Source organism: Chamaea fasciata, unplaced genomic scaffold (genome assembly GCF_029207755.1).
Source record: "Chamaea fasciata isolate MVZ Bird 193981 ecotype frontalis unplaced genomic scaffold, bChaFas1.0.hap1 SCAF_5, whole genome shotgun sequence".
NCBI lineage: Eukaryota > Metazoa > Chordata > Aves > Passeriformes > Sylviidae > Chamaea > Chamaea fasciata.
In genome coordinates, this window is record NW_027094090.1 from 14473690 (window position 1) to 14692588 (window position 218899).

Below are 218899 nucleotides of genomic sequence, written 5' to 3' on the forward strand. Positions count from 1 at the left end.
AGGTGAAATAGCCTAAATTTCTGGATCACTGGCTTCAAGGTTATGTTAAATAGAGCTGTGAGGAGGAGGGTTGGGGGCCACCTGATCCAGAGTATGTAGCACTTGGCCATGACAACTAGAAAAGTGATGTAGGTTTAAAAAGGAGGCTCCCACAGCTGAGGATAAAACAGCACTGACTGCTTGAAAAAAAGAGTATGAAACAATCCTCACTTTCAGAGTGCCTGAAATATATGGGCCAGGGTATAACAGGATATAATAAGGCCATTGGTTCATGCAATATGGTGAACTTCATAATGTTAGCTCTACTAGAAGGTACTGCTTCTACTCATGCTACTTCCTTATAGCATAGATACTACAATGCCCACAGAAGTGTACTTTCTCACTAGATAGAGGCCAGCACTGTGTCTGACCTGGGTAGCACTGCTCATCTTGGGATTACTTTACTTCTTACTTATTTAATTTTAAATTATTTTCTTAATAACTGTAGCTATTACTATACAGCACCAGTGGGTTTACAGGGCCATGTATGATGCATTTTGTCTGTGTCTAGGGTTTTGCATATCTTTTCTAATTTAATTTTTATGGGTCTCTTTCATTGTACCATAATGTCTATCTGTCATCAGCTTTTATATAGTGCACAAATAAAGATGGTAATGCAAATGAGTGTAAATCTCTGAAGAAGAATTCAAGAATGTGGCACCAAGGTACATCATAATCCAGCAATATAATTTTTACTCTCTCTCTCTGTTCAGTTATTAGTGGGTTGAACACACTGGTTTTAGTAAGGAAGAAGATTCTTGGCTCTTATATGGACAGTTATTCATATAGCTTAATTATTTACTTTGGTAATTTATAGAAAACTGGGTTTGCCAGTGATAAAATATAAATTTTCTAATTCCTACAAACCTTTTTAGATTTACTAGATGTTTTTAGTTCTTCCAGAGAATGCATTGTTGTCCAGTACATGTTTTTGCACTGGTTATAGATCAAAGTAATTTTCTTTATAAGAATGAAGAGAAGACTTCAGGGTGACCTAATTGCAGCATTCCAGCACCTAAGGGGAGCCTACAAAAAAGTTGGAGAGAGATTTTTTAAGAGTATTTGGTGACAGGGTAAGGGGGAATGGCTTAAAACTGAAAGAGAGCATATATTTAAATTAGATATTAGGAGGAAATTTTTTACTCTGAGTGTGGTGAGGCACAGAAACAGGTTAACCAGAGAAGCTGTGGCTGCCCCATCCCTAGAAGTGTTCAAGGCCGGGTTGGATGGGGCTCTGCACAACCTGATCTAGTGGAAAGTGTCCCTACCCTCAGCAGGGAGGTTGGAATTAAATGGTCTTTAAGGTCCCTTTCCAACCCAAGACATTCTTTGATTCTATGATTCTTTACAACAGCCTATTTCATTAATTTGAATGTAAAAATTGTTCTAAGCAGCACTCACTGAATTTGCAAGTAGCTAAAATGATTGACAATTAGACAATCAGACAATCAGTGTTCCTATGTCAGTCCAAGCATTCTGGTGTTGTATCACGTAACTGACACATGATAGCTGAGCTATCCCATAGCAGGTCCTAGCTTACCACTGAAATATCATAAAACTTCCTATTCCCTTTATCAAGCAGAAATCTTTCTGAATTAATTATTGCTTATCTATATATTGACTTTTTCAAACTAGAAAAAAAATCCAATCTACTAACATTCTCAAAGTAACATAAAGGAATACTAGTTGGTAATGCTCTTAATTAGCCAAGCACTTTTCCTAAAATATTAAAATTGGTTTAGCCTTTGTCAGCAATGACAGTGGTAAGGCCTGTCCTCATTATTTCCTCAGTTGAAGCAGCAGGACTAGTGTAAACTTCATTAATTTTCTTGAGGAACTGAGAATTTAAGTGCTTTAAACTTGTTTCTTGTCACTGCAAGAGGCTTCTAATCAATATTTTCTCTCTTCATGATTGGAACTTTAGTACCAATAAGTTTTACTGCATGAATCTTTTGACAAATTACCTACTGTATCAAACACAGTAATTATTTTTGCAAGGTTTTGTGTACCAGCACGATGCTTAGATTAAGCAATGGCATTATTCTAATTTCACAGTAATTCCTAATTTCTATCACCAGTAGCAAATCAAGGGTGAAGCAAATAACAGGACTGGAAGTGAATAGTCCTCTGGTTTAACCCCAGCTCGTAATTTCCCAAGGATATGTTAGCATCTCTCTTTTCTTCAAAGAAAGACTCTGCATATTCTCAGTCCAACTTCCAGCAGATTCTCCCATCTTTGTTCTCTACTCCTATTCTTGTCTCTCAGAGGACTCTTTGTTTTCCCTAAGACATTTCTCGACTTTGGCATGTTTGTTTCCTGTTGTCCTTCACCAGACTGCTGCAGGCACAAGTGGTGCCTGCCCCAGTGCCAGGACTTGTGCCAGGCATCCACTTGGCAAGAAGGTCAAGCCCTACTGCCACATCTGGCTGCAGCATCAGTCCCCTCCCTCTTCCTGCTTGGCCAAGGGCTTGCCATCTCTGTTGCTACTCCTAATAGTGATTGTCTTGGATCTCCCACAATGCTGATACAAAAAATTATTGTGGCACTGTGAAACACTGTGATATAGCACTATTAAAATGATTTGAAAAGCACTAAGGTGTATAAACTTCCTAATGGTACAATTCCATCTACTGTGTGTAAATGATTGCAATATTGAAATTACATTGTATTTGCTAGAAAACTACTTCAATCACTTCAGTAAATGCACTGCTGTGTGAACAGTATATTGTAATACTCAGCATGCTGTCACTGACACTGAGCATGTAAACATAGCATAATTATGTAGTTCCCATACTTGTGGTGATAGATTACAAAGTCTGTTTACTCTGGCTGTTCTTATCTTAGCAGTAAGATAAAAACCATGAGCCACAACAAAGTCAGTCAAATATCTCAGTTAATGTTTATTGCAAGTGTGCCAAGTCCTCCATGCTTTTGCCTCTTTCCAAAGAAGGTATGTGTATCAAAGTGCTCATGAGAAAGACAACTGAGCCTTTGGCACCAAGGGTACAACACCCTGTAGCACAGCTGCTTGCTGTAATGTGCATTTATCTTGGTCTGTTGGTAATTCTGGCTGTGGTTCGCTTTCTGGCAGGCTTCCTACCACATCCGTGGGTGATGTTCCAGCTCTGGAAATGAAAGGGCACAATTTCATTTCTTTCCCTTGCAGTCTGTTAACAAGAGTACTGTGTACAAAGTCCTTATTATTTTATTCACTATTGCCAGTATAATTAAGCCTCTCTCAGAATTGATTTAGCATTCACTTCAGCCACTGAACAGCCCTCTAAGTCATATCAGGGACTGGTTACCTACTGCAGTAGTGGGCCTGTCAACCAGCTTCCAACAGGACCTGCTAGAAAGGGAACTGTGCAATAGGATCTGCAAGAGCACAGGAACAAAACATTTATTTGGAATAAACGAGTGGTCCTTTTCAGTCATGTTGTTAAAAGAGAAAAAAATTAGCCAGATGTTCACTATGTAAAAATATTAATTTAAATAAGCTTTGTCCCAGATGAGTTCTTAAATAGAAAGGAAAACGAAGCCTTCACATGTGTTGGTCATTGCCCTGTCCACCTAAGCAGTGATGCCTCAGTGTCTTAGGGTGACTTTGTGATGCTTGTATCCCCAATAGTCTGTTTTGTTTGTGCTGTATATTGAGTTCTGTACCTTTAAAACTACTTCTGAGAGCGAAGGGAGGAAAGAAGCAGTGCAGAGTTTGTTTTGAGAAAAACTGCCTAACTCCCACACGTACCTTCTCCAGACAGTGTTCACAGTGTTCGTCTAAGGCACAAACAGCAGTGGCACAGAGATCTCTTTACTTTTAATTAGTTTTAGCTAGCTGAGACAAAAAAGCTTCCTAGACTGTTTTTTTTTTTCCTTTTTCCTAAGACTGTTTAAACCTACTCCAGAGTGAAAAAACCCAGAAGAGCATCAGGAGCTCGCACCTGTGGCCCACCAGGGCCTAGGCCTCCTGAGAGACTACTAAGAGACTGAGCAACCTACAGCAAAAACTTTCTGAATTTATCATCTCACTTCAAACCAACAAAAAAAGTTTTATTGTTTCATATTATTCATTCTTTATACTTGTGGGCACTCTGTTTGTTAAATAGTTTTTTCCACTTTCTCCGAGAAAGTTCTTTCCTGAACCAGTTGAGAGAGGAGTCATTCAGGTCTGCTTCCCAGAAAGACCCTATTCGAGGGTTTTCTCAAATTTAATTTTAAAATTAATTAAATAAAATTTCCCAAATTTACCCTAAACCAAGACACTCAGGAATGACTGTTCCCATGCCACTGCTCAAGTCCTGGCCCACATGATGTGTGTGGATGGCTGACAAAGAGGTGTGAGAACCGAAGAAATTTGGCACCATGGAAACTCAGAGGCTTTGCTTTGAGGAGAAGGAGGCAGGCCTGGCTGGGAGGATGTGAGTCCTTTCAGAGCATGGCCAAGTTGAGGGCCTGATGTAGAGGCCATGTCACCTTTTCCAGTCCTAAGCTTCAGCAGTAGCACAAGGCTTTAGACCAGTGGCCATGCACAATCAAATGCCACTGCATCTCCTAGTTAAACAGCAGGGAAAGGCATCTGATCATCCTTCCTGGTGTGTTAGTGGCTTGCTATTCATTTTCTTCTGTGTGATGCTGGTTTAGACTGTGATACAGACTGCAGGTTTAGCCTAGTGATGCAGCACTGGGCTCTAATGTTCCCCTGCTCTGGTTGCAGAGACAGGCTCTGTCGCAAAGCAAGGCCTTTTGCAGTTCGCTAAGTTGGTGACTCAAAAAGGAAAGAATGAATATAGGATGCCTTAGAGTATGATGTTGAGATGTGTCAGAGCTTGGGAAGCCACAAATCTACTGGCACAGACATGGTGATGTGATATTAGCAAGGTCTTGTCCATGCAACCTCTGAAAAGCAATCCCTGCTATTATCTTACCTTGATCACGCTGGGGTTTCATTCTAGACTGAGACACTTGAATTTCTGGGGTATTTAATATGTAGATGAGGTGTTTGGCTACTCCCAGGCTTGCTTCTTAGGATTATTTTGTAACATGAACACAGCTTGTAAGGACTTTTTTCTCTTACCTTTGGGAGAACGGTTTAATCAGTTTGGGGTTCTTGCAATTGGATGCAAAGTGACATTCAGCTCCTCCTGGTTCAGAAAGTTTGCAGCTGTTCATGTGAGAATCTCATGTGTCTTATTTAAGGTGAATGAGGTAGTGACAAAGTACCTTGCAGTTTTCTTTTCTTCCCCTAAAGACTAGGAGGAAAGCAGAGCTATTCCTTTCTGCTCCTCTTATCCCCCAAAAGAGCAAGTCTGCATTTGATTTATTTTCTTTTTTTTTCTTTCTTTCTTTCCCTAATGCACAAAACTAGGTCATGAAATCCATCTGTAGACTGCTTGGCAAATTTCTTTGGACTTGCTTGAAGAATCAGCCACAGTTTTGATGTAGTCAGTGTCTAAACAGCACTGGTTTTAGAAGGTATGTGTTGGTGTAGACAAATGCAGCATTGCTTTCTCTAGGATAGTCAGCCATTAGTACCACACAACACAAACCAGCAGGTAAGTTCTCAGTCACAAGTAGTGTTTAACAGTATTATTTGAGCTGATTTTGTCTGCTGTGTGCAACAGACTAATACTAAAGACTCACAGAGTTCTGTTACTATTCAAAGCATGGTGATTTCCCTGAAGAGTTTCTAGATGGGTATTTGATCTTGGTGTTTAACAGTTTCAGGAAGTCTGGCATCCTCCTCCCTCTATGGTAAAAAGTGAGATTTGGTTGCTGCAAATATACCCTGCAATAAGACTTTCAATTTCTTATAAACCTTTTTGTAATCAGTGAAATGGGATTTACTGTTGATGGCTTCAACCTTTTGATGAATATTGTCCTGACATGTCTATTGCAAAGCTAAAATTAGGCCATATTTAGATGCATGAGTTTAGAGTATAGTGACAGGAGTGAATGCCAGGTTGTCAATATATTGGCCAGTAGTTTTACTTTACATAAGTAAACCTTCATAAATACTCTCAGATAATAACTCATTTTTTCTGCACAGAATAATTTAATCCCAACAAAATTTATCTGATGCTGGAGAAAGTCTCATTGACAGCATCCACCTCACCATAATCCTCTTCTCTCACTGCAAAGGTTCTCTTTTCTCAATTATGGCTCATTTGGAAAGCCCAAATCTCAAATATATCCATTCTCTTAAAAGAGGTCAGTCCCAAACTCCAGCTGGATAATCTCATCCCTTAGTTGTATTAAAAATTCTTGGTCTTTCATTAATTGTTTGCACTTCATTTCTGGTCTCTCAGGACTCATGTACAGTAGGGCTCACGTCCAGTCCATGTGCAAAACAGTCTTGTTTCATGAAAAACTGGGACAAAATGGACATGAGCAAAATTTTGAACCTAGATGATTAGTATGAATTATAATTGTTAGAAATATTTTTAAAGTATCTGTGAAGCAAAAAAAGTTCAAGTTTTGTAAGCTATTAAAATATTGATTAAAATCACTGAAGAGAAAAAAATTCCTCTTTTATGCTAACTTCATGTGTATTAGTGGCTGATAGATTGCAGTAAGTCTTAATCTCCACTTACGTTATACTCAAAGATTTAGTATTGCTTCTTAATTCTGTGCAGTTTTATGCCAGTCACTCAAATTGCAGGGTCAGCAGCCAGGCAACAATATCCAACATTCTGGTACAGTCTTGCTGATTGGCATTGCTTTTCAGTCTGTCAGAGGTTTCCAAATATATTGCACTGTCTTTAAGTTATTAATTTTTAGTTGGAAAACTGTTTTGCTCATTTTTTGTCATGTATTAAATCCTTGTTTTGTGCAGCTCCTTTCAGTTGTATTTTGCTAACCTTTTCCCACAAAACAGTGGATAGAATGTACTATGTCAATGGATTCGCAATTATTAGGAAGTCTTTGAGGCTGAGAGTTCATTTTAATACTCATGAGCTGAAATTATTTCACTCTTATTACAAATATATTTCTTCATATGACTGTATTGCTTGCTGCACTGAAATGATCTTAAAATTCCTTGTACTGCTACAATAGCTTTACTTTTCTGCCTTTGATCACACTGGTTAGAAATGGCTGTAGGTATCTTATTACTGTTTGATCAATTGTGTTTTGATTTAGTCTTTTTATAGGTAAAAAATTGTGCTTTTAGCTATTTAGAAGTACATGCACTTGAAGATTTTGGATGTAGCCATTTTTGGTGTATCCTATTTTCTGCCTGTCTGGAGATTGTTCAAGGTTTTCACTGTACAATTAATCAGATTTTGACTTGGGACAGTGCCATGAAGAGAGACTGTGAAGCACTTTGTATCACAGTCAACTCCTCCAAAATATCTGTTACAGCGCCAGTTTAATTTATGTCGCAGTGCGCTGGTTTCCTCGCCCCGGCCAGTGCTGGCACCATGGCAAGAGAGGTACCGTCCAGTGATTTAATCACCTTTAGGATTCTGTGGGACTTGGTTTGTCCTCAGGCTGGAGGCAACGATGGCGGGAGAAAAGGAAGAGGGACGCTTTTGAGGGTTCGCCAATTTGGGTTTATTGCTCCCCACAACCAGAGGCCAGGGTGTCTGCCTCAGCAGAGCTGAAGGAGCATCCTCGTACAGTACCTTTTATTTGGGAGTGGAACAGGGGGATGGGTTCAGCAGAGATCCAGTCAACAACAACATGGGTGTGGCTCTGAACCTAACTGACATACAAGGTAACAAACCACAGGGAGGCAGGAGGGGGGAGACGGGATCCTGTCCAATCACTCGAGGCTCTCCCTGGGACTTTCCAGACGCAGGGAGAGGCTCCGAAGTGACAGACAGGAGCCGGGGGTTACAGAACACAAGATACACATGGAGCTGTAACCAGACGGAAACCAAAGGGAAGCAACTGAAGGGGTACATGGAAAGAACCACTTACAGAGAAACAGCACGTGAATAAAACCAAAAAATGCACCGCCACAAATTTAAGGAACTATAATTTGCTATCTTTGTCATCGTTCCCCCACAAATGTAATTTTTTGAAAATCAAGTATATAGGACAAAATACTTGTAGTGGAACACAGACTACAGAAATATCCAAATCTGGATCACAGCACATGTAAATATTGATCATTTTCCTCTGTCAAAGGCCTTTCAGAAGTCAGGGTAGATCCATAAATTGCTTTTCCCTTATCCATTGATCCAGTCATTCCATTGTAGAAAGCCACTAGTTTAGTCAGGCACTGTTAGCCCTTTATGAAGTCAGAAATCCCAGAAAACAAATATGCTCTAACTAGCTAGGGTTAAATCAATATACAAAAGATCTCTTTGCTGCAAATGAAACTTAGCAGAGCACCAGTTGTATGTACGACTGGTGGGCTACGGAGTAACAAATCTCTGTATCATATAAATACTAAATGTAGTTATTATCGCAAATAAAAAAAAATATTACAGTCAATATTCAAGTATAGGGTTTTTCAAGGCTAGGGCTGCAAGAAGTGTTTAATGGAATGTCTATGATGTAGATATTACATTAACATTGTTTGTCATTAGCAGTGGTTTTACATTAGCATTGTTTCTGTCAGATTGCTTTTCTTTAGGAATTTAAAAAACCAAATATATAAAGTCTAGTTTTGACGCCAAAATTATTACTGTTCCTTCTTTTTTTTTTTTTCTGACTGAAGAATTCACAGATGAGACTTAAATATGCCATGTTAGCATATCCATACTATCTTCTTAGTGCAGAGAGAGTTAACAAAATATTCGTGCAATTAATCCTCATTCATCAGCCTCAATACTCTTGCTGCAATAATTTCTGTATTTAGCCTTGTTTTTATTGTTCAATCTTGCATTGTTTTTTCACTTCCTCTCTAAACATCAGAGGTAAACCTGAAGTTTTATTTTAACCATGGTTCTGTTTTGAGATCTTAATTTTCTATTCTACTTCTTGTACTAGACCTGAAAGTGTTTATTAGGGCAAAAATGCTCACTGTGCACATTGCTTGCAGGAGTTGTTGAAAATAATCAGAGTATTTCTTTGTGAGATTGCTACATAAATACATTGAACTATCTTTAGCAAATTAAAATCATTGTTTATTTGCAAGAGCTTCCAAGCACCATATATTTGCTGACAGGTCTGCATTTCCTGCTGATGAATACATCTTTGAATAATATGAGCTTGTTTTGGAGATAGTTACCGTGAAAATCTAGTGACTGCTGCCATTCCATGCTAACATGATACTTTACAGGCTTCAATTGCTCTGGCAAACAGTGGAAGCATAAAACTGATGAAGGTAGCAGTCTGAAAAGAAAAGAAATGTGTAAATTTTGTGAGAAGATCTGTTCTTCTGGAGTCAGAATAAGCAAAATTTGAGTGGTTGCCAAATTTTAAGCAAACCTAATACTGCTACAGACCAAAGTAGCTAGCATTTTTGTGAATGGGACATGCCTGTGTGCTGAGGTAGTCAGGGAGGTTTTATGAATGTCTTTACAAAAATCTGAAGCCTTTCTGCCTTCTTGTTTATTAAAGTAAGTAATTGGTCTATTGTTCAATATATTTGCTGATGAAAAAGGACTGTAATAATTTTTTTTTCTACACAGAGGACCAAAAATTCACTTGGTCTTTGTATGTTCGTATTTTATTATACACACAGTCAAAAAGTCATTGCATATTTCAGCTGTAACTTTTGTTTCTATGGTCTTGAACACCAACACTGTGGCTATGACTTATCTCATGAATAGTTAAATTCTGTGGATGTTACTTGTTCCTCTCTTTGCAGCTGCTGTTTCTGTCCTAAGAGTCCTTTTCACTGTCTTGTGTAGAAATGATGCATTTCCCAGGCTTATTCACAGCTCTAAAGCCATCATGCTCCATTGCAAAGCTTGGATGCAATTAACATCATCCTTTCTCAGCAACATTCTCTGCTCATGTTTTTTTCTGTCTTGAACTGTTCCATCACTGAATGGATATATTGCTGTATAAATCTATGGTGTACTGACATCTTGAGCACTTTATAATTTGTCCTGTTATCTCAAAAAGAATATAGTGAAACTGGAAACATTCTATCTAATACGTGGCTGATTTTGTGATCAAGGAATTGAATGATTTCTGTATGGTGGACAGTTTGCTTAATCCTCATCCAGGCTCTTCGGTTTCAAAGAGAGAACTGGATTATGCATGTGTAAAGCTGTGACTAGCACAAACTGCATAGGGAATTTCTTCCACTCTCATTCTGCCCAGGAGTTAGTGGGTGTCAAAGCCACCTAGCCCAGGGTAGGGTGCAAAATAATTCATCAAAGCATGCTGTTCGGCTGTGGAATTTGTCATCACAGGACATTGTGGAAACTCAAGATTTACATGTGTTCCAAAAACGATTGGATTCATTCATAAAAGAAAAAAATCTCAATTACTATTAAGTACCCAGAAAGTCCCTGAGATGATGATTTCTGGAAGCAGTGCTAAAGCTTGAACTGCTCAGATCAAACCATACCACCTGGCAGGTCTATTCTTACTCATTTGTGTGGTTCTGTAATCTAACACCCAGGGCTCTAGTGTGCAAATGCTGGGGAGAAAATTGTCCTGAAATGTCAGTGCAGCTGAATAAATGAAAGGTATCATCACAATGAGAAAAAGCCCCAATGACTCAGTGAAGTTGAGGGGAAAGCAATAAATATCAAAATGGCTGAGATTGGGAGGAACCTCTGGAAGTCTTCTGATCCATCCACCCTATTCAAGTAGAGCCACTTAGAGCTGGTTGCCCAGCACTATGACCCTGCATCCAAGGAGGGAGATTCCAGCACCTCTCCAGGCAACCTGTACTGGTGCTCAGTCATCTTCATAGTGCAAAAGTGTTTCCAGTTCAAACAATGTCACCTGTATTTGTTTGTGACCCTTGCCTCTGGTCCTGTCAATGGGCACTGTTGGGGGTTGGGTTTGTTCCTTCTTTCTCTGGGGAATTTTTTCCCCACGGGTTGCCAAGGGGTCCGGGTGTTGGATTCTTGAGAGTGCTTGGCTGAAACAAAGAGGTGGACAAAAGGTGGAGGGGGGAGATGACGCAGGTAGAGGACAGGGCTTGAGGCAGCTGCGTGTTTTTCTTCTTCCGGCGTTCGGGAGACGCGTGTCGGCCGCTCCTCGAGGATCTCAGCCGCCGCAAAGCACGCCGAGCAGAAGCTGGGCCGCCGCTATTCTGCCTTGCCTTCGAGCTTCTTCGGCGCTGCTCCTCTTGCTGCAGCGTGACCCTGCACTCCCTGCACTGCCGGGACATCCTGCCCCTGCCTGCCGGGACACCCTGCCATCCCAGCTAGCAGCCCGGGACTTTCCCACTGTTCCAGCTTGGTGCTCTGAGGATCCTGCAGGGACACCGAAACCAAACTGCCCTGGGTTTTGTGAAACAAAGCCCTCAAGGTTCTTGGTACTGTTGTCGTTTGTCATTAATGCTGTAGTTGTTTGGTGGGGGGGGGGAGTTTTTTTTGTGTTTGTTTGCTTTGTATTACATACTAGTAAAGAACTGCTATTCCTATTTCCCAAATCTTTGCCAAAGAGCCTCTGATTGTAATTTTACCTAGCAGATACCTGTCTTCCTAAACCAAGACAGGCACATCTTGAAAGAGTTTCACTCTGTCCTCTTTTGACACTCCTTTCAGGTCATTTTCTGAAAGCTGCTTTCTTGGGTGTCCTCTGGTGTCCTGGTGCCTGGGGTTGTTCTTCTCCAGCTGCAGGACTTCACACCTCTTATCCAACTTCCTGGGGTTCCTGTTGTTCTGTTTCTCCAGCCTGTTAAGCTCCCTTGGGATGGCAGCATGGCTCTCTGGCCCCTGCTCTCAGTTCTGCGTCATTTGCAAACTGGCTGAGCGTACACTCTGCACCACCACCTAATGAAGGCAGTAAACAGGATTAAACCTAGCATTGTCCCCTGCGGTACATTGCCAATTACTGGCTTCCAGCTTGACTTCATGCCACTGATCACCCTCTGGGCCTGGCCATTCAGTGAGTTTTTGGTCCACTTCCCTGTCTGCTCATCCAGGCTATACTTCAGCAGCTTCCCTGTGAGAATCTTCTGGCAGACAGTGTTGGAAAGCCTTACTAAATGTCCACTGCTCCACTCTTTTCTACCAGGATAGTCATTTCCTCATAGAAGGTTGTCAAGTTTGTCAAGCATGACCTGCATTTGGTGAATCCATGCTGACTCTTCCATATGATTCTTGCCTTTCATGTGTTTAGAAATCGTTTCCAGGATTAGCTACTTCATCACCTTCCAAGGAATTAAGTTGAGCCTGACTGGCCTGTAGTCCCCTGGGTCCTCTTTCTTGAAGATAGGATGACATTTGCTTTTTTCTTGTCTTCAGGCACTCCTCCTTTTTAGGGAGAATCAAGGAGAATCAAGGATTATAGAGCAGCGTTACAATGGCATCAGCCAGTTTCCTCAGGTTCATCATCCATCCCCTGGAAGAATTCCATGATATTTGGGCCATCCAATATCTAAAAGGGAAGTCTATCAGCAGCTCTGTCTTGTAAGTTGAAGCAGGAAACAAGCAACACTGAATCATGTCTAAGAAGTGGAAGATTATTGTTAGAGGTTGAAAATTACTGACACATAACAAATGAGTTCAAGCTGAAGTTGGTAAATGTGATACTTATGCTAAAGTCACTACTGAAGTTAATAAAGAGCATCAAAACCATCAGCAGTTCAGCAGGTAGAGTACCTGGATATTACTGAAGATATGGGTAGTCAATATAGAAAACACATTCAGTTGGCCTTTTTAGCTTGATTTATATGCATGAATTGTGTTACTGCCAGCTGCACCAAGTTTTGGCTTCAAAAGATAGCACAATGACACTCTGGAGGGAACAACTACCCTCTTCTGCTCATCAACGGACTTCAAGTGCAGCTCTGTACTTAAGAGAAAAGGTTTTCATACCAGTCCTGTCTAAGCTCTTTAATCTTTATTCCCTGCCAAAACCAAACTCAACAGAATAATCTGTTTGGACAGATGGAGGCAAAGGCTGTCATTTTATACAGTTTCATACTGTTGATACTCTGAACGTTATTCAGTTTGACCTGCCTACAAACAGCTCACTTTATCTTTCCCATTCCTAAATTCCTCTACCTGAAATTCAGTTTTGTATGACAGCTCTGACACCAAAAAGTTATTCTAATTCCCTTCCCCCAGCTCTTGCTCAGTGTCACAAGCATCCAATACATCTGCAATATTTTTTAAGAGTACTGCCTCTCTACTTTCTCAGTTTTACCTTGTGCTACCACAGATGACAGTTCAGCTGACAAAATAAAAATTTGCATCACCCACTGACTGTGCTAACTCCTGATTTCTGGTAATGACCATATTCTTCCAGATGCTGCAAAAACAGATCTACAAGTGTGAAAGCAGTAGGCTGCAAGAATTAGAGTATATCCACTGACTCCAAGGTATGTAAGTAAGGGCTTACTTGCCTTAAAAACTTACTTCTCCTGTGCATATATTTTCAGGGATATTGGAGGAGTGTAGCTTGGGAGAGTGTCTACTGGATATAGTCAAGCTTGAATTTGTGGATATTCACCAGATTAACTACTTTCAGTACTTGTGGCAAAGGAGGAGGAGAATGCTGCCTTAATGCATGATAAGGTGGCATGTTAGCAGCTTTTTTGGGGGAATGCTGAGCTTGACAAAGATGCTCAAGCTAGTGGAAGCAGAAGCCATGGTCTCTCTGAAGCCTTATATAGCCAAAGTAGAAGAAGATTAGAAAAACACAGAGATAACATAGAATTGGACAAAATATCCAAGTCACTCATGCATGAAAAGATCCCCTCTGAATACTGAAGATGTAGAGGTGAGTTACCCGATACCAAGATGAAGGTAGGATGCAGAAACACTGCACTTTTATGTGAATAGCATTTAATGATCATCAGCTGGACCCAAGAGAGAAAATGTTTATGTCTTGGGCTTTTGAATGGATACGCTGAGAATAATAGTGCCATGGTGGACACTGATGCTGGCATTTCATTGCACCTCTAAGCTTCTCGTCAATGCAGGATGGAATGTCTAGAGCCCAACTTTTGAGGTAGAGGTGACTGGAGTTGTGCTTAGACCCCATCTTTTGAGGTAGAGGTGATTGGATCTGTGCTAAATAAATTCCAATATTGGCTGCTACAACAACTGGAGAGGAGATTCTTTTTCAGAATGAGAGCTGTTATCTAGGATGACCTGTTCAAACTGCATGGGCAGATTCTGGCGTCACTGATCTCTCAGCCTGCCAAGGCCATCTTTTTAAAATTCAGTTTTCTTAAGCACAGATCTGTATAGTAATATCTTCTGCCTCTGAATGTAGGCAGGAATATCATCTCCTCGGGACTGCCAGGATTCTCTGCAGCTTCCATGGCTGCCAGACTGTTACTAATGCCAGCTGCAGAGTTTTTAATCTTCAAGGTACAAATTATATCTGGAGCTAGGCATCTGAAACTGTTTTTTTTCTCCTTGTGACAACTGCTTCTTTCAGCATTAGAATTGTGTGCAAATGGCCCTTCTCTTCATGGCACTGACCCTTCAATTTGAAATCATAGTAATTTCTTTTAGGAAACTATCCCAGGGACTGCTGCAGAACTTTTGCATATTTGGGGAAGCAGGCACTCCTGGGATTTGGCCTATTGGTATTCATCCAGCCCCTTAAGGTTTGCCATTGTGTAGTTCAGTTGTCAAATGCACACACTGGTCAAGGTATTGAGGTGGTCAAGGCTAGTGGGAGTGCACCAGTGAGTGCTTGCGTGTTTATATTAGAAAGACACACAGTGTCTGCCAAGCCTTAGTGTGGTATTTGAACCTTGGGTGGTAGGCCAGTGTGTCTGTGCCTGGGAAAAGGATCTTGGCTTTAGCTTTCTGACCTTGGTGTCTCAAGTGCAGCTGCTGTAGTCATCTCTCTCAATGGTCTTTAAGAGTGATGAAGCCTCCAACATTCAAGTTACTCAGTCTTCCCCACAATGTTCATTGTGGACATGCATGAGTTTTTCTCTCTTTTATTCATGATGGCATAGCTCTGGAGGGTAGTATAGTGTCCTGGAAAATGGGGTGTTAGTGTTAAATAGCAAATGTTAGGTTCCTTAATATCCAGAAAATTGTGGTCTCGCTGTTGTTCATCCTGTGTGTATACATTAGTCATTCCTATCAGAAACAGAATGGTGATGGCTCAGGTGAGCTGGCCTACCACAGCAGTACCATATATCTGAATGGGCAGCTCAGGCCCTTGACCTGGAGTAAAACCTATGATGTGTGGAGCAATTCTTGTGATCCCATCTGCAGGAAAAAGCCAGGCCCATGAACTGGAAAGAGAAGACATCAGAGACCCTCTGGAAGAAGTACAAGGAGCAAATGCAACGGATGTGAAAGTAAGATCAGTGAGAGCAGATGTCGTTGTAGAGAATGCTGCACAAAGGTAGGAGCCTTCCTTTAGGTGTCCGTTTCTGTGCCCTGAGCAGGCAAATGGTGCACACAATGCACGTGCTGTATTGAAGAAGTGTGCCGGTGAGAAGACATCTAAGAACATAGCATAGATGCGGAGCACTGCAAGTGCAGAGCGGACATAACAGAGTAGATGTGGTCTGTATGGTGCTCTTTGGGCTGCAAAGAGGAAATTTCTGCCTGGGGAGATGTTTGTGGTCATATAGATGTAACCTAAGGTAGCAGTAATGCAGTTCTTGGTACCTAACTACATCCAGCTTAAATATGTGTGTCTAATGAGCTAAAGGCATTATTTAAATGTCTATTTAAAACCAGGTTTCTACAGAGAGTTGCCTTTTACCTCTGGTCATCAAAGTGTTCTTCCAAACCAGAAAAAGTTTGTATATAATACATGTACATTATTATATATATACTCAGGCAGTGTTACTAGCCCTGTAGGCCAAGTCACCTGTAGCCATCCCCATTCAACTCCTGAAGGGAACACATAATGTTTGTGTACAGGATGAACCATGTTAGTAGACATAGAGATAAATATGTACAGAGAAAAACCGCAGCAACAAGAAACATTTGTTCTGAATGAGGTCTTTTTTGGCTCTAGTAATAAAGTTGCATTTCTGTGTTATGGATGTATTTTTGAACTTATGCAAAATCTGTGTTAAAAAACCCAATAAACTGGGCCTACTTTAATAGCTATTAGGTGGAAATTAGTGTCTTTTGGGGAACAATTAGAGCTCCTCCTAGTGCTTTTGGAGTAATATTGTACAGGAGCTGTACCAATTACACTCAAAATATCTTGCAATTTTCACAGAAATAAAAAGTAATTAACAGCTTGCCTTAGTAAGTCTCAATATCTAAGTTCTGAACTGTTTCAAGGCTAGGATTTTAAATGGAAAATTATTGGAAAGCTATCCCTTAAGAACTATTCCCTTTTCCTTTTTATCTCTCTGTCTTATATAAACAGATTTTAGAGTACTTGTTTGTGATACTGCTGCTGGGGAAAACAGTTACATCTTTGGTTTCTAAGAGCCAGAGAAGACAACTAGGAGAACTGGATAAATCTGTGCATTTTCATGATGAGACTGTTTGAAATTCCCCATCAGCATGTGTAATAATTTTCTGTTTATCTTATATTTTCAAAACAAACATATACTCTAAAGGATATTACCTAGCTAATTGTGGTTAGAGCCTGAGCTTTGTATGCCAATAAATCAAACCGAGGGCGAATTCTTCTAGCCTATTTTATACTGTTCTTCCTGAACTCTGAATTCCTTTGTAAAACAAAGTTTTACTATAGCAAAGACTTATAAATGCTAAGTAGTACTTTAGTAATAGAATAGCATTAATATTCATCATAATCTATATAAATATAAGGGTTTGTTCAGCCTGGAAAAGAGAAGAGGAAGTTTAGGGATGACCTAATTGCGGCCTTCCGGTACCTGAAAGGAGTCCACAAGAAAGATGGAGAGGGACTTTTTACAAGGGCATGTAGTGACAGGACAAGGGGGAATGGTTCAAACTGAGATGAGGTTTAGATTAGATATTAGGAAAGAAATTTTTACTGTGAGGGTGGTGAGACACTGGAGCATGTTGCCCAGAGAAGTTATGGATATTTCATCCCTGGAACTGTTCAAGGCCAGGATCAATGGAGCTCTGAGCAACCTGGTCTAATGGAAAAGTGTCCCCATCCACAGCAGAGGGGTTGGAACTAGATGATTTTTAAGGTAATTTCCAATCCAAGCCATTCTTTGATTCTATGAAGTATACTAACAATTTCTATTACACAGTTGAAGCATAATGGGAAATTTAGTTTGAGAAGTTCCACATGTTCTGTGTCAAACTAGGGAACAGGTTGTTACTGAGTTTGCTCATGTCAAAACCACACTGATGCCAAAAGGCAGCAGCAATTACTTTTAGACTGATGCAAAATCCTGTTTCAGTGAAGTAACATTGTGGGTTTAAAGCTAGTGAAAGTATTGATATGTGTCAGCTGGACTGTTCTTGAACTTGATCAAAAAAACTGGCATTGCATTGGGAACTTTGGCAGACAGTGCAAAAGAACTATCCAGCTTTGGGAAACGGGGATATTTTGGCTATTGAAATCCACTAAAAGGAGATAAAACCATTTTTTTTGCTTCCTGGAAGTGTTGACTATGGTTTTATCTCCTTGTAGGTATAAATTGAGAATGTCTAGGTAATTAAATGTACTGCTCAAATGTTTTCACCGTGAATTAATCATCTTGAACCATGCTTTTCTACTTTCCTGTACTCTTGAGAGAGCAGTTTTAAAAAGCACACAATTATTTTATGCTTGAGATAACGGAGACTCCAGGGCTCTTGACAAGCCAGTGAACTAATTAGGACAATAGCAGATCACACTAATGAGTGGGGTACCAGTTTTGAAGCAATGTGGCACGTGGTGCTGCAGGTATGCACGGGATGAAGATTGACTTTCATCATATTTCAGCTCAGTATTAAACTGCTCTCACAGACCACTTGGACAGTTTGTGCAGTGCAAGAACTGTGCTTGTGGCACTAAAGCAGGCAACCTGTTTTCAGAGCCTGTGATCTTCCTTGCTGCTTAAGGAAGCATTGTGCCTAGCTAGAAGGCAGCATTGCTAGGTTGCTATGATGAAACATTACTTATGTAGGGAGATAAAGAATGGGAATTTAAGCCTTAGCCTTTGAATGATACCTCTTTTTCTACCTTTGTGAGGCACTGAGTCCCTCCTAGTCTTTGAAAGGAGCCCAAAATTGAGCAGAATTACCCAATCCTGGAAACTCAGCTAGAAGAGGAAGCATCTGCTTTTCAGTATTGGCACCTTAAGAGCCTTTGTCTCTCGTTTCTGTCAGATGTTAGTGTTTAGGGCCATGTATGTCAAAGGAGGATTCCTTCACTTGCCAAAATAATCTGTAATGAAACAACATATTTATCATGTATAGAAGAGTCGACTGTCTAAAAGGCAAGTGGTTTTGTTTATTGATATGATTTCACCAGGACAGTGAAGAAAACTTAGAAAACATTCTTCGTAATGTTGGGTTAAAAGGCAGATTGTAATGTGGTATAGAACACAGAAGTATACTCCCTTAGCAGTGAGCTGATGAAAGCATCATCATTATTAATTGCAGTATTTGCATAGAGGATATTGTTCAGTTTGGGTGAGTGAACTTAGATATTTCTGAACCTGCTTGGGCATAATTTTTTAAAGATGCCATTTGGCTTGCAATAGTCTTATCTGCATCAACAATCACAGCTGAAAATGGAACTATGTACCTCAAGCAGACATTTAATTCCTGTATCTGTTGAATCTGAAACTGTCACCACTCTAAATATCTTTTTAGTCTTTCTGTTTGAATTGTGGTTAATTGCTGACATTATAAAAGCAACAACTTCCAAGTAGATACGATGACAAAATTCCTAAATTTGGGTATCTGCTTCACTACAGTCACCCCTGTTTGCATTTGTTCAGGACTTTTTCTGGCTCCTATTGCCACTTGAAATGTTTCTGGTGAATCTGTTCCCATGTGTGACTTACAGCTAAGTGAATGGAAATAAAGTGAAGGATCAACCTTTTAGTGTGAAAGACTCTGGTATTTGTGAACATGTTATGTTTTTCATGCAGAGAATGATGGATTAAGTACCAAAAGGAAAGCTACACTTTTTCTTTTGAGGGGTTTTGCTCAATTTAAGGTCATGTTCAGGGGTATTCAAAGCACAAAAGCTAATGGAACTTTAGTTGCATTTGATAGAAGACCCCAGATATTGAAGCATGTACTCTTGCACAGGACTTGTTAGACACAGAACAAGATGTTTACCATGCATTAGCACAATATATTCTGAAATACACCATTTCTGTCAGTATTTTGATTTCATGATTTAACTAATAGTCTCCTGCATGCTATGTCAATACTGTCCTTGCCAGGTCAGATTCAAATCATTAATAGTCACATTGATTTCTGGTTGTTGCTGTTAGGTTCAGGTGTTATCAATAGATTGTAAATCTGCTAAATGAATTATATTACTAGAACATGGAGTGCAGCTGTTTTTATTCCTCAGATTAATCACACAAAACTACTTTTGCTGATGTACAGGTTACCTTGAATGATCCAATTGGATATTCAATATCCATATTGTCACCCACTTATTGTAGACAGAAAACTACACGTTTTTAGAATTCTGTTCTTGTATTACAAAATATGTTTGACTGGACATACAAGAGAAAATATTAAAACAAAAATGCAATTGAGACCTCTGAAATTTAGGTTCTAGCTTTTTCCTTCCTTTCTTCCTCCTGTTTCCTTTCCTATGCAGATGGTTTCTGGCATAGATTTTGATAGGACCTGTATAGTTCCTATCAAGGTCCTGTGATTTACAGCCATGCAAGCATGGCTGTTACAGTCTTTTATTCCATCCTAACAGGCAGCATACAGCCCTTTTTCTCTTGGTGAATTGCATCTGTTCTGTAATAGATGGAGAGCTGGCAGAAGAAGGGCTGGAGTAGTTATGAAGGTAAGAAAAAAACCCAGATGAATTATCCTGCCATGATGTGCATTTTATATTCGCTATTCTTTTCTTTCCTTTCAGTTTTGCTATTTTCAGTGTTCCTAAACCATTGCATTAAGGACAAGAGCACAAAGATAAAGTATGACCTTAGACCTATTTCCATTAACATGTACCATAACTTTGTCATATCTTTTCTTTGCTACTGCTGCTGTCAGACTTATTTCTTAATAGCATACTTCAAAGGCTTAAAATTAAAGTAATCTAAAATATCTGTCAGTGGCAGAAGAAAACCATTAAACAATAGCAAGTGAAAATCTAAGAGCTGTCTTAGGCTGAATGTTACCCTCATCAGCTGGTATACCAGAAACTTGATTTTGAATCATCTTGCAGTCTTGATTAGAAAATGATTTTTTTTTCCCCATTTATTGATCTGGAATGAGATGGAAACATAATTCCTGAGCACTTTAACTAGCTCAGGCTATGACTGGGCATTAAAGTAGGTAATGAGAGATTCTGGTTTTTGGGTTTCTTAAGTTTTTCATTTTAACTTAAACTTCTGAAAAGCTGATCATGCTCTCACCAGGCAACTAGCTTTTTACAAAGGGTTTGCTCTCCTGCATGGTAATTTCTCCTGCTTTAAGTTATTTGTTCATGTCTGTTATTCTTAAATGTCATGTGATTAAAATAAACCATAAAAAATACTTTCTCATAGCCAATTCCTAATATCTGACAAATAGTATTGCATTGTGTTAATATAAAATTATTGGATTAAGAGAATGTTATTACAAAAAAACCCCTTGTGAAGTTGTATCACTTACTGGGTAGGTTTCATGGAATGGAAAGCACATGGGGCTTCAAATATTGAGAACCAGACTGCTTGTAACACCAAGCATTGCTCTGTCAGGACTTGGGTCCATCTTTTGGTTCATGTACTATGAAATTTTAATCATGTTCTAATGAGGCAAGTCAAGTGTAGAATTAAACTTTCCTTCTGACACTCACCTTAAAGGAAAGAAAGACATACCTCTTTAGTAAATACTGTATTTAATCTCCACAGTTCCAAGCAGCTTTGAGAATGATCACTTGCTTTCATAATAATTATTAATGTCCACTCCAAAGCTGGATTTGCAGATGGGGCCACCATAGTACCAATAAAAAACAACTTTTTCAGTGATGACTAATAATATAGGCAAGTTGGGTGGACCTCCTGGGCAGTTTGAAATAAATAATAAGATTGAATTAAGGATCTGCATTGTGTCTTTAAATTTTACTTGAGAGATTAATTTTCCTTGGTCTCTCTTTCTATTACCTTTTATTTCATGTGTATTTTATGGTATTTATAAAATGTTGTGTTAGATAAACATTACAGGAAGTGAGGAAAATATAAATTCAGTTCAATACAAAATACATTTATGAGATGCTGTATTGTTTATAAACATATTTCACTGACTCTACATTCAGTCAAAAACTCTCTGGGCACAGAAGAGAGGCATCAGAGTAGGAGCTGTCCTTATAAAGTTGCAAATGTGGTTGCCTTAGGCTAAGCTAATCACTGCTGAGGCAAATGAGCATCAGACCTGGAATACTAATAGATGCTTCTGGCCACAGCCTGTGGCTCATCCAGGGAGACATATAGCTGGGAGAGCGCTATGAAAAAGCATCATGGGAGGATCAGCTGGAAAGGAAAAAGTGAAGGAGTTTCTGTAGTGGTGCAGACAGTCTAGTTATTTTGGATTTACAAGCCTGAGACCTGTGTCTACCAAGGCTGGAAAAGGAGAAACTACTAAAAAGGAGAGTAAGAGAAAGAATTTTAAAATAACAAAAAAAATAAAACCAAACTAAAACCTACCCAATAATGAAAGAACTTACAGAAAAACAATTGCATGGCATAGGACTGAGAACATAAGGTTCACATTGTGTGTAAGTCTTTACTTACAGCTCCAAAGGAGTAGACTTGGTTGAAAGATCATGTCAGCTACTGTCTTAAACGAAAGAGATGAAAGAGATGAAAGAGAAACTGATGCAGCAAACTGAGATGAATAGAGGGGCAATGCCAGATAGTATACTTGGCGTGATGTTGCTACTATGTATTTCACAATGGGATTAACATACCTTTCACCATTGATTTATCTTGAGCAGAGTAGACAACCCTGAATGTCATCTGAGTGTTTTTCTTGTTTTAGAGATGAACTTTCTTGATGTAATAACTTCAAAAACTTTTGAGTTTAAGAAAGCCAGAAACAACTATTTGAGGACTTGCTCTCTGCCCTAATACAATATTTTCTCAGCTACTAAAAAATCAAAATGTAACGTTTTGTAGAACAAATGCTGGTTTTATGTGCTATATAGGAGTCAGTTGAAGCCTGTTGCAAATTTAATTGGGTTTCCCAGAGTTCAAGAAATGCCCTGTGGTGTCAGACCAGTCTCTGATGGTGGAAATTGAAAATGCTGTTTAGGAAGGAAACACAAATCTAGCTGCTTTCTGCCCCCATTCCACTTGTATTCATCTTCTATCCATGTTCATTGTGTGAGGGATGCTGGTGGGGAAAGTCCTGGTCTGTTCCTCCAGCATCAGTACAATATCCACTTGAAACTTTTGCCTCTACAGCTTTCTATGGCAACAGCTTCCACAAGTTCACTACAACCCATGGGGGGAGAAAAAAAGCAGTTTATACATTTTAAATTGATCCCCTTCTATTTTCAGTGAGTGATCTATAATTCTGATAATTGGAAAGACTAGGTGAAAAACTTGTGCATGTACCTTTTCTTCTGCTTTGTGATTTTGTAAGGTTTACTTGTATGCCCTCTCAGCATTTTAAATTCCCCTTGCAAAGCAGCTGATCTCTCCTTGTCATTCAAATTGCCCTTCTGTGCTTCTTCCCTCTCTCTGCTATTTCCTTCCTGATGTGTGAAGAGTGGAACAGCAAATTGCTTGAGATGAGAGCTCAGCAAGGTTTTGCACAGAGGCAGGAGAGTACCCTCTGTCTTGGTCTTCTGCCCTTCTGGGTTCAGAAGACAAACTGCATCATCAGCTGTTCAGTGCTGCAATGTGCAAAGCCCTGTCCCAGACATTTTCCTTCGGCATCTTCCTAATCTAGAGGCCGTGTCTTTATAGCACTCTCCAGAAGTGAAATAAGCAAAGACCCCTGGAATTCCCTGATGCCAGCATATGAATTAATGCTCCTTTTGGAAAGTTGCAAATAGGATTTACTCCCACCAACCAGAGGCTAACCACCCTTTCCCAAGAGGGGGTTTGCCTTAAGTTGCAATGCAAGCTGTAACCAGGTGGGGCAGAGTTCTTTACCTCTTCCATGACCCATTCCTCATAACTCCAGGGGAAATCTTCTGTTAATAGGCCAGCTGTTAAAACCAGGTGAGGCAGTGTTTTTTATCTCTTCCACGACCCATCCTCCCTCCAGGGGGATAACTGCTGTTAATGGGCCATTGAGTCTCACTGCATGACTGATAAAATTACATCATCCCATTGTGAGATGCTCCACCCAGGGGGAGGAGCCCAGCATTCCTACCTAGATAAAAATGAGTGTCAGAACACCAGGGCAGCCTGTTTCCACTGGATTCCCAGAGGAAGATTTGACCCACCTTACCACCACTAAACCTTCAGAAGAAAACTACACCCTTCAACAGAATCATTGATTCAACAGAACCACATCTGTCACTCCAGGAGGATTGCAGCCACAATTTAATTAGACTGCTGCCAACACCCTGAACAACAGTGTCAGGTTGTATTCTGACTCTGTCAGTGTTTTCTTTTTGCTTGGTTGTTTTTTTGTACTACTGCATTTTTATTTTATTTTTCCTAGTAAAGAACTGTTATTCCTATTCCCATATCTTTGCCTGAGAGCCCCTTAATTTCAAAATGATAATAATTCGGAGGGAGGGGGTTTACATCTTCAAGGGAGGCTCCTGCCTTTCTTAGCAGACACCTGTCTTTCCAAACAAAGACAGGGTTGGTGACCATAATGATGCCCCATGGATTATGTCGGCACAGTCACAGGGGTACAAGGAAAGACTCCCCAGAATCCTACTTCTGGTGACTCTTGCCTGGTGGTTGTTTACACTGCTGGGTAGGGAGGGAATTTCTTTTTTCTGGCAATGAGTATTTGACTATACATCAAATCCCACAATTTCTTTTGATTTCCATATTTTTCTTCCATGACATGTTTAATTCCTTTGCATCATAGGCTGTCTTCTAAATTAGAAATTCACTTTAATATGAATTGCTTTTGAAACTTCCAGATTTTGAGAAACAATCAGTAAGGCTGAAATAGTTTACATGACCAGAAACTGAAACCTATAGGTACTCAGTCCCTGCTGCAAGATTCTCATTAACATTTATCCACAAATAATTATGGATATTTTATTCTGAAAAACATCTTATCCCTAGAGCCATATTACTGCAAAGCTAGAATATACACTTTGCACAGACATTTCCAACTCCACATCAAACCACCCTTTGCTTTCATAGGGTCCCTTCCACAGAAATGGTCCTATTAATACAGCAAACAGAAAAGAACCAGGCAGTATTCAGTCTTGGAAGGTGTATTAAAAAAGGAGAAGCATATAGGAGAATCCAGTGGGAGACCCAGGCCCTGAAACCCTGGGATGAAGATACCTGGCTGATGTACTGCATGTGTCACCAGCAAGGCCTCCACAAGACATTTGCTGGTAGAGCATGAGCTATTGGCTCCTGTAAAACCTTCAGGCCATCCCCTCCTCTCACCAGCAGTCTTCCTGGGTTTCCAGGAGGCTGGGACATAAGGCATTTGCACCTTATTGCTTTTATTTCCCTGTGCTCCCAATGTTCAGAAGACGAGGCCCTTAGAAGGCAATGTCTGATTTTGGGGTGAGATAGACAATCCATATCTTGGCAGATATGCTAAAGAGAAAGAAATATTAATGAAGTTTTCCTGTCAATGCTTTTCTCCCTTGATGAAAAAGTTAATGTGAAAATGGGAGAAGAAAGAAGAATGGGTTTTCTTTTACACCTGGTTTTTCTCTTTGTATAGTTTACTATTCACAAACTTCAAACATGTTATTTAAGAGTCTATTTTATTTCCTGAGATATTTTTTTAGCTATGTGATGAGAACAGTATTTGTGTCTGTCAGAGGCATGCAAAAGGTGGCAATGCCTGTGAAGGTAAAAGGAAGCATCTAGGTGCATGGCAGTTGTTGGGTTTATGCCTGAGGCTGACAAGGACTAATTGTCACTAATAGCTGCCTGAAGGAAGCTGAGCAAGGTTACAAAGCATGTAAACTGTAAGTTCAGCAAAGTGAACTCCATACTCTGAATTGCTGAAGAGAATGCAAATTAGACACAGGGTGTTACTCTGTGAAATCACCTGGTCTGAGTTGTTTGATAAACCATTCTTAAAAGTACTGAGTTAGAAATTACCTGCTATAAAAGAGATTGAAACAGCAGGTTGTCTTGCAGAAGTCCTATGATTTGAAATAGATCCCTCAGCTTGTCAGCAAGATCCAGATCTCTGTCTTATGAACACACTGCAAAGTCTCCTTTAGGAGGTTAGGAGGAGGGTTTATGTACCATGAAGGTGCTTTTGTTTGTATCCTGTGGGTAATTTTCTCAGGTGTCTGAAAGCTTGCTTCCCGGGAGCCTTTACTGCTGTTCTGACTGTAAAGAACATAATCACAGTGACTTCAGTGTAAATGTAATACTTTGTATGTTCAAACATTGAATTCTTTAAAGCATTTATTAAGGAAGGTGGAGGAAGAGGAGGGAAGATGAGTACTAGCAATAGATTTCAGTTCTAAGGGCTGCTGCAGCCTTTTCTTTCAGAAACCTTTATAATTCTTCAGTTTGTAAAAGAGTTTTGATGTCCAGCAGGGTAAATGTGTTGTGCTCCAGGAGTGTCTCTTCTGCATTGCACAGAATTCTGATCAGCATTTGGGGAACTGTAAGCTGTTAATTGCTATTTCCATTCTCTTCCTTTCAGTCCTTATGATAATTTTAGCAACTGCATAGGAATGGTGCATTTCACACAAGAGCTTGCATCCCTGGTTCCGAGCCTGCCAGCCACAACAGCTGTGCTGAATGAGGTGAAGGAAAGTGATAGTGTGGTAGAGGTCTTCTTAAGGAAAAGTTTATAGATTATAAGTGCAGCACCTCCTTTGTACTCCTAAAGCCAAGCCAAACTTAGAATTAGGCCCTAAGGCTGTTGTCTGACTGCCCTTGGGCACTATCTTCAGTCTCACTCCAGCCCCTGGGAGTAGCCAGGGCTCCATACTGAGTCCCTGTGTTAACAACCAGCCAGCACAGCTGTTTTTGAAGGCTGTCAGTCATGAAGGTAGAGGTTCAAGTCTTAGTGCTGATTCCCGGCAACAAAAATGTTGCCCTGAGCTCAATTGTTTCTTTTTTAGCCTTTCATTCAAAGCAACTCTTTTAAATGGTGAAGTGAAGCACAGTAGAAAGGTGTCAGGTGCCTCTTACTGGGTATGATAGTGAGATATTGAGGGTCATGAGCATGCTCTGTTTTTTACAATAGGACATTCAAACTACTGGATAGATGCTCAAGAATATCTATTTAGGGCTGCTTGATCCTCATGTTTCACTACTTCACAGCTAAATATTATCTTAAAATGCTGCTAAAGATAAACACCTATTCACAATTTCTTGGCTATGCTGCCTCCCAACATGTTTTCAGTGTCATCTTCAGACAGAAATATAAGTAGAGGAAAAATATTTATACATAAGAAATACATCCATGTGTATGGACTGAAAATTGTGTCAGTGCCAGAAACAATTAAAACCAGAAAAAATAAGAATTTTAAAATAAATCTTTCAATATGAAATGTAAGAAAAGTGATTTCTTCAGCTTTGAAGGTGATTGATAATGTTGTATAAATGCTTACACTTGGGAATGAGAAACGACAAACTTCTCAGTGTTTTAGAAAAAAGCACAATAGCTTGCAGGTGAAGTTTCCAGCTGGAAGCTGTAATCTAGTAGATAAAGATTTCCACATGTGAGGTAAATTTTCTGACATGTGTGCACTGTCTAGGGACTTAAATGAGATTAGACAGCTTTCTAAAAAATTATTGTATTCTATCCATTTTAAAATTCCTTTGACTGCTCAGTGCAAGGAAGTCTAAAAGACCAGAATTGCCCCCTCTGGCATTTGTCTTTGTATTCTGTAACTGAAAATGCTCAGTTAACCCACCAAACCTGCACATGGCTTCCATAAGTTGAACTTAACTTGAAAGTCATGGGGCTTTGAATTACAAGTTCATTATGTGTAAATAAAATTTCAGAATGTCATGACATTTTTTGGCTAATTACATCACCTGACACTTTCTTCATATATTGCAATTTAAAATCAGCTTTTATTGCTTTTCCATTCATCCTGGTATCTGGCATACACTAGGTTAGTTTTCTTTTTGAAGTCAGAATCTCCATGTGGCAGATGTTGATATCAAAATAGCAGCTGTAATGCCATATTCTTATATTGAATCAAGAAGTAAAATGCTGTTAAGGATTAGTATAGTTAAGTGTTAACATTATTAGTCAGAAAGTATATCATGTTTTGAGATTTTTAAAAAGAATCAATTTTTCAGGAGGGAAAAATGGTTGAGAAAAAAGATTTTAACAGAGACTGGTGAGAGATTCTCAGCTGCTCAGAAGATGAACCTTGTGTGAGTATGCCCTAGTCCCGAAAGTGTGGCCTCAAGCGGGCATTTATATTGCTTCTGAGCAACAGGGCCTCTTTGGTGCTTTTCATAAATTCATTTGTTTTCTCAAGGGGTGGGTCAAAGTCTCTCTAGAATGGAGAGTTCATCCCTTTCATCTGTGAAGAGACCTTAAACCAATGGTCCAACACACTAAGGTGACCAATTAGAAAATAAAGCTAGAACAGGGTATTGGTTCTTAATGTTGCATGAGAAAGGGAGGGAAAACAGAGGTTCCTAGAGAGCAGCATACCCACACAGACATCTCGGCACCTTGAATCATCCCCCAGAAGAGCTCCAGCTGTCCACCCAATATAACAGGGGATAGACTCAGGTCCTGTCCCAGGGTCCTGAACATCTTTCCTCTGAGGCTAATGAGTTGTGTTCCAAGGATCACTGTCAGGAAGAGGCTGACAGTGGCAACTTTGATGGCCACAGACAATGTAATACCTGTGAGGAAAGAACATTCCTCATTTGAAGTCCTCCCCCATACAACCAATCAGTGGTCTACTTTAAAAGGTTTATTTTCTTTCATTAGTGATTCTTTTCCTTGAAGATTTCCCATACCCATGGGGATCCTCTCATCTCCTCTTTTATCCTAGGTGTCAGATAGTTTCTTTCATGTCTGTTGAGCAACCCTATTACCCAAATCAGTTAGGAGAATTTGATGACTAAACATGACTTTTTGTCCATTCATGTAACTACCAAATAACTAATGCAGAAATTTCAAATTACAGGCACTGATGCATAAGTACTACAGAAAGTTCCAGTGTAATTTGCAGTGCTTCAATGTTGTGCCTCTCTTCCTGATCATTTTTCATGAATGAATTTGAGGAATCAGCATGCCTGTAAAATATAACCCGTCTCACAGCCTAGCTACTTTCCCTTCTATTTCTCTGGTGGGGAACAAGGAGGACAGTTTAGGTAACATAACTGCAAACTCCATTTTCCCTATCTCTGTTTTTGTTTAAATGATAAACTTTCAGACCAGGATCTGTTTTTTAATATTTGCTCTAAAACCTAACAGTGTTTTGAGGCTCAGCTGGCCCCAAAACACAGTGTAATATACACTGCAAGCTTATTAAGGAAAATTGAAAGATCATTGTGATGCTGAAGTAATATTTCCTGTTCAAACAGAATTTGTCAGCACACCGGTTTGTGCAAAATGTGCTGCTTGGAGGAACAGGAAGAATGGCATTGTTGGAGTGGTCATTTCTGTGTGGAGAGCAGCAGACAGCCTGGCCTGCAGGGACCAAAGTGCATCTGGCTGGAAGGAAACTGCAGCTGAGGAAAGCCATTTCTCATGAGGAGGTTGATCCCTGCAGAGAAGTCAGAGCCCAGCTCACAGCTGTCTTCATGAGAAACAAGCCCATCCTGGCTTCATCTCTGTGTCCAATGATAATGGTTGCAGAAACCCAAGCCTGGTTTTGTGGTCCCCTATCCTCTCCCAGCAGCAAGAGAGGGCTGGAAAGGGCAGGTAGGAGACCCAGGATGGAGGGGTTTGCAACATGTGCACAGGCCAGGTGGGCTGCCCCTTTCCAATTAGCTCTGAACCTTGCACCCACATTAAGGAGTGGTACAAGAGCAGGTAATTCTTTAACTACCAATGGCCACTGGAATAGTTGATTTGCTCCCATGTGCTCTGCATTGTCTCCAAAAAGAAGGCACATAGGTGCTGGGCCAGCCTGTATCCCCCAGCCTGTATTCTCCAGCAATTTCAGCCTTCAGGCATGGGTTGAACTGTCAAGCTGGGAGGGCACTAATAAATGCTGTTCCTGAGGAGAGCTGTTATCTGAGTTGGTGAAGGCTGGTCTAAGTAGAAGTTTCCATTCCCTTGTCCCTCATAGAAAGATGGGACCAGGGGCACGACCCTGGAGAGCAAAAACCAACTGTATTGTGCCTTCAAAGGGCCCAACTCACATAAAGGCTTGGGAGAGATCCTACTGGAAAATCCTCTGTAGGTCTGGATATGGGGTTGACACTTGGAGGTAGACCTAAAAAATACCCATCTAGATGCTCTCTGCAAAGAAACCTTGAAAAAGTCTGTCCTGTGCTTCAGCAGAAGATTTTCTTAACCAATACCAGCCTGGAAGCTCTTCAATACACAGCTTCATGATATTACAAACACATGGTGTTGGGCTTTTAAAGCAATGTCAATTCCAACAGCAAGAGGGAGTAGAGGGAGGGATTGGGCCACAAACAATTGCTTATTTACTCCTTTTTCTTCAAATTCCATTGATGCTCAGATTTTTTTTTTTGCCTCAAAAGCTGCTTCTTGTTGCTTGACTCTCTTGACCTAACCTAACTCAGCTGGAATCAGTGTCTAAAACTTAGATTTCCACCTGTTTACTCACATCTTTTTTCTCCTATTTCTCTTTTTTTCCATCTTCACTACTTTAAAGTTTCCAGAAGCCCACAGGACTTTTTTTTTAATTCTGACTTCTTCCTACTGTGCTTCAAGATTTTTTTTCCTTCATGTGCCATTTTTAACCTCTTCTGTTTATTTTTATTTTTTTCTGCTCTCATTCTTACATTATGTTATCTACAATAGTGCTATCAATGCAAACTTCTCTAATTGCCAGTTTTGGAGAGATGAGTGTAAGACATCACAATACAATGATGATTCTTTCTCACTTGCCATTGGTCCTAAGAAATAACCACCCCATTATTCAAAGAACTGTATCTTTGATAGCAGTGGTAAATATATGCACCAAACTGTGTTCCTTGAATAGTTCCTGTTCATTTAGAGAAGGTCCACCTGTTTATCATTAGAAAAATATAGACCACTTAATTTCCCATTTATTAGGTATTTCCCTCTGAAATCAAATTATCACAAAGATTAGCATACAGGTACAAATTTGCAATGAAAATATAACTTTTATAGTCTTCAGTGCTGAGAGTGAGCACATGCATTTCAGTGTAGCGAAACCTTTCACACTTTCCTAATGTGTTTAAATTCTCATGGTCTTGTGAAGAATATCAGCATCATTGCACAACTCTTAACATATTCTGTTACTTCCCCAAACCTGTACACTTACATCCCTCCTCATGGGCTGTTTGGCTGTGCTCCCCTAGGATGTATTGAGGATACTTCTACTATTGATTAACAGTAGATATCTGCCATTTCTGTATTAGCAGATCACTTAATGTCACCTACATGTATTACTGTCTGAGCTAGAAGCTCCACGTATCCTAAATTGCATTGTTAATGACTTAGAGAAGACTGAGTGCTACACCTTACTTTCTTACCTCATATATTTCATATTAACACATTATACATAAAGTGCACATTGCTTTAGTCTCTATTGGCAATACCATATGTTGCTTTCTGTAAGCCAAGACCTCACATTTATGTCTGTATTACATGCTGGACTGCACCTCTCAGGGATGTTGTTTTCTCTAGTAAATGCTTTAGTATAGGCAGCAATGCCCAGTTGTCTATATCAAGGTGGGTATTCACACCATCTTCTTTAAGCATGTAAGCAGAAGTGTTGAGGCAGGAGCTACACTTGCCTACATGGTCAGCAGAGAGGCTCTTCTGCTCTGCTAAACAAAGTAGCACTAGTGAGAGAAGTCCAGTGCTGATACATAAAAGGTGTAAGAGCAAAATTGTAGATCACTTCAGTCTCTGTTTTGGAGCAACCAACAGGACCTGAGACAAATCCTGGGAGTGGCTGGGGATAGGTTGCTCCTGGGACCACTCCCACCAGGCAGTATGAACGTGGCAGCACCAGCTGTGGCTTTCTGTCTTGCAGAGTCCTCCAGTGCAGTTCCCACACTACTTGGGCCAAATGTGCTCTTGGTAATGAACAAACCTCCTTTTGTATGGAGGGCAAAGATGTCTTCTTATCCAGCATACCACTGCACTGCCTCAGGTAAATGTCCAGGAGTAACAAAGAATGACCTGTCCAAGAATCACTCAGGCTGACCTACAGTTCCCTGTATCTTGTCTTGCCTTTAAAAATAAATGTAACATTAACCATCTTGCAGTCAGCAAGGTCCTCTCTTGCTTGCCATGATTTTCTGTAGATAACAGTGACCTTGCTGGCCAGCAATACTGATGCTCTTGAGTGACCACCACCTGACTCTGTGGGTTTGAATGCCTATGATATGTCTCAGTGCTCCCTAACTACTGCCTCCCCACTGCCCTTCTGTCCCCCCCATGCTGATGTATGCAAAGGTCAGACAGCACGATTCACATGTACCAGCTAATGCAAAAAAGCTGCTGATTACTTTAACCTTCATTGTGTTGTCCCTCCCGTCCACCTGTGGACCCATGTTATGCTATCTTTTTTTACCTTACTACCCTGTATGTCCCTCATTAATTTTAGTTCCAGCTGGGCTTTAGCTTCCCTGATTTTACTCCTCAGTGCCTAAGCCATGCTTTTTGTTTCTGCTTCCTGTATATTCCCTGTCTGTATTGTAGTTCACCTGGATGATCCTTGCCTAGCCCACAGGCTGTCCGTTGAAGCTTCCTGAGCTCCTGCACAATGGTATATATATAGTTCCTGCATGAGCTCTCAGTAAGTCCTCTTTAAAAACCAATTAGACTTTTCCCCTTCACAGCTGCTGCCCACAGGCTATTTCCTGAATAAGTCAATCTGCTCACTCAGGGTCTTCTGGCTCTGCTTCTTTCCTGGCTCTGCTACATCTGTCACCTCATGACTGCTCTGTCCTATGACAAACCACCCACAGCCTGAGCAGTGCTTTGTGACCCCTCTCTCCCCCATTTCTTCCCTGCTCCTCAGCAGAAAGCCAAGCCAGCATCAACAAGTCAGTCAGGATTGCCCTGCTCTTGTGTTAGGAAAATGTTACAATTGCACTCTAAGAACATCCTGGATGGCCTGCCCAGTGCTGTGCTGCCCTTTCAGCAGACAACCAGGTGGCTGAAATCACCAGTGAGGACAAGGGCTCCAAGTTGAAGGCTTCAGCTCCTGTCTCCTCATAGTCTGCAGTCTGTAGCACTCATCTACCACAACATCCCCCAGGCTGCTCATTGCTGTGATCTTGACCCAGAAGCTCTCAGCAGGTCAGTCTCCAGCCTTGATACTGGGGCACTGGATTTGTCAAGGATCTCTGTTATCTAAAGCATGACACCCCCAGCTCTTCTCCACCTCTCCTTCCTAAATACTGTGTATCCATCTATGGCCACATTCCAGCTGTGTGCCGCACACCACAAAGTCTCTGTGTCCCTCACGGCAGCCTCTGCAACTATGCCTGGCAGTGCAGCTGCTCCTCCTGATTGCCAGGCACGGTGCATCACTGAGGGCACCTGAGGGAAACCTCTGAGTGCCTGCCTTTTGATGCAAGCTAAAATAGATGGGTTCAAATCTGCCTTATTTAGCCATATAATTTGTAGCTGTGGAGTGAAGCAGGTGCAGGAGTTTTGCATCATTAGTGAAAACAGCCTGGTACCTTGGAAGGCTGCTAGAAAGAGGTCCTGTATATTTAACTCCCATTCTTTCACCCAGAGCACCATCAAAAGTGCCTCCTACATATATCCAGGGCCATGTGTTAGTATCATATTGAAAGCAGAGTCCTCACTGAACTTACAGATGCTTATTAAAAGTCAGTGGCATTGCTTTGTGATGGGTATTAGTGACTGTTCAACACTTCCTACTGGCAGCCTTAACCTTCCCAGGGGATTAGCACATCCACATATCAAATGCTTTGAAGGGGCCAAAAATAATAATGCAATTTTCAAGAGTCTTTAATGTTATATTTAATATTATCACCTTGGCTGCTATGATGCTTGTCAGGGAATTGTTGAAATTTCTAGAGGAAGTTCCAGAAAATATTTCACAGAGAATCTATTCTAAAATGCAGCAGAACAAAGTAGATTTTAAAAAAATCCCCATCCATTTACATTGGTGGAAATAGGACTTTCGAAGTACAAATAGAAAAGAAATAAGCAAGGAAGGAAATACAAATGACAGTATGTTGCAGCTACATCCTCCTTCCCAGCAATACAAAGTGCTAGTTTTCAACTTCCACGTGCCAGTATGATGCCTGGCATGTGTCAATCAACTTTAGGCACTCTCTGAGTGTATTTTGCCTTTGTACAGGGAATTCACATAGCACAATTCCTTCTCAAAGTTGCCTATCCCTTATGGTACAGTCCTCTCAGAAAAATCCCACTAAACAAATTTTGATGGTTCATAGTCTATCAGATTGAAAGGGTCAACCAACTTAATGAGTCAGTAACTGGATTCTTTGTGGTGTGATTCCAGTTTCATTCACAAACTTGGAAAAAGCACTTCTGTACAGTGTTCTGCTCTGAGGCAATGCAGTGTCAGGGCTGACAGCAAAGCCAGCTTTTAACCTGCAGCTTACAGGATACAGCTTCCACTTCTTGGAACTTTAATTTGATGGAAGTATTTTGCATTGATGAGGTGAGAGTTTATAAAGTAGAGAATTCATGCCAGGTCAGATGGTACTTTTCCAGGAATGGAAAATAGCGTTTAGTCATAAATAAGCCTGAAAGCCTTTCTGATTTATTTTTCATTAAATGATAGACAACTGATGTTCTGGTCTTATATAATCTGTAGAAGGATTTGGTTTAGAAGTGTATTCCACCTTTTATGGAAACAGACTCTCATTAATAGAATTTGTTTAGTAAACAATAGAATGAAGGAGGTTTGGACCAAAATAATTGGGTCTGCATGTAGTTCTCTTCTTTCTGCATATGTCTTCCATGTTCATGCTAGGTGCTAGGTGCGAGCTGGAATAGAGCATTACCCTGATTCCAGAAATCTGAACTGACTGAGAGATGATCTGCTGTCATTCTGGGCTTACCTGCAGCACTTGAGGAGGTGTCTGTTTGACAGACAAACAGCTGTGTTGGCATACATCTGTTTGAAGATACAGTGTATGAAGAGCATCCCTGGTATCCCTGGAATCTCAGGGGTAGTGTACCAAGTCCTTGATTTTCATGCTGCCAGGTGTTGTGACTAAGTATTTATAACTTTTACAAGGTAATAATGACTTCATAAGGATTGTAACCTGGCAAAGCATCTTCGCAAGTACACAAATGAAAAAATTCTGAATTGTGTAATAATAAAAGTCTGCATCCCCCTCCACCCCTGCTCCCCATTTTGCAGTGCCACTGGCTTTTAGTATGTGCTGGGCCCTGAATTTTAGAGAAATTCATTTAAATGTGTAGCCTGACCCTCACCTTCATTTAAATGTGTAGCCTGACCCTCACCCCTGGACACCTGCACAGAGGTCAGTGCACAACTCTCCATTTCATGGCTGCAGATGCAGCTATTGGGGGCACTGGATTTAGCAGCATGTTTTCCCATGTGTTGCTGCTGACTCTACCAGAGACTCTGCTTCAGTCAAACCTCATTTCATCTTCGTTTTGACAGTCAAAGGAAAGCCAGAAAGGAACTGTTCTCCTGCCAAAAACTGAGTCTCTGCTCTAAAGCATTAAAAAAGTTATAGATTTTAAAAATAGAGAGAAAAATTTAAGGTCAAAAAATGTGTTTCTTATAATTGTATTTTCAATAGGACTGAAGTGGGTTTGCTGGAATTCATGTTTATTGGAAGAAAGAGAGTGAAATTATGCAAAATGTGAGCTCAGATGGTTATTTTGGTAAAGTTACCTGGAATTGAAACAGCCTGTGGTGATGTGATGTCTTAGCAACCTTAGCTGTACTGCTGCTAGTCTGTCAGGCAAGGAATACTTCATCTCACAGTTTGTCAGCTTCTTTCTGCCATCACCATCATCCACACTCTTCTCCAGTGCTAAGGCTGTAACTCTTCCAACTTCTTAAGCAATTTCTCTCTTCACACTTGACCAGTAGGATTAAATGCATGGTGCCAGTACGTTCCTTATTAATAAATTCTGATGATACTTTCATTTTGAAAGGATTTTACAGAGGAGGTCAATAGTGATGTCCCAGTTTACAGCTTCAGATAACTGCAGTAGAAGGTAAATAAAAGACTAAAGTCTCACTGCAGACCAGGACACTCTGGAATAAGAGTATTACATAGCAGCATTCAGTCAAGGAGAAGTTGTGCACATGAGAGGTGACTTTTGTTGACATATTGGAGAAGGATCTGATCAGGATCTGTACATATAAATGAGAACCCAAATCAACCAATGGAAGGATTACAAACAACTAAAACTGTATTGAGAGCACAGAGATAGGCACATTCAGATGAATGACTCTGTCAAGATAGAGAAAATGGCTGGAGAAGGAATGTTATAAGGGGACCAGAAAACTGCAGAATGTATCTGAAAGTGTCCTCTTTCCAAAGAGACCAAACAACATTGCAGAAGGATGAACTTTGGAACAAAAGGAAGTTTTATGGCAATATATTGCTTATTTCAAATAGTTTCTAAACTTGTATTTTCAGATCCTGTTTTTCTCTTTTAGAGAATTCCTTACAGTTTCAACTTCATATTACCCATACATATCTGCAAACTCAACAAACTGGTGTGATCATGGGTCAGGGTTTGTGTCTTCTCAGCAGGAAGAAATATTTTTTGTAAAAAGTTGTTTTTTTACAAAAACACACTGATAATATAAAATTCTGGGTACAGAGAAGGTTTCTGAACCTTGAGACTGCAGGCAACCTTAAATTGTAATAAAAGGTTCTGTCATTACTAGAATTGCTTTTTCAAGGTTTCAGACATTATATAAGTTCCTGTTATAAACTGTATTTGCTGATCTTTTCTTGCATATTCAGCTAGGTGATTTCCCTCAGCCCAGCAGAGTAGTATTTCTCAACTCATGTAGCAACTCTGTTTGCCAAAATATTGTGGGAAAATAACTGACTATCAAAGCAGTATCAGAGTTTCAAGAGTCATAACAGTAAGAAACAAGTAATTAGTTTATGAACCTAAAACCAAAAGGGGTTGGACACTGTATTACTGAAACCCACATGAAGCTGAAGACCTCATGCCCACCCCCACACAGCACCAAGATGGGAAGAATTCTTGGTTTGAGGATTTGCTCCTTGTATTACTCCTGTTTCTTTTTTTTCTTTTTTTTTTTTTTTTGTGCAACTAGTTTTATGTAAATAATATAACCATCATTGATAAACCTGACCTTCTTTTGCCACAGAATCACATCCTTTTCTGCCTGTCTGTCTAGCCCCATGGCTCTTACATTCTTGTCTGCACATCAACACAATTTCCTTTAAGAATCCATCTTTTCCCTATTGAACCTAAAATCTTCTTGAGAGGTGAGAAAGAGATTTCCTGGGTCCTGAGTCCTGGCCTGAAGAAAATGCATTAATCTGACCTCTCACTTGCTGGGTGAGGCTACTGACCATCAGATTATCACACAACAGACTTACAGCATCTCTCTGTGAATCTCGGCTGATCTGAAGTCCCCAAGAGATTTCAGCACTCATCCACCCACTTCAGAGTGTCTGCAAAGACAGGAACTTACCTGCTCTGGTCTGGCAGAGTTCTGGGCATATGCACAAAGTCCTCAGTTATTTTCTGAAAAACATTTTCAGATGTATGCCATGTATCAATAACATAAAAGCAGTAAAATCCTGTGATTATTCCTGCTGTGAAACACAAAAATCTGAGCTTTTGAAAGCTGGACCAGTTCTTTGATCTAGTTCACAACATCTCAGCAAACAATTGTGCAAACACACCTTAAAGGAGAGAATGAGTGCTGTGAATCTAAACAGTGTTTCAATTAAATATTCAATCTCTTCAAAGCATAGCATCATACCTAAAATCCACTCAAATCCTTCTTGGAATCTGACGCCCTGTCTTAAGATTACTAATCATACCTACTGCATTTTGAATTAATGTGGAATCATTTGTAAGTCAGTTTTTATCATGAAATGCAGTATTATGGAGAGATGATCACAAAAATTAAAATCTACCAACTCAGCAAATCCTCTGTCTTTCTCATGAAGTCAGGCTTCAGTGCAGTGCATCTCACAGCTGAACTTTTTGTTGTTTCTTCGGGGAATCCTTTTAAGAGAGAAGCTTGACAGCATGATCTGATGAGAAATTATGTCTGTTTGTGCTTGTGTTGGGCCATCAATGGAAAAAAAAAAAAGCTTTTTGTGAGCTCTCTTGAGTCTCTATTAACTGCAACATACAGAATGCTTCCAGCATCTGAGGTGGCTGTTAAAAATACAGGTTGTTTTTCTGACAGCCAGCTGTTGTGATAATTTTCTGTAAAAGCATTCCTTCTAGCTGGAAGGGATTTGGTGTGAATGCTTTCTGTTTTGTGCACTGTGTCCCACATTTTTATTTGGGGCTTACTTAAAAAAAAAAACCAAACCATAAAAACCAAAAGAAACACCCCAAACTAGTGAGTGTTGTGCTTGTCAGGCAAGTTTGGAGACTTCTGGAAGATTACAGCTTCTCTCCTGCTCGTGCTGTAGAAATGTAAGCCAGTCTGCTCATGAGAGCTGCTGGACCTGAGAGGGCAGTTCCTGGTAACCCACCTATTTGATCAAAGGAAGTAGATGTTATCTTTTTGGATTTCAGTGAACCCTTTGATAGTGTCTTTCATAAGATTTCTGGACAAAATGTCCAGCATTCAGCAGTTCAACCAGGGAAAGTGCCAAAGTGCACCTTGGATGGAGCAACACTGGATGTATGGATAGACTGGGGAATGAGAGGCTGGAGAGCAGAGCCACGGAAAGGGACCTGGGGTCCTGGTCAAAGGCAAGCTGAACATGAGTCAGCAGTGCCTTGGCAGCCCCATGTCCTGGGAGCATCAGGCACAGCATCACCAGCTGGGCAGGGGAGGGGATTGTCCTGCTCTGCTCTGCACTGAGACAGCCTCATCTCGAGTGCTGGGGGCAGTTTTGGGCACTATAGTATACAAAAGACATTAAACTATTACAGAGTGTCCAAAGCAGGGCAATGAAGATGGTGAAGGGCCTTGAGAAGAACCTGTATGAGGAGTGGCTGAGGTCACTTGGTCTGTTCAGCCTGGAGGAGACTGAGGGGAGACCTCACTGCAGTTACAACTTCCTCATGAAGAGGAGGGACAGACATTGATCTCTTCTCTGTGGTCACCAGTGACAGGACCTGAGGGAATGGCCTGAAGTTGTGCTGGGGGAAGTTTAGGTTCAATATTAGGAAAAGGTTTTTCACCCAGAGGGTGGTTGTGCACAGGAAGAGGCTCCCCAGGGCAGGTGGTCTCAGCACCAGCTTGACAGAGTTCAGGAAGTGTTTGGATAATGGTCTTGGGCACATGGGGTGACTCCTGGGAATGGCGCTGTGCAGGGCTGGGAGTTTGGCTTCATCATCTTGGTGGGTCCCTTCCAACTGAGCATATTCTGTGATTCTGTGATAACTTCACTCCCAGTGCTAGAATCTGGAAGTGTTTCTTGTTCTAATACTGGGTTGGCCCCTGTTGGTCTTTACCAAAAAAAGGAATGCCCTGTGCCAACCATACCATGTTACCCAAATCTTGACTAAAAACCTCTGAATGTTAAAATACATTTAATTATTATCTAGTTCAGCACTTCTCCCATGCTCAAACATGCAGGCTGACCTATTGCATTTGGAAATCCACTGCCACATGTGTCTCTAACTGAATTAACTATATGGAATTATTGTACTGTTATTATAATTCATTTTACTCACAATTTTATTTAGCTGGCATTATCTGCACAAGTATTGCTATGTCACAGCCTGCTTTGAGGCAGAGGCAAACCACCAAAGAGGCTGTGTGTCATGCTGGACTGTGCTCCCTCTCCTAATTTTTAAATTCACATGGCTATGACTAGTACTGCTCACAAGGTGTGGGCTGGTAACTGATCCAGTTAATTAAAAAAATTCTCTGGCTACTGGCTGGCCTCAGTATGAGAATCTCTACAGAAGATAGTTAAGTCATAAGGAAAATTTTGTTTTATCCATATATATGCCTATATATATATATATATACAAGAAATAGAAATTATAATATTGTGATATTATGATATATCCTTATCCCCCAAGGTCTACATTGCATCTGGGAAGCCCTTTCATGCACACCGGCAGCAAAGCTTGCCTGGGTCCTCATGGAGCTGGATACCTCTCCCTGCTGACAGGATTTTGCCAGGCTCTGCATCCCGGTGAAAAATCCCCAAAAGACTGTTTAAAGTGGAATTAGCAAAACGCGACGCTCTACTTCAAGCATAAACACGAGAACAAGCTCCAAACTCTGCTCCTACATGGTAAGAAACCTGTCCCTCTCTGAACAACTGCTGGAAATTCCTCTATTTTTTGTAACAGAATCATAGAATTGTTAGGTTTGGAAGGGACCTCTGGAGATCATTCACCGCCCCTTCTAAGACAGGGTTACCTAGAGCAGGTTACACGGGAACACGTCCAGGTGGGTTTTCAGAGTCTCCAGGGAGCGAGACGTCCCTGGGCAGCCTGTTCCAGTGCTCCTGCCATGCTCTGTGGTAGCAGCGCAGCGCTTGCTTCAGCTCCCCGTACAGCTGGCAGGGACGGGGGCGGGCGGGCTCGCCCAGAGCCCCTGCAGTGACAGCCAGCGACTACAAAGGCAGCAGTGCCAAAGGGCTTTTTGGAGCTGTGCAGCCCCAGGGCCCTTCCTGGTCAACACTGTGAAAAGAGGGAGAGCAGGGGAGGTCGGGACAATCAATCTGAAACGGTCCCCGCAAACGAGCTTGGACGAGGAGAGCCGGGAGATCCCAGCAGTGAAAATCTGCTACTCCCGTGCTCCCCCAGTGCCACCCAGCGCTTCAGAAAATGACAAACGCGGACGCTGAACGCTGTCTCCGTTCAAAGATTTCTTAAGTCAACTGCGATCCTTACACACGCCTGGTACCTGGACAGCGCTCTCCAGGCAGTGCGGAAACCGCGCGGGGAGCGGGCGGGCAGCCCCGGCCGGCGGCCCCTTCCACCTCATGCGGATGGGGGCTGCAGCAGGAACAGCTCCGCGGGCTCGGGGACCAGCCCCCGGGTTTGCGTGGCGCCCATCCGCCCAGAGCTTCCCTCCTGGCCGCCATCCCGACTTCCCTCTGGCCCCACCGCACACCGCCAGCCCCCGCGGCCCGCCCGCGAGGGATCGCGGCGGGGGCGCTCGGTGCGCAGGCGCTCCGCGCTGCGCCTGCCCCGTACCGTGCACGGCGAGGGGGGCGGCCGAGCCCGCCCCCTGCGCCCGCCGGGCCGCGCTCGCCGCTGTCCCCGCCTGCCTCCGCCTCCAGCTCCGCCCGGGCTCTGGGAGCGGCGGCAACTTCCCCTCAAGTCCGCCCGGCGGCGGGGGGACGATGCGACCCAGCTGAGCGCGGCCCGGTCGGGGCGGGCGCGCCGAGGACGAGCAGCGTCGGCAGCAGCGGCAGCCCCGCCGCCCTAGTCTGAGTAGCCCGGCAGCCGCCCGCCTCAGCCCCCTGCCCTCCCCCGGTCGGGGCGGGAGCCGCCGCGGCCGTCCCATGTCCCGCAAGGCCAGCGATAATGTGGAGTACACGCTGCGGAGCCTGAGCAACCTGATGGGCGAGAAGAGGCGGCGGCAGGCGGACGGGTCCGCCGGCTCGGGCGCGGCGGCGGGCGAGCGGAGCCTTATCGCCGCCGAGTCGTGTTCCAGCCTCAACAGCGCGGCGTCGGGCGGAGAGCTGGAGCGGGCGGCGCGGCGCCAGTTCCAGCAGGACGAGACCCCCGGCTTCGTCTATGTGGTGTCCGTCTTCTCCGCCCTGGGGGGCTTCCTCTTCGGCTACGACACCGGCGTGGTGTCGGGGGCGCTGCTCCTCCTCAAGAGGGAGCTCAACCTGGACGCGCTGTGGCAGGAGCTGCTCGTCTCCAGCACGGTGGGCGCCGCCGCCCTGTCCGCCCTGGCCGGCGGCGTCCTGAACGGGCTGTGCGGCCGGCGGCCCTGCATCCTGCTGGCCAGCGGCCTCTTCACGGCGGGGTCCGGCGTGCTGGCCGCCGCCCGCGACAAGGAGACGCTGCTGGCGGGACGCGTGGTGGTGGGGCTGGGCATCGGTGAGTGCCGCGCCGCCCCGCCGGGCTCCCTCACCCGCGGGGACCCGGCTCTTGCCGGCGAGGGCAGTTCTCCCCCGGGGGTGGTTTAACCGAGCCGGGAATCGCCCGACCCTGCCTGCCCGCAAACCCCTTGCGGTGAAGCAGAAGGCGAAGTGGTCCCGGAGTGCCCAAGGCTGGGGAGCCGGCAAGGGGAACGCTTCGCTGGGCGAGGTCCGAGGCAGGGTCCCATGGCCATCGCAGCGCGGTGTGCAAGGGGACGGTGCGTGCTTGCCCTCTTCGATTTTATTGCAGGTGGTGTAGTCCTGCCCCGTTGTTGGGAGAGTTGTCCGGTTTTTGTACGAGGAGATTGGTTTCGCGTTCTTTCTGCCAGTTTAATCTTGAGGGTGGTCTGTCAGTGTCAAGCGCACGCCGCAGGCTTTGCATTTGAGGAGGTTCTGGGAAGTCGGGGTCGAGGGGATCACGCCCGTCCTTCTGAGCAGTTAATACCTCTGCTGGTTCCCGCATAGCTTTACCTGAGCACTAAAGGAACGCCTCTGGGACAAAATGAGGTAGTAATCTGCCTGGTCTGAGTAAGTTAACGCCGGCTTTGGAAGCCTTTGGTTTTCATTAATGACATCCTAAACGCGAATTGCTGCTTTTTATTTGCCTTCCTATATGGGTTGTAAGCAGTGGGTTCTTGTAAAACTTTATAGTTGTCCCAAAGAACTTGCAGTGATAAGGACTGTTTCACTGGCTATGAAACTGGTTTCTGTGCCGACTATATCCTAAATATCCCTCAAATTTGGGTTTAAATTCAAATTTACTGCCATCCTATCTGGCAGTAATTAAATTATACATACGTCTAAGATGGGCTGTATGTTAGTCACAATCCTTGGACTGTGGTAGTTATAATCTTGCATCCCTTCCTATCTAAAGCACAAGGGAAATCTGAGAACGAAAATTGTTTACCTCTGTGTAGCAAAGTTATGTTTCTTAACCACTGGATAATTTTCTGAGTCCTCAGGCTTGTTGTAGACACACTTTCTCTGATGCAAATCATGGCCTTATTAAGGAAAAAAAGTTAGTGAGTCATAATAAGGGCTGTCAGAAATAAAATTGTCTCCATCCATGAAAGGGCTCATTCTGGTTTTCCCATACAGCAACATCTTCAGGTTTCAGTTTTCCTACCCCAAGTTGGATGGTTCTTTTTTGTACTTTTTTTAAAATGCTACCTCTCTGCGTGATTTTTGTTTAATCAGAACATTGATGATATTGGTCATGAAGTTCAGGAGGCAAAACTGAATTTGACTATGAGATCGCATGGATAACAGGAATTTTGGTGGCAATATGTAGTACATATATTTAGTGGTAGATACTAAAAATACCAAATGTGATGTCTTTTTGTATTTGTAAAGCTTGTCATGTTCCTTTACCATAACTGGTTACAGTGACAACTTCAGGGGGTGTAGAGAAATGAAATGGATGGATGGTTTGCTTGACTTCTGTGTGTGTGTAGAGAGATACATAGGCATGTTGGAATTGTCTTACAGTGGTGCAAATAAATGATATTCGAATTGTTGGAGAGATATGAGGCTTGGGACTTAATATAATCAATATATAAACCACAGAAATGAGAACTAGGAGCTCTAGATTTCTTGTGTGCCCTGGGGAGAGCGATCTTGTTTTGGCCTCTGTCCACATTCAGGGGCAGAGGTGGTGGTTCTGCTGGGACTCTGGAGAGCTGAAGTAAGAAATAAGAAATGTTCTGAGGATTTTGGAGCACAGTAACATTAATTTATGTTTTAAAAATGTGATTTTTTTTTTTTTTTTAAATCACAGGCTGCTCTTCTTTAGGTGATATAGCTTAGGGCCAGAAAGAAAGCTTTACCTCCAATTGCTGTGACTGAAGCATGACAAGAGACTCCAGGAATTGCAGAGTCCAATCCTAACATGGTTTGTTTTACGAAAGAAAAAACCCGTTGTGGTTCAAAGCTTTCTCATTTAGCAAACTGGAACAGTCTCTACAAATCCCCCACCAGAGGGAGCCTGGATGATTTCATGGAGGCATTAGAAATTGGTGGAAGTTTTTTCTTCCCTTTCATCTCTTGGAGACTTCTGACTATCATTCTACTGCCCAAAGTGAGCCAAAACTTCCTAGTGTTGGTATAAGAAGTCTGTTCAGTAATGTGACACTTCAGTGATAGTACAAACTGCTAAAATGCGAGGGTGCACTAGTGTAGTTTTACGAATGCTTTCCTACCTGAAAACGAGTAAAAACTTATTAACTGTGTATAATTTTATACATTTCTTAGGTTTCTTTCGTGTAGCTCTCTGCAAATTGCCCATCAAGAGATCTACTCCAGAAACATGTGGGGGTTTTTGCATTTACTAAGTGAATTACTGTGTTAGGATCAGTACTGTGGTGCTGTTAAAGCAGATGCAGTGATGTTCCTTCTGCCCTTGCTGATGCAGGATGGATCAGTGTTAATTTTGTCTGTGTGAGAAAATGGCTATTTTTCTTGTGACTGTGATTTATAAAGGAATACAGTTAAACTTTCAAGGATGAAAACCACAGGAGATGTGCTGAAATGAGGAACATCTCTCATTTGTCTGTCTTGTCCATTTTTTACCCTTTTCCTTAGAGCTGTTTTGAAATGGAAAAACTCCCTTTTTTTCTACAGCCATTACAGAATGAGTGTTTCTTATATGACTTTCTCTCAAGGACAAGCCTAAATCCTCTTTTATTGTAAATGTTGAATAGGTTTTTATGGTGGAAACAGTGATGTTCCCTTTCTGTCCCTCTTCCCCTCAGTATTAATACGAAATACTGAGAATGCATAAAAAGGAAAAACATGTTCAGCATGGGCTTAGAATATTCTTAGATATTTTCTAAGCCCATGACTGAATTTTCTAGATCTGATTTTCTAGATATGCAGTTCGTGACAGTTCCAGGCTAAATGGCTTAAGAGCAAGGTTATGACCATTATTTCCTCCCACCTGCAGTTCCACCACCATTTCCAAGCAGTTCTGGTGTCCTAGACTCTAGGAATTTGTCTGAGCCAGGTGTCAGGAATGCAACACTTGGACATTACGGCACATGGGGGCAAAATCCAAACATTTAGAAAATTGGATTGCATGTGCTTGGTAACACTTAGTATGAGCTTATAGGTAAAAAAGTCACTGGTACAAAGCATGTTCAGACCTTTGACATCTGATAATGGTGAAGGCTTCCTCCTGTTGTCTTGTGTCAGCTACGGTAGTTTGTGTGCTTGACAGGAGAGCTGGGTCCTTCACTTGGCTCCTGTTTGGTCTGTCCCAAAGCCTGAGGTCAGGCCCGAACTGAAACACTAAAAGCAAGAACCAGGCATGACTGGAGATGAGAGTTATTTCTACTGAAAACTTGCTGAGAAAACTTCTTGAGAAGGAAGGCAAAGAGTGAGAAGAGTAATCACTGGGACTAAATACAGTAGAGGCTAGAAAGAATAATAATAATAATCAGCCATGTTTCTTAGGCTGTAATCAGTCCAATGTCCTAATTTGCCTGAACCCATTGGCCATGGTTTGCCAACAGCTCACCTGTCTGCAATGGGAGTAGTTTATCCTTCTGTCATCTGGGGATGCTGAAGGTTTAAGCTTACAGCTGGTGTAGGTGGGTGTTGTCATGGTGCTTCAGGTAGTGAGCTGCTCAGGTTATTTTTTTCATGAACACTTACCACCTGTGGAAGGAAAGCAGTTTGAGCAGAGCTCAGGAAGCGACAGCATTAAGCTTGCTCCTCCATAGCTGATCTCTGTCTTGATGGACACTCGTCAGCTGGATAATTAGATACTCCTGTCTTGTTTGGCATGCAGAATAAATGGTGCTCAATTAATGATCAGCTTTTCGGGGTTTTGTTTTCTTGCTGAATGTGTGGCTTAGGCATTACTTGATGTACACATTACCCAAGCTCTTATGAAAGCAGAGTTACTTAGGATTACAGTATGTGCACGTTACTGCGTCTGCAGTGCAATGGGGAACTGCCTGGTTAGGTGCCTTATCTTCTCCTTGACTCCTGTTTGTGAAGACTCCTTATATCGTGAAGATATTATGAGATATCTTCACAATATAAGCCTACTGCTCAGTGCTTGCTTTGTGCTCAAAATGTCTGTAGTATTTTTTTTTTAAGGCTATATTTGAATCTGACATATGTAGTGCTCCTGGTAGCATCTTTTGACTGCATATGTAGGTCATTTTCTGAGCAGAGGAAACAAGATTGTACACAGAATTAGGCAGGAGTGAAAAGCTCTGGCATATGGTTGTGGCTCCCCTGGTGGGGTTGGCTTCTATTGACAGTAAGGTTCAATACCAAATGAAAAAAATAATGTAGTTCAGACTCTGTATGATATTTGAAGTGGTTAAATAAAGGTATGCCATGTAATCTGGACTGCTGTGGAAATACTAAAAAATAACTGGTATGACATGTTGCCTGTGAAAGATGAGGGTGTGTGTGCTGGTTTTTATTATTACCTTGGTGTGGTGGTTTTTGGGTTTTTTTGTGTGTGTGTGTGTGGGGAAGGTTGTGTTTGTTTTTTTTTTTTTTTTTTTTAATATATGACTGAGCTTTTCCAGGCTTTTTTCAGTGTATTTTTGTCTTGGAAAACCAGATTAATCTCATCCTCCCTTGGCAACCTGACATGGGAAGCTCTGGAGCTTCAATCTGTTTTTATAACTGAGTGTCCAAAGGCTTTTTTTAAAGCAGTTTACACCTTGGTATGTTCTGGAGTCACCCTCAACCTCCAGATATGCTGTGCTGCTTCTGACAGATGCTTGTAATTTTCAGTCCAGAGGTTCTTAGGATATTTTTACCTCTGGAGACAGTGGTTTGTTAGTATGGGCTGGCAGTAGGGATGGGGGGGGATGGAGAGACAAATTCCTGGGTTGTTGCAATTGACTCTTGTGCTATCACTGCCCGGGTCACTCAAGCTTCCAGGATCTGAAGCTACTGACATTACTGTGTGTGTTCAGGATTGAATCTCTGTATCTTAAGAGCTTAATCTATTCTTGTGCAAAAGCATCTGGAAGGGTACATTAGCTTCTGATTGGAGCTGAAATCTTTCAGGGTACCAGGATTAATTTAAGATGAAAAACTATGTCTTTTGAAGTCCTCTAATTCTGTGTGCCTTGGACAGGATACACAGTGCTATGTTCAGTTCACTGTCACTTCAATGAGCACCGACTCCCTTATTATTTTGTCTCATGGTAAAATACAAAAACCATCAATTTGCACATGAATATTCCTACCTTATATTTAAGAGTCGGTGCTTTAAATGGTACTTTAACCATTTCAGGATAACGTATTTAGTACACAGTTATATCTTAGAATTTTTTTTTTTGATTTTTGATTCTTCTGGACACTCTTTAAGTTGTAAGGGAGGGGTTTTGGCCTTTTTGGTATTGTTTTTATTTAACTTAAAACGGAAATTAATTCCCATAGTTCATAAACCTTGAAGTTTTTCTGTCCTTGAAACGTTGGAATTTTTCTAAAATAATTTTCCCTGTGCTTGGTCAAACTTCTATTAAAACATAATCCCTGTTGGATTATAAGTATCTTTGTTTATTTTGGAAAAAAATAGAAAACATCCATTTCATAGGTGACTTAAAATTGAAATTATGGTCTGATGAAAAGGCAACTTGAAGGAAGCTTGCAGTGTTAAGCACAGGAGTTTCCTTACCTTAAAAAATTTATGTTGGCACTATAGGTGGGCTTATTTTCAAAATGCTTTGTTTGCTACAGGAACAGGAGACCAGTGGCATCCACTTACGGTGACGTTAGAGCCAGCAAATCATTCAGCTGGAACTCTTGGATCTGAGTGACTTGTTTGGCTGAAGTTTGCATGAGTTCTGTCAGCAGAGGCACAAGGCAGGATAGCTGAGGACAGCCCAAGCAGCAGATTCAAGGTGCTGGCTGCTCTCTCATGGTGTGCACTGTCAGAACTTGCACTTTTGTTCTGAGTGTACTAGTCTGTACTTTGCCGATTGTATCCTGAGAAGCAATGAAAAAAGTGAATCACTGAAAGGAGGTGCTGAAGAGATCTTTAAAATGATAATTTTCCTTATCTCATTATCTGTAGACTTCAAGATTAATTATAGCAGATGTATGCTCTTAAGTGCGGTTTTATAGAATATATCGTATTTTAGAAACATTAATTTCTTTTAAAAGTAGTATTTTAGCAATCTTAGGGATTATTGCATTCAAATATGGTAAGCTTTTGAGTTGCAAGTCCTACGGAAGTCCTGAAAATTGGTGATTTCTGCTTAAGGTGGTTGGACTCAAAGTGAACACCTGTGGCTGTGTGGCATGCACGCACCACAGATGTATAATGGGCCTGATGGATAGCTTTGTTTGTAAAATTGTTTTATGGGCTTTCACTTATGACCTGTACAATCAGTGTTTCTGGTGTGAAGCTTGTGAAGAGTCTGGGTCTGCAGTGAGCTGCTGGAAGCCTGAAACCAGTGACTGATGAAAATCAGGAGAGCAGAGTTCCACCCTTGGGCTTTGTTTTGCAGTAATTATGTCTGTGAACAAGTATCAAGAGAAGCAGTTGTTCTGTTGTAGAGATCTTGTGTAACATGGCTCTGGATGAGTCTGGAGCCATCTGATTACTTTAGCACAACTCTTGGTAAGTCTTTTGATGCAACTTTGGTGCAAATGCTTCTAAAATACATTTTGCACATGGTAGTTGTAGAAGTGAAGGTTTAAAAGCACACATTCCTGTTCTTTCCATTTCTGATCTTCCTCTAATTTGTTGTCAGATTTAGACTGGTTTCTTAAAGGATTTATTCAAAGTAAATACATGTTCTGAAGGGGATTTTTTCATAGGTGGTTTCTTATTTTGGCTGTTTATATACCCAGTCACTGAACCCAGTTTCTTAGCTGAGACAGTCTGTCCCTCCTTCCTTCACAAGTCCCTTCCAGACATGCTGCTGGCATGGATGAAATGCCACACTGTGACCCCAGAGGGCCCCCCTGCCCCCATCTGGGGCACTGTGGATGGGCCACAGCACGCTTTCAGCCATGGGGTTGGCCAAGGTGTTCCCACTTCCCCCTAGGTTTGGTCTCTTATTCAGCTGAACAGTAAGGGTGTCTGCCTCTGCTGCAGTTGGGGGCAGACTTCCTTTTGTGTTCTCCCTTTCAGACTGCAGATTCTTGTTTGAAGTCCCCATGTGTGCCCTAGGGATTGCACCTGGGTTGACTTTCTTTGGAGTTCTGCCATCATTTCATGTGGCTATGTGCTAGTAAGCTCAGACACTGAAGCAGTTGTGTAAATTAACAAACAAACAAAAAAGGTGTATGTTTATAGCAAATTTTTGCCTTTACCTTGGGCTTGTAGTTTGGTTGTCACTCAGGGTTTTCCCCCCCTCCTCTGGAGGTGAGTTTTTTAGTTATGTGTATTCAGGAGTTGTCAACCCAGCTTCTCTGCCTGAACTTTTCTTCCACTGCCCTCCTTGATTTTTCCAATGTAATTCAGCAAGGCAGCAGCTCTCTGGAGGAGGTTTAGGTTTGTCCTCTGGGGCTAATCTGAAAGGCCTCTTGGCTCTCATTAGAGCTGATGTTTTCCAGGACCAGCTGGCACTGACCTTGGGGCTCATCCTTTGTGAGTGTTCTACAGCAACAAGCGTATTCTTCTTCTGCTCCTGAGTGACAAGACTACTCCCAGGCAAAAACATTTTCCAGGCAGTGTGGAGAGCCTCAGTAATACCTGCTGCTTTTAGTACATGGGCTGTCAGATGCTGCAAGGCTGAACAGTCTTCAGGGAGAAGGAATGATTCCCTTTCTTCTTTCTGAAGGCCGGAGGAAATTGCTTCAGGCCTTAATTCTAGAACTTTCTGGTCTCTTTTTAACGCTGTGTATTTGGGAAGGTCTAAGTTCCACGAGTCTCATCTCAAGTGGTAGCTTTGAGGAGCTCTCTAATCTAATGAACAGCCAGCCAAGCACATACAGCTGCATGCTCAGTTGTCTCTGAGGCAGGAGTGAAGTGGTTGTCAATCTCCAGATGATAGATACAAAACCAGGAGGTGCCAGAAATGGTATAAAACCTGCTATGTAAACAAAAATGTGTAGCTAAAAGTAGACTTGACATCACCCATATTTTCACAGTCTAGACAAAATTAAATAGTTCTAGAAACTTGTACCATAAGTGGGAGCCCTATGGCAAGATTTTCAAGCCTTTTCCCAGAAGTGGGAGTTTTTGCAGGCTAACCTGCAGAAACAAGAAGTAACAGCCCTTTTGTTTCCTTTTTCATTTGTTTAGGAGCCTCTTGTACATGGTTTTCTCCACTGTTGCTTCCCTTTGCAAGGAAAGCAAAACCAGTAATTGTGGTTTTAATGTGTCTCTGCATATGATCACTTTGAAAAAAGATTATTTTCCAGCAGTTGGAAGTATTAGGTATGTGTTTGTGTTTAGCCACAGCTCTTCTACTTTGCTGCCTTTCTCTGGAAATACAGGGGAATGCATTCTAAGTTGGAAAGAGCAGAAGAACCTGCCTGGGGTTACACAGGTTTTATTTGCCATGCTGTGGGATGTATGACCTTGTAAATAGGGAATGTGTTCTGGTGGGCACTGCTCTGAGAAACATCTACTGAATCGATTGCTGGCATGTGCCAGTGGAAGATGCTTTTTAATTTGTGTTTGCTCATAAGAAATTCTCTCCTGTTCGTTCTCTTAAATAGCTACAAAGACTTGACCAATCTCCCTTTCTTAGTAGCACTGGGTAGTTCTCTAGATATGTTTTTTGTAGTTTTAGCACTTCTATTCTTGTTTCACCAGATAAGAACTTTGAACTTAGGCCTACTTGAAGGCACCTATAATTTGAACTTTTAATCCATCTTGAACTGACCACACTCCTAATAAATGGGTGGATGCCAAAGTTTTGGATTGGGTTGTTTGTTCTTATCTGACTGTCTTCTTTCCTTCAAGTTCAGAGTCATAAAAACAGGAAGGTGACCTTAGTGTCATTAAATAACTTCATGTTGTTAGGACTGATATGTTGCTGTCAGAGCAGTGCCATTGTTCATAAACCATCAATTGCATTTATTCTAACAGAAAAGGTAAATATTGGTAGTATTTGAAAAGTGTGGCAATTGTTTTGATTCATGCCCTTTTCTGAGCTGTCTCCTACAGTTCATCAGATCTTGCTTTTGCATCTCTCTTGATTTCCAAGGGCAAGAGATGAGCAGATCTAGAAGCAGACCATCCTTTTCCCTATGCAGTACCAGAGCAGAACTGCTGTGCCCAGAGGAGCACTGGCGCCATCCTATTCTCATGCCCTGTGGTGCAGTTTAGCCTCCAAAACAAGACCATACCAGCTGGTAAAAATGGGCAGCTCCTGTTTCCATCCCTCTGATTTCCTCCCTTAAATTATCACTGATTCTTGTTCAAAGCCTGTAATGGTACTACAATACTTGGTAGTTATCTGTGATTCTGTGGGGTTTTTAACTAAATTATGAAAATTCAAACAGCATGACCCATTAGGTTTTACAGCTCTAGTCTTGGAAGGACTTGCAGTACTTAACCTGGAAAAAATTGAGTTGTTGATTTACTCAGTCATTAGACCACAGAAATGAATGGGTAGTCATGATTCAATCATTTCTTTAAGGAAGAGTTAGGTGTTCCTGATACTGAAGACAACTAACTTCTGAGCATTTTGCAATTTTTTCTCATGCTGTTTTAGCATAGGTTTGACATTCCATCTGTAAAAATTGTCAACATTCCAATTATAAAAATTATCAGGAGCTATGAAAGGAAAAAAAAAAAGCTACTATCTTGAAGGTGCCTAAAGAAAATTGGAAGAAAAAACTCTTTATTGATGCTAATAAAAATACTTAATAAACTACTTATGAGATTTTTATAGGAAAAGTGGTAGATAACTAAATAAATTATGCTGAAAGCCATAGCAAGAAGGCTGGAGCAACTTCAGCAGTCTAGAAAGATAACAGAAGCACAGAGCCTACATGAGGTGTTGGAGACAGGGAATATTTTTGCTGCCTGTTCGAACATCTAATTGGAGTGCGGGTGGGAACAGGGAGAGCTGGGGGCCTAAATTCTTGTATAGCTGCTGGAGGATGGTATACCAGAGTCCCAAAATCAGAGGACTCGAGTCGGAGTTAGTACTCCTTTGGAATCTATTTGTTCAACAGGTGATAGTAGGAAAGAAATATCTATTCTTAGGGCATTTTTTGTATGTTTAAGGTTCAGGTCAATGGGCTTTATTTGCTGTTCTTAGGTGTATGAAGGCCTACTCTGCCTGTTATTTTGAACCTCCTTTTCTGCGTGTAGCTAGGAAGTTTTGTTTATGAGTTTAAGGAGATAAAGATCATAGGTTCCCGCCACTAAGTACCTGCTCTCTGATTTGGTTAGTTAATTCTTTTAGGAGTGTTGTTGGGAGCTCTGATGGAGAGTCTTAACATCTGAGGAAGGCAGTGTGGTAGTGGATGAACCAGAGCATGGAGGAAGTAATGGTTAAGCCCGAAGCTGTGTGTACTTTAAGCATGTACTTCAGCAGATGTTGCATACAAGTGACCTTTTTTGTTTGTTTACAGGTCCTTGATTATTGAACTGTTGAGGTCAGTAGTAGCTATGTCAGCACAGGAATTGGGAATCTGCTTGAGGGGAAAGGTAAGTCTGGTTTTATTCACTATGGAGTTCAGCTAAGTCTTTTTCCTGGTAGTCTCCCTGCTCCTGCATTAATCATAGGTGCTGCTGACCTCACCAGTCCAATTCACATTGGAACAGCTCAGTACAAATGAAATCCAAAGCCACCTGGGCAATTTTAGGATCCTGAAAATAGAGATGGAAAAGGCTAAATGTTGCATATAGGCATTTGTGATGTTTTAGTCCAGAAATTCAATCACTGTGAGAATATTCTGAGCTAGTACTTGTCTGGTGTTGTGCTGTGTGTTGTTCTTGGGTAGGAGGAGAAATAAAGCACAGATCCTTCCTCTTGTAATGACTGACTGGTGTGTTCTTGGAAAAAATCATTGGTGCATGTAGCAGAAACGTGGGCACACATTGAGTAGAGCATTACACAAATAATGTTAACTTCCCTTCTAATGCGTGGGAATGTACTTTACTAAGTTCTTTGACAATTTGGATAAGAAGATACTATTTATCATAGAATCTAACATTGTGTAGGGCAAACACAGTATTTGTTTGCACCTGTGTCGTCTGTGTGATTTTCTCTGTGCATCTTGCAGTCCTGCAGGTTTAGGGCTCCATTTTGCTCCTGACCTCAGTCTGCAGGTTTTCTAGCTGGGGTGCACAGAATATTATCATGTTCAACAGCCTGTGTGCTTCTGAAAAAGCTGGAGTTTCACGGTGTATTTTTTGGTCATGCTTTGTTGTTTTACCTTCTGTTGCATCTCTGATGGTGACTTTATAATGAGAATAAGAAGAGATACTGTTTTTGTTTTGGCTTTGATTCTGCCTACTCTGTCCCCACCTACTCCTTTCTTTCATTCAAAAGCTGTCTGTTGTATCAGTGTGCAGGCCTCTCCTTGATTCAAAGTTAATTGCTTTGCCTGACACCCATGAACTATCTGGGCTATTAATCATTATCCTCTTAGATGTGGAGTGTTTCCTTGAACCAGAGGAAACCGTACTCCGAGCTTGTTATGCAGGAGTGAACAGGCTTCTCCTAACTCAAGACCAGCAGTCCTGTCTCTTCTGTAATACCTGTTGGATCTTTAGCAAGATCTGGGGCACCTGTTTAGAACAGTTGTGTTTATCCATAAGCTAATTCTCAGTAATTCACCCTGTAGTGGTGAAACTTCTAAGGGACTCTGTGCACATTTTCTGGTGTTCCTTGTCTAGAATCGTAACATGTTTCTGGCTGACTTAATAGAGCTTCTGCTCATGGTTAAATGTTCCCTTGTATCTTTGATCCCTGAGTGTGGAATTGTGTGTGTGACTGTTTCAGATGGGTTGTTGAGGCATCAGTCTCTATGGCTCAGTCTCTATGGCTCTCTGCTGGTTGAATGAGAGCGAGCCTGGGCTGCCTGATATCCTGCTGTCTCAAGCTTTGGTATTCATTCTGCTTTTCTTCCTGGAGACTCTTTGTGGAATACATGGAATGGAACTGTGCTTGTGTGTTAAGTGTGATGGGGACTTCCTATGACTACTTTGCTGCAGTCAAACTAGTCAGTTTTTCAGTTTTGCTAGCTGCAATGGCTTCTAACCCCCAAGTTTCTCCAGGGAATTTTATTTGGACTGGGATGTAGGGAAATCCGTCCTTGCACTGGTGCATAGAAGGAGGAGCTGGAAATGCGAGCGCTAAGGTAGCACTATTTGAACCTCAGTAATTCATATGCCATACTTGTCTTTCCTGGCCCATGTTGATAAAAAGCAATGTCTGATCTTGGCCTTCTAGACGGCCACATTGGGAAGTAGGAAGGAATGCAGACATCTGGAGAGTTCCACATGTGTGTATGCAGAGAAAGAATTGAGTAATGAAATAAAATTACATTGCTGAATATTTTAATTAGGAGTTGATTGTATTTTTTGTGGTGAGAAAAAAGGAGACTGAAGATGGTTATGCAAGAGGGGGTACTGTAAACCAAGTGTACAGATTTTCAGGATTAGTGTGTTAGAAACAGATTCTGCAGCTGTGTTCTGGAGGACAGGACGAGATGTGAAGAATGGCTTTGTGTTATGGAGCCATTCTTCCTGCTTATTTAAGTTTTGTTTTGTTATTTTTAATCAAGTATGGATATATACTTCTTGTCTTAGTCCTTTCTTTTTGTTAAATAGGGATGTGTTTCTTCACTTAGATAATATGGATTTGTTTGTTTTAACACCTGCACAGGATAACTAGTTTTCATCTGTGCTGTGGTAATGAGCAAGAGGAAGAACTTCAAGAGGCTTGACTTGGCACATTCCCTGCAAAATTGATTTCTTTACCTTATGATCTTGATAAACTACAAATTATTACAGTACTTTACAGGAGATAGTAATCTGTTCATCAAGTAATTGTAGGTTTATATAAAATCAGGTCTGTAAGATAGATATGGATGTCATACTGAGCTACAACTGAAAAGTATAGCTTTAGGCAGATTTTCTAGGGAAGTTTGTAAGACTTCTAAACTGATATTTGAAGATAACACACATAGTATTTATTTGTAAGTGCTATTCATCTTCTACTGTATTTTGCTTACAGCAGTGTTCTGTTTCTTGCTTGAAGCAAATGATTCAGCTAGTTGTAGTCAAACATAAAAATGCCTGTGTGCATGCTTCTCAGTCTCACACAAATATGTTCCCAATGTAGCTGAATCATCCAGAAGCAATGTATGGCTCTTTCTTTGGATTTCTATTTGTCCTGCATTATCAGCACTAAAATTCATGTATCCCTAAAGCAATAATAGGTTGAGAAGTGTTTGCTTTACTCTGTCTCCTTTTCACAGTTCTGAGTGTTCTTTGGTTTGTATTTCTATTTGTCAGCATTATAAGCCACTAAAACACATACATCCCTGAAGCAGTAATATGCCAAGAAGTGTCTGGTCTGCTGCATTTCACTCTCACCCTTGCTCTGTGTGTTCTGTGCTCTGGAAATTTATCTTTTTACGGGGCCTGTAGCCATCAGTTTTCTTAGTCACAGTAAATTTTGCCAGTGCATGTTCCAGATGGAGTTGCCTGTTCTACAGCCTGGAGCCCATTCTGTTTGTTTGCATGCTGTAGAAGCAATCATAGCTTGAACACTATTACAAGAAAAAAATATTTCATGCTGATGCAAAGAGCTACAGACACAAGACCTCAAACTCATCTTGCTGTAACATGAAGTTTTTTGTGTAATGCACAAGCCTGAATTACAGTCTTATGTTAAAATAAGTTAAATATATGCATGTGGTTGTTTTACTTGGTCACTCACTTGAAATGCTGCAGTGAGGGTGCTGAGGCATTGGACCAGACTGCTCAGAGAAATTGTGGATCCACCTTGGAAGGGGCTTTGAGTAACTTGGTCTAGTGGAAAGTGTCCCTGCCCATCCTGTGGCAGGGCAGTTGGAACTAGATAATATTTCAAGTCTTCTCCAACCCAAACCATTCTGTGAACCTATGAATAAGAAAGTGTCTGTTGTGCTGTTGAAAGATGTGACTTGCACAATAAGTCCTCAAGTTTATGATGCAGTCTTTTGCTGAGTAAACATAAGATCGATCAGTCATTCTTGGTTTTGTCACTTTCTGGTGTTTGGATCATCAGGTGACTATGGTGCCTTATGCCTCCATTTTTCGTTCTGTAAGGTGGAACTGATGTTTGCCTTTTCAGAAGTATTCTTGGACTTATTTAAAAACAAACAGTAGTATTTTTTTCTTTCAGTCATAACCTGATCAACATTGCAATTTCTGTTAATGGATATTATAGTGTGATTTTCAATTTCTCAGGTAACTTCCTCTATAGTCAGATCTCTTCTGTGTCCCTCCTTGGTGTGTGTTTGACCTGTAGACAGTCAGTACTGTTGATGGTACTTCTCAGAGAAGTCCAGTCTCGTTACAGCCTTATCATTCAGTCTTACTGAAATGCAGGTAAATTATTTGTAACAAATTAATTAATTGCTATTTAATAATTTTTAAATTTTATTATTTAATTATGACTTGATTTTGTAACGGTACGTAATTTTACTCAACTGGAAATGCAAACTGTGCATTCTTAGATACGTACATACAAATTGGCACATACTTGTCATTGAGAAGAAAAAGATTGCCAAAAATCAGGCCACCTGTAAAAAGCATTCTAAAATGTATCTTAATGGAGTAATGTAGCCTTAACTTCAGGATGTACTCTGACATGCTGTGTCACTGACCATGCTTATTCTTCAGTTTCTCCCACAAGCCTTCTCTGCCTTACAAGCAAGTGGCACAAGAGTCGTTAAAGGACTGCCACTAAATGCTTTTGGTTAATCATTCCTAAGACTGAGTTTTCTAACATGGTATATTGAAACCCTGCTCAAAGGGTCTGTACATATTAGCAATTAAAAAGTCCTTTAAACTAAGAAAGGGCAACAATGTATACTCTGAATGAGCAGCTGAGTGTCAACTTGACAGTATTGGAAAAGTAGATCTCAAGATGACAAGCAGTAGACATTTCAAGTGACACACACTGCATTAGAAGCATAATCCATGAGGAGCTTTTCTAGCTGTTGTATTACTGCAGTAGGTTACTAGTGTTAGGGAGGAGGATCCTGTTACTGAGGAGGTTATCTTTGGTGACAGGGAGAGTAGCATTCTGCTAGAGTAGTGTCTTCTTCCCAACCTCGTTGACAAAGCCTGTCATCAACATATCCATCCTTTGCAATGAACAGTAAAATTTTATGGGGAAAATACTGTGGTTTTATTATTTTCATACTGTATGCAAGTATAAATAATACTAACTGGGCACTAGTCACCTATGAGCTGTTTTGTGCTTCATTCCAGGTTCCTAGTTCTTTATTAGAAGCTATCACAACTGGTTCTGTTCCTACTCACAGTTACTTTATTAGTGCTCAGTTTAATGATTCTTCCCCAGTGGATAATGAATTCTGCTTTCTGCTGTTGCTCTCCTGCAGTATTGTCAATGGTCCCTACCTTTTGTTTTGGGAAATTAGAAAGAGGAAGTAGGCCAAAAATATTTTAAAATGTAAATAACGTAATTTTTACTTCTGAGTGAAAATTCAATTATATGTAGGTAGGTTTTACCAGAATTGATGTTTCAATTAAGTCTTGCTTTATGAAAACTTAATTAAAAGATCAGGTGAAATGTGATATAGGGAAAATCAAGATGGGAAATAGTAATTACTTGATAGAGTTTCTTTGGTAAGAGTCCTATGAGGATTCAGGCATCCTTCCCTGCTCTGGTCTAAGACTTTTCAGTTTTCCTCAAGTATGGAAATTTCTTCATAAATTCTTCTCTGTGAAAGTGGAGTAATGCTGTAATCTCAGGGCTTGCAAAGTTTATTTTTCAGAGAGATTCTGGATTTAGTTATTTTTCTCAATGGTAGCTTGTGCACAAATCTTTTCACTTAAAGCTTGAACCTTAAATGAGAATGTCTTGTCACTTTGAAGGAGAATGTGGCTTCATTTTTCACTATAAACTTTTCAGTTTCAGGGATGGAATCCACTTCTAAGTGGTAACAGGTATGAAGGAGTTAAAATTTACGACTCTCTAGTAGCTGTGCCTCAAGTATAAAAAAGCTGGGTCACTTAGAGGCTGGCAGACAGCAAAGTGAAGCAGTGGAGTATTTCATTGCCCAGCTTGTTATCTGACAGCTTACACTGATTTATTGCAACTTGTGTAGTGCAAGTCACAGCAAAAGCAGATTTAATCTTAGAGATACTTGCTGTATCAGTGTTAATTGGGATGGGACTGTCAGATATACTTTTTAAAATTGCAACTCCTATTTTTTCTTAAAATTTCTCATTTTCACTATTCTTTCACTTTAGAGGGGCAACACAGCAGACTGACAGATAGGAGAGTCAGTGCAGTGCCCTGAGTTGCAGAATGGCACTTCAGATACCCATCTTTATTTCCTTTTAATCTTTAGGTTATCTAGAGTTATCAAAGTCTTGTATCACTCAGTGGGATTTACCAAGAACAATGCAGCAATGCAGTCTTTGCCCAGCTTTCTCTGTAGGCTCACCTGGAGCTCTGCCTGAATCCTCCCCTGCTCTTGTGCCTGGAGAATGAAAACAGGGCAGGAAAGAGCTGCTCTGTGGGGGGACCTCAGGAGTTGTGCTCGGTGCTCTGAGTAAGGACCTAACAAAGCACAAACTAAATGTTGAAGTAAAGCAACTGTTACCAGAATTACTTGTCTTGTTTGGAAAATGACTGTCCATCACAATGCATCTAGAGAACTGCAAGTTGTCAAAAACTGAAGGTCATGAGAGCAACATTTCCCAGAAAGCTCTTTGGCAGTCCATTTCCCTGACATATTTAGCAGTAATTTCTTTCCACCAGCAGCATTCATCTACTCCTGGTTGGCTGAGGCTTTCTCAGCTTTGTAGTTGATCTGTTCCTTTTTTCCTTTTAGCACTTGATGCTACTGTCTTGCTTTCCCCCCCTCCTCAAGTGCAGCAGCCTCATTCTTCACTTGCAGCTTTTTTTTTTTTTTTTGGTGAGTATGAGCCACTAGTGGAAGTAAATGCACATCAAAAGTGTTTAAAGTAACCTTTTTTCCCTTGACAGCTTGAATATTACACCATGAGTGCTGCAGTTGTGATAGTCTAGGAGAGCAGTCACAAGTAATTTCTAGGTCTAAACCTGTGTGACATGAAGAAATTCAGAATTGGCTTATCCCTCTGCTAAGGGCACTCTAATGCAAGATCCTTGTCCTAATAGTTAAAAACCCTCTCTGAGACTACTACTTTTCTTGAGAGAACTTTACTTAGGATTCCTCCATAGAATGTTCTGTTACAATTGCACTGCACTGGGACTGAGCAGCTGTTACTGAACTGGTAGCATGGAAACTCCAGATCATGAGAAGGACACATGACAGCTAGATAATATTAAGCTGAGCTGCTTCTCTTAAAGCAAAGAAGTGTGCAGCACTGGTTGACTTAACCCATGTACACTGGGAAAGGCCTTACTCTCCCTAGCATGCAAAATGTCTATGAATGTTCCTTGAGGAACAAGTACTGTACTGATTTCTACCACCCCCCACCCACCAATACTGCAAATACTTTGCCGTATGGTCAAAAAGATGTTTTATTTTCTCTGCGTGGATCACTTGTGTTTGTAGACACAAGCTTGGTTGTATACAAATCTGCTAGTGTAGAAAGAAACTGAGCAATTGCTGTGATTCCTGTATTTTCATTGTAACTGTCGTTATGCTTACATTACTGTCATAAGTGCCACTTCCATTATGAAGGCATAATTGAAACTTAGTTTTTAAAATCAAGCCTTAGGCTGTAAAAAGCTTACAAGGCTTTTGTTTATTTTTTAGAGTAATAGCTATAAAACCATATAACTGGTACCTGTCTTCCTACCAATCATGCTGTTTTTTGCACAAGTGGATAAATGTAGCAATTCCTATAAAAATATAGTTCTGTGAGTTGAGTTGATGTTTGCAATGTATTTACCCATGGCAAGCACAAAATTCCTGGGAATATACATTAGACAGTATTTTTGAATGGCTTTCCTGAATAGTGGATGATATCATTCAGTGTTACTTTTTCTCTAAAATATTAGTTTGTTTCTCTAAAACAGTTAAGTTTGCAATGAGATTTGTCTTTCTAATTCTTATTTTTATTTTAATTAATTGCAGGTGGTAGGCAAGAAAATGTGGTGTTCTGCTCATCTTCATCTGAAGCTACATGTTTGGAGACAATTGCTAGACTTTTAACCAAGTGAAACCTTAAGCAATTTACAGAGAAGTTAACCAGTTTCACTGTTTTGATAGCTGCATTTGTAGAAAAAAGCACTGTTAAAAATAATTTAGGTCTTAGTTGAAGAGTATAACTATAGGTTTCAGGTATAACCTGAAGGCATGCTTTTGTCTGAGTTGTAGTTCAGGTTCTTAAAGCTTGTTCATGTTTGTATGGATATCATTTCCTTTAAAATTCTTGTAAGTTGTGTAAAGCATCACTGTAGTAGAATTAGGCGGAAAATGGTATATAAGCAAAAGGGTAATGTTAGAAAGGAACATTCATTTTCTGTATAGCTTTCAAACCATTGCCCTTGTCCTCTGAAAATAAAATTTCTCTGCACAGAAAATGTGCTAATCCTTGAAGCATTCAACCATTGTTTTAGGGGTTTTGATGTGGGATTGGTTTTTTTCAACCATGTAAAGATTGTGTTTATAATGCTGGCTTTCTGGCATATATGAATGGCTGTGCATATGAGCCTGGTGAATCTTTCTGGGTCATTCTAAAACCGCACTTCCCTGCTGGAAATTGCAGTTTGTGTGGCAAAGTCAGCAGAAAGAGCCAGATTGGCACCCCAGCTTTTCAGTGCTTGGCACAATTCCATGCCAGGCACTAGATCAAAAGCTTCAAATGGCCAGTGGGGTAGCTGAGATGTGGATACTCATCCAGATCCCCTGCCTTGCTGGATGGGGAGAAGCCACTGGATGGGGAAGCACCTCCGTATCTGTGTCTGCCTCAGGGCCTGACCACCTTCAGCTGCCAGTTCCTCCTAGGTGAGGGCAGGACATGGAGTGCACTCTGCTGGTGCTAAAGAATGTCTACAGAAAAGCACTGCTTATCTCAATTAGTATTTATTTGAACTGAAACCACTCTTGAAGCAGATCAAGTAGTGCTTGACTTACATGTTTATACAAGCTGTCACAAAAAAAACCTTACTATGTTGTATTCATAATTTTCAAGTGAAAACAAAAAAAATGCTCTTATTTCCTGAAGGGAGAAATTTTTGCAATGTGGTAAAAATAAATGTGTCAAGTGGTATAAACATCTAGGCTGCTTTACTCTTTCACTGTGTAAGGTCTGCATCTTAGAATGCAGTTACAGATTTTTGAAAATAGTTCTTGATCAAAATAATTCAAAACCAGAACAAATTAGAACTTTTTCCTAGTTGCTTTTTGCAGCTTTTAGTCACTTCTAGGGTTGATTGTTATTCTATATAGTTATTCTATATATCATTATAGTATTGCTATAATGATTCAAAAATGCATTTCTTCATGATTTCTTGTATCGTTCTGAAATGAGATCTTACAGATATGAGCTCCAGGCAGAGATTCCCATTATTGCATTCTCAGTGGGATACTCAGGAACTCAGGCAGCTGGGTGGGGACTGGCTGGGAGTTTCACAGGCTGGGTTAATAGGAACAGATGCTAGCCATAAAGAATGACTGGGCACGGGTAACTAATTCCAGATTGCTGGGAAGTGTAAACTGCCATCTGTAGTGCTAGGTGTGGTCATAGGCTTGGACAGTTGCAAAGAACTTCGCTTTACATTTTCTGGAGAATTATCTTATGCCTCTGGTTAATTAAATCCTATGCTCTCTTTCTGATTTTGTCACTCAAGATAAATTTCCTCTTAACAATTACTTCGAATAATCTCAAAATAATTTTGAATAGAAAAAGTTACTTCTTTAAGAAGAGTTTCTTCCCAAAATGAGCTGTTCTGCAGATAACGCTAATGTTGAGTTGAATAGGACCCCACAGATAAAGTGGCTTTAACACTTAGAGTTATAGAATATCCTCAGTATTTTTAAAATTGCTGCCTGTTTGTTATAAAAGATTACTACATTCTTTTTGTAACTCCTAAACTGTTTTCTTTTAATAAACTGAGTGAACTAAGCTTAATTTTAATAAACTTTCCCACTGTAGCTTGTAGGTGGTTCTTGTCTGTCTTCCCTCAAGTGTCGTGGCTCACTTTTTTCCATTGCATGACCCCCAGTTTTCAGATTAAAAATATTCCTTGACTTAAAGAATTTCAGTGTGGGAAAATCGGTACTGTGATAAATAGTCCCTCCTTGGTTATGCTTTATTGAATATTCATGTCTCTTTACTATATGTGATTACCCTAGGCTGTTCTTCTGAAATAGTGTCCTGGGGATGCCAGAGAAAGGCCTTAACATTTCAGTTATGGAGGAATTGCATTCTGTGTTGGCATGTTGATTTTGTTGTGAGCTGGATTTACTTCCATATCTTTTGAACAAGGGAGAGCTTGAAACTTGGAATTACTCTTTTGGAAGGCTAATGCCATCTTCTTGGGGCATTGCATTTACTATATGGCAGTTGTGGTTGTTTCTACTGGATGCAATTTGAGGTTTTCTTAAGTGAAGAAGGATTTTGTGGTTTTGATCCAGGCTGATAACACACAACAGTGAAAAAACCTTCTTGTGGTCACCGGTAATATTTATCCAGGCTCATTAAGATATGATTGTTCTGTAAATCTGAGACTGTATCAACTAGTGCCAGCTTCATTTGCATTTCTTCAGATTGCTCTGGTCCTTGACTCCTTCACAGTTGGATGCCACGTAGTAATTTAGGGTTTTGGTTGTAATTACAGTATTGGTCACAGGGGTTTGGGCTGGTGGCTAGTTAGGGGCATAAAGCTCTGGAATTGCTTAGTCTATTAGATGTTCAACAGTACAGTTTAGTTATTTATGACAAACCAGCTCTTCTATATTTAGGTAAATTAGTGTTAAAATACCAGGCTTAAATGAAGGCTGCTGATGTTGGACCCCCATTCTAGAAGAGATGCACCTAAGTCTGTCCATTACTGTGATCTGCATTCTCGTGTGATTTTAGTGCTGCTGGTTTGTCCCACTGCCCTTGTGCATTTCTGTAGCCAAGCACAGTTGTGCCAGAGCTGAGAAATTGACTTCTACTAATCTGGCATAGGGGAGATGCTAAATGCAGAAGTGTGCTGCCAATCATCCTTGAAATAACTTTCAGTAACCAGCTATAAACTGCTGATAATGCCTTTACTAGATATGTGCAGTGGGTGGGAAGCCTAGATTTTAGGGGGAACTTGAGCTTTCACTGATATTCACACTCAAATACAAGCTGTGCCATGAATATTTTAGCTTTATCTGCTAGGGAAATGGTTAGTGTACTAGAACAGCATTCAAATGCACTGCTTTCTCAAGTATTTCCTATTAGCATGTTTAATAAGGCACTCTGTTATCCCCTTAGGTTGACTGTCATTACTGAAAGCTGAAGTGTTAACTGTAAAGCACAAAAGGACTCTATGAGACTATAAAAAGGCTTAATTTCTGATTAGGTTGAGCAATAAAATTGTAATGTGTTGTGGAGCTGTCTGTCGAATAGGAGGTGGCTGATTGTTGACAGCTCCTGTATGTGTGTTTGTGAAAGCTAATGGTCTTTAAAAATAAGTATCCTTTGCAGTTAAAATGGATCCCTTTTGTCAGTGTTGCATTTCTTCACAAACTGTTTAAATCGATTCTTCTTTGGTGGTAAAGATTATACAGTTACTGTAGAACTTTTCTGTTCTTTTAGGAAGGTAACCAGCATGTTCCCCCTGTCCTCCTGAGTTTTGCTACTCAGATATGAGCAGTGTTCTAAAATTATCGGTTGGCAAGAAAGCTGGTTTTGTCAGAGTAAAGCTAAAACCTTAAAGTATAATTTTGTGGGAACACAACTGAAAGAAAATACTTGATGGAAGTCTCTTTGTCAATATAATGTAACATACTTCTGGGGTCAATAATATTTCCAAGCCACTAAACTTAGATTGCATGTCTAGTATCCAAGATGTAGGAAGTTTACCAGATTTCCTTCAAAGTTGCTGTATGAAAACATTAGCTCAGCTGTAGGTTGGCAAGTTTCCCCTTGTGACCTTTGGAATTTGCTGTTTACTTTTATTCTCTTCATACCCCCACAAAAAGCTCACCTTGACTTTGTATTCAAATTTTCTTGTAGCATAGCAACCTCTGCTAATATTTAATTCCTGATTCTCTGCCATAAACTTCCTTCTTCATCAGGTTGCCTCCATAAATCCTCTGTCTGTGGAATCACTGTTTGGAGTCCTTACCATTAACACAAACCATTACAGAATGCTTCTTAATTAAGTGAATCTTAAAGTTGGTAGCATTACAGTTTAACATTTTAATGCAAATTTGCTCTTGCAAGATATGTGAAATATTTTACCTTGGTTAAGTAGCTTTATATGTTAGTCATTGTAGCTTTGTATGTTAGTGAAGGATGTTCTGAAAGGAAACTTTCTAGTTTCTGCCTTTTCCTTTGGAGCTCCTAACAACACAAATTTTTGTAATAAGCTATGTATGTTCTTTGTTTTTAGTAGAGATTAATTGCTGAGTTGCTGTACTCTGAAAGAGGATTGGAGATTTCTTTGTGCCTTTTTAATGATTATTTCACATTTTAATTTTAGTTTCCACCTGGACAGTCTGGGGGTCCCATGGTGGTTCAGGTTACTCCATTGTCATAACTAATCCTGCCTGGGGGCTGGTACAGTCTTCTGATGTCACTGTGAACTGTTTAAAGGAGATAAGTGGTACAACTCCCTTAAGAGGCAGGTGGATATCTTTCTAGCTGGTTGTATTCCCTGGTTTGCTTGGTTTTCATGCCAACGGTCAGCACAAGCTGGACAGGAGGAACAGAACCATGATACAAAGAGACATCAGTTCCTGGGTGTGCCTCCTTAGCACTTACGGTTAACCATCAGTCCTCTTTATTACTAAGCATGAAAGACTGAGTTGCGGTAACTACGAAAGTTTGTCGGGAACCCTTCCCTGTGTTTTTTGCTGCATCTGACACTGGTTATTGGCTGATGCCAGTGAAAAGACTGACAAATTCCTTCCACCTTAGAGCTCTTTTACTGTGCTAGGAGTAAAAGTGCATCTCATTCAATATCCTGTCTCCAGCTTTTGTTGCTCATCTGTTGTTTTTATGATGCACCTTCCCTCCTATTGGCAGGAGACAGGAGCTGTGGTGGAAGTCCTGATCTGGACAGGGTACATTTATATCTGTCTGATCTTGCAAAAATAAGTCTTTAAAATTAATTCCATCTCCTTAGCATTAATGCTTAAACACATTTTACAAATAACTTGGATTCCTTTTTTAGTCCTTGTGTTTTTTACTATAATCTCATCTCTTAAAATGTACTTGTAATTCTCATTATCATAGGAGCTCTCCTTTGTTGACCTTTTTATTTCTATTGTCAGTAACTTTGTTGACTTAATTTCGGAACTTTTTAATGAATTCTTTATGATGCTTACATATTCATACTGGAAATGCTCTTCTGGATGATAAAGTGATTTTAAGATGTCTTTTCACACTGCTGGTCTATTGATTGTCTTATAATTGAGCTGTGTACAGACTTGTCTCTGCTTTCTACTGGAAAGTCTGCAGATTATAGTAGGAGCCCTACTAATTAGTCTCCTAAGTGATTTTAGTTGTGAAAAAACATTTAATATGATGATTTCAGCCCATTGTGTCATCTGATGCTTCCCGTATAATAATTAGATGCATCTTCTGGGCGAAATTTAATGAAACTTCTGCTGTTTTTTCTAAGCTTTATCCTTTAACGAGGACAGAAAGTTCATGCCTTGGTTACTCAAGTGGATAAAGACTAGACTTCCCTGCTCTCTTTTCTCATATTTCATAGCTGTGGTGCACAATGTAGAGCTTCAGCCTTCTCTGACAGATTCCCAGTTAATTGTTTTCATTTTCTTTTTCTCATGTCTTGTCACTTATCAGCTCTATTAGTTAGGTAGTAATATACTTGCCTGCAGCCAGAATCTTTTATTTGGTGTGAGCAATTTAACAGTGAGAGCATATTAGGAAATGTCGTGTAAATGAAAGCCTGTCTTATGAAGGATTAAGGAAAGACTCCATTGCAGCTATATTTGTTTTGCTAGGAAAGCTGTTCTTTGTTTTCAAATTTCTCTAGTATCTGGCTTTTAAAATAATTACATAACAAATACTGGTTATGTATTTTAGAGTTTTTTATACTTGAGTCGTACTCAATGCCTTGCTTCCGACTGCCTTTTCGGGAGAACTTACTCTCCTCTGTTCTACTGTGTCTTATATGAAAATCAGAGGAGGTAAATCTTGAGAACATCAATGCATTCTAAGGCAACGAAAAGCAAAGGAGTAATGTAAATAATACTCGAGAATCTAAAACATTATTTCTTTAAAGTCCTATGATTTTTTTCTCTTATTTTGATCAGTTTCAGAATAGCCATTTTTTCACTCTTGGGTTTTTTTTCAAGAACTTTGCTTTTGTTTATGAAGACTTGCTGCATGACAGTCAGATAAACTAGGAAGGCTTTCCTAATTGCCTCCTCCTTTTCCCTGATACCTCCTGCTGCACTCTTTCAGACTCAGAGTAGCAAAGCATATGTTTTGATATTGAAATGATAGTTGAAAATATGTAACAAATGTGTCTTCTGAATTAAGATTTTGGCTTGAATATTTTGAAACCTGTAGGATTTGGGACACACAGTAGAGGAAGTAAAGTCTGAATAGAAATCCAGAAAGGCTGTATAAGACAGCAACATTGTGAACACATTTCTCAGGGCAAGAAAGCTGTCATGGAAGCTGTAGAATTAGTGTCATTTTGTTTGGAGATCCACATGTTGAGATGGTCAAGGCCTAACGGAGCATGGTTCTGGGCAGCCTCAGCCAGCTGCTCCTGCTTGAACAGCGATTAGACTAGATGATCTTCAAGTGTTTCTGGCAACCTAAGCAATTCTGTGTGATTTTGAGCTAATACTCTAAATCTTTAGGTTTCCCTGATAAATCTTGTGCTATTTATTGCAGATTTGATGATAAACAATTTCAACTATTGTATTAATGCCAGCTGAATAGCTGGTATCACTGGCTAGCTTGTGATAGGATTGTTGGGGATGTGCAAGCTTCCTTTTCTCTGTTTATTCCTGTAGTCATCAACTTGTGAGAAGAATGCAACAGTAACAATCTGTTGTCATGATGCCTCTTGTTTAAGACTTTTTACAAGCACATGTTAACTTTCATACCACCCCTATGTTATGCAACAGGTTTTAGTTTCACCTGTAAGAGGCAAGTGTCATAACTGTGGCTACCAGTGGTTCTGGCAGTGTCTCAGGGCTGATGGTGTGCTCTGAACATCTGAACCAGAGAGCTTCTGGTCTGGACAATGGTGTGGTTCTGCTTTCTGGGTGCCTGAGAAGCATTTTTGGCTGGCATGCTTTGAACAAAATTCCTCTGCAGGTCCTGTGTAGAATCAGTCTTCATTAAGAATTGCAAGGGGGTAAAAGGTAGCTTTTTTACAGAGCATGTATTGGTTTTGGTTGTGCACATCTTTCTAACTGCTTTCTTGTAAAAACCACAGATCTTGCCATCTTTACTTCTCAAATTAGCTTCACTAAATGATTATGTATGTCAAAGTTACATCTTAACATATAGTCCCAAGGAGCCTATGGGAAGATGGCCACAGCGTAGTGGGGCACTAGAGGTGACATGCCCAAGGCAGAGGGGTGGCCAGGGGAGCAGGAAGGCCCAGCCTCATTAGGCCAGGGCTGCCACAGCTATAGGGACCTGCCCCTTTGCTCCTGTGGCAGCCGCTGTCTCATGTGGGTCCTCAGTGGCTTTTATTTGCAGCAAGTGGACACACTCCTGTACTTTCCCAAAAAGGATTTTCTGCTTTATGTGTGCAGTCTCTATCATTTTAATAGTCATTATTTCAAATACTGATGTGAAATATAGGAGAGAAACACCCATGATGGTGGGCTGGGTTTGAAAATTCACTTCTCTATCAAATACACAAAGTACTATTTGAATGCTCCTTTTCACGGTGCATTCTGGTTGGCTTTGAAAATGAGTTGAATAAACTTTTAATGCTCCTTTTTTTCCCCCTGACATTTGTATTTGGATTTTTTATTCCATGCCAGTTGCTCAGTCGATAAGAGAAGGAGGCATTGGCATGTCCTGGGAGGCTCTGCTGGGAACTGGGTTATCATGCTGAGAGGCTGCTGTGAGTGTTTACCTATTGCAACAAAGCATCTTCTCATGCCGTTTTATTATTAAACAATCTGTATTCTGTGCTCAAGCTTCTGGAGACTCCCAGCAGTCCTGTCAGGCTAACCTTGTTGCTAAAGATGATTTTGTGTGCTTAGTTTGGTGAGTCAGCCAGGCAGTGGGGTGTTAGCTGAAGGCTCTGCAATCCCATGATGAAGCCCTTCTACTGTGACACAAGCCAGGAGCCATAGCTGTGCTTCAGGAGCTTGTTCATGCTTTTAGGTGACCCCATTTCCTACTGGGGCTGTGGCACTGGCCGGTGCTGTTGTGGGGCTGTCTGTAGGGAGCCGGTGGAGCTGCCCCGGGCGGGAAGATACCTTGTGTCTAATGTTGCTTGGCTGTGCTCAAGTTATATATCGGCAGACTTCAGTCAAAATGTTTTTGAGTGGCTGCTGCCAATGTACTTCCAGTTTAAATTACAGTAGAAATAACTGTTTCTTGTCAGTTTCGGTTCTTGTAAGGAAATAGAGATTTGGACCACCAAAGTGTGTGCTGCGCCCGGGTGTGCTCTTCACACACTGTTGTACTCTGGTTTTACAGTTTTTTTTGGGTTCCTTGGGGACATTTCTGTCTTTTGCACAGATGACTCATGACATAGTTAGTAGGAAATACTAGCAGTGTTAAGACAGAATAAAAAGCAGCTGTGGTTTAGCATTAGTCCTTGTTTCCTTATGGTGATAGGGCTTTTTGCATTGAATCATGGAGTGGCTTGGATTGGAAGGAACCTTAAAGATCATCCAGTTCCAATCCCCCTGCATGGGCGAGTAGGCCACTCGCTAGATCAGATTGCTCAGGGCCCAGCCAACCTGTGCTTGAAATAGCACAAGGAATATTTTTAAACCAAGTTAAGGAACAGTTTGTTCTATAACAGTAATGAAATTACACAATAATAATAATAGTGATGATGATAATAATAATGATAGTAATGCATGGTCTTGTTTTTGTTTTTGGCTGTGGAAGCCATGCTTAAGTTCTTTGTAAACAGAATTTTGTGAACGCCGGATGTCTTCAGTTAGTCACTTTGACTTACGTGTGCTTACTTGGATCACAGCATCTCTTTCTTTCAAAACTATAGTTGTATCTATCCTTTTATTTAATTTCAGTGTACATGCAATGTGAATTGAAGAAAGTTATTCTTTGTATCATTACAGCAAAACTTGAAATTCCAATACAGCTGCTAGCAACCCTTTACTTTGGGTATGCTTCTAGAGTTCATTAGTTGCATTTTCATTGTTTTCATCCTTTCAAAGCCAGAAATCAAATTTGTCCAGCTTATTTCATTTAAGTGTGTGCAAATTTTGCCTTCAATAGAGTTAATTTTGTAAACACGAAGTCCTAAGTTTAAATTCAAAATATAGTCTGTACTGGCTGCTGTGAAGAATAGGAACTCTGTTGCAGCTGAAACCAGCACATCCTCCACCCCTTACTCCATCTTGATGCAGTGCATTCCTTTTACCCGTGAGCCCTCTTCCCATTCTTTGATATAATACACATATATCATTCACACAGTCTATGGACTGCCCCTGTGAAATGTCTGTAAAGTGTCCAAATATGTCCACTGAGTTTGTTTAGTCCATGACTTTGGGCTCCATCTATTAGGATGGTCTCTCAGGGCAGGAGAGATGGTGTTTTCTGGGGAGTTACTTGGTCACCAAAGCCAGATCAGTTTGGATCACTGCTTGTCATGCCCAGCCTTGGTCAGCAACTCAGCCCTGTGTAGCTGCTGGTTCACTCCCTGCTGGTAGGATGAGGGAGAGAATTTGAAGGGTAAAAGTGACAAAACTCGTGGGTTTGAATAAAGACAGTTTGGTAGGTATAGCAAAAGCCACACACTCGAGCAAAACAAAACAAGGAATTCATTCACCACTTCCCAAGGGCAAACGGGAGAGCAGGGCTTCATTGTGTGTTACAGCTGTTGGGGAAGACAGACTTCCCAATTCCGAATGTCCCCCCTTTCCTCCTTTTCCCTAGCTCTCTATGTTGAGCACGATGCCATGTAATCTGGAATATCCATTGGCTCAGTTGGGTTTAGCTATTGTGTCTGTGTCCCCTCACAACTACTTGTGTGCCCCCAGCCTCACTGGTGGGGTGGTGTGAGAGGCAGAACAGTCCTTGACTCTGTGTAAGGAGTAAAGAAAACATCCCTGAATAGTTAGCACTGTTTCCAGTACGAATATAAAACATAGCCCTATACTCGCTGCTATGAAGAAAATGAACTCTGTCTCAGCCAAACCCAAAATAATATTTTATGATGAAAAAGCAATGTAGTATCTCTTTTGATTTTATAACTGTAACTGGATTTATTCTTGTAGGTGTAGCATCTATGACTGTGCCAGTGTACATCGCCGAAGTGGCTCCACCGCACTTACGAGGCAGATTAGTCACCATTAACACTCTCTTCATCACCGGAGGGCAGTTTTTCGCAAGTGTTGTTGATGGAATCTTCAGCTACCTCGCCAAGGATGGATGGAGGTTTGTGAGCCTTCCTTGCTAAAAGCAAGCTGCCGTAGTCCTGATTTGGTTGACAACTATTACAATTCTTGTTGGCCAAACAGAATTTACATAGAAAGTGGTAAAACTGTATACTGAAATGAACTCCAGTAAATAAATCTTGCTGAAATAGATCCATACTGCTTTTGCTTAAGCTTTATTTTCACAGTAAGTGCATATTTTTGTCTTTACTAAACTTTAAAGTGGGAGAGTAGTAAATATGCATCACAAGTGTAAATGATTGTCATGATGTTTATGAAGATCGTTTGCCTTTTCCATTTAGAATAATTACATGCTGATTTTTCAAAAGGCAAATACCCAGTGAGTAATATGCTGTATGTGCAAGATAGAGGTGAAGTTTGAGTATTCCTAATCTGAGAAGCGGTCCTCTATAAGAATTGAAGGATATTATGGCATAAATTTATAGTTTATAGCTTATATTATAAAAGAATAAATTTTTTTTTTCTGGGCAGCACAAACCCAGTTCTCTCAGCCTCTTGTATGTCACATGCTCTAGTTGTGTGACCTCTTTTAGTGATCCCTTGTTATTCCTGGTTTGCGGCTTTCTCTTGTATTTATGGTCTTGGTCTTCCAAGTGCAGCGCGGTGTGTTGAGTAGTGAAGAGCAATTGTTTCTGCAGCCTGCTGGCACGTGCTGGGTGACTTTTGCAGTAATGCTGTTTTATGTATGGGCCAAGTACTACTCTGCTGGATTGAGTGAAGTCAAACTTTCTGTAAAGAGACAGGCTACCACCTCAAGTGATGAGGTATCCAAGTATTTCAGCTGCAGTGCTGGAGCTGTTAATTAAGCATGATGTACTGTCCTCAGCTAGTTTATTGCAACCTAAGGCTGAGCAAGGAAGAGTACAGGTGGTCCATCACCTGAAAGGAGTGGCCAGCAAATGTGTAGAGAGAAATCACAAATGTTTACTCCTGAGTCATTACATATAAAAAGGAACGTTGCAGCAATTATTGTATCTCTTACTGACTGAATGGCTGAGCACTGGAGTGCTGCAACAAACAATAAGGAACTTTTAATTTTTCTTGTCTCGCTGGTTGTTCTTGGAAATGGTGGATATTAAATTAAAATAAACCAAAGAAAACAAATATTTAATGTGACCGTTACGTCAGGTTAGCTTTATAAACCCTGCTAACGCCATCTTCATAGTATTGCAGCAGTATGTCAGAGAAGGAGAAATGTTACAGCAGACTTATTAAATTTCATGCTGGATTTTTTCAGGTCTGCTAGACATCTGGCTTCAAACGCAAAGACTTGTAATCTGTATAGGAAAGAACTATATTGAATTTCTGAAAGCTGGCTCACTGCATGAAATGTCTAAAATTGCCTGCTTTTACTCTAAATTGATTATATCAAAATGGCTTGCTCTGAAAATGACACCAACTCTAGAACTTGTAATGGAAGTTTTCTCTCAACTAAACATTTTCTTTTTGGCCTGCTCCTTTTACTGAACTTTGACCAGAATTTTGCAGATTGGAAACTAACTTTAGTGAGGAAGCAGTGTCTGTACATTTCTTTCTTGTGTTGCCTGTGATAAACAATCCAATAGAGTCCAACTGGTATGAATCAAGCTTTCAGGAGCCTTGATTGATTTTGCCTCCTAAGATGATTGTGGGCACCCAACTGCTTAGTTCTGGAGGCTCTGCTGCATTCAAGTGACTGAAGGGCTTTGGAGGAGCAGAAATTTAAGTAATAGGAGTCTGAAGGACTAAGTCTGCTTACTTATATGCGTTAAAACATACTTTTGCATGCACTTTGACAGGATACAGCAGTTGTTTTTAATCTCTGTGAGTTTGCTTTACTCTTTATTTGAAATAGAAAAGGCTTTCTAAATATCACTCCAATAAAGATACAGAATCTACAATTTGGTGAGCTTCAATGGTCTATGTATTTTGTATACAGCTACTAAAATGTTTGTAGAGAAGGAAAAGCGTAGGAATAAGTGAGGCCATTAATGAATGAGAGCATTAGTGAATGAGGAATGAGAACATTAGTGAATTAGTGACGCTGTTAGATATGTTGACTGAAGACCACTCAGCTAATAAGCCTTCCACAGACTTTGTTGTTTGAATTTATTTTCTTTCTTTAACTAATGCTTTTCTTTTTTAACTAATGGTGAGCTGTAGAATTTTTTAAGTGTTACCAAAAAAAAAAAAAAAAAAAAAAAAAAAAAAAAGCTGCTCACTGAGCTCTTTCTACAGCAAGTTTTGCTTGTATGACCTTTGGAAATTTTGGCTGGTTGTAAGAAGAACTTGAGAGCTCAGCTGGGCATGGGAAGACTCATCTACATTCACATTGTCCTGGGATAGTTATCCTCTTTACATTGCCTTTTGGGTGTTATTTTTACCATTCTCCAGTTTTCTGCCTGTTGTACTGCCCATGTTTTTCTTTGTTAAATCCACAAATGCCTCTAAAAAAGTATTTTTCGATTTTTACTCAAAATGCATTTGGACTTGACAAATACATTTGGTTCATACATTGCCCTAACAAGGTTTTCAATCAAGGTTTTTCTCTCCTTCCTACTCAATTAGCAATCTCATGCATGCTTTATAAAAAGATCCAGGTGAGAGGCTGCAGAATCATCTGTGAAAGCATGCATCCTGGGGTATGGAGAGATTAGCAAATCTCCTTAATCTCCTGACTGATGTCAAAGTGTGAATTTGTTTATGAGTAGAGGCGACCTCAGTATTCAGAGAGACTGCTTTCTGGGGGTGTTCTAATGATTATATTCACGGATGTGAAACCTGTGATAACTGCAGTAATGTATAGGTGACACCTGCACTGTTAAAAGTCTTGAATGAAGGTGAAAAGAATCTGTGTGAAGTGTAAATGGGAAAAGGTCAGATTTAAAAAGCGGAACAAATTATATATTGTTCTGCAATTCTTTTTATACTTTTATTGTTTTATTGAAGAAATATAAAAATGTGATGTGTATAGACCAGAGCCACCCATGAAAATTGGTAATGTACTTGTCTTCCACAGCCTTTTCCCCCACTTTGGATGGAGCAAATATCCCTGCCTGGGTGTTGTCACAGGTGTCAGTGCTGACATAACTGTGCTTTTACCAGTGGTAATTCTCTGTTGAGTAGAGAACCTAGCCTTAATGCTGTAAATAATAACCCTTGGGCATCTAAAATGCAATTTTGATTTAAAACCTAACATTGCATCTGACTGAAGATTTAAAAGCAGACTCTCTGAAGGATCTGGTGTAAATTGTGTGCTGGTGAAACAAACTTTTTTCAGTGTTTCTGCTTATAGTCAGATTTTTTCAAAATTAAAACTGTCAAATGTGTCTGTGTGTATGTACTACTGATGAAATTATGCATTTTTCTCTGGCTGTTTGTTTGTTTTTGGGTTTGGTTTTTGTTTGGTTTTGGGTTTTGTTTTGTTTTGTTTGTAGTATGTCAGTGAAACATTTAGCAGGATTTCAATCTCATTTTTTTTACCAACAGTACCTGATTTTCTCCATTCATTTGCTTTCTCTTTCTGATTGTCACTGATATTCCAAACTAGTAGAATATTTCAGGTTTTTTATTTAGTCTAACTTAGTGTCCTCAGGACCAGTGGCACTAGAGTCAGTGGTGGCAGAATAGTCAACATGTCCCTGAGATTTCCTGGCAATGAAGGAACGGGTCATCTTTTCTAAAATACCTGCAGAATATGATTCTTGCCCCCTTAACTTACGGTGAGAAAGAATATGAGGAGTGGGAGATTTCATCTGTAAATACAGTTTGAGCAGCTGTAACTGAGTCTTCTCACAGTGTGTTTTTATAGGCAAATAGTAGATATTTATCTATTTTCTTATTTATTTCCAGGTACATGCTGGGCCTGTCAGCTGTACCAGCAGTTATACAGTTTCTTGGATTCCTGTTTCTTCCTGAAAGTCCCCGCTGGCTCATCCAGAAAGGCCAGACTCAGAGAGCACGGAGAATTCTGTCTCAAATGCGTGGCAACCAGGCCATTGATGAGGAGTACGACAGTATCAAAAACAACATTGAAGAAGAGGAAAAAGAAGTTGGAGCAGGTATGCTGAATGCTTGTTGGCCACTCTGTCTATCAATGACAAGATAAAAATCAGAAATGTTGAAGTTGTAGCCTGTGGGAGCTTGATGCTTTGCTTTATCTTGTCTGGTTTACTCTTTGAAGTATTTAATGTACTGGTAGCTTCAAAAATGAAGGTATTTCTACTACCCTGCACTTTCAAATTAGGTTCTGATTTCTTAAGTGAGGGAATAGTAAAGATGTGTAGGATTCTAACTTTATACCTCCTATGCTTGTGTGAGAATTGATTTGTGAAAATTGATCAGTTTAAGAACACACATCTCCAAGAGTTGAAATAAATAAAATAAAGTTTGGTTTCTTTCATCAGTGGAAAAGGCCAAACAGACACAAGAGAGGTCAGAAGACATTGTACATGCCTCAATTATCCAGAGGCCACTTCCCAGCAAACTGTATTCTAGACAAGAAGCCTTGGGAAAGATGTATAAAATGAGGCCTGTAATACAGACATTCTTTTTCTGTAAAAGCAACTTCTGAAAGTCCTTTTGATCTGTCCTCAAGAGAACAAGGCACCTAAATAAAATCCTTTTTTTCACTCTTTTGAATCTTTATGCCATATTTGCTCAAAACTTTGTGTTCATGTGTGTACTTATAAAACAAGATTACCATTTGATTGACTTTCTGTACTCTGCCTATTTTTTCTTTGCTTTCTGCTGGAAGTATTGACCTAGGAACATCAAGTAAGGCTCTTAAGTAAGAATTGTCATTGATAGGAAAATACTGTAACTTCTCAGAGCTGGTGGAAAGAAAAATGGATGTTACTTTACATCTTTGTAAATTGAGATTCAGCATCTGATAATACCTATTCTCACTGCTTTATTGAGTTTGGTCTTGAACCTTAAAATAAATAACTATATCTGGAAAAAGTTATATATAGTGAAAGGATTTTAAAAATATTCGTCACTAGTGTGAAGCAGGGCTGGGTTTTTTTTTTCCTCACATTATGTTTTTGAGGCTTTGGATACCTTTTTTTCCCCAGTTCTTTGGGGTTGGGAAATGAAATTCATTAAAACTAATTTGTTAGAAAGATGAAGTGGGTATTCATCGAACGGCTTGGGCTTAAGAGTCCTGTGCTTAGGGTCCTCATTCTAATTAGGGATCGGGCTATTCACTTCTGTGGAAAACCATTTAATATCTGGTACTAAAGTTTAACACTTTGTAGAAATGAAAGGAGCAGGCATTTTGTCTACTCAGTCCCTTGTTTTCCATTACTGGGCGATGGGGTATGACCTTGCTTGTCGCTCTTAAATCTTTTTTCATGGTGCTTTTTGACAATTGTGAATCAAATGTGGTGTAGTAGGTGCAGTAGGACTGACTCCATTGTTAAATCAGTCCTTAATATATTTGTAACTTGGACTGGGACACTAATTGTGTCAACAGTCAACGAGATTGTTGTCAGGGATATGCAGATCTCTTGGTTTCCCCCACACACTTCCCCGAAAACTTAATATATTCCTGGAGTTTAGTTAAATCAATCACATTCCTAGGAGAAAGCTTGCTTACAGACAATCAGTGTTTTGCCCTCAGGTAATCTACAGCTTCAGAGTTGTTACCCACGGGCATTATAAAAATGAGAGTAGATACAAGTACATGCTTTCCCATTTGTTATAAATGCTTAGCAGACGGGCATTGGACAGCTGTGGTCACTTTTGATTTTGATTATAATTGTAGTTCATCTCATTTAACTCAAGATCTTCATTGTTATAAAGAGGTATGTTGTATGTCAGCATTAAGACATACATTGTTTTGTTACCTTTCTGTGACTTATTGGTGGTATTTACAGGTGGTGGTAAATTGTAATTGCTTTCATTTCTGGATCCTCGGTATTGAATTTTGCTTGTGCAGTGCAAAAACAACTTTCTGTTCATGGTTTCATTGGCAGGTTTTCAAGTATCGATAATTAAACCTGTGCATCTGCAAAAAACTTTCATTTTATTTTGCTATGATATATTAGTTGTGGGGGGTGTTTTTTGTTTGGGATTTTTAAATCAATATTAATGTAAAAGGTTTTTTTATTAATTTCTATTTGTGGCAGACAGTGTTTTAAGATGCTAGTTAATAACAATGACAGGTGACTGTAATTCCTATCAGACATTTTGAACCTCATGACAGTTTCACAAAAAACTTTCATAAACCTGAACTGACAGTGTGTGTATGTACCATTCAAGGAAAGATGACTTTGCAGATTGAAAATCATCTTGCTTTTAGGTAAAAATGTCTTTTCCTTTCCTGTCTTTTTCTTTCTTGACAAAGGACAGATGTTCTTTTTCATTGACTGATACACAAACATCTTTGCCAGTTCCTTAAGGCATCACTTTCTAAGTGAAACTAAGGCTGTGTTTGACTCCTTCTGTGCAAGGGAGTAACACAATGTAGCCATAACACATTGTCCAATCACACACTAAAGAACTGTAATGCTTTTTGTACCTGTTTCATCAACTGTTCTCATCATGGACCAGTGAATCATAGGGAAATTTCATCTGTAGTGTTTAGGCTACTTTAAAGTTTGGTTTAAATGTGTGTCATAAAACTTGAGAACTTAATTGCATTTTTCACATGGTCATCCCGCAACTTCTGTCTTCAAAATGACAAAAATGCCTTCAGCAACAAACTTCTGCTTATACAGTTGTGGGATACCTGTTCAGTGAATGAGTCACATTTCTGTATCCTTTCCAATACATTCAATCAAATCAGTGCTGCTGATACTGCTAAGCAGCTTATATTTTAGCATTTTGAGATTGGCATCAGGAAAATAATGTATCTTTTTGACAAATACTTTCCTCATGACTGGTTATGCAAATGACATTTTTTTTATGGCAGTCATGGATACTGCTTTTGCGTGCTGTTATGTGCTTGCAAAATGACTTCTGGTGCTGTAACCTTGCATTTTGAGAAGTGGAGGGCATTACATTCTGCAGTAATACTGCAAGACAAGTCAAATCTTAGTCATCATCTAATCATCATCTGTTAACATCAGCTTTCAGATACTGTAGTGCAAAAACAGGTTGTTGAAAGGAAAATTGGAATGAGGAAGATTTTAGAAAAAAAGAGTGTTCCTTAAGAGTTGAGCGAAGAGTAGTTTTTAGGTGCAGAGTGCAAATATGCTGTGGATTTCACAGATTTCCCAGTGCTTGGCTTACGTTCTGAAGCCTCATGGAGAGAAAAGGGAGAGGATGATCAGAAGGGGTTTGCAGTTGAGAGAAAGATCAGAGACATTGCTGGGAGAGCATTCTGACACAACTCTTCTAGCAAAACAAGTTGGACTCAAACTGCTGCTGAATTAGTGTTTTTAGTACTGTTAAGGCAGAAATTCTGTAGTGCACCTTAGTTAAAAATAGGCAATCAAATCACATCAATGCAGGTAAACACTGGGGCTTAATTGCAGAATCAAAGAATCATGGAATGGTTAGGGCTGGAAAGGACCTTAAAGATCATCTAATTCTAATTCCCCTGCCAAGGGCAGGAAACCTACTCAGAGTCTCATCCAGCTTGGTCTTGAACACCTTCAGGGATGGGAAATCCAAAACCTCTCTAGGCAGCCTGATCCAGTGCCTGAACACCCCCACAGTAAAGAATTTCCTCTTAATACCTAATCTAAATGTGCACTCCTTCATCTTAGGCCCATTCCCCTCCATCCTGTACTCACATGCCCTTCTAAAAAGTCCCTCTCCAGCCTTCTTGTAAGCCCCCCCAACATACTGGAAGGCTGCTCTAAGAGTTTTCCAGATCTTTCTCTTCTCCAGGCTGCACAGCCCCAGTTTTCTCAGTCTGTGTTTGTAGTAGAGGAAAACCATCAGTGTGGTAAACTTATTCTGTGGATTCATTCCATATGCACATCTGTCTTGTGCTGGGAGCCCCAGGGCTGGCTGCAGTACTCCAAGTGGGGTCTCATGAGAGTAGAGTAGAGGGGAAGAATCACCTCCTTTGACCACTGGTCACATCTCTTTGATGCAGCCCAAGATGTGGTTGACTTTCTGGGCTGCTGATTCACACTGTTGGTTCATGTCCAGCTTTTTGTCCGCCAGCACCCTTAAGTCCTTCTCCCCAGGGCTGCTTTCAATCCATTCTCCACCCTGTCTTTGTGCTTGAGATTGCTGTGACCCTGCTGCAGCACCTTGCACTTGGCCTTGTTGAACTTCATGAGGTTCTCACACACCCACCTGTCGAGCCTGTTAGGATCCCTCTGGATGATATCCCCTTCCTCCAGTGTGTCAACTGCACCACACAGCTTGGTGTTGTTGGCAAATTTGCTGAGGGTTTACTTGATCCCACTGTCCATGTCACTGTCAATGCTGTCACCGTACTCACCCCTGAGGATTATCACCCGTCACTCCTCCACTTGAACATTGAGCTATTGACCGCAAGTCTTTGAGTGCGACCATCCAGCCAGTTTTTTTATCCATTGAGTAGTCCATCCATCAAATCCAAGTCTCTCCAGGTTTAGATAAGGGTATCATGTAGGACGTCGGATGCTTAACACAAGTCCAGGTGGGTGAAATTTGTTGCCTTTCCCATATCCACCACTGCTGGAACCCCATGGTAGAAGGCCTCCAGATTTGTCAGGCTGTGGGTATAGATGAAGTAGCTTGTTCTCCTGAGCAAATTGAAGTGTGGTTTTTTTAATGTTAGTTCTAGAGCAAACACTTGGGAGTGAACTTATTGTGGTGGTTTGTGCATAAAAATAAAGCTGTCTAGCAGACCTGTTGTAAAAGTTTTACTGGCTACCAGTATAGTAGTCACTTCTGACTGGAAAGAAATCGTTATAGCATCCAGTTGAGACGTTTTAAATAGATTGTTAGTTTTCCATGTGCTGGACAACACTACAACGTTCAATGCAAATTGGAGAAAAGTATCAGTTTGTACTGTCTTTCTGAGTGAAAAGTGTGCAAACTGCATGGCTTTTCCTCACACCCCTGCATTAAGCTGTACTCAGCTGTAATGTGCCAGGCTGCATGGATGGTATTTCACACAAAATCAGAAGTGATGTGTTTGGTACTAACTTAGCATCTTGGTAAAATGAATGTCATTTGCATTAAGACTAGACATTTATTTTTGTGTAGACGAAGGACGTGTAACTGTGAATTGTAATTAGGAGAGATGTGTAATCTCCCCCAGCCTTATTTATCCCACATTTCTCTGACCTGTGAATTACGGTTGAGATTCTTGACCTTATCTGCTCTGTGTGTGAACCTTTGCCTTTTGATATCTGTTGTTATCCATGTACATGTGTCAGCTTCTGATCATGAAGATGTCTTCTTTGCACATGTTATGCCTACTGATTTTGCCACGTAAAACTGCTGGGGCTCAGAGGTACATGGAACCATGCTGCTTCTGTGAAATTCAGTGAGACATTTATGATGATCATTACATTGTAATATTGTTTAGCCTTCCATTCTGTGTCTGTACCAGAATGTTATGTAATGGGTACTGCTTCTAGATCAGACATTTTCCTGTGTTTTCATTATTTTAATGCACTTTTGTAATAGCCGAGCTTTTTTTGTGACACCAAGAAAGATGCCACTCTTTTAGTCTCGTAGGCTTGACTCAACCTTTTTTGCTGTATTTCCTATTTCAGCAGTGAGTCAGTCTCCTTTTTAACGTTTTGTATTTCCCTGTTGGAGATAAATGTGTTATGACAGAAAGGTAAAACCACTTCATTGCTGTTAGGTTTCAGCTTGTAATTTTATCCATTTAACTGAGAGTTAAAATATGACATTATGAGGCAGCAGATCTGGACCCTCAGTCTTTCCTGGTTCCAGTATTTCTATTTCTTGCACCTTTTCTTCTTAAGTAATATTTTAACTTGTTAGTATTCCTGGCTGTGGCTTTGACTGGAACCATTTGATATTTGGCTGGAACCATTTGATCTTTCCAGGGACATACTTAGAAGCTTGCGGTGTTTTCATTCTTATTCATAATTCTCCTCTTGCTTCTTGGAGTCCTTTTTATCCCAAGGGCATTGCCTGGCATGCTTGATGTTCAAAAAGAGATAGTCATGCTTATTATAGGACGTCAGCTGAAATCTTATTTATTGAAATGTGGTAATACTGTGATGCTCTGGTAGGACTGTGCAGAACTCTGAATAATTCCACTTCCAGGCACTAAAATCTTTATTTGAAGTTAATTGTTCTTTTACGATAATCAGTGGCTTTTTGTTACCTGTAACCATGAAATCAGATGAAAGACTTTGGGGCAAGAGGAAACAAAGGGTCTGGGTTAAGAATTTGTTGAAGAAGTCCCCACATATAATATGGGTGGTAGTCATGTCAGCCTGAAATTCTTGGAACTGCCTCGGTCAGTTCCAAGTGGGTTTGGTCTTTAAGTTTTGTGGGACACTTGGCTGATACAAGAGGTACCTGAATGGAATGGCTTGGTTTCATTCTTGTACTTTAACCATTTTATATATAGAAGTATTACTTTTTTCCCTTAAGAACAAAAATTCTTTCTGTATATGGCTCTATTGGAATTTGTTTGAAGTTGAACCCATTAAAAAAAGCACTCCTGGATAATTAAAATTCATACAATGCAGGCAAATAGAACATGGAGGCATTTGATCTTGAGAAAGTATACTAATTATATTTAGTTTACAATCAGATAACGAGAAAAAAAACCTTCTACACAGCTTGGCAAGGAATGTTGAAAGTATGAATTACTATATGAAACAATTAATAGAGATAAGATTTTTTGCTTCCCTTTCAACCTTAAAGTCTTTTAAACAGCTAAGTTATTCTTGCAAATATGAATTTGAGACATGTAATTTATAAAAATAATAGTTGTTTTTTGTCTTGTACAAAAATGTGACTGCTATGTTTTAAAAATAATAGGTTGTTTCTGGTATCTTAGAGCTCTGATTATATTTGAAGAATCCTGCTGTTAGTGTGTTTACCTGGCAGGGTGTTTCAAGTTATCCTTGCTTCAGTGGCTTATGACCAAAACCAATCCCTTAATCTTTCACCTCGGTATTCGATGTAGTGGCATAAAGTGAGCCTTTATCTGGAATTGGTGGTTAATGGCCAGTCTGAAAATCACAGATCAGTTGTGGGTTTTGAAACAAGCTCTGCTTTGCCTGAATTCCAGAGAGATTTCATGAATGGTGGTCCTAAAGGGCAGGAAAATTAAAACTTGGTAAAACTTCCTTTAGGTATAGGGAAGCACTGAAAGGTAGTGAAACATTTTCAGGTTTAGTTTTGTTTCTTTGCCCCACTTTAGATCCACTGTAAAATTTCTGGAAGTACACTTAGTTTTTTATTGATGGTGTTAATAAACATTTTATTAGGTCACAGCTTCCAAAGCCTACAGAAAACTCAAGCTACAAGTCTGGAAAATAAAATTAAAAATGCTTCATCTCTTATCAGTTCAACAATAGATTCGAGCATAATGAATTTGCTTTAAGCCAAATAACATTTTTCACAGATTGAACCTGAATTTGCTGATGTTTGTATAGTTTAGAACTGCTGCTCTTCTAAGCTTGATTGTGGGACTGCATGTCTGGAAACAGTATTGGAATGCATCACTGAACATTCATCTGCTCCCCATGCTTTGTTTAGGAACAGGTATCTGTTCAGTGAAAAAATGTTGGAAGAATAAGACTACTAATTAACATCTATTTTTCAGAGAAGGTGGTTCTTCTAAATCGAAAACTGTCTAAAGAAGAGGTTGTGAATAAGGATAGTGTGTTTCATTCAAGTCCAAGGGAATAGGAATTTGTAGCATGTGCTACAAAAACAAACAAATCCCCATACTTCCTCCCTCTGCCCCTTTGACAATTTAAAATGGAGTAGTTTATTTTTCTTTCCTAATATGAGCAGCCAAAATTAGAAATTTTTGGCTGGTGCTCAAATGTTATAATTATCTCTGTTTCATGTTTATTGTTTGTTAGGGATAGCTACAGAAATTTAAATTTATAGAAAATATCTATTTTTTAATACAAAACTTACTTGTGTTTGGACTTAAGTTCTTCCACCTGACTTGACCTGGATCAGTTGCTAGAAGCTAATGACTTCTGTCCTCAATTTCCATGTCTTCTCAGAGCTCAGTTCAGTGCTGGAAAGTGGTAAGCTAGACACATTTCTTGGATTTTCTAGAAGTAGTGCTTAGTTGTATAACTTGGCCTGTTATCAAAAGTCCTCTATATAATAGGATGAACTTTAAACAGCATTTGTTACATTTACAGTAGTGCCTTCTCAGTAAGGGAAAAACCTCGAAAATAGTGTGGCGTGTGATGAGATTTTGGGAAAGCTGGACAAAATATTTCTGCAAAATTAAACTTGGGCTTGGGGGGAGTATCCTTAGTCAACAAAAAGAAAAGTGGATGTGTATAACATGAGTAATAGTAAAAGAAACAGAAAAAAATTAAGAAGAGTCTGCCAGTGTGCTGGAGGGCAACTTGGGTGTGAATGGGGTGCCAGCAGCATGGAAGCTTGGTTGTGTTAGAAATGGGAAACAATGGTTTTGAATTCCCTTCGTACTCTTGTAGGAGAGGTGGGCACACACTGCCTTCACAGCACATTTGTGTTTCGGACTTGTTTTTTTCTGGCATAGTTACACTAATGTACTTGTTTCTCATCTGAAATTGTCGATCTACTTTTTCTATTTATGTATATCTTTGCTTAGGAGTAATAAAATTACGGTGCCTCTAGAGCTGCTAATACTATTCAAGAGCTCAGTTAATTAGGAAAGGGCGGGGAAAGAAGGCCTGGTTCTTCATCACTTCTCTGTTGAATCCAGCATCTGCACTGAATACACAATTCTAAGTCGAATGCTCCTGCTTGAGCCTCCTGCAGCAGGGTTTCAGACAAAATGTACAGTGTTGTGTGAAAATGTTAGTGGCTATAGGAGGAAATTCTTTTATAGACTGCTGAGGAATATTTTTAACACTTTGCTAAGCTTAGTACTATGGTTCTTTGAGCTAGCACTTAGCGCAGGTTCTGTGACAAAAATTGAAGATGATCTTGCTGCTTCTTTGCTCTCAGACTTTGGGAAAAAAACTCTAAAATAGATTTAAGGATTTTAATAACAATATTTATATGTAAATGCTGCAGACAGGTAGCTGGGCAGTTTTTGTCTATTGGTCCCACTTTAGCCTTTTCAGTATAATCATTAAAATTAAAAAAAAATAAAATAATGTTGTTTTGCAGTATTATATGACCCACGTAACTGCAGGGCTGACTCTTGCTCTGCAGTCTTTTATGTGACAGGCTTTGAACAAGGGCTTGGTCCATCTAGCAGATGTTGATGATTCTGCAGCAGCAGCAGTTCTTCTTTGATTCAGTAGTCAGGTGAACATAGTGTTTATACAGACTGTTTAAATTGAAGTATTTTGTTAATAGGAAGAAACCATTAGAGAGGAAAAAAGGGTAGTAAACAATGTTTGCACTTATTTCTTTTACATGAGGCTTTTAAAATTTTAAGAGTTTAATAAGGGATAAAAAGGATCTTTTACAGCGCTGGGTGCATAGTCATAGCTAGATGCACCCCAGTTTACTATAACAACTCTTAGGATATACTTTTTCATTGCATTGATCAAATGCATATTCGTGAAGATTATACATATGCATAAATTCCCCATAGGTCTTTTACATGTTCCAAGAATTCTTTAGGTTGGTCCAACCCCTGACCTGTCATGCAGTAGTGTAGATTTGATTTTTGGGAGTTGTGTATGTAATTTCCTCACAATGTAAATGCCATTTCCTCCCAATGACAAATGGGGAGTTCTTGATAGTCGAAGGCTCAGTGGCAGGAGTCCTCTTCACATCCTTTCTTTTGATGTTAGCTGTGTGGTTCCTTCAATATTATCTAATCATACAGATAGTTTTAGCTATTTCCACAAACTTATCTGAGTTACTCTCACTATTTTCAGTTAGTTACAAAGATAAAAGCATTCTGTAAAAGTTAACATTACAATGCACAGCACATAATCTCTATTTTAATACTTTGCATAAGCCTATATATATATATATATATATAAAACTATAATACATGTTTATCACACTAATATATATATAAGCTACACATGGCCAGGGCATTGGCCACAAAAGCTGATAAATTATACTATATCAAAAACAGTTAAAAGTGATTACAAACTGAACTACATCAAAATCATTGTGATTAATAGTAATTTGCAAAAGCTAGTGCGTAATAGGGAAACCAAACAACTACATAGTTATTTATAACACTGAACATCTCAGTAAATCCTGTCTACCAAGGTGACATCTACCATAACTGGCATGCTGCCATATGTGGGTTGTGTTTTGTTTGACTGAAGAGGGATTTGGGAAAAAAAAAACAAATAAAAGCTTTAATGTTTGTTGCTGTGTATGTTGCTGCTGGGATTTCCAAACTACCTATGCTCCTTTACACAAATATTTTTGAGCTTTCTGTACGTTAAGAAAGCAAGTGCTTGGGATTCTTCCATTGGAAAAAAAATGAAAAATCGTATTGTACTTCCATGTTGTATATTTTACTAGAAAATGTATTTAGGCTTAGTGCTTTCATCTAGGAGATAAGAAACAGGTTGTTTCTTTACATTAATTCTGTTTGGCTGTGGTTTTTACAAGTGGTGAACTGGTTCAGAATTGTGTTTTAGTCATAAATTTTTGGACAAGGAAAAGTTAGAATTCTGCTTTCCTTTTTGGTCGCGTGTTTGTTTGTTTGGGGTTTTTTTAGTAGTATCCACTAAGCCATTGTGATGCTCAGCAACTGTAGTATGCTAGCCTTGCTATTGAGCCAAATTCCTAGGAAAGAGCTTTGTGTTATTTCACTCCACAACAGGAAGGGTGAGTACAGCCTCTTCTTTTATCATCTGACTAAATGTGTCTGGGGGCTTACTCCTTTTTGGGGGGTATTTCTATAAGGGAAGTATTTTCTAGGAATTTTTTACCCTATTTCTATTCTAAAATATTACAGGTCTCCTGGAAAATGTCCATCTAGATTTGGGAAGGTTTTTATGGTTGAAGTGTGTGTGTGTGCACAAGATAACTAATGCTGCATGAATAATTCACAATGAATAATTTTTCTAATTAATTTAGACTTTCTCCTGCCATTTTTTGTGTGGATCCTTTGGAAATCGTGGCTTTCACAAGTATTTAATAGTATTTCAGTCATGTTCTAGAAATACCTGCACAAACAAAGCTCTCATTAGCTCAGTTAACAATTGAGAAAATAATTACAGAAAATTAAAAAAAAAAAAAATGGTATGACTGGTCCCTCTCCACCCCTGCTTTCAGTCGTTCCTTTTCCTGAATAAAACCAAACCAGCTTCTCCGCAACAAAAATCCCACCCCTAACATCAACAATTCCTTCACCATAAACCACTGGTGATTTCTCAGCACTTTTTTTCCCCCTTAGGAAACCACTATTCTGTTAAATGTCTTTTTCCTATGAGGAGGGGATCACTCCACTGTTCCTGTAGTGGTCAGTTTGTGTATGTTTTTTCTTTGTTTGAATAGTTAGAGTAGTCAGAGGTAAATATGGCATTTATGGATAATGGTGGCTTTGAACATTTTGCTGTTATTTCTGTTTAAGAAGAAATAATGTTTTCTAAGCCAGTATAATTTAATATCTATGGATATTCAAGTATTTACCAAAAGTCATATGGAAAATGTTGTTATCTAGTCAAAGTAAGCAGCCCTGATAATTTATGAATGACTTTTTTTTTTTCTCCAATATTGTGAATTATATTTAGAATTGTTCTGTGACTTAATGTTGGGGGAACTTGAAAATTGTTTTCCCAGCCACACCTAGTGAGTATTCAATTCCTCCCTTAAAAGTGTGGACTTCAGGCTAAAATTCAGCATTGGTAAACCTTACATGCTGTTATTTTGCCATAGTTTTGTTGCAAGGAGATTGTAAAATTACTAAGAATTGCTGAGAGCTCAAGTTGCTGTATTGCATGTAACAGCTTAAATATGTTCATTTGAACATGCTGCATGTTCACTCTGCCTTTCCTGGTGAAATGACTGCTTTTCCCATTTCACATTTTATTGTAGTGGGTTACAAAACAAGGATCTTTTCTGTAACGCACATTTGCCTTGTTCTCTTGGTGGCTTAGCAGAGGTGGGTAGGGACTGGTGGGAGCCCAGTGCTGGTACTGGGGTGTCTGTGTGCCCAAACCCATGTGAGCTAAGGGCTGTGAGACTTCAGGAACCTCTGCCTTGTAGAACAGCACTTTTAGTACTTTACAGAAATAGTTTAGATCCTTCTTTTGGTACTAAAACTGCATGAATATATTTTGGTTTTTATTAGCACTGAATGTCTTTTCTTTTTGGTGTGCTTTCTCCTTGGTGCCAGTGGCTTTAAAGAGAACAAAAATATCATTTTCTTCTATGTGTTTTGGCCTGTTTCCCATCTCTTGTTGAAGATTGAAAGGTTTAATTACAATTATTTAATAAAATGGTGCATGATTGCTCTGAACATTACATTGCTATTGAAGTAAAAGTCAGCAAAAGTATACTTGAAATTGGATTGATTTAAGAACATAAATAATTTTAAAGTAATTCTGTCCTTTTGAGTTTATATAGAGTATGATTGAAGTAATTAGTTTTAATATAAATGTTCTATAACTATCTTATCTAACACAAACCACATGTAATTTTTCATAGTAGCTGAGGTGGATGTAGCTTATGCTAAAAGTATGCAAGTATGGATGTGTAAATGAATAAATTATGTCTTCTGTCGTGTGTGATATAGACAGTAGATGATTGAGTCAGAAGACTTCCTTTTTAGTTAAAGCAAATACACGTTTCTATGGCAATAAAAGCAAATTTAAAATGTAGGTGGTTCTGACTGTTGCTGGTCTAAAATAAAGGTGGCAGTTGCAGAATAGTACATTTCATAGCCAAAAAAATTCCAAGATTTTTATTAAAGAAAAATACATCTCTTTTCCCTATGCTTAATTTTAAAAATTTTTGAATTGTAAGCTCTTTCTGATCTATGTTTTTTCCCTCCTTTAATTTTTCCTTTTTTCCCATGGTGAGTAGCAAAGACATATATAAAATCTGCATATTTGCAAGTCTTTTATCAAGGATATTTTATTAAATAGATTTAAATGGTGAAACTTACTACCTTTGCAGCTTTCATAATTTGTCATGACTTTACATTTTAATGCTTGTGAAGTGATGATTATTTTTAGTAGTACTCACAAGACAAGAGGCATGAGAGTTTTTTATCAGAAGATAAATTGAAGCAGTATTTACCAAAGAACACCAGATTGGTGGGGTGCGTAGGGGATGGCAGGTTGCAAAGAAATAAAGTAGAACAAAATGAGGAGTGTTTACCCTACTCTAATTAGAGTTCAGGAAAACAATGGAGACACCATTTCATTCTAGATTAGATTGTTCAGAGCTTCACATCCATTGAAGCACATTATTAGAACAATCCATTATAGAATACCCAAATACTACCTATTCATGAGTGAGTCACCTCAAATTAATCATCCTGCCCCATCTGTCCTACATATATCATTCAAGCTGTTTGCTGTTTGTGTGCTCCAAATCTTCTCAAATCCATAGGCTAGACTACAGAAGACACAGGATTCAATATCAGTGGAATTTTGTCTTTTTAAGGAGTATGGGCAGCCTAATTAATATATTAATGATTATATTTTGCAGCCAAAATTTCTCCTTATTAAAGCATAATGTGCATATATAAAAAAACAAGTGGTATCTTTTGGGTCACTCATAAATTTTGATTCTCTGTGCCATACCCTGACAAAACTTCTTAAAAAGTCAGATTCATTTAGCAGGATGGGAACATATGGTATTAGTCCAAGGTTGAAACTGGATCTTTCAGTTGATCTAATGTCAGATTTCATAATGTCTTCTTTTGCAACAACAGTCAAGATTTTCTTAAAGTTATAGTCTGAGAATATCTTGTGTGAAAATATCAACCTAAATTTGCAGAGATTCTGGTATTATCTGCGAGGTACATACTGATTTCCCTCATCACAGTAGGTGCTCACATGGCTGTCCTTGATGATGATGATGATAATAATAATAATAGTAATAATAATAATAATAATAATAATAATAATAATAATAATATCCTTCAAATAATTTGTGATAGACTACTTAAATACAATAGATGAAATATCTTGAAAAGACATGGGGTTTGTGCCACCTGATTGCTGCCTATACTGGGATAATGGATTTGTGCTCCAATTCCTATCCAGCAGGAACAATCAAGACCTAAGGAAAGGGCTTTGGATATCTGAGCTGCTGGGAGCCAAAGAAGCTGTTGGTGTTGAATGCTTTATCACAGAAAACCAGCCAGTTTTATATTATATAAATCTGTGAATAAAGGCAGCAAATTATGGTTGATGAATGATTTTGTAAGCCTAGAAATAATGTATGTACTCCAAGGCCTGCATCATGATAATATGTTGACATGCAGTATCAGATGTAAATCCTGGAAATAAACAGAAAGACATTTTTAAATATAGTTTCATTTATTCTATATTTGAATGAAACTCTAGTGTAACCCAGCAGCAGTACAGAGGAGATGGAATTTATTCTTTTGTAATTTAGTTATTTCAAGGCAAATTGTCTGTATTTTACAAATTTGGGATGTTATCACGCAGCTTAGTGTTCTGTTCTGATCCAGGAAACATTCCCTACTGTCTGCAGCCAGGTCTGTTGTGCTGGGAGAGCCTGGCTCAAAACAAAAAATATCATCTGGTCTGTATAGCTCTATCTTTGACAACTCCTCCCAAATGTGGCTGATGGAGGCCAAGATATTCTCTGTTCAGATGCAGGCAGATACATTAAAAACATGAATTCTGGAAAACCTTCATTGGTCTTTCACAGATGTAGATGCATTTTACTAGACTGCAGTTTATAAGGATATGTTAAGAGACATGGCATCACAAAAATATTTTAAATTAAAGTCTTCTAATATACTTTTTTATATTTTTTTCTTATCAGCTGAAACTGGTTTTCAAGTTCAACTGAGGATTTTTTTTTTTAAATGTAGATTTAATAACCTTGCACTCTTCTGCCCTGATGGTAAAATTATGTTCTTTTCTTCCCTAACTTCAGTGCAGAAAAATTACCCTGCAAAACTTGTATATATCTTTTCCCTACATGTATTTTGGAACCTAATGAATCTGAAGTGAAGTGTTCAATTCTAGTTCAGCAGTTTCAAAGCAGATTTCTTTTATCATGACTTGGATAATTTCAAAGTCTTCTTTTCCTCCTCTGGTTCTTCCTAAATGTATTAATTTTATTTGGTGATAAGACTTTCCCCCTAAGTTTTAAATGTTTTTGCAGATTTGAATATAGTTTTATGCTGAAATCAGTCTTAGAACCAATTTTTGCTTATATTTTGTAATAATATTGAGATATTAGTGTTATATTAGATAAAAGTTGTGAGTTCTAATTGTAAGACATAACAATAGATAACTATTCATCAATTTCATGTAAATCCTGTATGATACCAAATGAAAAAGTGTAAAATTTTGTTACCATGGTGATAAGCACGGTAGTTCTTTCCAAGTAGTTTTTTTTTTTTTTTAGTAGCTTATAATAGTTGAAGTAGCTGAAAAGGGAAAAGTGTTATCTGCAACTTGAGTTCCATTGAGAATATAAGCTGTGAATGACATATAAACTCCTTTTACAACAGAAGGGGCCTTTAGGACCTGAATTGTACTAATGTATTATAGCTAAACTTTACCTCTAGAATAAACGTGGATTTGACATTTAAATTAATTCAGGAAGGTTTTAAATGTATTTGTTCAATTGGGAGAAAAAAAATTCTAGTGGCTTACTTAAAAGATTTAGTTACATGAAGTACAGACTTTTGTTTTTCTTTAGGGAGTGTCTGTGTGGGTTTTTTTCAGTGATTCATTTTTCTGTGTAGTGAGAGGAGAGAATGTTTGGTGTAGCCTGTCAGGGCTCTGTATGTTTTCCTATGTTATATTTCTTAGTAACAATGTGTAAGAACATGTATTACGACAGTAACTGTACCACCACTGTGATAATGTATCAGCAAAGTTTTTGTGTTTGGTAAAGTAGCCTGTAATTGTGAGCTACTGGTGAGCCCTAAAACAAGAAGATTTTGTCCTTTCTTCCCTTCTTAAAAAAAAGCATTTCTTGTTGAACTCTAAAAATTGCACTGGGATGGTGAACTGTTGGGAAGCACAGCATGGAACCAAGCTTAATATCTCAAGCAAACCACTTTCTCCTATTTTCTTCCATTTGGAGTGTTTTGGACAGGGGGTGTATAAGATGATCTGGAAATAAAGGCTTCAGTTCCTCTTAAAACTCTTCCCCTGGGTACTGGATAGCCTATAGGCAGTGATTCTTACTCAGCTTCATTCATGAGAGATCAAGATCGGCTTGCTGTTTTACTGGATAAATAGTTGAGGCAGTGTGATTTAATTTCTGGTAGAATTGGGAATGGACTGGAAGTATCAGGTCCTCTGACTTCAGCACATTTCTGAGACACAGTATAGTTCACATACTGTAGGTGTCACCTATGGAATGTGCCTACACCATTTACTGTTACATGGCATCTTCTAGTGGCAATAAATGTGCTGCTAGAGGCCTGTTCTTGTCTCATTTACTACAGGTGATAAAGAGACTCAAGTGACTGCAGGCGGATAGTTGCACATTTGGGGTTTTTTAATTAACAAAATGCATGTGTTGGTAGCATCAAAAGCGCATTCAGCATCAATGTTAGAAGAGCATGCGGAAGTGTTCACATTTTAATGGAAATGAAAGCATTAAATTGTCTGTAATTCTGCTCGTGTTTGCTTCTGTAGTCCCATTAACTGTGTCTTGATTCAGCAGGAGTCAACGGCAAATGTCTAGGAAAGAGTAGAACTTGACCGTGTATGGTATTTTACCTAAGTAAACATCACAGATATATACATATATATCTCCTAGTTTCTGGTGGTTTTGGATTTATTATGCATGAAACTCTCTGATCATATGTAAACTTTCAGTACTTTACGTGTATTTAAATGCTAGCTGTAGATTAACTCCAGTATGAAAGGCGAGTGTTTAATTCTAGAAACCCTATAAGTTTTAGGTTTTTTTATCTGAAGTTTTTCGTCTTCTCAGGTGTTCTTATGCATTTAGTCTGGTTGGTTTGGGTTTTTTTTTTTTTTTTAGGGTAATAACTTAAGTTTTCAAAATGTTTACAGCAGCTAATTTGGGTTTTTTGAACAGATTTTGGTAGGATTTGTTTCCTGTTAATAAACTAATTCAGTCTGTTTCAAAAAAATGTATTTGTTCTTTTGCAATATGATTAGAGAATGCCTCTATATAAAAATTATGCAGCTCTTGATTTCTGAATGACTGTATTTTCAAAGTCCTTCATGCAGCGAAGTTCTACTAATCCCACTTTACAGTGAATGAACATACAAGGGCCTGGCACCAAAGGAAGTTTTTAAGGATTGCCTGAAGCTTGTGATGGGATTCCCACAAATACCCCTGGCAATACTAGACCATCCTCGACCTTTGAAGCTGAAGTACATGAGCATGCTTTGTGCACTTGGAGGGGAGGACAGTGGGTATGTGCCAGCCGTGGGTGGAAGCTCTTCAGAAGCTCCAAGCGTGGATGTTGGCAAAGCTGGCTTCATACTGACACTTCTGTCAAATGTACCCAAGTGGGTGCTGCTAAACTAGGCAGTGCTCAGGCTGTTATTCCATGGTTCTTGAACAGAGTCCCACTTCATTCAGGGTGGCATTCTCTTCTACATCCTTGTTTGGAGGCCAGTTTGGGTAATCTCTGTGCAGTTGAAACTACGACAAATTGTCTCCATGTTGTGGTCAGATCCTCGATGCTGTGGGGGGTATTTCTCTGTGATCTGTAGGTTTCACACAAGTCTGAAACAACCAGATGGTGTGGGACAGGGGCTGTCTCAGACATCTGCCTCAGCTGGCTTTACTGTTGGATTTGAAGTTGGTGCTTTCACGTGTATTCTTTTGCAAGCTTAGGGTGCTGTAATGCTGTTCCTGAGTGTTTTAGAAAAGCAGTGCCATCAGTGGAGTCTGTTCCTCTCCTCTCTGTGTGTCAGCTGAGCTGCCATGCAAAGACACAGTAACACTCTTACAGTCTCTTTAAAAATTAATACTAAACATTACAAAGAAAAAGACGTAAGAAGCAATTGCCAAAAATTGTATTAGATAGCTAACTAGGTCAATGCATCCCCAAAGACAGATCCTGAAAATCACTTGTGTTACATTTTGACTGGTTCCGAGGTGAAACATAATTTGTATAAAAGGTTTTCTAGTCAAAACAGGAGTCACAAATTAATCCCTGATGCATGTTTGAAGGGCAGACCTCCTGAATGATGAGCGCTAGGGAATGCTGCTTGCCCTGTCACTTTTAGTTGGTTCACATTTTCTTTATTTCTTTAACCTGTTTATATTACTTTTTGAGATTTGCATTGGCTTTTGATTTCTTTACTTCTTGTGATACTTTGTCAGGATGAGTATTGCTTATTTCTTCTACTGCTTCAGTAACAATGACTAATGAATTGGTATCTGCAAGGCACGGTTAGGAAAAATTGAACTGAGACTTGCTACTCACAACTGTAGATTTGCGAGTTTGGCTGTGCCTTGGGGAAATCAAAACTCCAAATCTTGCCCACGCTTACTTTTGGTCTGTATCTGTCGAATCAGCCTACCTTAAATGAATTTTCTTTTCTTTTATAGCTTGTTTACTAGAGATGTCGAATCCAAAGGGTACAGAGTTTTGTGCATTAGTCATGGAGAACAATGTCCTAAACTTTGCCCTCATGTTAGCAGGAGGAGGTAGTGATCCCCTCTGCGTTTGGGCTGGTTGTTTGATGCTTTCAGTGATAGCATTGTTCCATCAGGTAATATTCTTGGTGAAACAGTTTCCATTTAGTGGAGTGCATCATTTGTTCATGAGTGATGTGGTGGTGTATCTCAACAATATCCTACCCTGGGTTAACATACGTCCCAAAGGATCAATCTGGGCACTTTGCACATGCTATGACAGTGTTGCCACAATGGAAGAAAAAACTTGGGCTTGCAGAAGCCACAGCTGAAATTTCCTCAATAACTCTGAGAGTCTCAGTAATCACTAAGTACGAACAACCAGACTCTGAAAAAGAGCAGGGAGAAGGGAAGTGCTTTCTCACATGTTAAAAGTGTTGTTTTAATGATACTGTCCTTCTTTTCCCCTCACAAGGTTAAGTTATTTAATGAATCTTTCTGTTCTAACCTTTCTTGGGCTATCCATGTCCAGAAAGCTTTACTACTTCTGGGGCAAGAAAGACCAGCAGATGCTCTTCTTTGATATACCTGGGAGGGATGTATATGTATACATATTTGTGTACATTAACAGCTAAAATTTATCTTTCTTCAATTCTTAAAATTTCACATGTGCACTGAATGGAAGAAAAATGCTTTTAAAATACAGTATATGGATTTTTTTTGTCTTTTGTATCTAAAATATGAAGTGCATTTCAAGAAGTAACTGAATTATTGGTGTAATTCATTCTGAAAACTCTTGCATTTGTTCAGTTTACTTTCTTCTTTGGTGCAAAACCACTGGTATCACAGTGGAGCCCTTTGAGAAAGGAAGAGCAAACAAACAAAAAATAACTCCTTTATTTATACTCCTTTTATTAACTGAAAAGTTATTATCATGATGTAATTTGTTTTGGTTTTCAGCTCTTTGGTATCTGCATGTCTTTGAGACTTGCCTTCCAGCATATGCCAAATGTTAACAGTCAAAATTCACCATTTCAGTGACAGATTAATGTGTTTATTACCTTCTTAAATATTTCTTTCCATCCTTTTAAAATAAGGGAAGATGTTGGAAATGCAGATGTTGGATCTGTATCACAGTGCTTGAGACTGGAATAACTTATTTTGTTTTTAGTGCCAAGACTTTGCTTGTTTAAAGTTGTACAATGCATTTGTAGAAAATTTGTAATTTATACAGTCTTTGCAATTAGTCCTTGTAGGTTCATGTCACAGGGAGTCAGTGTCATTATGAACTTTGAGATTATAAAGCAAATATCTGGGCTTTTGGAGTTTAGTATAAGTAGAGTGTAGTGTTAAGAGACCTGGTTTACATGTTGAAATTGCGTAACAAATCCTGAGTTGGGATTGTCCTACAGCAGTATGTGTTAAGAGAGCTTCCTAGACTGAAAAGTCAGGATGGTTCAGTGTCACCTTGTACAAATGCAAGGGCACGCTGTCAGTCTGAAATGGTTACTCAAGTGTTGATATCTCTTTTCTAGACACAACTGTATGTTTTTGCTATTGTTATGTCATATGAGCTGCTTTTGAGAGCTTCTCTCTACCTGAGGCCTGGGAAGAAGCATATCACGTAGGTGACATTTGTGATGATTGTCTACTGAGAATAGAAGAGCCTCCCATTTTAAATCAATGTCATTGCAATACCATCTACCAGACATGAATGCTGAAGGGAAATACTGCTCTTTCAATCACAGAATCGAGTTGCTGTCCTTCACTAAGGAAGGTCACATGTTAAATTAAAATCTGAATTTGAATTTTACTGTAGCACAGGGGGGTGACATTACCTCAGTTTCTTCTAGCTGTACGCACAGGTTGGTTTAGAGAGTGAAGAATCAGTGTAAAAAAATACTCAGACTCTCTTCTTGCAATAAATAACATCATGTATCACATCTTTGGAGGCTTGCACTTCATCCATAAAATACTGTGCTATATAGGTGGATACTGGTGGAAGATTTGAGCACACGTGAGCGAGGCATGTAGCAGAGGATTGTTGGGTGGTTTTGAGGTAAACACTTGGCTTGGCAGTGGTATAGGATGGTACTGTCACTGCAGGCCATCTGTAGAAAGCACAGAGGAAAGAGCAGTTGCCTGACTCAGCTGCAAAGCTTCCGGTGCCAGAGCCAGATCTACCCTTCTGTGTCCTTTTCCAGTAAGGGCAACGTGTTGATGTCTTTGTTGGTATGTGTGTGGGATTATGTCTCTGGATCATTCCTCTCCCACAAGCTGCTGCCTCCCCAGATCCTTTTGTAGGGGATCTGGTTTTTTGAAGAGGATTTGTTGTTTTTATGAATTTTAGGTGTTTTTTGCTGATAGAAGTGTTGCTGGATCCCACATCTTTCCAGTGTCTATTGTGGGTTTTGACTTAGAGCCTAGCCTCAGTACTTTCCATGGGAAAGTTCTTTGCTTTATTTTAATCGGAAGTGATATTGGACCACTTCCATTTTGATGTGTTATTTTAAACATGTAGAATGTCATGTGTTGTGTTTCTGCAAAATGCTCCATTCAGTCACACAGGTTTCACTGTCACCTGCATCACCTTGTCTGCCAGCTGCTGCGCCAATACACAGAGGGACCCAAGCTACTGCTGGATGCTGCCACATCTGGTCTAGAAGTAAAAGAGCCAGCATGTCATCTTCAAAGGTCTGCAATGAACCTGGAAGCAGCAGCTGTATACTGATATACTTTGAGTCGATATAGGAGAATCAGTTGTATTTTTGTGGCACAAGTAAACACTTTCTTGTAAGCCATCTCATGTGACAGCAGCAAATATTTTTCTTCATAACTATTGCTTGAAAGTACAAGTTCTTGCTTTGTTTTGTCCCAATTCAGTGCTGGCTCTTGCTCAGCTTCTTTAGAAGTTTTGTGGGATTTTCTTAATAATGCAAAGGATAGTTTGCAGTATGGAAAAACTTAGAAGTGTCGTCTTCAGTCAGTTGTTGTTAATTGAAGTCATCATTATCTAAAGCAAATAGAGAGTCCCCTTTCCTGTGGTGTTTCTAAGCACTGACTGGTGAGGGAAGCGTGAGACACGCAGGAACTGAGGCCTCGTGAGCTGCTGTGAAATGGCCAGTGGTCTGCAGGGTGCAGCTGGGAAGGGGGAGGTGAGCTGGAATGAAGCTGGAAGGCTGCAGGGGACAGCGAGGGTGGGATGCCTACCTTGAGACTTGCATTTAAATAGTCAGAAGGTGTATGCAGGTCTGACAGAAGAAAATCTGGTGTTGTCACTGAGAAGGAGAAAGTAGAATAATTTGTATTTGATGTGAAGGCTTGTATCTGAAACTATTATATTTAAAATGTACTAAAATAGTGGTCTTCCCTGGAGCTGGGACTAGCAAGACACATTGTAGTAACATTGATATGCTAATCTCTTCAGTGTTCACATTGCTGTTGGCTTTGTAACAAGAATGTGTACCTAAAAATGTGTTTCTGTTGGAAAAGATTTTTTCTTTCAATTAAAAGCATACTTTTGCTTTCCAAAAGCTTTTAGTAGCAACATGGTAAACATTTCTTTAAACCGATTTTAAAAAGTAAAAGCCAATTTATTCAATCTCTTCCGAGGAACCTATACTAAAATTATAATTTTTTCCCTAGTTGGATGTTGGTTGTCCCTGAAAATCAAGGATGAAGGAAGATGGCATAGAACATAACCAGCTCTCAGAACTTGTCTTTATTTTTCTGCTGTTGCTCCCCCAACCCCTGTATTTTCTATCACTATTTACTAGGCTTGTTTATAAAGATTTACAGCCCTGATAAGGAGAATAGGACCTTACAATTCTTTCGCAAAAAAAAATAAAATTGTTCTGCAGAGAAAAAGTATTCCTCTGTTTCTTGTCAAAACCTATCAACAGTAATGATGGACATGACGTGGCTTTCAGGTTTTACCCTGAACATGCAAAACTAGTAATGAGGAGGAAACTAAAAAAAGACAGGAAAAAACCCCAAAACTCAGATCTCCAGGGAGCTGCTGCACAATTGAATACATTGTGCTAATGTTACAAAATACTGAATTAATTTTGTCCTATATTTCTTCTAAATTAATTTTAATTAAAATGTAATAGTTCATATGAGCAGCTTATAATTGCATTTTTCCTAGTGTGGTTTGTACAGAATCATTCCAGCTGCTATCACTAGAAGATGCATTGACTGCTTCTGCATTAGCATATTAGCTCTGAGCAGCAGCATAGCTTTGCAGAGTCTCTGCTTCTCCCATTGTCATCCCCACATACTTTTTGTTCAGATCAAAAAGTGGTGTCAGTTCCCATGGAGTAACTTCCTTTGGGGGACGTTAAACCACAGGTCTGCTCCAGGGATTCATTCAATGTGCTTGGACTCTTTTGGAGATGTGAAGGTTTAAATCAATGATAGAGTCTCAGGGCAGCTTCTTACAGTCCATTCGTGGCAATGTTCTGCTTAGGGGCCTGGCCTAGATCTAATTAGACATAAAACCTAAAAATGACCTGTCATGGATGTCTCTGGACCTCAGCTTCAAACAGCTTTGACCTGGTGATCCCTGCTAGTGCACTGTCTTTCATGCTGGGATGCACATGGTCATACTGCGTCCTAAACTGTGTGATGCCCAGAGGAATTAATTCTCCTTACAAATGAGTGATTTTCTGTGTTAAAATATATTGTGTTGTTTGGTGTACAGGCATGTTGTTACCTAAAAGATAATTGAGTGCAGGGGTTATGTGTATCCTCCTCTTGCCCCAGTCCAATTTAGTACTTCTCCAAGGATGGGAGGATTTCATAGTATTTTCTGTCCCGAAGGGAATTACTTTCCTTTGTGGTGGAATTCGTGTCCAAGTTACCATGGAATGACCAAACTTTAATTGTAGCTTTCTTGTAGTTTAGTGTGTCAGATGCAGAGATGAAATTGTTTCTTAGTAACTCTGCAAGTTTCACTACATTTGATTTTAAATGTCCACCATTCCCTTTAGATAACTGTTAAGATACTTGAACAGTGATTACTGCATGCATTTTTTGTCTGGTAGTTATCTCTGGCAAGACACTTGCAAAAATCCATTTATGGCTGCAGTCATAATTGGCTTTTTCCTTCTTCAATGCTTGTCTGCTGGTGTCTTCAACCTGGCTGTGTAGGTACAAAGTGCATAAAGGTGTATACAGGTGGAGAAAGGAAGTGAATTAGCTTCTCAGATTATCGGCAGAACCTGCATGATCAGCAGTGGTGATTTCTCTCAGTGACCAAGTAACAGCACAGAGAAATCCAGCAAATACAAGTTCAGTGAGTGGGAGTTGTTTGGAAATCCAATCTAAAACATAGGTGGCCTGAGTTCCGCAGCTTTTTTCCAGCTTTGCTTTCCCTATGTTTTTGTTTACAAGTTAGAATTTTTCCTTTCAGCCTACTCAAAAGGTTGGTGGCAGCTGGCAGAAGGCAGTTAGGTAATGATGCTTTTGCTGAGAAACATGAAAATATTTTCTGTATCCATAGAAAGATGCAGCTGCTTCTTATATTAAAGAAAAATACACCGCAAATTAACTTTTATTGTTTCCTGACCCAGTCCGATGCTAACCACACTGTTGTAACTCATTGGTGATATGAAGCAGTTTTGCCTTTATGTTTATCAGTCTCTGCAGCCTGGCAAAATCTAAGTGAAGTAATTGACCCCTCCCTTTTTATTAGTTGAACAGAACCTAGGACTTGATTTTATTTTTTCCTGTATATTTTAGTGCTTATCCTTCAAATATCTGTTTTTTTTGTAATAAGTTGTTTTGCCTCTGGAAAGTAGTTAAACATCCTGGAAGAGTAGCTCTTGTGCATTGTAGAGGATATGCATGTCTGGGTAAAATTCTGTCCCTTCTCTGCACCACAGGTAATCTTTATGTCTGATCATGGGTGGGAGATTTACAATTTGCTCTGAAACCAAAAAGGTTGTCTGAAATTTCAGCTATGCTAGTGGTATTTTTTCCTTCAAATTTAGAAAAAACGCATGCTTCTTGGAACACTGAAATGCTCTTTGGTAACCACTAGTTGCTGACCACATACTTTCACTCAGATGTTGAAGAGTGTTGTTTGAAATTTGTCTGCACCATGTTTGACTTCAGGTAGTGTCATTTCTTTTAGATAATGGTTAACTTGGAAAGGGTTTAAAAGCAGCATAAAAATCTACTTTACTGAAATTATGAGGAAGTATCTCAGAATTCCTGTATCTTCTTGAAAAATGGGTTTCAGGTCTCTAAATAATTTATTACAACCTTTCTGATCTTCCTTTCTATCTGCTAGATCTGCGAGGCTGCAGAGAAGCCATGAAAAGGCCTTTGCCCTGCATGTGTCTATCTGGTAGTGCATATTTAACTGGGGAAATAGGTTATTATCTTACACTCTGCTGGACTTCCAGCAGCTTTTTAAAGAATTGCCTTTTAAAATATTTTAAACGTGTAAGGAAGCTGCTAATAAAGATGGCATTTATGCAATGCCATTCTGTCTTCATTATGCTGAAAATGGCAAAAAAGCTTTCTGCTTCATGTAAGACTATTTGCCTTACATGAAGATTGCTTTCAGATTTATTCCATTATGTGAGAGACCTTGAACTGTCCATTATGAATATTTATTAATGATTTTTCTCTATTTCTACCATAATCCTTGTTTTGAGATGAGGGTGAGAAAGCAAAGGGGACCAGAAACCCCTTTGGTACAGCACTTAACAATCATGGAATGGTTTGGGTCGGAAGGGACCTTTAGAGATGGTCGAGTTCCAAATTCCTGCCATAGGCGAGGACACTTTCCACTAGACCAGGTTGTTCAACCCCACATCCGGCTTGTCCGTGAACACTTCCAGGACTGGGTTATCCACAGCTTTTCTGGGCAACGTGTTCCACTGCCTCACCACCCTAATAGTAAACAATTTATTTCTTATATCCAATACAATTAACCCTCTTTTAGTTTAAAACCATCACCTCTTGTCCTTTCACTGCAGACCCTGGTACAGTGTCTCTCCCCATCTATCTCATAAGCCTCTTTTATATATTGAAAAGATGAAATAAGCTCTCCTTTATTTCTTTGTCGTATTTCATACCAGTTATGGAAGTTACCAGTTTAGTATTCTACACTTGCTGTTTTCAGTATTGATCTGTCTCTTCTGCAGAGGTTATAAATTGAGGGTAAAAGCTGTCAACAAGTGTGATTGACTGGTTCTTGATTATTGAAGCCTAGTATTGAAATTGCAAAATATCAGCTGTTGACAGTATGGAGATGACTGAGTTTTACAGGATTTGTATGTAAGGATGCTTTTCAGTCACTGTTGTTTAAGATAACCATGAAAAGGGCCAAACTTGCTTTCTCATTAGTACTGGTTGTAATAACTAGTACTGTCATAGATCTTAGGTATGCTGTATGTTTCATGTAAGAATCTTGTGGATGACCTCTGAAGGTTCTCTAATCTAATCCCTGATCAAAACAGAATAAATTAGAGTAGGTTGTGCAGGAACTTTATCAGTGAAGTTTTTGACCATGACCTGTCTGCATCTCTCTTTCTGTGTTTTTTTCATTTCCATGTTACAAAATAAACAGAGTTCACATCTGGTCCAAGTTTTCTGCATCCCAACTTGCCTGTTGCCTTTTGTCTTACCCTTACACAACTCTGAGGAACCTGGGTCCGTTTTCTCCTTGCCCCTCTGCTAGGTATCCTTAGACAGCAGAACCTTTTCCCTTTACCTTCTCTTTCAAAGTGGAACAATCTCAACTGATTCAGCATCTGCTTATATGTCATGTGCTCCAGCCCATCCACCTTGGTGGTTCTGCTCCAGGCTCAGGCAGCACTGTGATGTGCTGCTCCTGCTGTGGAGCTTGCAGCTCAGGGTAGAGAGGAAGAAATGTTTCCTTGACCTGCTGACAATGCTCCTGCTCCTCCTCCCAGGATATGGCTGGCCCTCTGTGATGAAAAACGTGGTGTTGTTGAGTGGTAATGGTTGCCTTAGAGCCCTCATGTTTCTGATAGATGATGGTTAGTACTAAAATGTAAAAAATTAGCTAGTATAGAAAGTAGTATAAATCAACTAGAAATACTTAAGTATGCATCTGTCCCTCTGTCTTCAATGGAACTCAGTGTTGTGCTCAGGTTCAAATGCTTTCCTTAAAATAAAAAAGTTGAAGGAATTTCTTATGACAAACGATTTTCAGCTACATACTGTTTTGCTGTGCTGTGTGTCAACTATGTATATCCATTGATGGTGCTTTCCTATTCTTAGGAAGCCAAAGGTAAAGCACCTTAACTTTAACCTACAGTCACTTTTTGATTTTTCTTCTCTCTGGGTTTTGGAATTTAGCTGTGCTATGCTAAAATTATATTGATTTCAAAGCAGGTGTTTATAATCTGTTTAAATGTGGATCTCATCACTATTTTAACTTTTTTTCCCTTTTATTTTTAATGAAACTCTTATGCTAACAGCATCTGATTTTTAAAAAGTAACAGGAATTTTTTAGGTGCCTAGATAAATTGGGTTTTTAAACATTTTTAAGGAGATGGTCCAAGCTAAATATGCTATTAATAAAGCAAAAAATAAGAGTGGAAACTGATTTTATTCATAAATTCCCATGGAGACTTTCATTGACCTCCAAGCTTCTTTTTCAGTTCTATTAAACTTTCCTTTTTCCCCATTCCCTCTTGGGAATGGGTTCCTGTGTCTCATTCTTTTGAAAGGCAAGAAGTAGAAACATGTTTTTACTGTTAAACTACTGGCTGCGGGCAGAAATAAAGATATTTCATTTAGAAACAAGGGATAGAGAGGGCAAAATAATATCGCTGAACCAAGATTTTTGGCAGAAACAAATTGCAAAAAATGTAAGGCTCAAAGTGTGTTGTCCAGAAAATAAAATACAATATCTGTATAGGTGTTAATACAGTAACAGCTGGGAAGATCAGCTTAAGAGTAGACTACTGACTAGGAGGGAATTCTTGAGTCATCAGCTTTTTTAGTGTTCTTTTAATTGAGAAAGAACAGCAACAACAACACGCACCCCGAAAAAATAACTCTCCTGAGATGGCCCTAACTGCAATTTTCTATTAAGTCTCTATCCTCAACTTAAAATAAAAGAAAAAAGCCTTCTAATTCCAGATTGCTAGATGCTGTGCCCTGCACTTCACTACTTGATGAGAGAGTGGAGTGGGAATCTCTTCAGGCTGTTACAACACTTGGCTTATTTTGGTTGGTGCCTGCGTAATGCTCCTACATCATCTTATCTTTCCCCCTCTGCTTTCTCAGCTTCAAGTGGGGGGTCACATAACTGTTTCCTATGTAAGGCAGGAGTTCTGAAACAGACCCTGAAAAGAAATGCTGATTTGCAGGCTGCAGGTGTGCACAAGTCTGCCTAAGTATCTATTGCCTTATTTCTAGGATTCTTTCTGCAGCTGGAAAGAAGTCACAATGTGATCCTTGCTTTTCTCTGTTCCCAGCCCAGTTTTCTTATCAATGGAACAGGAAAATCTCCCCCTTGCTCATTCCCCCACTCCACAGGTCTGACAGTGTCACAGTAGGGTCCCTTTTCCCCAGTGCAGATCCTTGTTGGTCATTGTGGCCACTTCTCTCAGCTCTCTCTGGCATCATGTAAGTGGCCGCTCTTTGTTGTCTGTTTTGTTGTGGTTTCTCTAGTTTCAAAGGACTTCATTACAGCAGATTTTGTCTTCTATAGAGAACAAGTCATACAGAACAGCTAAAATGCAGTCCTTTTTTTTTTTGCTTCCCTACTTGCCACTGCTTCTTGTTCTATTCAGAGCTGTTATTAATTGCTGCTGCCTTTGTGCAAGTAGTCAGTCACATAGATTTTCCATCACCAAAGCTTTATATCAAAGAATGTGGTATCAAAGAAAAGATTTTTTCCTTTTATAGATAAAAGAAAATGTCTTTATTTTGAGAACTTTCAAAGACCAAGTCAACTTGCTGTCAAAAAAAAAAAATCTATATTAGGGTTTCTTTTCACTATGTGTGGATTAAAAAGAGAGAGAGAGACCATTTATTTGAAATCCAGGTTTCCTGAGCAAACCAAAAAACCCCTCCAAGTTCATATAGGCATGGAAAACCTCCTTGCATGACATAATTCTCTAGAATCTAGGTGGTTTTATCTAATTAGCATTTATTTGCGTTTTGAGTAGGCAGTCTGGTTAGAATAGAATCACAGAATGGTTTGACTTTAAAGATCATTTAGTCCCAATCCCTCTGGCATGGGCAGGGAATCTTCTATAAGACTTGGTTGCTCAAAGCGCCCCCCCCTACCCCAGTCTGGCCTTACACATTTCCAGGAATGATGCATCCTCAGCTTCTCTGGGCAACCCCATTCCAGTGTCTCACCACCCTCACAGTAAAATATTTCTTCCTAATATCTCATCTAATCTCTCCCCTTTTAGTTTAAAACCATTCCTCCTAGTCCTATCACTATGTGCTCATGCAAAAAATTCCTCTCCCTTTTTTTATAAACTTTTAGGTACTAAAAGGTTGCAATAACATCTCCCCAGAGCTGCGTCTTCTCTAGGCTGAACAACCCCCTCTCTCTTAACCTGTCTTTGTAGGAGAGACGCTTCAGCTCTCTGGTCATCTTTGTGCCCTCCTTCTCCTGCTCCTTTGGACCTGCTGTGCTTCAGTGTTTGTCTTGTGCTAGGGACCCCAGAGCTGGACACAGCACTTCAGGTGGGGTCTCATGAGGGTAGAGTAGAAGGGCAGAATCCTCTCCCTCACCCTGCTGCCTGTGCTGCTCCGGATGCAGCCCAGGACACCTTTGGCTTTCTGGGCTGTGTGCTCATATTGCCAGGTCATGTCCAGCTTTTCATCCAGGAGAATCCCAAAGTCCTTCTCGGCAGGGCTGATCCCAATGAATATTTCTTCCAGTCTGTATGCATACCATTGGGTGGTTTTGCTGTGGAAAGCTGAGAAATGCTAAGGCTCAGCTCTTAGGCAAGCTGACAGTCTTTTTTTTCCTTCTTGTCTGATGGGGAACTGTGCTGTAAAAAAGAAAAGAAAAAAAATCTCAAGCTTTCTCAAAGGGTTATCAAACTGTATGAGATAGGAAATCTCTTCTAGTGCTGGAAGTGGTTCTTCCAATGTTACTGGAAACAGTATATGATAGTGGGGAAGAGCATGGTACTTAAGTAAAATTGTTTTGTATCTTCACAGGATAATTAATTCAGTTTCGATCTTAAAGCTTAATTAAATTTTCTTTTGATTTGTTAAATTTTACAGAAAGGAAAAACTAATGAAGTTGATACTTATAGGAAATAATCATGTAATAGGCAAGGGGTGGAAAAGGGTGCTTGTTTTAGTATATTATTCATACACAGAAAATAAAAACTAGCTGTAAGTGCTTTAGAGTAGGAGTCATAGGGGAAGGAAGATTCTGCAGGAAGGTTCTGCAGATGATGCAGAGAAGGTTGAACTGGAAGCTGTCATTTTGTAAGGAAGGGAAAACCAGAAATGAATCCCATGTTTGTCCTCTGTTATTGAGATCTCCTGCCCAAACTTTCTTTTTTTAGTCCCTGCTGTAGACCAGTTCCTTGAAGATTTATCTGAGTGAAAGAGAGGGCATTTGAACAAGAAATATCCAGAAAACTAATCTGAATCTTTAGCTTAATTCGTGCTAAACTGATGAGTGACTGTGTTGTTGCTTGGCTAAACCTGCCTTTTTGGAAATGCAGAGTACAAAATGCTGGCAAGAGCCCTATAAGGTTTTAAGCTGTTGCTACAAGCTGTTACCTAGATTAGCTGGCAGAAGAATGTTTGAACCTGCAAATGACTTCGGCGGGGCCCAGTCTCTAACCATAGATTCCTGGCTGTGAAATCTGTCCAGTTATTCTACTAATAATTTGAGGGATTGAAAATCACAAGGTTTCCAGGGACCAGATGTCTGCCTGCCTTTGCAGTGAGATTTTTAGGTTGCCTTTATGTCTGTACTACAATTTCTTTTTTCCTGGAAGTGAACACGGTTCATTTTCAGAAGGAGATATTAAGACTTCATTAATACCCATTTTTCTACTTTTTAGCTTTTATTATATAAGCTCCTTTTAGAACTAAGGTTTTTGTTGTGTTGCCTTTGAAAATCATCTCATCTTTTACTTGGCTGTGGATCATACCCAAGCTCCTATGATTGCTATACAATCCATTTTGCTCATACAGATGAAAATCAAAATTCCTTACCAGGTGATTCGTAATTTCCAAGCCTAACTTGTGGGTTATGCCTAAGTAACTACTAAAAGTAACTTATGCCTAAGGATAACTGCTAAAATATAGGAAGCAGCCATTAAAAGTTTTATAACCAGTCATAAAATAAAGCGTTTGGAGAATATCACTCACTTTAGAAGTAATGTTTTGACAAGAACAGCTTCTCCTTCCCTGTTTAGCTCAGTGTAAGCTAATAAGGTTTTTTTTGGATGTGAAGCTAAACTTCCAAATTCTATTTTTGCTTTTTGCTTATAAGGATGAATGTCTATTTTGGTAGACAGTTTAGATTATCCTATGAAATATCTACTTGGATCCCAGCAATCCACTTTGTGTATCACCAAGTAATGTCACCTTCAGCAGTATCCTTGTTTTTCCATTGCTCTTTATCTTGTGTTGTCATTTTGCATAGAGGAAGCTCCAGCTGCTCTTTCCTGTAGCATGTTTTGAACCCTTGTAAATATTATGTGTTAAAGAAGTTTACCTCACTTAAAGCAATTATCAGGAACAACAACACAACAAGTCCAACCAAGTCTATTCTCATTAAATTCATCAATGCATTTGAAGGTCTCATCGTTCTGGCTTCATTTTTATTCATAGATTAGAAGAAGGAAAACAAGAATCTTAGTGTTTTCTTAGGTTCAAATGAAGTGATTTTGTTTCAGGATTAAATCTAAATCTTTTGGATGAAAAGAAAGCAACAATTAAGGCAGAAGTATCAATAACAAAAAAATTGACTTTTTGGAGACAAATAGCTATTTTGTCCATTGTAAAAATAGCCAAATATTTTTTTTTTCTGTGACGTATGCTTAAATCATCTGTTTTCCTCTCTTTGTATGGACAGTTAAGTTGTTCCATTTTTTAAAGGTGTATTTATTGTTTAGTGCTATTTTAATCTGTCGTCATAACTAACAGCATATTTAAGAGTTATGTGAAACCACTGAAGTACCATTTAATTTTTCAGAAGACTTATTTTCAGAAGAAAAAGGTATTTAATTCTGAAAACTTGGTTTGGTTTTCATTTTTTAGTGTAAACCCATTTTCTGTTCTTAAAATCTATATTATGCCTAGAGTTTATTTTTAAGAACATGGTAACATTTGAACTCAACAATATGGATGAAAGGATTGCTGATGAGAATATGCAAATATAGTATAGCTAGTTTCAGAGCTAGATAGTTTTAATAAAAAGTTTCACACTCATTTGCTGTTTTAAAACCAGTTACCTCACAGTCGAAGTCCTTCGAGCTTTTTAGTTGAGTTGATAAAGCTCCTTTAATACAGAGATTAGCAGTTTCTTTATTTCCTTCATTCCATTTATTGGTTTGTAAACCTGAAGACTGTGAATTTTATGAAAGAAAATCCTTTAATTTTATGTATGCCTATTGATATGTGGTGTTTGCCATGGTGCATATTTGGAGTGAAACTTTTTAAACAGTGACTTGAGTATGATAATTTTTAGCATCTTTTTTCTGACACAATCAGAAGTCTGAAAAATTCCAAGTACTTACTGAATTCAGCTTGACTGGATGCTCCAGAAGTCTGAAGGGTAAGGTTCTGACTTAAAGGTCTAAACTTCACTACATGGTCTTAATATTTTTGCAGGGCTGCACTTGAGATGCACAAACTGATTTGTGTGATGGAGCTCTGTTGAGAGCTCACTGCTCCCTCTGAGTTGCAAACCACTGTCTGAGAACAGCTGCTTTAATTTCTCACTATTCATTTTAGTGCCTTCTTCCCAATTGTTTTGTACAATGCTGTATTGTGAGTAAAGTTTTATTAACTTCTATCAAATAGCTGAGTGGTTCAGGAATTATTAAAAACCTCGCATCACTTCCTTAGGACATTTCTGCCTCCTTTCCTAACAGTCCCTGCTGTAGAGTTCCAGCTTATTCAATGAGCAGGATCATTTATGGTGGACTTGAAGATGTAGGTTGTCTAAAATGTCCCATTAAAATAAAGAAAGATTTTGAACTCAGTTAAGGACCTTATACAAAGTTTATGAATAATGAAAGATCTCTCATAGGCATTCAGCTACCTGGATTTACAACAGATGCTGCAGAATCAGTTTCCAGATAAGATTTTTAAGTCCAAAGGCTCCATGCTCAGGTGTGATGCAGAGTATGAGAACCTTAGGGCTGTTGTTTGTGAGTTAAACTTCATGGGTACATGTATTAGTAAATATTTTTTCTTTGTGAAATTTGAGCTCTGGCAGCAGCAAGTGCTGGCTTTGTTGCTTTTCTTCTGAGGAAATGCTGCTTTGAATATGGAACCCTGGTCAGCCCAGTGATGTAATGTGTCTTTCCTGAGAATATCATACAAGATCCATGGATTGACTATATCTGTCCCTTGATTTTACTTGGAGACTTTCTGAGGTAATGATGTGGCTAAATGGCAGGACATGTGGGGACTGTGTACTGTCTAAATGTTAGTGTTACTTGGAAACCAGCTAGATAATTTCTCAGGCTGTATTCTGCTGTTAAAGAAGCAAAGTTAAATGATGATGCAATTGAGATATGAATTAGAAATACGATAATTTTAAAAGAAAATAAGTTTTTCTTAGGCAGTCTGATTATCTTTCAATGAAGAAAATGTTATCTAAACCCTCTTCTTGAGTCCAACTCTTGAAACTCTTCATAGCTTGCTGGCTTTCTGAAATTCTGCATGTAAATTGTTCTTCACTAATGGACTTGTATAGGGTTTTTTACTGAATCAATACTTCTAATATTTTCTGTGTGTTCAGGAAACACTGAAAATATAAAAATGTAGATCCTCTTCACCTCTCTTTCTAATTTTTCTTTGATGGCAAATATTTTGACTTATTCATACTGTGATTAGATGTTCTGAGTGAGCATGCTAGATGTGACAAGATGTATAAAACAGAATTTTTCACCAGACTGTGCTAGTGAAAAAGCACTAAAAGCACTACTCTTGGCAGAGAGAAGTTCAAGTAAATACTGTAGTCATTGATTTTAGATTTTTGCCTATTATTCTTTAGCTTTCTGTATTATTATTATTATTTTAATAGGGTACTTTTAAAGTCTTAGAACTTTCTGTGAGCCAGAAAGTTTTGTGGGTTTTTTTTGTCTTCATTGGGGGAAATCTTAAATTCAGCCTCGTGCCACTGCTATGCAAGGGGCAGAATGAATGTAATTAATTTCTGCTCCCTCTGCTGGCCTTCGAGCTATGCAGAATAGGTCTGTCCAGTACCTTCAAAGTACCCACACCTGCAACTGGTTTGTGGAAATTGGGTCTTTTGGGGGCGAAGGAGAGCACTTTATCTCCAATATCCAGACCTGAGCAGTGAGTAGTGGCATGTCTGAAATAACCTCTCAACAACAATGGAAGTTTTTAGAATGGAGACAACAGTGATATTTTGTGATAATTTTGAGTACATTCAGTTGCAGCTGATGTGTAATCTGTAAGTGTGATATAACGAGAGCTGTACATTTCACACCACTAGCAGACACTGTACAAAAATGGTTTCATTTTTTTACTTGGGCTTCCTGGTAATCCTCTTTGTAATACAGTGCAGAAAAGCAGAACTGAAATGACTAAATGGTTCAAAAATAATTTAAATAATACAAGTTTGCTTGAAACTAAGGTGCAAAGTTAGCTATGCCTGGCAACATTGTCTTGATAGCAATCACTTAAGAACTATTATGTATTCTTTTGTTGTTGTCTTGTTTTTTTTTTAAGCTGGACCTGTGATCTGCAGAATGCTAACATACCCTCCAACTCGAAGAGCCTTAATTGTGGGTTGTGGTCTGCAGATGTTTCAACAACTGTCAGGGATTAACACCGTCATGTATGTATTTCCCAATTGCTTCTTTTTATAAAGTATTAGGAAAAAATCAATTAGACCATTAGCAGTTACAGATGATCTTCTGGACAAAGTCTGAAGGTGAAAAATTGACTGTGAGAGCTGGAATGCTGGTTTGAAATCCAGATGTTGACATATTTGGCATCACAGTAGATTGGTACAAGGGGATGTTGGTGGAGGGATAAACATTTCTACAGACAAGAGAATACAAGCTGTATTCTGAGAGATGCATTATTGTGATAGAGTTTCTGGTCAAGGCTGTGTATGTCTGGACAAGAAAGCACATTTATGGTTTGAATTTGTGTGCTAATAGATCACAATAAGGTGAGGATTAGACTAATATTACTGTAAAATGCTAAAGCAAGCTGAGGGAAGAAACATTTCCTGTTTTTTCATGGTTTTGTTATGTGTATGAAGGCTCAGTAAACGTGGAAGTGAAGGATGATGTATTGAGTTTTCTGACAAGCTGTCAGCTCATAACAGGAGTAGCTCTTGACAAATGTGCAATGTGCAAGACCTTGTTTAAAATAAAATTATTGTTGGGCTGCCCTATAGGACTGATCATAATGAATATGGTTGACATATTGTTTTAAGAGCAAAATATGTTGCCATAACATTTTATTGAGAAAACTATGCCTAAGGGAGCATGCATTTTAGGGAATTGTTAAAAGGAACAGCTAGAAGGATAAGGCTTTTAGTAGTATCAAGAGCTGCCATATTAGAGTAAACACTGCCATCTGTCATACTGGAAGAAAAAATGCCCCCGACTCAGTATTATTAAACTGCAAAGGAGGGAAATCTATAACAGGTAAAGAAAGACATCATAAAGTAGAAATTGTAAGCCAGTGTGGGAACCACTTGGACACAAAACTGGTAACTTGTGTGAAAGCCAGAAGACAGGCACAGGAAGAGCTTTGATAAATGTTTCAGACACATCAGAAACAAGAAACCTAACAGTCTCCAGGCCCAGTAAGGATCAAGACATTGGGAGTACACTAGGAGAAGATAAATGTTCAGCACCAAATCTCATGAAGACACTTTTTGCATTTGTGTTGATTATAGAGGTTATAGAAAAGCTTTTTGCACTAGAGCCTACTTAAGGTGTCTCAGGAGGTCTCCTTGACGCTCAAGTATTGGGGGAAAACTTCTAGAGCAAGCTGATTAAAAAATAACAAATTAATTAGAGTACACTCAACGGGTCTGGAGTAATTTGCATCCATAATCCATTTATCAATTTGCATCCAAGATTCCATGAATTTTGAATGTAGCATAATTTACATGAAGCTGCAGCCCAGAAAGTTTTATTTCTGTCTTTATAAAAATTAATTAAAACTTCATAGCATCAAATAAGATGTGTGTTTATAAATATGAAAAATGAACCTGTACATGTGCAATATAAAACAACAAAGAAGAGCCAACATGATTGTTGTAGACAGATTATAGCTTGCTTGGATGTGCATCTGTGGTTGTGTTAGAACTGTAAATCCCACATGAATTAACTATCCTAAGCAACCATGACAGCTGCAGCCAAAGTTTCTTGGAGAAATCATATGGTGACAAAGGTAAGTGAGAAGTCCTGTCAGGTAAATAACTATTTAAGATAGAAAAAAAAAAAAAAAGGTGAGAACAGAAGATCAGTTATCACAAACCAAGAGTAGACTCCTACAATGATCTATATGAAGATCTACTGCTTTAATAAATCTGTGAAAGGGGCTAAACAACAAAATAACAGCTTGTATTCATACAGCATTCACAATGTAAAGGTCCCCAAAATCTGTGAACATGAGCAGTTGTGGGAGGAAAATGCAAGATAACAAATTAGTGGAATGGCAAGTGCATTAACTATTCAATGTTATTCAGTAATGCCTGCAGGAGAGAACTGGGTAAATAACATGCATGGCAGTCTAAATTGTTACTACTCAAAAGAGAGGGCTTGCAATTGAATTATCGTTCTATGCAAACATCATGATGACATCCATGGCCAATCTGGAATAGTACAAACATTTGCAGATGTCCTTTCTTTTAATAAGAGCAAACCAGGTTATGTGTGGGGAAAGAAATACCTGTGTTTGAACAGGATGATCAGAACTCTGCAGCTTGGAAAAAAATGGGGTCAGAAGAAATACAAGAGGTATATAAAGCTACTAATGTTATGGAGAGGATGGGGAGTGCATGGTTATTCATCATTTTTTCTAACACATTTTTGATGACTCCTAGCTCTTACCCAGCAGTAGGTTTAAAATAAGCACTTTTTCATGCAACGCATAATTACATATTGGAACTCATTGCCACAGGATGTTACAGATGCCAAATGTAGAAATACATTTAGAAGTTAATTAGGGAAACTTACATAATAAACATTATTAAAATATTATGAAATGTGGTGTGCATGCAATCTCTGGCCAAGGACAGTTGTTCTCGCAATTTTGTTCTTGTTACTTTGGGATGCCTTATTAGGCTAGAACAAAAAATTGACAGTTTAGTTATGTCACTGTAGGTTGACTTTGTTTATTTTAAACTTACTATGTTTTAAAATCTCTAACTCCTTTCTATGTAGGAGGTTTTACAAATACTTTGGAATTGACCTAATTTGCTTGTGGATGTGTAGGAGGACAGAATTACAACTACAAATGTGGTTGAATCTTAGCTTTAAAATAACAAAATGCCTATAATAAACACATGAAGGCACTGTTGTTAAAGGACTGGATTGTCAACCATTTGCAATATCCAGTCACTTTTAATATTCCAGTATAACTAAAGTTTTAGTTATCAGGTATGCAAGACAAACATTCTCCTGTGAAAGTACATTTTTCAAATGCAAGTAAGCAGCTTGTCTGTTGATGGTTTGCTTACAGAGAAATTGGTGCTTGCCTTTTAATGCTGTAATTAGATGGTACCTTTAGGAACTGTCAGATTGTATTAACTCTCTAAGCACTAGTTTTCTCTTCATAATGTTTAGTTGTGTCATTCTGGGATTGCTGTTCTCTTGCAGCATGAAAGCAGGCATTGGTTATGGTTGGAGGGTCTAGTATTGTCTGGACTTTCCTTCAAGAAACAAACCTTCCTGATTTCTCAAAAACAGATATGAAAAGTACTTTGACAGTGGATATTCACTGTACCTTTGCTGATACTGTAAATCCTTCTTTATTTGGCATTTTTAGGCTATAGGTGAAGAGGCCGATGACCCCAACTTGCAGTTGCCTGGGTTTCCATGGCAGAGAATTTAGCCTCTGGTTTCCTTCTGACCAGTTAACTTAACATGGCAGCATCCATGATGGGCCCTGACTTGTTTTAATCTTCTGTCTTGAGATTTTCTGCTCTTTCTGCTATAAAATAATTTGTTAAATCTTATATTTTACTGTAAAAAAAGTGAGGTCATCAGAGTGAATTTGTGTGTGTCTGAAAAGCTCATGTAACCCCCCCATAATCAAATTACAAAGGGACAGGAAAATATAAAAAATAACACAATTGTAGAATGATTTAATACTTCCCCAGTTTGTATATGCTTTACTGAGTAACTCATCAATTTTAGAAAAGAAAAGCTTGAATCAGAAATTATGGGTGTTAAAGGAATTTTGCAAAGGTCTAAAAATAGTCACTGAGTGTGCCCAGTAGACGAAGAGATCTTAAAAAGCAAAAATTACCTACAAGAAACACATGGAGATGACAATAAAAATCTAGAGCTTCCATGCTTAATAATTCAGTAATCTGGTATAAATTTTTTTGTTAAAAGCTGGATATCAGTAGTGAGGCCAGTGAGAGCAATGAAGTCCATGTGCAGTTGGAGTTCTCTTTAGGATGGAGAGAGGAAAACCAGAAGAACTGCTGTAAGAATTATTGAAGGCTGTGCTCAGCCCTTTTCATTGTGCAATAAACTGATCTGTTTTTTGCACAGAAATAGTTTCATATCATATTTGAATCACATTTGTTATACACATGTATGTGTATAACATCCAGCCCTGAGGAACCAGAAACTCATCACGAACAGGATGTTACTGAATTGGTGAGAACAGTATGTGGAGCAACCTCTGCATTGAGGAGGTGGATCTAAAAGAGAAGCAAAATGTAAAAATAGGCTAAGGAGATTATGACTGTCACAGGAACAAACTCTGGCATGATAAATTTAGTCAGGAAAAGAATAAAGCTCAGTGCCCTATTGCTTTTGATTCCTTTTTTTTCCTTAAGAACAAGGGTATCACTGCTGTCTGATGGAGTGCCTGACGCAGAACAAACGTTTCCTTTTTGTCATGGCTTTTTCCAGCTTAACTGACCTGTTAAAGTCATACAATTTTAGACAAGCATCTCTCACACTGGTGTGAGCAGGTCTGAAATAGTTTAACTTCTCAGTTTCTTATCATTCTAGTGCTTTCTCATCTCAAAAACAGAAGCTCACTGTTTCAAGCCTGAAGCCCAAATCTGGTTGGCAGGAAGGCCTTGTGAAGGAAGTTATATTCCAGGGGAGTAGTTACTACGAATTAGCTTTCTAGTAGTAGCTTTTTTTTTTTAATATATCCCAGAATTTGGTTAAATCAGTGATGTTAAGATATTTTCAAGCCCGAAGTTGCCCATAGTTGAAACTTGGGGGAAGAGGACCATTTTGAGGTAAAACTTGAAATTAATTTTTCCTATCTATTTCTTTAAAAAAAAAAAAAAGTTTTAAAAAAGGAAGAAGTTCCATTTTTGGGGAGTGGGAGGAAGAGGGGACTTGAAGGATTTGAACTGTTTCACATTGTGTAGTGAAAACCATCAATGCGTGTTTTATCTCTGTGCTCATGTTCCTGCAGAACTAGGATTTCTGAAAACATTTCTGGTAATGTGCAGCTTCGTAGCAGTAAAAAAACCTCAAACCATTGGGAAGAAAGGTTTTGGAAAAAATCCCAAGTTATCTTGAATACTAGGCAGTAATTTAGCCATAATTGGAGGGAGTTCAGTATTATCTTGTCAGAATTGCTTGCAGGTGGTATGACCTGCGCTGGAGATTCTGCTGCTCTTTGAGAGGTTTGGTGTCTCTTCCCAAAGACTGCCGGTGCCCTCAAGACTATAAAACTGATATGAGATTGAAGAGACAGCTGTATCATCTTGATTATTCTTCCTCTCACAATACTTTAAGTGGACTTGATGAAAGCCAGACAAAATACTTTGTTCTGCAGTTGAAACACTTAGTTTGATGTGGTGCTAATTTTGTAATTTGCCATTATCTCTTCACATTGTTTTAGAAAAGCTTTCTGCAACAGCAAAGTTGTATAATGTGTCAGCAGGGAGAGCATATGGCCTTCAGCGTTTTTGCTGAGCTATTTGCAGGTGTATATGATCTGTTATTCCTATTTAATAAAACGGTTTTTTATTTCTGAGAAATCTTTGCATCTCCTAAAAGTTAAGTGAATCCACATATAAAATGTATTGGTGTTTGGATTGGGTCCTCGGATGCTTTTGAGTTCTAACCATGTTGCTTTTTTAATTTATGCAAGCGAACAAAAGAACCAGGAAAAAGGATGATAAAAAGAAGCATCATTTTTCAGCTGGAAAGAAACAGGGAGGAGAATAAAATATATATGGAGAAGAAAAGAAAGCCCAGAATAATGAGAGAGGAAAAAGCAGCTGGATAAGAGAAGACAAATACAAAAGAGGACAAGAAGAGGTTATGTAACTAGTGGAAATTTAGGGTTTGAAGATAAGAATATTAGAACAATTAATACGAAAAGTGTAAAAATATTGTTTTGAATGTGAATGAGGGAATGAAAGAAAATAGGAGTGGGGCTGGGAAAGAAGTCAGAATACTTCTGGAGTTTATAATAGAGACCAAAGAGGAATTTAAGGGAAAGCACATTTCCTGGCAGGTTTAATTACCAGGTCTGTTGTGCAGCAGTTTCAGAGCTGAAACCTGTGAGCACCTTGCTGTAGCCTTAGAACCAGCTTGGTACTTCTGCTTAACATGAGTGTGCAGCTGAATCCCCAAATGGGTGGTGAAAGTCAAGACTCAGAAACCTGTCTTTAAATTCCAGTTTTTTAACTTCTTTGAAATGAAATACTGAATAGGTAACATTGGACAATATCTGACATATCTGACTGCAGATAAACTTTTCATTTTTTAAGATCATTGAATAAATACCTTTTTTCGTGAATTACCACACAAGTAGTAGCAACCTTCTCCACTCTTTCAGCATCAGCAGCCATACAGAGATATATAATTAATGACTGAATGTATTTACAGTTTATGATAGATTTATAATGAATAAGCTGGTTGTTGAAGTGAGGTTTTCCTAGAGCACTGGTTGTTGTTTTGAATATTGGAAAATAGTTGCCGAGATCTGTAAACAGAAGTTCTACTGGCAAGAAGTAATGGTGATGCACATTTTTCTTGTGATTTGTATTCAGGCATTGACTTTTAAAGTTGTATAGGTTTCTATTGTGTTCTCTGGCTATGCATTTTAAAACAAAATCCAGAGAATAACATACTGTATTTAAAAAAAGAAAACCCAATAAACAAAACAAAACCCCAAGCTGACACGATGGTAAATGTCATCCAAGTTGCACAGCAGTTACTGAAGGAAAGTACTTTTTATTGTACTCTTGGCTGAAATTCAAATTTGGCACAGTAACTCCCAGTCAGATCTGCCATGTGGCATTTATTTTTGGATGGCCAGTAACTTGTTGCCTCAGTTTTTCTTGAGTACTCAGACCCAACTGGGCTTAAAGTCTGACTAATGGAGGGACTATTGCATTAATATTCTTTCCAAATGCAAACTTTGTAGTATTTTCAGGATAATTGAGAAGATTTGGTAATTGATAAGTTTAATTTTCTCTGATGACTCCTTGACATTAAGGCTGCTGCCTGGTTAGGTTTTCATCCTTCAGTATTTCGTCGTGGATAAATTGTCCAGTTTATATCTTTAAAATTTTGCATTTTCCTCTTAGGCTTTAAGCTTGTTTAATAAAACAAAAAGAAACTCTATGTTGCACATCCACTTGGTTTTCAGATAATAATCCGTTAGAGATTTTTATTAGGTTTTCATAAATTCTTCCACTAACTTTTTTTGAGAAGCGACCCTTCATTTTTCCATTTTAACCTTCCTTCACATTGCAAAATGTTAGACACCACTGCGTGCAAATTCATCATACAAAATATTTTAGTGGCATATAGATGCTTTTTATATAGACTGCAGATATTTTTGGAAGAACAACTAAACAGAAGTCTAGTCTAGTCAAACACCCTAGGTGAGGTGAGTCTCCAATTACACCAGGTGTCTCTGTTGTATGTGCTATACAGAAATAATGTGTTTAACTTATAACAGCTCCTGAGAGGAACAAATTGTAGCTAATAAGCAAAACAATTTCATATTATGCACTGTAAAACATTCTAAATGAGAGTTTATGGAAACTGCCTTTATCATTTTCATAGTACTTGGAAGGGAAAATGAAACTCTGACTCAGGCTTTTTGGAAGTTTTGCCTGTTCACTTTTCCGTAGGCAGTGTACTGTTGTCACAGCTGAGCTTGTTTCTTTTAAAGTAAAGAGTGCATTGAAAATAAAATATATTTTAAAAAACCAACTTCAAACTTCTGATGATCACCAAGTTGTACATATTGGACACTAGTTTATTGTGTACAAAGAGGCTTATACAGTATTTTTTCCAAGCCCCGTAACATTTGTGATGATAATGATTATTATCATTATTATTAAATTTTAATAGTTTTTCCCCCACTAAAATGGTAGATCTGAACTGAACAATTAGTCTATTTGTGAAGACCTGTCTATTAAGTTTGAAAAATTATCACACAACCTATAGAGAAGCAGCCACTTTGGAACTGTGGCCAAGGACAAACTCAGATTTGGAGGTGAAAGTGGCTTGAAGTACAGAGCCTTAGGCTGGGCAGAAGCAGTTCTTGTCAGCAGTTGAGATGCTGTTTGGGTAGCAAGAAATGTGAAATTCCCTTTCATCACATGCTCTCAGCAAGAGCCCTGGGCAGTATTTACAGCACCTTTGACTTGGCAGAGCAAATCCTTTCCATTCCCTCTTTGTTTGCCTTCAGCTCCCCATCAGTGCAGGCCAGGGAGGAGCCCAAACACAGTTTCTCTGAACCTTGCTCTGATGTTCTTCCTTCTTCTCAGTCATTAGTTAATGCTGATGTGGGAAGGGAATACCACCTAGTAAGGGGTGTGTGCCTTAGTGAATCTGGTAGGAAGTGGCTGAAACATAAATCTGTTGATGACAGGATGCCAATAACTTTATCTATTAATTAAAACCTATCAAGCCAACACAAGATAGCTGGTTAAGGAACACTGCAGCAGGCCTGAGAAAAAAGCCATTGCCCTTTGTTCCACAGGCAGGATGCAATGCAGGCAGTAGTGACTTGGTGTTCAGAGTCACGGAGAGGGATGGGAAAACATCTGGGTCATACTGCTGGGCATCCCATGTGACTCTACACCTGTGCAAGAATTAGGAGCAGTAGTTAGGCCTTAGCCTTCATTTTGGTTTTGTGCTTACCACAGACTGCAAGATCGAGTGACCTAGATGGATGTAGGCCCCGGAAGGCAGTTCAGTAAGCCTGAACATTTTTAAGGCAGTTATATTGCTAAAGTTTATGTATCGTTTACTTTGTTTTAAAGATAACTCTCGTGTTTTTGAATTTTTTGTTAAAAAATTGGGTTTTTAAAATATTCTTGTGTGTGCTTATTGTATGGCCAACAAAACCCTGAAAAGCTTAGGGGTTTAATGATTTAGCTCCAAAGGCTGTATTTTATCAGTTGAAATAATTGTGAGATGATAGTTAGGATACAAGTAAGAAACTGGATCTGTATTAAAAACAAGTCACCTGTGTGTCAATGTTGCTAGAGATAAATCCATACTATGCCAAATTTCCACAAAAAATAAAAAACGAAACCGAAGCTATTTTCTCTTGTTGTGCTGCCCTGGTAGCTTAAAAGTTAATTTATCTGAGTCAGTTTAAAAGTATGGATTTGTAATTTACTGTAAAACAAAGAAGTTAAAACTTGAAATTTGGGTTATTTGGCCAATGCCATATGTCAATCTTCAAGATTCCCTCTCAGGCTGAAGCCTGTCACTGCTAATGCCATTTCTTTGTGCATTTTGTGTTCTTATTCCTTTTGAAATAAAAAAGGAAAATCACAGCTTTATGCCACTTAAAAGAAAAAAGGAAAGATGCAAAACAAAGCAATGAATCACGATGGAGTAGTTAACTAGATTAAAGCTATAAAATACACTTCCTGTTTAAGCTGCTTGCCGTGTTAATTGAACTAACCAGAGTTTTTGGAAGATGGTTTTTACAGGTATGTCCTTGTTCTAACTGTTGGAGATCGAAGGACAGGTAATTCATATATGAAAGTTTTGAAGGCTTGAGTATTGGAAGACCATGGAAATATTCCAAGATGCTATATAATGGGACTAATGTGATGAAATAAAGTAAAATCTAGAATGATTATTGGAACATAGTTCAGTGCTTAGAAGTACTATATTGAGTGTCACAAGGGAAGTAGGAAGCAATCATAGTTTCTAATTTTAAACTGTTACAACAATAGAGAAAGTATTAGAAACAACATGCTTGGGGGGTTTGGTGTTGAGCTTCGTAGACATACAGTAGCAGAATTATGTAAGTTTATAAGTAAAGGCTAATTTCCTTTAAATAAACTTTTATATCCCACATCTTTGGATAATTCTCATAATCCATTTATTGTTAAAAAAGTAGAAAACCAAAAACAGCCCTCACCTAAAACCTAGGCAAACTTAATTCTAGACTGCCAAAAACGTTAAATAACATTGTGATGGATCTATTTGCATTATAATTTTCATTAGGTTAAAAAATAAACAATGAAAAACCTTGTGAAATTGTGCAGGAGGTAGGTTCAGGGTGCTGATGTGAGGCGTTGTAAGGGGCTCTACTATAGGCTCTCATTCTGTTTTGAAGCACTGGATTTTTTTTTTTCATTTCATAAATCTGTGAGTATTAGTGTTTTTCCTGTTAGTGTTGTCATGCTTAGTTATGAGAGTTTTGTGTTGCTTGGTTTTTCCCCCCCAAAATCTGGACCTTTGAATCAATGAGGTGAATGAAGAATGACCACATGAATTATTTTTCTAATTTAATGTCTTTTTTGAGTTCTATCCTGGGTTATTGGTTAGAAGAATATATACTAAAGAATGGAATAGTATGAATAAAAGTAAACCTCATGGTGTGACAGCTGCAAATGATTTGCCAGAGTCTGGATCCATCTGATCCAAACTGATGGTTTGGTTAATTATTTTTAAAATGTTGTAGGTGTATTAAAAAGGATCTGAGTATTAACTGACACTTCAATTAAAAAAAAAAAAATCTTCAACAAAACCTTAAGTTAAATGCCTTTAATAAATTGGCATTTTTTAGTGTAATGCTGTCAGAAGTAAATTCCTTGTAAATTTTGCATTGACTGTTACTAATACAAAAGCTTGTAATATCTTCCTTTGGAAATCAATGTTTATTTCTATAACATATTCAAAAAACACATATTCAAAGAACTGTATAGGAGTTAACGTACCAAATTACTTTAAAATTACTGCTACCAAATTACTGCTATCTTCTCATCTGGCACGTGTTTTATTTTTAATGTAGCCTGATCAGCAGGCACTATGTGCCCAAGTGCACAATTTTACCTCCAGTTTTTTCATGAATGAAGTCTTCTGTGGAAAACCAGTCAGAAGATTGGACGTTTGTGTTAAAACATTGAAAATCCACTCACAGTCCTGCTGATTCTTCTCTTTGTTTTGTTTTATTTTATCTTACTGTGGTTTTCTTAATGATAAGTGGTAATATCTGTTCCTATAGTACTCGAGGCTGTGAAAGATTATTTAAAGAAAGACTGTCACTTTGGAGGTAACTTAAAAACAAACTATTTATTTAAAGGAAATACATTCGAACCCATGTTTCTAACATTTCTTTTGCTGTTACTGAAGGATTTGTTTATTTAATAGAAATTTTTCCACATTTTTCTTCTTTTGATTTCTACTCTTCCTTTTTCCTGTAGTGAAGTCATAACACTGATTTCTCTGTTGCTTTAGTAATAACTTTCAGATCACCAATCCAATGTTAATTTCACTGCAGGGCCCTGCAGGAGAAATTGTGTGAAAATGTCTTTGCCTTACATGTAGTACATACACAGTGTAGCTGTTAAGTCAGATAAATGCCTCTCATTCAGTTTGTTCATATGTAAAGCCAAGTAATGAAATTAAGTCAGAGCACTGATGCTGTTTTTAAATCATTCATGAATGATTGCTGGAGGAAGTGCCCTAAATAGCACTACTGCTTTGTTTGTTTTAATGTATTACTTGCCTAAACAGCTCCTGGAGCACAGTTTGGTCTCAACAGTTTCTCTTCTGTTAAACATTTCTAATCATCTTGTAAAAATTCCTTTTTAACGCAGCTGTTAATGTTTAATATGCATCATTCTGTTGAACTGTACGTTTTTGTTGTCTCTAGCATTTATTTCGAGACCTATCAGGAAATCAGATACCAATCAATGACATTTTTTTCCCCCCTATAAAGCACAATAGAATAGTGAGGGGAGGGGTTGGTTTGTGTTGTAGGTTTGCTTGCTTGGCAAAACCTAGAGGGCACATCTTATTCAGATATTCAGACTGTTCGTAGCAATAAGGAAGTGTCATCTTAGTTGGAAGTCAGGGAATATAGAAATGTGAAACAATTCAAAGCTCACAATGTAATCAGTCTTGGAAAGACACAAAATTAAAGTGTAAAAGGCCACCTGGTTAGGTTCTGCCTCATACAGCAACATGAACTACCTCAGTGAAATATATTACTGATGCCATTCAAACACAGAGTAAGAGATATGATGCCCTTTAGATCTGTTTATTCACCTTTACTTTAAGGGCACAGGAACTGGTTCTGTAAATTGGATTCTTTGGAGTCTGTCAATAAGAGTTAAGCTGCCACAGGCTAGTCAATATGCCTTGTGCCACAGACTGGAGACACACACAAAAAAAAAGGTTGAAAGGTTATGTGCATTGCAAAGATTTGCTGTGAATGAAAATAGTCCAGAAATGAACTGTAAATAAAACATGGTGGCATCTAAAAGCTAATCCAGACCTTGTTATTGGAAGCAGTCTGCAAAACAAAGAGATGGCTGTGGTGAAAATGGGCCATAAAGAAGGTGTGATATGGAGCACAGTCACCAAATCAAAAGAAAATAAGAAATCACTGATGAGAGCCTTAATTCCTCAGTGTGGTGAGAAAGTATAATGTCTGGAAGGCCAGTGAGGAGGACAGCCCAGGGAGGGAGGGGGATATCAGGAGGGGGGAACTAAACAACACTTGGGTTCTCATTTTTGGAGAGGCTGGTTCTTTCCTGGAGAGTTTCCAGAAATCAGATGGTGTCAGATCTGGAAGGGTTCTGGTTGAGACTAAGCCTCTGCAGGTGAGAGGGGTCTCACCTATGACTGCTTAAAATGTTTGGGGATTTTTTCCCCAGAGTTCTAACAAGTCTGTAGGAGAATGGTTTTCAGACATTTTCGTGATGGAATAAAATCCTTTTCTGTTATTTTATTTCTTTTTAGTAGTTACTTGTATACTGCACTCACCCAAAGCATATTTTACAGACATCTTGAAAAAAGAAAAAAAAAGTGAGACCAGATCATTATCAGCAAAATTTCATATGTTTCACAAGGGAAAATTGGAACAGGGATATACTGGACTGCTGACTAAAATTACGCTTGCTTGAGGCCCCTTTCTCATATGAACTTGAATCTTTTAGTCAGTTATGAATGGAAGAGGCTTTTTTTTTTTTTTTTTTTTTTTTTTTTTAGAAGAAACAAGGAAGGCCCTGTTATAAGCCAGGGGAGGAAACAAAAGCACAACACAAACAAATAGTTAAGACAATTTGGACTTTCTTAGTCTAATCTCTCTTCTTACTTCCTCAGTTATATAATTTCTATTGTAAGGTTATAGACTGGGGAAGAAGAGAAAAAGAGCAGTTAAACTTTAATGTTTTCAACTTCAGGTCTTTAATTGACTTAAATGAAAGTACTGAAATTGGTTCTTGAAAACAAGAGTTGACCAAAAGCTAAAACCTTCTGTTACTAAAGGAATACCTGTATGTTGGTGAGAGAGGGAAGCAGGTGAAAGTACTGAAAAAAGTACTGAAGGAGTTGCTGGTGCTGTAAGGAGCATGTTAGCATGTAAGGAGTCAGGTAAGATCTCACTAAAACTTGGACCAATTCAGCTATTTTTAAACAAAGTTTTGAATGTTACCTTTAAAACCTCCTCTGTCCTACATTTGAGCCCTCAATGAAATGTGAAGACTGTAACTGTGTAACCACAATTGAATACAGATGACAGATGAATTTGCTACAGATGAGATACAAATTGAAAGAAATCCTAGCACTGCACTGAGCCAGCAGCTCTTTCCCGTTTGCACAGGAACGAGGGAAAAAATTGAAGCTTATCAGAATGAGAACTGTAAATCATGCTTATTAGTGATGGTACATTCCAGGAGTTTTAGATTTTTCAACCTCTTAATATTTGAGAACCAAGATTAAATTTTGTTTCAGATTGTAACACATGCCTGTAATGTCACTAATTTACAGTGGAAATAAAAGACAGGATACAGCTCATATTTTTTTCTCGTTTATGTAGGAATGGAGAATGACTTATTAGAGAAATGGAACAGCTCTCAAGAGAAAAATGTATTCATTCCAAGTAATCTTTCTTTCTTTTCTATTTCATAGAATAGAGAAATTATGTGTGTTAGCACATTTATAGTTTAAATATTATCAAATATATTACAGTAGTCCTGTCTGTCTTACATGTTTTGTTAGGGTTTTGAGTAAGTAAAGTTAGTGAGGCTTACCTTATTATATTTTTCAGGGCATAGTCCTTTAAATGCTTTTATCTTACTGCAAACCCTAGTTCTTTATGATTCCTGTCACATTGTGGTAAACTAACTCAAGCACTGCTGTAATTCTGAACAGAGGCAGAATAGGAATGTATTGTATGTAATGGTTTGAAAGCAAAACAAATGAGGGGCTCCAAGTCAGAGATACAATTTAATAGGAAGAAAGAAAAAAAACCGAAAAACAAAATAGATGCAATAATACAAAAGACCACTGACAGAGTCAGAATGCTACCTGAGCAGAGTGATGGAAGCAGTCCAGATGAGGTGGTCTTCCTGAAGCAGTGATCCTGTAGAAAGGTCTGGTTGCTCTGTTCCTCTGGGAATCCAGTGGATCAGGGCCCCCTTTACTGTCCCAAACCCCAGATTATATCCAGGTGAGAATGCTTGGTTCCTCCCCCTGGGTGGAGCATCTCACAATGGGATGATAGGTCATGCAGGGGGTCCTTGATGGCCCATTAAACAGAGATAGCTCCTGGAGGGAGTTATCTGTGAGTCATGGGCAAGGCATCTGATGGGCCATTAACAGAAGATAATGGCCCAGAGGGAGGGGGTCTGGGAAAACACTGCCCCACCTGGATTCAAGAGTTCATGAAGATGGTGATAGAATACTTTGTGCACATCCTATACTACAACCCAGGACAATTGTAGTAAAAGAAAAAAAAACCCAAAAACCAAACCAAACACACACCCACCCCCCCCACCCCCCCCCACCCCCCCCCAATATATGCATGGATATTACAATTAACTGCACTGAGACCTGGAACGCAGGCTCTGCAAGATAGTAGTCAGGTCTCCACAGGTATTTGTATCTCACTGTTTGTTGATTTATCGTATTTGTTAACTTAAAACCGCTAGAAAATCATTTAAACACATGCTCATATTGCCAAATTCCTTCTCCCCTGCAAACTCTGGTCTGGCCACCTCCTCTTTAAGCATCTCTGAAGAGGATTCTGCTCCCCTACTGTGTCTTCAGTTATGCTTGAGCATCTCCAGTGATTTTTCCTTGCACTGATGTAAGAGATGCCACCATCTCTGCAAACTCTTCTGTGCAGAAATGCACATTAACCAGGCAATGAAAGCAGTTTGAGATTGTGGACTTCTGTCCAGATTTGGAAATCTTAATTCCCTTAATAGTGTAATATGCTATTGCAGACAACTGGTGTTGGAGGAAGACTTGGCAGTGCTAGAAAGGAAATTTTAAAAAGTAAGTACAGAAAGAAGAAGAAAAACATATCAGCTGGGATGGACAGTGCTTTAAAATATAAAGCCACTGTTGGAAAAAGAAATTAATTCCATGGTTAGAAGCTTGGCTCAATTGGCCATACTCTCAGCAGATTCTAAGAGCCCTGTCTAGGTTTTTGTCTTTTGAAAACTGAACAAGTAGCTCTTGGTCATCTGTGACAGCACTTGAGCCCTCATTTCTGTTATGTCTTGTTAGGATATGCTGAAGCAAATGGTTGTGTTAAGAAAAAGACGACATTGTATAACTTTTTTTTTTCTTTTGCAGGTTGCTCTAAAAGCTGTCCTTTTTCTATTTTCTATAAAAGAATGATTTTTTTTTTTTTCCTGAGGGAATGTTATTCCTGAAACTTAGTCAGCTGAGGGACAAATGAAACCAGTAGATTCCTGCAAAAAACATGTTATCTTGCCACCAGTCCTTCTTACAATGACCTTAAAACTCTGCATTATATGCTTGCAAGAAATTTTAAGCATGTTTTCTAATTCAGACTTGCAATTTAATGCCCTTAAAGTGACACATTTTAGTTTCCTGTAGTGTGTATATTACAATAGTATTCACACAGAGACACGATTTCATACTTTTGAGTTTTTCTAACTCAGACAAGAGACTCCTCTGGATTATTACCTTGGAAAAATAAGTTGTAATTCAGTTCCTGTACAGCTCTTGATGTCCCTGAGCCTCTTGGTGTTCCGAGTGGTATGTGCAGGGTCATGAAGAGTGGCTGGAGTTGTATGACTGTCATTGCTCTGGGCAGCTCCATGGTCTTTCATCTTCTCTTCCAGTATCAAAGCTGATTTTTCAATAAATCAGATTGTGGGTTTTGCTAACAACATAATCTTAAAGTGATTCCATGCTTGCTGCACTGTAAACCAGCATGTACAGGAGCATTGAAGTGTAATTGCCATACGCCTTCTAGAAAATTTATTTTTGTAAGTGTGTCTTAGGTTTTGTGCATTGGCTTATTGCTTCTTGTTCTGTCTAAATAAAGTTATGAAAAACTTAGAAGCAACCAGTGTTTATGACACCTCTCTAAACTAGATGTTCTCTGTAAAGAACCCATTTGGGGATTTATTCTGGTTTCATAAAAGACATTTTCCTTTCCTAACAGCAAAATTCTCTGTCTGGAACAAATTAACTGCCATTCAAGGACTAATCTCTTCCTCCATGGCAGAAATTTCATCCTCTGTGGCACTGCTCTTCAGACTGACTGCTGCAGTCACTGTCACAGATACTCCCCAGAGGTTTCAGTCCAGAATCACATCTGCTGCTTTGAGTCACAACTTCATCCTATCTGGTGGGGTTTCAGTGTTCATTATACTAATTAATGATTAAGTACAGCAGTATGACATGGCTTGGCTCTGTTGTCACGTCTGTCAGCTTTCTCAAAAATTCAAAGTATCATGTATTTTCTGAATGTTTGGTTTTGTGCAAGATTTTAAACAAGCAGCTTTCTCATGTTGACACTTAAGTCAGAAAAAGTGCACTGCTGTCTGGTATAATCTTGCTTGAGCTGCACAGAGGTTTCTAAACCCAACAAAACCTGTATTTGTAGAAAGAAGCCTCTGTAAGGGAGATCTCTACCTATATGAAATTGGAGGTATTATGAGGAGAGAGGAGCAAGAGTGGGAGAATGGGAGCAAAATGTAATGCTAAAATTCAGTTGCTTTCCTCAGTAAAGCAAAACAACACATAGCACTGAATCTGCTGCTGCATTGTGGCCCTGTGGTTTTCCCTCAGAACAGATTACCCACCTCTACTTAGGTACCTATACTGTTTTTCCAGGTTTTTAAGAAAAGGTGCTTTGTAATTCTTTTCAGGATAAAAATACGTAATTATATTGTGTGCAAAAGTAATTATTGTTCATATGTATTATTAATCTAATAACTGAAACTCTTGTGGATGAAAGGATTGAATGAACCCTCAGTAAATTCACAGACAGCATCAAGTTGGGTGGGGATATTACCTATTGGAGAGTAGGAAGGCTCTGAAGAGCTTCAGGCTGGACATCATGAGGATTATACACTTAGAGTCTGCTGTATATCTGAGTCAAAAGGAACCCGTTGATGGTAGCATGGCACTGTCTTCACTGAAGAAATCAGGGTGATCACTGTCATGACCAACATCAAGGGCATAGATTTGCTAGCTTTTGAAGAAGACTGAAATGTGTGTGACTCAGGGGTGAGAAGGCATAGAGCAAATATTTATCTGTCCATTGGGTTTTGACCCTGCAGTTCTCTAAACCCATATTTTCTGTCCATCATGCTTAAAGTCTGACTTGGCTGGGAGAGTGTGACCAATGCTTCAGGAGATGCCACCTTACCTGTGGGATTGGATTTCCCCAGCAGTGTTAAGAATGGTTTCTTCTGGTTTCCAATCCTCTGGCAAGGTATCAGCCACCAAAGGGCAATGTGTCAAATAATAGTAGCCATAAAGGTTACTTGCCCAACAAAGTCAGCTAATTTTTTTGTGAATTATGCAGTAATTCATTTGATGATGTTGTGACACAGCTGTTGAGGAAGATTTCTTCCATGCCATATCTGCAGGTATCTATGAAGAACAATGAAGAGAGATAACAAGGGACTGTTATTTGCTGTGTGCGTATTATTACTTGATACATTTTAGATGTGAAGTTTTTGAATTTTGCAATTCATGTATACAGGTCTGCCAGATAAGTATTATTTAGGATTTTTTTCAACGTATTTTTCATATATGTTGTCTTACTTTTTTCCCATGCCTCCCCATGTGAGAGCATGACTAGCAAAAGTTAACATTCTGTCAGTATATCTTCTTCAGAAACTACCGTTGTATCATACACTTTTACCTCTTCTCAAGACCGTGTAAGTTCTGTTTTTCCCTGATCTCCTGTTACGTGGCATTCTTTATGCCTATAATAAATGCTGACAACTCCCAGCTCAACAGTTATTTCCATCAAATGCAGACTGTTACGTCACTCAGATTTCTGAGTGCCAGTCTGAGATAAGGACTTGAATGAAAAGGCAGCTGGCATAAGGTTTGTGTCTGAAGAAAATGTTACTGTGTCTGATAAGGCAGCAGCAGCATCTAAAGCAAGAGCAGCCTTAACCTTCAAGGGGTGCCCAAATCTCCTGCATTCAAGGACAAAACACATATCCTTTTGGCTTCTCTTGGTATTCCTAATAAAAATTGTGAGAAGTTGAGAGATGGTGCTTGCTTCTTTCCAACATGAAGATGCCATGGTGACCCAAGCTTTCAGCACCCTGAACTAGGCTGCTCCAGTGTATTTTGATTAAGATCAGTATGTTGAGTTTGGGCTTATTCAACATGCAGGTTTCTGCCAGTCAGAGGTGTCCCTGTGGACAGCACAGCTTACTGTAGCCACTGGGCTAGGTGTAAAGAGCTTAACAGCTTTAGGGTTTTTTGTATTGTTCTTGTTCTCTGTAAAGGACAGAGCTGACAGGTAGATGTGCTGTGCAGTTGTATAATTGACCACTCAGGGAAACTGATGTTTCCTTTCTCTGTAGTAGCAATCTTCCCAATGCCTATTGGTATTTTCCCCAATCCAGGCCTCTCACCTGTGTTATCTACTGTAAGCTCTCAACCTTTAATTTCCTTTTTCCCTGCAATGCAAGTTTTGTTCCTGAACATGGTTCTTAAAAAAAAGGCATCCTTCTCAAAGCAAAATCTTTGTGAGCAGTAGAGGTTCATGGTATCAACATGCTGACATGGTCTCAAGTCAGGGATTAGTGGTGCTTCCACATTATCTTATTTCTCCCCATCTGTCAGCATCCATTTGGGTTTTTGGCCTTGTGTTTTTATTGCAAGCTTTTTGGGAGAGGTGATTTAATTGTTCTGTTTCTGAACAGCACTTAGCACACTGAGTCCTTCCCGGTGCCAGAGACAGATATTTCAGTAACGCAGTCAACCTTTAGGAGTGAAACTATGTGGTGTTTTGCTTCCAACAGTGTAATTTTGCAGACAGTTCTCTTCTAAGTAATTGTTTTTATCCCAGTGTAGAATGTAATGATCTGATTTCTCCCCTCGTCATTACCCTGTAATGCCCACCAATGAAAAACTTGCTCTGTCCTTATCCAGGCTTTCCTTCCAGAAAGAAGGTTGTAGTCTTGTGCTGCTAAATGTCACAGACAACAGCTTCTACGCTGGCCACAAGAGTCTCATTTCTCTTACAAAGGTAGTCTTTCCATTTCAAGGAGCTTTGTATTTAAATACCTTTGTATTTATTGTAATGAGAGAAAGGAGCTTTGCTGATGATACATGACAGCATTTTTAATAAGTTAGGCTGAGATGTAAAATTTTTCGTGAGAAATTACTAGATGTCACCCTTTTTTTTTGCCAGTGCAAGTAAAGTCTGTCATTTGCAATGTCAGTGTTGGTGTTTGAGGGTACAATACTTATTAGAACTTTACTTTCTAACTACAGAATATTTGTATTTTATATTGCAGCATGCTGTATTTTACAGTGAAATATTTATCTTCTGCAAAGAGTGCCAGGCTCTCCCCTGGTCAGGAGCCATGGGCCTGCTGAAGCCCCAGTGGTCACGGAGTTTTGCATGCTCTAGAGAGGTGTGGAGAGTCCAAGGCTGAGGCTTGAGGTCAGACTGAGAGGAAAAGGTAAAATCTTAAGGAAAAGAATGCACATTTAGTATGTGTGTTTTAGAACTAGAAAATAAAATAACAGCTTAGCTTTAAGAGATTACTTTTGCAGAAATTTTTTTTTCAAGGACTGTGTTAAGTTCTCAGCACATTAAAATATGGAAAGAAAATATATTGTTGCAGGTGTGTGAAGTTATTAGAAACAAGTTAGGAGGAACAGTGAATCTGCATGTGTGAATATGCATGTGTGCATATGCACATATTGTTCTTCTCTTGACAAGCTTCAATTTGAGAAAATGTTTCCCTCTTAGATGCAGCTTACTTGGGTTGATTCTGGGTGTTGCTCTTGATGCAGTAAGTAGATCCTGGGAAGGAATTAAGCCCAAATAAAAAGCCATGAAGAGCGAAGACAAAGGCAGCAGTCAGAAGGGAAAAACAGACAGAAATACAAGCAAGAAGTTGGATGAATAGTGGGGTTTTAGTGTGCTGGTGTGTTTGTTAACTCCTCTTACCTTGGCTTACGAAATATTTAAGAAATAAAATTGTATTTTGTTAATGTTTCTTTGTATCAGATAGTAATACACCATTTGATTTTTGTGGGATTATTTTGTATCCTACGTTTTTAAACTCTTCCTTTTTTACTGTGAGCCAGTCATTGTTTGGCTGACCTTGTGTGTGACTAATCCAATGCCATCCATCTGATGTTACATTTTAAAGTCTTGTGAACCCTTCCAAATCACAAAAGGTGGGTTATGGAAAAACAACAGCATTCAGATTTAATGGCTTGGAATTCAGAGAGAACAAAACAACCCAGATTTCCTATGTGCAGAGATGCTTTACTCTGAGTGGGAATGAGCAGAACAAAGGCAGTGTCGTCCTTCTTGTCCTTCACAGCACCTGCTAGCAAATGTAGCTCTGTCCAACCTTAAAAAAAGAGAAAGGAAAAAAATAGATAAAAAGCTAGATTACTAGGTCCTAGTTCCTAAAATACGTCTATTAGTTCTTAAAGAAATAAAATAATAAATATATGCTTTTATATATAAATATATAAAATGAATAGTTTCATAAGTAATTTTCTCCAAACGTTTTAGGCCATATCTGAGGAAGTTAATAGGGCCAGAAGAAATAGTGCAAGATGTGGAAGCATTCTCCCAGCATTTGGGTGAATTACCTTTAGTCAGGACTTTTCCCTCAAAAAGGGGAAAAGCCTATTCATGGCCAGCTTTGCTTGAGGAGATTTTTTTACTCTTCCCTTGCCTCATAAGTCAAGTGTGTCTGCTCAGTGAACTGCTGCTGCTTCATATTTTTGTAGATTTCCATCTTCCGTTTGCCTTTTGGTTCTTCTCTTGTAGATGAAATCTTGCTCAGGACTGCTAATTGAAATTTCCTCAGGCAAGAAGATCTTGTGCCAGTGAAACTCATAGAAATTTCATTTATGTGATGGGTTTTCTTCTCTTGGCTTCACTGTTCCTGCCCTTCTGGGATTAATTTATCTTGGCCACTTTGAGAAGAAAAGGACTTTTATTCCAGTGTTATTTCTGGAGTCCTCCTTAGGAGACCAACAAAGCCAGTGCAGTGAGGATATACAGTCACAGTGCTCAACTTCCTGATGCAGAGTGCTTTGTGAAACAGTATGTCATCTGTCTTGCATGCCATGATGGCACTTGTCTTCTGTCACTGAGCTGTCAGGTCAAGATGCTGTTTTTAGCTAAGATTGCTATTTCTAAAGGATCTCTGGGAGGAATTGACTGAAAGCTGATGCCTGTTGCCCTGTAATTGCTACTTCATTAAAATATTTCAGTTACAATTCTTGTATGCCCCGAAGTTCTCAAGATACCTGACATGGAAATTCTGAACTGTACAGTAAATTCTTGTTCAATGTGACATTTTAGAGCAAAATCCCAGTTGTGGGATTTGAGTTAAAGCTGTCAAGAAGACTGGCTTCCTCTAGAGACCTTAACCAACACATCTATATTCTCACTTGAGTTTCTATACAGTTCTATACTTTTATCTCAATAAAAAATTTCATTCTGATTTCCAAGTAACCTCTCTAATCAGAAGTGAAAGTATTTACCAGATAAGCATTTCAGTAAAACCTACTGGATGAACTGTGACTATAAACTGAAAAGAGTTAACAAACACTGCAGTCTACAAGCAGTGAACATATCATCACCATCATCATCAAAGAAAGAAACAAAGTCCAGAAGGAAAAATCAAAGTTATTCTATGCATTTTTGGTAATACATTTTTGCTGGGTTTTTCTTTAGATTTTACTCAAAACCAGGTACAGTACTTACTCTTTTGAATGCACTAGGGCTGAATTACCTTTGCCTCAGGCAACATTATGTTGCTTGCTACTTACTACATTATTAACACAAAAACCATAAGATTATTTTAAACAAACTTTACGTAGGTTGCCATTTGTTCTTACCTGCTGAGAGTGGTTGAGTGTTGAAAAATGGGTATAAAACACAATTCATCTCACAGATAAGGTAATGGCACAATCAGTGTGGCAATAGGGCTTTTTTCCTCTTTTTTGATTCCATGACTTTGAATGTTTGACATCTCTGGCTTTCTGTATACATTATGTTGTATTTTATATACTCGCTATTGTTACAAAAAAAACCCCAAAAAACAAAAAAACCCCTCAAAAACAAAAACCCCAAACAAACAAACAAAAAACAACAACAAAAACCCAACAAACCCCCCCCCCCAAAAAAAAAAAAACCAAAACAAAAACACCCCACAATAACTAGCGTGTTAGAGAAGTCTTGAAAGTGTACTTTTTTTGCCTTCCCCACTCCAGGAATAGCTGAATCATAGGAAGTTTGAAAAAGGCAGACCATTATATCCATTGACAGCAATCATTATTATTGGGATATGAGTACAAGAAAACATAAAGCTGTTTCATTAAATAAACAATTTTGTGGTAGCTGTCCTCAAGGCTAATAAAATGTATCTGTGTAATTATTGCATTTTAATGACTTATTTAAGAAGCAGGATAGTGCTGCACTAAGTGATGCAGAAATGTAGAGCAGCTCTTGGTTCAAGAGACTACAGTTAGAAATTATTGAATACAGGAGTGCAAGCAAAAAGAGAAAAATTAATTAAAATATGAAGAATAATTAGATTAAGTAAAATGGGATAAATAGGATACAGTGCATTGATTTTATAAAGCAAAATCAAGGTGTAGAACAACCAGGTATTTATTCTTTGAACAAGTAAGTGGTTTTGATAGAACAAGAAAATGTTGAAAACTTCTTTTAACTGGAAAGTTTTGATTTTTTTAGTTCAGCTTTAGTTCAAGCATAGGTGGCATTGCTCAAAAACTATTAAGGTGAGTAAAGGTATAAGCAAAAATGTTGTTAGAGAAGGTTGTGAGAAAAAGCTACTGGAAAGACTAATAAACTTTATTCCTTTCCCTGTGGTCCTGTTCATACTCTCACTGAGTTTGATACTATCAGAAATCAGATCTTTCATGTTTTAAAATTATGTTAGAGCTCAAAGAGAGAAACTTCCTACATAATATGCAGCAGACTACCTGCATATTAAAGTTTTTATTTTCAGCACTTTTAAATCTTGGTTTTTGTTGTAAGTGTATATATTGAATATATACATTGACATATTGAAATAGTAGTAACGTGGGAAATCTCAGGGCCTTCTCATTATACTAAGGTGTGTGTAATAAATCTTTATTTCAGCAGCATATTCTGCTTAACTTCCAATGAGGCCGTTTGTAGCTGACTGAGAATTGTAGCATCCTGGGTGTTACTGTTGGTACATTAAATTGATTTACAGTAAGGAAATATATACATCAACAAGTATAAAACAGATTGTGTAGTGTGGTTATGATTGGATTAATTTTTCACTCTGTTGTAGCATTAATACACAACTGAAGAATTGTAATTATTCTTCCTTATTCTTTAATTAAGGAAGAATACCTTCATTTTTCTTCACTTTTCTCTTGTGATTAGTGTTTTCCAAGTGCAGGGCTTAGTGCTGATGCTATTACTGTTGCCTTTTGAAGCATTTTTCAAGTACTTGTAGCTTGAGCACATAAATGCTGAAGTTGTGTTGAGAATTGTTGCATGTTGAAGTTGTGTTGAGAATTGTTGCATGTTATGTTCAAAGCAGAGCCAGTCCGTCCAGTCATTCTTTCCAGAAGAGGCTTTTAATATGGAGAGGAAGATGACCTTGACAGCACCTTCTTAATCAGAATCTGAAAGGTAGCAAAAGACAATCTTAGCTTCTAAACACTTTTTAAAAAAGGGTCTGGATTTCATTTTCATTGCCATGAAGAGTAACCTGACTCTTCATCTCCCCCTTTTGGTCGTTTCCCCCGTCCAACATATTTCAGAACTGTAACACCTCCACAGTGTACTTGTGGTGAGCATAAGGAGATTTGATCAACACCTATTTTGTCTCCCTTTTTTTTTTTTCTGGTTGTTTTCAAGTATCCACATATGAATCTTCATATAAGAAGTGTGGAAAGTTATTTAGAACTTTGCAGAGAAAAAAGTAAATATGAAGAAATTAAATTACATCTCTAAGGTCACAAATTCATAGAACTGAGATTAATATTTAGATTTTTGGCATTGAGCTCCCATGATGAGTTCTGAAGGGCAGAGAACATAAATTTAATGTAATCAGGCAGTCAAGCTGTCCTTGCACATAGATTAATTGATCTGAATTGGATAAGATGCCAGGGATTTAAAACTTGGCAGCTTAATTAGTTACAACAAGGAAATGATAAACATGAAAGTGATCTTTACCTGGTGGAAACAAAAGAAGATTGTGGATGTGGAAAGTATTTGCTCAAAGCAGTTAAGCACAAAGACTCTTCTGTATTCATCCTTTATTAAATGTTTCCAAGTAACAGTGATTTATTTCAGAGAGAAAGTAAAATACATATTCAAAAGGAATTCTTAAAAATACCTGGCATAGAATCCTTTCAGCTGTTTATTGACTTTGTGTTGAAATGTGCATTCAACTTTATCTTAAATTTTCTTTTGTATGTATTTTCTAGCAGCTTCACTGAATTTTAAATGCAAAGTAATTTGTATTTGTAAATACTATACATAAGATATAGCAGTAACTGTTGGCAGCAAGTTCTCTCCTATGTGGCTAAGTCATATTATAATTTTTAAAGAATACTGTAAGATGCTCCGTATAAATTTGGAATGGAGTTTCCCTGCTGAATAGAAGTATGCAGAGTGTAATACACTCCAGGGATTATCAAACAAATCTGTTCTCCAGCATATGGTTCATAGATTAAAGGGTTTCTATTCTGCACTGTAGAGAATCTGACTCTATTACATTAGCCTTTAGGTCTGTATTGCATGAGTCTTCTCAGTGCTTTATATAGCTGTAACAATTTTGATGTGTGCTCAATTGCTCTGTTTTGTATTGAAGAGAAGAGCAATGTGTTTGTCCCTTTCAACAGGTAGTGCATTCACAGCACATCGCTTTGCTTCCATTGTGCAGGCTGTGTTGAAACATATTTATCACAGTACATGAGAAATGTAGTGTAGCCCTCTGCTAGAGGTTTGTTTCATAGCTGCTTTAATGATAATTGTTCTCACCATTTATGAACGGCAATTGGTGCAGAAGTCACTGACTTCACAGCACTGGCAAAACGTTTTTGCACTCACATAACAAATAAGAAAGTGCAAGCTAAAAGCTAAGTCCTTGGAGGGGTGAGTAAATTCAGTTTCCTCAGGTAAAATTGCTGAAAGAAGCTCAACTTCTGCAAGTGGTTCTCTAGATTTGGCACTAAAAGCTTGTTCTGGGTCTTTACAGCTGATATATTTTTCTATTAAACTTTTTGGACTGGGAATTATACTCCAGTTCTCACCTCTGCTGTAAGCAGAGCATCTCTGCAAAGCACAGTCAGGGAACTGAGTGAAGCAGCATGGGTAGGAAGAGGTCTAATGGAATTCTCAGGTTAGAGCATCAACAATTGAGACTGATGCTTTGTTTATTGTCAGAAAAGCAGAAATGCATAGTTGGGGTGCTTGCAGATTCACTTTTAGTAAGTGAGCAGGAAGGAATGTTGCTCTTCTGACAATTTCTACTGTTGATACTGAAGAGGAAATTTCAAAAGCATCATGCAAGTGCTGCATTCAGGTAGATCATTCAAACATCAGAAATTAAATCCTTTGGGGTTTTCGATTGTCATTTACATGCTATGTTAACATAAATCCTGTCATTTTAGCCATCTTGAACATGAAATGAAGAAAGTCTGTTTACATTGGTGATTCCACCATAAGAATTTTTTGGGGTCTGCCATGATTTTTTCCTTTCTCTGCTAGAGTGGATGGGACAAAGGACAACGAAAAAAAATTGTGTAATACAAGCAGACACTGCTGAATTAATATTCATGCTGCATATGTTTAAGTTTGCTGTGCAATTACTTTTGTTTTCAAAGCAAGGAGAATATACAAGTCTGTGGAGATCTAGACTATGCGCAGTGTATGTCTGAAATATATCACAAGGGTGATATTTGATTATATGAATATTAAAACCGGAGATTGGATTTAGAAATTTCAATTAAAGCACCACAAGTGAGTAGCATGGATTTGAAAGACACTGAACTCCTGCCATTTCTTAGAATTTGATTCCAGAAAAATCTAAAAATAAGAATTCCTGAATGCAGATTTACATTGAGGTCAGTTGAGGTTGTCAGATTAGGATATTTTAAACTAAAACCTGTGCTCCTGAAAAAGATCTCATCTGCCACCACAAATACAAGCTCAGATGGAGTCACTCCAGAGTTACCCTGTTGGGTTTGCTTTGTAAACAGTCCTGAAATGACTTTTCGTAAAATGGGTCGATTTGTGCATTTAAGTCCAGGGAAGACTTTTGTGTCAGTTATTTCCCAGGAACTATTTTTTTTCCCCCCCACAGGACATATGCTTAAAATTGTTACTAGTAAGGGCATTGTGCCCAGTAGTGACTGCAGCTACAGTGTACTCATGTGCACATATGCATGCTGCTATTCCTCATTGCTCATCGTGGAGTTTTCCCTGAATGAATGTGGGATTAGTGCCAATAGGTTTTTAAGGGTTTTCTGTGAGTGTGTGTGTGTATGTGTGTTTCTGATGCTGTAACAGGCTAATTAAGAATGAGAAGAAAGTGTGTATTTAATGCGTCATTGTTAAAGAAGGTTTCCACCATTTATTCCAACATTGGGTGTATGTGTTGGGGTCATCACAGGGGCTTTAATGCTCCTCTCTAACAGTGGAGCAGTGCCAGAGGCTGCTGTTGCTGTTTGGGCACTTCCACCCTGCCCTGTGTGCCAGGGCCTTTCCCAGTCTCACCTTGCAGAAGAGTTTTTTCTCACTGAGTCTTTAACTGTTGGATTTCTCAACTCTCCTGCCCTTTGTCCAAACCTGTGTCCCCAGCAACAGAGTCTGAAATTGGTTATATTTTTTTCAATTTGTTTTCTTTTCAGAAAGACGGTTTGTCATCTCAGTAGCTTTACTTGTGGTTGAATTAGTTTTGTCTGTTTTGCATGCTCTTGCCTTTCCAGAAGTGCAGCCCTTTCTCTGGCCTGTTAACCTGTGGAAGAACAACATTTTTAATGCAATGTCTTCTAATTGAAATTGAAAAGCATAGAATGGCTAGGGTTGGAAGGGGCCATAAAGACCATGCAGTTCCAACTTTCTGCCATGGGCAGTGACACCTTCCACTAGACCAGGTTGCTCAAAGCCCCATCTGACCTGGCCTTGAACACTTTCAGGGATGGGCTTTCCACAGCTTCTCTGGGCAACTCTTCCAGTGCCACACCACCCTCACGGGAAGGAATTTGATCCTAGTGTCTAACCTAAACCTACCTTTCAAGATATCATTACTCTAAGCATGTTGTTCCTGGCTCTTGTGAGATTACTGTGTTTATAGTCCTATTGTTTGCTGCTGGCCCTGGCTTTAAAAACAGGGGCTAGCTTGATTTTAATTTTTGTCTTTAGTACTATGTACATTCTGCAGGTCTATTTATTTTAATAAGGACTGATTTCATTTTTTAGAAAGCCAGAAAACTTACGGCTGTCACTAGAATACCCTGGACTATTAAACCTAATTTAAATTTAACTGAAATTGTCAGAATAAATGAATAATTGAACAAGGTATATTTTGTGAAACACCTGAGGGATTTTCTTTCCATGCTTTTATGCCACTAATTTGCAGACAGCACTTATCTGCATTGAGACTCTGGAGTGTCATTTTTCTGCTGCAGGTAGTACTGGTGGATAACTGTGAATAGTCATTCTTCTTCCTCCTCTTTCCCAAAAGCCCCAGTGGTCTCCATTAATAAAATAGGCATGGCAGTGGTGATTTTCTTTCATAAAGGTTCTGATGAAGAGTTAGGCGCTCATATATTGAATAAAGGCACTAAAGACAAGGTGAAAACGTTGACATTACTTTGCTTTTTGTTGCAGTGCAAAACATACAGGTGTTATGGTCTCCAACCTATTTTTGCTGTGCTGGAAACTGATCTCTTGTTTTGAGTAGATGAGGAGGATGATAAAGACTTTGTTGCTTCCAGTGATTTCATTTAATTTTCAGCTCTGCCTATTACTTTTCACTTTACCTCTTCTATAAATTCAACCTACATCATCAATGGATTTTAACTACAGGGTTCTCTCTGAAAAAATCACAGAACACTTTTTTGCAGACTGATATATAGTTTGGTATTATTTTCTTGCCTAATATATTTTTCTTTTCATAAATAGATCCAACTCTTCTTCGTATGTTACCATTTTTCTGTTGTGAAGAACAAAACAATTTCTTTCCCCTGTAGTTTCAGGTGAGACCTGTGAAGGACCCACGGGGAAAAATGTTTTCGGGTGCTTCATTTCCTTCAAAACTGTGCATTTTCAGTATATGGTCAAAGGATTAGGAGGAGGTTTTAATGTGGAAATGTTTCCAGATTTTTCTTCAATGTACAGCAACTTTTGATAGAACAATTCATAATGTTGAATTTCTTGATAATTTTGACATCTGCAGAAATCATCAATATTAAAAATCTTTCTGTATATATGCAACTCAGTTACTTTGTGTGGCTTTGTAATTGCATGTATTTATTTGCTTTCTAAGATACAATATTTGCTTAAAAATTCCAAGGATACACATGTTTTAAATTTTCTTTACATTTTAGAAAATAAGCTAGGATTGCACAACTTTGTCTCTGAAGCTGTATTCCCCAGGACTTGCCGTATTAGCTGTGTTTGTAAAATATCACAATTTAACCTTTCCCTACCACGTAGGTTTTTTGCCTTGTCAGGAGGAACTTGAAAGTACTGATGTTTTGTTACATTAATATACAGGCAGGGCTGCACAGACCAGTATAAAAAATGGATGTACTAAAACAGGTGAACGTAAGCAAATGCATTTAGTAGTTATCATAATCTGTATAGGTGCCCTTTTAAATTTTTGAAATTAGGTTGCTATGCCATAATAACTGTGAACATCACTGCTCAACACCCGGGCTTTGGTAGCTTGGCATTTGGATTTGCAGATTCTAAAGTTCCCCGGTTTGCTTTCCACAGAAATGAAATATGTTGTTTATTTATGGATAAACAGTAAGCTACTATTTGAAAATATATAACTTGTGAATGCAATAAGCAAGCAGAAAGAATGATGGGGGCAAAAAGTGGCTATTTGTATGGATTAGGCAATAGACATCTACATGCTTTTGTGATTCCTTATTCTTTGCTTTTTTTGACTGTATAGACAGTAGGTTAAACATTGCTGCTAACAACTGACAATTTCTGACTTCCCAGTAGAATTGGATTTTAAGAAGATTTAGATGTGTGGAGTTAAATGTGGATTCCTGAAACTCTGTCTGGTGGAAGTAAATAGGAGTTTCATAGTAGGTGTCAGCAGGCCAACACTTGACATTTGTAATTTTGCTACCCTTATGCAGAAAAAGAAACGTGTATTGGGAAATCAGAGACTGGATCATTTTCATGGCTGAAACAGTGCAGTACTGTGTAAGTTTTGACAGGCAGTTAGCAATTGAATTTAGAGTGCCTTAAGAAGTAAGGACATGTTGCTGTTGGCATTTTGATGTCTATCCTTCATGAATCTTCCCTCCCTACGAATCAAAGCCTTGCTGGGACCTCAGAGTGTGCAGCTCTTTGCCAAGAGCTGAGCCTGGATGGGTCACTGCAGTTGCTAAGGGATGGGTAGAGACAGAGCCTGGCTCAAAACCACGTGTAGGTACTGGGTCCTCAGTCCCAGCAGGTTCAGTCTGGAGGCCCCGTCGTGCTGCGTCACCAGTTGGTTGTGTAGCCATTGCCTCAAATGGGGAAGAGGAGCTGAGGAGGGGGACTGGGAGGATCTAAATGTCTTGTGGGTGAGGGGGTAACATCCAGCATAGTCGTGGTCAGTTATGGGTGGTAGTGTCTTAAATGGCATCTCAGCATGTTGCCCAACATGGGTTATTGATTTGAAGTAAAAAGCGGAATGTGCTTGCAGTAGAGTAATGGGAACCACTGACATTCCTGAGATTAGCACATCCGGGCCTTAAGACAAGAAGGGGACATTAAAGCAAGCTACATTTTGACCAGGGACAAAAAAACCAAGCTTTGACATTCTTGATGGTTATTCCTGTGTGATAGCCTGTTGACTGCAAGGTGTTCGAGGGCTTGAATATTCAGCATTTCAGTCAACATAAATTAATAGAAGCTGAAAAGTGCTTCTATAGCATCAACAAAAGAAAGTACTTGTGTTTCCTTGGGCATTTATTTAGCTCTCCTTGAGAACATGGGCACAAAGTCTGTGTTCATTTCATTGCTGTGGGAAATGGTGGAAGTCTTCCTTTCTCCTCCCTTTTCATTTTGCTAAGTTCAATTTTTTAGGAGTTATTATTTGTATGGAATGATTGATTCTGTTTAGAAAGAAGTAGAACATTCTGTCAAATGCTCCTGGTTGGGTGCAGATTCACATCCCTGTGGTGCTAAGGCATTTCAAAGCAATCATTTTCTGGTTAAGACAAAAGTAATGCCATAGAGAGCATTTTGTGCACTTCAGTGGCACTGAAATAAGACTGCAAAACCTAAAACCAAGAGGATGCAAGTGTCACTTGCAACATGTTGGATGCCATAGATTAGTTCTCTATGACCTTTAAGAGGACTAAAAATCTATTTGAATTTTGAGCTGTCTTTCCTTAGACAATATACAGACTGCTAAAATCACAAAAAGCATAAAGCAATGGATGGATATGAAAGGCAGATTAATCTAAATTAAAAATGCAAACCCCATTCGTAGCAGAATATAATCGACTGTTGAAAATATAAACAGGCAAGAGAATGGCAGTTTGTCTCTTGATGTCCTCCAGTCAAAACTTTAGTCAGGTGCAAGTTATGCCTTGGTTATGCCTGATTTCCCAGGGTGATTGTGTGTCAGTCTTCAGCTGCATTGTGCGGGAGGTCACACCTGATATTTGTTATGATCTTTTTCAAATTAAATCAGAAACTATAATATGAGCCAAGTTGAAATAAATAGTGTTCTTATTTGTCTCTCCCTCTCTTCACAGGTACTACAGTGCTACCATTTTGCAGATGTCAGGAGTGGAAGATGACAGGCTTGCAATCTGGCTGGCTGCACTGACAGCATTTATAAACTTTATTTTTACTCTTGTGGGAGTCTGGCTTGTTGAAAGAATGGGTCGCCGGAAACTTACACTTGGTAGCTTAACAGGTGAGTGTTTCATTGGTGTGTTATATTTTCCTCATAATTATTAATGAAAGGAAAATAAAATTTCAAGTGCAATTTTTTTCAAAGTCGTCCTCTTAAAAATTACGATGTTGATGCCATGTTCTTTCTGAAGTCTTACATGTTTTCAAGACTATTGGTAGCATACCACAGCCAGAGGCTAATTTAAAAGTGGCAGCCTGTTTTTTTTTTTTCAGGTGAGTTTCTCCTTGAAGCCATGTTTGACAATGTTTTCATTTAGCCTTTTTAACCAGTTTAAGGAATCAAATGCCTGGAACATCACAGGTGGTTAGTTTTTAAATCTCGTGTGTAATTTTGGGCTTATTAATTGGAATTCAGAACCATCTGATGAAGGTGTACCAGAGAAAGCATATTGCATAGCCATTTCAGAGCATTGTAAAAAGTAATGCAGTTCTCTGCATAGTTACCTCAGATACAGTACAGTAAATACCTTACATACATTAATGTGATTTTAATTCACCTCCTGTATGAGATACACAAGGATAGAATTCTTGTTTTGTGCATTTTGTCCAAATACTCAAACACTGTAACTCATCACATAGTTTTTTTTGAAAGCAGGGAAAGTCAGAGCAAGCAGCCTTCCTATGTTTAGTGTGTCCTGTTATTAGGATGGTAATTCCCTGCTTGTTCTTGCCTTATGTGCTCATTTTTGCTGAAGTGATCTGAACAAAATTTGCCTCTGGCTGAATGTCTGCAGGGTTCAGATGTTTCCAAGAACAGGGTTTTGTAAAGAGAAACTGTTCCTGCTCCTCTTGAAATAGTGTTCACAAATGTTTAGCTGTGAAGGTTTAATGTCTTCATACTTTGTTCTGCTGTTGCTGTCAAGGATCCAAATTTCTAGTTAGTGCAGCACAGCAGAGAGGGACAGCAGCTGCCATGTCACTGGATGTGCAATTCCCAGCTCTCAGCTGAGTTAATCTACACTCAAGTATTTGAATGTGTTTATATAGGCAGGGCAGCAACAGCACAGTGACGTGTGTTGTTTGGCACACAGTTGATCAAAGCATTTTTCTCACATTTTAAAGATATGAAAAAAAACCCCAGTAGATCTCCTCTATATGTCCTTCTGTGCCTCCAGACAGTCTGTTGTCTTGTCTTTCTGTGGTGTGGATCTCACCAGGCCCTGCACTGACACTTCTGATTCTTGGGGACTGCCTCTCCTGTAATGCCTGTTGAAACAGAGGATTGATTGATTGATTGATTGATTGATTATTTGGCCCAAATAATCTCATATATCTGGCCAGCCCCCTTGAAGAGTTTATTGCTTATCTGGACCCAGCTTTATAGCTGTGATAACCAACATGGACTTTTCTTATTATCAGAGCTCTTTGCTTTTTGACTCTGCTTAACATATTCCAAGGTTGTACATCTGAAATGTAGATATAAATGTTTCTTACAAAGCACGTTAGTCATGGATCAGAGGAGAATATAGCAGTAAGACACAGAATTAACAATGGAGCATAATGCATTAAAGGGTTATTTGTTAATGATGTTTGGATACAAAGTAATTGTTTAGTAGAAACGGCCCTTTTTTTTTGTGACTGGTTGCTGGCCATCTGTCTGCAGTGTCACATGAGCCAAGCTCTAATGCTTGCTGTGGTTTTATCCTACTGTCCCCCCTTAAGGATAATACAAATAATGAGAGTCACGAAATCATGCATCATCCCTCTGTACTAGTTAGAACTTTTTTGTGCAACATTTGATTTAGGTAGTGGTGGATATGATGTGTTTTCCTTAGTAAGAGAGCTGTGTAGTAGAATGATAATTACTAAATCTACTGATGGATTTGTTTTCCATGTTGAGTTTTCTCATGGGGTAAACATATGTTACTGCTCTACTTTGGTTTGCATTTCTAAGGACATTACAATTTACACTGAGTTATTACTGGCAGTTTCTCTGGTCTTTGGGGAAGCTAGGTATGCCCCAGTCTCCCAATGCATAAAATGAAGACAAAACTACTGCTTTTGCCTGCTGCTGCAAGGATGTGGGGCTTTGTTTTTTTAATAAAGGCTAATTGATTAGATATTATTAGATAAAAACCTACAAGAATAGAGAAACAACAATACAAGTAGAGAGTAACATGAATATTTTGATTAAAAGCCAATATACTGTAGTTTTGTAATCTTGTGCAACTTTTCCTGCTTTCTGAAAACATTTAGCAGAGATGCTTTAGATTTCATTATTTATATCTTTATTATTCTCAAAATACTAGAAACTTATGAAAAATTGAGCCCTCCAGATAGCATTATGAAAAATTTTAGTAAATTTCTGAAAAAAATCCCCACTATTTTAGTTCTCTTTACTGCAATTACTGATTTGTCTTTGTTTCCTGTCCATTTTATATCTTTCTTTATCTTCTCTGTATCACTTCTTTATCTTTCTTCTGCTCTTTTTCTTCAGTTAATTTCTTTCTTCAAAGCTGTTAGTTGGAAAACATGCAGGAATTATGACAAGTATATTATTTATTTTATTTGTGTTTTCTTCTTTCCCTTCAGAAATTGTCAGCATGAAGGGTACTTGGGCATTGTACAATTTGTATCTCTTTTTGTAACAGAGAGGATCTAAAATATCTTCAGGGTATTTCCTTTTTCTTCTTCCCACTTGAGCTAATGATGTGCTGTGACTGTTTGGTTTTGTTCATCAGAGCAAAACATCCACAGAATGAAAACATATTAAACTTCATTTACCAAGTTTACAAAATCAGTGCTTTTCCAAAGAAGCGAGATATTTACAGAGATACTGGAAGTGAGTGTTAGTCCATTTGGTTAACTTAAAAGAGCATATTTAGAAATATAAGTAAGGTTATAGACCCTGTCTAGATATATTTGCTGTCTGGTTTATGGCATTTTGAATGTACAGGACATCTAGTGCCAATATCCAGCCTGCCCTGAAAACTGGGATTATTATTGTACCTTCCAGCCATCGCCAGAAGAGAGCCAAGTATGGAATATCTTATGGTGGGAAGGTGCTTTCTGCATATGTAGTTTGTAACTGAGTTTAAGGTCTTGGTTGCTTCAGTTCAGGTCAATGTGTGATCCAGCCATTCCTGCCTATTGGCCATGGCTGCTGCACAGGCATATTCATGGATAACATTACAAAAATCTTGGTACTTTAGGTTTTTTGGTTTGGTTTGGTTTGGTTTGGTTTTTTGGGGTTTTTTTTGGTTTGTTTTTTTTTTAATCTCTGAGAAAGGTTTTCACATACTTGGTGTTTGCCAGCTAGGAAACATTTATACAACACAGATCTCAATGTGTCATCAAGCAGCAAGAGCTAAAGTTTTATAAGTCTGAGTTTGAGGCAGTTGCAGTAGTATCATGAGTAGTGAGGTTTATAAATTTTCATTAAAATAATACAGTATAGTGTGTGTGTGGCAAATAAGGTAGGAAAGCTGAGTTATGTTCAAGTAATGGCTTGTTACACAAAGCGTGAACCTTTTTTGTCATGTTCCTCTCATCATTTTGTCCAACTTGTGCATGAGGAATTTACTGGGGGGAACGGAAGTAAAAATATGGAAGGGGACTTTTTCCCAGCAGATGTTATGTGTGCTCTTTGAAGCAAGATATGTTGCACTTTTTGATGGTGTTCTTATGAAAAGTTTAATTTCTCTAGTTTCACAAAGGGAAGTAGAGTCAATGAAAAAGATGATGCTGTTTTCTGTTTTACAGAATAGCCTGCAAGTCTGGGTGTCGGAGTGGAGAGAAGTATGGTGATTTCAAAGCCACTAATAAATTTTACCTTTACAACATTATTTTCAATACAAAAAAAAAAAATAATACCTATTCGTTCAAGCGGTTGCCAATTCCACAGATTAAAAGAGTCTCAACCTACTAATTTAGTGTCTGGACATGAAAGCTGGTACCCTTGATTTTTATATCCAAACTAATTTAGGATGTGGATGTAGCAAAGAGTATTTTTCATAGGTTCTCATCACAGCTCCTTAGGGAATGCGGTATGCATAGTGATGGGATGCCTTGCTTTCCCAAGCAGAGTTCAGTTCAATAGAGAACTATTTCATGTGCTCTGGAGAAAAGTGTCACATTGTTCTTTGTCTGTATTTTTAGGTACTGCTGTAGCACTCATTATCCTAGCTTCGGGGTTTTTGCTATCAGCTCAGGTCTCGCCAAGAATCACACTTAATCCGCCAGATCCTTCACATCAAAACTCTACCTGCACAAAATACAGGTGAGATTTCATGGTCATTCATCCAATTTTCTTGAAGATTGTTTCCAATTAATTTGAGTTTTACAACTTAGTATGAGTAATGGTTATTCACAGAGCCTAGTACAAGGAACTAAACTAGAAAGCTAAATTTAAAATCCTAACTTCCCTCTGTAGAGAAAATTAGAGTTTTTGACTAAATTCTCTGGGTATTCCTTTGGAAGTTTGTGGACTAAATAAGGTGGTTAAGTGGCAAATTCCACATATACCTCTTCTAATACATCATACCTGCTACAAGTTACCAGGTACACAAAATGAGGAATATTTTATAAGGAATTTATAAAACTGCTTGCTGTTATTCATCTGCTTGTCATGTATAGCAGCTATAAACTGTTCAAGAAGATGTGTTCCTTGCTTCTTGTTGTCCTGAGTGGGAAGAAGTAATGTTCAGATAATTGCATACCAATAAAAAATTATAATGCATGTGCAGATTTTGACCTATTTTCCATATGCAGTCATGGTTTCAGATAGCATTACTTCCAGGGGTTTAAGAATGTGTAGTTTTCTATATTTGGTGGGGTTTATTCACCTGTGAGTGCTCTTATGTTCATTTAGCTGACAGACTAGAAAATTCCTTATTCAGGGAACTAGAGAAGACTAGTTCAATGGTTGAAGAAATTGTAAATGATATTAAAAATCTGTCTTTCTGTAGTAGAAATAAATATCAAGAAACTAGAGGTACACTTCTAGTTTTGTAGCGATTTTGGCTAGAAATATGGTTCGTGGCTTTTCTTACGCCAGTGCAACGTTTTAGGTGAAAGATTCTGAGGATCTGCAGATTTATAGAAAACTGGGGAGGGGATGGAAGGTCTTCACTGAGTGTAAATAGAGTGTAAATAACAACAACACAGGACACCATCAGATGTAATAATTTCTGTATTGAAAATGTATGTATTTACTTGTGTTCTACTGCTGTGTCAGCTATAATTTGCATTTTTGAGATGGGCCTGTCTACAAAAGGGCAAGTAGTCTGGTTAAAAGAGGTAAAGGGGGAAGATGCTCTCCTTTTGGAATCAGATTACATTAAAAGAAAAATGTGAGAAGGATTTGCCTACTACTTCAGTTAACTGTTTGGAAAGGATGTCTGGAGAGAGGAGATGCACCCTTTGCAGAACTCATAATTTGTTATTTAATAAAGCTAGATGGTTAATGTAGCCTGAAACCGTACAAAATTCATGTACAAGAAATATGGCTAGTCCAACTTAAAAACCAATGAGAAATATTCAGCAGAATTTTCATGTTCGATCACAGCCAGTCAGGAAGGAAATTTTCATGGCTTTCATGGTGTGCACTTCTGGGCAAAAGCATGAAAAATTATAGCAGGTAGTTCTTGTAAAGTTGTTTCATGAATTGTTGGAATACCTGTAATCTGTTGTGATTTCTGTTTCTGATGTGAAGTGTGCAAAAGCAGGTAAGATAAAAATTCAAAGGTTCTGGAAATGGAACAATAATATAATTTAAATATTTTCATTTGTGAGTATTTTGAAATAGAAGGAGCTCTCTTTTTTTAAAGATGGAAGTGAATGGAGGGGGAAATAATGAGCAACACATGAGAAAACTTCAGGTGGTTCTATTTTAATCTTATGCTATACTTTAGTAGAGAGACACACAAAAGCCAGGAGAGCTGAAAATAATAAACGGATGCATTTGCCCACAAAGCACAGAATTAGGGTACAGCACCCGGTATTTAAAAGATTTGTACAAAAAAGTAGGGATTGATGTGCCTAATAATAACTTTCGCACTTGTATACCTAAAACTATAAATTTTCATGCCTCAAAACATCACCGAACTGTGATCCACATGGAGCCAAAGGAAGAATTCCTTCAGCATCATGAATATTAGTATTAATTATTTCTGAAGAGTATGACAAACAAGCATATATTTTATTTGACTTGGAAAAGTAGCTGTTTAAGATCTGAGTGTGCCTACTTTCTATGCACAGTAAGCTGAATGAAATATAAAATATTGGTTTTGTCACAAGAAAGTAGATGGTGTTTTTGGCATTCCATTTCGGTTAGAAGGACTTCAACATAATGTGCATGGTCTTGGAAGGAAGAGGAGATGGGAACTGCAAACCAGACAAAAGCTGAAGGCTGAGTTTTGCATTGTGACTCACCTCTCTCTCCTTTTTGCCCTTGGAGGTATTCCCCATGGCAGTTATAAAGTTGAATCAAAAAGATTCTCAAACCTTAAGATTTGAAAGAAAAAGTCTACTCTGTGTAACATCAGTCATATATTTTCTTTGCTACTGTAAGAATAATGACTCTACTGTACAGGTAGCCACTGTGTAGGGCAGCAAGTGTTGCTGTAGAGACAGTTACAAACAGAAAATCAATCAAAGTAAAAGGAAGTAAATTAATAGCAGTGGTCCCTTGCTCTTTAACCCATATTTTAGCTTGTTCTAGTAAAACTGCTGGGGTCTCAGATTCCTTTGCATTATATCTTGCAAGTCTTCAAGAGGTCTCAGAAAGTTTGGGAAAGGCAAAAGGCAGCAGGACTTCAGAAGGTGAACACATAATGCCATCTCCCTCTAACTACTTTTAAATATGTGCCCGCACAAATGCAGCTCGTCGTTCTTTTCCTCTTGTGGGGACACAGTGCTTCTCTGAGGTGGAGTAAACCTAAAGTGTAAACCTGTTTGCAGCTTGGGCATTTCAGAGTGTAGGGGTGTTTCCTAAATATATTTTGTGTTTGTCTGTGTCAAAATGTATTTATAAGTTATGATAGCGTCAGTAGAATTTATTTTGCTGACAGAAGTTTCACTGATACTGTGTAGAGTAAAAAAAAACTGTTTATGTTAGTAAATCCATTGGGTTAAAGTAAGTGTGGGTGTCCATTAAGGAACCCTCAGAGCTACTACAAACGGTCTGTTTGCTTGTTGTTCCCTCAGATCCATATTCCTCTGCACAGACTAATTTCTGCTGCTAGAATAACAATGAAGATAGAAAGACTAGCACCGTCTTATAAATGAAGAGCACAGTCATTGTCCTAATTCAAAAAAGCACATAGGGCTTGAGTACTGTGTTCTCAAAGAGCTGTGCCATGCAAATGGAGTTACAAGGTACCTGCACATGGTTGCAGAAAACAAACCAGTAAGATATGCTGTGCATAAAATAAATCTAATAAATTATTTTTATTTGGTGTAGAGATGTACAATATTATAGTTGAGAAGCCAAAAAATAATTCATTAATCTGTGAAAAAAAAAAGAATCATGGAAATACTGCAAATTCAGCAGAGCACTCCAAACACTTTTTTTTTTGCCTCCTTACAGCTGCAAGTGGGTGTGTATCTCACTGAGGAGAGGCAGGGTGAATCCTCCTCTCTGTACCATCCATTAATCAAATTTCATTTTCACACTCAGCTGTATAAGGTTGTGTAGAGATTTGCAGTGTGACCGCCTGTTTTATTTGATCTTAATCTCCTCAGCAGCTGTGATCATACTTACCATCAAGGCCACAGAAATATCAAAGGTAAATTTAAGAATACAAAGCAACACCATTCCAAAATCTGTGACTTCAGAAGTGAAAAGATGAACTATCCATTCCTATTATTATTCCAACTACCAAAAGGCTGTAAACATTCCCATTTTTACTGGGAACTTGCCTGATTCTGGAAGGAGGTTTAGGTTAGGGCATATGTATTAGCTACCCTCCCACCTTTTCCCAATCTTTAAAGACTCAATGATGCGGCTGTTGGGGCATTGAGCCATTTCTGTAAAATGACTCTGGTCCTGCTGCCCTGTATTCTTGTCATTTTGTCTTCATTTGTGTCTCTCTCTGCACTTCTTGAAACTTGGTCTGCTTTAGAAGACATGATGCGAACCTGTTCTGCCTGTATTTTTCAAGTGAGTTACAATATGAAAATGGTAAATATTGTATTAAGCTTAGGTCAGCCCTCATATCTTAAGGAAATGATACCTGTGCACACAAGGTTTCTCAGGATCCTTCCTGAACAGATTGTCTTCACACTGATTAAAATAGTACAGGCGGTGCCAGCTGTGCTGGGCACACAAGGACTCCATTGTTCATTTTTGAATTAGTCACCCTCACGTGGTTCATTGTACAAATACACACCACCAAGATGAATGCAACAATATTTAGTACACCCACATAGCCATTTAGTAAGATAGCTAATGGACAGAAATATATATTTTCTTTATGAATGTAACAGAAGTGTGTAATTGTGATCAGTCCTGAAAAACTTAGCTAACCTAATAACTGAAGCTGGTTTTATTGTATTTAATAGCCTTAGGAGGCTAAGGCTATTAAATACAATAAGGTATATCAAATACAAGTAGGTGTATTAGGTATTGTACTTTATTTTGTTAAGAACTCGTTGCCAATCTGATTTATCAGCAAACTAGGCATTGCTATTTTTTATAATGTCACTGTATCATGGAACCAGTATTTGTTAAAATGTGATTTTCATTTTTTCTGTCTAATGTCAAAGTGCCCAAGCTACTGGTCTTTCTGATGACTGAGAATTGCAATTACAAATATAGTAATGTGTTTTGGCCATTGAGGTCAGAAAATTATGAATATATAAAAGGATAAACATATCTGAGGATGCTTTTGCCAGCTCTTATGAAGTATAGTTAAAATTCTAATAGTTTATGTAGCAGAATTGTGAAATGACCTCAACATAGTCTTGAAATTTATTAAGTAAATAATATAGTGATATATTGCTTGATAATGATTTTCCGTGTGCTGGCATGTTGGTCCTATCAATCAAAACTTGTTATTTAATTTGAAATTAAAGAGGATAGGAAGGAATATGTCACTCCATGCAGTAAGCATTTTTAAGTGAATCAGAAAAAAACTCTTCTCATCAATTTAAACACAAAGATCTGAAAAGTAACTTACCTGAACTATAATGTCTGAGTGCAATGGAATTCCTGTAACCATTTCTAAGTTTTCCACATACTTTGACTCAAACTCTGCATTAGTGAGGAAACAAGGTTATTCATATAGTGACCTATTAACACTTCACATTCTGCTAGTACTTCTAAGACTTTGCTGTTTAACAAAACCCAAAACAATGCTTAGGGAATGTTTTTTTTTTAAATCTTCCAAAGTGATGATGTTATACTTTACATAGTCTGCAGGTTTTAGTCACACAAGAATGATTTTAATCAAGTTTGAACAAGATTTCTATCTGATTTGTCTGGAAGCTGGGAAAATAGTATCTACATGTAGGATCTCTTTGGAAAAGTAGTTTTGAAAACAAATTATGCTACAGAGACAGCCATTCTGTCGAAAATAAAAGCATGTGAAAGTCAGTTGTTTCTGTTTTTTTATTGTCTTGTTTGTGTTGCTCAGTTCCGGGATTAAATCAGGAAGCTCTGCAGTTGGAGGCTCTATAAATTCAGGGAAAAAAAAAAAAAAAGATAAAAAAAAAAGATCATCAAAGACAAGCAGTTGATATCTCTAGGCGAGTAGGTCCGGACACTCCTCACGTGATGTCAGCATTTTAGCACTGTCTGCTGCCAAGGTGCTTGTAGCAGTACTGGGATCGCCCTGATGATCTAAGGACTAGGCAAGGTTTGTAGAGTCATCCTCATAGGACTATGATAGGTAAGAAGAATAGTTGAACCTTCACATCCTCACCACATCTAAAGCATGAGTAGCAAACACCAAGAGGCTGAAAACAATTTCTGTGAGGTTGCATCAGTTATGTTGCATAGTTGAGGAACAGGAGCCTTTGTGAAGAAGGTTTAAGGAATGTTTGAAGAAAACTAATGTATGTATTTGTGGCTGGCATATCAGGAAGGGTAAAGATTCAGGGCTGGTCTGGAACTTTAGAGAGGACACCAAAGAATCATCTCAGTGGAATAGATGAAGCAGGAGCCTGATTTGAAGATGAGAAAGGGTTGATCATACTTGAGCATATCTGTGATTTAGATCTGTTGGAGTATCCGTGTGGTAAATTACAAAACTGCAGTTAGCATCCAAGTACTGTGATTATAAATGATTGCTTTTTCTTATGAACACCACTAAATAGATGCATGTATTATCTAATGGAGTGTTGGTAGAACTTAGCAAATAAACTTCTGGCCCTTGGTCTCTTATAATAATAGCAAGAAAGTGCTCTTGGAGTCCAAGTGGATTTTTCTCATTCTTCGTTAATTACTGTATTTCCCATGTCCCAGAAACAACAGCTGGAAGTGGTATCTGCAGTTAGCACACATTTTAACTGCTTAAAGCATCCCCTATATTCTTGTCCAGTTATATGTAACCTGAATTTAGTGCTTCACTTCTGGAAGCAACACAGGAATCATCAGAAGTATAAAGAAAGGCTTGATTTCATGCCTGAGGTGCAGTGTAGCCTGTGCAAACAGCACAAGCCCTCAGGCACAAGCATCAGGCAGTTTTAAATATGGTCCTTGTACCTAACTGAGTTGAGTTTGTGTATAAAAATGAAGTAAACCATTTGTCAAAAAACCCCTAAGATTCTTAGTTATATATCTGGCTGAAAGTATCAGTATCCTAACGTGTCAACAGAGCTAGTAAGTCTACTGCAGTATTTGTCCAAAAGCCATTGGTTTGATTTTTTTTTGTTTGGATTCTTCAGTTTGGATTCTTCAGTTGCCCATGTCCCTTGGTGAGTCCAGCTGAGCAGGCTTGGCCTGACCGGTGATACTCAGCTCAGCTGACTTGGCCATTTGCTTTTGGTTGAGGCTGGAGGAAGAGACATTGTCTTGTAGATAGAATACAAGAACAGAAGCAAGGAAAGCAGTTTGTTGTTGTTCTGTAAGGAGATGGAAAGGAATTACACTATGCTAAGTCAGGCAGAGACTGTGTTAGACATAGCCAACCTTGAGAGCTAAGAGTAACCTCAGGGTAGGATAAAAGATCCACCTGGCCTAGGATCATGCTTCCAGTGTGGCAAACAGCAAGCTGGAAATAGGAGAAAGCAGCACAGACAAAGAGACATTCCTTCTAGCCTGGAATGTTTTGCAGCTTATATTCTCTTATGAGTGGAATGTGCTAATCCACAGTAGGCACTGCAAGACCCTCCTGTCCCTACACTGAGTCTTTCCTGCCTGAGACTGTTTTTATTGTTTCTGCAGTTCTGTGAGGAAAACCGACTTCAGGAATATGAACATTTGCGTCATACAGAACAGGAGCACTGGGTTAAAAAAGCTCACAACAGTGGAATTTACGCTGTGGACAAGACAGGGCATGAGCAAAATGTCTTGCATTGTATCTCAGGTTGGAAGGGACTCATAAGGATCGTCAGGTCCAACTTGCATGTAGCAGATCTATCAGATTTTCCCATAAAAAGCCTTCTTCACATACTCAGGCTGATCCTGCAGCATGTACTCAGTGTGAATGACGAATCTGAAAGAAGTAGAGTCGGTCCACAAAAAAGGTCTGTATTTGGGGATGTTTTCATACTCTGAGTGGCTGTTCTGCTACTCATGCAGTAGAATATTATGAAAACAGGTGCTACATTCTGTACAGCTACACAGTCCGTGTCCAGAATATGGAAAGCAAAGTTGAAAGTTCTTTAAAATGTGGCAAAAATGAAAATTGATGAGATGTTTTGAATTGAGGTTCAGCTTGAAAAAGTCAAAACAGTGTGAGAAAAGGAGAAATGGTACTCGCAGAGCAAAGGCACTGGCCAAAGGTATTTTAGTGCTAAATCACAACAAAATGTGGCAAGGTAAAAACTTGCAGCTCAAGTTACAAGACTGCTGAGAATTGTAGGAGAGTCATTACTTACAAGGTCATTTTGCAAATTTAAACTGCAAAATGTAATGATGAAACCAACATAACTGTGGAGTATTCTAAGCAGGGGGAAAAGCAGTTATGAACCTTTCATCAGCACCTGGAGAGTCACTTTGGCAGGTCAGAAATTTTACTCAATATTTTTAGAGACTGCATTAGAGCCTAGTAAACTGCACTGTTAGAAAGAAAGAAAACAGTAATTTTGTATCAAGAAAAACTTACACAGCTAGTCAATTAGTAATTCATTCATTCTCTGTGAGACAGGATGGCTTCGTGGCCTTTGTTCAACCTCTAACCTCAGGAACAGTTAATCAGGCAGGCTGATCCAGAGCAGAGCGTTCTGAAAGTTGCTGCTGCTCAGGCTGGCAAGAAACTGCAATGAAAGGACCTCAAAATTGGTGCTGTCAGTCTTTCTAGATATCAGTTATTCCTGTGTGGTTGGATGAAGGGGACATGTGTTGAGTGTATTGGCAGAATCAGTGAGGAATTGCAGGGCTGGGGATATCTACTCTGCTAACAGTCTGTCAGCTCCTCAGTAAACATGCTGGGTTGTTTAAGCAGGAACCCAGAAATCCCATTCCATGGCAGTTCCCCATAAACTGTGAGGCCAGGCTGCTTTGTTCTGTTGAGTTCATGCTGCTGATTTGCAAAGGAGCTGGGCATTTTTGGACTTCTGGATCCTGAGAGTCCTGGTTGTTGTTGTTATTCTGCCTCATAGGCTGAAGCATCTGAAGTCTAGACACTTGCCTTCCCGTTGGGTTGCCTAGGAGTCCAGCTGGCAGGCAGGGAGTGAAACAGGCTCATCATAAAACCTTTCTGCTGCAATGCTGCCTGGTTTCATCAAAATCAAATAATCTCTCTCAGGTATTTCAATCTTGTCAGTCTTACAGGCAACCATCCTGCCTGGGAATTTTGAACTGGCTTTTCACAGATGAACTGGTTTTCAAGACACTAGCTCATAAACTTAAACAAATATATATGTCTCATGCTAACTAGAGGGAGCATATTTCCTGTTTATAATTGGATGCAAATTTCCTTTCCTACCAAGACATCTGAGAGTATTCTTCTGTAGAACTTTCAAGGCCATAACTGATCTCTGGTGTGGATTTGAAGAATTACCAATATTTTTAAAGATTCACCCTCTGACATACATTTCAATATATATATATATATTGATAGGACAGACAAGGTACTTCTGAGGACAGGAATAAGCTCTGCAGGAGATAGTGTCATGTCAGTAAGTATTAAATTGTGCATTTCTTTTCCTAGTATATTCTATATCCTGTATCATTTATATCACTATGGGCATGTATGTCAGAATGTGTTCAATTTCAAATTGTTTAAATAGGTTAGCAAATAATAATGGGGCTAGAGGGAAGAAGAGCATAACCCTGAAACTACTGTATATTTTATTTCTAGAGTAAGCAGCCTCATCACGTGTTTTGGATTGATTTTTAACTGTTTCTTTGTATAAGAAATCTTCCTTGCTTATTTCATGCTGTATCTTCTGTCATCGTTAGACTTAGTAACTGATAGAGATTTCTTTATTGTGTTATGAAACAATTGTAATATGTATATGCTGGGTTTTGGAGGAAAAACCACTGGTCTTCATCTTGGAAAAAGCAATGACCATGTACCTCATCAAAGGCAACATAAATTTTTATATCAGTGATAAAACAGGCCACAGAAGAATGCTAAATGTTCTGAATAGCAACTGCCTACTCTTAGTCTGCTGGGAGTTAGATTTGAAATGGCTTTAGGTCTTGTGTGTTGGATTTCTGTGTTTCCTCTGGCATAAATCAGTCTTGTCTGAAGTCAGAGTCTGATTGTATGAGCTCACTGTATAGGTAATGACAGGAAATCCTAGCCCAAACCTAAAGGATATATAAAGAGCTGTTATTTAACTGTTCAATCTGAAAGATAAACTTCAGAAAAGACATGGAAAATTATAATTTTAAGTTATTTAAATTGTTGTGTGTAACTTTGTATAACCTCTGCCATTTGGCAAGACATGAAATCCAGCAGCCTTTATTATGTTGAATGCCAACAGGAAGACCAGTTGGATTTGATAGTGTTTAAGGTCCTTCCCAACCTGAATTATTCTACAATATCCAAGAAAGCCAGAGGATCAGCTGAATTAGCAGCCATGCAGACAGACACTGTAAATCTCAGTTTTTCTTTCTGGATGGGAGGGAGGAATAAATAAAGATATCTTGTGCTTCCCACTTGACTGGTTACTGATGCCTAGCATTACATGGAGTTACCCAGCAGGATGGAACAGGCAGTGCAAATTCAGCTCTGCTGTCCATCTCTGTATTGATTCTTGGGAGGACACTGAGGGAAACCGGGAGGTGTCCTAATGCCTTAAGTTTTAGCCTTCATGTTTTTCAGATCCTGTGCTGCCTAGGTGTGCAGTTCTGAGCCTCATATTAAGTGTTGGGAGTCAGTGGGGATGTGGTCAGTGCAGCCAGTGGTATCTAGAGAACAGTTTTGCTGTCTAATCACTTGAACAAGTAACAGAGTGGCTTTGAGGAAACTTTGAATGTTGGCATCTCGTGCTTATTGGACTCCCAAGGAAATCAGAGACAGAGCTGGCAAGTGTGATGCATGGGACTAGTCTGCAAGAGCACTGCTTGCTCTACAGTGACAGGTAAGGGGCAGATGGGATATTTTTGGGCACTAGATGCCTGTATGTGAATTGCCTCCATTGACATAATGGCTCTGTCTATCAATTGTAGTGGAAAATTCAGGTGCTGACTTTGCTCATGTGGTATTACGATCTCTGGCTGACTTACATCTATAGATGCCCAATTCTAGGTTATTAGGTATGATGTGTGATAGAACATAGGGGAATGACTCCAAACTGAAACAGAGTGTTTAGATCTTAGGAAGAAACTCTTTAATTGTGAAGGTGATAAGGCACTGAAGCAGTTGCCCAGAGAACTTTTGGATGACCCATCACTGGAACTCAGGCCAGGTTGGATCAGGCTCTGATCTAGTAGAAAGTACCCCAGCCCATGGCGGGGGGTGTTGGAACTAGATGATCTTTAAGGTCTCTTCCATCTCAAATCATTCTATGATTTTATGATGATTCTTTTTTTTCAACTCCAATCTTGTCTTTTTTCAATTAAAATTTATTTTATTAATGAATTCTCCTACAACCTCATAAGGTATCACAGGGTAGATGCAGATGGACTACCAAAATATGTTACAGAAGAGGATGAAAGCAATACGTGATACTTTTTGGAGAATCTATTTGTCTTGTTTCCAGCACTGACAACTTAACTGTGTGCATTCCAAGACTTATTAAAAGGTGCTGTTGGTTTTGACATCCGCAAATGAATGAAGTGTTGCTTAAGTATTTCTCTTTTTCTCTTTCAGCTATTGCAATGGATGTATGTTAGATCCAGACTGTGGTCTCTGCTACAAATTGAATAAATCAAGTGTGGTTGAGTCTTCATGCATTCCTGTTGATAAAGATTCTACAATGAAAGCAGCTTGGGGCAGGTATGTCGCTTGTCAAGATTTTTTAGCCTTGTGCTCTACAGAGAGTGTATTTTATGCTATTGAGAATAGTCTTGCTTTTATAAAAAGTGTTAAATTCTTAATATGTTCAGGAATAAGAAAATAACCAAAAATGGGTGATTACTTCCTAACAATAAATTAAAGCCTTGACCCTGATGTGTGCAGCCCTTTTGGTGTAGACTGTCGCTTAGGAAGGATGGCAAAAGTACACTAGAAATGAGGAAAATTACCTTTCCTTAATGTTTTTCATTAATTTGAAGTGGCATATTCCCCAGTTATGTACTTAAAGCCCTCTGAATTAATCTTCTTTTAAAATGCATCAGTTAAACCACACTTTTAATGTTGGCCTACCAAAGAAACAACTAGCTCAGCTGAATAAACTAAAATTAGCAATATCTGAAAAGTTCAAATTGTCAAAAGCATGGGGTTTGGCCACAGATTTCTGTGGTTCTGTGCCTGAAAGGGATGTTATGCCATATGTTGCACTTGAGTGTAGAAATGTGTGCATTCATAGGTGCAACTGCAAAATATATCACAGCTCTTTCTTAAGCAGCACAAAAATTTCCTGTGAAGTCACAGCAGCTTTCAAGTTTTCTGAAGTACTGACTATTCCTAAGAAATAGCTTTGTGAGTTGGAACACTGTCTTATAGAGGCATTATGAATACTTTGGTAATGATTAGGGCTTGGATTAGGGTTTAGAATGGTTCAGAGCCACAAGGGAATTATGTAATTACTTCTGATAAAACCACCTTGACATAATTCATCTCAGCCACCCACACACAATGAATATACGTAGGGAATAGGCAAAGGTTTGTGTGGTGGTTTGGGCCTCTTTTTTTCTTTTTTTTTTTTTTTTTTTTTTTTTTTTTTTTTTTTTTTTTTTAACTTTCAAACATATTTCTCAGAATTTAAACCCAACTGTCTTAATGGCACTGAGTCATATTGGACAGAGGTTGAAAAGTATGGAAATATCTCCTAATTGTAGAATCATTAATTTAAAATTACTCTAAAATTGCCCTCATTTTGATTTCAGTACCATTAGGCTTAGTAATTAATTTCAGGTGCAGAAAAGAGAAACTTATATTTTTTGTAATCCTAAATTAAATGTCCTGATATAATTTTGGGGCTATTACAGTTAATAAATAACTGTGAAAACTACAAAATCTCATCTGACCTGCTTGTTCTGTGACTAACTTCAATGTCACATTCTGGAACATACCTTGCATATTGCCTGATACCCTGATGTGATCTGCAGCATGTGGGCTCATATTTGTAAGATAGCAGATGCCTCTTTATATTCCAAGTCAACATTCATTTCCTGTATGCTGTAGTTTTAAGTAACTTGTCTGTCATTAGCAGAATCACACTGAAATGCAGAAAGGCATACGTGCAAACAAAAGCTTCTTATGAATACTTGATAGATAAAATTAAATTTTATTTCATTAACCAGTGCTATTGTTTAGCATAGTAAATGTGGGCATAAGCAATTTTTTCATATTCATAATTCGGTCTCGCATACACTCTTTACTGCACAACCTATTGGAGCAAATTAGATAGGGAAGAAGAAATATTTCCTTTCCACGTTGCAAAATGCAGTCTTTCCATGTGCAAGAATTCCACAGCATGAGGACCCTGCTTAAAAACCTTCATGAGGAAATGAACGTATTTTATATATGTTATATTGTTAGTCCTGCCGTAAGATGGAAAACCAATAAAATATACACATTTCTTTTTCTAAATATTCATCCCCATTTCTAGTGTTTATTTCATTCATTTCTCTCTTTCCTCCACCTGTTCTGTGTAATCAGGCAGTTTGCAAAAAGCTGATCCTTGAAGCTGTGAAATGTCAGGTGGTGCCTTCTGTGCCTTCCAAGCCCTGTGCAGGAGGGAAGCATTTTGCTTTCTCCTTTTCCTTCTGCTCCTCCTCCTCCCAGATACATGTATTTCTGCCTACCGGCCCAGGAGAATCCCTATAGATTCTTGTTTCCAAGGGCTCACATTGACATACCACCCAGCTCCGTTTGCTCAAATCCCAAGCCTGCTTTACAGCAAAATCGCTCCCACAAAGCCATAGGATTTCCCTGCCAAGGGAAGATTGCTGCAGGGACAACAGTGTACTTACATCCCTAGTTGTGTCTCAGAGCAGCCAGAGGCATCTGTATCTTCCTGGCAGCACTGGGAGAACAAGTGCCTGAGAAAAACTAACAGCACTGGTGTAGGAAATTGCAGCCTGTTCTTTCACAAAGTTACTTTGTCACAAACTAGACATACTGGGCAATTATTTTAAAAATACATGGCATTATGGTGATCAGAAAGTAGTAAAATAATTTGAAAGATGATTTTGTGAGCTATGGACAGCTGATAGCCGTAATTATCAGCAGCCTCTTTTGTAACTCATGTGTGTCCTGGTGGCTTCATGCCATCCGGTATTAGATGAATGAGTTGAAATGGCTGAAAACCTCCAGGGTTACGCTTGGCTCATGGAAAATCTATTTTGTCATTAATTTTGCTCAGGAAAGAAGAAAGATCTGAGCTATTTGTTTGGGACTTGCTGGACCTCAGATGTCTGAGCATGAGCAGAAGCAGCAGCTCTCACGATGCTGATGCAGGAGTTAGAAGAAACAGCTTCTCCTGGACTCCGGCTGACAGTACCGTGCAGAGCATTTTACTGCTGCTGTGATCACATCTTGTTTACGATTCTCCTGCTAGAAAGTTGGGAGCTGCAGCCATCTGAACCCCAAGTGTCCTGACATTTACTCAGGGGCTTATCTATTTCTGATGCGTAACCTACCACCAAGGTGAGAGGTGCTCAGAAGCACTAACAAAGAAGGCCTTGTCATGTATTTTTTAAAGCTCTCTGCAGCCATGCAGACTGACAGAAAACTTCTGTTTATGTATTTATAGCTTTGCACTGTTTTTCACTGTTGGTCCCAAGGTACTTCAGTAACACTGATGTAGTGGGCAATGCTTCGACTGTTACCATAAAATACTGTGATGCATTTTATTTCCAAGACATTTCCCCAGTGCCAGCCAGGTGTACTAGATACCACCTCCATTGTTAATTGCATTTATTTGGTTACGGTACGTTCTACATTGAGAAGTTCTGAGGAGGGGTGGGAAGAGAGCAGAGATTTCAGTCTCCTGTGGCTGCCAGCAAGGCTGTTTATGTTGCTGTGGTTGTCATAGAAACCCAGGGAGACAATTAAAGCATCCACATATTTTTCAAGAAGAATACAGTGTTTGGGTTCTGTTGAATGTTGGGAATTCAGTGACTGGCAGTGGCCCTGGGGGAGAGAGAGACTGCGCAAGAACAAATCTGACCGAATCCAAGTCAGAGCTTAAGCAGCACGGGTAATGTGCAACGGGTGCGCCTGTAAGATCATGCATGTACCACAAGCAGTAGAGATGTATTTTTCATTATTTAATCAGTTACATAAGCACAACTGGTGTTAAAATAACAGAGAGGAGTGTCTTGCCCAGGGCACCAGCACAAGCAGATGCTTTGCTGCCTGGTATTTCTGAACCAGTTTACAAAATAGCTGTTGACATGAAGATCTTGCTGCCTCCAGCTCTGCCCAGGGATACATAAAGGATGGTTCCAAGACGGGGACCAAGAATATTCTTAAATTATTTACTTTGTAGTGAAAGAAGAAGAGCTGTATCTTTTCTTTCAGTGTGGTCTCATGGTTCTGCATTGGGACTCTGTTTTCCTAGATTTAGGGAGGTTTTGCACCTAACAGTAGCACAGGAAGCCTTGCAGTCCTTTTCTTCATGAACATTGAATTATGAGATCCCCGTGAACTTAATAAAAAGCATTATCTCACATGTACAGATGGGGATGCAGTGGGAAGTTTCCAATATGAAGCTCAGGTGGCACAACAGAGGTCATGGGCTGAGTCCCTCTCTCTGCCAGGACAAAATGTAGAGGTGATTGCTTTCAGTGTTGTGCTTTCTGAACACAAAGCAAGACCTAGGGTTTTCCCCTAAAATTACAGTTACTCCCACGGTACTCAGAGAATTTTCCCTCTTTAAATTTCTCTGTGTAATTGCAATACTCCTAAAGGTCAGCCAAGAATTAAGAAACTTTAAATTGCATTATTACCTTTACAGTTGAAAGAATAACTGCAAGGGAAGGAGGTACTTACAGTGCCTTGATGTGACATTAACCTTGACATGAGTATGTTGTCAAGACGACAGCAGGCCCACAACTGAGCTAAAACGCTCTCATGAGCAACTCTCAGCAATCTTCCTCTGGAGAGAATGATGTTGATTTTATACAGTAAACAATTATGAAGAAATAATAACATCATCATCAGATCAGAGACAAGCCTAGAAGCCATCCTGTCCACAAAATTAGCTAGCAGGTCTCCACAGTCCCCGAAGGAGAACGATTGGGAACAGAAATCTATAAAGAGAGAAGAACTGAGTGATTTGCTTTTTTCAGCCATTTTTATTAACTTTGTTAGAGGAACATCTCCCTGCCAGGAAAGTTTAATGTTTCATGGAGAATCCTGCTTTTCTCAGTGTAAAAAAGCACTCCCCTCTCTAAGGGCACTTAGTGCAAAGGCAAGAGTGCAGAATAACTCTGTCTTTGGGAAGCTCTGTTTTTCTCTAACCAGTGATCTCCTGAGTATCTTCCTTCCATGGAAAATTAATGGCATGTTTACAGATGCTCAGTAATGCTGTTGTGTTTCACTGTGTGCCTGTTGCTCATGTCTGCTAGTTTGCTGAGGGGCTTAAATATGTCTTGGAAACATGTTCGGGGGGGAAAGTGGGTTTAAATTGCCTGTGCAGTGAGAGAAAGTGAGTCAGGTAGGCAGTCAAACCCTCTTTCCCAGCTTCAGGAGCGTGCCTAATGTCCTTGGCATTCCATCCTGGACGCTAACTAGATTCCACTGGTTAGAAAAAACTAAATTCATGGGAGTTCATTAGCTGGATTCTCAGACAACAGATTGGTTTATGTCCAACAGGGGACATGCCAGTGTCTGTCACAGCGTCGGGAGTATTCTGGGGAGCTTTACATTCATGCAGCGCTGCCTGTTGTCTAATACATAGCTGATGAGACTCTTAAAATGATTAGAATATTTTTTCTTTGTAAGAACATTAGATTTTTCTAACAATACCATGTTACTCTTCCCCCTTGTAGATAAAGACAGACATGTAAGTTCATTACACTTGTTTTGCATCATGACAGATACATTTGTAAAAGTTTCTGTGACTGCTTCACTAATGCAAAAAGAATGTATGTGTGTGTTTACACATTTGAAGACTTAGAATCTGTTTTCAGTACGTCATGGGAGACAGTATTACAGACCTTTGCTGTTACCATGGAAAGATTAGCCCCAGAGCAATCTTTCAGGAATTGAGCACTCTGCTGTCCATGGGTAGACGTGGCTCGTTTTGTCATGCAGAAAGTATTGGTAGAATATTGGTAGAATTTTATTGCTGAAATGATTATTTAAAAACTTTCTACAAGGGTCTGCATTGAAAATTCATGCTTAACTCAGCAGTAATTAGAAGTGAAACTTGTATTTCTCTTTACCAAGTCGTCGGATCAATGATGAAGATTATACATAGAATTATGGTTCTCATATTTACCATGTAAAAAACAATAGTAGAGGAAGTAAATGATTCAGGGAAGTAGCAGAATCAAGAGAATATTCACATCTGCATGGATGCTGGCAGCACTCAGAAGAGTTGTGATTATAACCTGTAGTCTTAGAGAAATGTCTTGATGGATAATATGGTAAATGTTGGCTAAACTGAAATATGCATCATAACTTCAGTAGGAACCAGAACATAAAATGCCCCCTCTCCACCTCCATATTGTTTAGAAAAGAAAATCAAAATATATGCAGAATTATATTCTGATTATCTTCCCCAATGCTAGTAAGTATGAAAACCTGGAGCAGCTGGGTGGCAAGGCGCAATCTTATTTGTCCTGTTTGATTAGGAGTATGTACTTCTGCACAATAGTATCTAACATGTATTAGCGAGGTGTGTGAAAACAGATATTAAAAGAAGATCTGAAAATGATTACAGTCTTTGTCAGCCAGAACTCTGAGGCACGAGGTCTTTCCTGGGCGGAGGTTATCAGACATGTAATCACAGTCCAAAGGTTGCATATACCAGTGTGATTTGTAAGAGAGATGTAGGAGAGGAACTTAAGAAATATCCTATGCATATTTTAAAGCCATTTCTGCTAACTGGTAAGAGCAAAGAGGAAGAATGGAAGGATAAAGTAATACAGAATACTGTGTCCTTAATCCTTAATGAGCCTGTCTTATTGGTAATGCAGGAGTAGGTAGTAAAATAAGTGGAATTTTAATGTTCAGATCCTTTCAGCCACTCTTCCTGCTCAAATCTTTAAGACATGACATTTTAAAATTTTTTTAAAAGAAAATTATTTCATGGTGGAGCTGAGAACCATAGTAAGCTCCTTTTAAGCATATATAAAGATGATGAAATCTGTATATGTACTGAAATATTGTAAGGGTGTAATTAAATAATTGAGGGTGGAATTTTATTTTAACATTAATAGAAGATAGTCGTGTCTTTTTTTTTTACTGTTTAACTTGCTAAAGAGGGAAGAATTTTTTTAGTTATTGTTATAACATAATTATATTTTAATTTAATGCCTGTACAAATAAAGTACTTTGTATATTATAGCTGCATTTAAGGTCTAAAATAGTGAGCAGAGCAACATGATAATCTAAACTGAAACTATTTACATTCCTTTCAGATAAGTACTTAGGAATTACTATTAATAGCTCTAACACAATATTTCTACTCAACCAGTGACAAATTCTGGATATTTGAAAAGCCTTGTTATGAAGTGAGTATGATCTGACTGGGCAATGTTTAGGTTTTGTGCTGAAGACAGAATTTATTTGTTGGAGACAGCCAGCACAAAATAGGATTTTAAGGCAGTATTGGCTAGTTTGAAACATCATGTGTATATTTGTTCTCTATCCATTCCTTTTTATTGCACTTTGCTGCTAAACATGCTTCTGAATCTTACTCCAGGTTACTAGTTAAAAGGCATTCTGGTAGGGAATGCCAGCTGCCATTTGGGTTACTTGGTACAACTACTTCAGATGCTTGTAGCATTAAGGCAATTGGAATACAAAAACCGAAGTGGCCTTTGTGCTAAAACATTATCAAATGCTGATGTCTGGAAAAATTGTGTTACTTAAATGGAAAAATGTTTGAGTCAGTGCTCTTCATTTTAAAAGTGGTCCAAAGAAGATGATGGCATGGTGATCAAAATTTAAATATACATCTGCTGAAGAAGCAAGCTTTCATTTTTTTTCAATCATTCTCTGAAGGGGAGCTAAAAGGAAAATACTCTTGTTCCCTGTTCAAAAAGCGTGTTTGCTCCCAGCTGACAAAGAAGATAAGAAAGCGAAGGAGAAAAAAAACGCCAGTGTGCATGAGAGAATTGTTAGTGTCTCATCAGTGTGCTCAGAGTATGAGGATAATTCCTGCAGCTTTTCTCTCTCTCCCTTATGAAATGTACGTTAGAGAGTCTTTTATTGCCCATAGGAGCCTGCTGCTAATTAGCTTCTCCAGCTGCTCATCTTCTTAGGGACAGATTGCGAGACGTCCGTGCCCCGCTGCTGGGGCCGTGTTGCAGCAGGGGCAGAGCACAGCCCTGCTCTGCTCATCCAGGGGAGCTGAGAGCGGCAGGGCAGAGTGTGAGCATGCAGGGAGCTGCTGCTGGTGGGGAGATGGGGATTTCCCCTTCTGCCTTGCAGCCGAGGAAGGGAAACTGGCTCATGTTTGGGTGCATGGGGATTTTTTTTCTGAGGGGAGAATTTCCAATAGTTGTTTTTTTCATATTTGTATGGTTATTGACTCTGAAGATTGAATTTAAATAAAAATAATTTGTGAAGACTGTCTCGGCAGATTCATTTAGGCTTTTGCTGTGAAATGAATTTACCAAAATTAAGTTTTCTCTGTTTGGAGGGTGGAAAATATTTTGGAAAGACCATAGGGTAGAGGATTTTTACTGATAATGACCATTCAACAGGCCCAAACCCAGACCTCCATACAGCAGCTTATAGCTTTAACAGCATCCCTAATCCACATCTTACATACCTTTATTCCATAAGTAATTCTTCAATAATCACAACATTGGATAGAGTAAAATTTTTGTATTTTCCCTTCTTAAAAAAATGAAAATTTCAGAGTTTATTTTTTACTTTTGAGGGAAAATAAGTCAATACATTTCTGCAGTAGGACTGCTGAATAACTCAGTGTGTTTGATAAGTTTAAGTCATAGAAATTACTGTATGTGCTGTTTGCATGTGTGGTTCATTTCCTTGAGAATGGAGGCAGTAACATCAATCCCTCACTGGCACAATATGAACTGGAATTATTGATTCCTTTGATCTAAAGTTGTGACCTTACTTTAACTCAGCTCATTGCTTAGTATAGGCTAGGAAGGGGGCAGTCTGTGAGGTGACAGGTCGTACTTCTCAACAGCAGCACTTTGGGCATTTCTTCCTCCTTGCAGGATGCATAGACTTCCTTTTGTCCTGTGGCTTTCCACAGCTGTCACATTAGCTATGCACGGGTAATATAAGGGATGAGTTTGAGGTTCTGCACGATTATTGCGTTCTTCAGACCTGTGATTCAGATGGGGTATGTTCCTGTTTAGTGTATTTTCTTGGAAAAATAACTATTTCAAAAGCACTTATTTATGTAAAACTCTTTTTAGATGTCAGAGGCCATGAAAGAGAGATGATTCCTTTGATTTCTGCTGAGATCTTCAACTGTCACATCCCAGACTATTGAGTTGCATGTAACAATGAAGACTTTGGTACCCAAAGTTCATAAATTTCATAAACTAGAGATAATGTAACCACTTACCATTTATGTAGTTTATAAAATTCCTTAGAGTAGGCATGGGTATTGCACCTGCCTGCACAAATCAAAGCAGAGCAATACTCTGTGTTAAGTGCTCACTCTCACAAATCAGGCATGAAATAATTATCTGGTTTTAAGTGTTCTTAGAGCCTTAGGGCTCCATTTTCAGTTGCAACATTAATGATTTGCAGTGAATTTTAGGGCTGACGGCAGAGGAATCTTCTTTGGAGAGCTCTGTTGGGTGATTTAATTCAGATCCTCCCCGGTACAGCAGGGATGGGTGGGGATGCAGTGTCTCATTCCCCTTCTGAAACAGGTTTCTCTGAGCTTTTTAGGGTAGAGCTATTGCCACCTACTGGAGTCGGGGAAAAGCTCTGTTCAAAAAATACTGTTCCCTCATCAATTTGAAACAACAAATGCAAGATCTCAAGTATTGTCTGATTAGATTTCAGTTGTGATGGCAAAAAGTTTCTGGCAGTAGTTAAAATGTAATATTTGTGTCTAAATTGCGTTACAGAAAACGAATGTCACAGTTCAGTACTTAGATGGAAGGTTTTGGTGGTCAAAATGTTATTGTTAGAACTATTGAAATGTAAACTTTATATGTATGTCAGTAATTAGAAATTAAATAGAGCAGGGAAGTGTTAAAAAGGCATGCTAATGCATGTAATATTGATCTCTACTTTAAACTCTTTGTCCTTATGTGGCTTTTTGTCTCAGATTCAACAAGAAAAGGAAATTTAGAAATTCCCCCCCTGCTTTCCTTTTGTTTCAGTAAAAATTTCCAAAGGATTGAAACTTTATTCTCTCTTCAATTCCCACTGAAATACGTGGTTAACTGTGGTTTTAAGGTATTAACAGACTATGGAAAATCGTTTCTGAGCACTCCTGGTTTGGCTGGGAGGCACAGGGCCTGCTGCCTGGAATAAGGAATAAACTGTCAGTAAAGCCTCAGCAGTGTGCCTGCAGCCACAGAGCAGACCCAGGTTGTGTCGGAATTGTGTCACCAAATCCCATCCGTGGTTTGAGTTTGGGGTTTGGGTGGGACTTTCTTTGTTTTTCTCAATTGAACTATAAAATCTTGCCATTTCTTGCCAATTTCACATACCAGGTTTCAACATGAAAGGACAGTTTTTACCATACCTCTGTAGATCCAAAACTTTGGGGTAGTTAAAAGCAATACATTTTTTTCTCTCTACTGTTTTCTAAAGTGTTTGGAAGCATTCAGGAAAAAAAAAAAGGGATTGTAATATGGAACCTATTTCATTTGGAGGGTGAAGTTCCAGTGAATATTTGTACTGAGTTACCTTGATATTAAGTCACAACCACCACCTTGATTTCTTTGGTCTTTAATTACCACAGTCTTGGAAATGCTTTTGACAATTGTAACCCAAGGGATGCCTTTGTGACATTCCTTTGACACTACCACTGGCACATGGTAGACAGCACAAACATCAATAAAGGTTACTTGTAAGTTTAAGTAAAAATAGGAGGTCTGGATGGAATTTGTTTAAATCAACTTCAGATGTCTAAAATTGTCACCTTGAGCTGTCTTGTAGTTCTTTGACTTGAGTAGAAAAGGTTCCTTTTTGTTCCTTTGGAGCTGGTCTTTGCCTGTGTTTTAGAGAAGAGACTTTCTTATGCCATGCCAGCAGTTCTTGCATGCTGTTCTGTTAATATTTCTTCAGTTAATATTAAAATATTGATACTTATTATTATTGAGCCCTACACTCAGCCCCTCCCACCAACATTCATTGGAGTCATCTGTCTTTATATAGCATACAAAAGAGGCATCTCCTGGGAGAACTGATATTTCTGCAGTGATTAAGCAGCTGGTTGATATTTCTGTTATAACCAAAAGAGCTTTGGAAATTACAATTATTAAGAAAATGAAATGTAAATTCAGGTGAAAAAACAAATGAGATTAAACATTTGGATGTGGATTTTTATTTTATGGTAAACCTGCATGAAATTCCAAAGTGCTGCATTTGACATCGGGATCTTCAGAACAGTTTGTTTCAATAATTTTACTATTGAGTGTCAATGCTGCAATCAGAGACACTAAATGATTTTAAATCTGGAAAGAAAAGCTAGAAGTTCTCCTATACTATTGCCCCTGTTCTGTCAGTAGTTTGATTGCAGTCTGGTGCTCTATCCATAAACTCCCAAACATGTCAGAGCAGGGATGACCCAGGTCTTCCACCAAAAACACCAAGAGCAGCAGAGCAGTTGGAGTTCAGGGAAAGGACCAGGAGCACTGAGGTACAGCAAGGGGTCTGCGCACAGAATTCTTACTGAGCTAGTCTATCTATGTTCAATGCCAGTCTGTCTTTAACAAAAAAATACTTGCATCTCCTACATTTATAAGCATTTTTGTCCTGAAAGTCCTCCAACAGAATGAAGCCTGCCTGCCTGTAGGCAGGAATACAGAGTGTATTGCCTCGGGCAGCACAAGTTAGCTCTGGCAGCCCCCAAGGTGACTGACAGACACTTTCTAGTTAGCATTCATCTCTGAAATTCCCCAAAGGTTTGTCTTTCAGAAGAAATGGCCAAATCATTAGTGAACACTCCCTCCTTTCAGAGAAGTAGGGGAAGCTGGCAATGACTGGATGAAGCCAGACTGGATGTGTCTGCTCACTGCTGAAACTGATTGTTCCAAAAGTGAACTATTTCTGTATAACCACAGGAAAGCCACTTAATAGTCTTTAAAGCACGTTCTGGGGTCACAGGGAGTCCACAAGACTTTCTCAACTATGAAGGCTGCCAGAAGGGAAATAATGGCTTATTCTGTTTCCAGAGTGTCTCTGTGATACCTTTTTGCTGATTGTCATGCAGAGACAGCTTTGTGCTTATATTTTAAGTTTGTGAAATGGCATCTACTTCACAAAGCAGTTAAATTTTCCCAGATGTCATTTCTTGCAAAGGTTTGCCATGTGGCTGTGCCCTTACTGTGGCATGAGCTGTTTCTTTTCAGTTTGTGCTTGATTGCAGTGAACATGATTAAATGGATGTTTTGTGGCAGCCACTAAGGTGGTGGGAGCAGGAATTCTCATGTCTCACTGGCCACTCTGTGTGCAAGTCACATCACTGAGCCACGGCCCCATCACACACGTCACATCTCCATCCAGACCTGTACATGAATACATGAGTATAAAAGTGTTGTAGCACCCAAACTGCGGGTCTTTCCCTCCACCACATAATGAAGTTTTTTCCACTCCATCTGGTAGAATGTGGTGGGTTTATTATATTTTTATATATTGCTGTCATATTAAAATACCTATTGTTCATGGCAAAGGCATCAAAATGTTGGGTAGTATCACTTCCATCATATTTACTCAAACTTCTAAACATTCTTTGCTCATCTGCACCTCCGGGAAGTTCTTCAAGAGTTCTTCAAGATTTAACTGAAGTCTTTCAGTATGAGAATTAGGACTGAACTAAACTGTTTATCTCTTACTGGATCTTTCTTATTTTGAGGATTGGCTGAGAGACTTTTTAAAAACAGCACTGGAATCTGGGAGGCTTCATGACTTACTGAGGACACTGCTGGAGCCCACCTTTTATAAAGCATTTATAAAGTCGTTTGGGTTCTCATGCACATCATTACTTTGGAAGCTACAAGAAATGGTAGAACTTGTCTTGAAAGAGAATAAAAGACTTAGGGCTAGTAGAGTTGTTCGAGGACATGAACAAATAGAAGTTTTGTGATGAGAGGTAGACCCCAGTGGACCACTGGGCACAATTTCTTGTAGAGCCGCAAACCTTGGCAACAGGATACGCTGAAGGGACAAACCCAAGATTTATATACATACTAAGAATATTTCAGTAAAAACTGTCAGACAGTTTAGTGGTTGTGAAACACTCTGTGCTTATTTTTATTTTTTTGAATCAGTGTATTCTACGTATGAAAGAGCAGGAAAAGTTACTGAACCATTACTGAACCATTGTCCTTGATGGGGGAAAAAGGGCAGAAATCTTACATTGCCTACTGTTGCCTTCTGAGCCTTACGGGAAATGGTTCACTCTTTTATTGTTGCTTTTTCATAGACTTTTTTAGCTTTTAAACATGCAGAATTATGTTTCAAGTTCCAAAAATATATTCTTGAGTCTTCTCATGAAAACACTTCACGGCTGTGGGCTTTGCTTCTCCTTTAGCATTGCCTTGCTTTAACTTCAACCTTGTATGATGTCAAATTCCAGTGAAACTTTCTCTGATGTTTATGAGAAATATTTTCTGCCACTGAACATCAGCATCTCAAACTGCTGAGTCATACTTTAGGTTGAGAAAAAAGTTCCTCAGAATAATATTTTTTTTAAAAAAATCACTATATTTGCAAGAAAATAAGAAGGTATCTTCAAACTATTTACTCAGCTTGACAAAGAATCTCTCCAGAAATAATTACCAGATTGCACTCTTGTTTACTTGTTATATACACAGTTATTTTATTCTCCATCTTGTAATTATCACTCACTGCTGTTGGTATCACTGAAGTTTTCAGTTATAAACCTTAAATAGTCTTCTAGCTATACATAATAAACCCACTCTTTTCATGTCTTATTAACTGGATAATACTTTATTTTTGCAGCAACAATTTCAACCTGCCAGGCCATTAGCTGGTGTTAACCAAGTAGTTTTCTGCCAGCTGTTTGTTAGTGTACTCTTAGACTTGGATATAAGTGGATGTAGATGGCACCTCTGAGCAATCAGTTTGTGCATTAATATATTTAGATATTTGAGGATTTTATTTAAAACGTTTTATTAGATGCAATTTTTTTTAAAAAAATATATATCAGTATTTTTAAATCCTTTTCTAGAAAAGAGTGCCAAAAGATCTTTTTTGCAAAATCAAGACAAAATATTTATGATCTTCCTGTTCCTTTTTTTGTCATCTGCTTCATGTCTCTGTTGAAAATTGAAGCAGTTTTGAAGCATTTCACCAAAAAATGAAAGAAAGAAGCCACATTCCTTCTTTTTTTTTGTCTCAGTTGAACAGCTAATTTTGTACCTGGAAGTGTCCAACATTGAAAAGAAACACAAAATACTGTATTTTGAAGCTGTGACCTATTACCTAGTGCTCAAAGTAGTTGAAATGATCACAGGCAGAAATGTATGAAGGACAGTTACATTCAGCTAAGATGCTTATGCTCAAAACTAATTAAGTTTTTGCATTTTGATCAGCTTTTAATTTGAATTCTGTGCATTAAAATTCTGTACTTACGACTACTGTTTGTTAAGTGAAGTTGATTATGTTTCATAGTTGTATGACCTCTCCCAAGTTCCTGTGCTATTAATATAATATTTGAATTATTTATGATTATGAAATTGTACAATTTAATTATTAGTAGTTAATTCTAATTTGTACTGGGGTAAACGAAGTGTTTCCAGTCAGAATCAGAATTAGGACTAGGATAGGACATTGTAGAGCACAGAGACATGTTTCCTGACACTTTTTGTGACCATCTGATACTTTGCGTAGGAGAAAGCTTGGAAAGAAAAATAAGTCAATCTCTGTGTAGTGCGATCAAGGTAATTGTGTCTCCTATAAGAAAAACCTGGTATATAGTTATTTCTGCTCCCAGTTTTTGAGTGCATTGTCAGCTGCTGTGCGATCTTCAATGGTTGGGTTTTAACACTGGGTAAACATTATTCTGCATTTTTCTGGTTTGAGTCCATTTCTCAAGGTAAGGAGAGCACAAAAGATGATGGAGAAGCCTGCTGGACAGAGTTGTGGCAGTAGCGGAGATTTGTCTCTCTTCCCTTCAGGCAGATATGATGAAGAATGAAGCTTGAAACCCTTGGGGTGTGACAGCAGAGCAGGAAATTGTAGCTGACAGCTTGGAGGTAGCCACAAGGATTTGCAAGGTGCCTGTATAGGATAAAAGAAGTCTGAGGCAAATCCCAACTGACCATTTTTCACTGGGAGATTAGAGTTACCTAATCCCACCAAAGGTGCTTGCTTAGCCCCACAGCTCTGGAGAGTCCATCTGGCAGTGTCAGACAGCTGAGTTTCTTCCTTTGGAAACAGACACAACTGTGTTGTCCACACTTCAGAATCCACTAATAGGTGGTTACAAAAGTACTGAAATGTCCAGGTGAGGAAACAGTTAAGAACCCCTTTGATGTGATTAATTTTGGGTAACTATTTGTCTTGGGGAAAAATTGCTCCTGTTTCCAGGCTGTTGCTCTGTCTATTCAGACTGAATAACAGCTCCAGCAATCTATTTGTTAGGCAAATTCAGATGCAGTTGCAAAGCTGAAATTTCTCAGCTTGTGAAAGTGCTTGAATTCAAACCTAAAGATTCTTAGGTAAATAAATAATGATATTTAAAAACTATGTTCATCTGTGATCCTGTAGCCAGGACAGAGGTAAATCAGAACAGTGTGCTAAGTCTCTTGCAGATGTGTGTTCTGACATGACTGAGAATCATGGAATCATTTAGATTGGAAACGGCTCTTAAATCATCGGGTCTGTAGTTATAATGGACACATGCTGTAGCAGGGCGCTCAGTGTAATAAAGACTTTTTCCGTCACGTGCAGATGCACCTGTCATCTGCTGAGGTGCAATTTGCTTTCTTTGATGTGAACTAAACTGTTTTTCCAAGTTTTTGAAACATATGCTAGTATTTTTTAAACTCTTTGCCAGCTGTAGCAGAAGGCTTCAACAAGTGTCTCAAAACTCTGTTTGTATTTTATGCAATGAAGGTTAAGCAGTGTGTAGCTGAATCTCATGAAGTTTTATGCAAATAGTTTTTCAAGGCTGCATCTGTTTGTTCTTTTCTGGTTGTCTAGGGTTTTGGGGTTTTTTTTTTTGTTTTGGTTTGGGGTCTTTTTCGGGTGTTTTTTGATTTTCAGTTGCTGTCATCTGGTGTAAGAAGCTTCATCTGCATATTTTTATGTAACATCTGGTTTAATGGAAGAATTATTTCTCTGTGTAAACTATAAAGTCAAAGTGATAAATGCAAACTTCTCCAGAGAGGTGTGGAGCTTCTGAGGCGTGGATGACAGTATCTAGGGAACTGTGAGAAAGCTTAGAAATTATTGATTCAGACATTAGTCGGGTTTAAAGTAATCTGTTGCCTTCAGGTGGAGTTGCAGTTCACTTGATGCTTTAGACAACATCTTACTGCGTGTATAAAAAAGGAGCAAGGATTTTTCTTTAAAACAGAATATGCTGTTTTATAGTGAAAATATGCCTCATGGTTTAACTGGTTTCTATGGGTTGTGCTAATGTAATTTTGGATGTACATGGGTGGATTTGAGAGGCCATTTGATGGACAGGGTATAGGCAGTTTCCAGAGTTCTCTTTAGTTACATGTCTGACTACCACTAAGTTGTTTTACGGTTCACCTGGCACCTTGCTAAATTCTGCCCTCTGAGGTAGTTGGGGGGTTGTTCAGACAACTAAATAACTTTAGCAGAAGAAGAGGGGCTTAAACTTTGGAGAATTAATCCAAATGTTGAGATTCAGATTCTTCTACAGGATGAGTAATTGCTTGTGGATAAATAATCTTAGTTGTTCCCAAGCATCATCCACAAAAACCATCCTCCATCCAAACAGCAGCTACTCTAAATTATGTCTCTTTTGTCCTGTGTCATTTCCATGACAGACTTCAGATGAAAACATGAGTCAATAAACTTGGTGTAAATTTACATTTTTCAGTGGATTGGCCTGATATGAAAGTCAGCACTCTACACAGGGGACTTCAAAAATCTCCTTGAAGGAGATTTTTAGTAAATCAAATGTCATGTTTGTGTTACACTCAAGACTTAAGTTGGCAAATTGTGGATTATCATGATCCTGATAACCCAGGGACAAAAGGCTGGCATAAAACCAGCCCTTAAGTAGTTTTACTTGTGTTAGTAGAAAGAAATGGGAGATTAGTGAAACTGTGAGTTAACTATAAAGTCTTTCTGTGCCATCAGCACCTGATGTCAAAGTTTATCTCAGAGCAGAACGTGTAATTTTGAAATATGCTTGTTCTAACAATCATTTTACAGAGATGGACCATCACATTAATTTTTTTCTTCAGAAGTAATTTCCTTTGCCTGACTTGATTTGAATTTTGACCTTTTAAGATTTTTGATCTAAATCCATTTGAGATGCTTCTGAAGGGCTTAAAAGACAACGATAAGTCAGCAGCTTTCATATTAAAAATATATGAACTGTTCACAATGAAACAATTAATTCATGCAAAAGCTGTATCTTAAGGGCTAGGCAGTCCTCACTGTACAGCAAAGTGAAAATAAATGGATATTTGAGAAGAAGATCAAATTGGTCTCTGTCTTGTGCCTGTGCTATGTCTTGCCCAACCATTTCTCACACTGGGTTTTTCAGTGATGTGATTCAGAATTCTTGTACAGCCAAAATGCCTCAAGTATTAGGAAAATTTACATTGATTATCAAGGAAATAGTTTCATCCTCCTCTTACTTGCAATAATATTTTAGACTCCCCACACTGGCTCTTTTCTTACCTTCTTTTAGTTGCCATATGATGGTAACTTTAGGAGATGGGGACCAGAGCTTTAGTTCTTTGAGCTTGAGACCATATCTGATAGAGGATGGATTCTGTGATTTTGAAACTGACCATATAATGCTTGTAATTTGGAAATCTACCCATTTTCTCATTTATTTCTAGTCAGTTGAATTTTTTGCATCAATTGTTGGTAGGTCAGGCTTTCACTAATTAGAACTGATGTGCATCTTAAGTAGCCTGTAGAAAATACATAGCCAAAGAAACTCACAGTAAAGGTTTTCAGAGTAGCATTTTCATGGTTTTGGTGTGGCAGTAATTTCGGAGGCTGTGATGTGGTGTGTCTTCACTGGTTGGAGAAATGTGACTATTGCCCATCATGTTGGTACATACAAACTCTTTGCACCAGGACCTGACTGCATCATTTCACTTGTACCATTTACAAGGAATTGCCTGAATGGTCACTCAAAGTGTTGCAGTCAACAACTTAATGACCTAGTGAACACCAGTGACAAGTGGCATTCCTCAGGAGCCAGTACTGGAACTGGTGCTGTTTAAGATCTTTGTTGATGACATGGACATGGGATCAAGTGTGCCCTCAGCAAGTTTGCAGACAGCACCAAGCTCTGTGGTGCTGTTAACATGTTGAAGGGAAGGGATGCCATCCAGAGGGGCCTGGACAGGCTTGAGAGCTGGGCCCATGTGAACCTCATAGAACCATAGAATCATCAAGGTTGCAAGAGCCCTTTAAAATCAAGTCTGACATCAGTCCTGGACTACCACTGTAACCATTAAGCATGTCACCCAGCACCAACCTCTTAAACAGCTCCAAGGATGCTGACTCCAACACTCTCTGGGCAACCTATTCCAATGCCTGACCACCCTAACCGGGCAAAAAACTTCTTCTAATATCTAACCTGAATCTCCCCTGTCTCAGCTTAAGGCCATTTCCTCTGGTCCTCTTACTTCAGTCACTGTAGAAGAGACCAGCCCTCATCTAACTACAATCTCTTTTTGGGTAGTTGCAGACAGCAATGAGATGCCCCCTGACTCTCCTCGAGACTAAACAAACCCAGCTCCCTCAGCCATTTCTCATAAGATCCGTTTCCTAAACCATTCATGAGCCTTGTTGCCCTTGCCTGGACGTGCTCCAGCATCTCAGTGTCCTCTTTAAAGTGATGATCCCAGAACTGAACACAGGATTCGAGGTGCAGTACAGTGCTGAGTACAGTGGGATGATCACTGCCCTGCTCCTGCTGGCCACAATACTCTTGATACAGGCCAAGATGCCATTGGCCTGCTTGACCACCTGGGCACATGCTGGCTCATATTGAGCCTGCTGGCAACCAGCACACCCAAGTCTCTTTCTGCCAAACAACTCTTGAGCCACTCCTGCCCCGGCCTGGAGCACTGCATGGGGTTGCTGGGAATAAGTGCAGGACCCAGCATTTGGCCTTATTGAACCTCCTGCAGTTCTGTCCTCATCCCATTGACCAAGTCTGTCCAGGTCTCTCTGCAGAGCTTTCCTACACTCAAGCAGATCAACACTGCCACCCAAATTGGTGTTGTCTGCAAATTTACTGAGGCTGCATGCAATTGCCACATCCAGATCATCAACAGGGATGTTAACATGCCGTGGAACAGGCTGCCCAGAGAAACTGTAGATGCCCCATCCCTGAAAGTGTTCAGGGACAGTTTAGATAGGGCTGGCTCTGAGTAACCTGGTCTAGTGAAAGGTTTCCCTGCCCATTGAAGGCGTAGGTTGGAACCTGATGATCTTTAAGGTCCCTTTCAGATCACACCATCCTATGATTCTTTGATTCTCTTCTGTGTTTCAGCTTATGAAGAGATGGGTAGCTGCTCCTCTGCTCCCTTCATGCAGGACAAAATTCAGAATTTTATCTGGTAATAAACTATTATGCTAATTATAAATACGTTCTTCAGCAAAATAATAGGTCTTATAGAAACAGTGGTAGAGAAGTAGGTTTAGCACAGTAACAGAGCTTAAACAAATCTCCAGCCTTGACAGAGTGTTATTTTTTTAACATTCCCAGCACTGCAAGATGCCAACAAATGCAGATGTCTTCACTTCTACTATATGTACCATGCTGCTTTACAGCTGAAGGATAAGCAAAGCACAGTTTATTACTGCCAGGTTTCTATTTTATCTAGTCTCAAGTGCTGTTTTTCCCATTTCATTGCACTGAATCTGCTTTTTTGCAACAAAATTTCCTCTCTGTAAGGGGCAGACAGTGGAGAATAGATGAATGGCCTCAGTCACAGGAGGCTTTGGAGATGACTGGTTCTCCCTTGTATCATTTGTGCTCCACTCTGTCAAAAGTAGGACACAACTGGGGAAAGATGGCAGGGGAAGGAAACACACTGACCTGCCTGCAATTGTGTCTTCATGAATCAGCATGTTGGTTTGTGCTCATGGGGATGGATGCAGGATAATAAACCAAGTATGTCTCTGTTTACAGTTTTGTTTGAGAGAAAAGTGTGAAGCCCTCTGCAGAGCTGCCAATCTGGCTGGGCAGAATGGAGAAACTCATCTCAGCATCAAGATGCTTAAAAGTGCTCATCAGCTTGTATTCATTACAAACACCTGCAAATGAAATTTGCGTAACAGCAAAAGAAGCAAAAGTAATGATGTTAAAGCAGTATGAAACCAAGCACTCCTGTGTTCTTGCAGTGGGCCAGTCTGTATCCAGGCACAAAGGATGTGTCTTTGAGAGGGATGTTCAGCTGATCTGTTTTCTATGTGTTTTCCATCTCAAGAGTGAAAATTAATCAATGCCTTGGATGAGAAGGCAGAGGAAGTCAGCAAGGCAGGATGGAGGGGTAGAAAGGTGAACACTGGCACTGTCTGCATTGCCGACCCCAAATTAAGGGTTAACATTTCTCCATTTGATCAGGTGCTGCTCAAGTGCAAAGTGGAGCTGCAAATCTTACAGGTTACTGCCATTAAGGAAGCATTAGGGCTTTACCAAGGTTCAGACCTGCATTTTTCCAGTATTTGTAGGGTAAAGTCTCTCTTTTAAATATTTTGGAGCTTTGGATTTCCAGCTGTCCTGAAATTTGGTCTGGGGCTTCACGATGATATCCTGCTTTAAATGTTGTCCTTTCATCAGTGATGACATAGGGAAGATTTTTGCCCCAGGAGTGCTGGTGGGTTGGTCATCAGCACGTTGCTGATCAACTCCGAAGCATTGCAGGGTGGCTGTTAGTCCACCATTCACAACTTGTTGCCCACCTACTGCCCATTGCAGGCATCTTCATTCTGGTTTCCCTACTGTCAAGAGGGTCATATCCTTCACATAAGTGCTGAACTGATCTGGAAATCATAACCCAGGCAGATGTTCAGCTCTCTGGGATTTCTTCTTTGCAATTAAATAACGTTGTTTGCATATGAAAGAGTAGTATCTGCTTACGTCTTCTCTCCTGAAAGTATGGGGTTTTCATCTCTAGCAATTGACGTGGTGGCAGCTGAAGAGTTTCACTAGTTACATTTATGACTTGTTCCTTTAAATAAATGTTAATTTAAAAAAAACTGTAACAAAAAATAAAGTTGCCAGTATGTCTTTAAAAATGTTGTATCATTGGCAGTCAGAGGGAAATACCTGATCTTATACCTATTCCTTGAAATATGGAATTCCCACATGGTCCTTGCAATAGACATATATTTTCTTTCAGTAGCTAATTACAAGCGCTACCTTCTCCTGAACTATTTCACTGTGTAGGAAGGGAAATACACACCTCTTTTCTTTATGACTTCACATGACCTTGGCACACTCCATAGACATTGCTGATGACACCTGAAGTGTGCTGCATGTAGTTGGTTCAGCAGTGACATAAGGACTAACTTCCATCTGACCTGAAATCCTTGTGTGCAGCATCTTTAGCTCAAAGTCCTGCTGCTGCAGCTGGTTTTGTGCTGTGTGATATTCCTGTGAATTGGTCTTGATGGCTTTGGTATGACAATTTTTGTAGCAACAGCTGGTTGTTTGAAGGAGATCCGTAAATACAAGGCAAGTGTTTAAATTCAGGAATGTTCTGCTGATTACTCTTCCAAAGACCAGGCTTGAGAAAAAAAAAAAAAAAACACGTTTCTGAGTGCAGAACTTTGCTCAAAGATCTTGATAAATTTACACGGATTAAGTTTTTTTATCTTACATGTACATTAGCCAGCTTTTACTAAGACATTACTTGCCATGTTTATATTGCAATGTCAACTATTGCCTTGAAAATTCTTTAATAAAAAGGAGTTCTGTTGATTTTCAGGTGTTCAAATGAAACTGTATTCAAAAAGGAAGATTTATTTTGGGCATACAATTTCTGCCCCACTCCGTACTCTTGGACAGCACTTCTGGGCCTTATTTTGTATTTGGTTTTCTTTGCACCTGGTAAGAAAATACTTGTTTTCACATATAAGTTTAAAATGTCAGATCGTGAAGCTACATGTTAAATATATTTTTGAGTCCAGTTATTAAAGTCAGATTTATCATTTTATTCCTAATTCTTAGGGATGGGTCCTATGCCCTGGACTGTCAATTCTGAAATTTATCCACTTTGGGCTAGAAGTACAGGAAATGCTTGTTCTTCTGGAGTCAACTGGGTTTTCAATGTGCTCGTGTCACTGACATTTCTGCATACAGCTGAATATCTGACATACTATGGTAAGTAACAGTATGTGTCCATATTTGCAGTACTCCCATTGGCACAGAGATTTTCTCTGGATGCTGGGTCTCTCCACTGGTTTTGCTATAAAGTGTCAAAGCAGCATTCTCAGCCTACTGTGGTTTTCTAAGACTAATACAACCTGCTTGGATCATAGAGTTTGGTCTGGATTTCATAAGAAACATTTCTTTTTGAGAACTTAGGATTAGAACAGAGAAGCTGGAAAAAAACCCAGTTTTGATTTAATGAAATAATGCTGACTTCCCAGTTAAGGTGACAGCATCTGCAGTTTTCTAGTTTATGGTGACATCCAAGGCCAGTATCAGATGGTACTTGCAGAAATACAGCTGTTGATAAGGTGCTGTCTGTGGGAGCCTGTGGAGTGTTTGTCAGGTTACTGCTCAGCCACTCCAGTAAAAGTCATTTAAATCACATTAATCTGCAGGGAGTTGATGTGACCTTCACATCCTTACTACTGCAGAACCTTTCAGCTCTACTTGTTATTCCTTTGAGCCATCAGTGTAGCAACACTAGGTAAATGTTTCTTGGTCCTTTGGTACCTGCTCTGCTCCTCTAGGTATGGTGGATTGTGGGCAGGAACAAGCTCTTTCTCAGTATTAATTGTCACCACAAGGCACTTTTAAATAACAATTAGGTGTAGAAGTCACAAACATTATTTTAATCCTGACTAATTTCTTTTGCTGGGACTTTTCATTTTGAGGACTTGTCTTAATGTGTCCTTCACTGTCAAGACAAACCCAAAAAACCTTTCACATCTGCTTTTTTTTTTTTTTTTTTAATTTGGGCATGTGATTGTCTAATTGCTGTTTATTTTAAGAGCAGAGCAACTTGCCCAGAAAGGATGCGTATTATATTTCCTGTGAATTGGAATTGCCTTTTTTAATTTACTTTGCTGAGGAATAGGGCAATAAAGAGTCCTTTTCTTACACCCACAGCCCCGCAGCTCATTGTTGTAACCCTGCCACTCCAGCCTTTGCTTTTACAGTCCCTGTTGAAGCCACAGCCTGCTGCTTCTGTCACTCCCTCTGCTCTGGCACAGAGGAGGGATGAGAACCTCTGTAACTGACTGTGACAATGGTTTTACATTGCAGGAGCCTTCTTCCTCTACGCAGGGTTTGCTGCCTTGGGACTGGTTTTCGTCTATGGCTGCCTTCCTGAGACTAAAGGGAAAAAACTGGAGGAAATTGAATCTTTGTTTGAAAACAGGCTGTGTACTTGTGGTATGTCGGATTCTGATGAAGGGAGGTATATCGAGTATATTCGGGTGAAGGGAAGTAATTACCATCTTTCTGACAATGATGCTTCTGATGTGGAATAATTTTCAGCTGCTGATGTATTTAATCATTTAAAAGCCTTCTGGGGGAAAAGCAGCTCTCTGATGACCTCACTGCCCTGCTTCTGGTCTGGTTCTCCTTTCTACTGTGTATTTTAAAATGCCTTCATGTTCAGAAATGCTCCATTTGGGAAGAAATTCAATATGCTAGCATTTTCTTGATAACTAAAAGCAATGGCTTCCAAAAGATACTGAATTCCACAATTATGTGACTTTACCAAGTGTGTGTGACGCTGCTCCATCCCCAGATGTTTAGTAGGGTGCACTGTACCAGATGAACATGGAAGGCTATCCTAGATGGTCAGGGGCTGTCCTTATTTTCAATACTGACAAAACCTAAAATAATCCAGTGGCTGATGAGAAAGCAGCTGACAGCTGTCGGATCCCCATCCCATAGGAGCCGAGGAAGAAGCTCTGCTGTGCAGTATAACAAAGGATGAATGCATAGGCTGCTGTACCAGTAACCATTTAAAAGGTTTAACTGATTGGGAAAATACAAATATCTACTGTATCTATCAGAGGGAAATTTCCCAAATTTACCCAAAGAGAATTTTCATTATTTATTTGAGACAGCAAGTAGAGAGCCATACTCACCTGGATGGGGGTTCACTAGGGTAGTGTGTGTCTGTTATCCATCCACCGCTGCTCCTGAGTACACGCTGCAGTTGGGAGTTTGTTTGTGAGAAAAACTGGCAAAATTAATTACTGACAGTAGGAAAACAGAGCTCAGTACGTGGCCTCATGTACAAATGTACTGGTATATATTGCTAGGTACAACATAGAGGCTTCAGTTTAAAAATATATATATTTGTTTCCTTTTCAGCGTTTGAACATATTGGTTTGTGCCTAGTTTTGAGCACAAAAATACCATTAGCTAAAAGAAAGAGAAGGAGGGGAGAGGGTTTGTGCTGCTAAATGCACAGTGGTCATCCCTCTTGCGCCTTTTGCTCGTGAATAATTATTGCCTTCAGTTTATCTCCATATGTGCAGAGTAAATGACTCCCAGCACATTTTTCTTCAAATTTCCTTAGTCAATTGGTGTCTTGCTGGATCTAAAGAGAAATATTAGCCATGGGCAGAAGCCTGCATCTCATATTAATTGCCTTACTGAAGCATTGCAAACTTGTCAAGAAAATGTCAGGCACAAAACTAACGTGGCTGCCTTTAGCATGGTAATGAAAATATGAATGGTATTTTATTTGCCTGCCATGATTGCTTGCCTTGGCAAATTGAATTTTATGCAGCTACATAAAAATATTATATTTTTTTTTCTTTGTCCTGTCCTCACTGCTTTAAGTCTTGAAAGATATGAGTTTGAAAGCATCAACAATTCAAATTCTTATCTTTGAAACATTTGCTTCATGAAAGAATGTAAAAAAATTCCTCTGCCTGTGGGCTGATGCCCATTTATTTGGTAAAAAATGCATTTATTTTTCATCGTGTAAAGATTAAATAAGTCATTAGGTTCATTGGCTTTTATAGATTTGGTGTGTGGGGTTTTCTTGGGTTGAAAAACAGTTTCAGTGTTGGATTGCTATCAAAACTAAGCCTGGACATTTGTTACTAAATTATTTTTATTGGATAACTTGGGGTTTTGTTGTTGTAAAGAAGTCTGACATTATGTTATCTAATCTTCTAGGGGGGGAGTTCTTATTCTCCATATATTGAACTTCAGGGATTGGGTGTGTTTTGGTTTCTTTTCTTTTTTCTTTTTCTTTTTTTTTTTTAATTTTATTTTGTTAATCAGAGAAATATTTTTGGAAAGAAAACATTTTAAGGAATCCCTCTCTGACTTGACTGGGGTTAAAAGGGAAAAACATAGTAGACAGGGGGAATATCAACTGAATCTTTGCAAAGAGCAGCTCGACCTTGAACGTCTCCTGTGTGGTGAGAGGGCTGGATTCTCATGCCTTCCATTTTGCCTCCCTTTTAAGCGCACAATATTTTTATGCTTGAAAGCACCAGCTGTAGAAAATGCTGAGATCTCCAGATCTATCTGTTGAAAATGCTGAGGTCCTGAGACCTCTCTACAAATGCCCCTGCTGCAGGATGTCTCCATTTGGCTGAAACCTTCACTGAAGGTGCAGTACCTGAGATGAGAACAAGAGATACTTGGCACAGAGAAGAACAAAATCGTTTCAAGGAGAAATTAACTTTTTTCTGAAACCAAAAAATTGTGTTGGGAGACCCGTATTGGAAGCAGTTTTGTTACCTAGAGCAGTGTGTGAGTAGATGTGTAACAGCCAACCTGTGCTTTCGCAGCTGATAGGTTTAAGTGGGTATTTACTGCCTTCTGGGGATGGGGATTTAGGATTCTCATGGCCCCAATAGCACGAGCCCACACCTGTGAACATTCCCTTGCTTGGTGTGTTTTGCTGGAGCGTCCCAGTGCTGACCTCACGCTTGTGTCCACAGGGAGAGGGAACGCTGCAGGTGTTGGGCATAACTGCAGCAAAGTCGCTGGAAAGGCCACTGTCACAGGGTCAGCAGCCTCTTCTGTTTTGCAGGCAGTGCTGGGGCTTTTTAGCAGCAGAAGACCGTCTGTCTCTGCCAGCCTTGTCTCATGGACCTTCCCAAAGGGGCGCTCAGTCACCTGCAGCACTGGGCTCATTTCCTCACACAAGTTCAGTCTTACTGAAAACGGTTTTCGGAAGGTTTGTATCCCCTGCCCTTTCTCACAAGACACAGCAACTGAAACATGCATTTTGCTCCTCACTGCTGCTGGCCATGAGGGTACAAAATGCATTGGCTTCTTTATTGTCCCTCCCTGTTCTGTGCCCATGGAGAGTGAGGTTTAAGTCTTCCTTTTAGGGTTTCTTCACTCCAAGACACACCAATTCCATACCTTACTGAACATTAGTACCAAGCATCATGTGTAATAAAAATGAGATCAGATGCTTCAAATTAATCCTATGCTGTTAGGGTTTTATTTTTAGAATCTGTGAACATTTAGAGTTATTGAAGAAAATTAGAAATATGTTTCTATTTTGCAAATATTTTTTTATATTTATGAGTATTTTAAGTTTTAAGAGATTTTTGCTAAAGGTAGACTTAATAACATTCCAGATAAAAGAATAAAAATACAGTGTAACTGAATGATTCCTTATTACAAGATTTTAATTTATGAAGTAGCATAAATAATGTCTAAGCACAATATTCTTTTATTGAAAGCTTTTTGCAGAAGATGTGAAATTGTTTCTTCACAAGGACTGCATGTTTAATTCAGGTATTCTGTGCATCAGGAGTGCTAGAGTAATACTGCTGGTAGAGTTGGGCATATTGATTATACCCAACAGTTTGAGATATTTTAATTCTGAATTATCTATCAACTCTACATGTTGTGAGGTAACACCAACTATAAAAGAAACAAATCCTGATCCATTTTTAATATTTTAAAAATATAATTAATTTTAATTTGCATATAGTAGTTTGTTCACCATGCTGAGTCATTTGAGATAATTTTGCACTTTTTTCTTTCCCTTGCTGCTTTGCTGATCAAAATAATCTTTTAACAAGAGAACCAAACATGTTTTGAAAATAGATAGAGTCAAAGCAAGGCCCAGGAGTCATTTGTGGGGCTGGAGTTGCATTGCTGTGTGGACACCTTGGATCGGTCACTCTTGGAGATGATACCTTGGGAGGTGCAGTGACAACGCTGGCAGAAATTCTGGGGCAAGAAAGGACCATTGTTCCAACACTAACTTATTTCTGCATGGGTTGATAATGCTGCATTTTACTCGTGTAGGAGTTAGGGTTGGGAAGGGAGAAGAAGGAAATGATGCATTGAAGGCACCACAAAGTCAAGTTTCAGTAGTGATGGGTGTTGTAGCCAGCAGGAGCCCTGTCTGACTTGTCTCCCTTGTGGGGTGACCATGATGGGGCAAGGGACTGTGCTTGGTCCTGTGGATAGGAATGGAGGGGCTGTCAGGGGAAGAATCACTCTAGTGTTGCTCTCCCATGTCTGTGTGGAGATGAGGACATGGAGTGGGTTTTGCAAAGCCAATACCTTTTTTCCTCGGTGAAATCTCTTTTGCCATTTGTAGTCACTTGGGCTGAGCACTGGGGAGAAGTTTTGACCTTCGCAGGCTGCTCCAGGCCCTGAGCAAGGATCTTGCCTTAGGTCGTGGGAGTATTGGGTGCAGTCCCACAGGCATTTAGTGCGCAAGGAAAAGACAGACCCTGTACTTCTCCACTTTTTACTCAGCTTTCTCCTCGTTGATGCTCTTCTAACAGGGTTGTCTTGAAATTTTACTTGCATAAGGGGCTTTGTTGGCCAAACATCACTACTGCAAAAGAGGCAGAATCTTTACAGCAGGGAATGATCTTGGGGTAGAAATAAAGGCATAAGAGACAGTTCTGCAAAGCACTTTAAAGAGGAAGATATGTGTGCACTTTTTTTCTGAGAGAATCAAGCTAACCAAACCTATTCCTCTGCATTGGGAAGAAAATCAAGCTTTGTGTACCAGGCCAGAAGCAGATAATGCCACAATATGTGCTTTATGGCAAAATGTGTTTTTATTGCGGGTAACATTTACAGCTTACATGTAGCTGCTGCCTATAAAGTGACTCAATTGTTCTCTGGATTTTAACAAGTCATACTTTTGTGCAAAAATCTTAGTGGTTTTCTATCAATCTTCATCACCTTGTGAACAGTACAGTTAAGCATAATCCACAAGTGGTCTAGATTGTGGCAGTGTTACAAATGTCAGCACAGTAAAATTCTAGGTGAACATTGTTAAAGAAATATTGTTGTTTGTGATACTGAGGGTTAAAATTCCTCAAAGGCAACTATATATAGATTTTAAAAGTCTGGGAAAAAAAAAGGCAGTTCTTATCTATTTTGTGTATGTTTTCATATAGAGAAGAAGTTTTTTATGTGCCAATAACCATCACTGTAGTGTTTTGTAAATGGGTGTTAATAGTGTTGCAGAGTTCTGTATATGAGAATATACTTTAGCCACAATGACCTGTTAGTGTGAACCAGCGGCATGTTTTTAATCTTACTCGCACCTCTCATCAGAGGTGCTCACTCGTTGGCTTCAGCAGAGCTCACTCATGCCAGGGGAAGTTTGACAAGAGTCAGGCCTCAAGAGTACAAACTTCATCTAAATCCCTGCTTTTTCACATTGTCCCTAGATAGTATGTTACATGTGAATGATCTGGCGCATGTAACTTTAAAGCTTTAACTCCAGTTCAGTTACACTCCTTGATTTTGTTGAGAAAAATTCTGTCAGAATTTGCTTTAGCCTTTCATCATATTTATATAAATAAGGAGCATATTGATGAATTATGAATATCGTCCACCTATTTCTAAAAGAACCATCTGTTTCTGAAGTGTTAAAATAAAGGCAAGTTTCTCTTGCTGCCTTAAACATAACACAGACTTTGGAGAGGACTGAATGTATGACCATCATCGTGACTTCTGCAGGAGAAACTTCATGGATCCTCAGCAAGTGTGAAACGAGATGGTTTCATGGTGCTGGGATGTTACACTGCGGGCCCTGCCTAGTGCACGCCTGGCAGCTGTTTGATTTCATGTGTTCCAACCGTCCCCCTGAAACTGAGAGGATTATTCATGTGCTTGATATTCTCCATGTGCTCAGTGTCCTGCTGGTCCGGGACGTCGCTGGGAAGTGGCACGAGTCATGTCTCTGCTTTCCATTGTGAGTCTCACTCCTCTACAAAATGGTTAACTGGACCTTTGTGTGACAAATGCCATGTAGAATATTTGAGATATTATTGGCGACCAAGTTGATAGTAATAATTCCATGCTGAATAATGTGCACATGGTGCCATCAGGCACACTGTAATCCCTGGGCACGGGTTATGGTATTCAGTACAAAACAGGTTTTGGCAAAACAATTTGCTGGATTGTCCAAGTCATTTCTTAACCATGTCAAATATGTGCCATTTCCATTTCCAACCGGTCAAGCCTATAATGTATGAAAGTGTTGTACATTTTCTGAAACTTAAGTGATGTAAAATTATTTAATTGACTTATGATTGCTTTAATGAAGTTTGGTCTTTACATAAAAATAAATATCTTCAAAGAATTGTCAGTGCCAGAAGTGTAAATGAACAAAATAAAAGGTGAGATACTTAATTACAGAATTTTTCTTAACGTTTCATTTCTTCGAGTATTCGGGTCACCTTTTCGAGTTGCAGCTTTGCATTGCTCAGCAAAATTAGCTCAGATAGACTGTGGGCTTGCCTGAAGGGTAAGAATAGCTTTGAATATGATCTTAATATGATGTTTTTCAAATCAGAGAATGGTTCTGGGACACCAGGTAAGTGTCCCTTCCTTTCTGGAGGATTTGTTTGAAGAGCTGAATGAAGCTATGCAGAGCTACCAGCAGAGTCCCAATGTCCCACCATGGGTTTGCAATGTCCTCTGTCCAAACAGACTGGTTTCCTTACAGCAATTTACACAGTCAGACTTGATTATAGACTGAGAAAAGAGCAAGAGTTGCTGTTTTCAAATGAGGAACTGTCCTAATTCTGTCTGTTTTATTAAGAAAATTGCTGGAATCATTTTGATGGCTAAAAAAAAGCAGCATGGCCATGACTGTGCTGTGCTGGGGCTGCCCTGGCTGCGCTCCCCAGTGTGACAGAGGAATTGCACCCACGAGAACAAATGGAGAATGGTTCTGTTACATCCACTCACCACAGGTACCACAGTTGAATCCTGGTGAGATCCAGGGCTGTAGCCTTTTGCTCCAGGATGCAGAGAGATCACAGCCGGTGGGGGAGAAGCTGGCAGTGGGAGACTGCTTGGCAATCCTGTATCTCCAAGAGGGAAGCAAGGCAGCTCATCGTTGTGCGCTGACAGCTTCTGTTTCTAGGTTTCTGGCTGATAGTGCTTAAAAAGGTGATGAGTGACTGCACTTCATATTACTTGTCACCAAAACTACTTGGCAGCTCTGTGGGATAATGAAAATCTGGTGGCTCTGCTGTTAAACCCTCAATTTTTTTGCCTTCTGCCATTTCTCTCTGCTCCAGCTACTATTAAAAAGCAACTACTGATGGATTGATTTTTGCCAAATGCATTCTCCCTTCTGTAGAATTTAACTGCAGGCAGTTACATTTGCAGTAGTTGCTGCAAATCTTTGTGAGAGTTTCCAGGATCAGGGCTGGGTGATGCTCCATCCAAACTAAAGTCACCCATACAGTGCTGTGTGGCCTTTTCTTTGTGCAAGGCACAAAGTGCTTCTTTCAAGGCTCCTACAGTCTGTGGGAAGTAAGTGGGAAACTTAAAGGTAAGCTTAAATAAAAAGTTCTGTTTCTCTAATCTCAGTGGTCATCTGCTGAGTTGCTCTGGGCTGGTTGAAAAGACCTGCTGTCAATTGTCCGCTGAGCTGGTGTCCCTCCAGTCACCCCTCACCCCCACAGAGCTCCCTGCACAAACATACTCGGGTGCTTCAGCTGCTGCAGTTTCCCTTCCACTTGACCCAAAAATGAGTGGCACTCAACTCTTCTCCTGATAGACAGTCTAACACATTCAGCCCATCAAGCAACCAGCTGAACTCTGTGGGAACCAGTCACGCACACTTGGCATCAGCCTCATCCTGGGGCTGTTTGTTAGCTGGTCTCCAGGACAGGTTTTCACTCACTTGTTTAACATGTGTTACCTACCCAGTACCTGCATATGTGTGTGATTGAGAAGCTCTGCACAGACCTGAAGTTTGGAAAGCTTTTGCCTTTTGAGAGTTAACTGCAAAACTACCAGGAATATTTTCTGCATCTTGATTTTGACAGAAAAAGCTGGAGGGTTGTTTGAGTTTGATTTGGTTGGATACTTTTATAGATGCTGGAATCTGGGTTTCAGGAGGACACAAGGATCCATCTGTTTTTCTGATGTGTGAAACCTTTGCCTTAGCTTGCACACTCTGATTTTGGTTGCTGTGATATCCCATGAAAGCTCAGGCAGAATCCTAAATGCCAAACAGAAAACCAGGGGGTCATACATGGAGCAGTAAGATACATTGTAAGAAGGAAGAAAGAGGAGCTCACATCCAAAATAACCTACCTACAGTCTTGTAACACATTAACACTGGCACCACACAGAGGGGAACTTACGAGCCTTTTATTGTAGGCAGAAAGGGGCAGGGAGATGAAAGGCTTCTAAACCAGCCCTGTTCTGAAGATCATTCCTCAGATCAGAATACACAGATCTTTACAGAGATGCAGGAGTTATGCACAGTGTAAAGCATAAAAACTGCAGTGCACTGATGCCAAGGGAGCACATCCCTTGAAGGGACTCAGGTGTGAGAAGGGAAAACAAAGGCCCCCTCCACTTCCACAAAAACAGTGAATCATGTGTCCATCCCCATTGGAAAGAGGGTTACTTCCATATCATTAAAGGTGGAGAAATGGAGCTGGAGAGGTGGGGAAGGTCCGTGCCTGAAGGAACAGTGAGAGTTTGGGGGCCCATCAAGGAGGCGATTTGAGGGCAGAGGGGGCTGGATTAGCTGAACTTCATAATCAAGGTGATACGTGGAACTGAGCCTGGATCAGGTTGCCTCGGCAACATGAGCAGATAAAACACAAAGCAAATCCTGAGCAGAGGCAGGGGGAAGGAAGTCGGGCATAAGGTATGGAGGATGGTTAGTGAAGTGTGAGTGTGGGGGCATAGTGTCTCTGTTACACCACTGCATGATGTCGGGGGGGCGGTGTCCAGCTGTCCTGGGTAGAGGGGGGCAAAGTCAGAAGGCCGCATGGGGCTGAGGATGCAGCTGATTCAAAATCTAAATCTCTCTCTAAAAAAACAGGGATTTTTTTCCAGGACTCAGATTCATAGGTTTAGTTTTCAATTTTTAATTTTTTTTTTTACACTTCTTGAGTGCTGCAGTGTGTCACCAGTAGGGACACGGAAAAACCACACTCACTCAGGTTGAGAGGTGAGCAGAGAAGAGAGAAAGTTTATTATGATTTGGGGTTTAAATAGGATTTGCAGTTTGATCAAGGATTGGAGGACAAGAGGAACACTTTTCTGACCCCAGTGGTCAGTTCAGCAGTCCATCACAGACTGGTATGAAAACAATCTACTTGTTTATGTTACATTTGTGAGAGACTCCACTAGAAATATGTAAACATCATCAGAAGGCTAAAGAATCAGGGCGGCAGCAGTGCACTTTGTTAATTGGCTAATCTATCAAAACCACAAATATAGAATTAGTCCCGATTTCCATGGCCAGCTCTCTGTTCCCAGCTGCTTCCACCAGTTCATGCATGGTGACAAGGCACAGGAACAGGATGAGCCAAGCCCTGCTCTGCTGGCACATCCTGCCCTTCTCCTTAACACGTGGCATTTTCAGCCTTCCCAGCCCCTCAGCTTTTTCTTCTCAAAACCATTTCCACAGCTGAGGCTGGTGAGACCCCATGTCCCCATCCAGCTGTCACCAAATCCCTCATACAGATTTTCCACCTGAAGCCTTCACTCAGGGTCCCTCGGCATAGCTGTAGTTGCAAAGGGGAGGCTGTTGGCAGTCACATACGGAGCTGTCCTGCAAGTGCCAGATGACTTCTCCATCCCTAAAGTGGCAGTTGTGGCCTGCAACAGGTGGCCAGGTCCCCACTGGGAAGTGGTGCCTTGGAATAAGCATTACCATGAAATTAGTACTTGTTTTAATATATTCATGGGATGGCATCAAAACTGTCTGACTGCTCTCAGTGAGCTTCGTCATTGCCCAGGATGTCTGGTCAGTGTGCCCTGTTCTGGATTGTCACAAGATGCGACTGCAGTCAGTCAGTCTCACACTGTGTGGCTTCTCCTGTGCTCTCCCTGGTGTTTGAGGTACCCATAACCTGCTGGTCGGCTGAGGGAGAGGCAGATGCCCCATGCAGCTTTGGAACTAAGCTGGGGCTGGTGTCCCCACTGCTCTACTCTCATGGGTGGCTAAAAAATGATGAGAAAAAAGTCAAGAGCAAGCAAAATTTTGTAAGCTGGGTGAAGGCTAACTTCCACCCCCAGCCTGGTACCAGATGAGGTACCTTTTGTATTCTCTCTATGTATCAAGTTTCCTTGTGGCTGGTGGGACTCTCAGGGATACACTGGGGGCATTGGGACCCCCACAGTCCCTGGTGGGAGTGTGATGAGTGCCCGTAGTTAGTGCAGCCCAAGGCTGGAGGGCTGCTGGAGGAGGCTCTGTGGCTGTGCACTCAGGGATGAGCTGTGTTGGGGTGAAACAGCGCTGCTCTTCATTACTGCAGAGAAACGTGGGTGAGGAGAGGCAAGAGAGGCCAGAGCTGTGCTCTGAAGAGTGGAGCAGGCAGGGCAGCAGCAGCACCCGGCCTCCCTCCTCATGCCCCACAGCTCCCCTTCCTCCAGCCCCAGGCCCCTGCCTGGCTCTCAGCACAGGGAGGAAACAGCTCAGCAGTGGCTGCCTTCATCTGCAGCAGCCGCTGTGAGCAGGCACAGCTTCCCTGGAGTCCCCAACCTGGCAGGGCTTATTCCCCCAGCCCCAGGCTGGGTGTCTGGTGCTAACAGATGGCCGTGGCCCAAAGTGCCCTGCTCCAGCTGGCTCTGCTATGAGTGGGGCTTGCACTGGGCAAGCTTGGAGATCCCTGCCAGCTTCAGCTGGTTTGAGATTCTCCAAAAATTCATTTGTTTGCATGGTGTGAAGCTTCTCTCGAGAGCAAAGCTCCTTACAGACCTCCTGTTTCCCAATAATGACTCCAGCCCAGGAAATTAAATAAATCTTCCACAATAAGATGTATTGGTTTGTCCTCTGCTCAGCCACAGCTCTGGGTCCTTGGGCCAGGCCAGCACCCACGTGCTGAGTGTGACACACTGGCAGCAAATCACAGCACTCTCTCTGCAAACAGGCACATATAGTTGATTTGGACATGTTTTGTCTCAGTTCTATTAAAGAATTCAACAGGCTCCTGCCTTATCTTGACTCACTCACTCTCCACCCCTCTGTGTTTGGCCCCAAGACCCCCCCTCACCTCACACAGAGCTGGTGTACCAGCACCCTCTGCAGCTGTGTTGTGTGAGAGCTCACCATGAGCTGGTCCTGTGGGCTTTGCACATCCTGAGGGCTGTGGCACCATCAGGGTGTGGAGTCACTGCAGTATGGTGGGAGAGGGGGCAAATGTTCAGTATTCAGCTTAGGGTCAGGAGACCTGGCTGGAATTCCACATCACCAGCCCTGGAGAAGCAAGCTCTGATTTGGGTGACTGGGATTGTCACCTCTAACCCGTCAGAGGCTGTCAGGGAGAAGAGACTGAAGAAGTGTTGCAGAAAGGTCATTGATTTTCATGAGGACAGATTAGGCACTGGATGCAGAGTTAAATATTTTTTCCAGGAAACATCATTCTTCAATCTGCTATCTGCTAAAGCCCTTGAAAAGCCAATTCACAGTTTCTACCAGAGAAATAATTACTTGTATGAAGACTTAAGCCTCTCATTTCCTACAATGATAATCCTTCATGAAAATGAAATAATTTCTACGAAGTTTATGGAGGCTCTTGGCAGAACATCCAGCAACAAACTGCCCATTAATGACAGAATGTCTTTTGGTGCTTGCCCAGAAAACTTTACCTTGCAGGTTACTGTAATTAGAGCTGATTTTAGAGGAAAATGAAGTTACAAGCTGCATATTAAAACTGATTCTGACCGAAGCTTACAATAGTATTTTCAGTGAGTCTTTCAATCTGTGTTTAGAAGCTTTTGACTGCCACTGATAAACAAATGCTCCTGTTTTTTGGTTAATTACAGGTACCCTTCTGTCCTTTTCCCCAACAAAACTCTACTTATAATTGATGCTTACCAAACAGTTAAAAATTTCCATGGCCTCCCTGGAGGCTTAGCATGCTGCCAGGAAGAATGACTGGGATGAAAAAGGAGTGCTTCTGCCTAAGCTGTTGCCTCAGAGAAAGCTGGTGGTGCCTGAATGCATTTCGTGAGATGACCATCATTACTGCAGGCTACAAATATTGATGGATTAATGGCATCAGTGGCTGAATTGTCAGCTGAAGAAAGCACAGTTTGAGGTTACTACTTCCAAACTCAGCTCTTCCCTGAAGTCACAAAAAAATCAGGGGAAAGAAAGCACCTGAGCAGAGGGGGCAGACTGGTGCTGAGCTATGGAGAAAGCATATGGAGTCTCTTTTAATGCAATAATAGTAATGTAAATACTTTTAAATACTTCTCTAGTGGCTAAAAAGAGCAGCCTTATTTGTCATCATTGCCAGCACACAAACCATTACAAAGATAGTGTTCTTTCTTCTGATTGCTTTGCAATTACAGGTAAAAATGGGAACGTAATTTGAATTTATATACTCTCATCCAAAGGCTTTGAAACATGGTTATCTACTTTATATCCCAAGTGGTGAGTTATTGCATTAGAGATATGTAATGCAGCTTTTACGTACAGTCAGTCAGAGGGTGATCTTCTGGCACCGAGCAGTGGGATTTCAGTGCAGTCCAGGCTGAAACCTGGCTGGAACTGGACAGATTGTGAGAGCTTCTATATCAGTGGCTGAAGTGAAAATAAGTGATAGCCACTGAGAAGCTTTAAATTATGAAAAATATGAGCAATAACTTAATAAAGAGCATTTGAAACCCCCCACACATACATCCATATGGTGCAACTGTCCATCTTTTCCCACCTGCATTCCAACCTGCCTTCTTTGTCCCATAGGTTCATAGGCACAGACTGGGAATATGTCTGCTCAGAGGCCAGCTCGGCAGATCTGGAGTATCTGCCTGAAAGTGGGTAGCTTGCTTCATTGTAAAACTAACCATGGTTTAAAAGCCCCAGCAACAATACCACCATCAGAGAAATTAGGAGCAGAACTTCCACTGCAAGTTAATGGCAGTTCATCTCTATTTGGGTCACCAGCACCTCTCTAACCCAGACACCAAAGAACTCTTTGGGATGAGGCAGTTTTACATCTGCTGGGGTAATAAAACCCCTCCAGTCTCAAGCATACAAGTGCTGGAGCTTGTAGCTATAATGTACCACTCTCTGGCCTCTGTCACAGTGTATTGCAGGCTGGCAGGCCAAGTGCCTTGGGGACAATCAGCTGTGGGGGAGGCTGGGAAGCTGGACACACACCACTGGAAGGACTGGCAGGTATGTAGCAGGTGTGAGGGCCTGTTGGGAAAGAACATTCAAGCTTGCATGGGCCACTGCTGGTGTGGCACAATCTGAATTGACTTTGTCATACTGAGTGAAAAACTATGCTTTAGAAACCACTGGTAACAGCTGAGCTTTCAGAAAATCATAGCTGTTATTCAAATAAATTATATCTCCTGTGAAGAAGATGAATATTGCAGCTTCTAAAAAAATACTAGGGAGTTTGCTTTGACAATAAATTCAGGCAGCCTAAAAAAGAAAATCTGCTTGTGTCATGCCTTAGGAAGTGGGCAGTGAATTGGCTACATGATAGTTACACAGTTCAGAAGTCTGGCTGTGCAAACCACTTCCTATGTATGCAATTTATACATAAAAAGACAATGCTATTTTCTTCCAGGTGCGGTAAAGTCCACTGAAATTTCTGAGCCGCTATTTTTAAAAATAGCACAGCCATAAACCTGCAAACTGTTGAGCAATGTAGACCTTCTTTTAAAAAAGGCTTTTAGCTTCAAAAATAAAATGCAGCAGTAAAAACAGCCATTAGTTTGATGATGAGAACAGAGACAAAGAATGGTGATGAGTCTCATCCAGGCTGGGTGACACTCACCCCTTCTACAAACTGTAGAAAAAACCCTGACCTGGTGGGAATAAGGGCAGTGAATCTTTTAACAGCAAACTCCATGGGGAAAGCACAACATATTAATTTTATAGAGGCGAATCTCCTGTTCTGTTTAAGGATGTCTCCAGTGTAGCTTTTGCCCAAGCCCAGTTTGTGAAGAAGAGGAACCCTGCATGCAGCCAGCTGGCTAATGCCAGCACAGGCATTTATATATATACATACACATACACACAGTTAACATAGAGATAAACCTATATGGAACTGAAGGGGTATGGATCTGTAACTAGATGTCAGCAACAGTGAGTTTCCCTCACCAGGAACTTTTTAGAAGGCAAGAATATAACCTAGAAACAAGATTATCAGAAACTTTTATTTGTTGTGATTTGTAACGTCACACAAATACTGAAATGAAGAGGCAAGTAGTTCAGATTTTCAATTTGCAGACAGAATACAGAAACACATGAAAGATTTTTTTAGGTTAACAGCCAGAAAATGGATCTGCTGTGGAAGGAAAATTGAGCATTTAAAAAAATAGCTCTTTTTAAATTACAGTCTATTCTATGTGTGCAGATGTACACTTTCTGTTGTTTCCCGTTTTTGTGTTTAGTATGAACACAAGGAAAGTTTTTATGTTAAAATGGGTGAGAATCAGACAATGGCTCTGAACTCAGATCTGCACTAAATATGTTTTGAAGCAGAACAACATCTTTCTTGAAAGAAACATAGTCAATCAATTCCAAACAACAGAATCGTATGGATTGCTGAGGAAACCAATATAATTCCTAATGTTTGTATTTACTAGGCTATTGTAAAATACATTGTTAATAGTTGGATATCTATGGAACCCATACTTTAGAATAGCACTAGGTAGACAGAAATCCATAATTATTGATAGTTAAAGCAAACAAACAGTAAAAACACTTTTTGCCTAACCATGCTAGAAAAATCAGAATATGCCAACTGAATGAAATACACTGAGAACAGGACAAAACTATTGTGTTCGTTACATGCCACAGTTGATCACTTCTTAGCTCTCTCCTTCATTTTATCAATGTAGCTCAGCACCTCTAGGGTCCTGCTGCTAGCCAAACTCAGGTACTCTGCCTCAGAAGCGAAGGCGTCTGTCCCGGCCGCGCTGCCGGCGCCCGCGGGCTGCGGCCCCTCCTGCACGGGCCGTTCGTGCTCTGCTGCGGGACCGGCAGCGCTGGGAGGAGGGATCCCGCCTGGGCTGCGGGCAGCGGGGACGGATCCCCCACAGCTGCACACCCTCAAGGTGCCACACTGGGTGCCCACATCCACCTTCTCTAGTTCTGTCACAGAGCCCTCGGTCTGCGACCAAACATCGCACCTAGTGATGCGGGTGACCTGCTCCCTCCGAAGGGTGCGGTGTGATGGGCCCTGAGACAGGACTGGGTGGGTTTTATTTTCCTGCTCTGTGGCACAAAAAATAGAGTATTTCTCCTGAAGATTGTTTGCTTCTTCTCTAGCCAAAGTACTGCTGGGCTGCATGCACACACACCGAGTGTGAGAGCTCATGGGGGCCTCTCTGCTTGCTGAGGCTGAGAATATATTGGCATCATATGCCTTCAAGGACTGTTCATTCAGATGTTCCGTCTTTTTGGCTGTGTCTTCTTCTTCAGACTGTTTGAACAGAATTTTGCAATTGTAACCGTTCAAATAGTTCAATAAATAAGGACTAAAGTAATGACTTGCTAATAACTAAGTGAAATAAATAGAAAGGCCAGAACTGTCTGCTTCTGGTTGTTTAAAGGTTTTTTCATTCCTTCTCCAAGGATGTACTTCTGGCCCTTGGTGAAGAGAAGGTGGCCAAGGCAAACCTTCACTCTCCCATGCAATTTATACTCTTACACCATGGCATTTTTGTGTTCAAGAATGACTGAAAACACAGTGTGTCAAATCATTCTGCTTTACAGGCATGTAATGAAAGGCAGCTATACATACAGGAAGAGTAGAGAATGTTGCTTAGCATCTTCCCACAGTCATTATCAAGAGAACAGACCACATGTCTGTCAAACTACTCAGGAAATTTTACAGCTCTTCCTTGTCCTCATCATACATGAAGTTATCTCATACAAAACAAAATGAGATTCCAACTACATCCACCCTTACGTGCAGTCAGGCATAGAGATATAATTCAAATAAAGTCCTGCCAGCCCACAAGGGTTTACTCACTGTGTCAGGACTAGAGGTCAAATAGCTCTCAGTCTGCCTTGGAGAGTAACTCTGAGACTGGATGCTGAGTGGTGTCTTCACATCTTGAAAAATTGGATGAAAAAGAAAGAAAGGTTACTCACCAAACACTCCCCAAAGATCCAGCTCTCAAGTACAGCATGTAGAATTAAACATTACTATTTCTGATGCAGTTTTAAGATACTGTTTAAAGAACAAAATGTTAGTCAATCTAGTTCTTAGCAGTTCTTCTCTTCTAGTTCTAGCAGTTCTTCTCAAGTCAACACATCTTAACAGAGATGGATGAAAAGGGACCCCCAAAGCCTCAGCTGTGCTGTTAATCAGCAGCAGAATTGTGCTACCCAAAAAGAGGAAGGACTCTGCAGAGCACAGCCTGCAAGAGAACACAGCAGACTCCATGTGCACACTGGCTGCCATACAAGTCACTTATTTCTCTCTTGGAGGCTCCTGAGAGATCTTCTGCTCTGAAATGCAGCCAGCACAGCTGACCCTACAGCTACTGAGGGAGTAGGAAGGATGCAGGATGGCCTAGTTTACTCCCCTCCCTCTGACCACATGTGGCATGACAGCATATAGTCTACTGGAAGAGAGTATCTCTTCAAGGACAAGCAAACACAGCTAATTCTTAGTTATCTGGTAATGCTAGTTGTCTTTTTACAGTGCTGTGTGAATCAGAAATACAAGCCCTCATCAAAGTTAACATCCTAAAAAGATCATTCTCTCTAGCTTTAAAAGTGACTGTTTCAGTTTCACATGTAGAGAAAAAAAAATTTGTGATAATGTATAAATAGTACTAACCCATCTCCATCTCATGAAGATATGAACTCACTCCAAACTTATACCCTTTCTCTTGTGCTGTTGTGAACTGTTAAAAATAATAAGGTATTAATAGTGAGGGTTCAGCTGGATCAGCATCTCAGGTTAGGAGAGGAACATTCAGTTTCTGTATTACATAAAGGAGTCACTGCACTGTACCACAAATTATTTCAAGAGGTATTTTTATCCCTGAGTAGTACCATACGTGGCATCTACAGGCAAGACCTCTGAAACACTTGTTATATGTATACTGGCACAAAGCCCCTTTATAATACTGAAGTATCCTGCATATAATGTCTGGGCACTGCCTGCAGAGTCTGATCCTAAGTGTTGATGGGTAACTTACACAATGTTTCCCAGGCATCAGCAGAGGTGTGAATGAAACCATGTGAACTGTGGACCTGAAAGGGTTGTCTGTCTGAACCACGTCAGTAGCAGCAGTTCTTTCTGAATTCCTTTTAAAAACCATGATGGAAAAGAAGCTTCCACGGTAGTTAATTCAGTGAAGCTATATTCAGTTTCTAACTGTTGTGGACAATCCTTCTCCACCTCATGAATCAAATGAATCATGCAAACAGTGGGTTTGACAAAAAATAGATCTTTTTATAAGTTACCTCCTTAAATACAAAGAGATGGTTCTGATTCCAGGCTGTTTCTTTCACAGACTTTTCATCACTGAGGAATGCAAACACAAAGTTCTCTGGTAAGTGATTTTCCCCCAGTATTTTTATTTTCTTTCTGAGTTAAAGTCCTTATTGGTGACTTGTAAATTTTTATTTTGTCTTCAGTAACCATTAAATGCTTCCCACTACTGAGATCACTGGACTTATCTCTGAGCCTGAGAAATAACAATAAGAATGTTTTTCATAAACTTCATTTCTGTTGAAATGCAAAATGGAATTGAAGCAATGACAGAAGATGGTGCTGTGTTGTAAAATGGGAGGTGCTATGTATCAGTGTTTGGAAAACAAGTCTTTAATAAAACACAGAGCACCCACATAGCCCAGGGAAGACACTTGCTCTGCAGCTAGTGGAACGAGACAGAGTATTTTAGAGGACAAGCCAGATCAACAGCTTAACTTCAGGAACTGCAAACATGGAGCAGTATTTCTTTATACTTATTATGGGCAGATACACAGAGGCATAATGGGCTTACCTGAGCATAAATTCATTCACATTGTATGGTACTATTTTCACTGAGAAAACTTGAGTCCTCAGTAATACTGTTGAGAACTTTTCCTTCCAGTGCTCTTAGCAGGATTTCTCCAATTCAGCAAGGTCTCTGCAGTTATGGCTGGTTAATAGATTGGTAATTTCCATAACACTCACCTTTTTTTTCTTGAATAATTCTGCACATTCTTCTTTAATCTATTCTGCTGATCATGGTGATAAGCAAATGTCTCTAAAATTTAAAAAAAAAAAGTAAACCTTGATTTTGAAATGCAATGGAATAAATGCAATTTGAATAAAAAAGTTTCTGTCAAGTTTTTAAAATAATTTAAATAGTTGGATTTAAAATTATGTGACTGCATTCTGAAGATTCATGAAGTTTTCAGTCAGGGCAGATACATCTCTGGTTATAAGAACATATGTTGTTAAAAGGAGAATAAAACCCAGAATATATGTCCTTAAAATATGACACGCACCAATTTTTTCAAGGTTTGCCCTTTTTTCTCTCTTTTCACAGGATATGAAGTAGTGCTGTCCGTCATGGCAGTTCTGCAGGTGGATTTTATGAAGTCCACCGGTTTCCTTGTAGCTTGTACTTGATACATTGTTCCTTGTAAGGAAAACCTGTTCTGGTGCTGTGAAAATGCCCTCAAGGCGTCTGTCTACAGAATTTTCCTTTGCATTGATTGCAGGATAAACCCTTCTAGTGTCATAAGAATAACTGCTGTTGGTAATTTGATTTCTAATGTCAGAAACAGTGAAAAAAATGTCAGTATTGCTTTGGTTAGAAAAAGGATTAAAATGCTTTGTGGAAGGATTATTATGGATTGGTGAATGCTCATCTTCAAATAGTGCCAGAAAGGAACAACCACTTCCATCCTGGGGACTTTTCAGTTCTGCAGTTTCTTTCACAGCATCAAATATTGGTTCTTCTATTCCTTCACAGTTTTCTGATTCATTACTGGTTATTATCACTGGATTTTTCCTGGCAGAATTCATGTGGTCAGGTCTGGGGGTAGGCAATGAGGTGTAAGGGGTAGAAAAGAAAAAAAAAAAAAAAATTCTGAGTACACAAATAAGCAAAATACTGACCGTCAACACAACACTTTATGATAATGTGATGATAAAAATCCCAAAAACTTCACTGCTCATTACATATGATTTTGTCCTCCTAAATATACAATATTTCAACTGAAAAAAGTGTGCATTTTATTATGCACTTTATAGTAAGATTGATTTAAAAGAAGTTCTATTTCTTAATGTCTTCAAACATACAAAGTCACGGAGCACATCCTCCTGGACAGAGAACTGTGATTTATAAAATCAGCCACAGTATGTCACTGCTGCTCCACCAGCTGACCAAAGGCAGCCACTTCGGGGAGAAAAAGGGGGGGAAATAAATAAAGAGGAAAATAGTTTTTTCCATTTGTAAAGGTAGTTTGCTTAAGAATATATTTCTCTTCCATATTGAAAGCCCCTAACAAGTGACTTTCATTTGTACTTGAAATCAGTAATCCTGACTCAGCACAGAATTTTTCTGTTCCAGTGTCAGGAGGCCAGTCGGACATTTTATTATGCCCCACTTCCCTAGCTCACTTCTGAGAGTAGTGGTTTTGAAGATTTTATCATGTGAGCGTCATGGACATGAAAACTATCATGCTTTCATTTACTTGCCTCTTAATTTAACATTTTCACTGTTTTGTTTCCAGGCTAGATCTGCTGACTGACCTTTCAGAAACTCTGACTAAAAAGTTGAGATTCTTCTGGAGGACAGAGATCTGGCAAAAAAGGCCATTCAAAAAAAGCCCTTTCTTTAAAGTGTTCTAAGCAAGGCTATCAATAGAACTTGAAAACTGAAATGTAGTACAGAAAACTCTTACTGGAGAAAATGCCTGTGGTGTTCTGATCAGCAAATACTTGGAACTGACTAAAGATTCTATGGAACTTAAATGAGAAACTAGTTTACTCTAGTTACAGAAAGCTCACCAGGACAGTTTTAGAAGGCTAAACACACTACAGTTTATTCCTGAAGGTACTTGGATAGATCTACATGAGGAAGATAAAACCCTTTTGTGAAGTAATTCAGAGAGTCTTTCTCAACTCCAGCTGAATATTTGGTAATGCAAAGTAAAACTTAAGAGTAGGTGAGGAAATATGTCAGGAAAACTTTTAATTCATATTTAATAACCTTGAGGTGCCACAGGTCTCAGAATTATGCACATTGATTACATCATCAGTATGTTACATTAAACATTTGTATACATTTACACTCTACTTTTCACATACAGTGAAAGAAACTCCCTTCACAGAAGAATTGTGATCTCTTGAGGTATAAGAATTTATGGCTACAGTGGATGAAAACAAAACAAGGACAATACGAAGAAATGGATTTGAAGAGCAATTGGAAAGGAGGTGTTGTTAGTGACCCATGAATGGGTAGAAGATGAGAGGATGTGACATAAGCAGATGAGTGCAGGCCTGATAGCTAGTGGAGAAATGAGAGATGTAGGTGAGATAAGGTTATATAGGGCTCAGTGTAAATACACTCATTGGGAATTCACTCAAATGCTATGTTCATTTTAGGTTTTGCTGGAGAAAGCCAGGAGAAGCTACAAGAAGAGGGGAAGTTAAGGTGGCTGATGTGTTTAGTTATTATTTGGCCAGTGAGTTTATGGGTCACTTGACTCCCCAAGCAAACAGGTTTCAGGCACTTCAATACTGTATGGTCTTTTTATGTCTCTATCCAGCCTAAATTAGAGATGGACAGGAACTTTTAACCAAAGGGCAGACTTATGGAATAGAAGGAGTAAAATAAGATTAGCTATGTAAGATCTCTAGGTCCAAGGGAGAGCCTCTGGAAAGAAAATGAAATAAAATGTTCAGTACAAATGAGTTTGGCCCTAAACCATCAGTGATTTAAGATTTTTTTTATCAGCACATACAACAAGAAATAAATTCTTGATTTCCATCCATTCTTTTAAAGACAAAGTGTATATGCTCATAGAAGTATTATTGAATCAATTATAGGGAAAAAAAGAAAGCTACAGTAGGATCACATTTGAAAGAGAAGGAAAGAAAATGCTTTATCCCTAGTATAAATAATGTAGGTGCAGATGCTCAATTGCTATTGCAAGATCATCAAAAAAGCACTTGCAACAGTGCCCAAAACTAATAACACCTGGGGTAGCTTCCCTCCGGGGCAGCTTCCCCCTCCTCATGACCTCTTAGTACATCTGTGCTATCATTCAAGGTGAATTTAGCAACACTCATGTCTTTGATACTGCAAAAAATAGATCATGGTTCCAAGTGCCTACCCAAAACTGAGATTTTGCTGCCTTTCAGCAAATTTAAATAACTTTGTATGTTTAGTGTTTCCTTTTGATTTCAACTTCTATTTGAAAGACAGTCAGTGAAACAAACAAAGCAGTAATGAGGTTCATATTATTTTAGTATTTTTCTTAATTAAACTTGACTGTTATTTCCCTCATTATTGTAAAATCATTGCCTACCTATCAAATGGCTTGAACAATTCCTGAGGCACTGTATGAGACTTTCTGAAAATAAACTGGCTTGGAGGTTTTGTATTCCAAGGGTCTTGATCAAAGCTGTTTCCTGGCTGAGAAAACAGTAGAAGCTGTCAAACTGTGAATATACATAATTGTTACAGTATTTAAAACGTTCAGCTTGGGTTTCCAAACAATATACATCTTTTCCCACTATTTTTACTTCTTTATATCTTTACCGCAGAACCCCAAACCTCCTTGTTGCCAAACAAACTTTAGCCAACAGATAGCTACTTTGAGCATGACAGTAACAGACAGTTTTTTCTCATCCTATTGTCCATTCATGTGGTTCATAGCTGCCCCTTTTGGCTACTAGAATCAGATGGGAAACTTTTATAAAAGCGTTCCTAAAGTCAAGGTTAGGAATGCCTGCTTTTCTCTCTAATTCCCAGAGCTACTAATTCCATCACAGAAAGCAATTAGGTCCACCAGGCAGAGTATGACCTTGAAAATCTGATGGCTGTTTGCAGACACCTTCTTGCTCCTCATGTACCTTGGAATTCCCTCTGGGAGCTTAGCTCCTTAATTCTTCCAGGGACAGAGGTGAGATGATGCTTCTCCAGATCATGCTTACATTTTTGCAGATGGACATAACATTTGTGTCTTTCATCTCACTGGGAAGCTTCTCTGATCACCACAGCCTTACAAAGGTGATAAAAATCTGTGGTGTCATACAACATCCTTGGAATATACATGGTTGGATTCTGTCCAGCCTCATATATTTCTCTAGGTCCAGGTTACAGTGGATTCTCTGCCTTTTTCCTTCCCTACTGTTTCATACAACTCCCCACAACTCCTGACTGCATTTCAAGATGAGCCAGAGAGCAGATCTTGTCTGAAAAAATTTGAAGCAAAGTAGTTTTTGAGTACCTCAGGCTTTTCCATGTCCTTTGTCACTAGGTCTCAACTCTATTTAGCAGTGGACAGCATTTTGCTAGGTTTCCTTCCCTTGATGACACACCTACAGAAATTCTCCTTGCTGCTCTTCCAACCCATTGTGATTTTCAGCTCTAATCATCCTCTCAGCATCCTAGTGCCACCCCTCCAGAGTGGATCCTCCTGTCTTCTTCCTGGGTTGCCCATCTCTCCTTGCACACTTCCTCATTGCATTTGACCTCAGTTAGGAGTTCCCTGATTCAGCCAAGCTAGCTTCCAGAATCTAATAATTCTCTTCCACACAGAGGCGTCCTTGTGTTTTGAAAACATATTTTTTGGGCTTCTTTGTTCTTCAGGTCAGCTTCCTGCAGGTTTTGGCCTTCTTGTTACCTGAACAACCCACCATCTCCCCTTCTGAAACTCCTGGAGCATTTCTTCCTCACTTACCTCAAGACTTCAGAATACCATTGGTGGAACACATAGAATTTGTTTTATTATTTCCAATGAATAACATATTTGTTAAAAATAAAGCATATTATATTTGCTATCACCTTTATAAGGATGATTCTTTTAAGAATCACAAAGTCAATAAAAAAGAAAAAATAGTAACATGCATCAGAACAAAGAACTTCCAATTGTTTCTTAAAAGTGAAGAGTTAAACCGCAGAGCACTGAGAATAGTCTAAGAACTATGTTACTCACTGAGATATTAAAAGATAAAAAATTAAGTCATGGGACACCTGGGATAATGCAACACCCAGTTACACTAACTGTATGCTTAAGAAAGCTGTATTTCTAAACTATAATATATTTCAGTTTTCTTTAACCAAATTTACAAGCCAGAAACAAAAGAAAGCCAGGATGTGACTAATTGTCTCTCTGCAGATATCAGCAATACTGAGAGCTCAGTGAACAAAAGCTCAAGTTGAGCTTATTTCAGAACAATAAAATAAATATATTTGTATATACTGAATATGCATTGCCACCAGCCTACAAAAAATGTGGATCAATCATAATTACCATAACAATGACACTAGTTTTACACATCAAATAAATGAAAGTTAGTTTAAAGTAATTCCATGGAAGCAAAATATTAACTAAACCTGGTTTTGCAGATTCTTTTCGTAGGTCTGTTCCCAATTGTTGCCCATTAGGTTTGTGTTTAAATTTTCTTCTGAAAGCAGGGTACGGTTAGAGAGCTGAAAACCAGAGGAGGACAATGGGCAAGCACTAAAGACTCTTGTCATGTTGTCTTCATTTTCCATACTAGAATCAACATTGCGTAATGCTGTTCCTTGTGACAGCTAGACAAAACATAACACAGATATTTTATTTATCTAAAACTGTTTTGATTTAAGCATAAAGTTGAAAGTAATCAAGCCATTCCATATCTTTTACATCTCTGCATATAAACCACAAAGAAGAGAAAATTTTCTACATTCTGATATGACTTAATGAAAAACTTAAGGCAATAAGGGCTTATTTCAGGGCAACATGTAAGTACCTACTTAATCTGAAACATGCACACAAATGCTATCCTGAGGAGAGATGGATATAAATACATTTTTAGCTTTTTTTCAAGAAATATGTAAGCAGTAGCAGGAAAATAATTTATCAATATAGTCTTAAAGAGAAAGAAGACTTCATATGTTTCAGCATCCATGAGATTTGGCCACTCTTTGAAAAATAATTTAAAATACAGTAATTACTGCATATTTTTAGTCTTATAAAAATAGTAAACTTACATTATGCTGGTATTTTACTTTTTCTAAGAGATGGTGTCTTCTGGTGTCCAAAACTTGCTTCTGTAACCTTGTAAAATGAATAAAAACAGCCTATGAAATACAAGATCCAAAAGATTAAAATGTTCTGAGCGTTAATTTCAAAATAACTTAGGAATATTTTTCCACACATCTTAAAACAGCCTGATTCTTAGGCAATTATGAGAACCCTGTCTGAGTTGGTCACTTTTGAGTGTCCAAAGCTGGATGGGAAAACAGTGTAAGTAGGTAATGCTGTTTGAATAACCTGCTCCTTGAGATAAACTTAGTATATGTACCTGATATGAGTACTGACACATAACCTTTTTTAAAAGATCTCTCAGCTTCATGTGCAGTTTTTTATTCAGAATTTATTAATTACTCTCTCACAGTAAAAGTATCACTGAAATGACAGCAGTGGTTGTGAAACTTCCCTGTTTACAATGGTATGTTTATGTTTCCTTAATACCCCAAATCTTAGACAATCATGAAATACCTCTCCCAGAACATCACTATTGCATAAGTATTGCCTATTTTATACAAGTACCTGTTCTGGAGATCATCTAAGTTTGATTTATGTTGTGTACGTAGGGGTGATGTGGGAAGCTCTAAGTTATGTCTCCTGATAGGGTTTTTTTCATCTTCAGTAATATCAACGTGGACTGGCTTCCTCATGTTCTCTGCAATTAATGTATTTGGTATGTCAGTGCTGGGCTTGGAGAAAGTTTTGAGGTTCCTGAATTTCAGGAGTTTCACTAGAGTACAAAAGCTGTTGTTTTAGATTTCTTAATCCATTTAAAGTCATATTGATTTCTTTCTTTGCTACTAACAATACAAAAACTCTATTCTAAATGGCACGATAGTATAAAATTATTTAGTCAGCCATTGGTGTGTACAGGCTCTGCTGCCTTCCTCTCTTCTCTCTTCTTCGGTCACCTTCTACTCCTCTGAGAATAGGAAAAAAAAATGTTCCATAATCTGGTTTATGAATATGTCACAGATTACATGAATCACAGAATCATTTAGGTTGAAGAAGACCTTTAAGATCATTGAATTCAACTATTAATCAGCACTGCGAAGTCGACCATTAAACCGTATCCTTAGGTACCACATCTACATTTAAAGAGTTAGGACTCAAGTTTTAGTGATGTTTTTCAAGAAGTTTAATAATGGATTTTAAGAAAGATAGTCTGGGGAGAACTGACAAGACTATTCCAAATGCCCCCAAAGTTATGAAAAAGGAAGTGGATGGGAAATAGACCCATTCAACAGCAAAGAGGAAAAGACGTGGATGTGGGGTAAAATTAATGAACAGAATGGGGAAGGTAATAAATGTGTGTAATGGTTTAGAAATGGTATTCTCCAGTTTAGTGTTCCCACTGAAACACTTCAAACCATGTGCTGCTCACTCCCTCTCCCTTCTCCCTCCTTTCTATCTCCCTCTCCCTTTCCTTCTCCCTCTTCTTGTCACTCTGCAGAAGGACGGAGAGGAGAATTGGAGGCACAAAAGGTAAAGATCATGGGTTGAGATAAGAACAATTTACTGAAAACAGCATTGAAAGAAGAAATTATATTAATAACAGAGTGATGATTCCCAGGCAGGTGCTCACCACAGGGAGCAAAACGTTCCCTGGGTACTCACGTCCCAGTGCTGCTCCCCCTCCTGATGGGACTCCTTCCCCTGCAGCCCCCTGTGCACCATGTGAGGAGGTGCAGAACCACCTCAGGGTCCGAGCCATGCCTGTCCTGGCTACTCCAAACATCAACCCTGGGCTGGAACCAAGGACACTGCACAAGGCTTTAAAGGTGAAGTAGGCAGGAACCAAGGTTATTTGATTCCTCTTATGCCCTGACTTTTTATGCAGTCATAATTTTTGTATTTAGGTACATTTTTTTTTTAATAAAACGCCACTTACTTGAGAGTTAAGTTGTAAGTGGAAGAACAAGAACTAAAATAACAGCAGTAACAGTTAAGAATAACTAATTCTGAGAAGTCAGAACACCCAAAACTCACCAGTGTTGTCTTTTTTGGTTGATACCTGGTTAACCACATATAGATTAACAAGATCCAAACTGACTGCTGAACTTTTAGGAGATGATACTTCCAGGAGCTTCATTTTTGACTTAAGTTTCTTTCTTTCAAAGTATTCCTTATTTTTTTAAAGAAGAGAATAAGTTTTTGACAGAAGCTTCAACAACACATAACCAGTATAGGTAATTCTTTTGAAATTAGTAAACAAGTCTTAGCGAACTATTCCTAATATAAAAGTACATGGTTAAGTATCTCTGAATTCTCATGCCCTGTTTGCTCTTAATTTATTTTTATTGCTTTGAAAAAGAATGCAAATATAATTCAGTCACATTAAAAAAAATCATTGTTATCTTGATGCCAAAAATTTAGTCCTTAAATGCTTATTTCTCAAACTTTGTGTACAACCACTAAAAATATTTCTTAAAATAAAAGATACCAAATGTGGCAAGGACAAGGTCCTAGAAAAATTTAAAGGGGCTTTTCAGGAAGCATATAAGATAAGCAAATAAATCAGAAAGATTATGTACACCAGATGTGCCATCTATAATGACACAAAAAGTTTATTTTTCTACAAATTTGTCTTTCTTGACAAAGAAAATAGTCTTCTGACAAAAAAAAAGGCAGAGGAAAAAGTAAAAAAAAAAAGTCTCTTCGATGAGGAATTCAGAGAGAATTTTTGTTACTACAAATACAAACAAATATGACTGACACTGAATGTATCAGGACAGTAACATATTAAACAAACAGATTTTTTTTTCTAAACAAAAGAAGGATATTGAAAACTGAAGGCTATGCCAAAACAAAAAAATAGCATTGACTTTTCTTCTGAAACGTAACTCCTCTCATGATTGCAGGTGACATTTAACTAATATACCTAACATGTTCGTTGGTAACTAATTCCAGGATGACATTATCTATGGAAAATATCTGTTCTTCAGTTAATATTAATATCTTCAGTAAAGTAAAATTATCCTGTGTACAAATCAACACTTCAAAATTCATGTTACTTCAGGGTCCACACACTCAAAATGTAACCACTTCCCTTCAGTGTCCCAGATATTTTTATCTCCATCACCTCTAAATTACTAAATTACTAATAATTGTATAATAGCAATTAGAAAATTACCAGTGTGTTTAGTAATTTAGTGCTACATTACTAAAAGCAATCCTGTCTTTTCCCATTTTCCCTCTCCACTGAAGCAAATTACATGGTTTTAATATAAATTATGTGGCTTATACCAGTAATTTGTGAGAAAACAGCTCACAGGCCTCCAGGAAACTAGGAAGGTGATGAGGACAAGCTGCTGATTGGTCCTACATTCCCATATGTAAATGTTTTAATTTGAGTAATTGCCTCTATATAGCCTTACTCCTCTACCTCTATATGCCTGTGCACCTGCTCTGGGTTTTGGGGTGGAGCTTCACTGGTGGAGCTTCCCTATACTGCCTCTTCCTTTCCTGCTGCTGAGGAGGAAACTGACTCCACTTATTACGGTTACAGCCATTTTCTCTTGCTGTTTTCTTTCTCTTTTGAAATGTCATCTGTTATGCCACAGATAAGTTTGATTCCCTTATTTCACTTTCAGATTCAAAATACAAATAAACCGTCCTCCTTTGGCAGATGCCAGAAAAAGGACTTTAATGAGCCTAACATCCTTTTACAGGGCCCAGAAGAATGGCTGTGTATGTGTGTTAGGCCAGCTGACCATGTGGTTATCACCTGAGGCTTCAAGCAATCCCTTGTGTCCCCACATACCAACACAACATGGTAACAGAAGTAATCCAGGAAAACCAAAAGTGGGCACAGGAATTCATTCATTCACACTCACTCACTCACTCACTCACTCACTCACTCACTCACTCATTTACTCACTCACACCTTCTCTGTCTCCCTCCTCTTCTTGTTGTAATTCAGTTTACTAAATCTAGAACAAGACTTTTCCCCTGAAAGTTAGGAAAACACATTGTAAATGTTTAGCCTCTGTTTTGAATCTCACTCGAAATGCTTTGAAAGTTTTATCTAAGTGAACCTACTAAAGCTTTTATATAACAATATAAAATTCAATATGGCTGAAACTATTTACCTGTTGTTTTCTCCTTTCTCGCTTTAATATGATTCTGCTTCTGAAAAATGCAATTAATTATTACTGTAATTGCAAAAGCATAATCTTGAGTCATGGCTTGACTTTCTCATCAATAGTTCTGAGGTTTTAGGACACAAATACATGTCATATGTTATGTTATGTGTTATGCTATGTTACGTTATGTTATGTTACAATATGTTATAATGGATCAAACCTTCAGGTAGTAAAGTCAAAATATCTCTGTTGAAGTAATTTTGACTGATCCCAGTTAATTCCAATAAGGATAGCATCACATTTGATATCAGGCTACCAAACACATTTAACATGAAAAAAGAAAACAGAAAAATGTTTTAGTCATTTGACTTGTAATACACATTTAATCAACCTGAAATTTCTTAAAATTTAAAAAATCTCAGTAAATAAATTATTTTCTTTGTCACGCTGCAACATAGCTACAAAACTATATTAGCAAACAAACCAAAGGAGCACTATATGAGCTTTTACCTTTCGGGACTTCCCAGAATACTGGGGACCTTTTGTAAAACAGGAAAGCAAAATAGATTGACACTAAAAGTTGCTGCTGTTTGTGCAATATAGGAGACAGTTATACATCTAAGTACTTGTCTCACCTGTCAAACATAGTCTTATGTGAAATGCCTATAGGACTTGGTGCATAAAATTTGAAGTTGGGGTCACTGTTCCATGAGCAGAGTGAGCATGGCTGCAGTCCTTAGGTCAGTAAGATAAGACTTTTTGTGAGGGTTAGAAATACGGAGTATTCCCTTGGAATTACCTTTTTCTTAAAGTTAGAGCAAACTTTCCAAACATACAGGTATAACATTCACCCTTGCAGTGGGGAGGAACCCCAGTGATGTGTAGTTTTTCTGACACCTAAAATGTAAACCTCAGATTCACCCAGGAACCCTGACAGATTCTACCAGCAGCAGCAAGCAGCAGGTTGGTTTGTTTTTGCTATACGTGTGCAATACTCCTACACACTGGGGTTTCTTACAGAGGGTACGGCAGACAGGCATTTAGGACAAAGTTTGGGTTGGTGTTTTGGAGTTTTTTCCAACTGAAACTCTCCCCTCCCCCTGCTTCACAGAGGCAACATTCAGAAAACCCCATTTGCTGGGAAGACTTCCAGATGGCAGGGTGTTCTTTTAGTTTGATTCTGCATAGAGTCTGGACGATTATAAAGCTGTGTTCAGCAATGCTACTTCCCGATGGCTGACAAAATCTGTGGGGTTTATATTTCTAGTAGATTGGCAGAGGGCACAGCACCCAAAGAAACAGAACATTATCTTTTATTTTCTTTATCACTACAACTCAGTTTGTGATGTTTTGCTATTTCAGTGAATCGCAATACCTGTACATCCTTTTCCCCAAACAGTAACCACTGATTTTTGTGAGGGCGTGAGAAAGGCCTCAGCCAGCTCCTGTCTGTGGAAAGACACTAAACCCAAGCATGACCCCCTGCACCTTCTCACACAGTCTGGCTCAGGAGGGGACACCAGGCCTGAAACACACGCACTGCGGCACTACTGTTCCATGGAGACACTCGTTTGGTCACAAACACCACAGCTACGCCCTGTTTGTGAGGGGAAACGAGGCCTGAAACACCACGACTGTGCTCAGTTTGCGAGGGGACACCACGGCTGCCTGGTTTGTGAGGGGGCATCAGGGTTGTTAAACACACCATGGCGGTGCGCAGTCCAGGAGGGACACTGCCACAGCATGGAGCTGTTTCTGTCGGCTTTGAAGAGTTTCACTCACCGACTGCCACCGACCCAGTTCATTTTCTGCTGCTGAGGAGGTGAGGAGGGAGGAAGGGCTGCCCCGTGCGCTGCTGGCAGTGCGGGTAGAGGCAATGGCTACCCCAGGGATGGTTTGCAGCCTCCCAGCAGGGCCACAGGGGCCTTCTGCAGGCCCTCCTCCTCCCCGGGAGCACCAGGGCAGCCGCTGCCCAGGCTGGCAGGCTGGCAGAGAAGAGGGAAAGGGTGGTACAGGGATTGACAGACAAAGGGGAAGGATGCAGAAAGCCAAATGAGGCAGCTGTTGGGGAAGAGGCAGTGCTCTGGTTGCTGCTGTTCTTCTACCCCGGTGTTTCCATACAGGCTGCTGCCAAAGCCATCGCCCTTTCCCAAGGGAGTCATGAGTGTCTTGTTGTCCCAAGTGAATTAATTTGTCTTTCAGGTCCAGCTTGTCCCTGCTACAACCACTATGATTTTTAGGACGAGAGAGCACTTTCCTCTCCATCCTGCTCTTCCTCAGGTATTTTAGGGGCAACAGGGGAAGTGATGGGCATTTTCTACTGGTAGATGTTATTGCTCTTGGCCCTGCCTGATGAGCTGTTGTGTGTAAATGTGACTAACCCTCGAGGAGGGATGCAGAGCCACTTGGGGAATCTTGGCAGCAGCACAGCTCCACTCACTCCCTTCCCTATAACTCACTGCCATTGTCTGAGCAAATGAAGGCTCCCATTTACAAAACAATCGTCAAAATTCGATATGAATCTTTTCCTGTGATGTTTCCTGAGTTATCTTTAGCCTAACATTTTTCAGGCTACTAAAGTTGGATTAGCATTAGTACAACAAGGTGAAGAGTGTTCAGAGTAGATATTAGAAGTCTAAAATTAAAAATTAGCCAAGTTTTTTTTTCTTTCTAATACTTCTAATTTGGCTAGGGCGTTTATAGAATCTGATAAGTATGCATAATTGTTTCTTGTAACAACACGATTAAAATCCTCATGACAAATTATATCTACATTTGAAGTCTATGTGTCTCTACAGCTAATATGACAGACGACAGACTGAAAATTTATTTAATTTCATCACTTCAAATATTAATTTTTATTTCAATTCCATCTAGTGTAGATGTTGAACCTGTTAATACTATGTCTTAGATGTAGTATCATGTACAACATAATCAAATCCCTTTTACATTTTTTTTAATTTATGATATTTTCTGTATCACCCTTATGCCTACTTTTTCACAGTGTTGTCTAGATTTAAAGGTTAAAAAGTGGGATTTATGTTTGACTTATTTATCTGGTATTTAGCAGTTATTTGTAGAATCCAGGAAAAGTTACATGGGAGCTTCCATTAATTATTTTTCAACATAATAAATCATCTCCTCCTCAAATTATTTCTTACAAATACAGCTAATGACCTTTCAAATAGTCATAAAATAAAAAAAATCTGTTCTTTTTTGAGGAGGGCAAAGTAAAAAATTAAATAAGACCTGAGGTGAATATGATTATATTTCCAGTGTTTGCATATTTTGCCTTGTCAACATTTTAAAAATGAAGTAATTGGTTTGACTTTCTGAATGATGGCATAATTTCAAAGAGTTGTATGACATAATTATTAATTTTTAAAATGTCATGAGAATGAGTTTCATGGAGCTTAGCTGATTCTCTGGGAAGTGAAGTAAGTATAGAACAAAGCTTTCTCTATTTGTCAAAGACTGAAGTATAAAGATTTCTCTTTTTTCTAACTTTAATCGCCACTCTACAGAATAACTATATCTCATGTTCCTTTGTTAGGAAAGTATTATACAGGATCTTCTTCAGAACAGCTTTCAGCACCTGAATTTTCCTCTCTGACATGCTTCTTCATTATCAGATCAGCTCTAGATAGAAGGGACATATCAAAGCAGCCCAAAGCAGTCTAAGAAAGCATTTCTCCAGGGAGGCTGGTGCTGAAATGTTGACTGTGCAACTTTTGGCACCCAGCTTTGAGTGGGTCCTTATGGAACTCCTGTATAATCAAGTAAGAGAGAGGGAGGTCTTCTGATGGGTGATTCGAGCACTTAAGTTAGGCCCCTAGTCTATGTCTCAACACATCCAGAGAGGAAGCAGCTAATTTAGGCAATGAAACTGTGAATTCAAAGTGTGTGCCAACTCTTGTCTGCAGCATTATTGTACCCTGAAGGTTTGAAGATGCTTCTTTCTCTAAACATGTTCCCTTGAGTGAACAGACACTGCTTATGTAAAATCATACCCACCAGAGACGCGAGAGAGAAACAGAGAGAAGCTGCGTTTCCAAGCAATTTCTTAGAACTAACTGCAAATAGCTCTCATGTTCCTTAATGAATCTTCCCCTTTTCAGCAAGTGTCCTACTCTAGTGCTCATTATGAAGGAAGGAATTACCAAAGAGATGAATGTTAAGTAAAAAACCCAAAACAAACCCAAGCTGCTGAATCTCACAGTTAGGTTTAAATATTTTACAACATTACTGATTTTTGAAATGCTAATTTAACATTAACTTTGATTTTTTGTATGATCTTGATATCTAGCATGAGGTAACTTAATCCACCTGTAGAAAACTGTATAAAAGATTCAGAGCAACTAAAATGCTTTCCCATCTCTATCCAAGGTGAGAATTTCTAGCACTTTTAAATACCAGGATACACTTATTTAGATGCCTAAATGTTGACCCAATTATCTAACGCTAGGAATGCATGACTAAAAAAAGCCTGACTCTGTTCCAAGTGGAAGCTTTTCTTTGGCAAATGCAGTGTTTAAACTTTGTTTACAGAGTTGCATGGCCTTCTTCTAGTCAATACTCTATGCCATTACCTTCCTTGAGAGATCAGCTTATGGAGAAATAAAGGAACACTGACCTAATGGAGATTTATAGTAATGTGGTTGATGGTTTTGCCATAAAGAGAACTTTTTAAAAGGTGGTTGTGATATTGCAAAATCATGACAGAGTCTGAGGAAGCTCAAAACAGAAGACAAAGCTTGATTTACAAACAAAGTTTCCCCTTTTAAAAGTAGCTCCTCTTGAAAGACAGATCTCTCTTTCAATTAATTTGATGAAAAGTCCTTCCCCTATTCACCTTTAAAGGGTGGAGAGATAGAAGATTGTATAGTTTCCAAAGACAGCAAACTGGCCAGCTCAGAGAGAAGCACCTAATCTGCCTGGGTCGAAATTCAGTGCCCAGCTGGGAAGAACATGGAATTGGATCCACCAGCCAACCCCCAGCCAGGACAGAACCACTGACAACAGTAGGCTGACACACTGCTATATGAAGCAGATGCCATTCTTAGGTGGTATTATTTAGATAGAACAATTTTTTTACAGAATGAACTCTCAAGACAAACTGCCATCCTTGGCTCGGTGGAGAACAGTGCACGAGATCTGTTACAGAGTCTCACACTGAATACCTCACTTTATAAAAACAGTATTTCTATAAAGATTAACAAAGACCAAAGAATCCTCCGTGGATGTGCCAAACTCCAGTTAGGGAACAGTGTCAAAAGCAAATCAGGAGAGGGAGATAAGAGAATTAAATTCTTACAAGGGGTTAGGAAAAAGCTGAAGGATACCAGACTTGAAATGAAGAGACAGTCTGAACCATAGCAAAAAGAAGATAACAGAGGGGAACACAAACCCAGACAAAAATACAAATACAATTACAACAGGCTAGAAAAAACTAGGGAAACAACTAGGCAAAGTAACCGAACTACTACATAACTTTTCTTCACATCAACTAGGACCAAAAGCTTGCAATTAAGTCTAAAGGGACAACTGATGGCCAAGGAACAACTTGAGGGCTCAGAAGCGACACGGATGTTACAGCAAAGTTAGGCTTTTTGCATCAGTATTCATTGATGAGGGAACTGGGGAGAACTTTATGCAGAAATCCTTCCTGGGGAATTCAGTGAGGATCTGTCAAAGTGAAAATAACAGCAGATGAGGTGAAAATGATTTTACCAAGGCAGAATGAAGACTAGCAAAGCACCAGGACTAAATGGTATTCAATGAAGAGTTCTATAATGCAGCACTGTGGAAAGAACCACTTGAATTTGGAGTCTTCTTGGAGACTAGAGGGTAGCAAATGTGACACAATTTGAAAAATAAGAATTTTGTGGCGATCCAGAAAGCTCACTTCTGCACAAAAAAATAGCAGGAATTATAATACAGGCCAGCATGTGAAAAGCCAGTGGAGCTTTTATAGATTGAAGTTGCTATAGAACACATGTAAAAAAAGAATGATCGCTCCTGTCTCGGTGGATTTAATTAAGGCTGTTGACAACATCTGTTACTGAAGGTTTTAAGAAAAAAGAAGTTGCAAAATAATAAGGAAAGCCCTGCCATTGAATAAAATGCAAAAGGGAGGGAAGAGACTATTTAGTTCTTGTTTTCATGCACTCAAGCACTGGGGACTGATGTGAAATAGACGCTGAAAAACTCCTGACTTGTATGGGAAAGTTGTGGGGTGAGGGGAGAGGGGAAGTGAGTGAGCAAGAGTGAGCTCTGCTGTTGAATGTCTCTTCCAGAACAGGCATAGGTGGACATATAATGGAGCTTGTGGGAGCCAGGGTCAAATTAAGCAGAAAGGAGTGTTTTTTCACATAGGAAATGATAAATCTGAGGAATGGCTTGTCAGATGTTTATGTAAGAGTTTACATATTTATGTAAGAGTTTACAGCATTTAAAGAGAGACTGAAAAAGTAATTGTAAGAGTGATTGTAAGGAATGTTTAGAAAAACCTCCCAGTCTCACAAAATTCTCACAGCTTAAAATGGCTAGAGGTTGGGAGAGTATGAAGCTTCAGCATCACATTAAATTGCAATTTTTTTTCTCTCTTGGGTATCTGCTTAGAGCCATTGTTAGAGACAGAATACTGTGCTTGGTGAAGCACTGGCCTGTTTGCTTATTTTCAATATTTAGAAGTCTCCCAAGTAAGAGTTAATAAGTAAATTGCGCAGATGATCTTTTTGTTGTCACACTGACCAGCTGCAAACCCTCAAATAAATTCTTGAGGCATGACAAAAGAATCTCAGCAGATCCTGTGTTTGGGGTGCAGGAGTAAAAGAGATGTTTTTTTCTGGATTTATTCCTGCCTTCATTTTTACTAAGTAGAACACTGACCCTGCTGTGGGCAGTGCGAGTATCACTGTTAACTGACACCAACTACATGATTTTACCACTTACACCTGTACTCTTGCATTTGGTATTTAGCTTGGTTAAAGAGTTTACAATGCACTTGACAAAAGGTTTAATAAGTTTAATAATAGCATTAGAATTTTCTTCAGATGATCTGAAAACAGAAACCTTTATGGATTTAAAGCAAAACCTGAAAAACATACATAATGTATTTGAGACTTCTGAAGGCATAAAAGAGACACATCCTGGTTCAGCTGAATTATCTGTATGGAATAAGTTTAACAAGATAGAGAAATCTAGATATTAAAGGTTTAGGTATTAAAGCCTAAATATTAAAAGTTAAATTCCTTGTCTGAGAACATCACTCGACAGTTTACCATGACTGGAGAAGCTGACATTGACCTCTACGCTTGCCTATTTCCCTCTCACTTTCACTTTGTAAAGGGAAAACAACTTGTTTATATTTCTTTCTAGAGCTATATTCTCTCTAGAATACCACTGTTCTCAGAAGTCAGAACTGTTAGTGACCAGTCTGCTATTGACTGCCCTGTCAGAGATTACTCAAACCCCTTATGGATAAATCATTAGAACCTACAAGTCATGCAGGCTTCGAATTTACAGCAGCAAGTGTGCATCTCCCTAAAGACAGAGTAAGGGAAAAAGGACTTCTGATGCAGGAATGCACTCCATTTACACCATCTCTGTGATGCATACACTCAGGAGCCAAGCAATAGAATAGGATCTTCCTGTTCCCTCTCTCTTCTCTTGTGATAACATAGCTCTGTCTAGTCTGGGCACCCCTACAGTCTCATTAGAACCAGAAGAGTTGGAATCAACTGCTTGATAGGATCAGGACAGTCTCACCACACTGACATTTCTTCAACAAGCTTCCACATCTATACCATTAATACTGAAGCTCCTGATCATAAGCTCCTGATCTTAACTGAAGCTCCTTGTCTTCAATCTCCACATCCTAAAGGAATTATAGTGTCTGCATATCCTACTGAGGTATATGAATATAGCCAATAGCTTCTCTAAACCAGACTAAATAAACAGATAATTTCTGCTGACACAAATTTGAAATCAAAGGTCAGGGTATCTTATCACCCTTTTCTGATAAAAACATCAAATTTGCCACTGGTGTGCCTTGATGTTGCAAACTAATTCTGTGGGTGTATTTCTGTACTTATGTAAGTGATGACATTAAAGTAAATAGAAAGTTTGGAAGTACTTCAGAGAAAGGTATTTACTTGAATAGTGGCTTCTAAGTTCACGCTCTGTTGAATCTGACCCAAATGAAATCCTACTATTCCCACACCACTGTGCAAACATACAGCTCAAAATTAAAGGAAAAACCAGATGTTTCTAGCTTACCATATTACAGTACATCATATTTTGGACATTATTTATAGTTCAGTATTAGTAACTGAAAACAGCGTGGATTCATGTTACGTGTTTCACATACACTCATCCATATGGAAACTGCTATGTACTGCATGCATGATCTACACACATCTAAATCTTAAAAGATCCTAAATAGCTACGATTCAAAACACAGAATTTATAACTATTTTTCAGTAATTTTATTTTTTATGTCCTTATGGCACAGCGGATAACTCCAAAGCAGCAAGGAAATTTCAGTTTACTGCAGACTGATATTACAGCTATTGGACCCTCTGTTAAGATCATATAAGACATAAGATAAATGGTCCTTTGCTTCAAAATTTGCACATTATTTTTTCAAACACCAAATTAAATGGTAGAAAAAATGATCATTAAGTAAGTCTGACTGATATCTCTTGCGTAATAGCCTGCATGTTCCAATTCCACTACTTTCATCACAACCATAACGTTGTGCAAGGATGAAGTGCTGGTATGGGAGACAGTGGGCACAAAACAGAAGATAAAAAGGAGGCATCAGTTGTCATGATTACACTCTAGTTCCTGCATATACAAATATTCATGGACTTTAGCCACCCTGATTCTCATTGCTGCCATATATTCTTCCTCCTCAGTTATTGGTTCTTATATTTAAAAAATGCACACAAGTTATTTTAGTGCATTTGATTAAAAAAACCTGTATGACTAAAAATCAATCACTTGACACTAAAAATCGAGTTTCTCCTTAAGAAAGGATAAACCCCCAAATAGTCTGGATCTAGTATCAACATCCCTCTAATTCCACAGCTTCAGTTACTCAGACTTACTTGATTACACATATCTCCAGAAGTTTATTATAAAGTCAGTAGAAAATGTGGAGACAACAGAGCACTGAACACTGCACCAATATTACTGCAGTTTTTTGGCAGTTCTTTTTCCAGTAATATTGAGAAGTGTTATTATGACTAAATAAAGTAATAGTAAAGTTGTAAAAGTAGTAAAGTTGCTGCCTTCAGCAGTAAAAAAAAAAAAAAAAAAAATCTAACACCTAAGGCTGTCCTCCACAAAGAGGAGTTTGTGCATGGATTACTGAGCAGGACTGTGGCAGAGCAAAACTCTCGAGACAGCAAGAACAGAAGAAAGGGGGTATTTAAAACAACAGTTCAGTCTTTTCTTTATCCTTTCAAAAGAAGGAAATACATTCCTTTTATTGACTGAAACACTGTGCAGTTAGATTTGCTTCACTTAAATGTTCCCACTAGATCTGACTGTGGGGTGTATGTCTGCACTAACCACCAAATAACCAGAAGTTTCAGTCATCCAGGATCCTGTGAAGTGAAAGGTCAGCAGATACGCAGAACCGAAAGAGATCTGTGAACTTTCCCCTTGGTAAGAAAATGCTAGAGTAATGGAATACTGCAAATAGCTGTGGTTTGGCAAAATCTAAGAGTATGCTGTGCTACACACAAGCCAGTAAGGGAAGTATCCAGTGGAGAGTATGATTAAAAAAAAGAACAAGCTGTAAGCAAAGCATTTTCTCTCCCAGTGCATCTTGTTTCTTCGTGCACTGAAAAATCTATTTTACTGACAAAATAATCTGCAGTGAAATCAGGCTTACCTACTAACTAACTGTCCTCTGCACTGCACTAGGTCAGATTTTTACTTTTCCCTAGCTTTATCTTGAGTTGTGCATTTAGGGGGAAAAAAAAAAAAAAAGCTAGAAGGGCCTCTGTCCAGATCTCTGGCCTGTGCTCACTGGCAAAAACATAATACACTTAATGATTACCCCATATCCTCTCCACTCAACTGTCCAGACCACTTTGGGCCGAATTCTTACAGCCTGCTAGGAAGAAATGAGAAATAGATCTTCCTTGCTTCTTTCTTGTCCTGCCGGTCTTGGCTTACTGGACTTTTTAGAAGGCACCTGGATATTTTGGTAAATGGTGTCTGATTTTTAAAAGCAAACTTCACTTGCTCTCAAATCAATTATATCATCCCTTCATCCTGAAGCTTGTGCTACCATCTAAACATCATCACTGCACTATACTCAATGGGGAGTTGTTTTGTAACAGTAATGTGACTTAATTTAACACAGTATTTGCTGAGTTACCGTGAGGCAGGTGGCCTCACTCTCCATTTTTAGGGAAAAACCGGGCTCTTCACTACTGCCATAAATGCCTAGTATCACATTTTAAAAACATACTTCTATATGCACATTCTAAACGAACGCTTTGTCATACGCTATCTTATGCAGTTACCGTAGTACTGTATTTTCAAAGTGTAAAAGGACCAGAGTATGTAAGTACTCTGATCCTCCGCCTGCAATTTCAGTTCCTTTTCCAAAACAGTGAAGCAGTAGCAATAAGTAATTAAGGAAACAGAAAAATAAAGCAGCAACACAACTGCCTTTACTGTAGATTCCTTTGTGTGAAATTAGCCGGGTTTTACTGCCGGGGCCGTGCGACTCGGTCGGGGTTATTTTGGGCTAATAACCCGGCCAGTGCACAATACCGGTTTCCTTTCGGCGAGAGGACAGGAAATAAATTACGCGCAGTGTGCAGGCGCTGCCCCGGAGACGCCGAGCTGCCCGGCTCCCTCCCGCGGCCGCCCGGCCGATTTCCGACCCGGGGCTGCCCGAGGCCACCGGCCGGGCTACGCCGCCCTCTGCCGCGTCGTTCCCGCACTGGGCGACCCCCGCGCCGGCGTTACTGCCCTCCCGCCTCGGGGAGGCTCGGGGAGTGCCGGGGGTGACGCGCTGCCCATCCTGACGGGGCTGCCGCAGGACCCGAGCTCTCTCCGGCACTGCC

General features: G+C 39.3%; 2 protein-coding genes across 4 annotated transcripts; one reads left to right on the forward strand and one right to left on the reverse strand.

Moving 5' to 3' along the window:
* Positions 1-40844: 40844 nt before the first annotated feature.
* On the forward strand, positions 40845-185702 carry SLC2A13 (solute carrier family 2 member 13). Of its 3 annotated transcripts, XM_066182912.1 has the most exons (10): positions 40845-41586; positions 70320-70479; positions 74331-74539; positions 109167-109275; positions 140549-140712; positions 144810-144930; positions 156080-156205; positions 177850-177971; positions 178092-178244; positions 179358-185702. In XM_066182912.1, exons 1-10 carry the CDS (start codon positions 41040-41042, stop codon positions 179582-179584), a joined length of 1938 nt encoding a protein of 645 aa, XP_066039009.1. In that variant the 5' UTR covers positions 40845-41039; the 3' UTR covers positions 179585-185702. The 3 variants fall into 3 exon arrangements, 2 of the variants coding, with proteins under 2 accessions (XP_066039009.1, XP_066039010.1); XR_010720749.1 differs by lacking the exons at positions 178092-178244; positions 179358-185702 and adding an exon at positions 158739-159022 and having other exon boundaries at positions 177850-177930; XM_066182913.1 differs by lacking the exons at positions 177850-177971; positions 178092-178244; positions 179358-185702 and adding an exon at positions 158739-159439.
* An 8006-nt stretch (positions 185703-193708) lies between these two features.
* REDIC1 (regulator of DNA class I crossover intermediates 1) lies at positions 193709-207037 on the reverse strand. Its single transcript, XM_066182911.1, has 12 exons — positions 206968-207037; positions 205711-205846; positions 204244-204376; positions 203682-203748; positions 203040-203240; positions 201007-201113; positions 197974-198506; positions 197657-197729; positions 196942-197002; positions 196310-196376; positions 195494-195576; positions 193709-194941 (listed from the first exon to the last, which is right to left on the reverse strand). Exons 2-12 carry the CDS (start codon positions 205811-205813, stop codon positions 194321-194323), a joined length of 2049 nt encoding a protein of 682 aa, XP_066039008.1. The 5' UTR covers positions 205814-205846; positions 206968-207037; the 3' UTR covers positions 193709-194320.
* Between the last annotated feature and the right edge of the window lie 11862 nt (positions 207038-218899).

Excerpts from the sequence above, each read along its gene's own strand:
- REDIC1 (XM_066182911.1), bottom strand. The coding sequence starts at position 205,813 with ATGAAGCTCCTGGAAGTATCATCTCCTAAAAGTTCAGCAGTCAGTTTG. Across the intron at positions 201,114-203,039 it reads AAAAGAATCTGCAAAACCAG|CCAGGAAACAGCTTTGATCA; the intron begins GTTTAGTTAATA and ends CTGTTTTCTCAG. Across the intron at positions 198,507-201,006 it reads TTGTTCAAGCCATTTGATAG|ACCTGACCACATGAATTCTG; the intron begins GTAGGCAATGAT and ends GCCTACCCCCAG.
- SLC2A13 (XM_066182912.1), top strand. The coding sequence starts at position 41,040 with ATGTCCCGCAAGGCCAGCGATAATGTGGAGTACACGCTGCGGAGCCTG. Across the intron at positions 140,713-144,809 it reads TACACTTGGTAGCTTAACAG|GTACTGCTGTAGCACTCATT; the intron begins GTGAGTGTTTCA and ends CTGTATTTTTAG. Across the intron at positions 177,972-178,091 it reads TTTGGTTTTCTTTGCACCTG|GGATGGGTCCTATGCCCTGG; the intron begins GTAAGAAAATAC and ends CCTAATTCTTAG.